This window comes from Ceratotherium simum, chromosome 8 (genome assembly GCF_057802395.1).
Source record: "Ceratotherium simum simum isolate JZ-2026a chromosome 8, ASM5780239v1, whole genome shotgun sequence".
NCBI lineage: Eukaryota > Metazoa > Chordata > Mammalia > Perissodactyla > Rhinocerotidae > Ceratotherium > Ceratotherium simum.
Genome location: NC_141907.1, coordinates 5607310 through 5895667, shown reverse-complemented (window position 1 = coordinate 5895667; position 288358 = coordinate 5607310). Strand labels below are relative to the sequence as shown.

General features: G+C 50.7%; 2 protein-coding genes across 3 annotated transcripts; both read right to left on the bottom strand.

Moving 5' to 3' along the window:
• Window positions 1-48684: 48684 nt before the first annotated feature.
• C8H4orf50 (chromosome 8 C4orf50 homolog) lies at window positions 48685-107102 on the bottom strand. Of its 2 annotated transcripts, XM_087434682.1 has the most exons (14): window positions 106322-107102; window positions 102100-102495; window positions 97163-97301; window positions 92539-93123; window positions 91855-91875; window positions 81888-81996; window positions 80669-80796; window positions 76503-79016; window positions 68641-68814; window positions 64995-65051; window positions 62018-62200; window positions 54817-54865; window positions 53124-53245; window positions 48685-48921 (listed from the first exon to the last, which is right to left on the bottom strand). In XM_087434682.1, the coding sequence occupies exons 2-14, from the start codon at window positions 102390-102392 to the stop codon at window positions 48685-48687; spliced, it is 4611 nt and encodes a 1536-aa protein (XP_087290808.1). In that variant the 5' UTR covers window positions 102393-102495; window positions 106322-107102. The 2 variants fall into 2 exon arrangements, with proteins under 2 accessions (XP_087290808.1, XP_087290809.1); XM_087434683.1 differs by lacking the exon at window positions 106322-107102 and having other exon boundaries at window positions 102100-102593.
• Window positions 107103-108251: 1149 nt separating this feature from the next.
• On the bottom strand, window positions 108252-274450 carry JAKMIP1 (janus kinase and microtubule interacting protein 1). The gene is made up of 22 exons (XM_014788875.2): window positions 274370-274450; window positions 185673-185937; window positions 178040-178534; window positions 163836-164045; window positions 162828-162947; window positions 159582-159728; window positions 158489-158629; window positions 156660-156719; window positions 144190-144318; window positions 142853-142981; window positions 141321-141404; window positions 138180-138242; window positions 136136-136234; window positions 133375-133476; window positions 132603-132656; window positions 131983-132048; window positions 125896-125964; window positions 124348-124425; window positions 121224-121427; window positions 112967-113032; window positions 109794-109838; window positions 108252-108585 (listed from the first exon to the last, which is right to left on the bottom strand). The coding sequence occupies exons 2-22, from the start codon at window positions 185799-185801 to the stop codon at window positions 108556-108558; spliced, it is 2520 nt and encodes an 839-aa protein (XP_014644361.2). The 5' UTR covers window positions 185802-185937; window positions 274370-274450; the 3' UTR covers window positions 108252-108555.
• Window positions 274451-288358: the final 13908 nt, after the last annotated feature.

Below are 288358 nucleotides of genomic sequence, written 5' to 3'. Positions count from 1 at the left end.
GCGGATTCTTCTGGGGGCTCGAAGGGAAGCCAAAGGCTGCCTCCCAGTTGTGTGGTGGGTTGGGGAAAATAGATGTGACTCCCATGGACACAGGAGCCTGAGGCCCTGGGACAAATGACATCTGGGATGTATAGGTACATGCGTGTCTGTATATCATATGATGGCGCATGTCTTTATGTGCACACACAGGGGAAGGGATGAATGCCAGAAGACAGTGCAGACTAAGCGAGAGTTTGCTGCCAGCTGATGGAAACCGCTGAAGCCTTTAAGGAAGAAGTTGCTTTTGAGGCAGGATACAAGGGCAGATGGCTTTAGATTTGGGGGAAGCTGTGAGAAAGGCAGGGGTGGGGAAATGTAGAATATGTGTCAGGAGGAGCCACAGAGTTGGGGACGCTGGCATGCAGGGCTGGAGAGAGAGCAGGAGGAGAGGAAACTGGAGAGAGGCTCTGAATGCTGAGTGAGGAGTCTGGACTTTTCCCTGCAGACGACAGTGAGACGGAGACAAGAAGTATTTTTGCACACGGGAGTGATGTAAAAAGTGCTGCTCCTTAAAGAAAGACCAGTCTGATGGCCGGTGTGGGGAGGTGAGAAAATGGGGACAGGGAGAGCTGGTCTGAGGGTGCGGGCAGAGGGCTGGCAGTGGAAGGCAGAGATGGGCTCCGCTCCTCCATCAGACGCAAGAGGAACTGAACAGCTCTGTGATCCCACTTGGAGAGTCCCCGCGGGAACCAATAACTGGAGGCAGCAACAGCCCGACGCTCTGCCCCAGCATGCTGGTTTCTGGCCAAAGAGGGGAAGTGACGGGAACCCAGAGAAAATGCAAATGAACAGATCTCAGGGTGCTGCCCAGCTCAGAGCCCAGTGTGGCTGGAAGATAAATGAGTGACCCTGTGGGTCCGGGTAACACACACCTGGTCCCCAACTGCTCAGCTTTCATTAACTCGGCTCAACTCAACCCTCATCCGTCCACACCTTCCAGGGGCCAGGCCCTATGCTAGGTGTCAGGGACATGCAGGGAACAAGACAGAGGCCTTGGCCTCAAGGAGGCTGTGGTCTGGGAGCTGAGAGTCCAGGGGTGATCCCACAACAAGGGCCGGCACTGCACATGATGCCTGACTCTACGGAGGAGGTCTTGGGGGAGGGTTCTTACTTAGAAATCGCTTTTCTAAGTGTCTCACCCCTGGACTGCCGGCGCTCTGAGGGCAGAAGCAGGGCTGTCCTCCAGCCCAGCACCCATGGCCATGCTGGGCACAGAGCGGACGCTTGTCACGTGTTTGCTGAATGGATGCACAACGCTTCAAAGGAGTGAAGGACCCAGGGAGTTTGCCGGACTGCGGCCTCCACGCTCCGAGTAACACCACTCACGGTCTCTTAACTGGTTATGTTCTCTCACTCTGTCTAAAGGACCCTCTGAAGGCAGAAGATAGAGCTTCCGCTCACACCATGCTCCTCTCCCGGCTCCCCTAAATTTTGATTAGCCATAATTGTTATAAACATGTTTATAGCACTTTAGCATTCACAAACCACTTCCCACACATTCTCTCCCCAGGACTCACACAACCCCGTAAGGAAGACGGTGATCAAGTTTCCTGAGGGCATTCGTGATTTCCCTGGCACAGGAGGGAAGGGAACTGACGTCTACGTGTGCCCTCGAGTGCTGGTTGTCTTATACATGCTCTTATTATTTTTACTTTTACACATGTAATTTATTTAATTATCTCAGCAAGAGTGCCAGGTAATTATGATAATTCCTGTTTCACAGATGAGAAACAGATATTCAGAGAGGTCAAGCATCTTGCCCAAGGATACACAGCTGGTAAGGTGGGATGGGAGCCTGGTTCTGTTGAAGGAAGTAAATTATATTAAAAATTTAAAAGTTACTACCTTAGAGACAGGCACCTCCACGCCCTAAGGATTCCTGGTATAGGAGGGAACGTTTATCAATCCTGACTGACTCTATTCATGAAAGACCCACCCTAAACTGTTCGGGGAAGAATTGAGAACAAGAGAGTGCTCCAGAGGGATAAGTTTGGGAGGGTCGGGGTGGAGGGGGTCCAGATGGGGGGCAGCGTGTGTGTAACCTGATAATCGCTTCGGCGCCATAGCAGCGCCATAAAAATGTAACTGCTTTAAATGTTTTAAATTAGCCAATCATGTAAGACCACGCCAACCTTTTCCGCTTTGTGCTTCCAAACCCTATATAAGAATTTGCCCTTTAAGGTCCGAGTCGACTCTCTGTCTCCCTGCGAGACACGTGTCGACCCGGAGCTCCGGCAATAAAACTCTTACCTCTGCGTTTGCATCAAGCTCGGTCTTCTGTGTCTGTGGGTCCGCTTTCCCGAGTGGTGGAGTTGGGGTTCCCTTTTGGGATCCTACATTTGGGGCTCGTCAGGGATCGTAGCGGTCACCCCAGACTCAGCGACCCCTTGGAGGTAAGCCTGAGTGACTGGGTGTGTGAGTGTGTGCGGCCTTGTGAAGCATTATTTTGTCTCGGTATCTGGGCAGGCCGCCGCTTCGGGCCGTGAGGCCAGCGGCTGCAGTGGCAGACGATGCTGGGAACTGCAGGCTGCAACCCTGGGGGACGCCCCAAGGGACAAGGGGAGTCAGGAAAGCCTGACCACCACCCTTCAGGTGGAAAAAGAACGGCACTCTTTTCCCAGGAGGATGCGGAAACCCCTCCCATCTGAAGCCGCCCGGTTGGTTTGTAGAAGCGCCAACCGGGCGAGATTGTTTGTTTTGGTGTGTCTTTGATGTTCATTGTTCTGTTTTGTTCGTCACGTGGACCTCATTTGACGGATGAGATCCTACAGCTGGAGGACCTGCCTTCTCCCTGGACTACTGCAGATGATGAGATACGGGAACGCCTGACAAAGCCGGCAAAGGTAAGATTTCTTACCACGTCAGCCTCCCGGAATCTCTATCTGCGGAGTCCGGCGGAAGGGAATGGTGAAAATTCTTTTCTCTTTCTAAATTTAGATTGGCAGGAGAAAATATTTGGGAAACTAGTTTCTTGGGCTTTTAGTGACTCTTGGTTTAAATTTGGTAGAGTACTCTTGGTTTTTGATCTTGATCCCTTTTCCTCCCAAAGGTAGTCTCTGTTTTTCTCTTTTGTCTGTGTCTTTTGTCATAAGAAAGAAATACCATAGGGTAGGACGCAGGCATAGGCCCTATTAGCCTGCTGTCCGGGCCGGCCCCTGACCGGTGAGTTTGCGGGTCTCACCAGACCGTCTACAAACTTTGCTGTGGGTTATTATGCACATGAAGTGAAGGTCATTGCCGAGGGCATCTTGGAAGCCAAAAGGCCGCAGAATTTAAGTGGGCGCTGGTCGAGCAGTTAAGAGCCATTAGAGGCGCTTCGCCACTTTCAGAAGACTCCGTGACAGGATAAGTTGGGTCACGGAACGGGGTAGATGACACAGATCCCCCGCCAACTGCAAGAAAAATGTCCGTGCAGCGATGAGGTACTCTGTAAAAGCACACAGGTCCCCAACCCTCGGCACCTCCCCAGGTATTATTTTGGCTCCAAGAGACCTAAGGCGTGGCTAAAGCTGTCATTGTGCACATAAGAAAAAAAAAAAAAAAAACCGGATGAAATTTTTCCTTCTGTCTTGTTCTGTGTCCTGAAAAACTTGGCTTTGTGACCAGTGAAAATATTCTCCTTGGTCTCCACCATACGGAAGGTGCATTTACCGGGGTGCACCTTGGTGACCAGTCGAGTACACTGGGGTTCGAACTGTCTCTGTCCGGCTGTGCCAAGCTCTCAGGGAGTCTGAATATCTTTGGGAGTGAATTCTGTGGATCATGGGGCTACATCATCTGCGCCCTCACCAGGGACGCCTCTTGCGTCCATGGGAAAGATTTATTCTAAGCGTGGAAAGTTACCTCCGGGTCTTTCCTTAAAAAGGCTTATTGGTTCGAGTCACTATTGGAATAAATATACAAGTGAAGATCCTACTCGTCAATGGCCAGACGACGGATCCTTTGAATTGGAAAAACTTCTAAATTAGGGAAAAAAATGTTTTGAGAGCTCTCACATAATTGCTTAATTGGTACCTAAAAATTAAGGCTAGAAAAGGAAGGGAAAAATTTGACTAGTCTTGAGACCTTGACTCAGGTTGCAGTTGAGTTGAGAACATGTAAAAGTGTAAGTGTTGATGAGATTATAAAGGTTGGAATGTTTGAGCTGATTTTGTATAGAGAGGTTGCATCAACCTTGCCTGAATATGTTTTAAAATGTCTGACTGGGAATGCTCCCTGGTCCAAGGTTATAAGACCAAGACCTATTGATAAAAATCTTAGTGATGACTGTGTTTAAAGGTATAAGAAGTGATGAAAACTGCATGAAATTTTGTAGGAAAAAAACTGATGTTATTTCTATTACAGAACTGGTTAACAAAAATAGTAATTTAAATGATGGCTAATTTTATCTGAAGTCTTATGAAGTCTTGTAGGCAATCTAAATAATTATTGGGAATAAGTAACTAAATAGTTGTGAAAAAGATGAACGTTAGATGAACTTTATACAATAATTATGTGTTATGGTGGTTACAGCTTCCAAACTCTTTCTGGTAACTTAAAACTTTAGAGTTTTGCTAAATTTTATGATGGAAATTCTCTGAGTATCATCATTTCCAAATAAAATAAGATATTAGACATTGATTGCTAAATGTACATTTGTCTACTTTGGCTTTCATTACAGGAAAACTAAAAGGTGTTTTAGGTCTATTGGTAAACATGTGTTTTATTAAAAGATTGTACTATAAAGTAACATATTTCTAGAAGTTATGAAGTGTTCATAAATTTTCCAATCCACAAAATGCTAATGTAAAAAAGTGTATAACTGCTTACTTAGTTTTTACTTAGAAGTCAAAGTCTATAAGGGTTAAAATTTCTAATTAATATATGTGATTGAAGCTACTAAAAAATTAAGAAAAATATGTCTATGTACAAGAAAAATAAGATGTATAAAGAAGGAACAAAGAATGAAAATGTTTTGTTTGGTCGATTAAAAAAGATAAATTTGTCCTCAAGTACTAGAAGGGAAAAGAAAGACATGGGACAATTTCTGAATGTAAAAAGGAAGTTATAAGTTTGTGAAAGAGGAATTCTGGAAAAAGAGTTTTTACATGGTCAAGTTGGCTAAGATTAAAATAAATTTAATTAAGTAAATGAGTTTTAATATCAAAAATAAGCTGGTACAAAATTATAATTTGGTCTTATTTCTCTTAAAAGGATAATTTTCTTAAACTTGATAAAGAGGTTACAAAAGATTTTTCTTTACCTTTGAGTAAGTCTACCTAAAAGACAAAAAAATCTATGTTTTGTTAAAATAATTTCCTGTGTTCAAAAGACTGAGGTCTCTATTAAGGCTTTTAGACTGTTAATGCTATGTTTGCTTTGACTGTTTATATTTTTGACAAGCTCCCCAAAATTCATATCGTAAAGTCTTTTTTACTTTTTCTTTGAAAATTTTCAAAGGGCCCTGGAACTTCTCAAAAGAGTTTGCTCTCTTCCTATAAGGGAAAGATACTAAACTTATTAGGCTTGATTCAGTATGTTAAATTACATGGAAAAGATTGTCAGACAAGTGATGATAAGTCTGCTTAGGTGCTATTATGTGGGTAAATGTTATTGATATAGGTGTTTTAAAATTGTACAACATTACTGAAATGCTGATCTGTCCTGATTATCAGTCATAATTCTGGTTATTATTATTTTAAAATGTTATATGTCACAAAATTAACCAAATTTCTCTGTCAATTGCCATTTTGAGGTCTTGTTCTTTACAGACTTATTTCTTTGCTCTAATGCTTTTGCAAAATGTTTCAACTTCAGAAAAATTCATAGAAAGGACTCTGACATTTACACTGAAGTACAGGCTTCTGATAAACTTTCTGATCATAAAACTGAACTTGATAAGAAATTACAGAAATCTGTTGGAGAGACTGATAACTTCGTGAAGCTGCTAACAAAAAAGATTGGGATCAAGAATGGATTATACAGGACTGAATGAACTGATTATAATTTTATGATTTTTCATTTTAAAGTATTGCTGAATTTTTAATGTTTTGTTATTTCGGATTTAAGGAAAACTTTTTCTCTTTTCTCCTGAGCTAGCTATGACTTATAGCAATTTGGTAAATAATACTTTTGTAAGTAAAATTAAAATGTTTATCTTTTTCTCTCTATCTGATCCCTCGAATTTGGAAACTCTTAGTGAGTATTGTTGTTTTTCATGGCAATATAGTTATTTGCATAAGTTCAATAAGCATCTGTCCTCCTTGTAACAGAACACAATTCGAAACACTCGTTATATTACCAAGGTTATGACTGGAACATCATATTTGCGATATAACCATACAGCTTTGAGAATAAAGATTGGACTTTATGGAATAAAGCCACATGGAAATATTGGCCTGGTACCTTGTGTTCCAAGCAGCACTTACCAGGATAAGTAAAGAATGTCACTTATCTGGCAGGTACAAAGAACCTTGAAATATTTTGGGGAAACCTCAGAATAGAGGAATTCACCCAAATTTATAGGTATTGCAGGCAAAGTCTGATGACAAAATCCTTGGCTTGGCTTTCCTGGCCTCGAGAGGCCTTTGAAGTTCAATGTGAGATTCCTTATAAAAGTTCCAGCAAAGCAGATTTAAAAGAGCCTATGTGATAAATTGCTATTCTTGCTGTACTTATGTTAATAATTGGGCCAACTCTATCTTAATAAAAATGAGGGTAATTTTAGAGAGAAGAAAAATTATATTTCAGTAAAAACTATAAAACTATAGTATACATTTGCAGATATTAGATAATTGTCTTTTGAAGTTTTTATTTTTATATCTGTTGACTAGACTGGATCCTGATTTCTTCCAGTCTCCTGAAATATCTGGCTACAGATCTCAAACTAACGTTTTGATTTTTTCCATCATTTTCATTTGGAATCACTGAGAACTGAACCTGCCCTTTTTCCTGAAGCCTTACAAACTGAAGCTGATGGACTTGATACCATAATATAGGCGTAACCTTGAGAGCCCACCTGCATCACCACCTTCCAAAGGAACTCAATTGAACTGATCTATCATCAGGACTATGAAATGTGTTCAGTGAGATGAAACAATCTACCAACTCAGCTTCTGGACTATGAAACTTCTTTAAGTTTCAAAAGGACTGTGAAACTTTAGTTTCAAAGGCGGGACTGTGGGAGATCAAGATTTGGCCACCCTGAAATATATCTCTTTACCTTGATTGTTTTCTCTGAACGACATGTGACCTCCTGCAGCAGCTACTGGCCAAAGGTGGCACTGACTGTTTAACTTAGTCACGGGAGCTTACTACGCCTTAAATGGCTCCAATCCTGAAATGACTAAAGCATGCTGGCTATGCCTAGCGGTCAGCCCCCCCTTCTTATGAAGGAATTGCCACCATGGGGGTCTATAATAACACCACGGACCACACAACTTGTCTTTGGGGCAAAGAAGGGCGGATAACCCTAATGGATGTATCGGGGACCGGTTCAGGACTATGCTTAAGAAAAATTCCCCCGGGCTACCAGGCTCTATGTAATAAGACTGAAGTCAGCCTTCCGACCACTCCTGGTTATTTTTTGATACCAGGGCCCAATAGGTGATGGGCTTGCTCCACAGGCCTGACCCCCTGCATCTCAACTAGCGTATTCAATTCGTCACAAGATTTTTGTGTGCTTGTGCAGTTGGTGCCTAGAATTTAATATCTTACTGCCAATAGTTTCGAGGATGAATTTGTGACCAGAGATCCAGATTATGGAAAAGAGAACCAGTATCCTCACCCTGTCTGTACTCCTGGGACTGGGAGTTGCAGCTGGCGTAGGGACTGGCACTACGGCCTTAGTCACAGGAGAAAAGAGATTAACTGCCTTGAGCAATGCTATAGATGAAGACCTCAGGACTTTAGAACAGTCCATCTCTAAATTAGAGGAGTCCCTCACCTCCCTGTCTGAAGTAATGCTCCAGAATAGAAAAAGATTAGACATGAGGCAGCAAAGCAGGGAGGCACAACAAAGCTGGTTTAAATCCTGGTTCACTAAGTCCCCCTGGATGACGACCTTACTATCCTCCCTAGCAGGACCCTTGCTGATTCTTTGTCTACTTTTAGTTTTCGGACCGTGTGTTTTCAATAAATTACTGCTTTCATAAGAAAAAGGGTCAATGCAGTGCATGCTATGATGCTCCAACGCCATTACCAAACTCTCCCACGCAATGAGCCACTAATAGTAGACACAAACTAAGTTCTAAGATTAGAACTAGGGACAAAAGAAAGAAGTGGGGAATGAAGGAAGTAAATTATATTAAAAATTTAAAAGTTACTACCTTAGAGACAGGCACCTCCACGCCTCTAAGGATTCCTGGTATAGAGGAGGGCGTTTATCAATCCTGACTGACTCTATTCATGAAAGACCCACCCTAAACTGTTGGGGAAGAATTGAGAACAAGAGAGTGCTCAGAGGGATAAGTTTGGGAGGGTCGGTGGAGGGAGTCCAGATGGGACGCGTGTGTGTAACCTGATAATCGCTTGGCGCCATAGCAATTCGCGCCATAAAATGTAACTGTTTAAATGTTTTAAATTAGCCAATCATGTAAGACCACGCCGACCTTTTCCCGCTTTGTGCTTCCAAACCCTATATAAGAATTTGCCCTGTATAGTCCGGGGTCGGCTCCTCTGTCTCCCAAGTAGAGACACGTGTCGGCCCGGAGCTCCGCTTAATAAAACTCTTACCTCTTGCGTTTGCATCAAGCTCGGTCTTCTGTGTCTGTGGGTCCGCGCCTTCCCGAGGGTGGAGTTGGGGTTCCCTTTTTGGGATCCTACACTGTCTGACTCCGAGTCTAGTAATAATGACAACAAAGATGATGATGACGATGATGATGATGGTGGTGGGCACTTATTGAGTGCTAACTCCTGGCCAAGCACTGAACCTGGCACTTTACATGTTTTATTAATTTAATACTCATTTAGTACTAATTTAATACTCACCTATTACTAATTTAATCCTCCCGACAATCCCAAGCACAGCTACTGTTACTGTCCACTGCGCTCCGTCCGCTGGGCCACATGCCATCTGGGGACTGTGCATTTGGGGAGGGAATGAGGGGCTGTCACCTGATGCTTCACAAGCAGTAGGCAGCTCCAGGTTTACGCTTTGTGCTACTGCTTTAGGGCTCAGCACCCAGCATGGCGGCAACAACGTGTAGAAAATAGAAATGAAGGAGACACACGGACACACCTTCCCAAGAAGCACAGAGGAGGTGCATCTCCAGACTTGATGCTATTTGAATTGTGTTTTCAAGATGCTTATTCTCATAGACTCTGAGGATGACCTCAGCTCTGAAGAATGAAGATTTTTCTAAGAGTTAAAGCTCTTTTGAAACCGTCTAGGCTGCTTGGGGCAATACTGAGTTTCCTGTCACCTGAGATGTCCAGGTTGTAAATGTAAATGTAAAACAAATGTAAGAAAAATGTAAAACAAATCTAAATGCCCAGGGTGTAACAGCTCTGTGCTTGGGGGTTGGTCCCTCTGCAGGAACAAGGCTACCAAGGCAAGAAAACAGGCAGATAAATATTTACAAGGCAGTGAGCAGCAGCCCTGACGGCTGGAGCTGGCCTGGTGCTGTCAGCGGCCGGTGCCAGAAGCCGGCCGGCACTCCCAGCCCAGGCGCTTTCCCAGGGAACATGAATAATCTCGCAGAACAGTATCAGACCAGGCTCCTCTGGGCCTGAGATGAAGTGAGACCAAAAACAAGAACGTCTGTCATCTTCTTTAAGCTTGGGCTAAACAGGGTGGGTGCAAACCCCAGAAATGACCAAACATCCCCCATCTGCAGTGTTCATTCATTTCCTGTAGCTACTCTAACAAATCACGACAGACATAGTGCCTTAACACAATGCAGTTTATTCTCTTACAGTGCTGGAGGTCAGAAGCCTGAAATGGGCCTCACTGGCTAAAGCCAGGGTGTGGGCAGGGCTGTGCTCCATAACAGAGGTTCCAGGGGAGAATCCATTCCTGGCCTTTTCCAGTTTCTAGAGGCGCCATGTTCCTTGGCTTGTGGCCCCTTCCTCCATCTTCAAAGCCAGCAATGGCGGGGGCAGTCTTCTCATTCTGCCTCACTCTGACTCGTATTGTCTCGCCTCCCTCTTCTATGTGTAAGGATCTTGTGATGACACTGGGCCCACCTGGATAATCCAGGATGACCTCTCTATCTGAAGGTCAGCCGATTAGCAGCCTTAGTTCCCCCTTGCCGTGGAACATTCACAGGTCCCAAGACATCTTTGGGGGAACGTTATTCCACTGCCACGCTGGCGAATGCGAGTGAGGGCTGCCTCTTGCACCAGTTGCATTTTTAGCCTTGCTCAAAATGACCTCCCATGGCCAAATCCTACCATCAGGCCTTCCTCGCACTCTCTAACTGAGACGCCCCACGTTCCCTGTGGTGTGCGTTCTCTCGTCTCATCAAGCAATGAACCCAACTTGTTCAATGGCCGGCGTGTTCCTGTGGTCTTTGGTGGGGGCGCCAACGGCAGCTGGGGCGAGAGGCGGGGTGTGCGCCATGGCCGTGGAAGAGAGGCTGGACAGGCTCCTCGGCAAGCAGCAGGAGGTCAAAGAAAGTTCTGCAGAAGCCGTGACTTTTGAGCTGGGTCTAAAGGAAAAGTAGGAGCTTCTGGATGAGAAGCCAGAGGCAGAGAAACAGCAGTGCAGGGGCCGGGAGGCGTGAGCAGGCAGGCGCCCTCAGGGCTTGGGGGGCTGGGGTTTCAGGTGCCCTGCGAGGAGCCAGGGGCTGTGCAGCATCGCAACAGCCTGTGGGGCGAAGATTAACTGTCGCTTCCTTTCAACAGATAAGGAAACAGCCTCCGAGGGTTACAGGACCCATGGCCAGTAAGCTGGGACGGGTGAGCAGAGCCCACCAAGAAGCCGAAAGGGGCATCCATCAGCATGAAGGAGCAGGGGCCTGACCCCGAACAACGGCCGGTGCCTCTTCCATCAGAGTGGCCAGGCATCCTCCCTGGGGGAGGAAGGGGCCCGAGGCTGCCCCAGCCAGGGCCCTGGAACCAGAGGTTCTGTGTAAACGTGGGGCAGGGGGTATCCACTTGCCCAGTTCAAGCCACGTCAGAGGGGCAGTGTCAGAGACCAAGACGAGTCCCGTTTAGATCTGGCTGAGTTCCTGTTGCCCACGGGGCATCTGAGCAAGATTGGGAAGGAGGCTGATGGAGGAACGGGAAGGTTGTATGGTCTAGAGGGAGGTCTGGGCTAAAGCCAGATGTCAGGACAAGGATGAAACTCTCTGGGAAAGAGCAGGTAGGAGGCAAGAAGAGAGGGTGGGTGAAGAAGCTTGGGAATCCCACAGGCAGAAAGGAAAGGGGGTGGCGTCCCGGGGGCCAGGGGAGAAAGCGTTCTCTGTGAAAGAGAGCGGTGGTGCCAGAACAGCTGGGTGAGAGACCACGTACGGAAGGACCAGGACGCGGTCTTTGGGTTTGCCCAAAGGGAGACTTGGGTGGGAGGGTGTCTGAGGAGTGGGTGGGTGGTGGGAGAAGCCAGGCAGAGGGAGTGGAAGGGAAGCAGCTGGCGCCGTGAACAGACTCTCCAAGCAGAGAGAGAGGAGAAGGGGGGACGCAGGGACTGTTCTGGGCTGTGTTTAGGCTGAATCAAAGGAACCAGTGGTTTGGGAATGCTGGAAGGAGCGATGGGGACAGCTGACGGAAGGAGTTCTAAGAGAAGGCGGGGTAGAAGGGGTGGAGAGGGAGCCCCTTTCCTCTGTAACTGCAAGGAAATAAGGTAAATTGGGGTGTTGATGGACCCCCAAGACCCAGGGTCCCCGTTTTCTTTGAAGAACTAACTATTCCAGGCAGGGGGCATGGGGAGTGCAAGAGCTTCTGTGGGAAATGGTGACTGTTCCTTCTGCGGCCTGAGAATTAGAATACGAACTTGACCCAAGGCCACGGGGCCAGCGGACCAATGGTCCCCGTGGGGGGAGCTGCACCCAGAGGAGGTCCTGGCAGGGGCGAGCCCACAGGCAACCAGTCCATCACTGGAAACGTTGAGAGAAGGGTGGCTGCATCAAACAGACGCGTTTCTAATTGGGTTTCTAAGGCAACCTGCCTCTGACCTGCCATCCCACAAACGTCTAGCTTCAGCCAAGCAGTTTCTGAGCACGGGGCCCTGAAGCCACAGAGACGACGAGGTGTGGCCCTGGCCTGGGGGAGCTTTCAGTCTTGCGGGGGAGACTGAAGAAAGACAGACACACCAGGGTTTAGGAGTAAGGCCAGGGGCTGCCAGCTCAGGACTCCTCCTTGGGAACCAGGGACGGCTTCCGGAGGTGCGACACCTCAGCTGAGAGCTGAAGGGGAGCTGGAGTCAGCCAGGTGCAGGAGGGTGGGAAGGAGGTCTTGGGGACTGGGGAGCTGGGCAGAGCTGCGGCCTCAGGGAAGGTTCTCAGCAATAGAGAGAAGCCAGGGAAGAAGAGCAGGTGGGGAGATGGTAGGGCAGAGCCATCTGCGGGTTGACGGTGAGGCTGCTGCGAGCTGGGGCTCCAGGGAATTTTCCCTTTACTGTATATGTGTATTTCTGTAAAGTTTACATTTTTTTAATGAGCACATATTAATTTGGTAACTTAAATAGTCATAATAGCCAAAAGAGCGGAAACAACCCAAATGTCCACCAAGTGATGAATGGATAAACAGAATGCGGCATATCCATACAATGGACTGTTATTCAGCCGTAAAAAGAATGAAGTCGTGATGCATGCTACAGTGTGGCTAAACCTTGCAATCTCATGCTAAGGGAAAGAGGCCAGACACAGAAGGCCAAATACGGTATGATTCCATTATATGAACTGTCCACAAGAGACAGATCCGTAGAGACAGAAAGAAGTTTAGCGGTTTCCAGGACCTGCGGGGAGGAGGGAATGGGGACTGGCCGCTTAGTGGGTATGCAGTTTCTTTTTAGGACGATGAAAATGTTCTGAAATCGGAAAGTGGTGATGGCTGTACAACATTGTGAAGGTACTAAAAGCCACTGAATTGTAAACTTTAAAATGGTTAGAATGATGAATTTTATGCTATGTGAATTTTACGTCAATCTTTTTTAAAAGAAATGGATGACCCAGCAGAGCACCTGTACCCTCTGGCTTGTAGACCACATTTCTTTCCAAACCAGAGGAAGAGCTAAATAAGCTGACTGAAATAAACCGGCTTATAAGTAGGAAGAGTACCCCTCCCCCACCGCCCCTCTGGCCATGACCACTCATTCTTCAGCGTTCTGCTTCCCACACAACCAGGACATCTGCTCTCTGTCCTCAGGGAGAACTACAGTGCCTCTATCGCCCATTCATCTTCATTTGTTCATTCACTCACTTATTCATTCAATAAATATTCTATGGGTGCTTTCTATGTGCCAACATTTCTGGTGAAATGCATGGAGGTACTGCTCTCAGGGAGCCCCACTGTGGAAAGGGAAGGCAGACATGGAGGCCAGGAGCACTATGGAAAACCAGCTAGGATAAGGGGCTGGTAGAGAAGGATTGGCTGTGCATTCCCCCCAGTAGCCAGCTGTGCCTGGGAGCCAAAGGACTGGTCATCCAGAGGTGACTCAGCAATCAGGGGCTCGAAAACAGGTCTCATGGGAATAGATGTGATGGCCGCATGTGTCTAGGGCCCCCATTGGGACCCTCGTGCCTCAAGGGAGGGAGTCTTCCAGACCCTGCCCCCTTCTCCAGCCCATCACTGACCACTGACCACTCCGCCTCTGACCACACTCAACTCCTCCCAGTTTTTCTAGCCTCTGGCCCCTGTCCATTTTGTTCCCTCTGCTTGGAACTTTCTCATTTTGTCTGATAACTCCTACCCAGTGTTCAGGTGTCAACTTAGAGATGGCTTCCTCCAGGAACCTTCCTCAACTACACTGCCGATCGCTGCCCAGCCCCTGCCGGGGCCAGCTGCCTCCTCTGGGCTCCCAGCACAGATTACACAACATCACCATGGTCTGATTTCAGCCACGCGACCCTGAGTGGACCCTGAGCTCTGCCAGGACAAGAGACTGCCTCATGCATCTCTCAGTCCCAGTTACAGCTCGTTGGAGGCTCCTGCAAATATGGCGCTGAAATTAACACGCGGAACTTGCACTATTAAGGAACATAAAGTTTATAGTCTTCTATAAACCTTAAATGTTCATAGTACATCTGATCATTTAATTGAGGTAGAACTCATTAAGTCAAAAATAGAAATAAAAATCTTTCACAAAATTTCCCTGAACAATGTGTCTTGATTCATTTGATATTCAGCGAGCGTCTACCATATGCAGGGTCTTGGAATACAAACTGCAAGGTATTTAATCTTACAAGGTCAAAGGCGAAATCAGTAAACAAAGCCCTTTGGCGGGCTGGCTCTTTCCCCCCTTCAGAAACACGCACACGCACGCGCACATGCACGCACACGAACAGCTACCTCAGACAGCAGAGCGGAGCTCTCCGTCAGCGGGGAGGGCAGCGGGGAGGGCGTGGAGAGGATGATGGAGTACCTTTGTTTGCTCTGACTGCGTGCAGCAGGGAAGCCAGCCTACAGGTCCACGTGCTGACACGCACAGGAACGAGAAGGCGAGACTCTCCGTGAGCTTCTGGAGGAAGAGGGATGTGCAGAAGCATGAGCTGGAGGCACACGCGCCCCGCACACTTCCCAGTGGTAAAACATCTCCCCGGCACCAGGCGCCATTTTTATCTGGAGGACACCTTCTCGTGTCACTTCCAAAGGGGCAGTGACTTCCAACATACAGACACCACTCCAAATAGTGGCACCTCAAAATTAATATGTCAAAATACTTTTTAAAAACTTTGTTTTCCCCAACCATAGAAGTTTTATGTGCACCTTAAAGATATTTGGGGAATTAGATAAAAACAAAAAATAAGTCCGCTGCCCAGAAACCACGTCTGTGTGCGTGTTTTCAACAGAATCGAGATCATAAAATTTCACGGAGAATTTGACACTGCATTATAAGATTTCATCAAAGCATCATGTTCGTGGCAGCCATTGTTAACAGCTGCATAATTTGCGGGTTCATCATTGTATACCCACCTCCTGACACTGTCCGTGGTACACAGTCGGTGCTCAATAAACGTGCGTTGCATGAATATTAAGTGGCCAATATTTCACTGACGGGATACATCATCATTTACTTAACCATTTCCTGCACTTGGACATGTAGGTTGTTCCTAATAACTTGCTATTATAAATTATAGGGTGATAAATTGTGCAGTTAGTTATATCTGCACCTCAAGGATCAAGCAAGTAAAGAATCCCCAATGGGAGTTATTACCCAGTCAAAGGGTGGGAATCTTTTTCAGGCTGCTGGCTCATCTGCCAGCAGACATTTTTTTTCAAGCCAATATCTGCAACATTTTAAAGGCTGGAAGTTATGTCAATATTGCTTTATCCCAAACCCAACAGTCAAGGTAGCTAGAATTTACATTTTTTTTTGCAAAAGCAAGCACATTCTCCTGTAGGAATAACATTAAATTTTCTTGACTTTTATGCCCAATATGAAATATATACTTTGGAGAAGCTCAAGAGAACTGACTCTGAAGTGAATTGTATTTTAATAGCAGTGACTTGTCTTGGAAGCAAAAGGACAGAAGGAAAGGGGGGAGGAAACTTACAATTCATGTCTTCTAAACAGAACGATAAAAGTGAGAGACTCAGGGAAATGCAGCTTCCATAAATTAAGCACATCTTGAGTAATTACAGTGGCAGCAAGCGACCAGCTGCCCAGAGCTCGGCTTGAGCCAAACCCAAAAGGTATTTATAAAATTCTCCGTCTGTATACACCTCCCATATAAATGGGAGAGAGCTAGAAGTTCAAGTGCCTGATCCCATTACCTAATTCCGCTCCAATCTAATGAAGGTAATTAAGTGTTGCCGATGCCAGATCATTAAGGGCTGTTGTGACAATAAGCAGCTTTAAATATCAGCTCCCCCGCAGTGAGCAAACTTTATTGGGCGCTGGCAGAGAAGTGAACTTTCAGACGGTGATGACATGATAGGTTTACAGCCTCATGAATGTTTATTGCCTTTAAATTTTGCTCCTGTGTTGATAGGACTCAGATGACACCTCCAGGCCTGATGACAACCAGGTGTTGAGATGGAAATCCCTGGGTCCCTTGCAGAGGCTGCCCCATATTGGGGGGGGCGGTGCAGGACCGAGAGTCAGGGACCTGGGCTCTGTACCCTGTCCCAGCTCCACCACTGACAGGCTTCCGGCCCTCGTTCACGGTGCCTCCTCGCCCTGGACCTCAGATTCGTCCCCCCTTCAGTGAGGACGTAGATGGGAGGGTCTCTGTGCACCTTCCATTTCCTTGGAAAATAGCGACCAGCACTACGAGCCAACACTCCAGGTGTTTATTACGTGCTAGGTGCTGTTTCAAAAGCTCTGCAGGGACAACCCTTGACACCCGGTCCTCCTGCCCCGGCTCTTCTTCCTATCACTTCCGACCGACTCTGGCTTCGAGTATTGGCTCAAGGCATTACCAAACTTTTCTGAGCTTTTCTTTTTTTTTCCTCAGGTGCCCACCTCATAACATTGCCAGGAGAGTCAAAACGTTGAGGTTTTGTAAACTTTGAAATACTAGACAATTTTAGCAATTTTAATCAAGGTGTATCCGAGCAGCCCCTCTCTAGTGCCACACTGTGGGTACACAGGCAGCAGTTTTGTATATGGGGTGCACCGAGCAAGAGACCCCCAACCCCACCCCACCTGGGGAGGGCTGATTGCTCCCTCCAAAACCGGGGTCACCGCTCCATTAGGGTCCTCAAACGGGTCCACAGTTCTGGATGCTGCTGGTGTCTGTCTCCCCCAGGGAGCACGTGACCCCTGGAGGGCAGCGACCACGTTTAGATTCAACTCTGCCATCTGTGATGCCTGGCCCGGGCCTGGCAGGTGCTCAGAAAAGTGTTGCAAGGTATAAACGGGAGGAGAGAGGTGCGGAGGAGACAAAGGAAGGAAAGAAAGAGGCACAGCCCTGGACGGGGACGCGTCAATGCCCTGGGCACCGTGAGCAGACAGTTCAGGCCCCACTGGCGCACCGCAATGAAGCGGAAGAGCCTGGATCTCTGCCAGCGAGACGAGAGTTGAAGCGCCATCCCAGATGATTCCACAGGTCACCGGGATCCGTCTCTGTGGGCCCAGCTGAAAAGACCCTCCCGGAGCCCAGGCCTGAGCAAGAAACAGCCCCTGCGGTGAGCCCCAGGGCCTCGCGTCAGGCCGCTTGGCTGGTGTGTTCCCACGACCCGGTGGCTGTATGCAGGGCGGAGGAAAGAGGAAACAGAGGCAGCCTCCCACACCCAGGCACCACGGCTCTCCTCGGGGTCTGAGCGGTGCTGGAGGGACGGGGTTTGGTTTCCTGTGCGGAGCAACACAGCCTCACACTGGAGAAGACTTTTCACATCAGTCTCCCTCGGGGAAGATGGAATGATTTATCATTATTCTCACTTCGCAGACGAGAAAAAAGGCTTAGAAACAAAGCACCATTTCCCTGAGGTTGTGCAGCTCTTAAGAGACCCAGCAGAACTAAAAACCCACCCCTCGTGACTCTGAGTCTGCTGTGGTTACACCACGCTCTGCCTTCGCCCTGAGGGTCTCCATCCTTCTGACAGAAAAGCCTTCACCTGCTTCTGTGATGGCCCTGCTCCACTCTCTCTGCAGGAGGCTGCCTCGTGTCCATCTCCTCCAGGAAGTCTTTCAGATTACTCACGCCTGCCCCCTCCATCCACCTACTCCTCCCCTGGCTGGATCCAGGCCTCTGCCTATGGCTTTAATGCAGGATTCACCACCCCGTGTCGTCGTTGTCTTCTTAGATGTCATTTCCTCCCTCAGTTCATTTATTCAAGAAAATTGACAGAGCACCTCGAGAAGGGGAGACTGAGGCTAGGAAGTGAGTCTGACTGTGCAAGGCCACACAGGAAGCTGGATTAGAAGCCGTGTGACTATATATTCACTCAGCAGATATTTAGAGAGAGTTGCCATGTGACTCCCGAATGCTAAGCTCTTTCTAACACCTTCCTCTTCATGGGGGCTCATTTCTGCACACTGTTTGGACTTCTGCCCCTCCTCTTGGGTCAGGATGGCAGGTATAACTTAGTAACCTGCCAGGTATTAGCCCAGCAGCCACCTGTCTTTGCAGGCAGATGAGCTGTGCCCACAGTCCTTGGCTGAATGCCCCAAAGAGCAGAAGAGTGTATCATTTCCACACTAGCACCTTCCTTAGTCCATTTACAGAGCACCCACATGAGCAGCTAGGCTGGGCTCCTTTAAAAAATCCAAGCATCAAAGAGGGGCATTTAACTCTCAGATCTGCCACCAAATAGAAAGTAGCTTAAATCTTCTGAAGCTCAGTTTCCTTCGCTGCAAGATGAAAATTCTACTCATTCACAGATTGTTATAGATGCTGCATCTACAACACGCAGCGCAGCTCCTGGCATACAGCAGGCACTCAATAAATGGCGGAAATATCCTTATCATTATTGTTGAATGTTATCATTTCAACCTCGGCTCTATAGCTTTTGTAAATAAGTTTCCCTTTAGAAGAACTACCCACCCCGAGGCAAGAAGCCTGCATGGAGCCTGGTGCTGCTGCATGGGTTCTGAGCGACCCGGCAAGTCCTCTGGTTCTTCTGAGGCTCAGTTTTCTCGTCTGTAAAATGGGGATTGTCTTGCCTGCCCTCCTCTCTCGCAGAGGGTGGAGGAAGGATCAGATGCAGTGATGCATTTGAAAACACTTTTTAAAAGTGTTTTTTTAAATTCGCTTCAGAGAACACAAATATATGCTGTTACTGCTGGGCTGAAAAACTCCGGATGGCTCCCTACTGATTCCGGGAGAAGATCCAAATTCCCAAGGCCACCCTTCACAGAACTTTGTGATGGGGGCTTTTTCGACTTCTCCAGCCTCTTTGAATGGCAGTTCCTGCCTGCCACCTCCCATCCCCACCCCCATATTCTCCATCTGCCTCCAGGAAAACTTTCCCTGACCCCTGCTCTTGCACCGGCATCCATCACATCAGGCTACACCCCAGTTACTCGCTCATGTGACTGGAGGCCCTGAGGGCTGTGCTGTCCTGCACATCCCTGTGCCCCCAGCACCAGCACTGGGCCAGCCCAGACTCGCCCTGTCTGGTGCAGGAATGAGCCACAGGGGGCAGGGGGGTGCTGGCTCCTAAAGTGGTTCCTCCCCGCAGGGCTCAGGCGCTCGTGGGAAACGGCTGGGGCAGCAGGGATGTCCTCTCTGGCCTGGACCCACACTGAGGACACCATTCTCAAGGCGGGCGCTCAGGCAGCCCTGGGAGGCATGGAAGTGAGCCAGAGGTGGGTGAAAGCCCCCTTTAGAACAGAAAAAGCCAAAACGCTGGGATCCTGGCAACAAGCCTGCAGTGGGGAGGGGTGGGAAGGGAGGAGGAGAGGAGAGAGGAGGGGGCAGAAGGAGAGGAGAGAAAGGGGGAGCAGAGGAGGGAAGAGGGCGAGGGCCACCTCTCCGTCTTTCCCCCTAAAAGTGGAGAGGCAACGTGGTGTAGGGGTTGAGAGTGGACTACCAGAACTGACCCCCTCTCCACCTGAGCCCCTGGACAACTGACTTAACCTCTTCGTGCCTCAGTTTCCTCATCTGTAAGCAGGGATAATCAAAGTGAAGTGCCCCGCTGGATAGCTATGAAGATCAAATGACTAAATAGCACTGAGCACTGGAAGAGGGCCTGGCACCCAGTGAGCACGTGGAAGTGTCAGCTGCAATTTTTAAAATTCACGAACCATTCAAACATAGTGATCCTTTCCATGTTGCCACTGTCTTTATTATCTTTCTGCCCAAATATCACCAATACAAAATTTTTCTACAGGTTTCCTTTTATGAGAAAACTCAAAACTGAAGTGAGCTTTTTCTTTTTGGGGGGTGAGGAAGATCAGCCCTGAGCTAAAATCCATGCCAATCCTCCTCTTCTTGCTGAGGAAGACGGGCCCTGGGCTAACATCAGTGCCCATCTTTCTCCACTTTATATGGGACGCTGCCACAGCATGGCTCGACAAGCAGTGCAGAGGTCCGTGCAGGGGATCTGAACCTGCGAACCCTGGGCCTCTGAAGCAGAGGGCACGAACTTAACTGCTATGCCACCGGGCCAGCCCCAGAAGTCAGCTTTCTTAACAGACCAGTTGCACTCCCCTACACAAAAACTTTCACAGCCCCTCATTTCCTGCAGGAGAAATTCCTTGCTCCTCGTCTGCCTCCCAATGTCCTCCATGATTTGGCCCAATCAGCCTTTTCCCTGCCCTCTGTGAGCCCTCCTCCAGCCACACTGACCCCCCATCACATTCTCGGTCCATGCCTTAGCTTAAAATCACTGTCCTCATCTCAGCCAGCCCACCTCCCAAATCCTCCTCATCCTCTAAGGCAGATCTCCTCCGTCACCTCCACGGTCAGGCTGGGAGAGGAGAGCCTTCCTTCCGTATGTGTGTCTGGGGGTCCTGGGCCATGAGATCCCAAGCCTGGGAAGAGGATTAACTTGTAAAGAACCATAATAATAATAATGGTAATGAGAGTAATAATGACATTTAAAATAATAGCACTAATGGCCAATACTGCATATGCACTTTTATGGGCCAGAGACCATGCACAGTGTCTTCCCGGAGCCCAGGAGGCAGCGCAGAGCTGACTTAACAGCATGCTTTTGGACCTAAACTGCCTTGGTTCAAATCTAGCCCCCACCTTCCGACTGGGGGCTGCCAAGCCCGTTATGTATCAGCTCTGTGCCTTCCTTTTCCTAGCTGTCCCCAGGGTTCCTAACTGTGTGCACATGTGGTAGTTGTGAGGGCTGATGAGTGAATATATGGAAAGGCTGAAGACAGCGCGCAGCACGCGGGAAGCTCCGGATACATGGTTGCTGTCTGTAAAGATTGTCTTATTTTTTACCCTACAATAGCTATATTAGGAGAGAGTTTTACAGATGGGGGAACTGAGGCTCGGAGAGGTGAAAGACTTGATGGAGGCCCCACAGGGAGAAAAGGCACCACATGGGATTAGAAGCCTGTGTTCACCTCCTCTCTGCATTGCCAGCATTGACTGGATTCTTGCTCTGGTGTTTCCACAGAATCACTCTGTGATCACTGGAACTCTCTGGAAACGCAGAATCACAGACCCAGACCTACTGCCCCATCTGCCTGTTGACAAGATCTCCAGATGACCATATGCACTTTGACCTTTGAGAAGCACTGCCCCATGGGACAGCATTCACTGCCCTGGGAGTTCCAGGAGGACACGGCCCACGGCTGCTTTAGTTACAGCTGTGCTCGGGGCCTGGAGAGCGTCAGGCTGGACAAGGAACATTTGTTAATGGACCTCGGGAGGAATAGTATATCCTTAAGTAGATTCCTGTTGTCCTCCTTCCCGGCATAGCCTCTCTGTGCTTAGGACCAGACTCCTGAGCAGAGGGAGATGTGGCCCATAGTGACGGTCAAGGCTCTGAACTGGAGGCCTGGGCTCTCAGTTGTCCAGTCATCTAGTCTGTCCATTGGGCTCCTTGCAAGGTGCGGGGTTATGAAGAAGACCAAGGAAGACTTCAGTCTCCTGCAATATGGTGGATGGGATAACTTCCACGTTGCTGGGTAAAGCACTTAAAGCACCTTCTCCCTGAGGGGTTGAACTCACAAACCAGGAAGGGAAATATGCAAGAGAGATGATGCCCCGGCTGCCCCAGGAAGGCCATACTGGTCTCTGTGAATTAGGGAAATGGGATTTAACACACAGGCAGAAAGAGTCAGGGACCTGGAACTGAGACCACTACAAAAAGCCAGGACCCTTTAAGGGCTATTCCCTCAGCAAAAGAGTAGACTGGGTGGGAAAATCCCACCTTAGCACTAGAGAGTACAAGGAAGCTCATCTTTCTTAGCCTGAGCTCTAGGTGGGAAAAAATCTCCCTTGAGAATATGTGACCACAGGCCTGTGTCCCATGGGAATTTGGGGTTTAACTCATGCCATCCAAGTGGCTTATAAACCTTCAGTTAGCAAATGAACATAAAAAGGTACACTAAGTCAGTGAAACCCCTGGCCAGTGATACTCCCGATACTCCAGGGCCAGTGATACTCCTGGACCAGTGAGACTCCTGGGCCAGTGATACTCCCAATACTCCAGGGCCAGTGATACTCCTGAACCAGTGATACTTCTGTTACTCCTAGGCTAGTGATACTCCTGGACCAGTGATACTCCTGGGCTGGTGATACTTCTGATACTCTTGGGCTAGTGATACTCCTGGGCCAGTGATACCTCTGATATCCTTGAGACTATGATACCCTTGGGGCTGAAGCTGAGACCCACAGGATCCTCACAGATAAAGCTCCACAGGCCAAGATTACAGAACACCCAAGAAAATAATATTTCATGAGTGGAGACATAAGACATATAATCAGCAGGGTTAAGTTCCCCAAGAACATCAAATAATAGAACTATTGGACAGGGACCATAAAGTAGATTCTTAAATTGATGTCTAAATTTTTACTCAGCACTTACTATGTGGCAGGTACTGCTCTAAGAGTTTTATATATACCGACTCATTTGATCTCAAAATAATATCAGGTGGGTAGGTATTATTGTAACTCCCACTTTAGAGATGATAAAACTGATGCACAGGAAGATCACATGGCCTAAATCTGAACCACAACAATCTTGCTATAGAGTTTTCATGCTGTAGAAAAATATAGCAAGCTTGAAGTTTCACCAAGGAAATTACCTAGAATGTTACTTGGAGAGATAGAGTTAGAAAACATGAAAGAGAGGGTATGAGCCACGGAGGAAAAAATAAGGCTGTCCAACAATGTTAACATGAGTTCCAGAAGGAAAGAAAGGAGGCTAATATTCAAATATATAGTGACAAAACTTTCCAGAAATGCTGAAAAATATAAATCCTCAGATTCAGGGGTCACAAGTTCCAAGTAGGATAAATAAAAATAAATATGTCTTTTAGCAGAACTCTAGAATCTCAAAGAGAAAGAGAAGATCCTAAAAGCAACCAGATAGAGAGAAAGAAATAGACCACCTAACAATGGATGATAATTACACTGATAGCAGGAGTCTTGATAGAAGCCAGAAGACAACAGAGTTAACATTGTTACATTGCCAAGAAGAAATAACTGAGGATCTAGAATTCTATATCCAGCTAAATGATCACTCAGTAGTGAAAACAAAATAAAGACATTTTTAGGCAAAGACTGAGAAGGTTAACTGCTAAAATGCCTTCCTGATAAAATACTACTAAAGAATGTGCTCCTGGGAGAGCTAAACTGAACCCAACAGAAAAAAATAAAATGTAAAAGGAATGGGAAGCAAAGAAATTGGTAAATCTAAATAAGTATTGGCTATATAAAGTAATAATGACTAATTTGAGAAGTATAAAAATACAGAGTAGAAATACATTACTGGACAATATGAAAGATACAAAAGGAGGTATCAGAATTAAAGCCTTCTAGGATCCTGTATACAGGAGGAAGGTAGAGATGTTAAGTGAAGAATGTGCATTATAACTTTAAAGAGTAGTTACTAAGAGAACAGAAATGTAATATATACTTGGAGTGAAAGGTAAAATAAAGAAAACAATCAGTCTTAAGGAAAACAAGAAAAGAGAAAAACAAGCAGGAGATAGCAAAGTCAAGGTAAATAATAGGCACAAAATAAGATGATGGAAATAAATATATATATCAGTTATCATAATAATTATAAATGGACTAAATTCTCCATTAAAAAGACAGAGATCATCCTGTTGCATTTCTAAAATACAGCTACATGATGTTAGCAGAGACATACCTGAAATATAAGAACACAAAAAGGTCGACTGTAAAAGAATGGGAAGAGTTCTACCAAGCAAATACTAACCAAAATAAACTCGATATAGCTATAGTAACATTAAACAAAATAGACTGGAAAACATAAAGCAGTATTAAGGATAAAGAGGGCCACTATCTTATTATAAAACAAATATTCATAGTGTGATAGAAAAATACTAGGCTTGTATGCACTGAATAGCACAGCCTAAAAATACACAAAGCAAAAATTAAGAAAATTAGAGAAATTGCTAAATCTACCACCATAGTTGGATGTTTAAACACATCTTCCTCAGAACTTGAGAGATCAAGCATACAAAAACACCAGTAAGGACAAATAAAATTTGAAGAATACACTTAAAAAGCTTGATATAATGATATAAATATGGAAGTCTAAAATCAATAATAACCAAATATTATTTTCAAACACACAAGGAACATTTGCAAAAAGTGATCATAATCTTGAAAATAGAGCAAGTCCCCACAAGTAAAAAGACTGAAATCATATAGATCATATTCTCTGATTACAATGCAACTAAATATAAATAATAATAACAAAATAAGGAGAAACCTATAAATTAAGAATTTGAAAATCAGCTTCTAATTTGTGGGTCACAGAGGTATCATAGAGAAATTAGAAGACTAATACAATCTTTGCCACTGAGGAGCTCTCTGTCTGGTGACCCACTCCAACAAGTAAACAATTACAATGTGCTAGGTGTCCATGGGTGACCAAAGGAAGGGGCCATCTGAGCTGGGGAGGGGTCCCCCCACTAGGCAGCCCAGGGATGCATAATGACACGGCTTCCCAGTGCTGAATACAGAAAGATACTAGAGGGTTTTGTAATCAGTTCACTGGGTCGCCTGAACAAGTCATTTTTCTCCCTGGGCCTCAGTTTCCTCAAATGAGATAGTTGAGCTGATTCATCCCCAAATCTCAGATAACTGCTTTATTTTTTTTTAACTTAATTTGCATCCATCCTCAGTTTCAACTCTGCTTAATATCACATGAATCAAGACAAATTCTTCTCTCTCATTGTAAAAACCTGTCAAACTCCATTCATAATATAATGTCACTTTTCTTTTCTTTTTCATCATTTAAGACAAATGAGGCCTCTTTTCCGCCTTGGCTTCACCCTAGTCTTCCTAAGTTTGCTGCTGAGACAGATGGCCCATTCATCAAGTAGGGCGCCTTCCTCTGTCTGTTCGTGTTTATCTGTTTTTTGATTTATGAAAGAAATGGACCAAATCAATCACCATGTGGCCCCTCAGTCACTGTCCACAACCAGGCAGCATCCTCTCACACCATCCCCTCTCCATCTCCTTTTGTCCCCTCCAGTCCTTTCCCCACACTGGGTCCCAAACGATCTTCCTCAAACACACAGTCATTCCCCTGGTGGAAGCTCCCCCTTGGCTGCGAACTCTAACACCCACAGGATCCCAGTGAGGGCCCCGTGTACTCACCCTGGCCTTTCCCTGGCAGAGCCTGAACACTGATCCTTTGCTTCTCAGCATCCAGACTATAGAAAACTCTGCCCTGCTGTTCAGAGGCTTTCTTACTGGTTTATCTACTCCCCACCCTGCACAGCTTGAGCATCTGGCAAATGTCTGGAGGAGAAAGCCAACCAGGTGTTTGAAGCTCCCCAGTCTCTAGTCTCTTTCGCCCCATCAGAGGGCATCTCTCTGTCCCCCGCAGCATCGTCAACAGGACCAGGCCTGGACTCACACACAGCCTTGCCCCCAGGTCGCAAAAGACCCCAGAGGAAAGCAGCAGCTGGCTCTCCCTGGTTCTCCCCTCTCCAGAACCTGGTTCTGCCAGGCCTCACCGCCTCAGCTGCTCCCTGGGGATGTAAATGGATAATTTTCATATTTTATATAACACAGCCTTTCTCATTACTCTTGGCAGGACTGGTTTCTGCTGCTAACAATTCCATCCTACCCAGAACTGCATCTCACTTTTTAAGCAAAAACTCACTGGCTTCAAAAGTCCAGAGGCAGAAGCAAGGAGCGTGTGGAGGGAGAAGCGTTGTGTCCACACCCACCCTGCAATATGTGGACGGGACATTAAAAAACCTCACAAAGAGCTCCTACAAGACAGACTGTGTCTACATCATTCTAGTCCCTCATCGAATAAAGCCCCTCAAAACTCATGCAACTCTTCTTCCTTGTGCCTGGGGAGAACCACACATCTCCGATAATATTCACTTGGTTCTCACCAGAAAAATCAACACGACTTTGCAATCCTACCTCTCAATACAAATCCTACATCTCATCGATAACTCAGTCTGCTATTACACATTTTCTTAGATTCCTGCACTTCTCACTGACAGAAAGAACCCCAGTGCCCCTCTCTCAGCCCCTAGTCTGCAGCGTGGATTCCACCATCTCAGTCATTTTAACGGCTCTGCAGACTTGGTTGAATATTCCTAGTGACAGTGAAGTCCTCGCCTCACCAGGAAGCTCATTTTGCAGTACAGACAATGGCTATGGAAGTCAACGTGCTAGAGCTCCCTCCTGGGTGGGGCTGTTTGCAAAGCTGGTCTCTAGAATCCCCCCACCTCTGTGTGCACTGCATTTGCAACGTGACTCCCCCGTTTCTCCCAGCAAGAGTGGAGTTTGGCTCCCCACTCCTTGAACTGGCTTTGTCATAAGCTTGGACCAACAGGGACGGACAGAAGTAACGTTGTGGGTATTCTGAGCATGGGCCTCAGGAGGCCTTAAAGTGCCTGCTCTCTCTTTTGGAACACTGCCTTTAAATTGCCAGGTGCAGAAGCCTGCACTAATGTCCCGGAGATGAGAAGCCACATGGAGCAGAGATGAGCATCCTAGCCGAACAGACCAGCCAGCTACCATCTTAGACTACCCAGCCCCAGTTGAACTGTCTGATGAGCATGGCTGCACGAATGACCGAAGTGAGACCAGCAAAAAAATCACCCTGTGGAGCCAATCCAAACTGTTGACCCATACAAGTGAATAAATAAAATGGTGGTGGTTTTAAGCCAGTAACCTTTGGGGTGGTTTATTACACAACGATATCTAATGAAAACACCTTCCTTCTGCCAATTATAAAATGTTCTGATGATGATGCTGATGACGATGAACTGGGTGCTTCCTTTGTGCCAGGCTCTATGCTAAGTGTTTTATAAGTTTAAAGCTCCTATAGTTCTTACAACAACTCTATGAGTTAAGGACCATTATTGTCCCTATTTGCTAATGAGCAGATAGCAGAGCTGGGAGTGGGATTCTGGTGTGCTGGCCCCAGTTCCCGCACCCTTTGCCACTGCACACACCGCTTCTCTCTCATTCTGATATCCTCTCCCCCACTCTCCACTCCCTCCCCGCCACCTCCCGGAAATTCCCTCTGGGACCTGTATAGAATGGCGTGGAGGGAAGAACTCACATTTATTTGCTGAGTAGTCATTAATGCAGTAACATTTCCTCACTCCTGCTGTGAGCCCCCCCCCAGTACTCTTCTAGAAATTAAGAATACCACTTTATAGAACACAGCAGAGAAGACCTCTGCTCATAAGGTTCTAAATGCGTGCCCAGCACATACAACCGCTCAGCACGTTCTCCTGTGGTCCTCACTGCAACCTTGTGGGGTGGGGAGCATCATCCCCATCTTACAGGGGAGGCTGAGGGAAATAAGGACACTCGCTCGAGGTCGCGCAGGAATTGGAACCCAGCCCAGCCTGATGCAGACCTAGGCTTCCCCCTTTCCCATGGGACCGCCTTCCACCCATGGCTCCATGGTGATGGACGTCCCAAGTCTTCTCCAAACCAGACTCCATTTCCCTTCTTCGTCCCTCTTGGGTCTTGGTTTCCATCCCAAGAACCTCCTGTTTGTCCATGTTTATTTTTAAGAGTGGCTTTCGGCTCAAGTGTGTGCGTATTTATGGGGTGTTGGGTGTCTGCCAGGCACTGGGGGAGGGCTGGCTCTCAGAGGAATCCCAGGCCCAGCCGCCTAAGGAAACTGCAGGGAGAGGTGGCAGCTGGTTGGAAATAACAGGGGGCAGGGGGTGGGTGACAAATGGACCAAAAAGGCCTCCTTTTCTGCACACACTGCCCCGGGAAGCAGCAATGATCAACACAGGACAAATCCATAGTAGCATCTATGGCGCCAATCTGGTTTGCTCAGAGGAAGATCAGGAGCAGGGTGGTCCAAGAACAGGTCAGGGGCTTGGGGGTCTGACTGGACCTGAAGGGGTTGGAATTTTGCCTATGCCAATCTCCGTGTGACTTGGTGAGTGACTTGACTGCTCCAAGTCTCAGTTTCAACATCTGTGAAATGGGAGACAGGACCAATTTCCTGGTGTCATTATAGAAATTAAATGTGATAATATGTGTGAAAAGACCTTGGAAAATGCCAGGCATAAAATGCATAGCCGGTAGGGTTTAAATAATTTTACCAAAACTAATAATACTGAGCCAGCCCTGATGGCCTAGTGGTTAAAGTTAGGTGTTCTCACCCCTTCAGTGGCCCGGGTTCATTTCCCAGGCACGGAACCACACCACCTATCTGTCAGTAGCCATGCTGTGGTGGTGGCTCACATAGAAGAACTAGAAGGACTTATAACTAGAATATACAACTGTGCACTAGGGTTTTGGGGAGAAAAATAATAATAATAATACTATCAAATATTTAGGGAGAACTTGCTACATGCTAGGCCCCATTCTGAGCACTTTCCATGTTTACTTCATTTACTCCTACAAGTATATAAGGTAGGGACTGCGCTGATTGCCATGTTATTTGAGGAAATGGAGGCACAGAGGAGTTACGTAAACTTGCCCGCAGCTAGTAAGTGGCCTGAGCGACCAGCTCCAGAATCCCTGATCTCACTCAACACGCTATCCTGCCCTATAAAATAATCTGATGATCATGCAATGGTGAATGGGAAATACTGTTAAATATCATCATACACAGTATGATCTCCAGTTGTAAAAAGTCTGGCTGCAGAAGGATAAACGTCAAAATGTTGAAAGTGAACATCTCTTAATGGTGGGATTCCACGTGTTTTTGTTTCTTCATTTTTTGTATTTTCCAAATTTACTGAAATAAACATATATTGATTTTTATAAGCAGGAAAAATTGTTATTTAAGATGTGTTTCTTAGTACCTGCTGTGCCAGGCTTGGCGAGGCGCTGGGCACATTTTAAAGGATGTTACATTATCTTACTTGTTCAGGCACTATCTGGAGAGCTTCCAGCCTCACACAGAATAGATGCTCAATAAAGGTTTAGACTTTTTCCACCAGCTATTTCTACGACATCCTTGTCCCACAAGGCCCCCATCGTAGGCTTCTTCTTAAAGTTGCATCTTCTCTAAAACTCTTCTGACCCAACAGAACCAGACAATATCTTCATGATTTTGTTTCTTTACATTCTGAAGATAAGCCCCAAGCTTTCCCAAGGTTCACATGTGGACCCTTACATTTAATTTTTGGATTTTATTGGGGGTGCACCTGTGGGTTGATGTCCAAGCACCAGCAGGTGAAAGCTGGGACAGACTGAAGGTCTGTGGTGCCCTTTCCAGATCATTCCTGGGGGGGTTGAGGTGTCTGAGTAAAGCCAACCTCTTCCCTTCACCTCCGCTGTGTGATCTTGGGCAGACTCATAAACCCCATCAAGCCTCAGTTTCCTGATCTGTAAAATGGGTATCCTCTTCCTTATCCCTCACGTGGTTGTCGGGAAACTCAAACACTAGCACACCCAAGAAGCACTTTACAAACTGTAAAGTCCCTTTCAGAAACGAGAGGTGGGAAATACTTCCGAACATCTCAGCCATGCAGCCTCTAAGACACCAGCCATGGTCTGAATGTTTGTGGACCCACCCCAAAATCCATATGTTGAAATTCTAACCCTCAATGTGATGGTGTGAGGAGGCAGGCCTTTGAGAGGTGCTGAGATCATGAGGGTGGAGCTCCCATGAATGGGATCAGGGGTCTTATAAAAGGACCCCACCGAGCCGCCTGACCCCTTCTGCCGCCTGAGGACATAGAGAGAAGTTGGGTCCCCACCAGAACCTGACTATGCTGGCACCCTGATCTCAGACTCCAGAACTATGAGAAATACATTTCTGCTGTTTACAAGCCCCCCAGTCTGCGGGATTTTGTTGTAGCAGCCCAGATGGACTGAGACAGCACCCAAGGCACAGCGGTTAGAAACAGACAGGACATTGGGAATCTGAAAATAATCCTTTTTCAACTCTGAAAATCACATTCCATTAGGAATCATTTCCCTATCTAATGTTATACTTGTCTGAAGTTCATTTTATCTCTCAAACTGCAAGTTCCTTTTGAAAGTGAAGATCTCCACCCTATAGCTGGGTTCCAAAGAGGGCATGGTCACATAAGGGTTAACTCCTCCCTGCCCACACCCTCCCCCCCCCTCCGCCCCCTGCAGCACTGAGAAGGAAACATAACAGCTCTCTCTTCCGGAAGCCTCTACAAGCAACCCTTGAAGTCCCATATCTCTCCTGCCAATCATCTCTGACACACTTTGCCTAGCCGATGGGACCCAGCCCCCGGACCCCAGCCCATCACAAGACCCACACTCCGGTCATCACGTGTCACTGGTTCCCAGGTCCCTCTTCTGCTTCTGGGTGGTCACAGTGGACAGTCTCAAAGTTCCCTTCATCTCTCCAAGGCTGGGTTCTCCTGGGATTTCCCTGGGGGGTTCCTCCCTGAGCCCCAGTGGGGTCAGAGGCCCCTCCTGCCCCCACAGCCCACTGCGGGGGGATGGCCTCTTTATGCGGCCATCTCTTCTCTCTGTGTGCCCACCAGGAGTCCTCTCTTCCTCTTCTCTGCTCCCCGGCACCTCAGAGCATTTGTGGGATGAACGGGTGACTGAACAAATGGAAGGAGTGAAGGATGGAGCAAACACCAGACAGAGACCATGACCTGGAACAGCTGGGCACATCCTCTGCTCTGACGGCCGAGTGGAAGCCACAGCCTGGTCAATACCTTGGAGAACCTCCTGGAAGCTCCCAGTGCAGGAAGTACTCTGCCCCCATAGGCTGCGCTGAGGTGGAGGATAAAGAGATGAGCAAGATGGGTCCACGCCCTTGAGGAGCACAGAGCCGGCAGGGAGGCAGGTGGGTGACAAGGCAGCGGAGAACGAGGCGTCAGGGACAGGGTTCAGGGGTGTGGTGGGGAGCAGAAGCTGGGACCCCAGTGGCCTGGGGTGGAGGGGTCTGGGGAGGCTGCTGGGGACCGGGAAATAAGAAGGGAGAGGACTAACGCTTTCCAAGCACCAAACATAGGCCAGGCACCCTGCCCTAATCCACTTACTCCTTATGAAAACCCATCTTACAGGGAGGGAAACTAAGGCACAGGCCCCTGAGACCCCTGCCCAGGCCCCATAGCTGGTAGGTGGTGTGGCTTGAATTCACATAGACAAGGGCTCCATCATTTGAGTTTGCACAGGGAGGTGCTCCGGGCTGAGAATTTTTTTTTCTTTTTTGTGAGGAGATCAGCCCTGTGCTAACATCTGCCAATCCTCCTCTTTTTTTTCTTTGCTGAGGAAGACTGGCTGTGGGCTAACGTCCGTGCCCATCTTCCTCCACTTTATATGGGACGCCGCCACAGCATGGCTTGCCAAGCAGTGCATCGGTGCGCGCCCGGGATCCGAACTGGCGAGCCCCGGGCCGCCGCAGCGGAGCGTGCGCACTTAACCACCTGCACCACCAGGCCAGCCCCTGGGCTGAGAATTTTAAAGCCCTTCTGGTGAAGCAGAAGGATCCTCCTGGGTCCTCAGAGCCCCAGCCACCACGGCATTATGGGAGCTGGAGCAGAGAGCGGAGGTTTCCCTTAGCAAGCAGCATTATGATTAGACAACCTGGCAACAGCGGGACATCTTAATCAATCTTCCCTCAGGGGCTATTCGAGATTCCGCTTGGCACACAGAGTCCCCAGGGGCCCAGTGGGCTGCTGGTCCCAGGTCCCGGCAAAGGCCGAAGCTTGGGAATCACTTCATTTTCCTCCCTGTCATCTTCCCCAGCATTTGATTAGCCTGGCTGGAGCTCCAGGGGAGGGAAAACCCGACACTGTAGTCACAGATGTGCTTCATGACCGGGAGCGCTGAGCATCTGTACATTCCGGGACTCGCAGAGCGTGTCTCCACGAGCAAAACCAGTCTCAGAGCGACTCAGAGTTGCCCAGGCAGGAGGCACAGCTCAGACTTGCCCAGGCCTCCTGACTCCTTACAAAGCCTCTCTCTCCATCTCAGCGGCTTCTATTAATCAATTGCAGGAGACTTGAATTTTTCTTGAGTATCTGCTATGTGCTGGGCCCCGTGCTGGGCTCTGATTGACCCTGACCAGCCGAATCTCCTGTCTGCGTTTGTTTACTCCGCTGGTCATTCTGCCCTCCTGGCCCGCAGCCCCGCCCACTTTCTGGGCCCTGTGAGGTTGACCCCTAAGGTAACCCCAGGAGGCTCCCTAAGGATGATCTCTCCCTTGGTCTCTGGCTTCCAGTTTGGTTCAGCCAACGAGAGGCATAAGGAGGAGTCTGGAGGGAGGGAGGAGAGGAGGTTCCAGAATTTATTCTCTGCCCCAGCAGAAGGTCCAGCAGGGACTGGGCTCCTCCACCACAGCCCAGCTCTCACCGGCCTCAGAGGTAGCAGTACCCTCTTCTGGCTCTGCAGCCCTAGAGTGGTAACGGCTCTCACCATTCTCTGTTCCCTCTCCCTGCCCCCCCCAACAGCAAGGACACCCTCTTTAATCCTCCCTTTGGGGATGTGGCCTCTTTCCTGCCAGGACTGGTTTGTAAGGGGAAGAAGTCAAACTATGTAAACTCCAAGACTTGACCTTCCTTTTCCTATTGACCCAGTTCTACCAGCTGGAGGGTTTTGTGGTCCAGCCCCTTTAGGGGTGCAGATATGTGGAGAGGCACTCGATGACCGTCACCTCTCACCTCCAGGAGTAGGTGAATGCAGCCAGGTGAGATGCACGGATGGAACAAGAAGTTCCCTGGAGGATAAGAGCCAAGTAATTGTGATGCGTGGGGCGCCTTGGAGCAAAAGAATGAGGCATCTAGAAGTAACCAAGTGAACCAAGCCACCCGTCAAAGCAGCCCTCGGCAGAACTCAAGCTCCCAGCAGTGACAGCTAGGCATTTTGTGCCCAAGTGACAGATGGCAAAACAGAGTCTCTGAGAGGCTCAGGAGCTTCCCCCAATCACGTGACTGCTGACACACAGGGGCAGCTGGGTCTGTCTGAGGCCAGGCCTTCTCCGCACCCAGTCCTGGGACCTCCCATGTCTGACAACCGCTGGTCCTTCCCTCGTGCGTCCTCTGAGGTCCTGGGTGTTCCCACTGAAGCCCCACACAGCCGCAGCCAGGCTCTAACTTAGTACTCCTGTGAGTCGGGGGAGGGACCACCCCAGGAGTACTAGCTGCATCTGTCTTTCTGGGAGCCTGATGAAATCAGCACTGCTTTATCCGCTTCCAGCTTTAAGATATTTGACTTAGAAAGTCTAAAAGTGTGAGCTGTCAGCCTGGCCAGCAGGACCCACATCAGCCAGCTGACCTTCACCACCCGCTAACGGCTGCATGAGATGAGCTGAAGCCCGATGTCCCCATCGGAGCACCTCCGCCAGGTACCCTACCTCTGTGTGCCCACGGGACCCTGTTAACACCTCTAATATCCCAGTCACTTTGTCTCTCTCTCCCTCCACTCAGGAGTAATGCTTCATCTTTCTAACACCAGCAAACACCCAGATAGGGAGTCAGTAAGTCTTAGGCAATGAGTGAAGAAATGAGTGAGTGAATGAATGAGTGAGTAAATGAGTGAGTGAGTGCATGAATGAGTGAGTGAAATATGTGAGTGAATGAGTGAAGAAGTGAATGAGTGAAGGAGTGAATGAGTGAAGGAATGAATGAATGAAGGAATGAATGGGTATGTGAATGAGTGAGTGCATAAATGAATGCATGAGGGAATGAGTTAGTGAGTAAATGAATGAGTACACGAATGAATGAGTGAATGAATGAAGAGTGAGTGAGTGAGTGAATGAACAAGTTAGTCGGTGAATGAATTAGTGAGTGTATGAGAGGTGAGTGAGTGAAGGAGTGAGTGAATGAGTGTGTGAATGAGAGACTGAGTGAGTGAGCACTCACACAGCATGTAAGCTTTGGAGGTCGATGAAAATTAAATAAATGGAATAACTAGATAGTAGGCGAGGGGAAGCTCCTCTTGGAAGAAGTACTCCAGCTAATGAAGGAAGAAGGATTGATACGGTATCTCCAGTTTGTAACCATGGATGAATTCATGAATCTAGGTATTGTGCATCAGCAAATGCCAATGCCACAAAAGGAAACACAGCCAGACACGTGCCTCCTGATGGAAGAACATAACACCACTTTAAGAGAGTCTAGAAAAAAACCCAACTGAGCCTGGATCTTATCAAACCTCTAGGTGCAAGGGCCAATTCAAGGCTGTGCAGAGGACAGAGCAACATGGAAAACACCACCATGGGACACACCAGCAAGTGTCTGCATGGGCAACTATGGGACAAGCAACCTGCTTTCTTCAACAGAAAATTCCAAGATATAAAAAGAGTAGGAGGGGAACCCATAGATGAAAAGAGTTAAAAGACATACCACAAGTGTCCATCAATGGATGAGCGGATGAACAAAAGGTGGTCTCTACAGTCACACGCCACACCATGATATTTAGGTCAACGAGGGGCTGCATAGATGACAGTGGTCCCATGAGATTAGTACCATAGAGCCTAGGTGTGCAGTAGGCTATACCATCTAGGTTTGTGTAAGTACACTCTGTGATGTTCACACAACAATGAAATCACCTAACAACACATTTCTCAGAACGTATCCCCATCGTTAAGTGATGCACGACTATACATACAGTGGGATATGATTCAGCCAAAAAGGAAGGACATTCTGACACAGGCTACAACATGGATGAACCTTGAGGACACCATGCTAAGTGAAATAAGCCAGTCACAAAAGCACATGCATTGTACAATTCCACTTACATAAGGTCCCTAGAGTGGTCAAATTCATAGACAGACAGCAGAATGCGGGGTGGCAAGGGCTGGGGGAGGAGAAAATGGGGGGGTTAGCGTTTAATGGGGACAGAGCTTCAGTTCTAGAGATGGATGGTGATCGTGGTTGCATAACAATGTGAATGTACTTAATGGTTAAAGCGGTAAATTTTACGTTATGTATATTTTACCACAAAAAAGACATACCAGTCAACCACAGTGTGAAAATCTTATTTAGATCCTGATTCAAACAAACTGCAAAAAAATATTTAACTACAAATTTATAAGATAATTAGAAACCTGAACACTGGATAGTTGATGAAATTAAGGAATCATTTATTTGAGGTGTAATGATGGTACGACGGCTTTTTAAAATATTTATGAATTAAGTGATACGTTGTCTCTTTTTATTTCAAAATAATATGTGTGGCGGGCAGTGGGTGGTGTACAGATGACACAAGATTGTTCTTGAATTGACAACTGTTGGAGCTGAGTGACATCTACATGGGGGTTCCTATTGTTATTCTGTCTACTTTTGTAAATGTTGAGTTTTTTCATAATAAAATGTTTTCCAAAATGAGGTTAAATCTCAGTTCTGCCTTTTACTAGTGGGGTTCTCTTGGGCAAGCTACATCACCTCTCTCCTGCACCCCTTCAAGTAATTTTCCACTCAGATGTCACCTGCTCCGAGAAGCCTTGGATGGTGGCCATCTGTATATGACCCTTCTCTTCCTTCACAGCATTAACCATGACTTGAAATTACACCATGTATGAATCTGGTCGTAGCCTTCTTCTCCCCTCTGACTTGTTCATAGCTGCATGTCCTACACCAGGAAGCATGCCCGGCACATAGCAGATGATCAAGAAGTACTGCTCAAATGAATGAATGCGTGAATCACCTATAAAATCCAGGAACAACCGCCCCTCCAGGTCAGCATGAGCATGAGTGAGATGAAGCACAGCCCAAGGCCCAGCACAGGACAGAGGCTAAGGTAGCACGATTCCCCTTTCCTTTTCTCCAACTTAAAAGCAGCCCATGCTTTTCTTGCACTTTATCTTCCTGAACCCACAACTCCTGGCTGAATGACCGTCTTTGTGTGTGTGTGTGTGTGTGTGTGGTAAAAAACACTTAACATAAAATTTACCATTTTAACCATTTTTAAGGGTACAGTTCAGTAGTGTTAGCTATACACATTGTTGTGCAACAGATCTCTAGAACTTTTTCATCTCGCAAAACCGAAACTCTATATCCAATGAACAACAATTCTCCCCAACCCTGCCCCTGCAATCCACCATTGTACTTTCTGTCTCTATGAATTTGGTTACTCTAGGGGCCTCATATAAGTAGAACCATACAGTATTTGTCCTGTTGTGACTGGCTTATTTCACTTAGCACAGTGTCCTCAAGATTCAACCATGTTGTAGCATGTGTCAGAATGTCCTTCTTTTTGAAGGCTGAATAATATTCCACTGTATGGATAGATCCCATTTTCTTCATCCATTCACCCATAGATGGACACCTGGGTTGCTCCCATGTCTTGGCTACTGTGAACAGTGCTGCAGTGAACATCAGGGTGCAGGTATCTCTGTGAGGTCCTGATTTTAATTCTTTTGGAGAAATACCCAGAAGTGGGATTGCTGGATCATATTGTAGTTCTATTTTTAACTTTTTGAGGAAACTGGCGGTCTTTTGACTAGAACGAGAGGGTCCCTCCAGAGTTCTGGGTCTCTGAGGCTGTGACGTGGACAAAACACCTGACCCTAAAGTACAGCCGTGCACGTGGGGATGTGATGCCGGAGGAGGCCGACGATTGAAGCGAGAAAAAACGGAGGGGGCTTGAATCGGCAAGAAATGGAATTAACCCAACTGAACGACTTGGCAAAAGCCCTCAGGATTTAAACAAGAGCAGGCGACACCTCGGATGGGAGCAGACGCAGAAGGCCCTCTTCACCCAAAACAGCCAGGCTCCTAAAAATGACCCAGGTGAGAAGACTGGTGGTGGAAGATTTTGAGGCATTTTTAAGGGAAGAAAGGTTGGAAGAAAAGAGGTTGTGAGTAAACCTCTGAACATCCATACACAGATTTCTGCAAGAGATAAAGAGAACGGCAGGAAAATATACGATTTACAGAAAACATTGACAGAACGTCGGGTGGATGGATGGAGCCGTCCAGGCCCTTGGTCAACAGAAACGCTCAGGTTCTTTCTGCCTTACATTTTCACCAAGACCCCCAGGAATTTGCTGGTTTTTGCTAACAACGTGAATGGGGAGGCCATGCTTGGTGTGTCTGAGTCTGAATCCAAACATTCAATGCCTTCCTGACTTTATAACTGCAGAGTTGATGCTACCCGAGGCAGGGGCCATAGGTGGCAATCCCATGATCACTCCCCACTTGCTTTTTAGTAAAAGCAATTTTACTAATTTTGTTTGGGGTTGCCATATGTCCAACTAATAGACTATGTTCCCAGTTCCCCTTGCAGCTAAGTATGACTGTATAACTAAGTTCTGGACTTAGGAAAGTATTAGTGGAGGGTGCCTTAAAGGATTCCTTAAAGACAGTCACTAATCCACCACACACCACCAACAATAACCTATTTTCTGCTTCTTGGACTTAATGGCTGACACTCCAGCAGCCATATTGTATCGTGTGGTGACTTTGAGAATGGGAGTCTTGAGTTGAGATGTTCGAGAATACAGAAGAAGCCTGATGTCCATGGAACCCCCATGATACCCCTGATGCCCACCCCTGAGGTAGAGAAAGAAGCTTCTATTTGACTTAAGCCATCATTATTTTGGACTTCATTATACGCAGTCAAATCCATTTCTAATTGAAATACCCTTCCCTGTGTGTTAGGTCCATCCTAGTCCCAGGGTCATAGGGAGACTTCGAAGCTTGAGATTAAAAAAGCTTGAGTCACTTTTATATCAACTACCCTGATTTTTTTCTAATCCTCCTCCCAGTAGTCGGGGCTTACAGCCCAGGCTCTGCTCCTGATAACTTCCTGCCAAACCAAGCCATTGGCCTTTCTTATGCTCATCCAGACCCTCTCGCCTCTCAGGGGCAAGAAGAAGGCCTGTTCTCCGGCCTCCGGAAACTTCCATGCAATGAATGATATCATTCATTCCATCCCCCATTCCTGCTGCCATGCCCTGGGGCTCCCTCTTCCTGAAACCCCCAGCTCACCCATTTTCTCATTATTCCCAACAAGAGTGACTCACAGTTTGTGTCAACTAAGGCTCAAATTGTCATGGCTGACAAAAAGAAATAAGACCACACATGCTAAGGGATCATGACTGGGGGAGGGATTGTGATATGTTCTTCCCATGTTGTGTTCAATGCACACATACAAATTACATTTATACAACACCGGCCCATACCCCATGGAAAACTTTCCCCTGCATTTCAACCCATGGAAAGAGGACCATACAGTGTGGGAACCAGGAGTCCCAGGCCCTAGGCCAGCTCTACCCCTGACTTCGTGTGTGACGAAGGGAGTCACTCTCCCCCTTTCTGAGCCTTAGTTCCCTCAACTATAAAGCGAGGGCATTCCAAACCATCACCTCATTTTATCTCACTGCCCCCAAAAATGCCTACTGAAATTTTTTCCTTACTAGTGAGCATCTTCTTCACAAAATACAAATGTCCCTAGAAACTATCAGTCATTCACCACATAGTGTGAAATAGTTAAGACAGATGACTTCCCTAATAACTATACAGTGACGCCACCTGCACTGAGAGAATGATCATTCCAGTGCGGGGATGGGGGCGTGGGGGGCGGTTATGGTAATGAAGTAAGGGAAACTGTGGTGTAAGAAACTGAGGATCTGATAGGTTACGTCACCTTAGATCCTATAGCTAGTCAGTGACTGTACAGTTGTGCACCAAATAATAATGTTTCAGTCAATGATGGACTGCGTATATGACAGTGGTCCCATAAGACTAGTACCATATAGCCTAGGTGTGTAGTAGGCTATACCATCTAGGTTTGTGTAAGCACATTCTATAACGTTCACACAACAACAAAATCGCCTAACGACACATTTCGCAGAACGTCTCCCAGTTGTTAAGCAACGCCCGACTGTTCAGGTATTCCAGTCTGTCTCGTTACAAGTCGCTGTCCAATACCCTGCAAACCAGCACTTGGAGAATGACATTCATGATACAAGAAACACAAATATGAAGCTGAGAAAAGATGTCACTTTATCTGTAAGGTGAAATTTATGGTCCTAATAATAATGGCACAGGTAAGGCATCTGTGTTAAATGAACTGAGATGGATGGTATGTAATAAATACAGTTCTTCCAATGGAGAAACTTCAAAGATGAAGAGTGAGTTTGAAGTTTCCCTGCCCTACCGCCCTCCCCACCTCTGCCTCCTTCCCCAGCCCTTCCTATCATATCTTCCCTCTCTGACCCACCTTCCTTCTGCTCCAGGACCCCTGCGATCCGTGGGCCCTTTACTCCATCAGCAGCTAATGGCAATGTGTCCATGGTAGGAGGAGGGGGGCGCTGGGTTAGAATCCAGCTCCTCCTTCCTCCTTCTCTGCATCATCTCCTTCCTATCCCCCCCACCCAAAGCAAAAATGAGAAGGATGGTAATATTTTCTCATCTAACAGAATTTGCACTAGAGACAACCAGATACAATAAAATATGTGCTTGGAAGCATCATTAAAAGAAAATTGAGTAACTAATTCATGCATTCATCCAACAAATACTCATTGAGCCCCTAGTAGGTACCAGACACTGTTCTAGGTACTGGGGATGCAGCAGAGAAAAAACCAGTGCTGGGGGTGGTAGGAAGTGGTCAGATCCTGGATATATTCTGAAGGTAGAGCTGACAGGGTTTGCTGATGTGGGGATTCACACACACACACACACACACACACACACACACACACACACAGGAGAGGGGAGAAGGAGGAGGAGGAGGAAAGAGAAAGAACAGAAGGTAAGCTCACTTTTCAGCTTTCTTTGCTCTACTGAATTCCTGCAGAAAGCCACAGGAAGCCAGCGACATCACACCTCAGAATCCTGGAAAGGCTGGCAGTGCGCCCAGGCACCTCTGATAGTGGGAGGCAGAGCAGGACCAAATCCAGGAGGATTGACTGAAATCTGTACAGGAAGCAGCTGGGCCCTGGGGTCCCTGCCCCCGGCTGCTGAGCCAGGCGACCTCCTCCCTGGCTCTGGCTGCTGGTGGGAGGTCCCAGAGCTGGACATCAGGACACCCATCCCTTCCCATTCCACACCCCTTCCTTAAGAGAACTCTGGGGAAAATATGCCAAACTTCTAAAAGATCAAGCGCTGAAGAAAAAACGCCTAGCTCCTTTGAGTATCGACTTGATTCAATGATTCTTTTTTGGATGTCTCTGTTAGATCTGTTTGGAAAAGCCAGAAGGAAAACCAAATGTCTCCAGGAGGCAGAGTGGGGAGCAAGGAGACGGTTCAGAGGAGAAAAAGAATTAGCAGGCGCTACAGCAGGGCGCTCCCACCTCGAAGGATGACCATCCTCTGCATACCGTGCCCTCAACCCCCTCACTCCACTGAGGGTGTGTGAGTTTTCCACCGTGAATTTTGGTTTAGGTTGAAAGTATTTTATACCACCACAAAGATACTCAAGGAACGGCAAAGGAGGAAGGTAGAGGGAGCAGAAAGCCGCCGTGCCTCCTCTGTGACGGGCACTCTGCACGTGGTCACTTCCCATCTTGGCCGCTGCCCCACGTGGGACGGGCTCAGGGCCTGCTGCGAGAGTGCAGTGGGTTGGACTGTTCTGATGGGTTCTTCCTCCTCTCGCCGTGACCTTGTAACACGGGGGAGCGGGCGGAGTCTGTTTCCCCACCCCGTCGATGTTCCACCTGTTCACACGATTTATTGTGGCCATGGAACATTGACCATCTGAGCCAAGGCGTTAGGAGGCATTGTAAGCTCTCTCCACCCTCCTGTGAGCCACAGAGGACCAGGCCCAGGAGGCCGGAGAATGCATTCCAGGAATTCCAAGGAGAACGTGGTGGGGGGTGGAGCCTGCGGGAACCGAGCAGAGCCTCCCGCTGAGCCCTGCCCGGTCAGCGGACAGCAGTCCACCTGCAGACCTGAGAGTGGGGGCGTAGATGTCTGAGGTCGCTGACTTTGGGCTGGTTTGTTACGCAGTAACATTGAAGCTACAGCCGATTAACACAGAGAAGTTACGTGACTAACCTGGGGACACACAGCCATTAAGCTGCAGCCCTGTGACTGCCTTGTCCAGAGCTCCTTCTCTCCCTCAGGTGGGGGCTGGGGTGGAGCAGCGTGGGTTCCCAGGAGAGGACCCAGGATGCAGGGCTCAGACTCTCTGGGGGTAAAAGGAAGGAATTGGTGGCCTTGGTGGGCAGCCTTATCCTAATCACACCCATGAGCAGAGACCACCATCGCGTTGCAGGACTGCTCCTGGGCCAGGTCCTGGGAGAGCTCGGGGCTCCTGAGTCAGACCCATGGGGGCAGGACACGGCCCTCCGGCACTTCACGAGCTGGAGGGCTGCACGGGGAGGTCTTGGGGGCACCCTGCCTCCTCCAAGACCCGCAGGCCTCAGCCTGCTGACGTGACACCTCTGGGTCTGAGTCAGCAAGAACATGGCGCTGGGGCTACGCAGAGCCTTTGTGCAGAATCACAAAAAGACGTGCACTCCAGCTGGTCGCAGCCTGCTGGCCTCCGCGTGAACTTGTAAAAGGCACCACTTCCTCCAGACAGGCACAGCCTTTTGGCAAAGAGAGCAGGGCTGGATTTCACCCCGCTTTGCCCCTGGGCCAGATGTTCAGTACACAACCTGAACAACCAGACCCAGCAGCCCTGGAAGAGTGGGGAGGGTGCCTGTTTGGCTCCTGCTGCCTGACAGTGAGCTCTAACCCCCCCATCCCCCAGTAGGCACGCTCTGATCCTGCTCTGCCTACCCCGCACCCAGGACAGCACCAGCACACAGTATGCCCGCAGCAATTGGTGTGTGCCCAATGAATAAACCAGCAGTACAACAGGGAGTTGTCTACTCGAGGCCACTGGGACTTACCCCATCATCTTCTAGCTGCAGGCTTCCCCTCGTGTGTGTGCGGTGGAGGATGTTGATTCTGGGGTCTGGTCCAGCGTGAGGCAAGCCCGGGGGCACCCAGCGCTGGGGTTGGGGATGCAAGCAGCAGCAGCAGCAGCTGGAGGCAGCCAGCACCCAGCTCCCCTCACCCCCCACTCTCCCCACCTCCAGCCTTGCACCTGCGGCCCGTCGCTAAATTACTCTCAGCTGCCAGCCAGCAGACAGAGCCGCTAGTCTTGGAGCCCGGCCCTGGAGGGCCTGGGGGCCCCCGGGAGCGCTTGGCTGCGATTTACAGCAGCGGGAGAATTGATGTGTGCGCGTTGGGGAGGGACGGCAGGGGAGAGGAAGGAGGGGAGGAGGGGGACTAGCTCTAGGTAGTACGCCGAGTGATGGGCCTCCCTGAGCTGGGCAGTGCAGCGAGGTAAAAGGGCTTCGGAACCTGGCAGGCCGGCGCTGGTTCTGAGAGCTTTGCCCCCAACAAGCAGAGTAAACAGGGCGGAGTGGAGGCCTCTCCGCGTGTTCTCATCTGTAAAGGGCAAGTAATACTGCTCAGCCCAAGGAGCTGTGAGGACCCCATGAAGCCCAGTGTGGACCCCTGCACAGGGAGAGACAGAGGGCAGCTTCTGACAGACATTCCTCCCCTTCCCCAAGGTTGTGGAGGCATGCTATTAGGGACACAAGTCATCGTTTGTCCCCTGTTCACTGCATAGAGACCCTCAGGACAATTCCCCTCCGAGCTCGGAGCTGGAAGAAAAGTTCTTCAGATCTGTTTCTTTTTATTGGAAAGTCAGTACTGTGAAACCTATGTTATTCCCCTTTTTGCTTTCACTACCAGGAAGCTCAGACCTCATTTTTCCATTCAATAGTCACAGCTGCCCATAGCCTCAGTGTCCAGTCCAGTATAATTATACTCTCTTATCCCCTCTTCAACTACTATTTGACCTTAAGTTTTCACTCTTCTGTAATACAGATCTTTTTATTGTATCTGTGTCTTTTAAGTCTCTTTAATTCCTTCTTGGAAGTAGAAAAGGACACCCATAGCACGCATGGCGGAGGATGAATTAAATGGGTACAGGCATGAGGACCTGTGTGCCAGGCACTGGGATTTGAGCTCTTTGTAAGGAAAATGGATTTCAGGGTCAGAGCCAGAAACACCGGGACTCGAATCCCGGCTTCCCAGTCTGGGCATCTGTGAGCCTCAGTTTCCTTAGCTGAAAAATGGGGACAAACCCCCATCGCTCACAGGCTGCTCCCTGAGGACGTTCAAGGATAAATGCGTTCAAGCCACGCGTGCGCAATGCCGGGGTGACAACGACTGTGACTTGGCCGGTGGGGGGCACTGCGTCTGGAATGGGGAGACTGATGCCGCCCATATTACATTCGTTCTCTTTGAAAAGGATCAAATGAAGGAAAAACGGCTGGCCCTCGCAGCAGAAACGAGCATTCTTCCAGCTAAACACACAGGGACTTTTAGGAAACGGAAGACACCCCGCCAGCCCCCCTCCCCGGTGGAGGAAGAAACCCGCAAATGCTGGACAGCTTGTCAGGAAGAGTCGGGGCAATGAGAAAGACCGGCGACCTTCAGGTGACAAAGCAAGCGCTCGACAGGCTCGCCACAGCCCTGGGGACACTCAGCTGCCTCACGCCCACAGAGACCCCACGCGGCACCGTTGCTTTACTCCAGTCTTGCACCGCGCGCCCCCTCAATGCGCTTCCTCGCCCTGAGCATCGTCTCCATCCGCGGCCCGGCCGCCAGCGCCCCCGCTGCGACTCCTTCGCACCCGCGCCTTCGGGATGCCTTTTCAGTCTGGGTTTTAAAAATTACGTGCATGAGACGAAAGGACGCAGCGTTTCCGCAGCTCTCACCAGGCTCCGGGGCCTCTTTGAGTGCTGCACGAATACTCGCTCACTTACTCCTCACAACCCCCAGGAGGTCAGCATCCCCACTTCACAGATTAGAAAACCAAGGCACAGATTAGAACGGAGGTGAGGGAAGAGCCGGAACCCAACCGAGGCGGGGTGTGTGCTCACCTCCTGGGCTGCAGCCTCCTGCGTTAGAGAGGAAAGAGAGAGGGACACGGTGTGGGGGGCTGGGAGTGCCATGGGGGGCCCTTGTCACGGGACACCTCGAAAGGCTCGGGTGAGGTAAGATATTTCCATTTCCACAGAGGGAAACAAAGTCTACAGGCCTTGGCTCCAGGCCGGCGCTGGAGAGTGGTGGCTCTGGGATGTGAATGCAGGTCTGTTCAGAGCCCACACTCCACTCACGCTGCTCGGAAGGGCCCGCCTGGGTCTCAGCCGCTGTGTGGGGCCCTCTGCCCACGCCTCCTCTGCCCTGGCGCCTGCCAGCCCACTCTGGCTTCCTCTGCCCCAGCCGGGCTTCTGCCCCCAGAGGACAGGAGAGCTGGGGCATCTACCACAGAGCACAGCGCCGGGCACAGAGCAGATGCTCAGAAGCCCTAGGTCCCCACCCGGGCCTCCACCTCTCGTCCCGGGACCATATCGTCCTTCCTGGCTCAGCCCAAATGCCACCTTCTCTGCCTGCCCCGGCCCTTGGCCTCCAAACTCCCCAGGGCCTTATCGGCTCTTGGTCCCTGGTGGCCAGATCCCAGCTTCCCTGCACTGAGGTCACTTGGGTCCACACATCACCCACCCGCCCAGGCTGTGACAGTCCCTCGTTGGGTGAGGAAGCAGATGCCTGTTACTAACTCCCGTCCCCCCACTCTAATGTCTCCCGGTGAGGGCAGAGCCCCATCTATTTCACTGCCTAAAACCACACCAGCCTGTTGTAGGGGCTCAAAAGTAAATGCTGAACTGAATCAACACATCATGGGGTGGGTGTTGGGGGGCTGTGGGCAACAGGGACCCCCAAACATTGCATGTGGGAGTGAAAACTACAACCTCGAAATGGGGCAGGGAGTGGGGGTGGCCAGGGCTCTCTGCTTTGACCCAGCAATTCCCCTTCGAGGAATTTACCCTCAGATGTATTCACACGTGAGTGAAGAGATGTGTGCACAAGCATTTTCACAACAGTACCGGTTTTAACAGCAAAAGATCAGAACCAACACAAAGGTCCGTTGAAAACGGACTGGTAAAATCCACACAGTGGAAAACAAGGGAACTGTTTAAAAAATGAAGGAGAAATCGATGTTCTCCTGCGGAATGATCAGCAAGATAAATTGAATGAAGAAGCGGAGTGAGGATGGAGTGTGCAGCATGCTCCCGTGGGGTGGAAAGAGGGGTACACGCGTGTGCCTGTGTGATGGCTGGGAATACGTGGGGTGTCTCAGAAGGATCCGGAAGAAGCTGGGACGTGTGCCTCTGGGAAGGGAACCGGGAACAGGGGTGGGAAGGACTCCTGCGCCATGTAGACTTCTGTGGCTCCTGAATTCTGCAGAACGAAATGTTTTACCTACGCTAAAACCACAGGAAACAGTCACAGTGGGACTGCAGAGAGGCAGCACCTTCCTTCTGGCACCTTCTGCTCAGGGATTACAGAAAGACACGTATTTCCACCCCCATTTCCCACCCCAACCCCACCCCAGGACTTTGTCCGTGTGGCTGCCCCTGCCTGCAAGGCCTCTCTCCCTGGCTGACCCCGGCTCATCTCCAGCACCACCTCAGTCGGCACTTCCTCCAGGAAGCCCTCCCTGACCCCTCGCTAGTCAGCTGCCACTTTGTGCCCCTGGCTTCTGTGTTCTCCCTGCCACACCCTGCTCACACCATGTGGTCTTGGTCTGTCTGCCTCTCCAGGAGCCTGGAGGACAGGGACCCGGCAGTAGACCCCTGTGACACAGCCTGCAGCCCCTCCCCTGCCCTGGCAGGTGCTTGGAGAAGTGTCTGCTGAGCAGACGCTCAGCCACACCAGCAAAATGCCTCCCAGAAGGGCAGCACAATGGATCAGGCAGCCGGGAGAGAAGCTGCACTGAGCACGTCTACTGCCTGGCCCTGGGCCAAGCCAACCCTCGGTTCTGATTTGCCTAAAAGCCCAGGTGAGGTAGTGGGGGGTGGGGGGAGCATTTACCTTGCTGGATTCAGGGCTCCTGCTCTGCAGATCCTGGCCAGGCACCCCCAGAGAAGGCCGCCGTCGTGCCTGCTGACAGCCCTCTGACAAACTGTTTTCTGCCGCGGCGGCTGGGCTGGCCCATCTGGCCCGTCTCCCGAGGCCTGCGGTCACTCACAGTGGCGTTCCTGGTGCGGGGCGGCCAGAGCCAGCTCCCAGTGCCGAGTTCTTGCCTGTCCCTTCTCAGTCACTGGAGCACGTCCTGCTCCCCACCCGGGAGCATGTGACCAGGTGGGCCCCGGCCACACCAGGCCCACCGAGGGGGCAGCAGGGGAACACGGTGGCCCCTTCCAAGGGTTAGGGTCTACAGTCCAGGCCAGGAAAATGCCAGAGTCTGCCATCCACCATCGCAAAAGTGCCATTGGGGAATCATAGTACAAAGCGACGACCCAGCTCGAGGCGACCCGCCGTGCCAGCCCCAGGCGGGGCTCGCGGCCTGGGTGAGGAAGTGGTTCTGGCTTCGGAACGTGATTTATTGTGGAGTCGTCGGTTACGCTGTGGAGACTGCCTCGGCTTCCTTTAATGGGGCTCCCCGGCCACCTCTGCGCCAAGAACCCGAACGTGAGCAGAGGCCGGAGGGAGCACTTCAGTGACAAGATGCCCGGCGCCTGAACCGGCGAGAGTGTCCTGGAGGCCAGAAATGGCCCCGCGCCGCATCTGGCTGCCTCAGCAGTGCTGCTCGGCTGGCTGTTCACCCCACCTTCACCCGGTTCATATCCCCAAATAAAGGAGGGGAGAGGGCCGAAAGAAGACATCACAAACCAACGGTCCTGACCAGCTCTGCGGGAGGCCACACAAGGGGCAATTACGGGGGCGGCTGTGGTGGTCAAAATGGCAAAAGTGGTGACAACAGTGGCTTCCCATCTGGGGACTCCTTGAGTGGTGGTGATGGGGCCGCAGGGTTTCCAGGAGGCTCTGGGCGACGGAGACGGACAGCATCTTCTTTATGCCTGTTCCCACACCTACCCGAGGAGCTGGCACTCACCAGGCCCTTACCACTAAATGCTCATTGAACAAATGAATGGATGGGTCCATTGGTAAGTCATTCCAAGGATGCGTGGGTGGACACGATGACCCATCACACCGCCCCTCGGGCTCAGTAAGACACTCGCTCCATCACGCTGCCTTTCTTATGAATCAACGGCCCCGCGGTTTTCCTCAAAAACAATCCATCCATTTCGATCACTGGACTATGGTGAGTGATATAAGATGTTAGCAGTAGGGGCAGCCGGGTGAAGGGTCTATGGGAGCTCTCGGCACTTTTCATTTCAACACACAAAGTTAAAATACATTAAAATGAAATCTACGTGATTTGCCGACTGCCCCGGGAGCCCTTGGTTTCTTGTCCTGGTGCCTCCTTGTCCTGACATGACAACCGCCTCCAGGAGGGAGCAGAATGGGAAGGTAACTCAGACCTTCCCCTCGAGCCCCTCTCCAGCCCCTCCCAAGGGGAGAGATGGTGTCTCTGATTGGTGAGGCTGGGGACAGGTTTGGGCACGTGTGGCCCAAGCCCCCTTGATTCTCCTTCTGGGTGGCCCACCCTCAGCATGGACATATTCTTCCACCCCCGGGTCCCACACCCTGGTCAGGGCACAGGCCCTGTTCTCAGGGGAAGGAGGGGTGCTGAATGGGGATGAGGCAGTGACCCCTTGCAGCTGGCTTGGAAGGGGCTGCTTTGCACACTCCTCCTCCAGTGGCACACCCTCAGTTCATTTTCATGCCTCAGAGCCTTTGCACATGCTGTTCCCTCTGACTGTAACACACTTCCCCACCTCACCCATGTGTTGAATATCTCTTTGGGCCCGGTAGCTCTGCTCAGCCATTGTTTCCTGAATGACCTCCCATTCCCTGAAGCCAGGCAGAACTGGCCCTTCCCTTCATCTCACGTTCACAGCCCACCTGACAATTGACTGCAGGGTGATTGTTTACCCGTGTCTTTCCCGTTACCCTACGAGCTCCCGGTGCAGGACCAATGCTGACTCATCTCTTTCACCTTCACATCTTAGGGCCTGGCATATCCTGGATGTCAATAAATGTTTGTCAAATGAATGCACTTATTAGAAAGTTCTGATTGGTTTTAATGTTTTAAAGTGTAAAATATATAATTACTTAAATCAAGCATTTCATTTGGTAGACAAAAATCTTTTAAAACATGAGGAGGAGCTCCTGGGGCAGGAAAATAACAAAACAGTTCTCCATGGCTGACGACATTAGGAGCTGTTAGACCAGCCCAGGGCCTCCCGACCCCGGCACTGCTGCCATGTGGGCTTTGTAGGATCTTTGCTGTCTTGTGCATTGTAGGATCTTTAACAGCATCTCTGGCCTCCACCCACTAGATGCCAGTAGCAGTTTCCCAGTTGTGACAACAAAAATTGTCTCCAGACATTGCCAAATTTTGCCCTGGGAGGGCAAAACCATGCCCCGTTGAGAACCACTGGGCCAGTCATTCAGTAGTTTTGGTACAGTAAACATTCCTTTTGCCGCCTCGACATTTGCCAAAGGCAAACCCTCAGAACTTGCAAGTGACAGTCCAGTACGTCTCCCAACCCCTGATAATGAGCACAGACCCCTAAGCCAAAGGCAGAACCACTCGCCACTGAATGAGGGCTTTGATTGCTACCAATTTCTTAAAGCACTCTCCGCAGTTCTGCTTCAAATATTTATGGAGTCTGTGAAATGGCCCCAGAGAGTGAGCGATCCTATTGAATTTATAACTCCAGCGGTGATTTATTGACCTGGGAATTGCTGCAAATGCTTTGTCTAAGCTCTTTGTGGAAAGCCAGGATCCTCGCGGGGCTCAGGAGCTCGGAGGGCAGGGGGAGGTCGTCGGCCTGGAGGACAGGACCGGACATTCTGTCTTCTTGCAGACACTGTGCAGGGAGTCCTGGTTCCGCAGAGACGGGGCGCGGTCCCGGATCAGGCGTTGGCCCCGAGGGCAGGGGGAGCTGGAGGCAAGAGCATAATGAATGGTCTCTACTTCTGCATGTTCGCAAAGCCCTCTGATCCCACACTCTGTCCAAGGGAGAGACGACAACGATAACCAACACTCATTGAGCACTGTCTGTGCGGGGAACCACACGCTCCTCAGGCCCTGGCTCACTCGCTCCCCTTACAGTTCAGTGAGGCACACCAGCACTCCCGTGTTAGGGATGAGGAACTGGAGATGGGGCTGGGGGAGGCTCTCGCCCATGTCATCCAGCAGGTGCCTGACAAGACAGTCGCTGATGGGTATCCCCACAGCGCGGATGTCCTCTATAAATGTTCCTGTTCCCAGTGACAAGAGACAATGATCTTCCCAGTCAAAGGAAATCAGCATCTATTGGACGCCAACCTCAGGCCCAGCACTGCTCAGGGCTCTCAAATGTGCTGTTTCACTTCATCCTCCCAACAGGCTGTTATCAGGCCCATGTTACAGACCAGGAGACAGTCACCTGTTTCAAAGACGCTAAAGAGCTTACCTAAATCTATGTAGCTCTGAAATGGCGGGCTCAGTCTTCAAACCCAAGCCCCTCTGATGTCAAAACCCTGCTCGGTCTAGATCTCCACAGCAGCTCTGACACGTGTGTTAGACCTTCACCGACAGCATCTCACGCTCATCAAGCACCCTCCCTGCAGATGACAGGTACTCAGTAACATGAGTCCTGCTGATGCCTGTGTTCGGTCCCCTGGAAGGGCGTGACCAGTGTGTGTGCCTCACCAGCCAGAAAAGCAGAGTGGAGCAAAGTTCTCCAGTGTCCCAGGAGGCAGTGACCAGAAGGCAGTCCTCACGCGCAGCGCCCTCTGCCTGGTCAGTGGAAGATGGCTGAGAATGAGGCTGGGTGGTGAAGGAGAGGAACGGATGAGCAGAGAGCACCTCCCTGTGAGCCACACCTGGACGGGCCCCTGCCCCCACGGTGCTCCCAATCCAGTGGGAGAGGCGGGCAGAGAAACGTGCGTTTGCACCCCAGAGAGCAAGCTGGAGGAGAGGCCCACGCAGGTGCCAGTGGAGCCCCGGAGGAAGTGCCACCTGCACAGCCCACTCCACGCAGAGTAACTCGCACACAGCATGCCAACACCAGCCCACGGAGCCTGGACTTTATCATTCAGCTGTATGCAACCACTGATTTTGCAGGGAAGGGAGTACAGTATTGGCAGTGTCACATGGTTCAGCCTGTGACGAACACTGAGCTCTGATGACGGGCCAGGCATCCTTCTAAGCAATTGACACACATTGATTCACTCACTCTTTAACCCAAAGAGGTAAGTCATGTTATTATCCCATTATACAGATGAAGAAACAGAGGCCCAGAGAGGTTAAGTGACTTGCCCAAGACACACAGCTAATTGGAGGCAGAACCAGGATTCAAACCCAGGCCGTGTGGCTCCCAAGCCCGCACTGGTCACCGCTACAGTCTGCCAGCGAACACGGGGACAAGCGAAGCGTCTCCAGGAGAAGAGCGGCATGATCAGGCTTGTGTTATAGAGGCTGAACGCTGCTTCAATTGCTAAAGGTGTACCAGCTTTTTCAGGATATTTTCGTCTATTTTTAGGCTCTCCTCCCCTGTTTTTTCTTCTCTCAGCTCAACCATAAAATAATATAATTGTGATATGTGACAAATTTAGTCCTTCAAAAATGACCTCATTTTGCTTCTAGGTCACTAATCCCCTGGTGCCATTATTTAACGAGTTGATTCTCACCAGAGGAAGCTCTTCCCCACAGCCAGCCCAGGTCTCCGGCTGGCAATCTGTTCTTCCGCCGGGCAGAGAGCTCCGCTCCCTGACGCCCGTTACAACCAGAGAGAACCAAGGCTGCCGGCGAAAGGCACTGGTGGGGATGAGGACGCGGTGCCCGCGTGGCCCCTAGAGAAATAGCCCAACAGCCCCCCTCTCTAGTTTTTCATCCAACAGGGCCCTTCTGAAGGCCGTGTAAAACATGGAAACAAAAATGTCTAAATTGACATCCTGTCATCTCGCTACTAAGAAACAAAAGTATCCTGTAGACCTGAAATCATGTCCAATAAAGGGAGAGTTTTATCCAGTGGCATTTGACGTTTGTGGTGATAACTGAAGAAAAGTGAAGAACAATGGAGAAACGCGAAACCATGAGAGTATTAGGATGCACTTGTGGCTCTCCATGCATTCAAGTTACGCTCCAACTGCCTCCTCAAAGGTTTGCTATCGGTTTCTGGCCAGTATCACCTAGAGCAGACGTTCCAGGGTTTTTCTCACTCCAGACTGGAACATCAAGGGAGGCGGAAGGCACGGCTCTCATCCCCCCAGTGAAGGCCCAGCACGGTCCAGCCACATAATAACCAGGGCGCCAGCTCTAGCGCCAGGCTGCCCGGTGGAGACCCAGCTCCATCACTTACAAGCTGTGTGACGTGGAGTTAGCTGTCCTTTATCCACAGGTGTCCTCTGGGCCCCACCTCTTCTCATAGGTAAAGTGGGGCTAATGCTGAGATCTATTTGGGGGCTAATCGTGAGCACTAGATAAGCTCATCGTTGCACGCAGTAAGCATTCACAAATGGGAGTGGGGGTTTTCCTTCTCATTGTTGCTCTCACCCACATCATTGTTATGACCTCCTACATCCTCTCTGCATCCTCACACTTCAAGATGCAGCCATGTTTAATCACCTGCAATTCCCCCACTACTTCCTGAGCACTCGCCTCTCTGTCTTTGCAGGTCTCGTTCCCTTGGTCTAGACGGCCTTCCACCTGCTGGCGATCAGGGAGGTCAAAGATCCAAAGTCAGAGGTGATTTTCCCAGAAAAAGATCACAGCCGGAAAGAAGTTCTTATTACTAGGCAATAAACCTGCAGACAAGTCATTTAAAATGAAAGTCATCAATCAGAAAAGAAAACCTTTAAGAAGGTCAGTAACAATAGCTGTCATTTACCGAATGCCTGCCTGTGCCAGGCAGTGCAGTAAGTCCTTCACGTGCATAATTTCACTGAATTCTCCCAACAACCCTGAGAGGTAAATATTGTCTCCATTTTTTAAGTAAAAAAGTCAATGGAAGCATGGAGACAGGAGAAAAGCCAAAGGAGTAAAAGGTGCAAGAAAAATAATAACAGGTTGAGATGAGGTGCTAAGAATAAGCTCATTCTCCTCCTGAGTCATGGCTGGACTCTTTCTTGGGCGCCTCTTATGTTCCAGGCACACACTCAGCCCTGCTTGCCTGATTTTAGCCCCATAACTCTGGGAGGCAGTGTGATCCCCACTGTGTAGACGAGGAGAGTTGGGCACAGACACACTAAGTGACTTGACCAACATCACACTGAATTAGAGCCGTGATTTGAATTCAGGTTGGTCAGACTCCAAATTTCATAAGCAAAATAACTTTTCTCTGGGAAAACAGAGTGCTGCTCTCACTCCAACCAACTAGGACATTTTAGACAAAACTTCCAATGGGAACAACTAGAAAAGCTGGACAAAATATAACAAAACATCTATTTAAGCCACCTGAGAGCTACCAAGACTGTGAGGATTTGTGGGACTAGGATTGAAAACGGGAGAGAAGCCAAGAGGAGCGAGCACAGCATTTGTGGCCACGCTTCCCCTCACGGTGAAGGCACAGCCTGGATGTGACGGCGGCAGCTGAGATGTGGAAAGCTGAACAGAGCCTTGACAGCCTCATGGGCCACAGAGACCAAGGAGGAGGGACTCTGTGGACACTGGGGCTTTTGGTTGGGATCACAGAAGGCTGTGCCCTACGAGTAAGAGTGACCGAGAAATAAAGCAGACTTCATAAGCTGAAACACATCTCCGGGTCAGTCCTGACGTGAGGAACGGTCTGCCCTGGCCTAGCCGCCTGTCAGAGGCTAAAGGAAGTCTGCCCTAGATGAAGACTCTGTCAAGCAGAACCTCCAGTTCTGTCTTCAGGTTTTCACACACAATGTCTAGCACTCAACGAAAAATAACCAGACACAGAACACATGATTTAACCAAAACTGCAAATTTAAACTTAGAGAATAGAAAGAGATCGGGAGGGGAAGCCAGGGGGCTTTGCGGTGTTGGTCATTTTCATCGACCTGGTGGTGGCCTCATGGGTATGTGTCACTGTGATGATGGTTAAGCTGTACACATACGAGTTGTACACTTTTTGTATGTGTTATACTTTCAGTAAAAAAGTTTACTTAAGAAATCAGGTGACTGATGTCCCCTCACCTTTGGAGAATCCAGTCGAGCTGCCTGTGTCGGCCACTCAGCCTCGGGAATACGCCAGGAGTCTGAACACAAAGGTCTTTGGAGGACATTGTCCGTTTTGGGATTCAGGAGGTATTTCTGAGCTAGAAGAGAATATTCTCAGTCAAGCCTCAACTCAGAAGTCTATTCTGAAAATCAGCAAGTCTCTGAGCCTTGCAATAACGTTTTTTATTCTCTTGCTGTTCCCCAGGTCATTCCCAGACCCCACGCCGCACGACAGAGGTCCTCTCAGATGCCTTTGGAGTCTCTGAGCGCCTCGTCCACAGCCCTCGGATGGTATGTCATGGTCTTCAGGTATCCTAGAAAGCTGCCTGCCTGCCTCACCTTTCCCTACCAGGCTGCAAGCTCCTTCAGCATGGGGACCACCACCTGTGCAAGACAACTCATCTCTGGAAGGCCTGAAACCCCCACCTGGAGTCTGGCACATGGCAGCTGTTCAGAAAGGTTGAATCAATAAGTAGCTCAATCAGTCTAGCACCTTTCCTTCTTTTAAAGGTAAGCAAGCTGAGCCCAGAGAAGGGAGGAGACTTGCACAAATCAGTGGCAGCAGTGGAACCAGCTAGGATTTATGCCCCTCCAACAATGAAAACAGATGCCAACACAGGCTGCAGGGAGAGAAGACAAAGGTACAGAAGGGCAGGCCCATCCTGACCAGGGGAGCACAGGCCTCTCTTGTCTATTGACGCCCTGCCACGTGCCAGGCACCAGACACTCCTGAGAAAGGTCATGTTACTCTCCTTTTAAAGATAAGAGTTTTGGGTTCAGAGAGGTTAATTAACTCATCCAAGATCACACAGCTGGTAAGAAGAGAGAATCTAGTAATAAGAATCGCTAGATGAGCAGATCTCAAAAGCAGCTCAGTCACCTGAAGGTAACACCACTCATTCTTTCTCCACGTTTTTATTGAGCACCGGAGATGAACACAACCTTAAACAAATCCTTAGGACCCCCACCCCACCCCCATGCTGATAGTATACTGCACTTAAACAGGGGAATTCTGTCTGGCCAGGTGGCATCTTAATTTTCTTCTTAATATTAAAAATAACAGAACAAAAAAAAATCACCCATGTTACCATCTTTGTAAGTAACCACTGTTAGTATTTTAGTTTATCTCCTAGCCTAAGTTACCAATCACACACAGATGTGCACGTGTAGTTATATCCTTGTGGTCATCCAATACATTCCATTTCCTATTTTTTTTAATTTAGTAGACTATCGTAATTTCCATGCTAGCATATGGTGCTTATCAGCATCATTTTAAGTGATTGTATAATATTTCATTGAGTATATGGGTTAATTATTAACACTGGAGATTTTTTCCCCCAATTATTCACTATTATAAAGGCCCTGGCATGAATACACCTGTCCACAAAGCTTTTCCACACATAGAATTATTTACTTAGGATAAATTTACAGGAGCGAAACCACAGGGCTGAGGACTTTGGTCATTTCTGTCGCGGCAGTATTTTTCCAATGTGTTCTCCGTAAGCTGTGAAATAAGGCAGCTCTAAGTGGGAGAAAGTGGGGTCTGGGTTCCTGATGGTCTGCAGTTGACAGTGGGCGTGTTCCCACCTGGTCCCACCTGTCAGCAGGTCCTGCCGGCCTGGACTGAGTCTGAGCACACAGACTCTTCCTGATTGGAAATCGCACTTACCTCTAACAACCGCTGTCTCCTCAGACTCAGCGTCCAGGTGGTGGCTCGTCTGAAGGAAAAGACACCTCAGCAGTTATTTTGCATGACACGGGAGAAGAAGCCTTACACAGACAATTACACCTGGAAGGAAGCGGGCACCCCCCCCGCCCGGCAGAAAGTGCATTCTAGGGTCTGACCCACTCCTCCCTGTGCGCGTGACAATGCAGACAGGACCCCTTCTTCTCTGCCCACGACCCTCACACGAGTCAGGATTTGCTCTTAGGGAATACAGGGGCAAGGAAACAATTCCACTTCCTTTACTCAAATGAAATCTGCAAACGGAGACTGTGATCAATGTGTTTTAGGAACTGCTGTTGAAAGGGGGAAAAATGAGGGCAGCTGGACGGCAGAGTCCCCAAGAGAAATACTCTCTCTCTGCGAGGTCCTGCCCACACCTTGCCGGAGCTGATCACTGAGTTGCCCCTGGGCCATGACTCAGTCACCCAGGAACTCGGGTTGGGCTGGAACCTGAGTCCTCGGCACCACCGCGCAGACTAGCTGGCCTCCTGAGTCCCGCCGTCGCGCAGGGCCTGTAAGAGGTGGTGCGGCTGCTCGGCCCCGCGGCCCCCGATTGGTTGAGCAAGAGGAACTGCTGGATCTTCAGGGCAGGTTAGAGTTGATCCCAGCCCAGCAGTCCAGATCTTGCTTCCTCTTGGTCATTCCTGGTGGGGAAGGGGCCCTGAGTGCACTGTCGCTGTGATAGCTCCCTGCCCCCATCTCCACTGTTGTCCTTCAAGGATTTGCACTGGCCACTCTCCTGCCTGGAAGATCCCTGCTCTCTTGTTCTTTCTCTGGTGAACTTATATGTATATGTCAAGACCTAACTCAAATGTGTCCTCCTCTGTGAAGTCTTCCCGGACTCCACCTCGCAGAGTTCAGCTGCCTGCCTCTCACATAGCCACTACGTGCTGCACTGTGACACTGGGCTCTGTGACTGTCCCTCTGAAATGGATTGACTAAGCCAGTGACTAATACACAAGGGCATGGATTATGGCTCAACCCTCTTCTGATACTCATCCAATCACACCACCACAATTGGAAGCCTTCTGGACCAGGCACAGGGTCCAGAAATCTCTTAGAGATTTCACTTAGATTCCCCGGGACATTGTGTCTTCAAGTACCATGACTGCTCACACCCCCATGCCTTTGCACATGCAGGTCTCCTGGCCTAGAGGGTCTTCACTCGATCCTTCCAGCTATTAAAACCCTTGTTTTTTTTTTTATCCTTCAAGGGCTAGTTTGCCTGCTTCCTCCTCCAGGAAGTATATTCCCCAGTCTCCCCCTCTTCTCTGCTCAGTGCTGGTGCTTCAAAGGATGCTTTTCCTTGCACATGGGTTTAGAGTTAGCCTCATAGCTGCAGACTCCTTCAACCCGAGGACGAGGTGTCATTGACCTCAGGTAGCCTCGTATTCATTAAACAGACTCCCGGGTGCCCCTGCATTCAGTATGTGATGGGGGATCTCATTTATGCCTGGGGAGGCTCAGAGTCGGGATTCTTGGGGTAAATCCTGGCTCTGCCTCTTGCTGGTTCCGTGGTCTCTGCCAAGTCTGTTGAGCTCTGAGCCTTGCCTCCATCTGTGGAGGAGATACTGAAACGCTCCCTGCATGGTTATGTCAGAAAGAGAGGAGGACGAATGTGTTCTGGATGCTCCCCACGGAGGAGCGGACAGGTGAAGCCTTGCCCTACATGCTCCTCTCCCCCGCCTCTCTTCCCATGTAAACTTTTGGGGGAATATTCCAAACTTCATAAAAGACAGGAGCTAAGAGAAAATAATTACCTGGGTCCTTGGAGGCCTGGACATGGGGTTGTTGATGTAATGAATTAGGGGAGTTCAGGGCTCTGAGTCTTGCTGCTAAAATGAGATTCCAGTTCTGAAGGCCCATACACAGACCTGGTTGACTGATCCCGGAGGAAGCAGGATGGTTCCAGGAGGTGGAGGGAAGAGGACAGAGCAGGGCGACAGGAGGTGAAATTAGAGCTTCCTTACTAGGTCCCCTGCATCTTCCTGAGGCTGCAGTCCAGATGACCCCCGCCGCTGGTCCACCAAGCCCCTGACCTCCTAGGGGAGCAAAACTTTGGTTTTGCTTGAAAGGCCCCCAAATCCTCTTTGAGAAATTGCATGTGACAGTGCTGGGCATTTGACATAGGGTCTTGTTCGAACCTTGCAGACCCCTCCAGGAGGGAGAGCACCACCCCCCCGGCCTAAGAGGACACGTGACCTAGGGAGGTGAAAGGCAACACCAGGGCCACAGAGTGGCGATTCTTCAGGATCTGGGGTGTCTTCGTCTGCCAGGTGGAACTCCGAGCCTGCAGAGAGGACAGTGACCCTGACGGCCCAGGGAGTCAGGTGGGACCACTCATCAAGTTCTCTGATGGGACCTTCCATTTGTTGAGCTGACCCCAGGCCAGACCCTGGGGGAGGTGGTTCAGGCACGGGCAGGAGGGCGTGCTGCCACGTTAACCAGTGCCATCTCCCAGGTGAGTCCTGGCACCACTTCTCCGCCTCCCCATTGGAACCCGGGCATCTGCCTCCAAGGAGGGGATGATGTAGCCAAATGTGAGCAACGAAGAAATCTCCTTCTTGTCTCATGAACGTCAACAGCCTCGGTCCCAGAAAAACTAGGTCTCCTGGGGCTGGGGGTCAGGGAGGAAGTGGAGGGGGCCCTGAGAAGGGGCCTTGAGCCCTGCCCACTCAAACCGAGTCTGGGGGTGGAGTGGATGGGGAGCCCCCAGAGAGGTTTAGGAGCCCAAGAACAGAAGGAGCCTGCCCTCTCCTTGCTCCTATCTCCAGCTAAAGCCCGGGAGGTGGCAAGACCCAGTCTTCCCAGCTGAAGCACAGCGGAGATCTGGCCAGGCTGACCTCATGGAACTCCTCCACCCCTGGAACAGACGCCTGCACTGCAGAGAACCGGCAGGGCTGGAGGAAGGACACCAGGGCGGATGCAAGGACACTGTGGACGCTGGTGGCCAGAGATGCCGAGGGAAGGATGACAGGTCAGCGGACGCCAGCATAGGAGATGGCAGCCCTGAGGACTGGGAAGCCCCCGCCCCATCCATGCATCTGTCCAGGTCCCTCAGGGCCATGCACTGTGTGTCTGTGTCCCCCCAAAATTCATATGCTGAGATCCTAACCCCCATGCGATGGTGTTCAGAGGTGAGGCCTTGGGGAGGTGGTTAGGTTACGAGGCTGGAGCCCCCATGATGGGACTAGTGCCCTTGTAAGAAGAGACACAAGAGCTTGCTTCTCTCTCCCCCATATGAGGACGCAGCGAGGTCTGCACACCAGGAAGAGAAACCTCGCCAGAACCTGACCATGCGGGCACCCTGATCTCAGACTTCCAGCCTCCAGGACTGTGCAAAACGAACGTGTGTTGTTTAAGCCCCCAGTCTGTGGCATCTTTGTTAAGGCAGCCTCAATGGACTGAGACATTTAGACACAACCCTGAGGAAGGGGCACGGGTGCTGAGCCGACAGCGGCTCAATTTCCATCAGCCACCCACCTATCCCCGGCAAGAAGAGGAAATCGAGGGGAGGTGGCTACTGACCCTGAGTGACCGGCCGTGGGTGCAAACACCCTCCTCCTGAAAGGACGGCAGCTCGGACAGCCCCGGCTCCGAACCCCCACCCGCCACCCGCATGCGTGACCTTGACCAGCTCTGACCCCTCTGAGCCTCAGTCTCCTCCTTGATAAAGTGGGCTGCAGGGAGGACAAAGTGAGTCAACCTGCAGAGAGTGCCGGCATGGGGAAGGGCTCTGTGACTCTGGGCCATCATGACCCCTTCCAGTGAATAAACGAACGGCAGCCTGTCCCGTGGGGTCCCACCCAGCCCACACCCTGTGCCCCTCCCTTGGATGTCTGTGGTGAGTGTGAGCCCCCTCCCAGGAGCAGGGACCAGAGAACATGAGCCACCCGGGGCCCGGGGCCTCCCAAGGATGTTTCTGGAAGGCCTCACTTTGCAGGTATGCCAGCCTCAGTGCTCCCAGGACCCGTCCCTCTCTGTTCTGGCACATCCCACTCCAAGCCCATTAGCATCTCCCCAGCCAGCGGAGCAGCCCTCCCGGGCTCCATGCCAGAACCTAAAGCCTCCATCTGTGTTCTCTGAAAAGAGTCAGCACCCGCAAAACCCACTTCCTGCCCAGCTGCCAGTGGGAGGAGCTGCCACCACCTCCATGAGGGTCTCGGTGCCCCCCAGGGCTTTGCTCCTCTGCCTGGGCCTCAGGTTCATGGCCAGGTTACCGGGCTATTGAAACAAAGGGGCTGCGATGTGCACGGCCTGCCTGGGCTCTGCCGCTCAGTCTGGTCCACACACCTGCTGGATCCGTCTTCCCAAAGCACATGGGTCCTGCTTCAACACCTTCATGCTCCCCACTAACTACAGAACCCAGCGCAAATGACCTCCCATCTAGGATCCCGCCCCTCCTCCACTCGGGACCCCTCACTCCAGCCAGCCTGAAGCCCTCCTGCTTTCTTAAACACATCACAGGTTCTTTCACTGCCCTATATCTGCACACTGAGGATTGGCCCTCCAGGGACAAGAAGGACCGACTCGTCGAGGGCCTGGCACATGCCAGACCCTGGGCTGCTGCCCACATTCCCGCCAGTGCTGCACGGGACCCATCCCACCCTCCTTCTGACAGCGGTCGTGACCACGGGGGCTGTGTACAGAATCCCACAGCCAGGTCCAAATCCCAGCTTTGCTTGGGCAAGTGACTTACACAGAAGTCTGAGCTAGAAAGCCACTTATAGACATGTGTCCTCAGGCAACACTTGTCACCTCTTTGAGGCTCAGTTGTCTCATCTGGAAAAGGGGATGATGACAGTCCCCTCCCCACGGGAGGACCACCTGAGTTAGTTAGATAAAGCATGAAGAAGAGGGACTGCCCTCGGTGAGTGGTACCTGTCAGGGTCCCCTCCTAAGGCCGCAGAGCTGGCCGGTAGCAGAGCTAATGAACCCAGGGCTCCCTGACCCCAGGGCCTGCCCTTGACAACTGCCCACACGAGGACCAGGTTCCCACCATGTGGGACTCCCTGGACGAGGTCCTGTCGCTCCCTGTCTGCTTGCATGTCTCGGCCGGCCTGGTTCTCCATTTCTCCCCAGTGCACCTCGCCTGGGTCATGGTGGGAAATGCTCAATAAACATTTGCGGAAGGAAATGGCAGAGCCGGGGTTTGTGGTTTGTGCAGGGAACAGTGAGGTGGCCCCCAGATCATGAAAATGGGGGTGTTCGTGGAGAACTGAATTGTAAAATAATGTAAAATGAGTCAGAGCAGAGTCAAAGGCACCTTAAAAGGAGGGAATGGAAGCTCAGAACTGGCGATGACTTTTCAAAAGGTCTTGGGGGAGACATCCTGGTCCAAGGGGAGGCGTGTCCAGGCCTAGGAGCACAGCCTTACAGGACATGAATGAATCAGGCTGACGACATCATTAATTCTCCCTGGTCTCATTCCAGGCTCCCAAATGACCTTCGGATTATAAATATTTACTGACTAACAAATGAAGGAATGCATGACCTTGACTTTCCAGATAACTCCACTATAGGGGAGGATGTGCTGACACTTTTTTCACCCTTCCATCCCATACTTCAGCCTGCACATAGTTCTATTTCTCGTGGGAAATTAATAAATTAGTGTTCAGGTTTATACATCAGTCTCTGTGACTTTGGTCACTGTAAGTCAGCCTGTCCAATCCCAGTGAACATTCCAGTTCCAGTTTCAGAGCCTGCAAGCGTGAGGAGCAGCCCTTGGAGGGTGGGGCTCTCTCCACTGTGATACCCTCTCAGCAGACAGCTGGCCGGCCCGCCCAGCTGGCACCTACTGCCTCCAACACCCTGGAGCTCGGCTTTCAGTCCTGCCTCAGTCAACACCCAGGGACTGTGCTGGCACCTCAACAAAATGCTGCCCTCTTTCCTCATCCCTACTCCGGCTCTGAAGAGGCGAACCCCTCGGCCAGAGCAGAGACGAGCACTAGACTGGGAGTCTGGAGCCTCCAGGGCTCCATCTCCTCGGCCGTGTGGTGATGTGGACCAGGGGACACCTACGACTCTCAGCAGGCTGTGGGGGAAAGGACGGGGCAGAGAAGGTCCCCTTGCAGAGGCTGGGCTCGGAGGGCCGAGGAGGGAGAGGCAGACCTGGTGCTGAGCTGTCGAGAGCAGGCGCGTGGAGAACGGGACCTGCTGAGTCTACAGAGGAGCTGCGTCCGCCCTCGCACCAGCAGGAGCCGAGCTAGTTGTGGGGGGCGTTGCTGGCTGGTCCCCAGGAACGGGGTTGTGAGCTCGTGCGGATGAGTGTGTGTATGTGTGTGTGCCTGTGCATGTGTGTGTGTGGGCAGGCTTGGCTGAGCACCCTTGGGTGCTGTGCACACACACCCAGGCGCTGCTGTTCAGAGCCAGGCGGAGACCCAGGAGTGCCTTTACCAGACCCGGGTCAGAACTGGCATCCATCACCATCAACACCACCTGGGGGCTGTGTGACCTTGAGTGAGCCTCCCAACCTCTCTGAGCCCATTTCCTCTTTCGTTGACCATTGGGAGAGGAGATCCTCATTCATTCAGTTCATTATTTCATTTAATCAACAAACATTCCCTGAGAAGCTTCTCTGTGCAGGTACTAGGGAGACAGAGATGGTTATGGAGTGGTTCTGGCCCCAACAGAGAGGCTGAGAAAACTCCCACAACAGTAGGGGAAGATCCCTCCTACTGCCACATCACGCATGCCCACGTGCTGTGGCGGACAGACGGCTGTGGCTAACTCTGATGTCCGTGGGACTCAGGGCAGGCTCCCTGGGCAAGGTCACACTTGTACTGTGCCCTAAGGATGGACGGAGGCTGCGGGGCAGACATGAACCCTGCCAGAGACAGCAGCAGGTGCCATGGTCTGAGGCACACGTGAAGGAGCCGTCTGGTGAGACAAACGCCCCAGGGCTTTATGATCCTGATGTTGGTGTGTCTGTCTCCTGCATAGTGTTCTGAGCACTTTAAGAGTAAGGATGGCCAGGTCGCCTCCCTACGCCAGCCCCAAGCACAGGGCCGGCACACAGAAGGAGTCTAGGGCACGTCTGGGTGGGGTCAGTGGACAGAGGGAGGGAGGGCTGGTTCAGGTCAGGCAGGTGGACGGGCGGGTCAGGTGCCCACGACCCTGCAGGAAGAGGGACATGGGAATCTACCTGTGGGAGCCCCGGAGCCAGGAAGGTGGCCGCGTACTCGACCAGGGCCACGTCATTCACCATGCTCTGCGCCGCCTCGGAGAGCAGGCGATCCACTGCCCCGTGTTTGCACAGCTCCTGCAGCAGGTACGCGATCAGGCTGTTCCTCTCCCGGCACTTCCGGACCAGGGAAGCCAGTTTGGCCTGAAAGGGTGGGAGCGAAGACAGCCAGGTGGGTCCGTGGGTGCAGGGCTCCCCCTGGGGCCAGAGGGCTGAGCTGGGGGCTGTGGCAACTGCTCCCTGCTCTGCATCTCCCAGCACCGCCTTAGCTCAGCCACCCCCCTGCAATCCCTCCCTCCGCCCAGAAGCTGGAGCCAACTCTGAAAACAAGCAGCCACACTGCTGCTCACCCCTATGGTCTCCCCACTGCCCTCGATGGGGTCCAGGCTCAGGGTGGCACAGGGTCAAGAGTGTGGACTTGGCCTCCACCACTGACCAGCTCTGTGACCAAGCTCCCCTCTGCACCCCGACTTGCTCATCTGCACAGTGGGCAGTGTCAAGGGCCCCAGGACAAAAGGAGATGGTGCAGGCAAAGCAGTCACACAGGCTGGCCCACACAGGCCCTCGGCAATGCTGGCCGTTACTGCTAGTGGGGCTTATAGACTCTCAGACCCGTCCCAAGGACCCTCCTTCTCACTCCTCCCATTCTGGCCACACTGGCCATTCCCCACCCCCAACACCCCCAGAACTCCCTCATCACTCCTTCGAGTCTCCTACATGCCCAAGACCAGAAAAGCCTTGGTCAGATCTATGCAGAGGCCAGCCTGGGCGTCGCCTCCCAGGGCAGTCCTCTCTGATACTCAGGGCTTGGTGTCCCTCTGTGCCAGGCTCCTGGCTTCCTTCTATCCCAGCAGTTAATTTTTGTATTTGTGGGTCTGTCTCCCACACAGTAGGGAGCGCTTCAAGGTCAAGGCTGACCCTCCCCTGGATCCCTGGCACCGTCCCTGTGCCATCGCTGGGCACAGCATGGCCCTTGAGAGGTTTCGTCACATAAATGATGTGAGTGAGTGACACTCTTGCCTTGAAATGACCTCCCATGTCTGCACGTCTGGAGGGGGTGACAGACTCTCATCATCTTGCAGGTGGCCCTGGGCGGGTTGCTTCCCTCCCAGTGCGCCCTCCTGCTCCGTCAGAGGAGGAGGTGATGATCCCTTCCTGCCAGGCCTCCCTCCAAGTCTGTCCCAGAGGTTCAGGGATGTTTGCACATCAGTTTCCAGGTGTGCCTGGGTGCTTCGTAATGGCAGGCAGGTGCGACAGGAGGGTGGTCTGACTTGGAGGCCAGGGCACCCGGCACATCTAGGTGGGGCTCCCCAGGTCTGGATCACACCACCCCAAAACATCAGGGCCTCATTCCTTCAGCCAGCATTAGTTGAACATCTACTACGTGTGGCTCCCCGCTAAGAAGGAGGCTATTGTTATGGTGACAACGACTCTACTGGGCTCCACATGAGAGACAGTGTGGCTGAGGGGAAGGTTGCAGCCTTTGGCATCAGACAGAGCTGGGTTCAAATCTTGGCCCTGCTACTGAGTAGCTCGGTGTGACTATGGTCATTGAATCTCTCTGAGCCTCAGTTTCCCCATCTGTAAAGTGGAGCTCATGTTCTCCTCCCTCACATGTTGCTGTGGAACTTAAAGCACATGTGGAGTGCCTGGCACATGGCATTCAGAAGATGGTGGCCATCATCGTTATGCGTCCTCACAAAATCTCCCCTGCCAGGTTAGGAATCACAAGTCCCATTTGTGACGGGGAAACTGAGGCCCAAGAGGCGAAGTGTCGCCCTGAGGAGGGGCTGGATTTTGAAGCCAGGGCGCTGTGGCTCCTCCCGTCCAGTCTGACCTCCTCTGGGTCAGGCCTTGCCTCGCATGAACGATGTGGTGCTGGTGCCGTGTTTTCATTTTTATCTCACATCTGTAAAGCACTTTACAGTTTATAAGGGATTATGGTCCTCATTTAAGTGAACGGTGAGGAGCACATGGTGAGACAGCGGGAGGAGCGTGACAAGCTCACGTGCTCGAGAGCGCCACAGGTCCCTCTCTCTCTTTCATCCATGACGGCCGGGGAGCGTCAGAACAGACTCTGCGAGCAGCCCAGCGCCAATTACTGCGATTTCATTTCACAGACGCAAACCCGAGGCTCAGACGACACGGGATTCTGGGATGGAAAAGGCTTAGGGATCGTGTGGCTCACATTTCTGATTTAACAACTGAGGAAACTGAGGCCCCAGAGGGGGAGCAAGACTCGGGAGGTCTGGGGTCCCGGGGCTCAAACACGTCCTTACGACTCTCGGCCCAGGGCCTCCGTCTCCACCCTGCCAGAGGAGAGAAAGAAAGGGCAGGCCCTCCGGGCCCGCTTCCCAAAGCCAGCTGCCGTATTTGAGAGTGAATGTGTCATCTCGGCCAAACTACACGTCCGACTAGCAAAGAACACATTCCACCCTGCGGGCCAGTAACGCCACGTCTGGGAACTGGTCCTAAAGGAAAGTCTAGATATGTAGGGAGAAGTTTTCTAATAAAAAGTTTGCATCACGGTGATTTTATACAATAATGTAGAAGAGGGAAGGAGGGAAGGAGGAGGATGGACAGACGGACTGGAGCACCGGGCAAGCGGGTGGCGGCTTTATGCGGAATCTCTTGCTTTATACTCCAGCATGAACTGCAGCTTCAAAGGTTGGTAGAGATGGGAACAGCCCTTCCGGGTGACATTCTCAAGAGGAAAAGCAGGACACAGACATGTCCGTAGAGCAGGCTCTCAGACACAGGTGAAAACATACTGGAAGGAAATACACAGATTCGAACGGGGACTTGGGGTGATTTTTGTCTCTTTCCTTCTTCTTTCCAGTATTTTTTACAATAGAGATGCACTACAACTATAGCGGGAAAATTGACAAGCTCTTTTTTTCAAAAGAGACATTTCGTATTGATTTCATGAACATATTACCTTCAAAGGAGTCACAGCCAAATTTGCTTCATGTTGCTTTTTCTGCAGTTCTTCGAGCTGAAAGAGAACCACGTTCTGATGACCCTGAGCCATCGTTTACACAGCTCATGCCCCGCCTAGGCGAGCCGGGCTCAGAGAGGTTGGCCCTTGCCTCCCCTCTCCTCCCACAGGGAGTTCTCAGTGCCGGGGAACCGAGGCCTCACCCATCACCTGCTCGGCAGGATCAGGGGAGGACGTATGCTCTGAGCACCGGAGAATGAGATCTGCCAGATTGCAGTTGCCGGGCTAGCTCCGTTGCCTCTGCGTTCAGGAAGGAAGCCTTCCCCGATTCCCCATGCAGAGGTGGCAGTGTTAAACCTAGGGGTTCCTGGGCCAGACACTCTGGGTCCTAATCCAGCCCAGCCACTCACTAGAACCGTGACCGTGTGCAAGTCACTTTTCTCTGCCTCAGTTTTCTCACCTGGAAAGTGAGGTAATGTTAGTGCCCCCTAGTGGTGAGGATTGTGATGAGGATTCAGTGAATCAATTCCTGTAAAGTGCTTAGAACAAGGCCTGGCATTTGGTCAACACTCAGTGGATGTAAACCATTATGACCATCTTCCGCAGAGGCGCCAGGCACGTGAGTGAAGCCACCTTGGGCCTTCCGGCCTAGCCCAGCGCCCAGCTGAATACCACCGAGCGATCCCACTGACGCTTTGCGGAAAAGAATTGTCCAGCTGAGTCCTGCCTGAATTCCTGACCCATAAAATCATAAGATATAATTGGATGGTGTTCTATGAGCTCTTCTCAGTGACTCTCTTGTTCCGTCTGTAGTCAGGACAAGAAAGCTACATAAATAAAAGTCCTTCTTCCTCTCCCTGTAACCTCTTCTGACCTCCAACACTTTTTTTAACCCTACGTACCCATAATCATAAGGCATATGCGTATACATATGCATATGAAACTATACATACAAAATGTTTTACATCTTGTTTTGTCGTTTGATTTAAAATCGTGGTGTTATTTCCATATCAACAGATACAAACTTATCGTATTCTTTTTAAAATCTCGCATATTATTTCATCACGAGGCTGAAACATAATTTATTTAAACCAATCTTTGTTTATGAAAATTTAGTTTCTGTTTCTTTGCTTTAGAAACACAGCTTGAATGAACATTTCTGTATATCTACTTGGCATACCTTTCTGAATATATTCAGAGTAACATGCCAGCTCCAAGCAGACTGTCCTATATTTGAAAGGCACTCCATAATATCTGCAGGCTTGGATTAAATCCTCTCTCTGCTTCAGTTCACAAAATAGCATGAATATGTTGCTGTTCACTATGTACTGGGGCATTTGCAATTAAAAAACAATAAGAAGAAAGTGAAAAGAACAGAATGGGAGAAAATATTTGCAAATCATATACCTAATAAGGGACTTGTGTCTAGAATATATAACAAACTCTTACAGCACAACAACAAAAAATTAAACAACCCAATTATGAAATGGGTAGAGGACCTGAATACACATTTCTCCAAAGAAGATACATGAATTGCCAATAAGCACATGAAAAGATTAGGGCTATGCAAATCAAAACCTCAATGAGATGCCACTTCATTCTCACTGAGATGGTTATCGTCAAAAAGACAGACAATAACAAGTGTCGGTGAGGATATGGAGAAGTTGAGACCTTCACCCACTGCTGGTGAGCATGTAAAATGGAGCAACAGAGGCGGGCCCGGTGGTGCAAGTGGTTACGTGCGCGTGCTCCGCTGCGGTGGCCCGGGGTTCTGGTTCGGATCCCCGGCGCGCACCAACACACCGCTTGTTGGGCCATGCTGTGGCGGCGTCCCATATAAAGTGGAGGAAGATGGGCACAGATGTTAGCCCAGGGCCAGTCTTCCTCGGCAAGAAAAGAGGAGGATTGGCAGATATTAGCACAGGACTGATCTTCCTCACACACACACACAAATATATATATATATATATTGGATATGGTAAAAAGGCCTAATATGTAATTGGAGCTATATTTTTCACAGATCAGTGACAGACAGGAGAAAAAAGTCGTAATACCTCCATGCTGGTTGAGGGCTCAGTGAAAAATACACCCTCATTCAGTGCCTTGGCTTTGGAAGTGGGTGCCAACACTCTGGAAAGCAAATTCGTGATATGTATTAAAAACCCACAATATCTCCATTCTTTGAACCAGTAATCCCAGGTCTCTGAACTATTATGTATAAAGAGTAATACATAAATTCATGGAAACAACTACAGATCCAACAATAGGGGAATGGAAATCACGTGCACCCAACAGATGACCGCACAGCCAAAAAAAGAATGGACACGAAGGCCCTCAGGCAACAGAGACAAAGGACATAAACCTCTGCGCATCATGTACTCCATCCCACAGAGAACGCATGGGGAAGGAGTCAGAAATCACACCAAAATGTGGACGGTGTGTTTTTCATCCATCGGCTTGTAAAAAAAGGTAAAGCGTGGTGTCATCCAGGGTAACAAGTGGTGGCCAGACAAGCATGCACACTCATTCCCTGTGGACGTACACATGACGCCACCATTATCTATCAGAGTTCATTACGGACATATCCTTTGATCCTTTGACCCAGTAATTCTTTTGCTAGGATTTTACCCTTCACGTATGTGGCAGAAACATACCCCAAGACAGAGGTATAGAAAGGTTCACTGAAGCCTTGTTTGTTAAGCAAAGAAACAGAAACAATTTAGATTCCCATAAACAAAGAATCGGCTAAGTAAGTTATGATTTGGCCTCAAGAAGAAATAATATGCAAGATTTTAAAAGAATGAGGTCAGCTTGTATGTGTTGATATGGAAATATCACCAAGATTTTTTATTAAATGATGAAATCAAGATGCAGAATATTTTTGTACGGTATAATTTCATAGACATACACACACACATACACTGAACATGGGTAGATAGAGTTGAAAAAAATACTGGAGATCAGAAGGGTTGGGGTTGAGGGGGAGGAAAGACTATTTTTTGTATTTTTAAGAAACTGAGATAATTCTAGATTTTCATACACTTGTAAGAAATAATACAGAGAGATCTCTTGTATACTTGCCCAGTTTCCCCCAATGGGAACATTTTGCAAAACTACAGTATATTACAACCATAGAACATCAATTATATTGACATTGATACAATCCACCAATTTTTTTCAGATTTCTCCAGTTTTACTTGTACTTATTTCTGTGTGTGCATACACTAAGTTCCACGCAAATTTATCACCTATGTAGGTTCGCGTCTCCACCACCGCAGACAAGATACTGAACAGTTTCGACTCCACAAGGACCTCTCCTGTTGCCCATTTATCATCACACCCACATCGCTGCTACAGAGGAAGGACTTTCATTTATGTAGCATTTGAAAGACTGTTTGACTTTCTAAACCACCATATACCTGTATTATTACTATGTTTTGATTTAACCGAGGTTAGCTGGATGGAGGGATTACAGGTCTTGTTTTTCTTTCCTGTACTGTTCTGTGCTTTATAAATCTAATAAATACTAGCAGACTGCTGGAAATGGTCAGTGAGGTCTTACCTGATTTTTTCTGCTCTCAGAACCTCCTGGAGCTAATGTGGGAACATTAGTTTATAGGCGGGAAAGGAAGCATGCCCAGCCTACCTTGCCCGTGAGCTCGTCCCGGAGGCGGAGGGCCTCATCGCGAGACGCCTGCAGCTCCCGGCGTGTGGACCCCTGGTCTCTGAGCTGGCACTGCAGGGTTAGCACCTGGTGGTGGAGCCGCCCGACACGCAGCCTGAGCTCCTCCTCGGAGGTCTCGGCCTCCGGGCCCTGGAGCTGTGGACACCACAGATTTGAATGAGATTCCGAGTTATCTTCCAAGAGGTTTGCCTTAGCAAACAAACGGTACCCATTTCCTTCTTAATTTTATTTTCTGCTTAAATTTTTCCCACAGTAAAAAAATCTTAGAAAATAGAGGAACAGAAATCACCCCAAATCTTATTAGCCAGCATAATCATTGTCATTATCTATAGATTTTCTCCCAGTCTTTCTGCTGTGCCCTTACACATGTGCACATATGAGCTGGCGGCCCATGCCGGGTGTCTTGGGGGAAGGGGGATGTCGGGGAGTCTAGGGAATCCCAGAATAACATTTTAGAACATTATTTTTAAAAATATGCGAAATGGCATGGCATTCCAAAGTCTATTTTAATAGATGTTGGTCACCATTATACTGAAATGCAGTATGAGGAATGAAATTTAAGGTTCAAATCCAGTTATTAGATGCTTACTACATTAAAGCTTCATACAAAACAGAAGATGCTGCATTTTCCCCAAACAGTTTTCTTAAGTTAGTACAGAATAGCCTTTTACTCTTCTTGGGTCGAACATGAGTGGGTTTTATATTGACGCCAACAGGGAATTTCTGGGAGGGTGGAAGGTGTGGGGGAAGAGGCTGACATAGCTGATTTAGTGGGAAGTGTGGTTGAATGGTGGCAATGCTGCTGGCCCCAAATGGTTCCGGATTCCAAATTTTTATTTTTTAGTAACTTATATACATACACATAGGCATGCACACACACACATATATATATAAATACACACATATATATTTTCTCTACAACATTTAATAAACCATCCATATCTTTTGTATCCTGCTTGTCTCCCTTTACACCATGTCAGGAGCATTTTTCCATATCATTAAATTATGTTGAAAACACTGTTGTTGATATATGCATAGTATTCCATGACATGCTGAACGCTCAGATTATCCTAACATTTTGCTGCTATAATTGGGGCTGGGATAAAGACCCTAACGCGTAGACACTTGACACAGCTGATTCCTTCCCTGAGATCATCAGAGGGGGAATTTCTGGGTCAAGGGCCTGAGCTCCTTTCAGCTCTGGATTCGCGCTGTTCACGGGGCTGCGAAGGACCAGCATTGCTAATAGGAAGGGTTCCACTGGGACGAGTCAAAGCCCAGAAACTCAGAGACTTCTCCAACACCCTTCCTCCCCGTTGGAGCAGTCTACCTGTCATTCACAGCTGCCACCCTGGGAATTTAAGGACCACAAAGATCATCTCTTCCACGCATTCCTGACCCGGATGTGAGCGGGTGGGAGGAGGAGGCTGAGCTATTCTGCTGGAGAGGAGAGAGAAGATGGAGGGGTGGAGAGAGGAGATGGAGGAGAAGAGAGAGAAGATGGAGGAGAGGGGAGAGAAGATGGAGGGGAGGACAGAGGAGATGGAGGTGAGGGTGAGAGGACAGAACCAATGTGACTCTGTGGCTGATTAGGATTCCCCCTTGTTAGCAAGGAACATGATAGCAGAATGGGATTTTTTTTTTAATTAGTAGAAATTCACAGAGCGTGGGCCTGAGATTCACAGGCTGGGCCCTGTCAAGAACAGATGGGTGCTCCGAATGGTTCCATAAAATCCAGCTCCGACTATTGCAAAACAACTTGGCCTTTCAGGGAAGTGTGGTGCCTGTGCTGCCTCCCTCCTCTGCAAGGATTTGGACAAGGGCTTTGTCCCAAGGGTCCTAAGAGAGCATCTAGTGTGGGTGGGGACCGGCCCTGCCTGTCATGTGGGACTGCACCACACAGCAGCCCTTGTGAACGGCACACAACTCACTTGCTCCCTAACAGACATTACGAGCAGGTGCTCCAGCCTCACACTGTACCGGGCGAGAGCCATGGTGCACACAGCCCTCGGGGAGCTCTGCCCAGTGGGGGAGAATGACACAGAAACAGGCCACTCAACACAGCATGGTAAGGGGAAGCCAGGAGGCTGCAGGGCCTCAAGGAGGCACTAAACCAGAGGCACCATTGCCACCCAGAGGTGGTGGAGGATGTATAACAATCACTCTCCAGGTTGGGGGGGGGCGCACATGAATTTGTAGCATTTGCCGATTTCTGTGGTGTAAATACTCCCACCATGGCCAACTGCAAGCTACCAAAACGGCGTCACTGAACCAGAGTTGGGGAGAGATGCGCATGAGCCATCTCTGCACTGAACCCCTCTGGGGGATTGGGAGGAGATGCCCCCCAAAATGAGAACTAGAGGATGAGCGGCAGTTTCCAGGAGGAAGCTGGGGTGGAAGGAGGGGCGGATCAAGGATGTAGGAGTATTAGGGGGGATGTAACACCAATAGCTGAAGCTCCCGAGGGCCGGATTATAACTCACCAAAAGGAATTCAGATGTCACACCAAGTGCGATAGGAAGACGCGGAAGGGTTGTAAGCCAAATAAAAATAGGATCAGGTTTGCGGCTTAGGATGACATAAAGGGGAAGCTTTCTTCACCCTCTGCCTCCTCTTCATCAAAAAATTCCATTGATTCCAACTCTAGTTTTTGTCTAGAATCTTCTCTTCTTTTAATTCCAAATTCCTCCATTCTAGTATCATCTCTTGGTGACATGACTGTAAAATCCTCTTGACTCCTTTTCCCGTATCCACCTGCCCCTTTTCCTCACAGCTGATGGTGATCTTTTTACAATAGAAATTTAATCATGTTGTTCTCCCACTTAAAACCCTCCAGCACCTTCCCACTGCTTCCAGAAAGGATCATAACCAGGGCCTACAGGCTTTCTGAGATCTGCCTCATGACAACTTCTCCAAGCCCATCTCGTACCACACCCCGTTTGTCCAGCAGGACCCAACCGTGCTGGCTCCTTTCTGGTTTCTCAACACATCAGCCTCATTCCTTCCTCAGGGCCTGGCCACTTGCTTCTCCCGCTGCCTGGAATTCTCTTCATCCATTGCTCCTTTTGAAACTTAAAAATCTCAGCTCAATATTCACCTCCTCAGAGTTCCAGTTCCCACAAGGAATCAGACAGCTATAACATCTGGGGGAAACATACAAAAACAATTCTTTGCAGGCATTGAATGGCAGCCAACGCAGGGCTACAACCCTTGAGAAAAAGGACGCACGACAAGATGAGCTCCACATCCTTCCTGGATTTCTCTCTGGAACATTTTCCAAACCACGGTTCAGGAGTAGAGCCCAAGCGGAATGTGGTGGTCCCGCCGGTGGAGGAATCAGAGACCGGAGCTCAGAGACGAGATGACACGGTGCTTTGTGGGACAAAGTAACAGAGAGGAGAGAGCTTCAAGAGAAGAAATCCAGATACCTTCCTAATAATACCCCCTTGGGTCCTCAGCTGAGTCATAAGCTGCGTAGCATAGTGCAAGGCTCAGGCCTATCAGAGGACGGCAGCTGGGAGGCCAATTGCTGAAGAGATGTCAGAGGTCACACCCTGCTGTGGGGATGGCAGAGTTCTGGCTGAGCCAAAGTGGACAGTCCTCGGTGAACGTTCTGGGAACTCAGCTGATACCCCTGAAAGGCTATGCCTCAGGAGCAAGGACCACACTTTAGGAGTAAGATCTAGCTCCAGGACTGAGGGCAAAACTGAAATCACTTGCACAGGAATAACATGACCTGCTGATCATTTCACAACCTGCCGGAACAAAACTCACTCACCGTTCTATAGAGGAGGATAACAATGAGGAATCCCTACAACATATCCCAAATAATACGCAACATAAAGAATTTTTTAAAATTGCTAGACATGTGAAGAAGCAGCAAAATGAGACTTAACCAAGAAATAAAATAGTCGATAGAAACAGACCCAGAGATGGCCCAGATATTGGAGTAAGCAGACAAGACCTTAAAATAACTCTGATTCTATGTTTTTTAAGACATAAGAAAGACAGGAAAAAATGGATGAAAAGATGGAGTATTTCAACAGAGAATCAGAATCTCTTTAAAAGGATAAAATGAACATTCTAGAACTGCAAAATACAATAAATGAAATTAAGAACCCATTTGATGGATTTAACAGAGCATAGGACACAGCAGAAAACAGCATTGGTGAACTAAAGACAGGTCAGTACAAAATTCAAACTATGCACAAAGAGAAAAAAAGGTAAAAAATAGAACAGTTTCAAAAGATGTGGGTTACAGTCAAAAAGTCTGGATTTCTAGGAAAGAAGAAAAAAATAGGAAAGAACAAAATACTTGAAGAAATTGCCAAGAATTTTCCAAATCTGATAAAAGACATGACTCTACAATTTCAAGAAGCTCAGAAAAAACAAAAGAATAAACACAAATAAAACCACACATTGGGGCCGGCCTAGTGGCTTAGTGGTTAAGTGCGCGTGCTCCGCTACTGGCAGCCCGGGTTAGGATCCCGGGCGTGCACTGATGCACCGCTTCTCCGGCCAAGCTGAGGCCTCATCCCACATACAGCAACTAGAAGGATGTGCAGTTATGACATACCACTATCTACTGGGGCTTTGGGGGAAAAAATAAATAAATAAATAAATAAATAAATAAATAAAATTAAAAAAAAATAAAAAATCACACAAGGCATATCGCAGTCAAACTGCCAGCACCTAAAGATAAAAAAGAAATCTTAAAAGTAATCAGAGATAAAATGACACATTTCTTTCAAAAAAACAAAAACAAAAACAAATACACCCAATTTCTAAACAGCAACTATGGCAGAAAGAAGAAAATGGAAGAAAATGGAATGAGATCTTTAAAGTGCCAAAAGAGGTGGAAATATCTGCTTACCTAAAATTCTGAATCCAGAAGAAAAAAAATCTTTTAAAAAGTAGAGGTAAAAAATTGTTTTCATAAAAGAAATATGAGAGAATTCATCACCAGCAGACCCTCACTACAAGAAATAACAAAGTTCTTCAGGCAGAAGTAAAACAGATTCCCAGAAGTGGAAGAAAAAATGAACAGCACAAGAACATGTAGAGATATGGGTCAATATAAAAGATTATTGATTGTTTAAAACAACAATAATATCAATGCCTTGTAAGGTATCTTATACGTAGAAGCAAAATATATGACAAAAATAAACAATAGAGAGAAGAAAAGGAATAAACAGAGTTAAACTATTAAAATATTTTTGCAGTAGCTGGCCCGGTGGCGCAGCGGTTAAGTGCGCGCACTCCGCTTCAGCAGCCCAGGGTCCACAGGTTCGGATCCCGGGCGCGCACCGATGTGCCGCTTATCAAGCCATGCTGTGGCGGCGTCCCATATAAAGTAGAGGAAGATGGGCACAGATATTAGCCCAGGACCAATCTTCCTCAGAAAAAAAAGGAGGAACAGCATTGGATGTTAGCTCAGAGCTAGTCTTCCTCACACAAAAAATAAATAAATAAAATAATAAATAAATAAATAAAAATAAAATATTTTTGCATTATTTGGGACATGCTAAAGTGCTAAGTAAGGTAAATTTAAATAATTAACAGACACGTTTTGAAATTTCTAGGGTAACCACTAAAAGAATGATACTAAAATGTATAACAAAATAAGCTAATAGAAAAGAAAATGAATAATAAAAATAGTTTATTAATACCCCAAAGAGGGCAAGAAAGGAGAAACAAAAGAAAACAGAACAGACAGAAGAAATAGCAAGAAGGTAGACATAAAGCCAATTATATCCTTACATATATGAAATGTAAATGGACCAAACACTCCAACTAAAAAGCAGAGGTTGTCAAACTGAACTAAGAAAAACAAACAAACAAACAAAAAAACCCAACCACATACTGTTTCTAAGAAACACACTTTAAATCATAAAGATGCAGGTATGTGGAAAGCACAAAGAAGGAGGGTATAAAAAGTTGTATGAAACTTTGTTGCATGAAAATACTAATGAAAAGAAACTGATGTGGCTGCTTTAATACAGGCATTCCTTGTTTTATTGCACTTTGTAGATACCGAGTTTTTTACAAGACCCTCCACCAGCAAAAAGATTATGACTCACTGAAGGCTCAGATGATGGTTAGCATTTTTTAGCTATAAAGTATTTTTTTAATTAAGGTATGTACATTGTCTTTTTATACATATGCTATTGCACACTTAGACTACAGTATAGTGTAAACATAACTTTTATATGTACTGGGAAACCAAAAAATTCGTGTGACTCGCTTTATTGTGATATTTGCTTTATTGTGGTGGTCTGAAACTGAACCTGCAATATCTCCAAGGTGTGCCTGTATCAGACAAAGCAGACTTTAGGGCAAGACGTGTGAGAGATAATAAGAGACATTTCATCATGATAAAAGAGTCAACTCAGCAGGAATACGTAATAATCCTAAATCTGTATGTAGCTCACGTATAATTTCAAAATATATGAATCAAAACTAACATAACAGAAAGAAGAAATAAACACATTCAGAGTTGGAGATCTCAAAAGACGTCTCAGTAAACGACAAAACAAATAGACAACACATCAGTAAAGATATAAAAGATTTGATTAGCACGATTAACCAGCTTGGCCTAATGAACACTCAACAATCACAGAGTATTCATTCTTTACAATGGCACATAGGATATTTACCAAAATAGACCATAACATGGTCAGTAAAACAAATTTCAAAAGATTAAAATAGTATAGTGTATGTTTTCTGACAACGATGAAATAAAACTAGAAATCAATAACAAAAATATAACTAAAAAATTCCACAGATGCTTGGAAATTCAGCAACACACTTCTAAATAATCCATGGGTCAAGGAGGAAATCACAATAGAAATTAGAAACCACTTTGAACTGAAGAGACATAAAAAGAACAACATATCAAATGTGAGGGAAGCAGCCGAAACAGCGCTGAGAGAAATGCACGGATTTAAATGCATAGATCACAAAGAAGAACAGTTGAAAATCAATGATCCAAGCTTCCCACGCAAGAAGCAAGAAAAAGAACAGCCACTTAAACCAAAAGAAAGTGGAAGACAGGAAACAATGAGATATGAGCAGAAACCAAGGGAATAAAATACAGACATACAATAAAGAAAATCAACAAAACCAAAAGAGGATGCTGCGAAATGACTGAAAAAATCGCTGAGAGAGAGGGAGGGAGAGAAGGAGAGACAGAGACAGAATGGATGTGAATGAATACAGAGGCCTCAGCACTAAATGTCCTGCAGACGTTCAGATCACCGTGAGAATATCGTCAGCATTTCGTCCTAGGAGCCCTGAATGTCCACAGATGAGGAAATGACTCAGAGAAGTCCGTATCTTGGCTCCAAGTCACTTGTGTAGTGAGTGCAGCGCTGGGTTTGAACCCCATTTGATCTACAGCCCATCGCTCTTTCCATTGCACCTTTCAGGCCCCAACGTGCAGAATTACAACTTGGGCTGCTTGAAAAATGCCTCGATCTGAAAATACAAGCTCTGATCTTAAAGTGTAAACCCTCTCCATGTTCCACCGGATACCAATTTGAACGGCCTCCGTAGAGGGCTGGCTTTTGTCACATGTCGTAGGTTAGAATGGAGACTCTGGAGCCAGCCCGCCCGGGTAGGAGTCCCAGCCCGACCCCTCCCAGCTACGTGACTTTGGACAAGTCACTTAACTTCTCTGTGCCTATGTTTTCTTGTCTGGTAAATGGAGATGGTGACTGTACCTCCCTCCTGAGGCTGCTGGGGGATCACGTGAGTAAAGAGGGTGGTCGGTGCTATAGAAAGTTAGCAAGAGGATGATTAAGCAGCCATGCGAGTCAACCTACCTGGGAGTCATTGCTCGGGGACCTCAGAGCTCGCCCTTGGGCTGCAGAACACCATGGTCTTCTCTCCTTTTGTTCCGAAAGCGCTTCTTTCACTCCCCCTCCATCGATGTTTCCTTGCAGGGCACTGGATGCTTCAGCATTTCCCCAGACCAACGATGGAGGAGTAGAATGAGCACCGCATCTGGAATTCTCCATACCTGAGGAAGGTCCCACCCTCCCTCCAGCCAGATCCATTTCCTCCTCCAGGGGTGGCCTGGGCACTCTTGTGGTCAGTGGCCCGGGAAACTGAGTCACCTGCACCCCCCTTTCTACAGCATTCGCCTTGTCCACCACCATCTCGCATTTTCCCAGGAGGAGCTCCTTGGCCCTCACCAAGCACCCCGCGTCCGTGCTCACCCCTTTTGTGACTTCCCTCTCCAGGACTCGGATCCTGTGTAGAAGGTGTTCCTTCTCCCTTCTTAAGGCCCGGATCATGTCTTCTATTCCCAACACTATGTCCCTTATCAGCTCTTTGTAACTGACCACAAGCTCCGAAATCAGCCCCTTGAGCTCCCAGTTTTCCAGCGTGACGTGCTCCATCACGCCTTTGGACTTGCTAACGCTCTCAGACAGGGCTGTCTGGAGCTGGCTCAGCTGCACTTTCAGTTTCTCGTTTTCCTCCTCGAGCTCAGAAATTTTCCTGTAACTTTTCCCGTTGCAGTCTTCAAGGTCGGAAATGACCTGCAAATATTGTTCTAGCTCCCTCTTTAAGTGAGAGACGTCTCCTAACAGCATGCCGTTATCCTGTTCAAGCACATGTATTTTTTTCACATTTCTCTCCCTCTCTTTTTCAAGGGCACGTAGTTTTTTGTGGCCCCTCTCTTGGTCTCCCTGAAGTTTGGCGTTGTCATGTAAAACTTTGCTTCTCTCTTTCTTCAATCTGGAAATGAGCTGATGAAACCTTCTCCTCGCTCTCTCTAGGGCTCTCGGGTGCTGGGAGTGCCAGGTCTGACCCAGCTCAGAGGGCCCCTCTGGCCCCGGACTCACGTCGTCCAAATCAGGCACCGTCCATGGAAGAACCTGGCTGGTTCCCAGGGCCTCAGTCTCTCCAGGCTTAACATCTACACTGCTCTCCGTGGGGTTTGCTTCCTTGGCAGAACAAACATCCAAATCCTGGTTTGCCAAAGGCTGCTGAGCGTACGCGTTCTCCTGACAGCTGTGCCACCTCCAAGCAAAGCTCCAGTTCCCTCCTGCCAATGTGGAAGCTTTCCGTGGACGACTCTCACTCCCAAGCTTCAGGATGGAGAGCTGCTGGAAACAAGCCTCCATCTCCTTTTCAAATTCCTCTATTGTAAGTGCAGACCTGTCCTGTCCTTGGCTCAGAGCCTGTGAGTGACAGGTAGGTTCGACCCCCTCGGGTGATAAGGCTAATCTGGGAGACAGTGGCAAACCTCCCTCTTCCACAAAGAAAAGCGTTTCCTTGGCATCAGATTCCTCGGAGCCAGGCTCCTCCAGGACATCCCTGTAGCCTGGGCTGGCCCCTTCCACATGCAATGCCTTCTCCTCCTTCTCTTCTGGCCCTTGGTCCCCAGGGCTTTCCTCTTGCAGAGGCAGAGCCCTTCCAGACCCCACATGGTTTTCCTCCTTGCCCTGAACTCTCCTGATGGTTCTGCCCTGCTCTGCTAGGAGCTGGGCGCCTGTTGGAGACGGTCCTTTGGCACCGTGAGCTCTGGAGAAGGTGGCTGGGGGGCCCTCTTCCTCCTCCTCTGATGAAAGCCCTCCTGGGAGGCCCCAGACCTGCCCTCTCCCTCTCCCCTTCCTGCTCAGGGATTCGGGACCCTCTGCTGACACCGAGGCCTCCTCCTGCAGACGAGGCAGTGGAAGCTCCTGCCCGGGGCAAGGGCAGGGGGCATCGGCCTGTGTTTCTGAAGCCCTGTGCTTGTTCTGCATGCCCTTTGGGGCTCCAACTCCATCCTCAAAGCTCAGGTTCTCAGGGCTTTCCTGACTCAGCTGGCACTTGTCATCGAGGTCTTCCTCCTTCCTGCCCCAAGTCCTCCTTGCCCCCCACTCCTTGGTTCTCCACTCTGGGGCTCCTTCTCCCTCCTTCCATGGGTCTTTCAGATCCCAGGGCCCTCTCCTGGGAGACGGGTGATTTGAAGCGCGTGGAGACTCCTGGCAGAGGGAGGCATCATGGCTCCTGGCCTGGCGATGGTCCTGGCAGGGCTGTCCTACGGCTCTGGGGGCAGGTGGGGGCCTGGCATCCAGCACCTGCTGGCTTTGGAGTTCTTCTGGGGAAGCCTCCTGGGGCAGGAGCAGTGGTGGCAGGGGAGCTGGGTCCTTGGCCGGCCCCCAGGGAGGGAGTGTGGACGTCGGCACCAGGAGAAAGGACTCCTGGGCCGGGGCGGCTGCTAGCCTCTGCTCTGAAATCCAGGCCAGCTCCACGGGGAAGAGTGAGCCATCCATGCTCTGCCCCAGGGGGCAGCCACAGATGAGGAGAAGAGCCTGTTCATCCAAGCTGGGCTCAGCCGGAGTGAGCTAGGGATGGGAAAAAAAGATAAGGTGTGAAGCAGCCCCTTCCTCCACCTAGCCCCTCCCCACCTCTCTGACCTCACCTCCTGGTGTTCTCAGTGCTTCCTCACCCAGCCATCTAGGCCTTCTTAACACACCAAGCCTGTTACCACCCCAGGACCTTTGCACCTGCTTTTCCCTTGGCCCAGAATATCCTCCCCCCAGGTGCCCTCACGGCTCACTCTCTTGCTTAATTCACATCTCAACTCAAATGTCGCTTCCTCAAGAAGGCCCTCCCTGACACCTACCACTGTCCCCTGTCTATTTGCCCCATTTCCCTTCCCTCCACAGCACCCTCCACTCTCTCACATCACAGATTTATGTGTGTATTGTCTAAGTCCCCCTATGGCCCCACACTGTCCTATACAGTACCATGGTCCACATGCGGCTTTCCATATTTAAAGCTATTAAGTAAAAGTTAACGTTCAGTTCTGCAGTCACACCAGCCAATTTCAAGTGCTCAGAAGCCCCACGTGGTTCATGGCTGTTACACTGGACAGCACAGTAGAACATGTCCAGCATCATCGAAGGTTCTAGTGGACAGCGCTGGGGTAGACTGCTCCCTGAGGGCAGGGTCCCTGGGTCTAGAATGATGCCAGGCACGTAGGAGGTGTTTCATAGCTAGTTTCTCCAGAGAGGAGGATGGGCCCAGCTCACGGAACAGACCCAGGCTGGGCTGGGGCCCCAGCCTGCTGGGAGGGAGGGAGGTCTGGGAGGTGAAACTCAGCTTGGTCCAGGCTCACCGTCGGCCCTCAGGCTCACATGTGACCCTGCCGCACCCCCCACCCCTGGCCCCATGCCCAGCCTCACCGCCTGGCCTTTGCCCGGCGGGTCTTCCCACCTGCCCGCCCTTCATTGCCCATCCTGTCTTCCTGTCTGTCTAACTCCATCCCTCCGCGGGGGCGCAGCTTCTCCATGAAGCCCTCCCCTCCACGGACAGCTCCCAGATCTCTGCCCACTTTGGGCGTGAGCAGCATGCGGCGCAGGGGCTGGGAGCAGAGCGTGAATGGATGATGAAGCGCCTAAGGCCCCTCTGTTTAGAACACAGACCCACGTCAGGGCTGGCGGGCCTCAGCTCCGGCCCACACTGGTCTCTGCTCTTTAGCATCAGGAGAACAGAAGCTGAGACAGGCTGTGACTTGCCTCGTCCTCAGAGCCAGCCACGGCAGGGCCGGTTAGAACCAGGCTCCTGACCCTCAGGGGACAGTGCGGTGTAGTATGGACTACGGAGACGGAAGCTCTGGGTCCTGCTCCGGGCCGTGTGGCCTTGGAAATCACAGCAGCTCTCGGAGTCCCGTCTTCCTCCCTCCAGAACGGGGCTCGTGGCTCCTGCCTCACAGGCAGCGGGGAGGCTTCAATGGGACAAAGCACGCTACACAGCAGGGGGACCGGGCACACAGCTGGGGCTCCCTTCCTGCCCACTCCCACCAGGTCTCAGGCCGTTTCATTCCATCTCCTCTAATCTCTCTCTAAACCATTTCCAGAACGTTCTTCCAAACCCAGAGCTTCTTTACCCCCTTCTCCCATCTCCCGAGTGGCGGGCACCCTGTGCAGCACACACAGTAGGGCTGATCAGACCCAGCTGGTGCCCTGGACATGCAGAAAGCCTCTGGCCTCACCTGTCGACCGTCACATCCTGCAAGGTCTCCCAGGAGCTCGGCCGTGGTCTCTGGGCCTGGCACCAAAACAGAGGGGCCTCGTCCAGCCCCGATGCAGCCCCAGGCGCAGGGCCCCTCGGAGGGCTGGCCTGGGAAGGGACAGGACCCCGAGGGTCAAAAAGACCTTCCTAGGAACTTGCCCATGACCGCCACCCGCAGCCGTGCTACCTGCTGTTGGATAAGACAGCACTTCCTGCTGACTCGAGGCCTGTGAGCCCAAAGTGGCCTGCTCCTCACCATTGCCTGTAAGGGGGGGGACACTGAGGCTTGGAGATGGGAAATGACCATCCACTGAGGGGCGGTGGCACTGGGTCTGGAAGCCACCTCAGGTGACCACAGAGGTCATGGCACCTCCCTCCACCTGGGCACCTTCATGGTCACACAGGGTCATAATCTCTGCCCCCAGCCCCACATAGTCCACATGCGGCCAAGGGAGCTGACACCACGGCTTCACCCCCAGATGAGCACCGTCCCCCGTCTCCAGGATGATTCTGACCTCGTTTGACTTGTCAGCTCTGCTCCCCAGAAATGGGACAGAGGGAGAAGTCAGCTTTGCCGGTCAGCAGCACCGCTGGGTATAAATGACCCCTCATCTGTAAACCGCATCTGGCCTTGGAGGACTAAGTAGACCACAGACACTCAGGTGGACACTGCGGCTTTGGGGCCCCTGAGTGCAGTGACCTTTGCAGCAAGGACCCTGGGATCTGTGCTGAGGCTGTTGTCAGAGACACTGGTTCCCATTAGGGACAAGCAAGGGACAAGGGGCTTCTAGGCCCCAGCAGCTCCGGGGCCCCCCACCTGTCTCGCACCTGGGCTGTCACTGGGGTGGGGGTGGGGAATAGCTCCTGGGCATCACCCTGCCTCTGTGAAGACACCGCCCCCTGAGAGGATGCCTGCTGGCACGTGTGCCACCTGGCTGACAGCCTTCTGAGGGCTGAGGGACGGAGCCTAAATGTCCTGTTGAGGCTACGTCAAGGACCTTGTCATGGGCATTGCGGACTCAGATCCCTCTTTGCCCAGCTGTGTGACACTGAGCAAGTGACACTACCTCTCTGAGCCTCAGCTTCCTGTCTGCAGAGCCAGGTGACACGCCTGCCTCATCAGGACATCGTCAGCGAGCTAGCCCGTCGCTGGGTGTCCACGCAGGCACCTCACGCCCCATGCCCCATGGCCCCCACACCTGCTGAGGCCCCTGGTCCAGGGGCACCGTCGGAGCAGAGGGAGGTGTGCTGGCCGTGGCTTCTGCAGGCGTCCAGTGCCTCCTCCCCGGGCAGGGGCTGCGGCTCATCCTGAACGTGGTCCAGGGCATCCGTGAGGAAACACAAAACGTCAAGAGAGCCGTGAGTGTCCCTGGCTGAAATCACTCCAAGACCGTCCCCCCGGGTCCCTCCTGTCCACCCCAGGAGGGAATCAGATGCCCTCCCCCGGTGAGGAGAGCAGAGGGCACACAGCCTGGCAGTGTGGCCCTGGTCTTGTGCTCTTGGTCCTGCAGGACAAACTGCCTCCTATGAGCACCCAGGGTTCCCGTCAGTGGACAGCGAGGAGCTTGTCTGTCCATCCAGGATGCCTCTGGGCTCCCCAAGGCGGCACGAAGGGCTGCCAGTCTCCTCTCCTTCCTTCCCAGAAGTTCCTTCTGTGTGCCACCAAGGGAGGCGGGCACCTGCCCAGGGAGTCCAGCAGTCCTGTCCCTCAACTGTCAACAAGCCCCAAATGCTACAGCCAGGTGTCCCTGGGCGCCGCCCCTCTCCCCTTGGCCTCTCCCCGATAGGCAGACCGATTGTGCGGCAAGGAGCTCCCCCAGGCCCGCCCTTCCCTGCAGAGCATCATCCAGAGACAGCACCTTCACGGCTGCTACTGCAATGGAGGCGCGGGGCTGGCTGGAACAGCTCAGCTCTCACCCGCTGTCCACACGGGGCTGGGGGACGGGTCCCTCCAGGTTCCCACTGCCCGGGCTACTTCTAACCGGGTGCATTTGCTTCCCACCTGCCCCCCCACTAGACTGTGAGGTCCTTCAGGAGGGGACTGGGCTTCATTCGGTCTGCACTCTCATCTTAGCCTGGCACACAGTAGGTGCTTAATAAATGTCTGACAGCTGGATGGACAGACAGGACCTGCAGAAGGGCAGATGTTTCAGACTGACTACTGCATTTACGCAGCAAACATTTATTAGACTCCTACTATGTGCCAGGCGCTGTTCAAGGTGGGGGAAGGGAAATGGACAGGTGATGCCCGTCCCCCCCTCACCTGTCCCCAGGTCCTCACCTGCTCTCAGCAGACCCCTGCATTGACTCCTAGCTGGGCCTCCTGCTTCCTCTCCCATCCTGCTCGCAGCTACCAGGGAGATTCTCCTAAAATGCACACTCAGAACTGCAAGGTGGCCCTTGGCCCCGCTCAGGCCATGGATTGGTTCTAATGCTGGAATCAGGCAGTGGCGGCCGTCCATGGGCTGTCCCGGCCGCCTGACACTCCTGGCCCCGGCTTCTGCCTCGGTGGCCTCTTTCCCTCCTCCAGCCCCCACCCACCCCGGCTCTTGCCTGCCTCTGCACCTCCGCATATACTGTTCCTTCTGCCTGGCCGGCACATCCTCCTGGGAAGGGTATTCGTCCCCGACTGCCTGCTGGGCAAAGCCCTCCCTGCATCTTACCCTCAGCCCCTCCCTTCCACACCCACTCAGCACCTGAGCACTTGCACGGCAGTGGAAACTGGATCACGGTGCTCTCCGGTTCCCAACCCTCCCATGCTTCCCACTGCACTGAAAGACAAAGCCCCCCCCACCCGGCCTCACTACCCGACCCCATCTCCACTCCTGCGCCAGAGCCTTGCACCCCTAGTGCCTCTGCCTGCACCTCTCTTCCCGCCCCCTCTGCCCCACTAACCTGCTCCCCTCTGGGCTCAGCTTAAGGGCCAAATCATGAGGCCTTCCCTGAGCCCTCCCCAAATTAAGTCCTGCTCCCTCCCTCCCTGCATCTCCTCCTCACACCCCAAGTCTGTGACCGTCTAGTTATCTGTATGATGTTGGTGTCATGCCAGTTCTCCCCGTAGACCAGGGATCTCAACCCTAGCCACACCTTAGAATCACCTAGAAGCTTTCAACACATACCAAGGCGAGGCCTCAGCCCAGACCAATGAGCACCAGAGGGGCCTGGGCACTGGCATCCTGCTCTGCGTCCAGGGTCCCGCCCCCCCCCACCTCCCGCGGGTGCCGTCTGCCCACAGCCCCCTTGAGCTGCCTCTTGTTTTTATCCACGTGCTTCCACTGGATCAGAATTAAATACTTCTGTCAGCAGCTGAAACATCACCATTGGAACAAGGTGGAGAAGAGAAACCGAAGGAAAGAGAGAAGACAGAAGAGAAAGGAAGAGACAGAAAGAAAAAAGAGAGGGGATAGGATGCAGAGAGAGACAGAAACTAAAGTGAGAGGAGACGAGAGAGAGTGGAAGGGAAGAGAAAGGGGCAGACAGACGGAGGAGGCGGGAGGGTGTCGAAGGCCGCCATTGTTGGCAGTTTATTTCTCTTTGGATGTTCTTCCAGCATCCAAGTTGACTTTGATTTAGCTCAACAAATACCTACTGAGCGTCTTCTACGTGGTAGCCCCTGGAGTAGTCCCATCTGGAGCTGGGGACACAGATGTGGATAAAACACACACAGACCCCTGCCTCCAGGAGGTGCCACCCAGCAGGGGACTTCCCAGAAGACGATGCTATACCTTCCTCATTTCATGAGCGATGAAATCAACACTCAGAGAGGGAGAGTGACTTGTCCAAGGTCACACAGCACACACTATGGGAGAACAGGACCAGAGCTGAGGTCTCCAAACTTGATCCAGGCTTTCCCTCCCCCTTCAGCACCTGTCTGGTCAGCCCTATCCATCCTTCCTGCTTTCCAACACTCAAGGGAGCATCTGCCTGAGACTGCATGTGGCTTTAGCTTTAACATGTGATTATTTTGAAAGATAAGCCAAAAGAAGAAAATAAGGGATTCAGTGATGTCCAGACACAAACATTATTAATGTGTTAGCATATATCTTTCTGGGCTTTTTTTTCTATGTGTAGGCATTTAAATTCTTCCAAAAGTCTGTTGCTACAAAATTTCCATTTTTACTTTGAGTTTTTCTCATTTGCTGTTATCAGAGGATCGTTTCTCCCCAAGTTCTTCTGCAGGGTGGTGCTTTACGGCTGCCTAGCAGTCTCTGACACACAGAATGCCTTAACTGACAAAATCGGTTCCCTCTTACCAGATATTTACATTGTTTCCAATTCTTACCAACCAGAAACAGTGCTGAGGTACTTTTAATATTTGACAAATATTCAGAATAAGATGGAATCTTGAGGTTTTGCTTATTTGTATTTATTTTATAACTAATGGAACTGACCTTTTTGTGTAAGATTACTGGCCATTTGTATCTCCTTTCATATTATTTGTATGTTCATGGCTTTTGCCTACCTTTGTTACATTATCGACACTGTGTTTTAAAGCGTTGCTTGCTGCCGGAGTGAGTAACAAATGTTTAATATGCTCTTCTGCACAAATGCAAGCCGGAGTAGGGAGGGGCTGCCTGGAACTTGCAGAACAATTAGAAGATTCCTGTAATGGCCACCAGGAGTCGCTCTACTCACACTGCTGGGGCAGAGGGGCTGGCTGGAGCACCCAGCCTTCCTGATGCCACTGTCACCCGGCACGTGATCTCAGCTCTGGGACGATAGCCTGACACTGACGTTTTTAAGAGCATGACTTTTAATCTCTCCGTATGAAAGGCCAGGCCACAGCCCCTGGGCTGTCCCCTGCTGTAGCAATCAACAGCCCACATCACCACTGTCTGCTCCTCTATGAGCTTTGAACAGCAGGGTGACCTCTCCAGCCCCAGTGCCCGGCACGGTGCCTGGGACACGGCAGGTGCCCAGCGCACACTCACTAAAAAGCATTCAGACATACCTGCAGATAGGCCTCGCTTCTCTTGCAAACCACAGTCCTTTTAAATTTCTTTTCACCCAGCACCCTGAGCAGAAGCCCCCTCCCCAAACTCCTCCCCAGGTCAGGGTTTGTTCTTGCAGTGGCCCATTCCTTCAGGGACCTGGGCTCCAAGCAACCGGTTCTAGAAACCGTAAACTGTGTGATCCCCGGCAAGGCGTGTGCCTCCTCTGGACTGTGGGGCTGGGGACAGCGACCCCCATCCCTGTGCCAGTGAGGTCTGTTTGGGAAAGTGCCTCGTCAATATGAAGTAAGTACAGTAAGGATGGCCCTCGCCGTAACTCACACTGTGACGCCCAGAGCACGTCAGATACGACCAAGGCGCCATTTAGGGCAGTGGTGCCCCATGACTTGTCATGCTTTTCTATCTGATGCTCACTTCCCTGGGGCCAGACCCTCCTGCTGTTCCCCAATCTCTACACCTCACCTCCGAGCATTCCCATCTTGAGGCGGTCCCCACCGAGGGGAGTTTCCATTTCCCACCAGCAGTACAAAAAAATATCCTCTTAAGGTCATTCATTCACTGAGTCACTCGCTCACCAAGCGTTTCACAGTCCGTGGCCGGGGGCGGGGATTCAGGGCTGAATCTGACCAGGGGGTGATGATGAGGAAGGCGCAGCTGCGGGGCACGGGCAGGCAGGCCTGGCACAGTGAGAATTAGGCCCCCAGAGGTGGGTCCTGTCACCACAGGGGCACAGAGGATGGAACGAGCTGACGTAAGGTCAGGGAAGTCCCGTTGGAGGAGGCGACATTCCTACCGGATAGAGAGAAAGGAGCAGGGGTCTACTGAGCAGCTGAGGGGAGCAGGCAGGAGAAGCCTCTAGATACAGGGAAGCCGCGTGGGCTGGAAGAGCCTGGCATAGTCAGGGACCAGCAGGAGCTCAGGGTGGCTGGGGCGGGTGGGGGGAAGGAGTAGGAGAGGCGGGAGCAGCAGGCGGGAGCAGCAGGGGCCTCGAATGCCGGGGTTAGGAGGTGGAGCTTGACCCCGAGACGATGGGAGCCAGGGGGTTTGCAAGGGGAGATTCTCTGGGGGTTACCAGTCCTCCAGGGACAGGCGCTGAAGACCTGCCCGAGGCTCCTAACCCCTCTGGGTCCTGGCCCCTTGGGAAACACACCATCGACTTTGAGAAATCATGCATGCATGCAGTGCTCTCCGAACTCTGAGCACGATTTCACATGTGCGCAGCCATGGCCATGGCCACTGAGGTGGACGCAGTTCCAGACCAAGACCCAGAGGGGCAACGTCTGGCTTCGCGGTTTCGTTATCAACAGGCTCCAGTATTTTAACTTTAAGATCTCAGGCCACACTCCCCTCAGAGCGTGACCGGCTGGCACCTGTTCTCCCCAGGCCCTCTCCCAGGACCTCTTCCCCTCAAGGTGGCCCTTTTCGACTCCAAGATGCCCCAAGCCTGGGCAGTCAGTCCCTCTGAGAGTAAGACAGAGCTGGTGGACTCTGTCACGCCCTGTGGACTTGGTCCTGCCCCCATTCTAAATAGCAGGGTCCCCAGCAGTGACCTGCAGACTGTCAGGCCCCTCCCTGCCCCCCCCTCACCCAGGTGGTCTTGTCATCCTGTGCATACAGGGGGCTTGTCTTAGGCCCTTCCCAGCCCCTGCACCAAGCACAGGCCCCCGCTGAGCATAGGCACCAAGTGGACACCCGTTAAATACTGACTGTTGACCCACTGACCAGTATTTACTGGAGGAGCAGAGTGTGCCGTTCACAAGCACAGCCTGGGATCAGCCCACCAGGGTGCAAACCCCGCCCCATCACTAACATCTGCGTGACCCTGGGCAGGTTATGGGCCTCTCGATGCCTCCACTTCCTCATCTGTAGAATGGGGATAAAATAGCGCCCCCTCTGCAGGTCGTTGAGGGACTAAATGAGTTGACAACAGATAAAGAGCCTTGGTCACAGCACCTGCTGCAAAGACGCCCTAATAGATGTCAGGGGTTGTTAATATCCACCCAGGCAAAGCGGAGAAGGAGCACAGCAAGGAACCAGGACCAGCGCTTTACCAGCTCGGTAAACAGTTCATCCAGAGAGGTGCTTGTTATGGCTGAACTGTGTCCCCCAAACGTCACATGTCGAAGCAGTAACCCCCGAGTTCCTCACAATGTGACCACTTTTGGAAATAAGGTCACTGCATGTGTAATTAGTTAAGGTGAGGTCATTAGAGTGAGCCCTAATCCAATATGACTGATGTCCTTACAAAAAGGGGACATTTGGACACAGAGCCTGATGTGCAGAGAGGGAAGACCATGTGCAGAGACACAGGGAGAAGACGGCCATCCACGAGCCAACGAGAGAGGCCTGGGACAGATCCTTCCCTCACAGGCCCGGGAAGGAACCAACCCTGCCCACACTGGATATTGGGCTCCTGGCCTCCAGAACTGTTGTTTAAACCCCCCGGTTTGCCGTCCTTTGTTACGGCAGCCCCAGGAAACTACCACGGTACTTAAGTCCCTATTTGATGGATAAGGAATTGAGGCTAAGACATGAAATGACTTGCAAAGCTCACAGGGTTCCCAAGGGCAGGCCAGACTCCAGGCCCCCGTCTCCATCGGGGGAACTGTTAGCGTCTGGCTGCAACAAGAAGCAGATCCCCCTCGCGCCAAGTCCACCTTGAAGGGATCATCAGCAAGTGGGATGAGAGCCCACCTCCCCCGGAAGTTAGGGCAAGCGATGCAAGAAATGCACAAACCATGATAAAATGGATATAGACAGAAGGCCAAGCAAGCCCCTTGCTAATAAAGCTCTCCCAACACGGCTTTTCACAGGCCACCGTCTTAGAAGCCAGAATCAGTGACTGCCTAATGATATTTTATGCTGAAAATGGTCCCGACATTTGCTCCATCTTTAAAGGGCTCTTGCATCCACACTGTCATGGGCGGTTCACTCTGACACCACTCCGTAGATAGCAGGTGCTACCCCCCCATCACCCAGCAGAAATCCACAGGGGCTGCCGGACGTCCCATGTTCACAGGTCATAAATGGGCTGGGAAGCCAAATCCTCTGATTCTCAGCCTCACAGGGCTGAAGGGGCCTGGATCCACCCAAGGGGCTCCAATAATCGAGAATCAGTTGTACCCTCCTGCCTCCCTCCTTGCATTTGGTAAATATTTACCAAGCTCCTTCACTGCCAAGTGCTGTGCTAGCGCTGGGGATGCAACAGAAAATAAAGAGGACGGGGCCTCTCCTGAAAGATTCTGCATTTTGTTGGAAGGAAGCAGAGAATAAATGAATAAATAAGTTTGCAGCATGTCAGGTGAAAAACAAGGCAGGAGAGGGACGGACAGTAACTCACACGGGGCTGCTTTATACAGGGCGGGGTTGTTGCATTTGCACAACCACAAGAGGGTGACACAGGTCCAGAAATGTTTTCCTGGGCTCATTGCCATGACGACCTCCTCCTGCACTTGGGTCTTTCAGGGATGACTACTGAAGCAGCCTAAAGTATCCTTCACCAGCGCTCACTGGATTGTTCACCCAGCACTTGCCCCAGGGAGGCTCTTTCTGGCGCTGAGGACAGTGTACCATCAGGGACTAAGAAGGGAAGCCCAGGGTCCCTGGGAGGCCAGAAGAGGAATACTACCTGAAGGAGGCGAGGAGGAGGAGGCGAGACCTAGCCATCATCTGCCACATAACTGAGTGCCGTGGGCTGAACTGTGTCTCCCTAAAAGATCTGTTCAGTCCTCACTGCCTCCTCCAGTACCTGTGAACGTGACCTTATTTGGAAATAGGGTCTTTGCAGATGTAAATTAAGAGGAGGTCATTCTGGAGGAGGCTGGGCCTCGTCCACCTCACCCGCCCCTGCAGACCAACCACCTGGACCTCGACCTCCACAACCAGGCCAAGGGTCTCAGCCCCCGGGCCAGGAGAACCACACCGGGGGACAGCCCTTCCCGGAGAGCCACTACAGTCCTCTCTGTCCCCCTTGGCCCATCACAGGCCACTGTGATGGGGAGCTGGTGACCACAGGCCCCGTCCACTCCGGGGCCCAGTCAGCCTGTGCTGCCACCAGCAGTTCCCGCAGATCAACGGAGACAAGTGAGTCACGTTTGATCTACTCCAGTCAAGGACGAGCCCTCTGGACAAACAAATGAAAAGAGCAGAGAGAGAGGAAACTGTCACATAAGGCGTGGATGATTCTACCAACAGCCCCCTGGACAACACGAGCTCAGGAAGAGATGACAGCGAAGGTGATGATGGTGACGGTGACAGAAGCCAAATATGATTGCCACTCACACTGTACCAGGCACTGGGTCGAGAGCCTCCCCTGTGCTTTCCCACTTCATCCTCACAGACTAGGCAGCTGGTCTCAGTGTCAGTCCCAGTTCACACTTGGGGACACTGAGGCACAGAAAGGGTTAGTGACCTGCCCAAAGGTATCACAGCTGGCAAGAGGCGGAGCTGCGCGGGAATCGCCGCCGCCTCTGTCCACTTGGGGTCCCCGCCCCCTGAGTGTGAGCACCTCTCCCCACTGCGCGTGGCTCCAGTGTTTAAGGATCAGCAGTTTCTCTTCACGGGCCCCTGCCCCGCAGCCCCTGTCTCCTCCGCTACCCAGCTGACGAGCGGCAGCCCTCTCCCCGTGCTAGACGCAGAACTGGCTGGGCACCACACCTCATGGGCCATTGAGGAAATTTTCAAGAGAATTGTGACTGTGCACAGCAGCCTCCAGCAAAGCCTTGAGAGCAGGAGCCCTGTGGGAGATGCATCTCCCTTGGGGCACTGGAACTTTTAAATGACAAGGCATAAAATGTCCAGAAGGTCACAGATGCATGTCGACAAGGGGCGTGTGAACTGATGGCACACGAGTCACTGAATCCAGCCACTGAGGCTGCCCCAAACTCAAGGACAAACTCTGGCCCCCACATCTCGAGTAAGGGCAGCAGCTTGGAGTCTGATCTGGCCCGTGTCCCTTTGCTGGCCTTGACACTTCGTAGCTGGTGCCCATGGTCAAGTCACTTAACCTCCGGGCCTCAGTTTCTCCATCTATTCAGTGGGATAACAGCACCTGGCTTGCAAGGCTGTTCTAAGAATTCTAAGAGACAAGAACACCACATGTACAAATGTTAGTGGGAGTCTCTTAAATATTTGGTCTTCACTCTTTTTCTGAGCTACAGAGAGTGGCAGTGTACGGGAAGACAGAGAGACTGGAAGATTAGGACTTAAGCCAGCAGCCTAAATGAAAGTCTTACATTTAGGAAAATTACAGGAAGGATTCTAAATGACAACTTCCACCTATACACGATTTATTTTACAAAATTACAGAGAGGTGACAACATTAAATGTACACTGTTTTCCTTTTATCTGATGATCATAACGGAGGAAGAAGGAACAGGACGTGCAGAAGAGCGACAACAGGAGGATAAAGTAGTAAAAAGATAAAATACGGCCACAGATAAACTCATTATTAAAAGGATCCTGGCAGGGTACACGTCATTATCCGGAGAAAACACAGAGCGTTTAAAGTTCTAGTTAATTTGAAATAGATTGTCCGGGTCTAAAGACAAATTTGAATTTTTTTTAAAAATTTTTTGTTTATTGCAGTAACATTGGTTTAAAACATTGTATAAATTTCAGGTGAAATTTGAATTTTTTAAATGAGCAGTCTTCTTTGGGCTGAGGTTGTTCACTGATTTTTCCGTAAATGCAGACTGACCCAGTGGGGGGAAGTGGGATCCGGATCTCTTGAGGGAGCTGAGTTAACTCTGTCTTTTCAGAGAGGCAGCCGGTGCAGGAGAAACCAAGCGCTTTAGACTCACAACAAATTCAGATCCAATTCCAGTTCTGCTTTTTACCAGCTGTGTGACCACAGGCCAATGCACCACCTCTCTGAGCCTCAGCCTCCCCCTACGTGGAGGGGTAGTACTTGTAGCACCTGCCTCACAGTCTTCAGGTGCATTAAGTGAAACAACGCCTGTGAAGACGTCCGGCAGGATGCCCAGCACAGGGCAGGAGTGCATTAGATGTGAGCGTTGACTCTTCCCGTCAGTCAAATGAATCAACAAGTGTGCAGTCTGCCCTCGCCTCCAGAGCTTAAGAAACTGGCCCAAAGTCACAGAGCTAGTCAACAGGAGAACCAGAAAGCGACCTAACCTGTGCGCTTTCTCCTGCGCAGTCCTGGGGACCTCCCGTGCGATGCTGCTCAGGTGAGGGCTACAAGGACACATCCAACCTGGACCCTGCCCGCAAGGAGCTCACAGTCTAAGGAGGAGAAAGGAAGATGCACACACAGCACTGCACGCAGGCAGCTGTCGTCACCTTTGGAGCTGGGAGGGAGGGGGGAAGCAGTGACTGCTCTCGCAAGGAGGGGATGGATCAGGGGAGACTTCCTGAGCACGTGAGGAGGCGCTCACCTAGGATAGGGCCCGGCACACGGCAGGGACTCATTCAATGTTGGATAGATGGACGGACAGGAGGGGGCAGACGATGAGGGGTAGAGAGTGGCTGGTTGGCTCCCTGGAGAGTGGCTGGGTGGAGGGATGGACAAACAGGCGGTGGTGTGAATAAGATGGTGGAGAGACCAGTGGGGAGACCAGTGGACAGAGGAGCCAACAAGCAGTGGGTGAGTGGGAAACAGGTGGATGAGTGGATGAACGGGTGGACGGATGGGTAGTGAGGTGGCTGCCATGCTCAATGGGTGGGTGAGGTTGTACAGGTGGATGGGTAGGACTGGCTGGGTAGGTGGGTGGGCAGGTGGCTGGACGGAATGAAGGACAGATGGTCGGTTGGGGCTGGTGGGATTGGATGGGTGGATGAAAAGGAAGACTGAGGAGTGAAGGAGTCGGTGACTTAACCAAGTGGCTGTATAAGAAAGAAAATCGAAAAATTACTCCTGCCCTGGGGTGCGGCCACTTACCAGGCTACAGTGACCATCAGGGGCGGTGCTGCGCGCTCTGTCCCCCGGGGCCTGGGCTCCCAGCTCCTCTCGCAGGCTCCTGTTTTGCTCGGCGAGGTCCTCCAGCTGGCCCTGCAGGCCGATCTCCGAGAGCCTCAGCCCGTAGATGCGGCAGCGCGGCTCCTCCAGCTGCCCGCGGAGCCGGCGCGCAGTGGCGCGCTGTTCCCGCAGCCGGCGCGCAGCGTCGTCCCGCTCCCGCTGGGCCCTCGCCTGCAGGGCGCGCAGCTCCGCGGCCTCCTCGGGGGCGCGCCGGGGGTCGGCCGGGCCGGGAGATCGGAGGCTGCCCGGGGACGGGACGTCCAGCTCGGCCAGCAGGAGGCCCGCGGCGCGGCAGAGGCGCCGCACGTCCCCCTCCAGCCGCTGCACCTGCGCCCGCAGGACGCGCTCCTGCTCGCGCACCAGGCCCAGCTGGCGCCGCTGGGTCCGCCGGCAGCGCTCCAGGGCCGCCGCCTGCCGCCCCAGCGCCTCGTCCTTGCGCCGCAGCCGCTCCCGCAGCCGCCGCAGCCGCCACCGCTGCCGCCGGGCCGCGCGCTCCTTCTCCAGAACCTACAGGTTGGCGGTGGAGGAGGGCATCAGGAAGCAAGTCCAGGGACACACAGTCGTCACACTGACCCTGCCTTTATTTTCACTTTCGATATTTTGTTCATCATGGATTTTTTGCGTTAATGTTCGCATTAAAATATTGCATCAAAATATTATTTATCTCGACTAGTGAGTTTTTGGGTATCCCCTAAAATTTTACATGGAAAGTGAGTGCCTCACTCACCTCACCCTAGTAGGGGTCCTGCACCCCCGTGAGCTCTCTGAGTCCTTGGAAGGACACTGTGCAGGGGGCAGGATGGGCATCAGCCTCTGTGCCCCAGGGGGCTGCGCTGGGGGTCCCATACTGAAGGCCTCCACATTAGCTTGTGAAGAGCCGCCATCCAGAGCCGGCTGCTGTCCCCACTGCCCCCCGGGGCCCTCCCAGACCTCTCCATTTCCCAGTGCCTAAAGGGTTAATGCCTGGCTGATGACACAGGACTCCCAGTGTCACAGCAGGTGTTCATCCTTGTGAATACACGCCCCCTTCCCCCTCCCCGTGAGTACTGTTACTAGCCCCTTGGGACGCTCAGAAGTGACTTGCATAATAGCACATGGAACCTCTGTGTATCTGACCTTTTCTTCCTCCACTTGGCCACCTACCTGTCCTGAGTACACTCTCCCTGTTCTGAAACCTTGCCCTCCCTGCCCCCCAAGAGCTCTGAGCTGGACTGGGGGGACCCACCCACTGCGAAAACGGGAATCCTTGTCTAACTTTCAGAAATATTTAAGCCGATGGGTGGAACTGCCTGCAAGTTCAGCTCCCTTTCACGGCTGGTGCCTGCGCCGCCGCTTGGCCAGGAGAGCTCGCAGGAGACGAAGCAGACAGCAAGAGCAAAGGTGAGAGGGGGACCTGGGAGCAGCTCCCGGGCTTTGGGGGATGGCTTGTTTGGGGGGATGTGAGGCGGGTAAAAACCGGAGTCCCTGGGAGGAAACTGCTCCTGGTGTGCCCAACAGTGTGAAGCCTGTAGTCAGTGTGCTCGATGCTCCGTGCACAGTGCTCCATCGCCTGGAGGGATCTGCCTTTATCGGCTCCCAGAATGACACAGGTCACTACAGAAATGAGGCGTCTCTGCACGCAAATGCTTGCTGGGAATATGGACAACAGGGCAACACTGACCTGGCAAATGCCAGGAACAAAGGGCAGAGAGCATGCGTTCATGCACTTCTACAAAACTCGCTCCGGAATGCAGACACCTCTATGCAGAGAGATGTAGGGTTAGAGGTTCCAGGCTGGGTTGTGTCTTGACACGAGTACAGCCATGTTTGGCTGTTCCATTGACCTATAGCCACCAGCACACAAAGAAATATAAAGCTGCTTTCTCTGTGGTAGGAACTGGCCCTTCTCCCACTGAGAGAGTTGCAAGTTGTAACATTTCAAGGCTCTTTGGGCATCATAGCACAGGACGGACTGGCCATCTGTGCTGAGCTGGGACGATAACTGGAGAGAACAATGCACGTACACAACTGCTGGGCTCGGATGATAGCCAGGAGGCTCAGTGCACGTACGCCACTGATAACCATTTGTGCATGGGAACACCGAGGCCTGGTGAGAGTCTCACCTGTGGAAGGGAAGTCTTGCCCAGGACGTGTGATTCCCGCCCAGCCGTGTCAATTGAAGGGACTCTCCCGGCAGTGGGGCGTGGATGTTGTGAGTAACCGATCTGATTCTCTTTTCGGTCAACCTGGTGTTTCTCTTTCCGGTTGATTTGTGTCATTTCCCTTCAGTCGATGTGGATGTTTTCCCTTTCCAGTCGAGCTGATGTTTTTCCCTCTCATTATATGACCTATTCGGATCTTCCGCTATCTCAGTTGATGTGGATGTTTTCCCTTTCCAGTTGAGCTGATGTTTTTCCTGCTTATTATTTGACCTATTCGGATCTGTTTGCGGACTATCGCCTTTACTATCCTCTATATAATAAAATATACCTTCCGTCCATTTATTTGGAGTGTAAAGTTTCTTTCACATCTCCAATTGAATCTCTGAACATCTCGTAACAGTTGCCCCTCACCACCTCATGCTCCTCATCTGGAAATGGGGTTTCGTGACAAGGCTTCTCCAGGAGCACACAGATTACACGAGAACGTAATAAAGAGATGCTGTGGAAACGGGCTCAGTCTCCTACAGAGCCGCCGGTCTGTGGGGCCTCTGAGCCCCAACAGCACATCCCTTGCTTGTCACCCTCAGCACTGTGACATCTCGTGATTGCAGGGCTGTGTCCGATTCACCTTGGAAATCCCACAGGGCATGGTTCAAAAATATTTATTGAAGTATCTTCCATGGAGAAATTACATTCTTGACGGTGGAATCCCACCCCCCACCACTATACCTCACATTAAATTCTCCTCTGGACGCTGGTGATGGTGCTGTGAACCATGGAGGAGAATTAGCCCTACTTTCTGCACGTGAAGTTCAATGTCAAGGGAAAAATGCCACTTGCGTGTCTCCCTGGTGTCTCCAAGACTAATTCAATTTAATCGAACTCCTTATCTTTCCCTGCTCCACTTCTATTTCAGTTCATGGCTGAACCAGTGTTTTTCAAACTTTTTGGACTGCTTCCCAAAGAGCGTGCCCCGTTATACACATGCACGCATGGGCAGCTGACACAGAAGTTTCCAGAAACGGCATCCCCTTCGTACATGTGATGGCCCTTTCATATCTCCCAGTCGATTCTATTTTTAAATTGCTGGTTGTGACTCATGGAATAGATTTCATGGCCCACTGACACATGTCACCCTGCAATTTGACAATCACTGGGCTGCACTGCAAGTAGCAACCAGCGGAATCAGGATGCCTCCAGGGATGGGTGGAACCACGTGCAGCTGCCCTCCCAGGCTTGTCATTTCTGCCTCTGCAGAATCTCATAAACTTGTCCTACCCTCCAGCTTTCGCCATCTCTCCCCTGGAAGTTTTTAATAAAAGCTAATAATTACAAAAGCAGCCAGTGTTATTTAAATGCCTACTGTTGTGAGTGTTTTACACATATTAACTCGCACAACAATCCGATAGGGTTGGCACTATGTCATTCCTGTCTCACAGATGAGGAAATGGAGGCCCAGAGAGGTTAAGTCACTTGCCCTAGGTCACACAGCTAGAGAGTGGCAGAGCCGGGGTTTCCCCCGAGGTTTCTGCCTCCAGAGCCCCCCTTCCAGTCACTGCTTCTCCAGTAGCACTGTAACTTGTCCCCCTGCCTCCATCTCTCTCTCCCGTGCAATTAGAATGATATCCCCAGAGCCTGCCTCTGGCCTCCCCTGCTTGAGTCTTCTAAAGTCTGCTCCCCATTGCCTTCAGAATTCAGTCCACACCACGGCCCTGGCAATCTCTGGAACCCTCCTGTCTCACATTCCCTCTCCCTGCCCGCCCACACCCTCTGCTTTGGTCCCAGAATGTTCTTCCACATCGCCGTGCCTTTGCCCACACTGTTCCCCACGTCTGGCATGCCCTTCCCGTGAGGCCCGACCGACACGGCCCAGTATCTTTCCCCTCCCCCTATGCCCACACACACGGTGCCCACACCTCCCTCATGGCACCCAGCATCCAGCTTCGGAGCTCCTTATTTCCTGTCTGTGTCCCCACCTGCAAGCAGCTCCTGAGGGCAGAGACCCTGCACCAGTCGTCTTGTCCTCAGGCCAGAGCTGGCTCCCCTGAGGTCAGGCGCAAAGGCTGCAGAAATGCACCTCTGACCAGAGCCCCCAGGGAGTGCACAGCCCCAAAGGTCACCCAGCGCCCTTACACCCCCGGTGGATCCCAGCAGGAGGAGCCTTAGGAGGCGGACAGGGCAGGATGGGGATCCCGTTGTACAGACGGGGCAGTGAGGCCCACAGAGGCCGCGTGACCTCACCCAGGCCCGGAGGCCCCGCCCCCCCGCTGGAATTCGGATCCTCCACCCCTGCGGGCTGGGCTCTCCCAGGCCGCCTCCTGTCCCCTCAACTGCAGCCGCCGCCACGTCAGGACACGCGGGGGCCCCCCTGGGAGGAGGAACAGTACCGGAAAGAGGGGTCGTACCTGGCTGGCGAGCTCCCCCTGCAGCGCCTCCAGCTCCTCCTGGGCGCGGAGGGAGGCGCTGCGCTCCCGGAACACGCGGGCGCTCAGCTGGTCCACCTTGCGCAGGAGTCTCTGCTCAGACTGCTCCAGCTCCCGGATTCTGCGGCAGTGAAGCGGGAAGGCGCTCACTCAGGATGCCAACGCGGCCCGCGCTTCTCCCAGACGCCGGGTCCACCTTGTTTTCTGTCATTTGGCCAATTTACTATTCTGACAAAATTACATTTTGTAAAACATTCATACATATCTTTTTAAAGATGATCTAAAATACTTCAAAGACCTCTTTTGGATAATAAGTCACCATGCATCAGGAATCAGAACAGCGTTCTCATGCCTGAGCCAGTAATCCTGAAACTAAGAGAGACTGAGCCTGAACCAGACATTAATCCTCACATTACAGCCCTCAGGTGGGCTCTGTTATGCCTACTTCACGCACAAGGAAAGTGAGGATCAGAGAGGCCAGACAACTTGCCCGAGGTCACACAGTATTATAGAGTCCAAACTGTCTGACTTCCAAACTCATGCTTTTAACCTTGTGCTCTGTCTCCTCTGTCACCATGGGTGTTTGAGCTACGTCCATGCAAATCTCTTCTAAGGAAACGATTGAAATGCAGAAAATGGTTTCTTCAATTTAAAAAATTAATCTCTGTATTACCCACAAAAGTGAGAAATTGGAAATGGTTTGGCTGTGATGGTTAGGGGTGGTTAAGCCACATGAAGGCTTTTTTATTATCCCGGGAGATGTTGAAGCTGTGTCACATGTGACGTAATCCCCAGACTGCAGGTGAACCCTGACCGCAGCTCTGTAGGAAGAAGCACGTGGATGGAGGGAAGTCCACTGGGAGAGGAGGAGACGCAGAGACTCGCCTGTCTCCCGCTGCGCCCAGTACCCAAGGCCCTTTAATGTGCCAATCTCGTAAGAGGAACCAGGAAGCGCACGAGAAGCGCATTCACAGCCCACGTGGACGAGCTCTGCACATCCTCACTCCTTTACCCAAGTCCACGCCGGGTGACCTGTTCCTCCAGGACAGACTGCTTCCCTGGGTGAGGACCTAGCTTTGCATCCCTGCTCTGCTGCTTACCAGTCACGGGGCCTAAACTGGGGTCCTTCACCACTATGACCCTCAGTATCTTTATCTGTAAAATAGAGGCGATTGCACCTTGCTTAGAGGGTTGTTATGAAGGTTCAATCAAACGGTGCACTATTATTAATAGTAAGGCCAAGAGGCCCCTGTCCCACTCTAGTTCTGAGGCCCTGGAGGAGGGTCGGGAAGGTGACAGAAAGGAGTGCACCCTCTTGTGTGAAATTATAATCAAGCTCCTTCCAAACTGAACCGGAGGAGTGGCCCCAGGTTAATCAGTCAGAGAGTCATGCTGAGTACCTCCGATGGGTTGTAAAATGCAGTGGTATCTGAATGGGACAAGAAAAGCCACTCTTTTTAGCTTTTGAGACCAACCTGAAACAAGAAAGCTGAGACAATATTTAATTCTGATATTATCCCTATACTTAAACTAAGCAGAAAATGACGAATCTCACTGTGGCAGGCTGAATAATAGCCCCCAAATATAGCCAGTTGCTAATCCCTGGACCCTATGAATGTTACCCTAAAATGCAGAGGAGACTGTAGATGGGATTAAGTTAAGATCTTGCGACTGGGCGGTTATCCTGGGTTATCTGGGTGGGCCCTAACTGTAATGAACAATAGTCCCTCGGGCCGGCCCCGTGGCTTAGCGGTTAAGTGCGCGCTCTCCGCTACCGGCGGCCCGGGTTTGGATCCCGGGCGCGCACCAACGCACCGCTTCTCCGGCCATGCTGAGGCCACGTCCCACATACAGCAACTAGAAGGATGTGCAGCTATGACATACAACTGTCTACTGGGGCTTTGGGGGAAAAATAAATAAATAAAATTATAAAAAAAATAAAAACAATAGTCCTTATAGGAGGGAGGCAGAGGGACACTGACACAGAAGGTGAAGGCCACGTGACCACTGCAGCAATGCGACCACAGAAGCAAGATGCTCTGCTGCTGGCTCTGCAGATGGAGGAAGAGGGAAGGGGCCTGGAGCCAAGGGCTGCAGCTCTAGAAGCTGGAAAAGGCTGGAAGGAGAGTCCCCCCTACAGCCTCTGGGGGGAGCACGGCCCTGCCCACAGCTTGAAGTTAGCCCAGGGAGACAGATTTTGGACTCTTGCCTCCAGAACTGTAGGCACTGAACGTGTGTTGTTTTGAGCCACCACATTTGTGGTAATTTGTAACAGCAGCCATAGGAAACCAATACACCCACAAATATGAAATAGACAATGAAGTGCCATTATTCACTGACTAATGGCAAGATAAAAATATTAATATGCAGTGCTGCAAAGAGTGCTCTGAAACTAGGAGACTCCGTCAGGGAGCAGGATAGATTCTGGGAGGCTGCCTGGGTTCAAGGCCCAGCTCCCCCGGTTCAAGGCCCAGCTCCCCCACGTGGCCGGTGTGTGACCTTGGAGAAGTTACTTAACTCGCCAGCCTCCTGATTTCCCCATCTATAGATCGTGGATAACGCCATTGCCTCGTTGTCAGGATTAAATGTGTTAACACATGTCAAACACGTAACCAGTGCCTCGCACAGAGGAAGCACTTCCTAAGCGGTTGGCTATTATTAATTTTGTTGCATTTACGGTGGAAATGATTATGCAACAATGTTAGCATTATGAAGATGGGAGTGGGGTTTTCTTTCTCAAATTTCTAACAATGTTGTTGCTCTATTTTTATAGTAAATACATTTCAATTTTAACTCTTCAATTGAAGTGACATCCAATGTACACTACCAACCTTTACTATACCCCAGCTAGACCAAACCCATTCTGAAATTAGCCTGAAATCTGTATTCAGAATTGTGCGTTCAAACCCTGGCTTCAGCTCTGAGTAACCCTGGATGATGTATCTCATCCTCTCAGCCTCAGTTTCCTCATCTGGAAAAGGGGATCACATCACTCTACGTGTCACAGGGTTCAAGGGAGCAACGATGGAGGCAGGTGGGGGAGGCCAGCACCGTGGTGCACATGGCAAGCTCTCTGCAAACAGTAACTCCCCTTCTCCTCCACCGCTGCCGTGGATCCAGCCTCCTCTCCTTGCCCCGCTGCTGCAAGACAGTGCATCCGCCCTTCAGAGGACAGAGGATGCAGCCCACATCTCCCCACTGGTGGGGCCAGGGTGCCCTCTCCAGGATGGCCTGACCCCAGGCCTCAGACACAGAGGCCCCTCCTCTCCCCCGCTCGCAGTGCCCCTGGGATCTCTGTCTCTCTCAAATTCCTCCTTTGGCAGGAATTTCCTGCCCCATCTTCCCCAGGCCCACTGACATTCTGATTTTCACCACCAACCTTTCTGGAGAAAGATCTGAATGCACAACCATGTGTGGGCTGCATTACTCATCTCTCCAGGGCAGGGGCCCTGCCTTCTCCAGCTTTTGACCCCCAGGACTTACGTTGTGGGCTGAATGCGTCTCCCCAAATTTGTATGGTGAAGTCCTAACCCCAGTACCTCAGAATGTGACCGTATATGGAGACAAGGTCTTTACAGGGTGATTAAGGTAAAATGAGGCCACTAGGGTGGGTCCTAATCCAATCCGACTGGTGTCCTCATAGGAAAAGGAGATCAGGACACAGGCACGCAGAGGGACGACCACGGGAGGACACAGGGAAAAGACGGCCATCTAAAAGCCGAGGAGAGAGGCCTCAGAAGGAACCAACTTTACCCACACTTTGATCTCAGACTTTCAGCCTCTAGGACTGGCAGAGAGTACATCTTTGCTGTTTAAGGCCCCTGGTCCGCGGAACTTTGTTATGGTGGCCCAAGCAGACCGATATAACTTAGTATGTGACTTGTGGTAGGTAAGAGCAGGTTGTGGAATGAGTAAACGAATGGAGGAAGGAAGGGACAGTCACATAGAATGATATACAGAGTAACAAAATAATTTTTCTGATGTGTGAATTTCTTCATGTGAAAAGTTTTACAAAGAGAAAAAAAGTAAAACACATGTAAATACACATTTAATGACTTGCGTTTATTAAAATGAAGGAAAATACAAGAAAATGGTGACGTCTCAGACAAATCCGAAACACTTGGCTGCTGGGATATTAAGGAAATCTGTCAGAATCGACCCCAGCCATAACTGTATTTATGCATTTATGCAGCCACACTGCGTTTCTCCTCTGCTACATATGCAAGGCCCCACCTCATTCTGCTGACCTAGGTATCAAAGAATGATCTGGATAGAGCATGGGCTTTGGAGAAAGACCTGATTCAAATGCCCAACCTCTGGACCATGTCAGTTCAGTCAGGAAAACAGAGCCCATGCCAGGAATTTCAGCAGCAAGAAACAAACACAGGGAATCTTTATAAAGAAGATGGATGAGCTGAAAGCCCGGACAGAGATGACAGGCATCCCGGACATTACCACCTGCCAGGGCCACTTCTGCCCCTGGGGCTGGAGGGACTCACGGGGAGGGAGTGGTGACACTGGGACCCAGGAGCCAGGCCACCTGGCACAAGCAGGAGCACAGAGGAAGCCAAAAGCACGACTGAGTTGCAGCCATAGTCGGAGATTCACCCAGAGCAGAAGAGAAAAGTCCCCTGGCTCTCCCTTCCTCTGCCTGCAGTGCCTCCCCTTGGCTGGGCCCAGATGGAGGCCAGTGAGCAAGGGGGCAGCGGAAGCCTCTTTGCAGGCCCAGCCCCAGGGATGGGGAGTAGAGGACGGAAAGAGAGAAGGACTGAGAGCCAGGGACGGCCGGGGGCAGGTTATGTAACATCGGTGGGCCTGCTTCCTCCGCCATAGAAACGATTCAACACACCATTCTAACATGATTATGATGGCCCAGGATTCTTTAACTCACAAAGAAAAGGTCCAAATGGCATATTTACCTGCTCCTCAGCCCGGACTCCGACATCATGTGCTTGTCCACAGCTGCCGACAGCTTTTGCTCTGAGGGTTCCAGCTGCTTCCTGAGCGTCCCTGTGTCCACGTCTGGGCTTCTGGCTGCTTCTGGAAGACATCCCTGCTCCTCACCACCATCCTCCATGTCCTGGAATATCCAGGACGTGTCGATCTTCACGTCAACGTTCATCATATCAAACCCATCACCGCTGGGGGCTCTGACAACGTAGCTGAAACTTTTCTCAGTCCGTCCTTTAGCCATCGGCTCCATCCTGTACATAGTTCATGGGTCAAGACTTAATGAAATCAAGTGAATTTGCAACACTGACTCTCTGGAGATGTGGAGGTGGCTGCAACGCCTTCAGACTACGCAGGACACTATCCTTTAAGGAGGGCAAGAACACGTGGATTATTTATGAGCGAGGACTCAGGTTTCACAGCACAAACATCACACAATATGAACGAACACCTCTCGTTTTACAGGCCGGCAAGCCAGAACTCCCCCAAAGCAAGAAAGGCACAGAAAAAGTCACTTGGGATTAAAAGCTTAATAATGCATACAAAGATTTCCAGGCAGGACCTGGAATGTTATAAATTCAGAGTGTTGTAAATTCTCAGTAGTGAAGCTTAAGTTTTCAGCCCATAATGAAGGAAGTTCTATGCCTCCTCTTTGAGTAGAGCAAACTTTTATTAAGGACCTAGAATTTGCTAGTGAAGGGGATGGAGAACTGGTGCTGCACTGGGGCATCTCGCCTCCTCTGGTCCAATCCTCCCAGTAACCCTGTGAGGTGGGCATTATCACGACCACTTTATAGATGATGGAACAGAGGCTCTGGAAGGTGGAGAAGCCTGTCCAGGCCCGCAGATCGGAAGTGGCAGAGTCTGGGGTCAAATCTGAGTCTGACTCCAAAACCTGAGAGATGAGGAATGCACCATGACCCCGGATGGGAGAAAATGTGCCCTGCGGGAGGGAGCCAGAGGGTGGAGGGATGGCAGAGGAATGGCGGATTGCAGATGGTAGAGCCGGGCAGAAGATTCCTCCAGGCAGAGGGAGCCTCAGGCCAAAGGCCCACTGCAGAGCCAGGCAGGTGAAGGGAATGGGAGCCACCTGGGTTTGGCTGGCCTGGTGGATACACAGAAGGGGGAATGAGGACCCAGGACAGAGGTGAGGGCAGGACGAGGACTGTGGTATCTCTCTGTGGGCAGTGGGGTCCCTGGAGTATTTAGAGCCAGGGAGGGGCCTGGTCAGATGTTACTTTGAGGGTGGAGCACCCGGGGGCTTGTGGGGGGCGAGAACAGAGGAGGAGCTAGTGCTCCAGGCCTGAGGCAGAGTGGTGCCAGGACACACAGAAATTAAAACTAAGAGGCTTAACTCTCCCTGTTAAAAATAACGGAAGAGATTACCCCCTCTCTTTCCTTAGAGCATTTACTTTAGAAAACTTGTAAGTTTTTTCTTCATCTCTTTAAAATACACATGTAAATCCTTTGAAAAGCTAAATGAGCCTTTTCCCAGCTTTCTGACCAAGAATGTCTCTCTCAAGGACCTGGGAACCATCTCTTTGGAATGTAAACATCCAAGGAAAATAGCACCCCTATCTCCCTGTTCCCATGGGAGGGTAGGAGTACAGCTTCGGTGGGTGCCCAGCTCCAAGTTGCAAACCCTGCTCCTGTCATAGAGATGGGCGAAGTTCAGTTTTCCTTTGTGTGAAACAAATTAACGAACACAGAGGGTCACCTCAAAGGCCAGGTGGATTTAGGGTGACCCTTGTGTAATAAACGGTGCTGTCGAGTCCTCTCAATTGAGGATGAATTTTTGTTTATCCCGAGAGCATGTATGGAATGGGCTGTACCTGCTGGGCTAATAAGGGGGTGAGATTTCTGTCTTTGCAAACCTCTTAGTGGATGGCCTGTGATGCGCATCCTGTTCTGGTGTGATGCTCATTCCATAATAAAATTGTTCTCTTTCTCTTCTACCTTTGTGGAGAGGTTTCCACAAGTTTCCACTACCTTGTGGAGAGGTTGGGAGGAGATTTTGTTTTTAACTATATTTCTCCAATGGTGGCGAGTGTGCTGGGTGGCCAGAGGGCTTGCAATAGACACGGAGAAGTCAGAGGCAGCAGGGCCAGGTGTCGGCCGGGAGGAGGCATAGTGGAGCAACTCAGACCTCAGGCGCCAGGGCCAGACCACCTGGGTTGTATCCCATCTCTATCGCTTGTCAGATGGATCCTGGACAAATCCCTTAACTGCTCATGAAGGGGGGTCTGTTGAGGGATAAACGAGTTGATCTATGCAGAGCACTCTGCACACTGCCCAGCACGTGGCCACAAGGAGCACCCCGGAGCAGGAGTGGCTGACAGCTGAACAGGGCAGAGGGACCAACTGCGAACATCCCTGTGCGCCCTGCAAGGAGGAAGCAGGTGTTCTAGCCCTTTCTTAGGGGAGCAGCCCTGAGGGGGACACATCCTCTCTTCTCCCCCAGGACAGGTAAACTACAGTTTGAGTCCCAGGACCCCTGCCTGGGGAAGTGTCTTCAGGCTCCTTTTGGATAAGTAACAAGACTTTGAAGTTCATTGGGAACAACCCCTCTGGGTCTGAGGGAGATGGAAAGGAACATGGCCTGCTCTTGGATTATCAACCAACCCCTGTGGGCTTCTCAGGGGTGGAGACCTGGAGGTGGGGACAGATTGCCGTGGAGCAGCTGTAAGGATGGGGCCCTGCACCCTTCGGTGACTCGGTGAGGTTCTCCAAGGCTGAGGGTGGTCACAGGAAGGACACAGGCCCTGGCTGAGAGCAGGGCCCTGGCGTCCCCACGTCAGATGGAACAGCAGCCCCAGAGAGATGGTGGAGGGAGGGCGTCCAGCCGTCTGAAGACCACAGCTCCCATCAGGAACGAAGAGCTGGGATCTGACGGGCATAGTTTGGGGTCTGCAGAAGCCTGCAAGGATTCTTAGACAACCTTGGGGAGAGGAGCACCCCAAATTGGCTGGTGGGGATCTCCTTCCTAATTTGGCAGGCTTCTAGCAGCTTCTGGTTAGATGTGAGAAAATAAACAAAAGCAAACATGCCATCGGGATGTGTCAGGTGGGATTCCTGCTGGTCACAAACTGGTTGTGGAAGGTGAGGGACAAGCAGGAGCCACAGACCCTGAGACTCTCAGCCTGGGGGATGGGAGGCTGGAGAAGAAAGGAGGCAGGAGTAGCCGATGGAAGGAAAGTGAATGAATTTGCTTAGAAGGTGTTGAGCTCATGCTAAAGCACAGAGTCCAGCTCTCCAAGGTGACCCGGTCCCCTGATGAGGGGCAGGGTGTGGGCGCCCAGGGTACCTGTAGTGCCCCCGCCAGGGCCTTGCACAGTGCTGGGTGCAGTCAGTAAATCTCGGACCTTCAGGGTGAGCTGACTCAGGAAGCATCAGCTCAGCGCAGATGCCCCACCCTTTGCATGTCACTGAAGTCCAACTCAGCATGTGCGTCAGAGGGAAACACATCCAAATCAGCTGGGAATCAAAACTGAAGTGGGACCAACGAGAAAGGCCTCGTGGCTGTAGGGGGACCCACCCGTCCCGGTTTGCTGGGGACCTTCCCCATTTTAAAACTGGAAGTCCCGCACCCCGGGAAAACTGGGATGGCTTGTCACCCCGCATGGCTGGTCTCCTGGCCCACAAAGCTGCCAGAACAGCAGGGACGGGACAGTCTGACCCTTGGACTTCCCTGCCAGCTCCCCGCTGGTTGCCGCTGGCCCACAGAGGAGTGAGGTGCCGGGGTGAGGAGAGGGAAACACACAATTAAGCCGCACCACGGGGTCAACCCTGCGCCAGGAGGCTGACGCGGGCCCGCCCTGCACCCTCCCAGTAGACCTGTGAGGAGGGCGGTGGTAACGGGGAGACCCACCCCTCTCCTTTTTGCAGGAGAAACTGACCGTGGGTTCAGCTGACCTTGTAGCTCCCCTCCCCTGAAACCACACATGCGTGGAACGTCGGCTGTGTTACTAGGCAAAAACCATGACAACGCTGAGGGGTGCACCTCATCTGGGGACGGAGGGCTGTGGGTGAAGTCCAGGTATGCACCTGGTGGGCCGCCAGAGCTCAGGCCCCCTGAGGACAATGGCTCTTGGAACCAGGCCTGTCCTGGGCAGGGACCTTGGGAGCGATGTCACAAGAAATAATGGCTCCTACTGGGGATTTTGGGCTTCTAAGCCAGGGCAGCTCTCGTACCTGCCTGTGTGAGCCTCATTCCCTCACACCTGGGCTGTCTCAGAGAATGGCTCCTGGACCCCCGTGGGCTTATGGTCTCCTTTGAGGACGACTCCCACAGAGGGGGCAGCCGATGCTGCCTGTTGCATCTCCTGCCAGGATCCAGGAGTCCTGTGTCCAGTTTTGCTCAAAGAAGATCTCCCGTGAGGCACTGCATGGGAGCTATCACCTCATCCCACAGATGGAGAACTTAAGACTCAGAGCGGCAAGTACTTTGCCAGTGTCCACTGCAGGGAAGCGGCTGGGCTGGAGCAGTCAGGGATGGGTCTGACTTCAAAGCCAATGCCATTCCTGCCCTGTTGTCTGATTGGGAGAGCTGAGCAGACAGAGGACGAGGACAGGAGGACATGAGAACCACACTCCCGCACAGTCCTGCAGCAGAAAGAGGATGGACACACAGTGCTGTCGGAAGAGCTCCCCAGAGACCCATGCGTGCCTCCCGGACTTCTGCCTACAGAGGTTAGCAAAGCAATGCCTCTCTGCTTCCTCAGCCCAGAGAAAGTAGACGTGCTTTCCATTTCTCCTCACTGCATGACTCCACACTCCCTTCACCACCTGGAGTGCTCAGATGCCTGGTTTTTCAAGCAAAGACATCAGTTTGTTCCCATTTGGTCACTATATGTTGGTAAGTCATGGAGGCTGGTGTGGCGAGTGCTTTGGGTTAAGATTTCAAAAGACAACAGTCACTTCTCAGTTGTCTTGGTGTGTGTTTGCTTAGAGCCCCACCCCCCAATCCTTTAATTTGCTTTGAACATCCCTCCCCATCTGGCTGGGGTGCCCCTTCTGTGCTGATCACCATATCCTTCTCTTGGATTTGCCTTCTGAGAACTTTCAGCTCCTCTGTTGGGTTCCCTCCCCAACTGACTCCCTCAGTGGCCTGAATTTCAGTCATTTTTGTTTTCTCCAAAGGTTCTTCTCACTAGAAATCGCAGGATTGCTTTTGCAGCCCAACAAACACAGACCAGTGAATCCTCCCATCCTTGGGATCAACCCATCCTTGCCTTCAGCTGGGTCTTCCAACATTGATGTGGTTGTCCTTTCCTTCACATTCATTACCTAATTCACTTGATCTATTATGACTCCAAATGTCTTCCTTCCAAAGGGAGGACACTCCTGTGAGCAGGTGCCTCCTTCTGGAGATGCTCCCCCACCCGCCCTAGAATAACAACAGCAACAACATCAGAAAGCAACTTCCCTTTTCTGGGATCCCCTCCTGGGCTTGACTGTCACCAACTGGTGTCCTGTCCTCCTCAGCTGCCCCATTCCATCCATCTCCTGGGAGGCGTGATTCAGGGGCTGGTCTCCTGAGATCAGGAAGGGCTGCCTCCTTCTCCACGGTTGTGAGAGAGTGGACCTGGTCTCAGACCCCCATGAAGGAGCCTAGTTCCCCAAGGACGCTGCACCTCCCAGCATTTCTTCCTCGGCAGCCCCTTGTGAATTACAACCAAGATGCAAGACAGCCCGAGCATCATCTGGTCAGGGGCCATGTCTGCCCTCTCCGTCCTCATTCCACGTGGTCTCAGGCACAGTCGTGTTCTGAGATTTCCACAGTGCCATGCCCAGGGAAACGATGGAGCCAGTGGCTTCCCCCTTGGAAATCTGAGGTCGCTTGAGGTCCACCCTCCACAGGGGATGAGGCTGCAGCCCTCTCTCTCTCTGGCTGCCAGCTGCTGAATCCAGCTGCACACGGATCCAGAGGGTTTTGCTGACTGGGCTTGACTTTGGGTTCAGATCACAGGGACATTTGCAAGTCACTTGGCTGACAGCGTGTGGATGCACAGTTCATGGAGACGTATGTACATGGGTCTGTGTCCAACCAGGCATGCACTCCGCAGCCGGGGGAGGCGTGCGGAGCAGGGACAGGACTTGGGCCCGTCTACAGACAATGCAGCGGCTCCCCAGTCACTCAGTTTCTGGTAATTGCACTTAGTTTCCTGGTTTTCAGGTCTCTGCCCCTTGGGCTCTTGAAGGTGCTACAGTGGGGACTCAGATATGGCCCCGAGCTTGACAAAGTTTCCATCGTCCCTATAGAACTCCTACAGTTAGGCCTGGCCAGAACCCAGCCACAGACCCAAAAGGCTTCCCTTTCGAGCTGTAGTCAAGCATATGTGAATTCTGGTTTCAGTCTCTGGGCTTGAATAGCTTGCTTTGCTGTTGAATTTTGGTTAGAGTAGGGTAGGGGTTGCCATAGGGACTCAGTTTACTCCATAAGCTCTTTTTCTATCCTGTAGAATCAAAAATAATTTGAAATGACACAAGAACCAAGGGTTAAAATAATCCTCTGGCTTATCTGCCCCCTCCTGCCCCCACTGCTGACCTGACTCCCCAGCTGAGCTCATGGAGGGACCCTCCCCGACAATCCAGGGGAAGAGGAAACAGGGCTCGGATGGCCTATCCTCCAGCCCCCACCCACCCCCCATGGCCACCCCACTCCCAATCCATGAGACCTGGGATCCTTCCCTTCCTCACTGCACAAACTCTGAATGAACCTCGACCACGTGCCAAGCACTAGCCTAGGCACCGGGACACAGGAGACACAGGCAAAGCCCTGTGTGCAGGGGTCAGGCTCAGGGCGTCCCCGAGGACATCAGGCAGGGACACAGCATCAGAGCTTGGCCCAGGGGTCCAGGCGGCTTGTGGGCTGCAGACATCCCCAGAGCTCACAGGCTCTTGGCCCAGGCTGGATTCAGGGGCAGATCTCTAGACTCGAGGGCAGACCTGCCCTCGAGACCTGCCTACCTGGCAGACCCCCAGACCCCCAAGGTAGGCACTTACAACAGGGAGAATGGGGAAGGACCTGGGTGCCAGAGCAGGAGCTCAGGGTGAGAGCTGGGGCCTGGGGACATTCAGGGCCCAATGATTGGAGCAGGACCAGCTGCCAGGATGGCTTCCATCTGGAGGGCCCTGAGCACAGCACAGGCATCAAAACCAGGCTTGGGGGTCAGGGGCAGGGGGAGCGGGGCCGGGAGCTGGAGGCTCTTTCCGCAGGCTTCCCAGGCAGTTTGTATGCAAGGCATGGACTGCCCGTCAGCCTCCTGCCCATGCAGAGCCCTGATGCCGGGCACCCACTATGGTCTGGACCCTATGGAGAATTTACTGGTCCACGGGAAGTAGAAAGCACCAGATACTGAAGCCAAAATGGAGACAACTGTTGGAAATAAACCACAAAGCCCCTTTTCAAGGTGAAATGCACCAGGGGGGCAACCAGGTCCCTGTAGCCCGTTCTTATTCACAGTGAGCTCTCCCCATCTTCCCCCCAGGGTGGAACTCGCCATGATCCCAGGCTGCCCCGTGAGCATGAGCGCTGAGGAATCTACCACAAGGGCACCTTCCACGGCACCTCGTCTCTCAACGAATGTCACTGTCAGAGTTAGGAGGAATTCTCCTCTTTAGAAAATCATCACTTTTTCAGTGAAAATCAAAGGATACCAACCCGAGTTCTTGGCTCACGGAAGTCATCAAGGCCACAGAATGAATGCTAGTGAGAAAAACAAAAAAAGGAACAAAAACTATAAAATAAGACCAAAAGAAAATGAGGAAAAAAAAAGAAAAGAAAAAAAGATGTAAGATATGTAGTATGGAATTCAATGGCAGCATTTCACAAGAACTACTGTGGGACTGGGCTTGGAAAGAGGAAGTACGCAGGCTTCAGGGGGCGATTCCACCAGGGAAACCGGCCCTCGGCAATTCCACAACCTCGAGTTATCCCTAATCCCACTCCACAGACATGCGGCTAATTCAGACGGGGAAGGTGACACCAGGCTGGGACTTTTTGGTGCTGAGATGTGGCCTTCTTGTAGGACTTGGGCAGGACACTTTATAATTGGAGGAAGGACCCTCTGATGGCCATGATTGGTGGCTCCCACCAAAGGGCCAGGCAGAAGGATCAAGGGAGATTCCACCCCAGGTCATAGGTCACCCAGTCCATCCTGCAGAGACAGAACCCCTCCCCTACACCATCCCTGCCAGGGCCACTCTCCCAAGAGATTTACTATTTAAAATCTTTTGCGCCATTTGATTAGTCTACTTTAAAAAGAAAAACTAGCAGGGAAAAAAAAATGCCCTTAAAGGAAGGAAAAACTATACAGGTCAGTTTGAAAGTAGGTTTTTTTCCTTAACTTATTCATGAGTTGCTTTGGTCAAAAAGAATTGCTAGTCATTAGATGAAACATGTCTGAACATCATCTGGGGCTTTTGAAAATAATTCTTTTTTTTTTCCCAAAACAAAGTAATAGCTCCCCTAAATTATTTATTGAAAAAATTAAAATCCGAACAGACAGCCACCAACTTTTAAGCAAGGTCTAGAATCATGAGAAGTTAGAGCTAGAAGGGCCCTTTGGAATCTCCTAGCTCTTCATTTTTTACACGGGGAAACTGAGGCCTGGGGAGGGGGAAGGACTTGCCAAGACCACCCAGCGGGGTGTGGCTGGGAAGAGTTCCTGACTACTGACAATGAGCCACTGACGGTGGCTGGAGTCATTTTTCCACCAGCACAGGCCAGGAGTTCCCCTCGGGAAAGGACGTTGACATGCATGCATCTTGGAGCATTTCTAGTCCTATAGTCCTAACCAGGAGTCCATATCTCTGTATGCCAGCCTTGGCAAGCCCTTTCTGTGATAAAAGGAGACAGACCAACCCACAAACATGTGCTGTGAGAAAAGAGTAAAAAAGAGCCAGAAAGAGGATTCAAACATTTCCCAGTTATTCCCCCTACTCCGCGTTACTCTATGTATGTGCCCATCCCACTTGATCTTTAATTCTAATCAGCAAGAACAAGTGTGGCATGGTTAAGTCCTTTTTTCCGTCATTTCTTGCTCTGTGACACATGTTGCTGACAAAACTCGTAAAGCCCGCTGGGAGACAGAGACGTAGGTAGCACCCACCGCCTCTGGGCCTTGGGCTCAGAACGTGACATCCTCATTCTCACTTAACCCTCACAGCCCCCCAGGAGATGGGGGGTGCCATTCCAGCGGCAGAGAAGACCCAGGCAGGGAGCGGGGATGAACCCCTAGGCTCTCAGGACCCACCAGGGGCACAGCCAGGAGCGGAGCCCAGACACATCTGCCTGCAGAGCCAGCTTATCCCCGAGACATTCTTGAATTGAATTATACTTGAGATCCCCTCGGGTCCTCAAAATAGCCCCAGAAGGTTGAGGGGTGTGGACATCTGGCAGATGGGGAATCCTAGGAATCCACTTAAACTCGAATTCCCACAGGGGCTTCCAGGTTGCTGGCAGAACCCGCCCAGTCTCTGTGCACGGACCCTCCAGCCGCGACCCTCTACTGCCCCCTGAGGACACCGCCGGCTGTGCAGGCCGGGAGGCCCAGACGCTGCAGGTGGAGATGGGACGATGCCAGCAAGGTGATTTCACCTGCGTGCAAGCCAACTCGCAGGAGAGAAAGGAGAGGAAGCTTCTAAAACTCGTCTACCATCTGGAGAGCTGTCTATCTCTTTGGGCACACTGTGTTTGATTCCCTCTGGGACAGAGGTGGCTGCCACCATTTTTAGATAGCCCTCAAGTCTGCCCTCTGGTGGCTTCCCTGACTTTGGCTTCCTCTCTCATAAGGCCTGCCTCAGACAGCTGAAGCCCAGAAATGCCCTTTCTCCCTCTTCTTCCCCAGGGTGACTGCGCATCGCCCTTCAAGATTGAGCCTGGGATCTCCTCCTCGGGCATGTTGTCCCTGACTGACCCCCCAGACGGGGTTAGAGTCCTTCACCGTGTTCCCACACGTGAGCTCACCTCTGTGACATAGAAAGTGCAATTATGGGTTTTCTCTCTACTTGTCTATTACTCGCTCTGCAAGCATTTGATGATGCCCTGTCCTGTGGCTAGAACCGTCTTGGATGAGGATGTGAAGTAAAGCTGGTCCCTGAGCTCAAGGAATTCGTGCCACCAGGCGGATGCACGGGAGGTGGCCAGTGCCGTGACAAAGACGCCGCGCACACACGTGGTCCTGAGCAGCACTCACTTGTCTGCCCGGACCATCAGCAAGCGTGTGGCGGAGGGGCTGGTGGGGTGGCTACGACATCCCTGGGGACCCCAGCCATCCCTTCCCAGCAGTGGCAGCAGGGACAAGTGTCTGCCTTTCTCAGGCTCACCTCACCATAATATGGTAACAATTGTAGGGAGACAAATGGGGCTGGATGTGAACATGGGACAGGCCAGCCCCACCTCCTCCTGGGAGGGAAGGGACTCTAAAATCACACAGCTGGTTTCTGGCATATAGAAGTCATGTAAGGTGAATGAGTCCGTCGGCCATAACCTCTGTCTGTGGCTGGTCTTTCACTCAAAAAAGAGGGTCGTTTCATCTTTCCTGGTGAGGTGGTGTCAGAGGGGTGCAGCAGAAGGTCTTTGTGAAAAAGACATCCCCCCCTTCCGTCACCCACAAAGTTGATCCCAGAATGCACTTTTTTTCCCTAGAACAGTGCTTGAAGGAGCTACTTATTTCTTGACGTGCCAATTTGGGGGGAATGGGGAAAAGAGGGGAGGGCGGGAGCACAGCCTGTTCTCTGGGCATCGTGAAACTGATGGGAAAACAGAAAAGATTCCACGCCGACACCCCGTGGAAGGGAACCCAGTGGGTGGTCAGAGCTCAGACCACCTACCTTTTCCTCCAGTTCTTTCAGATGTCGCCTCTGGACCTCCAGCTTATCCTCCAGTTCTCGGATTCTCTGAAACACATGATGTTACATATCAGAAGAAGTAAAACTTCCGGGTCAAAAGCTTGTTCATTGTTTGTCGTGGAGCAGCATACGAGCATCACAGCATCCAGATGCCAAGTGGGCGGCTCGACTGACGTCGCGCACAGGCCTGCGTCTCCACCACCGAGTCCAGCACCCTGGAGGCTCCCGCGGGCCCCAGAGTAACTGTTCTGATCTCCATCACTAAGAATTGATTTTGCCCGTTCTTGAAGGGTGTAGAAATAGAATTACACAGTGTGGACTCTTAAGACAGGATCCCTAAAACATAAACATCAAGACTGAGTAAGACACGGAGGCGCCCTGGCGGGATTGTGAATTTGAAGCGGCATCAAATTACAGTCATCGCTTAACAACGGGGGCGTGTTCTGAGAAATGCATCATTAGGCGATTTCATCGTTGTACAAACATCATAGAGTGTACTTACACAAGCCTAGATGGTATATATAGTCTACTACACACCTAGGCTATGTGGCACTCATCTTATGGGGTCACCATCATATAGTCTGTCTGTCATTGACCAAAATGTCATTATGTGGCACGTGACTGTACCTACTTTTATTTAGCTGGAGCCCGGGAGCTGGGGCAGCAGGAGCGAATGTGGCAGGCCTTGCTGCGGAATCCACCCCAGCCTCTCCCCCTTAGCGCTGGATGCCAGGATGACCACCTGTCCTGGTTTGCCTGGGGACATTCCTGGTTTTAGTACTGAAAGGCTGGAGTCCAGGGAAGCCCCTCCGTCCTGGGCAGACTGGGGGACAGCTGGTCGCCCTACCGGGCACTGCGCCTGCCAAATGCCCCTGGGGGTGCTCACCCACCCTCGGCAGTCTGTCAATCCGTTCCTCCCAGCTCCACACAGCATCCCACCCAGGGGGTCTGGCAAGTACAACCTCCTCCAGTCTGTCAACAGCGCTTCGTCACCCCTCAAGTGCGGGAACCCCCAGATGACGGCCCAGCAGGCTGCAGCCTTGCCAGGCCTGAACGTAGGTGACAGACTGCTGTCAGGCTCAGGGGCGGGCGATTCAGATCAGCCCAAGTAAGCACGTGGCTTCCACGGACCCTTCACCAGGTCCGGGGGAGACTTCTGCGCATTCTGCAGGGCAGTGATTCTAGGTCTCTGATCAGCGTCACCTGGAGGGCTTGCTACAATGCAGATCGCTGGGCCCCCGCCAGAGTTTCTGACTCAGCAGTTCTGGGGTGGAGCCTGAGAAGCTGCATTTCCCACCAGGTCCCGGGTGATGCAGATGCTGCTGGTCTGGGGACCCCACTTTGAGAACCACCGCTGGGCACGTTCACCCACTCAGCAAACGTGGCTCCATATGCCCGGGGCCTGTTTCAGGCCTGGGTGAGAGACAGGGTCCCCACCCTCAGGGAGTTTGTGGTCCAATCGGCTCAAACAGCACACACGCATATACATGGTGCCCCGGGGGAATGAACGTCTCAGGGAAAATCAAGCCGGGGTGGGGAGGGGTGGGTGCTGTTTTATCAGGCCCTCAGGAAGGTGGCTTTTCAGCAGACAGGTGAGGAGGGCAGGGTATTGAGCCCCGGGGAGGGGGGTGCCTCCCCCAGAGGAGGCAAGGAACCCAGTGGGGCCTATGTGGAGGTGGTGAGCAGAGGCCAGAGCTCAGGTGTTCTAGAAGGCCCTGACGGGGAGCTCACAGATTTAGGGGTATCATGGGGAGCAGGGAAGGGTTTCAGCAGGGAAAGATCACATTGGTGGCAAAACAGAGAATGATTGGCCTAGAAGAGACGAAAAACTTATGCTCTCAGACGTGGGGCATTGGGCAAGTTACTCAGCTCTCCAGCCTCGGTTCCTCGTCCGTAAATCGGGGGTAATCGTGTTGCCCAGGTCTGAGGATTTAACGAGAGAACCTGCGTACCGTGCTCAGAGCAGAGTTGGCCGTGAGTACGTACCCTAGAAAGGCTTAGGAAACGGGCACATTTCTGAGGGAAACTGTGTTACCTGACTCCAATCGTGACGGTCCCCCAAGGATCCCGTGCAGGGCGGGGAGGCAGAGCATCCAAGAACCAGTGCAGAACTCAGCTGGCCCTGGCTTGATCCTGGGCAAGACTCACCAGCTGGTGGACTTTGGGGAGTTATGTAGTCTCTCCCTGCCTGAACCCCTCTTCTGTAATATCTGCACAGCGACCCCATGACCCTGAGGATGAAACGGAGACCTGGGGAAAGTGCCTTGTAAGCCACAGTGCCACACAGAGGGAGGGCAACGCTTTACAGCTTTCAAAGGATTTGCAAAAATCCCCCAGGAACAAGTTCTGGGCTTTAAAAGTCAGCCTGAGAAGCTGGCACTCCTTCTAGACTTTCCTGACATTCACTCTCAGATAACAACCAGGGTCAGTCTCAGAAATTATCAGGGTATGGGAGGCTGGAAGGAGCAGTGGTTAAGAGTTTCGTGATCTGATGATCTGATTCACAGCCCAGCTCTGCCACTTCCTGGCTGTGTGAACTTGGGCAGGTTGCCTACCCTCTCTGAGCCTCACTCTCTTCACCTGGGAAACTGCATCAATGGTTCCCACTCACAGGGTTGGTGTGAGCTTCACTGAGCCAACATTTACAGAGCCCCTTCTATGTGCCAGCACTGGTCTATCTCCCCACACTGGAATATAAGCTTTATGAGGGCAAGTGCGGTGTCCCCAGCACCAGGAACAGTGCTCAGTACATAGACATTAGAAAAATTACAGACAAATATGACATGACATCAAGCAGAAGAAGCTCAAAAGAGAGAGACAGAGACAGAGAGAGACAGAGACAGAGACAGAGACAGAGACAGAGAGAGATAGAGGGAGACAGAGAGAGACAGAGACAGAGAGAGACAGAGGGGGGTGGCCAATGCATTTGTAGGGGTCACCTGGGGACCCGGAGTGCTGAGGATGTCAGACTAAGCAACGCTTTATCCTCTGGGCATGGGGAGCCAGAGAGGGTCTTTGGGGAGGGGTGGTGCTGTGTTCCGTGTTAGGAAGGCTTCTGCAGTGCGGTGGACGGATCAGCAGGGAGAGGGACAGAGGGGAGGGTACCGCGATTGCTTGTGGTCCCAGCAGAGGTCTATGCAGGCCAGCAGGTGCTGGGAAATGAGAGCAACTTGACAGAAAACATCCAGGAGGGACAGGACACAGCGCTGCCTTTCTGACACCCGTGATGTTTATTTGTGCGTGTTGTCTCCCCTCGCTGGAACACACGCACAGACTCTCCGTGACAGCAGGACCTTGTCCACTACTCCAGCCCCACTGGCCTGGCACACGAGAGCTGTTGTCACTGCGCTGCTGTAAGGAAAGTCTCCCCTCTGCCCAGGCCTCACACCTGGGTGACCCAATTCCAGGAAATTCTGTTAGAGGAAGCATCCAGCAAAACAGATGCACTCTGAGTTCCGAGCCTCTTTTACGAGGGCACCAAGACGCCGGCTGGGGCCCTGCTTCCTGCTGCTATTACACGTGTGACACTCGGCAGGGAGGGGGACAAGAGTCTGTGAGCGTCACGGTATCGTCAGTTACATCTGTGCCACCCTGGGAGAGCTGGCCTAGCATTTCCAGCTGCTGGTGACACAGGCCCCTCGAGGCAAAGCCTGCAGGTGGAGCTGCTCCGAACTCCCCGGAGAACAGATGGAGCGTGTGAGGCCAGGAGGGTGAGCCTCGCCCACAGTCCCGGAGCTGAGCCGGAGCAGGGAGAGGAGGAGCCCCGTCCCCGAAGCCTACGGCAGGATGTGATGGAGGAGGGGTTCCCCAGGGCTGCCTCAGGGAGACAGGATGCAGTGAGAAGGGGAAGAAGGAATGAGAACCCATTTCCCTACAAAACCAAAAAAGTAATGAGACCCTGCTATGGACTGAACTGTGTCCCCCCCCTAGATTCGTATGTTGAAGCCCTAACCCCCAGAGTGACTGTATTTGGAAATAGAGTCTTAGGAGGTAATTAAGGTTCAACGAGGTCATAGGGTGAGACCCTAATCCAATATGATCAGTGGTTTTAGAAGAAGATAATCTCTCTCTTTCTCTCCCTATCCCTCCCTCTCTTTCTCTCCCTCTCCCCGTCTCTCTTTCTCTCCTTCCTTCGTGTCCCTGTGCCCCCCTCCACCTCTCTTGCCATGTGAGGACACAGAGAGAAGGTGGCCGTCTACAAGCCAGGAAGAGAGCCCTCACCAGTAACCGAATCAGCCAGCACGTTGATTTTGGATGTCCAGCCTCCAGAACCGTGAGAAATAAATGTCTGTTGTTTAAGCCACCCAGTCTGGTATTTTTTTATGGCAGCCTGAGTTGACTAAGACAGAAGCTTACACTCCTCTGTAACTCATAGCCATGTATCTCTAGGACTAACTAAAATTTAACGACTTTAAGTGGCACAGAAATCGCCTGGGAATCTTGTTAAATGCAGAATCCCATTCAGGAGATCTGGGGCGGGGCCTGAGAGTCTGCATTTCTACCAGCTCCTAGCTGATGCTGATGCTGCTGGTCCATGGACCACACTTTGAGTAGCCAGGGTAGACAGAACGCTGCCTGGGTGTTGACGTCCACATGTGTTATTATCCAGAGAGAGTCTTCCTGTTACTGAACACGACCATGTGCCAGGCACCAGCTAATAGGTTTGCATGTCTTATCTCATTAAAGCCTCAGAGGAATACACTCACCAGTGTTATATATGTACACTCACCAGTGTTACATATGTATGCTAACCAGTGTTGTATATGTACACTAATCTGTGTTGTATATGTACACTAACCAGTGTTATACATGTACACTAACCAATGTTGTACATGCTGACAGACACAGGTCAGTGTATTTTTTTTTTTTTTTGGTGAGGAAGACCAGCCCTGAGCTAACATTCATGCCAATCCTCCTCTTTTTGCTGAGGGAGACTGGCCCTGAGCTAACATCTATTGCCAATCCTCCTACTTTTTTTTCTCCCCCCCCCCTTTTTCTCCCCAAAGCCCCAGTAGATAGTTGTATATCATAGTTGCACATGCTTCTAGTTGCTGTATGTGGGACACGGCCTCAACATGGCCGGACAAGCAGTGCGTTGGTGCGCGCCCAGGATCCGAACCCGGGCCGCCGGTAGTGGAGTGCGCGCACTTAACCGCTAAGCCACGGGGCCGGCCCAGATCAGTGTATTTCAAGGAATGTGAAGGCAGTTTTCATTTTCAGTGAGAGGAAGGGTGGCTCCTATTTACCTTCAGCTGAATTCCCAACTAATCTGAAAATGATCCGGAGATAAAGGAGAAGCGTTCCCAGCCCTGGTTCAATCTATTAATCAGCTGTCTCCTCGCTTAGGGATGTGCCATGTACCAGACCGGCCAACAGCCACAGAAGAGGAAGGATTTGTCCCCTATGATCTTACACCAACACCCCAACACTTACATTTTAAGTGATTTTCTCCAAGGCACCCCAGTCCTCAATGTGCCCACACGGCAGCACAGCTGGCTTTCTGCTTTTTTTCCTTCTCTTTGTCACTCAGGTCCCTTTTTTTCTTAGTACGCGGGACACAGTGCTTTCCGGGAGTCCCGACCAAACGCCGTGTGCCTTAGGCTGGCGCCTCACACACTTCAGACGTAAACCACAAGCAGCACCCTCGGGGGATTTGAACCCTCGTGGGATTTGAACCCTCGGGTGGGGTAATGACTTTTTGGTTCAAACGCACAAATGTTCTGCTTTGAGCTGGATTTCCTGAACACGAAATCAACCCCTTCCTTCACTGCGCACTCAGTCGGCAAGTCCGGCAAATGAGGCTCAAGGCTGGGCCTTAGCTACACGCCAGCGCCCTGCTTCCAGTCCCTGGCGGGCCCTGCCGCTGCCACATCTACTCCCAGTCTACACTCGGCAATAATGACGGCCGCCTACACTTACTGAGAGCACTTGACATGTACTAGTTCATTTAAACCTTACAGCGTCCCAATGAGTAGGCGTTATTACCATCCCCATGAAGACACTGAGGCCCAGAGAGGTTAAGTCACTTGTCCAAGGCCACACAGCTAATGAGTGGGAGAACAGGGTTCAGAGCCAGGCCGCCTGATGCCAGTGTCTGTGTTTTCAACCACTCTGCTCCCCACCCTGCTCCCGTCTAACACCATGCTGTGCTGCTGTCTGAAATGCTATCCTCCTTGATAGCCACCTGGCCTCTTCCTAATTATCTTCATGACCTGGCTCAGCTGGCCCTTCCATCAGGAGCCTGCCCAGCCTCCCCAGGAAAGAGACCCTCCCTCGCACCCACTCTGGACTTGGTGCACGCGGATGGAACAGCCCTGCCACATGAGATGGTCAGGATCTGTCCCGTATTTGGGCTCCCCACCGGCCTGGGTGCGCCTCAGGCAACTTTTCACTAGCTATGTGGCCATAACAGATACGGCCGGTGAATGCAAATGCCCCCCACCTGTAGTCCCGTGCCAAGATGGCTTTGATGGTAACTGGCCCTTTTGCCTCCCCTTCCCTCCCCCACCCACTCCTGTCCTGCACTGCCCCATCCCGGATCTTGCTGACCATCACTCTGGTCATCATCACTGCAAATTCTTGGTCTCTAGCCTCAGGGGCCCGTCCTGCACCAGCAACTTTCCCCCTGACCTGGGCTGCAGGGATCCAAGCCCTCCCTTCCTCCCTCCACGCCCTCCCCGCTGGGTGTCCTCCTGACGTGGGGACGTGGCCTCTGCTTCTTCCCTGAGGATGCGGGTGGGGTGAGCACCATCAGCCCCCTGGCCCTGTGTGTGGGGTACGTACCCGCGGCTTCACACTGTCGCCTCCTTCTCCCTCCCCACCTCTGCTCAGGGAAGAGATGCCCACAGCCTCCCCACCACCTGCCATCTGCACTCTGGGTCTCACCCCTCCCTCCGCCCATCAGACCCTCTCCCCTCAGCCTCCCATCTCTCCCTCCCTGTTGTCCCGCAGCATGCCAATGTGATCAGGAGTCTCCCATAGCCACAAAACCTTTCCCTCCATCCGACACAAGGTGTGGGTGTCCCTGCAGCTTGAGGGTCTCAGCAAACACCCGACACGTGGCAGACATCACTCGAGGCTCTGAGATGTGCTGCATCAGAGGCTGGTGCTCCAGCAGACGAGCAGACAGTGGGCAGGATGGGAGGGAGGGGCGAGCCCAGGCGGAGGGTCGCTGAGGCCCCTGGGAGTCCTTCCACCCAAATCCAGTCTTGCATGAAGACCTGTCCTTCATATGCTGACAGTTATCCCCTTCCCTTCATCGTCTCCTTTCGCTCCTCAACCGAATACAGTCTGGCTGTTCCCCCCACACCCTTCCTCAGATCCACCAGGGACCATGCTTCTCATTCTCGATGGGACTTCTGCTGCTTCAGACACAGCTCCCATCTGCTCCTTCTTGACATGTGCCTGCTCTCTCTCTCTCTGCCTTCTGTCACATCGCTTTCCACTGGTTACCTAGACCCTTCCTCACTGGCAGGATGCCTTACTAGCTGTGTCATCTTTAGGCACATGAGCTCACCTTCCTGAGCCTCAGTTTTCCCATCAGGTAAATGGACATAGTAATCCCCACCCTGCAGGTGTGCCGTGAGAGAAAGGATCTAAAATGGTGAGCACTCCACAGAAGCCAGTGCGAGCTGCTGTCTCTTTGTCCTCATACCATCAGGAGTCCTTGGAACCCAGTTCCCGGTGTGCTCAGCAGCACACAAAACTCACACAGGACTCCACACCCTGGAATACATGTAGGTTTTCAGAGTTAACTAAGGCAGCTCCGGGTCCAGTCCTCAAATTAGCCATCATCACAAAATGCAGCCAAAAAGCAAACCATTCAGCCAGCACTTCCTGGTTATAAGAACCTGACTTTGAAACAGAACGTGGATCCTGGAGGAAGAGGGCCGAGGGGCACCTTGCTTTGGTTTCTATTACCATTTAGCAGGGGTGGGCACCTTATTGTTTAAATGTATATTAGAAAAAGTTTGCTGTATATTATGCCCAAGGGTCCCACGTCTTCCCTGTCACTGGGGAATACACCTGTCCTGTTATGAGGGCACCCATGAGAAGACACGCCTTGCTTCACCTAAACTTTCAGTACCACCAGCTCTCCATCGAACACGCCTGGGACACCCATGCGCCCATCAGAGGTGTCAGCGCACCAACAGGGGGCAAGTGGGGGTGGAGCAGCCGGGAGGTGGCAAGTGGTGCCCGCACCAGGCCCCTGCCCCCGCGCCAGGCCCCTGCCCCTCACCTGCTGGGCCTGCTGCAGCAGCTCCATGCGCTCCCGCAGGATCTGGCTGTCGAACTCCCGGCTCTGCCTCAGGATCTGCCTGCGCACCTTCTCCACGGCGGCCTGCAGGTCCTCCCGCTGGCCCTCGCTCAGCGCCTCGCTGGCCCTCCGCCCCGGCTCCTGCTGCAGCGCGTTGTACAGCGTGGCCTCCAGCTCCTGGATCCTCTGAGTGGCCCAAATCACACAGACAGTGGAAGGTTGCAAATGGGTGGACAGTAGTCACCAGGACACTGCAGCGGAGGGAGGCAGAGCTCGGGGATCTGGGGCAGGGAGGGGAGGCAGGCGTGCAGGGGCCGAGCAGAGGAGCCAGCAGTCTGGGGGTGGGGAAGCCCCTTCCAGCCCTGTACACATATTTTTGGGAACACGTCTTTGTCTAGTCAATCAAGATGCCCTACTCTGCACACGAGGGGACAGGACAATAAGAAGAAATAAGCATAACCATCCCTTAAAATGCGTGACTTGAAGAGAGGCTGGATTCAAACGGTTTTTGTTTTATCCCTGGCTTCCGATTTACTTCCCCACCTTGGAACAGATCTCCCCTTGTACAGCGGGTGCCAATGGAAAAATACGGCTCACTTTGCACACCTCCGGTTTCCAGCTGGCTAGTTAGGAAGGCAATTTTCACCTAAAGCAAATAGTGACAATGTTCTAATGGCTCCCTCCCCCCTGAAAAAGCAAGACACCCCTCGTTAGCAAAGCAAATGAGAGATTAGTGGCGAACTGGAGGATCCTTGCGCAAGTCAGAGCTTTAACCATTGGAGGAAGTTATCTCTTTTCGACTTCAGAGCAAGACAGTTACTTATAGTTACCTTACGGGAATATCTAGGGACAAAAGAGAGAATTGTCTCCCTTTCTGTCTCCCTAAATCCCCACCCACAGGCTTGGCGAGGAGCAGGGCCTTCTCTTCCTAAGACGGTGTAGACCAACCATCACCTGGAAACTGCCAAGAAGAGGTGAGAGGTGGTTTGAGGCAGGGGGCCAAGGGGTAACCGTCTGCAACTGTATGGCCACCTGCTCCTCCAGTCCCCTCTAGCTTCGGTACGGCTGTGCCAACTCTCTAGAGGAATGCCAGGCCCAGCAAGCCAGGACCAATTTTAACCAACAGACATCATCACCTTCCCCTCTCCCCACCCCAGCCGTCACCCCTGGGAAATTAGAAGGTGGGAGTGCGTCCACCAGCACAGCCAGGGGTCCCGTGTGGGTTCCACATGGAGCAGGAGCTTGCCTGTGCCTCTGGCTCACCCCCTCTCCGTTCAGCAGCTGAGCTCCTAGGAGACCCCCACGTCATGAGCTTCCAGCCAGGACCCCGCCACCCCACTTCTAATTCTGGAAGCTCCATTGTGGGCCTGCCCCATCTCACTCAGCTCGACGACCCAGGAGCACAGGTGTGCATCTGACACCCACCGTCCTCACTCCTGCCTGGGCACAAGGCACTGCCACCCTCTAGGGACACTTTACTTCCCCGACTGTTCAAGTCGGTCTAGCACTGCCTCAGAACTCCCACTCGAGGCTGTGGGCCGTTCTTCAACTATGACCGTAGCTTCTGCACGGTAGCAGGATCAGCATGCCCAGGGGCCTCCTCTGCAGAACCAGGACTCTGAGGGTCTCCAGGCCTTTCTGCACATGGTGCTTTGACAACAGAGGGTGGACACCAAGGTTTTCCAAAGAGAGTTGGGAAACACCGGTCTTGGAAGATGTCCCTTGAAAAGAGGGTCACATGACCCAGTGAACTTGGTAAACTGCTGGCTTCTGTTCCTCTCAAAGCCTCTGCCCATCCTTCAGTACATGAAGGACCAAGAAGTCCTCAGAGTTTTCCAGACGTATTCTATTGTAGCCCGACCCCCCTTTTTATGGCCTTAAGTTCCTGCGATATCTCCTGAAATTGTATTCCTCAGAGCTTTCTGGGAAATGCCAGGGGAGGGTAGTGTGAGAGACAGACACGGCGGATAGAGCAGGGGAAAGGGGACCGAGACTGGCCAGAATCAAGGAAAAACCAAAAACAGGAAAGAGCGCGAGGAAGGATGAGTAAGCTCTCATTTCGAATTGCCTTTAACAACACCGAGCACCCAGAAATAGGAGCCGAGAAGGTCAACGCTACATCTTGATGAGGCCCAATCCCTTCAGACCTTCTACGTCTCCTGTGGCCGCCCGTGGCATTCAAGCCTCAGAGCCCGAATGCAGAGGGCCGAGGCTCACGGTGAGGTGGACTGGCCTTCACGCCCAGAATCCCCTGCTGGTGCTAAGCCCGGCTACCCGCTCTCTGTCTTCCTGGAGACACTCGTGGAAACGAGGGTTTGAAAGCTGTTCTCCAGTTACTGACTCTGCATTTCTTAGATACAAACCCAGTCTGTAAAACGATTTTAACTGCCAGTGATCTGGGCAAAGATTTTCTCCAGACTTCGTCCACTACACTGCTTCTTCCTGCAAGAGTGGTGCTGAACTCTGAATTCTGCGCAGTGGGGACATCCCGGAAAGGCCTGCTATCTCATTATCTCACTCCCCTGCCCAGGGGAGCGTTTCCCTCAGTGCCAGGAGCGCTCGGCCTCGAGTGTCCTCAAAGCCATGACGCATGATCCTGAACGGGATGCCGTTTTCCGTTAACCACTAGGACGCCCAGGACCAGTTTTGTGACACAAACACGATATTGCACAGGACCTTGCAACAAGTAACTCTTGTTCTGATGATCCTTTGGCCACCACTCTTCGCTTTACCTCTGTGTTCCTATGTGACTGTCTCTACTTATAGGAAAACTCGCTTTGGGGTTTTAAGCATAAATAAATATTTAAATATAAACAAACACATAAGAAAGAAAGTTTCTTTTCATCCGTCTCAAATGATTACTAGAATTGAATGAGCGTGTCCAAAGAAACCATCCAGGTAACTAAATATTTTTGAAAATCATGACTGATTTGGAAAAAGCGACAATTTCTCTGTACGGTCATTCCAGGCACACCGTGGGGATGGTGTTTTGATGGCGCCCAAGCATCACTGGCGAGGACCCTAAACACGGTGTCAGCCCCGAAGGAAAAGCAGCCTCTAACTTGAGTCTAAAGGGCCCAAGAGTCCCACCCCCTTCCGGTCCTACCAGGTAGGCCTGGTCGAGCGCTTGCTTCCTGTAGTCCAGCTCCTCCTCCAGGTAGCCCTTCTGCCTGCTGAACAGGTCCTGGAACAGAGGAGGCGCCCAGGGTCAAGATCCGAGCGAGAAGCCATTACAGCAAGGCTCTTCCTACCTACTCAGCCAATCTACGCCCCTTTGCTAGAGAGCCACAGTCTCAGCAAGTTGGGGACCCACCAACTGGAGGCTGGGGAGAAGGGATGTGATGGTCTGCCCTGCTCACTCCTGCGTGAACCCCCTGCTCGGGCCTCACAGGCCCGGGAACCTTGATCAAGCCTGCCCCAACTCCTCTGGGCTTCCCTTCTCTTGGGCGCCTGACTGCAATGAAGAGACTCCCTCTCCAACCTGGTTCCCAAGCCCGGGTCTCAGGAATCCTTCTTGATTCCTCTATCACGTCCTGGTGGTCCCTGAAGACCGTCTCAATAGTTCTCAGATGCGGCTCTTCCTCCCCACATGAACAGTGTCACCCATCTCCTGATTCGTCTCCCCGCTGTACACTTCCTCCCCCACCCTCCATGTCACTCGTTCAGTCCCCGCCAGCGTGATCTCTCCAGAAGGCGAATCTCTATTACTGCTTTGAGGGTTTCAGGGTTAGAGCTCATCTATTGCAGCCACTTGATTTTACAGACGAGGAAACAGAGGGCCAGAGAGGACCAGTGCCTTGCTCTGGATGCCACAGCTCACTGGTGACAGAGGTGGACTGGAAACCCAGGCCTATGATTCCAGTCCAGGGCTCTTTCCACACCACACTCTGCTTCCAGGCCTAATGCTGTTCCTTCTACTTTCCTCCTTCACCTCTCATTTCTACTTAGAAAACTTGAACTGGTCTTCAAAGTCCCCAGAACCATCTTTTCTGGGAAGCCTTCCCTGATATCCCCATGCTGGGTAAAAGGGATCCCCCTATACACCCATAGTCCCCTGGTGAATAACCGCCACCACCACCATTTATTGAGCCCGTATGTGCCAACACTGTGCAAAAACAAGCTGTGTATCTAGAGTCTCTTATCCTCATAGCCCAGCGAGGTGAGATTCGAACCCCCATCTATCAAGGAGGAAACTAAGGTCTAGTGGATCTTTCTCAAACTCTCGTGGCCAGCCAGAGGGACAGCGATGGAGCCACATCTGTGCGTCTCCAGGGCCACTGGGCTGAGCGCCTCCGTATCACCAGCATGCCCCCCTAATGTCCTCACGCTGCCCTGTGCCTGTCGGCTCGTGAGCATGCGTTCCCACAGGCTCTCAAGCCAGCTCCTCAAGGCAGGGACCCTGCTTATCCGTTACTGAACCTCTAATCCTGGCACAGCACCTAAGATAGCAAAGCCTCCAAAAATACGTCTTAAGAGAATAACTGAGTGAATAAAAGAGTGAATGAATGGATGATAATGACCCAGAACAGCCATTAGGACAAAAGCAAAACTTAGAAATGCGTGCAAATAAATTCATACGAAAACACGTGCAAAGCCTTCCTGGGCGGTGAATTATCTAAACACTTTCAACCCTCCCAGGGACTCAAGTCTGTACCTTTTCCATCTCCAGGTCCAGCATCTTCTGGGTCAGGGCTGCCTCGGTTCCTTCTATCTGCTTCAGCCACTGGAAGACAGCAGGGACAGGGGCACAGCAAGTAAGAGCTGTGCCCGTTGGGGCCTTCCACCAAAGCTGAGTGGGGGGGACCTGCTCCTAGACGAGGCTCCCAAGAGGGTCCCCGTCGCGTCCCAGGGAAGTCCTCGAAATGGAATTTCATCGTCTGTACAGACGTTTCGGCTTTGACAGAAGTTTGCTCAGGGATCACATGGGTCATGGACATACACGCGTGTGCGTGTGATTGGGTGTCGACATGTGTGCCCAGGCGAGCCTGTATGTACTGGAGGCGGTCGGTGTGCATGTATGGGAGCCTGATTCAGCGCCCAGTGGACGCGAGCATGTGCAGCTGTGAGCGTGTGCCTCTGGGAGCTCTGCGGGGTCAGGTGCGTGTCACTGAGGCCCATTCTGCTGGACACTGTGCCTGCAGCCGCATGCCCAGGACCTCACCTGACCCTCTCATGACTACCCCGTGGAGCAGGCAGCATCACCCCATTATGCAGGTGAAGACACGGAGGCCGAGTTAAGTCACTTGTCCAAGGTCACACAGGTGGGGAGTTGGGAACCCAGCCCGTAGCATCGCAGCCCTGCAGCAGCAGCCTTGCCGCCGCCCGGGCCTGCCCCAGCAGCCAGGTGCCCCGAGGGGTGCGGGCATGAAACTAGGTCCAGCCATGCGGCATGAGCCCAGGAGCCCCACATGTGCTGAGCGTCAGGGCGTGTGGGCACCGAGAGCATGCGGGCAGCTGTTGCAGGCACGCAGGTGTGACCTTATGAAGAGCCCACCTGAGGGACGGGAGGAAGCCCAGGTCACTGGTGACCAGCCTGCGGGGGTGTGGCGGGGTGTCCGGGTTTGACGACATGCATGAATGTGTACGACCTCCCTGCCGCGGGGCCTCCCTGCTCCGGCCCATGGACCGCGCCCCTTTCCTGACGCCCCAGCCCCCGTCACTGCCACCAGCTCCTCCTCTTCCTCCTCCTCTGGCTGCAGCTCCTTATCCTCACCCCCCACTCCACCCGGAACTCTCGGCGCCCTCAGAGCCCCGCCCTTGGCCTTGCCCCTCTCGCTCTGCGTGCCCCCTCATGTTCTCTCTGAAGCGTCTCCCTCCAGCCCAGATCCGCCCCACCACCCTCCGCGCACAGCTCCCCTCCAATGCATCAAGGCTCCCCCCAGAGGGCTCACAGCCTCCCGTCCCTCTGTTGGGGAAGAGCCCCCACTTCATCCAAACCAGAAAGCTGGGAGCAACCTTAGCTCCTCCTTTCTCTTCACTTCCCACATGTTGGTTCTGCCTCCTCCTCCTGTTTTTCAAACCCACCCACCGCACTCCATTCCACCACCCAGCACAGGCCCCCTCTCAACCTCCAGGCTCATGTCTGACCCCAAATCCCTTTCTGCCCTCCAGCCAACGTGTTCTCTCAAAAACACGAATTTACTCGAGGAACTTCCCTGCTCCTGCTTAAAGTCCTTGAGGATATCCCACAGCTCCTGACAAAGGCTGGCCTTCCTTCACCTCAGGGTATTTGCACATGCTGCTCTCTCTGCCTGGAACATCATCACCTCTCCCAACCCCAGCCTCAGCCCCAGGCCTTTACTGAGCTGACACCTACTCAGACTTCAGGCCTGAGTTAGCTGTTGCCTCCTCCAGGAAGCCTGCCCTGCTTCCTGAGTCCATGGGGTCAGGTGCCCTCCATGGATCCCCATGTTGTCTTGTGAATGTCTGTCACAGCATTCACCTGACAGATTGCTCTTGTCTGCTTCCCTCCCCCAGCTAGTCCCCAAAGGTGGTGACCACATCGGACTTGTTCTATTAAATTTCCTTACCCAGCACAGGCCTGGCACTAACAAACATTTGTGGAAGGCAGGAGGATGTGGGGGTGCGGAGGTCTGGTGGGGTGTGTGCTGGCTCTGCAGAGGGAACAAGACTGGATAAAGCCACGATCACAGAGCCTCCACCTTATTGTCAAAGTCAGCTTGGCCCTCAAGACTGGGCCCCCAGAGCCAGCAGCAGAAGCAGGTGCCCCAGGGAGCATTTCTTTAGACGTTGCTAAGAGAAAATGTGTGGTTTCTTAGAAATAGGTAAGCATATTTTTGACAGTGAGTGAAAAATATTTCATTTTTAATATCCTAACGCAACCAGTTATAAAATGAATACAATTAAAATGGGAAAAAATCCAGTTTTGAATCATTATGACAAGCTGCTCTTAGAACAGGTTTTGTAGAATAGGTGTCCATTTGTTTCTTGTTGTTAAAAAAAAGATTTGATATGCGTATTGTGCAAATAAAGAAAAGGCTTGACGGGTCCTTTTCAGCAGTTGGGAGAGTGAACTGAGGAGAGAAAATGCCGGCCCTGAGCATCCTGGGGCACGAACTTCACACCAATAGTTGGGCCAGATATCTACTGGGCCTCACTTCCAGAGTGAGAACCTGAACACTCACGGCTCTGCACCACCCTCCAGGAGGGAGGGGATGGGGACAGGGATGCCTGCCTTGCCCCCAACCCTCAGGGGAGAGGTGGGTGAGCCCATGGCAGGGGGAGACGGGCGGAGGCATTTCTGTGGGGAGTGTGGCCAGGGCACCCCCGCGGGGCCAGCCCTCTGCACCCGCAGGTGCAGGGCCCTGAGCCCCAGAGCTGGGGTCTCTCTCCTCCAAACCCAACTCTCCCTTCAGAGGAAGGTCCCAGGCCCTGATTCCATGACAACTTTTGGAAAGCTTGACTGTGGCCGCAGACCTAAGCCGCATTATCCAATCTGTTGTTACCAGTGAGAACACTGGTTTTTAAAAATTTCCATATTTCTCACTGGTTTTGAACTTGAGGGAGAAGAGGGGTGACTCACAATCACCCATAAACCCTCCAATGTTCTGTGGTCAAGCTTCTCTGCTCGGAATGTGGGGTGTGTGGGGGGAGCAAAATGTGGTCCCTGAACTCGGACTGGGGTAACCAAGGGGGTCTGGGGGTTCTGACACGGGTCGGCTGTTTGCTGGAAACTTACAGATGCACAGGGCTTCCCCAGGCGGTGAAGGGGGGAAGGCAGGCACCCAGGGCAAGACGCCATTTGCCACAAGACCATCGGGGACCATCACGTGACATTCACTTACACGCTATGAAAGCGGCTTTGTGCCTCTAGATAGAAAGTGCAGTTGACCTCGGTGTGGTCAGACACCAGTACTGAATACAAATTTTAAAAATGAGGTGTATTTGGTTGAGGGGGGCTGACTGCGGATGTCGTGGGTGGGGCCTCTGACCCCTGCTGCGAGCTTGAGAGCTCGTCAGCTCCAGGGTGACCAACTCGTAGCTGTTTGCCCAGGACTGCCCCCATTTCAGCACTGAAATCCCCACGTCCCAGGAAACCCGTGAGACCCAGCAAACCAGACAGTCACCCTCGCCTCCCCGTCAGCGCTCTCAGGGGGTCCCGCTGACCCCCTTGTCTTCTCGGGGTGCACTCTCAGCACCACCTTGCCTCCAAGGGGAAGACGTGCAGCAACGCTCACACATCTGACCCTTATTCCCAGACAGGCAGCGCGAGTCCCTCCTGAGACGATGGCAAACCACTGAGTCAGTCCCCACGCGCTGTCCCAAGCGGGGAGCTGGGCCCTCTCACCTGTCAGGGTCGGGACCCCGACAGTCGCCCTGGGCACCGCCCCGGCTCCCAGCCAGCCCTGTGGGATTTCAGAGGAGCTGGCAGGCGAGGGCGGCTGGCATAGCTCTCGGCTCATAGGGCACAAAGCCTGGCGCCAGGCCGACCAGCTTGGCGGGTTCTGGTGGCTGGCGGCCGGCAGCAGCAGCTGGCAGGGGCTGGCGAAGGTGGGCGGGGGTGACAGGGGCAAGGTGGACTGTAGCCACGTGCCGGGCAGGCCCCACTTCCTCAGCTGTGTGAGCGAGAAGCGACTCTCGCAGGTTGCTGAGAGGAGGAGCCCCGAGGATGTCAGGTGGCGGCCCCAGGCTGAGGGTCTGGAACGCCCACTGTTTGCTGGGGCATGGGCAGGAGGGTCTCAGGAAGGGCTCGGGGTGGGGGAGAACTCGGGCCTCACAGAGGCTGGGACCTTCCTGCAGTCTGCCACCCTCCAGGAGACTCGGGGGTTGGAGAGGGCCCCCCCACCAATGCCTGCTGCCCCAGCCCACCCCAAACCAGCCACCCCAGGTCACTGGTGGTTCCTGCTCTCTGCTCACCATCTGCAAGCACCGACCAAACACCTCGAGGAACCAAGCTCTGGCCCAGGGGCCTAGTAGCAATGTTCAATTCCGCTAAACACGCCCTGTCCCGGAGTCCCCACACTGACCCTGCGGGGCACACCACTCTCAGTCTCCTGGCTCAGGGAGATCCACAGACCGGCCTGCAGAAGCCCCCCAGCTGGCGAGTGGAGGGCCGAGTGGAGGGCCGAGCGTCAGCCCAGGAGAGGCCTCTCTGAGGATGAGCAGGGAACGGTGGGTCTGACATCTCCGCATCCTCTGGGGCGTGCTGGGTGCTCAGCACCTGAAGGCTCATTCTTAGAGAATATTTGAGTGAATGCTGAATAAACGGAGTCATGCGTCTGTACCCGGCACCTTATGTAACACTCCCCAGGGCACCACTACAGGAGGCCAGGCAACCACAGCTGGCTTTGTCGGTGAGAGGGACGTTTACCGAATGCATGCCCTGCACCTAACAGCATACAGTTGCCTGCGTCTGATGGGCCCACCAGCCCACCAGGTGTGGGTCATCATCATCCCCGTTCACCTGAGGATGCAGCTCAGTCAGGTGAGGTGACTGGGGAGTCACCACTTAGCACCTGTGTGACCTGGGGCAAGGCTTCGTCTTAAGTCTGTCACCAACATTTAGCACCCCTTACATGACTGGGGTGGAAGGGTGGACAGGTCCCCAGGAAAGAAACTATTTATATTTTAAATGTTCTTCCAAAGATTCCAGAAGGAATACTGATTAAGATCATTAAGACCTCATCATTATAAAAATAGCATTTTAAAGTTTAACTTGTACGCTTTGAAAGGAAAAGATCTATAGATAGGACTACATAAAAAGTTGTGTATACATAAAGTATCCTAAACTAATGTAAAAGGTAAACTAGGAATGTGTTTTTAACAAGTATGACAAAAAGTTATTATCTTTAATATGTAAAGCATGCAAAGAAGTCAGTAAGAAAAACCATAATTATGACAAACACATATTGAATGAATGAATGTATGATTGAATGAATGTATGAATGAATGAATAACAAACCCAATGGAAAATTGTCAAAAGAAAGATTATTACAACGCACAAGGAAGAAAATAAATAATACACAATAAAAACTCAATATCACTAGCACTCACATAAACGAAAGTTTTAACAATGACATCCTATAATTTTCGCCTACCAAATGGGCCGAGTTCTTCGGCAGCAACATGCCATGTTGAGCAAGAAACCAGCCCTATGGTAACACTCAGCTAGAGGAGAATTGGTAGCACTTTTCTGGAAACCATTTTGACCATATCAAGGTTCTTAAAAACTTCCTTACCACTCGGCACAGTGATTCCACTTCTAGAACCTATCCTGTGGAAGGGTTTGAAAACGTAGATAGAAACTTATTGGTAAAGATGTTCACCGCTGCATGATGGTAAATAGAAATAAAAAGCGGAGACACCCTCAGTCTCTAACAGCGGAGGAACACTTAAGTAACTCGGGGGACAGCTGTGCGCTGGGATACTGCAGGGCCACTAAGTCGCGTGGGGGAAGCTTACGAAGCATGATGAAAACTGGAAGTCAAGTATGATGTCAACTAAGTTTAAAAAATGGGCATGGAAAAAACCTGGAAGGAAATATCCCAAATGTCACAGACGGTTTCCTGGATGGGGGTTTATTTCCTTCTGTGGTCTCTGCGTTTTCTACAGTAAGCGTGAGTGACTTGCAAGCAGAGAACAAATAGGCATGCGCATGCACGTGCAGACAGACGGACTGAAAGGCGTGCTTCCAACACAAAGCGGGATGCCAATGTACAGTTTCTTGTATGGTGCTGGGAAGCTCGGACAGGTGTGTGGACAGAAATGCCGCGGGCTCTACCTTTTCACACAGGGCAAGCACAGTTCCAGCTTGGATTATTGCAACCTGTTCTTCATTTCTCAAATTCTAAAACACAAAAATGGGCAAGGGCGTTTTTCACTGGATCCCACACCCACGTGCAGACAGTCACGCTAAACGACTCTGACAGCTCCTCTCTGCGCGGCCTCCCCGGGACCAGCCCCGCTCTCTAACGGGGCCAGCATCTAAAGGCAGCTGTGACGTATTTGAGGGCCGGCCCTCCGGTTGGGAAGGTTTCACGCCAGGGCACCAAACCTTTTAGAAATAAGGCCTCGTTCAAGCCAACCTTTTAGGAAGGCAAAAATAATCACTTTCTGATTTCAGAAATCTTGAGGGATTCCACTTTCTTTTTGGGTATTCATTTTTATGCTTTTTCCCCTCTTCACTCAGAGGCTGTCAGGATGACCTAACTTCAGAACCCCACCTCTGACAAAGGCCGACCCGCCCACCCACACAGGAGCACGGCCATACAAAAGCCTTACATTGTACTTATCAGGTCTCTCAAATTAGGAGAAAGTAAAACAAAACGAAACAAAAGCCACACAGAGTACACCCGAACCAAAACAAGAACACGAAACCAGAAACCAATGGCTCATAGTTACCCCGTTATCGCCAAGGATATCTAATTTCTTCATAAGTTCAGAAATATTCACATCCTGGAAAAGATTTCCAACGTTCATTTTTGTGTGAGCTGCAAAGACATGCACACCATCTCTGGTGCCACAGCCTCCACTCCTTGCCAAGGCCGCACACCCCTTCTTGTCTCTCGGCACACACAGCGGGCTGGGGTCTCTCTCAGCAGCTGCTTTGGGGCATGAGGGGCAGGCCAGAACTGCTGCTCAGTGGCGGAGTTTTACGCCAGCACAGCACTGCTTTCTAGAAAGGCCCATGGAATCGTGTGGGTCAGAAGGACCATCTTTGTGCCCACAGGGCTAGGAGGACTCCGGCACACGGCTAACACTCGGTGGTTAGAACGACCACAGTTACTGTCTGCCCCTCACTCACTGTGTGTCGGGCCCTGGGCTAAGCACTTATCTAGGTTAATCGTCACACCCACTTCCCACTTCCCAGGGCGGGTACTGCCATTCAGACTGAGGCTCAGAGAGGGACGGGCCAGAGCCAGGAAGTGGTCAAGCCGGGGTCTGCACTCAAGGCTGCATCTCAAGTCTGCCCTTTAACAGGGGTACAGATAGAGTGACATGTGGTGACCCTCAAAAAATGAACTAGGACTTTCAAAATCTGTTGGGGGCAGGGGACATCACATTAAAATCAGTTCTATCCAGGCTCAAGGAAACAGTCCCCCGTCACAGCTGGGCCCGGCGTTTGAGCGGGCCCTGGCCGCCAGCTCAGCAGAGGCCCCCCCAAGCACGCTACCTTCACTCCTTCCTGGTGACAGAACAGCTGGAGAGCGCTGCTGTTGTTCTCGGGGAAGCTGGTGATTTGGAGGTTAAATGCTGGCGACCTCCGCTCTCTCTCCTGGGGAAAAGATTCGGTTTAAAAGCAGAACTTTATTGGATCATTTACCACTTGCCATCTTCCCACGTTACTCAGCACAAACCAAAGGATTCCAGTGGCAAAGGAGTTACTAGAAAGCGCACATTCAGACTACGGCCTCCTTGTGGTGAAGGAGCCCCGGGGACCCCTCTGCACCACAGCACAGCTCCTGCGGACACTCGTTTACTTCTTAACCTACCCGGCTAGGAAGAAAGGGTTAAAGAGTACCAGGGGTGCACCTGCTGCGAGGTCAGGCCCAGAAGGTCACACGTCACCATTAAATGCTCCATGAGAACCAGGGCTATTTCAAAAGATAGCAAAGCCACTGACTATGGGCACTACCCCGTGCCCTGCGGCACATCATCTCATGTCATCCTCACACAACCCCACAGGCAGGCATTACTGCTTTCGTTCTACAGACAGAGATGGAGGCTCAGGGAGGCCGAGGCCGAGGCCCCACACCACCGAGCAGCAGGGCCAGGACCCAAACTCTGGCTTCACATTTTTTCAATATAATCTGCTGACTTCATTCATAATATTAGTTTTTGAACCGCACTAACACACCAATGCCTTAGGTTGATAAGTCAAATCTCAACTACTAGGAAGGCAAAGCAAGCATTTTCCCAGAAGACGTACTCATTAATCATACATAAAGTGACATGTTTTTAAAAAGGACGGGAGAAGCCCAATTACTTACAAGGATAAAGTACAGCAGCAGAACAGTATTCTGGTCTCAAATGTGTTTCCTACATAGATTTGCCTTTAAACCTTGAGCAACAGACAGGTTAGCACAATGGGAAGGCCAGCAGAGAAGATCTTTTCAAATTATACCTTTCAATGAAACTGCTTTTATTTTCTCAAAATTACAGTAAGGGAAGTCAGCGTGCTTTGGACCGCTCCTGCAGAAAATAGCCACAGAATCGATGGGCTTCTTTAGTCATTCAGCTAAGAAATGTAACCAAGAGGAGTGGTAGTTTGGATGGCAGGTCCTAAGCAGATGCTCTTGGATAAGGCTAAAGGAGAGAGGAAGGGCGGGGCCATTAATTCAATCAATTTCCACGAAGTCCCAACCTGGCTAATCTGGGTTTGAAACAATTTAGAGAGAAAACTTTTTTCCTCATTAGCCCAGAAGAACAGAGTTCATAATGGTTTGGTTCTATGGATGTCTTTCTACCTGCAATACTTATTTAAGTGGAATCTCCATAGAAAAGGTAACAAGAGAAAGTTCATATTTCATACGAACAAAAGTCAGAAAATTGGTTTCTAACGGCTCTGAAGGATGGTGGAGACACTTAAAGAAAATTCTAGTAAACTGAGTAACGCTTGTGGGAAATCTCATGAAGAATTCTCATGAAGCCTACCAAGGAGCTGTGAAAGATTTTCCAACGGTGGCAGAAGGACTAACAACCACCTTGCGTAACTTCCAATTTCTGCTGCCTGAATGAAACACTCAGTTTACGCTCAAGCCAGAGTTGAGGAGCACAGTGATGCTTGTTCTGAGACATTCAGGCCACGGTCCATGCCAACACGACAAGGTACAAGACGGTAAGTTCTAGTGCAAACAACTTTAACTGAAGCCAGGAGGAGAAAACGAGATCAGAGAACACCAACATCGCGAAGGAGGGTTTTCCGCTTCAATGGGGGGTTCCATTCATGCAAAGGGTTCAGCTGAGGGAGCAGAGCGGTCACCACAGGTGCTTAGAGAAACGAGTCACACACTCAGGTGAGGTTTAAAATGTCGATGATTTTCAAACAGAAACAAACAAAAAGGATTATGAATAACATGGTAGCCAGGCAGTACAGTAACACAACCGAGGCAAGATTTCATTTGGAAGCAGTAAAACCATCAATATTCTTACACCGGATCCAACTCTGTGTATTGGGGAAGTTACCGAATGTTCGGTACACGATTTCTATCCTTAAACAACAGTCAATCTCCATCCATGCTAAATAGTAGTTTGCATTGTAGTTTGAGTTACAAATAGTCATTTTTTTAGTCCAAAACTGCTGTGATGCCCAGGTCTGTATTCACTGGATAAGAGAGTTGGAGCAACGTAACTAGTTTTCTGAACCGCCCGTGCAAATACCTGCCTTCACCCTGGTTACTTACCTTGTGTTTACCTTGGCAAAGAGCAAATGGGCCAAACTAGCAGTAAACACATTACAGAGTCAGTTGCGGGCCAGGGCAGACCCTGCTCTTTCAAAAGGTGAGATTCACTACATGCAAGGTCACGTAAAAAGGTGTGTTATCAATTGCAACAGTGCTTCTGTCTGGGTTTGCATAATGCATACCGGGTGACTATGCATGCAGGAAAGAAGTAGTTATGGAAATGAAACACAAATAAAAAAGGCAAAATATTGCAAAAACAAATTATTTTATTAAGTGCAAAACAAGCCGTAGGCAATAAATATATTAGCTCTGGTACATGTCCAAAGACGACTGTGAGCATTCTCTCCAGAACATATTAAGGCAGTGAAATTACTCTGAACATACAGATTAAAAAAAAAAAAAAAGAAAACTACGATCACACGTCCCTTTACACATGCTTGGAAACATCTGGGAGCGTCACATGAATTTCAGTTTGGGCTCAAAGAGAATGTCTGCTCCGTTTGAGAGTTTACAACAGATAGAGTCTCTTACTTCGAGTTCTAGCACTCGGAATTCTAACAGCTCGTTCTGATCCTTGGCGTCTTGCATGTCGTTCTTCAGCTGGTTCTCTTCCATTTCCAGTCTGTAAATCTAGGGCAGAGACACCCGTGGGTTAATGGGCGGGGGAACACTGGCTCTTACGAGGAACCGAGAGACGTGTGCGTGGACTCTGGACCACCTCAGTGTCGCCCAAGGAAGTGGGCCCAGTGACTGGAGGAAGGGCAAGAAAGGGAAGGGCACTCCTTCTGCTGAGGAGCAGGGAGGGCGCAGACAGAGGGGGTGCAGAGGGGGTGCCTGCTTCCTCCCTGCAGCCCCGAGCCCGGCCCAGATGAGGGGCTCCTCATACATTTGCTGAATAAATGAATGATGGGGAAACTGAGGCAGGGGGCTACTAAGTCCCTTCCCTGAGGTCAAATGTGGGGAAGCAAGAGTGCTTCTGATCCCACAGTCTGTCTGAATTCTGTCCACGTTCTGTCCGTGTTCCGTCCAGCCCTCCCAGGGGAAGCCCACCAGACAGCGCCCAGTGAACCGCCACAGGAAGGTACGTGTGTCTTTACTCTCCCAGAGGGCTCTCGTAAGAAGGCTTGGTGGAACAGGTCTCCTGAAGGCACAGGTCAGTCTGGGAGGAGGACAGCCCGGGTCTAAAACCTGCTGGGAGCCCTGGGCCTCAGTTTCTGTCCAGGGGGGAAAGAACAGCCCCTCCTTCCCTGGCTGTAGTGAGGACTAACTTAGACAACCATGTGAACGAGGGCCTCTGAGTCCTGGTCACCACTGTCTCCTCCCCTGTCAAGAGGAGAACCAGAGAGGGCTTCTCCACTGAGGTGGCCGTCCCAGGGGGACATTTGGAGACAGTGTGCTTTCCCCTTGTCCCCCTAAATGTAGCGAGCAGGACCAAGGATACAAATCTCTCCCAATGCACAGGGCCGACTCTCAGGGCAGTGATCGGTCCTGTCCCAGCTCCCAAATGCTGTGGAGAAACACAAGACGGTGACCGGCCACACAGCAGGTCTGTGACAGAGCTGGGACTAGACCAAGGCCCCTCCCAGGGGGCAAAGTCAGGCTCGTCCAGTTCTGGCATACTAGGATGCTTAAAAGCCAAGGCCTAACCTAGGTCAGATTCCACTAGGATAGAAGGTCCATAAAAGCAAATCTACAGGGACAGAAAGTAGATGGTGGTCATCAGGGGCTGAGGGGGGAGAGGCAGGGAGTGCCCACTAATGGGCATGAGGGGTCCTTATGGGAGGCTGAAAATGTCCTAAAATTGCATTGTGGTGATGGCTGCACAACTCAGTAAATTAACTACAAAAAAAAAAAAATCATGGAATTGTAAGAAAATAAGAAAAAATAAATAAGAAAAAATAAAGGAATAAGAAATAAGAAAAAAATAAAGCTAGTATCTTGTCCCAAAGCATTAGATCTACTCCCCAAGACAACTCCTTGAGAGAGCTCTAGAAAGTTCCATGACCAGAGAGGGAAAGAACAGCTCAATTCAGCCAGCGCCATGGCCTCCAGTCCATGAAGTGGACTACAGTGGCCAGAGGGCCTGCCCATCGACCAGCACCTTAGGTCCCTCCACTTGGGGTGGGGATGGGGCTCTGGAAACCCAAAGCAAGGGCAGAGGCGGCCTGGAAGCCTGTGTCAGGAGGACAGGCAGCCCTCTGCAGGTGCCCCGGAGGGACAGCCCAGCCCTCATCATGTCTGCAGGTGCCCCGGGGGGATGGGCGGCCCTCACCATGTCTGCAGGTGCCCTGGGAGGACGGGCGGCACTCACCCCGTCTGCAGGGTGGCCTAAACCAGCTCTGTGGGCCCCACCCCAGAGGACAGAATCAGGGCCAGCAGCTGGGGGCCCCCAGGAATTGGGCTCAAACTCAACATGAGGAAAACGTCCCTCCTCTGAGAGCCGGCCAGGACCCAGGGGGGCTGCCAGGAGGGGCCGGGCGAGACTCAGGCAGTCAGAGTGGGCCTCTGAGGTCTCTGCTGACCCTGGGCTCCGGGATTCCCCCGAGGCGGGGTCAGGGTGTTGATGACCACGTACCTTTTCCAGCAAGTCTTGGTTTGTTCTGATGAGCAGCTGCTTCTCCTCGACCCACTTGGAATCCTAGGGAGAAGTACTAAATATGTTCACTCTTATTGAAGCAAACAGACGGTTAAATAACAAAGTGTCAGCGAAAAGGTCACTTAATCTAAAGTTTTCTATGAAAAGGTCAGAGAAAAGGACAGCAGCCAAATGACCTCATCGTCCCGACAGGCCTTTAAACCCGAAAAAGAGAAACGGCAGGTTTGTGCGCGTGCCTCCTCCACGGCTCCCGCTCCCTGAGAGCACAGGGAGTTCCTCTGTGTCACCGACAGGACAGCCGCGGTGCGACCGAGTCGGCACCGGCAGGCCCTCTCCTGGCCTGTTCCCTGCAGCCCGGGGGCCGGCATCTGAGCCACACCTGAGGGTCTGCCCCAGCCCCACGGACCTGCATGGTTACGGCCACACTCTCTGGTTCATTCTAGGCCCTCTGCCATGACGCCCTGCCCACCTTTGTCTGTCTATCCAGGTAGTTCCATGAGCATTCGGCACTAAGTCTGTCTGTTCCCCATGGCATCCCCAGTGCCTAGCTGGTGCCTGGCACACAGCCAGTGCTCAATAAATACCAGAGGATGGATGAATAAACAAATGAATGAACTTTCTTGTTCCTGTCCCTCAGCTCTGGTGGCCCCCTGGGCTTCCCTCCACCTAACAGTGATCACCCTGTGCCGTCATGGGGTGACACACGTGCAGGCCGCAGAGGCTGCAAGGCCTCCTCAGGACAGAGCCGTGTTCAATCCATCTTTTCGTCTGTGGTAGATTGTCCGCCACCTTCTCTCCCACCTCCATGCGCACATCCCTTCACAACGTGTCTTGGCAGCTCCTCCCAAGAGAGACAGGGTCTGTTTCTCCAACCCTGAAGCGAGGCCCGGCTATGGTGTGCTTTGGCTCCCGGGATACTAGCAAATGTGATGCGAGCAGAGTGTGGAATGTACTTGTGCACTGGGGCTGCCCTTTCTTCCTGCCCTGGACCACCAGGGAAAGAGGCCAGGTTAGCCTCCTCGAGGATGAGACACCATGAGAAGGGATCCAGCCAACAGCTGGCACAGTGCCCAGATAGGACAGGGAGGCCATCTTGGGCCATCCAGCCCCGTCACTCTACGGACAATGTGGCCTCGAGAACGACTGTGAGTGAGACCAGCAGAAGGACCGCCCAGCTGAGCACAGCCCAAAGTGCTGACCCAGAGGACTGTAAGCAAATAAGAATGTTGTTGTTTTAACTAAGTTTTGGGGTGGTTTGTTATGCAGCAAGAGCAACCTGATACGTCACCCCACACACCCAGCACAGAGCCTGGGGTGTGGCGAGGGCTCTGGTAAGCACTCGCTGAATGAACTGCTGTTTGTTTTGCCCCAAACCGGCCCCTTCACTTAGCAGGCACTGAGGGCAGAGCAGGCTAGAACACAGGGCCTAGCAGCCTCGGGGGGAGGTTACTTGGTCGTCGACTGTGGTCAGTCAGGGTGAGCTCAGCCTGGAAGAGGAAGCTGGGGTCAATGGCAAGTTAGGGCAGGAGTTTGAAAAAAGCCCAATCTCTCACCTGGACTCTGCCCTTGCTACAGCTGAGTCTCCCTACTGCCCTCTCCCCAGTGTGTTAAGTACTATTATTAGCTCCATTTTAAAGATGAGGAAACTGAGGCACAAAGAGATTATGTAACTTTCCCAAGGTGGTGCAACAATTCAGTGGCAGGGCCGGCATTTGACCCCAGGTGGGCTGGTTCCAGAGTGTGTGCTCTTCACCGCTCTCCTGCCTCTGTGGAGAATTCTGGACCACGGTTACATAAGCAGCTCCTGAGGGCTGGCCACTCCCCTGTCCCCCTGTCGGTCCCTGTATAAATGTCGCTGCAGTGACCTGCTGTGTGTGCCTGCTTGAGCCCTAGTTACTGGCCGTCTGCCTTAATTTGAATCTCAGTCACAACCTGAGCCCCCATCCACTAACTGGGCACTAGCCAGAGTTAGTTCTACGCCAACCCCTCTGTAGCTCTTCCCGAGTCCCCCTGTTAACCCGCCTGGAACCTCTTACAACTCCTTCCCTTAACACTCACCTCTGTGTCCCACCCTACGACCTCTGGTAGCCCTTGCCAGACCTCCTCAGCCCCCACTGCCAGCCTGTGTGCTGGGGCGGGGTTCCACAGACTCTCCACCTGCCACACACACTCCTCAGCACCCTCACAGTGAGAAGGGGCCACCTGACCCTTTTGGCCGAGGAAATGTGCAGAGGCAGCAAACAGCCTCTTGTGTCCCCTGCTGAGGAGGACGTGTTGTGGACAGGGCAGTTACAAGATGGCAGGGCCTCCAGCACTGGATCCCTGAGTCACCACATGGAGCAGACGACCTCTGCCCATAGGAGGGACAGGTAGTGCATGGAGCAGGAAGTAAACCTGCACCTTCACTGCGTAAGCCACGAGAAGTCCTGGTCGTCATCCACCAGAGAGCCCTCTGACACGGACAGCACGGCCGGCCTGTACTGACCCCCGGGTTGGTGCTGCCTTTGGATGTTACCCTCCGAGAGGCTGGACCTCCACCCAGAGCCCCCTCCAAGGTCTCCCCTTCCCCAGGGGACAGGCCTGGGCCCAGGCTTTGCATCTCTACTGGGCCCTGCTATCGACCAGGCCTAATCAAATTCAGAAGATGTGCACATGGAGGTGACTCTAATCTGAGAAGCTCAAGGGCCGGGATCCTCGTGTGACACGGTCATGGCAGGATCCTGCGGCACGGCCTCTGCAGTAATTCAGAGCCAGCTGCAGGTGCTGGTGCATCTTCACATGCAAATCATGACGAGCAACGGCAGCTTTTCTTCAGATTCAAGTCAAGAAATATTTTGGTCACCAGTTTTCTTTTGGAATCATTTCCTATTTTTGTGCATTTGGCAAACAAAGAAAAAGCCAAGTTAGACTTTCATAACATGTTTTTTTTAAAAACTCTGCAAATAGACACATTAGCTAGGATATTCTCCTCTGGGTTCTGCTAGTGTTTTTTTGTCCAATGTCTCTGGAGGCAACAATCCAGATTCCACAGAACATCCTCCTCAGCACCAAGGCCCCAGGGACACCACCGGGGGGACAGAAAGGCAAAGAATCACAGAGCACATGACCATTCCTGCTCACCTGTCCCTTCTCAACCAGTAGCTTCTCCAAATCTTCGATTTTGGCCTGGCACCTCAGCAGATCAGCTTGTAGCTGTTCCCGAGTCTGGAACAAAAAAGACCAGAAAGTGAGCAGGTCACCTCAAACGGGTGACAGAGAAGTGGAAAGGATACTGCAATCCAGATCTCAGAAACAGGTTCATTTTTAGGAGCACATATTCAAACCTGGCCCGCCTGGTTGCATGCAGGTTCTAGCACGTACAGATATAAAATTTTCAAGAACTGAAGGCCTTGATAGGTTTTCAGTTCTAACCCTCCTGATTGTATAGATAAGGACACAGAGGCCCAGAGAAGGGGCCAGTTGCTTCAAGGGGGTGAGTGAGCCAGAAGCCAGACCTATCAGGGTCCCAATCTCTGCTTTCTGACCAAGTGGTTGCAATCGTCAACACTACCAAGCATTTTCATGCTTGCCTAGCCCATTTCATGGGCCCTTTATCACCTACAGCAAGGGCTAAAAGCCAAAATACCTCAAGGACCAGGCAGGTAATGTAAATAAGGAAAATCGACTGAGTGTGGGGTAATAGAGAGTGGTGGGGACTGTGGCAAACTGGAGGCACATGTCCCATCTCAGGGGAAACTGCCACTCAGCTGCAGCCAAACACTATCATGTAGAACAGGAAGGTGGTGTTGCTAGATGTTCTGGGCATTTGAGAGAAGCCAGGAATCTGAATTTCTAGGTGAAATCTCTGGACTTTTAAATGTTGGCAACTAGATGAAATTTTTAAGAAAAACCTTGTGATTCAGCCCAAACCAAGCCCAGCAGTTTACCTCCTCTAACTCTAGGTCACAGGCTGAACTCTTTATTGTAGCACAGAAGCTTCCCTCCCCGCCAGCCTCATTCGCCGCCTCCTACCCCACAGGGCTGTTGTGGGAATGAAACAAGGATGCACAGGGTAAAGCTGGCACGGGTGGGTGTGCTCTCTGGGGTCCCCCTCACTTTCAGAAGGAAGAGCAAGCAGGGCCCGGTCCATGTGACTCCTGAAGGCTGGGTAAGGGTCAGTGAGTGGAAGTTACTAGAAGGTAGAGCTCAGCCCAGCGTGAGGGCTGCCATGGCCCAGACCTGGGTGGCCAGCAGGAACCAGAGAGCCTCTGGGCTGGGAGCACTCTGACAGTCTCTGCAAGGGTTCCACGGGGATGTTCCTGGGGAACTCTCAGCCCAGAGGGAGGGGAGGGTAAAGTCTGCAAGGTCTCCAAGGCCATGACGTCATCACCGAACCTTAGATTCTGAAGCCTCCCTTGCAAACAGACGGCACACGTGACGTGTGTCAGACACTAGCATTGTTTCATCCGGCAACTTCTGCCATCACGCTGACGATGGAAAGATAGTTCCCGTCAGGTTCCCAAACGCTGCAACATCACCACAACAGAGATGCGTCCCCCACCACCTCTCAGAGTCCTCTCCAAGTGGCAAAGGCGGGTGACACGACAGAATCACACTCCCAGGGAGGCCTCCTGCCCAGCCCCTTGCCAGCCCGGGGGGCCTGCTGCACTTACCCGGGCCTCCCTCTCGGCATCCAGCGTCCCGCCGACCTGCTCCTGCAGCAGGGCGTAGGCTCGCTGCAGTGCCTGGTACTCCCTGGTCAGCTGGCAGAACCGCAGGTCGGCCTCTTCTCTGGTTGTGGTCTTAACACCGCGGAGAAGCAAACATAATGAAGCACGTGACTTGATGTGGCTTGAGCACCAGGGTCCCCTTAGACAAAAGCAACATCCAGACCACACAACCGCTGCCGACAACTACTCAATGTACTGGGCGCTGCCAGGATGTAATTGGGACACTGGAGTGAAGGGCCACCAGGACAAGACGCTGTCTCTGTTGTCAGTGCCCTTCCCAGGAGCTCGCGGAACCCCCTGGGAGTCGCCTGAGTCACGTGCAAGGGGGAAAGGGCGAGGGCACCCCGAGCCAGTGCCACTTCCACAGGTGGATGGTCACCTCATAGAGGGTACCCCCTCCCACCTGCACCTCGCATTCTGGGAACTCCTCCTAAGGAGATAACTGCCTAAGTGTGCGGAGATGCGAACACTGGGAGAGCATTCGTGCCTTGTTTACAGTCGTGAGAAACTGGAAACATCAACCCCCATCATCAGGGACCCGCTACGTTACATGCACCATGTGCGTCCACGTGAAAAAGGCCTGCGTGCTCAGGAGAGAGGACGATGTGGACACGGTGCTCTGGGGCTGAAAGATGCCTGTTCCATACTGTTGGTGAATAAAGCAAATCGAAAAGCATGTGTCTGTATGATCGCGTTTTACTCGGTTTCCTAGGAGAGTTCGGGGGGGAGGCGCGAGGGGGAGAGGACGAAGCCGCTCCCGCACCTCTGTGAGTCCAGCTCACTCAGTGCCGTGGCCGTGAACCTGGACGTGCGCAGACGGTCAGGGAAGCGTGAGGGTGGCAGCCCTGGATGACAGGCCTTCTCCTCGCTACCCTTTTCAGTGCTGTGTGGATTCTCTCCTAAGTGACGGGTCATCTTTATAATGAAAAAGGAACCATGCTCTTTCCACAAGATGGTGTGTGTGTGTGTGTGTGCGCACGTAGGGGGACAAGGGACAGACCACCACGCAGAAATTTTAATTGCAAAGGGTAAGTAACACCAAGGCGACCCCAGATTTCCTCTGTGAAATCAGCTGGGGCAAGGAAAGGACCCCTACATGCTGCCAGCACCCCCATTGCCATTCCCTGCGCCCGTGAAAGTGGGGCCCACCTTCCCTTGAGGCTATGGGCTGTGATGACACAGCTCGTCTGGGGTTAAATCTTTAAGTGAGGGAGCAACACATGCCACTGTCAGAGGCCAGAAGAGCCACCGCAGGCATCTCTGGGGTCAGGTTTGCTTACGTCGTCCAAGTCTTCTTCGGGCGTGGCGGGGGCTCTGTCCGTCCTGTCTGTGTTGCAGGACGTTTCTGACAATGTTTCCGAGTCCACGGACTCCTCGTCAAATCCAAAAAATGTCTCCACAACATGCTTCTGTAAAAGGTAATGTGCAGGACATTAGGAACGGACTCAGAATTGCCAAGTCCCACAGCCCCCTCGTTCCAGGGCAGGGGGATGCGCATCTGGGCGACAAGGGCATCCCAAGAGGCGGCTGTGGGGTTGGTAACCCGCTGGGTAGAAAGGGAAGTGGCCGAAGGCGGTAGAGGGTGGAGGGTTGGCAGCAGAGTGTGCTGGCCCGGCCCTGGCTCCAGGCTCGGGGGCTGCCGACCCTGTGCAAGTCTCTCAGCCCCTCTGAGCACCTTCCTTCTCCATCAAATGGACATGGAACTCCCACCTCATCGTGAGCACAAAGCAAGGTCACGTGTGCGCTGTGCCTGGCAAGGTGCCCGGTTGGGTGACACTCAGTGAGCAGCATTTTGTTGTCCTAAGGAGGAGGGAGCAGGGCCCCTCGAGACGTCTAGTTCTGGACACCAACCAGACACAGGGAAAGGAGACAGGGCAGTGTCCACAGATGGACCCAGGCCTCTGACTGGCTGCGTGAGCATGTGGGCCAGGTCCTCACCAGATCTGAGCTCAGAGGCAATTTTTGTTTAACTTTTTATTACAGAACACTTGGAACATTTACAAAATTAGAAGGAATAGTGTAATGGACCCTCACGCACCCACCACTCAGAGTCAGAGGCAATTTTAATGCTCGTGTGCCGGCCTCCCGGTTACCCGGCTGGGCACTTCTCCCGCCCCAAACATCACAGGACATGAGGCTTCATTCACTCATTCAGCAAACACCTGACTGAGCACCTTCTGTGGGTCAGACTCTGGATGGGGCCGGGGGGCGTCCTCCCTGCCACAGGAGCTGCAGACATCAACTGGCAGTCACCAGATCAACTTCCCCTGTTTTAGGAACACTGGCTGTTTTTCCTTCAAAATTGCCTCTGAGAAGGATTTTTATTTGGTTTTACAATCAACGAACGCTCTTTAGGACCATGAAGAAAGAGCCACAACTAAACCCAGAGCCGAGCCCCAGGCACCCACTGGTTCATGGAAACCTGGCTCTCCCAGGGACCTTCCCACTCCTCAACCCACAGAGGGGTCAGGGTGCACCCCGCGTGCTGAGGGCGCCTCCCCCTGTGCTCGTGTAAGCCAAGACATCTCTGTAATCTCATGCACCCAAACGCAAGAAAAACGTGGCTGGTACCACAATTAACAACGTGATTAAGAAATAACCCAGACATCAGGAAGGGAGTGAGGGAGGGAGGGACTGTGTCATCTTGCACAGTTAGAGTTTCTGAAGACGGTCTGCTGGAGGCACCTGACCAGCGTACGTAGTCCAGAATGTTCTGGCATCGGCATTTGTCTTTCTGCACACTGCTTCCACCTTGCCCTCCATTTTTGTTTCTTTAATACGTGGGGCATGTCCTCCTCCCCTGAACTCCTGACTCACACGTCAGCCATCTCCCCAACAGCTCCAGGGGGTCTAGTAGACGGCGACTTACCCCAAATCTGCCGCTCCCACCATCTAGCACGTGCTCGTCACCAGCAGCTCTGTCCTTTCTGTTGCTCAGGCCAGAAACCTCGAAGCCCCCCGGGGAGCCCCCACTGATGCCCCTTGCTCTCTCACGCCTCTCTGGGAGAAAGCCTGTTGGCTCCATCTTCCACCCAGAATCCCACCGTCTCAGTGCCTCTATCAACCAGGGCCTCCATCCCGGTCCAAGCCACCAGCATGTCTCACTGAAATTATTAAAACCGCCTCCTAGTGGCCTCCCTGCTCCTGCCCTGTTCCTCAACCTGGTGGTGAGAGTGGCAATTTTGAAATGAAAGTCATGTCGTGTTGGTCCTTTGCTCAAAACCCAATGGCTCTCCACCACAGCTGAGTAAAAGCCCACACCCACCCCGTGGCCCACAGGCCCGCATGACCTGCCTCCTCCCTGCACCACCACTGCGCTCCAGCCACGCTGCCGAGCGCACTCCTGCCATTTCCCGTGCTGCCGCGGGGCCTCTGCACTGCCAGACACTCGTCCCCAGAGCCCACATGGCCCTCTCCCTCACTTCCCTGAGTCTTTGCACAAATGCAACCTTATCAAAAAAGGCTTCCCTGACCTCCACGCCCAAGTCCTGTAACCATCCCCAGTGAGCCTCTCTGTCCTCCTCCCTTCATTTCTCTCCGGAGCACTCAGCACCACCTGACAGAGCTGTTCTGCTTGTATGTTGATTGACCCTCTCCCTCCCAGAATGTAACCCCATGAGGGCAGGGATTTGGGCACTTCTGCTCCTCGCTGTGGTGCAGGGCCTGGCACACTCAAGAAATAAATACTGGTCGTTGAATGAGTATTCACAAACGTGTCTCTATTAATGAACTCGAAGCCACACTAACTTGTTTACCCACAAACAGTCCAGGTTTGCACACGGCATCCCTCCCTTCCTTCATGCAGCCAGCATCAGCTGGGTGACCCCCTGGGTGCCCCCCAGCTGAGTCTAACAGGTAGGAATGTGAGGCCCTGGTAGGCTCCGTTGATTTCAAATGATTGCGTCTCTCCAAGTAGAGGTTGGAGACAATCAAATACTCAGATCTCCCCCCAAGATGAGAACCCCACCTGAGTTCAGTATCAAAAACTCTCCAGACAGTCTCTAGGGAGCAGTGGCCACGACACCCCGATGGTAACAATGGCACCTGCAGGAGGGACGCGTCTGTAGCACTGGAAGCTCCTCTGCACACACCTGGTTCACCGCCCCTGAGCTCCAGGCTCCTCATTTTTCTGGGCAGCCACTCCATCCACCTGATTTCTTGTAAACATCGCTAGTTGCGGGGCCTCTGGGGACAGGTCTGTATCTGCTGTTGTGCCGACAGGCAGCAAGTGGCAATGCAGGGAGGGCCCTGCCTGGCACACTCATGGAGCCACAGGAACCACCAAACCACACTCTCCAAACGATCAGGACCAACACAGAGCTGTGATCATGGACTGTTCTGGGGGCTAATGCCTCAGTGTCCCATCACCCAGGATGACTGCTTTTGAGGCCTTGCGGGACTGCTAGTTACATACTCGATTACCAAGCCCTAATACAGGGCATTAACGACAGACAGTGCGGACTGTGTTTAAAGTAGAGCTGCCTTTGTAAACAGCTTCTCTCCAGACAGACCCAACTGGAGCCCCCTGAACTATAATGCGGCTCCAGAGACCAAGACTCCAGGAAGCACGCTGCAGGGAGGGAAGTAGCAAGCAGCTCCGAGGGCAGAGATCAAACACAAAAGGGCATTCACATTATAATCCTATAACAGCAGAGGAGAAAATACACAAACACAGAGCACACACATTTCCACAGCAGCAGCGAGATGACTATGGCCCCACCCCCCACCTTGTGTAACATATGGGTTGGGTTAGTTTGTTTCCTCTAAGGGTTAGTATTTTTTAAGTAATTGTTATTATATGGCAAGCTAAAATGTAATACATATATTTATGCCTTTATTAATAAAAAACAAAATAGACAAAGACATTTTAATGCTTAAAGTGAAAATCTGGAGGCTGCATTCTTCGAAGACAATGCAATTACTGCCTTATACTGCATTTTCAAAATATATACAAAATAACACCTGCCTCCAAGGAATAAGAGGAGAATTACCTAAAAAACATGGTTTCCTCTAATGCCCAGCCCATCGTGGGCTTTTAAAAAAAGTCAAGCACGAAAGAAACTGTTGAGTTCTCCGAGTGTCCATCATTCTCAAATTCCCTGGGCATTTCCTAAGGAAAGATACTTCAGGGGCATAAATTTCTGTGTTCGCTCATTCCAAGCACATCTCTTGTAGAGAAGGGGTTCACTCCTCCAGACTTCCATTTACTTTCCCACCAAAGTCTTGCCTTGATGACACCTTTTTACAAACTAATCCAAATTTTTAAAATGCAGTTTGGGTAAAAATGACTGAAAGATAAGCATTTCTTCTCTGTTTACACTCTGAATATACACAGGTGCTCATGCTTAGCAGATCAATGGGACCGAGAGGAAAAGACCAGCGCCTCCCATATAGCCAACCCCTCAGCCGACCCCAGCCTCTCCCAGCCACCCCTCTCCTCGTCTCTGTGTCATTCCCACCAACCGCTGCCACAGGAAGGGGCCTCCCAGTCACTTACATTCACAGAACAATCCCCCAAAGCCAGCCGCTTACCTTCATGCTTGTAGGTCATCTCCTGGCAGCCAGAAAAGTACAGACAGACCAGGGCACAGAGACAGAGGAAGAAGGAGAAATAGAGCACGAAGAGGATATACTCCATCGCCGGGAGGGGCCGCAGAACCCACTAGCCGTGTGTGCCAGGGGAGCCAAAAGCCACGTCACTGGCGTCAATTTCCAGGCCCCTCTGGCATCCTAGGAGGAAGCACCAATTCCTTCCCAAAGCATCCTCCTCTCCTCCCCACACTGGGCCCTCTGTCTCGGAGGCTGCCTGTGAGTTCTGAGAGCAGGGGCACTCGGAAGGCACGCCTTTATGAACCGGGACGCCGGCTCTAGGGCAGATCCACAGCTGAGAGGAGCCGTTTCCAGGGGCTGGGCCAGGTGCATCAGTCACCCAGGACGGTTTCCGTGCTGGTTGATTCTCTGGGGGCTTTCCTCCCTGGACCCCAGGCTCCCTGATGAGCCCTGTTGCCAATGCCATTCCACAGGCCCCGGGTCCCTGGATGATTGCAAGGGCCCCCGGGAACAGCACTAGCAACGGTGATGAGGCAAGAGCCTCCTCCAGGACCAGAGCCAAAACGAGGAGGCGCCTCCCACCTTGGGTGCCTGGGAAATTTCTCTGCTGATCCCCGACCACCTCACATGCACCGGGACTACTAAACTCCGCAACCCTGCCTGCAGCATTTACCGTTTATGCAGACGGAACCAAACCATCAACCAACTGAAAATCCCAACTAGAGCCGACTTCAGTCCCCCCGCCCAGGTGGGGCACCTATGAGAGTCTTGTATTCCTTGGAGAAGCTTCTCTAGGCTTAACATCAAAAGTAAAAGCCCTCATAGTGGAAAAAAATGGACAGATTTTACCACAAAAAATTAAAATATAGTAAAGCAACATTAAAAGACAATTCACAAAAGAAAAAACATACACAGCCAAGATCATATATATCTCTCAACTTCAACAATGCTTGATACTCTGTTCCTTTTAAAGCACCCATGACACGAGCTGTGTAACCATATCATGCTATGAGATTTAGTGCTGACTAAACCTTCAAGTCATGCTTCCAAATGAGCTGCCACCCAGCCAGAGTGGGCACTGGTGCAGGGATGGGCCTGTGACCAAGCTGAACCAAGGAGCACCAGCCCTGGGACTTTGGCTGGTACCACTGAAGAGAGATGCCCTCCCACCACAGAGCTTGCTAGGCAAGTATAATGCCAGCCTGAAGCTGCTCAAGCCGTCTGGGCCACCACATGGGGAGAGCCAGCTTGAGAAAGAGGCCGCCCAGAGGAAAGCAGAGATGAAAGACAGAGAGAGACAGGTTCCTGGCAATATCACGTGAGCAACCAGATCCAGCCATGCCTACAGCCAGCCTCCTCTAGATTTCTCAGTTATATCAATTCTTTTCTTTGCTTAAATGACTTCGAGTATTTGACACTAACAATACAAAGAATCTTGCCTAATGGGGGGAGGGTAAGGTAATCCTAGAAATCGAGCTATCTGCAAACTGTTGAGTTCTGGGACAAGTCTAAAGGCTGATTTCTCTCTGAGCTGCTCTGCACCTGCGCGCTCAAGAAAAACCAAGGACAGCCTTTCCACGGCCAGTGTTACCAGCTGCAACAGCTGCCTGAACTTCAAGGATTCGTGGCTCTGCAGAAACCATGAGACATGTCCAGTCGGGTTGGCTCCTGGATCTACTCAGACTCCCACCTCTGCTGGAAGCTCCTTAAGGGTGGTGACACCTCCCTGTGCTCTGTCACCTAAATTCCGCCATGCCCGAGGTCAGTGCTCCACAGACGATGGCTAGAAGCATGGGGGGATGGAAGAGACTGAGAGCTGCACTGCCTTGGCCTTCACGGCTGAGCCCACTGTGAGCACGAACGGCTACAGCCACTTCAGATGGGGACGGATGTCTGACTGCAATGACCTTTGCTTTTTCTCAGCATCTGACCCAGGGAGCCAGACTGGAGACTCCGGGCATAAGCCAGAAGTGCTGGGCTCCCACCCCATTCCCTAGGGTGCTGGGCAGACCATGTGGCCCCCAATCCCAGCTCCCCAAGGCCCCCATCACCCCTCATTCAACCACTGTCATCATCTGAGCTCTTCCCCTCTCTGAGCCCCAGAGGGAGCCGACGTGGAGACTGACAGTAAGACGCTGCACCACACACTAGGACAGAAGGAGCAGAGGGCTGAGGAAGCCCAGGGAAACGCTGTCTAACCCCGTGGGAGGGGCGAAGGCTGGAAGGAAACAGGGACAGCTAAGCTGAATCTTGAAGGAGCAGGAGGCGGCGAGCAGAGGAGGTCAAGGGCGTTGGCTCCAGCAGGGTCTGGGGTTGAGGCAGCACGGCAAGCCGAGGGACTGGAGCCAGGGTGTGCAGGGAAGAATAAAGCAGGAGCTGAGCGGGCTGGATCCCGGAAGGCCTTGAGGGCCTCGCCAAGGAGCCCCAACGTCATCCCCCAGGGAAATGGGGAGCCAGTAGAGGGTTTTTAGGAAGAAGGTGGCAGGGTCAGACTTGTGCCTCAGAAAGATCCTTCTGGCAGCTTTCGAGGGGAGGGAAGATGCTGGAAGCGGGGGGAGCAGCCAGGGAGCTGTTGCAAGGATCAGATGAGGGCCTGAAGGAAGGCGGTAGAGACAGAGGAGAAAGCATGGCCTGGAGGGAATGGGCTGGAATCAGGGGGCCTGTGCCCCCTCAGCTCTCCACTGGGTCTGGAGTCCCCTCCTAATGCCAGGCAGGAGGCCCAGGAGCCTGCAGACCAGCCCCCCAGTTCCTCTCCTGAGCCCGAGGCTCTTGCCCCATGTCCATTCCCGGCATGGTGGTTTCCTGCCCTGCTTGAATTCATCGCCGAGAACCACCATGACTTCCTCTCTATCCCAAAGTCTTCAAGCATGGCCTGGATGTCCCTGTGGTCACTGCCATGCAGGATGAGAGGTGCCCTGGGCAGGCTCTGTGGCCAGGTCAGGCCCCTAGCTCTGCTGCCTCCTCCCCATTGCCCAGCAACCTGCAATGCTGTCCCAGGTTGGGACAGTGCAGACTGTGCCTGGCTATGCGGCTTACCCGCCCGGGCATGGCCCAGGACACAGGCCCTGCATGTTTATAATTGTCCCCGTGTCCTATCTCCAGCATCCAAATCTTCCCAAGTCCTTTACCAAAAGGCCCCACAAACCCAGCAGGCAGGACACAGAGCCTCCCCCAGAGGGGCCTCCTGTGCTTCTGATGTGGGGCTCGGCCACACCCCTGGCCAGGTGGGCCCAAGGTCCTGCCACCAGCTTCCTCTCTCTCTTTGATTAAATTGTAAGACATGAATCATGGCAGCTGTTGTGGAGGAGGGAACAGGTGACAAGGTCACTGCCCAGCCCGGAGGGAACAAGCCCTTGTCCCCTTCAGGGAAAGAAACCCCTGGCAAAAGCCCCCAGCTGCACGCCAACCACAGGGAGCCCTGCAGACAGGTGAGACGTGAAGCGACGGATAGTTCACTCAGTCGATGTGCTTGAGCCCCATGGGGCGGGAGCGCTGCACTGGGAGCTGCGCATAGCCGGACAAATGAGGCATGATCCAGCCCTCACCACGCTCATGGGCTGAGGACAGAGCCGTGGGCAAGGACTGTCCAGGAACAAAGTCAAGTGGAAACATCTACAAAGGGAAAAAAAGATTCTTTTGGCTACTTAAAAATAGAAAATGTGTGCACGTGATGAACAACGCTCGGGCGTCCCAGCCAGGCAAAGGTACTGCACGCTGGCGCCCTGGTCCTGCCCTCTGCCAGGCAGCAGGCTTGGCCTTGGGGGTGCAGGGTCAAGTTTGGAGAGGCCCTAATGTCCTATCAGAATGCCTCTGGAGCCACTGACCAGCAGTGACCTTCCAGAAGCCCCTCAGGCATTGGCCGCCTCCTGGTGGCAGCAGACCCAGGGTGCCCTGGGGAAGAGGGGCCATGGCACCCACACCGGCCTGAGGAAGGGCCTGCTCTTCCAATGGTGCTTTAACGTTTCCTAGGATGACTCCCAGGATTCTTCCCAAAGGACAGTCCTCCCTAAAGGGCATCGAGATGGCACCTCACTGTTATCTGAGACTCTCTCTCTAAAAGCACGGGACATGAATTAGAATGGAGGGAGGGCAGGGCCTGGGAATCTGCATTTAACAGGCCCTCCAACCGAAACGTATTGCTTTAAATGAAGGGAGAAAGAGAAACCATCATTTATTGATTCCCCAACTACATGTCAGGCATAAAGCTAGAAGCTTAATTTACCCTCCTGGACGTGATGCTGTTGTAAGAACCAGGAAAGTAAGGGTCCCAGAGTCCAGTGCCACACCTCTAGCGGCTGGATCTGACCCCCACTCTGCCTCATCCAAGAGTCCCAGCCCCACTTTCAACCAAGGCGCGTGAGAAAACTGTACTAATTTTAGCCATTGTTCCTTTGCCCAGCTCTCTACTAAGGCAACACCCTATGCTTGTAGAGAGTACTTTTCAACGGCCGCAACTCAATTTACCACCAGCGCCATGGTGGAGGCTCTGTTTAGAGTTAGGCCCTGATGCTAGACCTTCTGCAGAACAAGCCCCCTTCCCCAGACATGGCCCAAGAACCAACTGCTCAGGGCCCTTCTCCTGCAGCCCCTCAGTGGGGGCTCAACTAGCAGCTGCCTCAGGCAGAGACAGCCAACACCAGTCTTGTCCCCAGGAGCCCAGTGAGACAGAATCAGCATCCCTCAAGGATGTGAAGCCCCCCTGGAAGACAAGAGTCGACATTACTGCCCTGCCCTAACCACATCTTCACAAACTGGGGGGAGGGTGTGGAATTGGAGGAGCCCCTCCGGGGCACAGTCCAGGGAGGCTTGTAACAGCCCTTCCAAAAGAGAGTCAGGGCTGGAGAGCAGGGATGGGCTGTCAGACTTCTGGAAAATTCTGGAACGTACAATGCATCCACCACTATATTCTGTTGAGCAAAGACCTGGGCAAAGTGGTAAAGCACATGGATGCATAAGGGACAGGGAGCAACGGAGGGATTTAAGGGGAAAAAGAAACTACTGAACCCCTGTGGCCTGTGGGGGAGAAGAAAGGGAAGACACCCAGGCCTGACAGGCAGCCCTGGGGGACCGAAAACCCTGCTCAGGCCACTGATGGATCCAAATACTCATTCCATCCTGCGACGGACAACACTGGGATTATAGGAACATGGGGGGAAACTGATCTATGCTGAATCTTGAGAAAAATAAAAGATATTGGTGGGTCACAGAAACAGTAAGTGGGAAAGACCCTGAACCAGCTCAGAAAAACTCCCATGGAGATTCCCATACTTGGCCTTAGAGTGGCACTGAACTATTTTAATTAAAGTGACAGAACAGGACAATGAAGTGTCATGCAAATTCATTTTTCCAGTAGGTAATTCACTTATTCAGTCAACAGCTATTTAGAGCCACCTGCTTTGTGCAGGCAGCTACAGGACACGGTGAGCAGGACACAGCCCTGCCCGCTCGCCTGCTGGACGCACAAGCCTAGCAAGTCGTAAGTCAATTCTAGGCCTTCGTAAAGTTCTCTTCCCATAAACAGTCAGAAATAGGAAAAGGGAAAACATCATCTTTTCTTATTGCAAGCATTCTGATACAGTTTTGAAAAATATAGTCATGACTCCACATTGGGTTTCCCAAAAACCCTACTTGGAAGCTTTATGGGGTGTATAATGCCACCGCACATCCAGTTAATGGGACACATTGAATAGCTGGAGATTGTTGCTTTTTAAACGTCTGTCCCACAGTGAAAATGGCGTTCACATACACTACTGGCAGCTGTGAGAAATGATGCAACTCTTCTGTAAGGTGGGGAGGGAAGGGGGGCGCGTGTTCTTGATCAAAGCCCTCACACCGTCTGAGCCACATTTCGACTGCTGGGAATCTATCCGTGGGAACTATCCAGACAGCGGACACAGCTTTCTGAACAAAAGGAGTTTGTTGTGGGGACATTTACAGAAGCAGAAAGTCCACCGATAGGGAAAGGGTAGTCACTTAAGGAAATGCTCGACACTCAGGGAGCAAAACAGAATTCGCCGGGAAAGGGCTGTCTGTGTAAGCATAAACACACTTATTGCGGCATTACGCATAACCACGAGGGGCTGGAAGCAAACACGCCCGACAGACGCAGAATGGTGAACAACCTGATGGCCCATCTACTCAATGGATTATGTAGCCATAAATATTTATACTTATGATGACCTGGATAAATGCTTTACAGTATAATGTTAAGTAAAAAAACAGGGTGCAACACGGACAGAGAAAACTGTATTGTGGTTACCAGGGGCAATGCGGGTAGGGAGTGGGCACAAGGGGTGAAGGGAGACATGTATATTTGGTCATGGACAAACAAAAATGTACAACCAAAAATTTCACAATGTTATAAACTATTAAAACATCAATTAAAAAAATGGTGCAAAAGTGCCTTCTATAGTTACAGTTACATTCCAAAAGAAAGAGCAGAGTGAGGACTGGAGGGTCACATTAAAATGCCAACGCCAAAAGCGTCGGGGAGGTCCTGTGGGTGTCGTGTCTCTTTTTATTTCCCAGGTAGTCCTCAGTGCGGTTGTATGACTTCCACAATAAAAATATGTCTTTACAAATAAACCAGTTCCCATCTCTGAGTTTCTAATGTTAGTGCGTAGAGATCTGCACCTCATCCAACTTGACTTGATGCCACAGCTTGGGCCTCAGAGCCCCAGACTTGAGTTTGATTTTCAGTCTTGTCAATTTACTTTGTCTCTTTATTTCTGTATTTAATATCTATACGCTTCCTGAAACTGTAAAATGGAAAACTTAACCCCAACCTCGCAGGGCTGCTGTGAGGATTAAATGAGATGGTGTGAAGAACCACTCATCCAAGTGTCCGGGACACAGCAAACCATCGACGAGCACAGACTGGATGACGTTACCCTGACTGTGGCACTAGATACACTTTATCTGGCCCACAGTGTGTATTATAAACATTTGCATCAACATTTAAAATCCTCAGATTTTACATAAAGTAAGGTCTTATGAGTTGATTTGGGTCTCCCAAGAAAGATATGTTGAGGTCCCAGTCCCTCAGAACGTGACCTTACTTGCAAGTACGGTCATTGCTGAAGTAATTAGTTAACATGAGGTCACACTGGAGTCGGGTGGACCCCTGATCCAATAGGCTTGGTGTCCTCATAAGACGGCGGCCATGTGAAGACACAGGCACACAGGGAGAATGGCATGAGACGATGAAAGGGGAGGTTGGAGTGATGCAGCTGCAAGCCAAGGAAAGCCAAAGACTGCCAGCAAATCACCCAAAGCTAGGAAGAGGCAAGGACTCCCCTACAGAGGGAGCACAGCCCTGCCACAGCTTGATTTTAGGTTTATAGACTCCGAAATAGAGACAATAAATTTCTGCTGTTCTAAGCCAGCCAGTTTGTGGTACTTTGTTATGGAAGCCCTAGGAAATAATGCATAAGGATCCCCATTTCTTTTGAAAGACTGGAATATCTGACACCACCTGGCTCACTTCATTATAGCAATGGAGGCCCAGTTTGCCACAGTCCCCATCACTCCCTACAGCCACTCTGACACTAAAGCCATATATGTGAGGCCATTCAGCATCACAGCTGCACTGCTGTTTTCTTTAGAGAAGAGAAATATTTCTCTATAACTGTATCTCTATCAAAAGATAAACCATCTATGGATTTAAATGCAAACTATGTCTTTTTTTTATATCTGTCCCAATTTACTCTTTTACATTCCAGCTCAGTCCCTGTGGGCGTCTGTGTTTTCTGCACACAGCTCTGCTCTCTCTGCCAGGACATTTGGACACTGTCACTGTAAAACCACATCTTCCAAAAAGAACACAGTTCTGCATCATTCCAAAAAAGCGCAAAGCTCCTGATTCTTCAGAATAGGATATAAGATGATGTAAACCAAGCCTGAGTGTCTTTTAAATCCTTCAGAAGGTCTAAGTATTTATGTCTTTAATTTTGGGTGAGCAGCCCCTGAGACCTAATATAGCATTCATCCGTAAGCTTTCCATGAATCAATTACAGTACCCAGGTCCATGGCTATAACTCATGTTGCTTTGAGAGACAGCAATAACTGTTTCACCATCAAACAGGCAGAGATGTGAGTGTCTCTGCCTTTACGGCCCCTCTATGGATTGCTCGCCCCTCTCTCCCTGGCCCATCTGCCCTGCAGGTCTCGGCTCAGCGACAAAGCACCACCACAGGCTCACCTTGGGTGGCTTCAGGCTTTTCCCGCGTTGTCTTTTGGAGCGCAAGAGCCGTTCTCTCTCCTAGAAGGAAACACAGCTGTTGGCATTTTCAACCAGCCTCACATCACACCAACCAAACCGGATCCCAAAGGATGCGACCTACAGTGCTGCCTGTCTGCCTGCACCGGGCGTGGGTCAGACCAGGTTCTCAGCAGCCAAGCGATGGCTGCTTCTCAGAATGGAGAGCTACAGAGTGACACCATTTACCAAGTCCTTAACTGGACTTAGATTGTCCCAGAAAGAAATGCCAAAATTTGCCAGAGCCAGAAAACTCCAGCCTGTCTGCTCGGGGGCTGGAAGCTGTAAAGCATGAGGCAGTGTGGACTAGACGGCTGCTCCACCAGAGACCGCAGCAGAGAGGGAGGAAGCTGCAGCTTTGCGCTCACACAGAGCTGGGGCCGAATCCCCGTGGGGTCTCCTCCGGGCCAGGGGACAGGCTTTATTTCTCTGATTCTCAGCTTCTTCCTTTGCTATATGGGGCTAGAACCTGCCCTGCAGTGTTGTCTTAAGAAGGAAACAAGAGACTGTGGGTACCTTTTGTCGGTAAAATTGGCACCTGCAGAACAGTAGCAGGAGTAGCAGCATTCCGCCCCACACAAAATCCATCAATTCTCTCCTTCCTAATCAAGGCTGCCTTTCCCCTTCGGCTGCCAGAGACAAATCAGGTGCTTAGCCCTTATGGCCTACCCATCTGCCCCTCCTGATCTTGACTGATGCTGCTATCTTTATTTTCTCTAGTCTTATCTGTTTATTATTCCTCTTTCAATTTTATCATCATTTTATTGAATGTATTTTTTCATCTTATGTTGTGTTAAGTCTTGTGTAATGAAGCAAAGATGAATGGATGGATGCATGGGGGAAGGAAGGAGGGGTGGAAGGAAGGAGGGGAGGAGGGAAGGAGGGATGGAGGGATGGAGGAATGGATGGAAGGAGGGATAAAAGGAAGGAGGAGGATGGGAAGGAGGAATGGAGGGAGGGAGGGATGCAGAAATGGAGGCATGGAAGGATGGAGGACTGGACGGAAAGAAGGATGGAGGGAAGGAAGGGAGGATGGGAAGACGGGAGGATGGATGGATGGATGGGAAGATGCATGGAGGGACGAAAGGGAGAATGGAGGGATGTGTGGGTGGGTTGAAGGAACTAAAGAAGGAAGGAAGGAGAGAGTTAAAGAGATACACAAGCGAAGTGAACTTGACAATTATGCTCAAAGACTTTTCTAGAACTTTGATCACTGGCTTTTCTACTCTGTGAAGACCCACGAACGAAACCATCACATTCCCTCTTGGGTAAGCAGAACAGCAGAACACATTTTACTTCTCGGATCCGTCTAAAGCCCACTGCAGACGCTCCCTATGGGCACTTAAGCTCCTGCCACAGAGAGCTGCAGAATTCTCTGGATATAACACTTCACCTACTTAAGACACACTCACCCCCCCCCTTCATCTTATACAGATACACACAGTCCTTCAAACTCTGGTCTGATTAGGAGGTTCAGGCTTCCAAGCTCCCGGTCTGTAACAACTAAGCTAAAATAGAAATCAGCCTTCTCAGGGACAGATCGCGCCCACTCTGTAGAGGCCAGGACACTCACTCTTAAACTGATGCTGCTTCTCAAGGGCAGCAAACCGGGGAGAAGATCTGAGGAAAAGAGCAGCCAGGAAACTGCTCCCGGGATGAGCTCGGCGAGCCCCACCGGCTTCAGCAGCGTCGCCCTGAAGCCCCAACGCCATTCCTGACCCCTGTCACTTGGCGTCACACCAAGCGAGGGCTGGCACCGAGCACAGACGTACCAGCGAGAGATCGTCGATGACATGCTGCTGCTCCAGCACCTGCAGCCGCAGGAACTCGATCTCCTGCTCGTCCCGCGTCAGGCTGAGGTCGTTCAAGGAAGTGTGCCGCTTCAGAGACGCCTGGGCCGACAGCTTTTCCTTCTGCAGCCAGAGGGGGAGAGAGCACTGCAGGGCCGCTCGCCCACGGCGTTTGTGAAGGACCCACCGTGTGCGTCAGGGCACGCAGTGTGGGCTCAGGGATACGGGGAGGAAGGATGGATAGAAGGACGACAGCCCTCTAGTCTCCAAGCTGGAGGAGTGGACAGATGAAGACCAGAACCAAGCCTGAGGCTCGGCTGACAGGCCCTACTGCAGAGGGAAAGGGCTGGGCAGGCATTGCGGGGGGAGGCGGACGTCCGAACCGAGCCCTGAAAGCTGGACGAGAAGCTGGGGGAGGAGAGCGCACCAGGCACAGCGATTACACACACTCACCCCTGGACCTGTTAGGGTACCGGGAGAAGGGGTTCCACCACTCAGAGCCTCAGTCTTCTCAGCTGTCAAATGGGGGTGACTTACACTCCTTTGGACAATGAATCTAAGAGTATTCTATAAACCATCAGCTACAAGACACCACCCTGACCACAAAGACCAATCATTCTTGTTGGAGCAAATAAAAATCCCTTATGCAAAGCACTTAGAGCAAAAGTCCTAATTGCTTTCGTATACTAAGCTTCCATAATGAGCCAGGTGTTCTGTGAGGCCTTTCTATGCCATCATTCCATCCTCTTAATAACCCTGCAACATTGATATTTTCATTCCCATTTTGTGGATGAAGAAACTGAGGCACAGAGAGAACGAGAGATGTCTAAGGACACAGGGTAGCAGAGAGCAGAGTTGGGGTGTCTCCCTCCAGGCACAGGCACCCGCAGCACTGTAAATTCTGGAGAAGTGGAGAGCAGGAGAGGTGAGTGTAGCCTGATACTGCTCGTGAGGCTTCCAGGTGGAGGTGGTGGGAGGGGGCCCCTGAGGAGTGCGCACCGTGAGGGTCAGGGGCTGGAGAATCCCAGACACTGATGAGAATTCGGGGGCTGGTCCCAAGTGGCCGATGACTTACCATTTCCACGTTCTCCCTCGTGAGGTTCTTGATTTTCTCCTCCATCCTCTGGATGCTCTGCAGCAAATCCTCATTCTTCTTGTTCATTCGCTTGTTCTTCTCCACAAGGGGCTTTAGCTGGACCTCCGTCTCACGGGAGCGTTTGAGCTACGGTTGGAAAGACAGAAGGTCAGGCGGCTATAAGACCCAGTGGATGGCTGACGTCACACCCCGGAGGCCAGCAGAGATCCAACCTGGGCCCTCCTTGGGACCGGAGCTCCTAATGGACCACGTTTCCTGGGCAGTGCGCGCACCAAGAAGAGCCCACAGACACCTGGCTTCCAAATGCGGATCCCACCTGAGCCTCAGAGGGCCCTGGCTAAGGCGACAGGAGGGGGCTGCAGCCCAATGCGGGAGGCCCACAGATTTGCCTTAGGTCACCCCACTGGCAAGTAGCCTGTGCTGTGTCCACTAGTCCACGTTTCCTTTACCTCTGGCATAACCCCTAGAGGTCATGAGTCACATGCATTAAGGTCAATCCAACTACCTAGCCCCTCCTGGCCAGCATTCCTCCCCAAGTACAGGTGAGCAGAGAGCTCAACACTCTTCAGACAACAGATAACCCCTGGGCCCCACACATGCCAGGCTCAGTGCTGGGGGTATGCAGACAAATATGGCAGCATCCAGCCCTGGAGGTGCTCCCCAAGTCCTCTGAGCACAGTTCCTACTGTGCGGGGTGTCCTTCCAGTCTCTCCGTGTGATCAGCATCTGGGGAGTCTATCTGGCACCTGTGTCCTGTGCTGGGGGTTGGGTCTAAGGGATGACAGGACGGGGTGCCCAGCCAACAGACGGGGAGGAGGGAAAAGACAGTGACGGAGGTGAGAACACGGTGAGACGAGTGCAGTGGACACTCCAGGCAGGGGAACTACACGTCCCGAGGCTCAGAACAGGCAAGAACATGGTGTGTTCATGCAGCCTCCCTCAGGCCAGTGAGAACACAGGGTGTGGGGTGATGGGCAGAGAAGGGGCAGGCATCGGGAGGCCTGACTGAGGGAGCCGGAGAGCTCTGTCATTTCACTTCCACCCTCAGCCCCTGAGGGCTTTGAAGCAGGAGCACTCTGCAGTCAGGTCAGCCTTCTAGAACAATCTATCACTCTGACTGCTGTGTGGGGGACAGTGAGAAATGACAGCAGTAGGGGGACAGGGAGCAGGGACCGCAGAGGCTGCACAATTAGAGGCACCCACTCTTTTTCCTTCTGAGTACAGTGTCCTCAGTGACACATTCACTTTCTAGCTGTTTGACCACGGCCGAGTTCTTAGCCTCAGTTTCCTCATCTATGAGATGGGAATATGGTAGCATCTGCCTCTAGACTTGTTGTGAGAATTAAATGCGCAGTGATAATCTTCACAGGGTTATTTTAATGGACGAGAATTATAAACAATTTAAATATCCATCACTGTCACGAAAACGACAGGAATAGCCACTGCAGGTATCAAGTACTCACCATGTGTCCAAAATGGTGTTAAGCCCTTCCAGATATTCTCTCTCATCCAACCCTCACCACAACCCTAGAAGGGGGCCCCAACCCCATCCCCATCCCCATCCCCAACCCCATGTCATAGACAAAGAACCTGACCACAGAGAGGTGGGGTGATATGCTCATGGCCACACAGAAAGTGCTAGAACCAAGAGTCAAACACAGGGGACTGACCCAGACCCTTGCTTTTAGTCACCAGGCTGAGAAAGTAAAGACAAAACACTCTGACAGTAGTCATTAAAATATAAAATGTACCTTTGACCCATACATCCTACTTCTGGAAATCTACCCCACAGAAATAAAGTGAGTAAAGACAGAAATGTATCTTTTATGTGGCATCGTTTGTGACAGCAAAGAAACGTGAAACAGCCTAAGTATCCCCCAGTAGAGGAGTGACAGAATAGACCATGGTATGTCCACACAGCAGAGTATGATGCAGCCATGAAAAAGACACAGGGACATCTCCGTGCACTGATGGGCAGTGCTGTCCTCGATTAATCAAGCAGCAGAACAAGACGTGGGGGGGGGGCCCATTCTGTAACCACAAAACAAAACGACAAAGCCTCTCGGTGGGGGTCAGTATGTTTAAAGAAGCCTTAAAAACATGGAAGCAGCACCTCAAGCTGTTGACAGAAGTTACACCTCATGATTTTGAGAGGGAAGTGCAGCATCTTAATTTTTACTTTACACACTGCAGTGTAGCATGAATTGTTTCAGGCAGCCTGTATTTTTTTCTAATCCACCAAGTAAACTATTATGCAGCTCAGGAGGGATTTTTTAGCTCGTGAATACTTAAGTGAAAAGTGGAGACATAATATCAGATGTACAGGCTGACGAAAGCTATATAAAAAGATGCCTTTAAAAATACTGGAAGGAAATGAATTTATTTTGATCCTGTTAAAATTGTGACGAGATGGCACTTATTAATACTTTTCATGTCCCATGTTTTTCAATATTATATAGATATGCTTACTTTCATAATAAAATTTAGAATAAATAGAAATATTATGATGCATTTGTCAAGAAGTTTCTGTATTGACTACCACTACATAAAAATTAGTTTAACTGTTTACCCAGCAAATTTAAACATAGTCAAAGAATTGCTATTTTTACTAGATTTATTTTTTAACCAGAAGTCCATGTTCATTATTTTTTAAATTAGAAATAGGTAAACTTTTATGCAAAAGAAAGTAAAGAGATAAGCAAAAAATACAAATTATCCATAGTCACACCACCTAAAACAACTTCTCATATCCGGGATGACAATGTATTTTTCTTCTGTAAACTGCTTTTACCATTTAATTTACTGTGAACAAATTTCCACGGCAATTGAATATGATCTATATCAACATTCTTAATGACAGCCTGCAGTTCATTGCATATACGTTCCATAATTATTTTGCCTAGTACTTGAGTGTTGAACAACTGGGTTTTTGTTTTGTTTTGTTTTTGGTTGCTATTATACACAACACTGCAATGAACATCCTCTCCATACTTCTCACTGAACTTCAACCGTTTGCTCAGGATAAATTCCTGCAGAAACAAAGGGCAGTAACAGGTTTCTTCAATTAGTATGTTAGATTTTTAATCAGAAAGAAATTAGAAAGAAAGCAGAGAAAACCAGAAGGTCTCTGCATTAACTTTATGTTTAAGGCATGTTTTGCGGCCCCAGGGCCACTTCCTTGCATCCTACTAGGCACCATCTGTCTCTAGGGGGCTGATTACCAACCAGTTCATTCCTCTCATCTGCCAAGAGGGTATTTCTGTCTTCCAGCTTCCGTATCACCGAATTCAGTTCAGCAATTTTTAGTTGAAATCGCCGCACATCTCGCTCGTCCATATGCTGATCCTAAAAAAGAGTCAAGACACAAATGTACTTTGAAGCAGCTTAAATGACTCAAAGCACTCCACAGACCCTTCTTAGGAAATTCACAGGCCATAACAGGTGAGCTCCTCATCAGGAAGACCATACGCCATGCTGGGGCTCCCTGAAGTCAAGCAACACAGACAGCACCCCACGCCTGGCCAGTCATCTCAAAGGTGACGTGACTTCAAACCCTCCAATGGCTCCCAAACATCTGAAAGTGGTCTCTGGGGACCTTCACATTCAAGCCCCTGCCCACTGTGCATCTCTTACGAAGGCCCATCACAGATGTACCAGGACGCTCCTCAAGGGCAAGCACTGTGTCCACCTCACTCACCACTGAAAGGGCAGCACCTCATCTGGTGTGTGCACACAGCACACATGATAGACACTCAAACATTTAGTGAATGAATGAATGAATGAATGAATGCTGCTTGGTACCTGCTAAGTACCAAACCATTGCCCCAAATGCCCCGTCTGCTGGCTAAGCTCCTACTCATCTTGCAGGACTCTGACTGTAAGTCAGGGCCTGTCTCCACTGGGTCCTTTTCTGTGCTCTTACTGTATCCTCTGCAGCGATGTCTTCATTTCTTCCTTTTCAACTGAGCTCCAAGACCACTGGAGGCAAAAGCAGCCAGCTGTTCACCTCTATATTCCCAGTGCCTAGCACACAGTGAACGTCAGCAAATTTGGGGAGGAAGGGATAAGGGCAGGAAGGACGGACGGCCAGATGAATGGAAGGAAGGTGGGAGGGCGGGGCAGGGAAGGCGGGAAGGCAGGCAAGCTGTCTGGAAGAAGGACCAGTAGAAGGAAGGACGGGCGGGTGGTCAGCTCTGAGGCCCCAGTGCTTGCTTGAGCCACTGTCCCCCTCACCTGGATACCCATGAGCTCCGCCATGTCCCCTATCCCAGGTGGGAGCTCCCTCTTTGGACTGCTGTGGTACCGCTCAGCCTCTTTGACCTGGACCAGCTGCTCATCCAGAGCCTCTTTCTGAAGCAGCAGCTTCTGGGTCTGACCAGTCTGCACGCCAAGTTCCTTCTCCAAGGCTAGAATCACACGATCTTTCCCTTTGATCTCATCCATCTGAAAATGAGAAAGAATAAGCAATTAATCGCAGGGGCTCATGACCAGGAAAATCTCTCCCTTGCTGGCCTGAGGCCCAGGGAAAGGTTAAGCACTTCCACAGCCCCGGGTCAGCTGAACTCGGCGGGTGAACTCGGGACACAGAGAGAGCAGCCCCAGCCCAGGCCCTGCTCCCCTGTCAGTGCCCCTGAGCACAGAGGAGCGGAGAGCTATGGGTTCAAGGACCTATAGAGTCAACCAGACATTTACCATTGAAATTTATTTATGCTGATGTTTCTCTCCCTTTAATGAAATAAAATAAAATCCTGACCCTACAGCCCCTCCAGCCACCCCCAACCCTGCAGCTAAGCTTCTTCCCGAGTTGGCTGATCTCCTTGCCCCCCACTCACTCCTCAGGCCTCTCCTATCTGGTCTCAGCCCCCACCCCTCCACCAAAACAGCTCTTGCTAAGGTCCCCAATGCTCTCCCGGCCCCCAGACCCACCATCCCTCTCACCAGCATCTGATACTGCCGCCCCTCCCGCCCTCCTCAATGACGTCTCAGTTTCTATCTTCCTTACAGACTTGCTTTGCCCTGGCTGCCATGAAAGTCTGGAGTTCCCAAGGCCTGGCCTCTTCCCGTCTGTATCCCCCCCCTCCAGCTGCGTCCTCACCTACGACATTAACACCCCCATATGCAGCTAACACTTCAACGTATTCCTCCAGCCCTGACTTCTTTCGGAGCCCCACAATCACAGAACTAACTGGCTGCTTGACATCTTTGCTGAGATCTCCAAGGGACCTCAGCCTCTCCATGTGCGAACCTCAGCGTAAGCCCCAGCTCACTCCAGCCCAGGCTCGCCCAGCATTCCCTAGCGCAAACCAAGCAGAAAGAAGCTTGCGGAAGAGGAGGCTTTGGCCCCAGGCCATACACCTCAACTGTTTCTGGATACAAAGCCAACAGTTGGGAAACTGCCCCATCAGGGCACTGGACTGGTTGAATAGCGTCGCCCACCCCCCCCTTCCAAATCCATGTCCTTCCTAGAACCTGAGAATGTGACCTCATTGGAAATAGGGTTGTTGTCACAGGTATAATTAATTAAGATGAGGTCAAACTGGCGTAGGGTGGGCCCTTATGACTGGTGACCTTCTAAGAGGAGAAGAGAGACAGACACACAGGGAGAAGGCCATGTGAAGATGGGGGCAGAGATGGGAGTTATGCAGCCACAGGCCAAGGAACATCAAGGACTGCCAGTAGCCACCAGAAGCGGGAAGAAGCAAGGAAGGATCCTCCCCTAGAGCCTTCAGAGAGAGCAAGGTCCTGCGACACCTTGATTTCAGATTTCTGGCCTCCAAAACTGTGAGTGAATAAATTTCTGTCGTGTTAAGTCCCCCAGTTTATGGTACTTTGTTACAGCAGCCCTAGCAAACTAATACAGGCCTTTGAAGAGAAAACTTCTCAAGCACTAGAGTTTCATTAATTGACAAAAATCACAATCGTTTCAGCTACAGTGATTACTTTATCATCATGGGATTTAGGAATAAATTCTATTTGAGATAAGGTACTCACAAAAAGTTCTGAAAAGAACACTACTGCTTTAGCAAGGATGGTTTCAACAAAATCCCCTATGGGTAGTCTATTGATGTAATATCTGTGGCATTATTTGGTCAACATACGTGTGTGTGCCCACTGTCAGCAGGCCAGTATGTAAGGCAATGCAACACAGACACAACCTTGACTACCCAATGGAAGAGCTAGAGCCATCTGATATAAAGCAACTTGGCACAGAGGAAAAAGCACCGTGTGAGGAGTAAGAAGTTATGGACTGGAGACTAAACTCCCACCAGCGAGCCGTGTGACCTCTGGCAAGTCACGAAACCTCTCTACGCCTCAGGTTCCTCACGCATAAAATGAGGATGTAGGAATGTCCACCCAAAAGGGGAGCTGTGAGGACTGAATGGGACAGCAGAGCAGGCAGGCTGAGGAGCAAGGCTTCTGGGCCCAGACCGCTGGTTCCATCCCTGACCCCACCACTTACTGGCTCCATCACCTTGCTCAAGTTTCCCGATTTCTGCCCATGCCTCGGTGTTCTCATCCGTGAAATGGGGAAATTAATAGTAGTACATAACTACCAGGGATATTGTGAGGATTAAATGCATTAACACATGGAAAGTGCCTGGCACACAGCAGGCATTTAATAAACGTTAGCTCTAATTATAATTCTTGCATGGCACACAGTAGGTGTCAATAAACAGTAGTTCCTGTCCTTCCTAGACTTTTGCCTCCTTTAGGTATTCAAATATTGAGGAAACGAATGAATACTGTAGTGGTTTGAACTGTGGTCCCTAAAAAGATATGTCCCCATCAGAACTCCAGAGACCTGTGAATGTGACCTTATTTGGGAAAACGGTCTTCACAGATGTAATTAAGTTAAAGATTGTAAAATGAGGAGATAATCCTGGATTAACGGGGTGGGTCCTAAATCCAATGACAAGTATCCTTATAAGAAGAGAAGACATAGACAGAAGAGGAGAAACAGAGGAAGAGGCCACGTGAAGAGGGGGAAAGAGATTGGAGCGATGCAGCCACAAGCCACGGGACGCCTGGGGCCACCAGAAGCTGGCAGAGCAAGGAAGGATCCTCCCAAGAGCCTTCAGAGGGGGACGGCCCTGCCCACACCTTGATTTTGGACTTCCAGCTTCCAGAACTGTAAGAGAATAATTTCTGCTGTTTTAAGCCACCAAGTTTGTGGTCATCTGTTAAGGCAGCCCCAGGAAACTAATACAAATGTCCTTCTCACTCAGCACACTCCCAGAGTGTCATAAACTAAAGTTGATTGTAATCTGAAACTCTCACTTCTGAATCACACACCTTGAATTCAGCAGACCACCACAGCAGAGCACTGGTTAGAGCCTGGCTCCAGCTGCAGAGAGAAGCAAGCTCACGTCCCAGCCCCCACTGGCTGTGTGACCGTGGGCAGTCACCTCTGTGACTTAGCCTCAGCCTCTGTAAAGTGGGGACACTGAGAGCACTCTAGAACCTACCCTGTCTGTCCAATTGTGGAGAGATTTAGATCAACCACAGAAAGAACTTAGCACAGAGCCTGGCATATTATAAGCATGTGATCAATGTTAATTGCCACCATTAATATATTTTAGCTCCTGGTTAACAGAAGGCTATCTTATTTAAACAGCAGAGCATTCAAAACTGATAAAATATAATTGAGATTATAGAAGGAGGGAGATAGTACCCTCCAAATCCAGACTGCAAGCTTTTCAAACCAAGTCCTACAGTTCTGACAAGTTCTTTGAGCAGCCTTTCTTTGGAAGAAAAAAGGATGCTCTCGTTCCCTCCACATCCCCAGCCTGTCCCTGGACAGTCTCCTGGATCTCCAGCCATGGGCGCGCCTGGTGCTTTCTCTCCCGAAGCAGCTGCAGAACACGCCCGCTGCTCCCCCTAGTGATGATCCATCAGCAGCTCCCAGCCTTGGCCAAATCCTCAGAGCCCCACCTCGCTGCAGGGAAGAATCCTTGACGATGCAGAAAACATTGTTGCCACTGCAGATGTCAATCCAGAAGCAATAAGAATTACATGAAAAGAGTTCATTAATTTAAACCACTCAAACGTGCTTTCATTAATTCAACAAATTCTGAGCCGAGCACCATCAATGGGTGCGGGGAAACTCGGTGCATAAAACACATCAGAGTCCCTGCCCTCAGAGCTTCCCTTCTAGAGAGGGAGGTAGCCAAACACATAATAAGTAAGTCAACACTTTAACAGATCAGAAAGTGATTACTGCTAGGAGAAAAAAATAAAGCAAAGGGAATCAGTGGTGCCAGTTAGGGAGAGTTGCAAGTTCACAGGTAGGGTTCCAGTTTGTCCCCCTCAGCATCCCAGCCGCACACTTCTTGCTTTGCTCTGGAGCCCAGAAGTGAAGCCCCCCCCCACCACATGACACTAGCTCCCCAGCAAAAAGCAGCAGCGTCTCAAGCAAGACATCTCTGGAACCCCAAATTCTCAACCTAGAAAAGCACCAATGCCCCACTTATCCCAGTCAGTGAGCAGGGGGCTTACACCCCATCACATGGAGAATGTTCCTAGAAAACAGTCTCCACTAGCAGAGACAACATTCCAGAACAGATGGACAATGTGGAATATATTCTGGGGCCAACACTTTCTAGACTGTTATATTTCCCCAGCCAGAGTCCTGAGGTCCAAGGTCAGGAGACTTGCCAAGTTCACAGAGCCAATGGCAGGAATTCTATTTGTTGACTTGCTGTCTGGCTCCCAGGCTGGGCTCTTAGTGATCTTGTGCCCCCATCCTCAGGACCCCAACGAAGCAGCCAGTCTCTGACACTGAGCATCCCCAAACCACGTCACCTGAGTCTGTGGGACGCTCCTCAGCGTCCTCCCTGCACCCATTTCCCCTTCGCCCACACTCCCAGTCTCAGCGTGTGGTTAGGAGAGGGGTGGGACTTAGACACTGCAAGTTCCCAGGGCAGGCCCTGATTGGCTCACCACCTGCATGCCCCACCTCCGACAGTAACTGGTTTGGGCGTGGATACATGACCCAATCAAAGCCAATGGCCTGAAGAGGGCTCACCAGGACCCTCTTGTTTTCCTTAAAAGCTAAGAAAGAGAGTCTCCCACTGTCTCTGGACTGTGTCATGTGAGGATGTGGGGTCTGGCACAGTGGCAACATCTCACCAGCACAACTCGAGAGCCCGGAGCCTGAGGATGAGGCAGCATGAAGCAGGGCGAGCCTGAGAAACCTGGATCCTGGGTGACATCGTTAGTGCCACTGGACCCGTAATCCTATGACTTCTGTTATGAGAGCTGACAGCCTGTCACTTTCTGTCACCTGCAACCAAAAGACCCTAACTGACACAGAGTTTGAGGAAAAGGACATGAACTGGACGATGGCTGTCACGTCTTTGTTACATGCTCGTGTGAGCTCAGTGCCACATTTGTACTGAAGAGACCCTCAAAGTAGACATTATTACCCATTTTACAGATAAGCTTGAGGCCAAGAGAGGTGAACGTGCCCATTCTCTCGTTTGCAGCAGAACGGTGATTCACACTTGGGTCAGCCTCTCCAAAGCCCTGGCTATCCCCTCTCTCTGCCCTGTAGCAACAGAATCGAATCACTTCTCAGCAGTCACATCCACCAGGACGTCATCTCCATGAAAACCTTAGTTTAGCCAGCTCCAAACGAGCCCACAGATCTGTGAATAATTTTGTTAGCTCCACTTCACTGCAAAGTTTGGGGAATCAAAGAATGCAGCAGAGGCTGCTATCCCAACAGCCATTCTCACTCTCCTCCTCGGTACCCGTAGTCAGTGCACACTGTACCCCAAAGTTTCATGTCTATCCAGCAAGTCAGAGTGTGATCTTATTTGGAAATAGTCTTTGCAGATGTAATTAAGATGACATCACACCAGATTAGGGTGGGCCCGAGAGCCACTGACTGGCGTCCTTATGAGAAGAGGACCAGACACAGACACACAGGGGAGGAGAAGGCCACGTGGAGGCAGAGACTGGAGCGATGCAGCTACAAGCCGAGGAGTACCAGGGATTGCCGGCAACCACCAGGAGCTGGGAGAGGCAAGAACCAGCTCCCCACTGGAGCCCTCAGGGGGGGCCTGGTCCTGCCGACACCTCGCTTTCAGACTTCCAGCCTCCCGAACCGTGAGAGAATCAAGTCCTGTTGTTTTAAGCCACTGAGTTTGCGGGTGTCTGTTACGGCGGCCCTAGGAAACCAACAGTAGCGCCCCGGGGTTTAGCGGGAGCTGCCGTGCTCTCAGAAGGACTACGTTTCCCAGCCCCTCTCGCAGCTGGGCGAGGCTGAGCGTGTTCTGACCAAAGAGGTGGAAGCCGAAGAGTATGGAACTTCCAAAAAGAAAAGTGCTCTTAAACGAGGACCCCGCACCCTGCTGCCTCTGCCCTGCTACCGCCAGGCTGAGATGAAGATGTGATGGCTGGTGCTCCACGGGACTGAGGGACCATGAGGGTCAGGGCCACAGCCCAGAGTCCCTTCGGAGTAGATAAAGCTGGGAGGCCTGTGTCCCTCCCTCCTCTGTGGAGCCCCGCAGCGGCCCTTTCTAGACTTTGTACCTGAGAGAGAAATAACTTCCAGAATTTAAGCCCCTGTGTACTGGGGGAGTCTTCCGTTACACGCAACCAGATCTAACCCTAACAGGTCTAAGGAGTGATCCAGAAACTGGCGGGTTCCTACCCCATGCTGACCATCACTGCCCTTTCCTATTGCTTTTTTCTTAGGCGGCATGTTAAAGGTGTAAGCGGAAGTCTGAGAGCCTTCCTGCATTTCTAATCCAATCCAGCTGACAAAGAAACGGAATGCAGCCCACCTTCCAAGCACGTTGCCATGAGCAACAGGCTTGCCTGGGAGTGACATTTATCACAGGGGGATAAAGGGAGAAACAGGGATTTGTTCTTTCACTCTATTCTCCTACACAGGTCATTTTAAGTAAAAACCACACACACACTGAGAATACCTGAATTGGGGATATTTCTATTTGCTGCTGAAATGGAAACAGACACCAAATCCTTTGTACATTTTAAATTAAGCTTAGTCTCTTGTGCAAATACTTGGGCTTTTTTCCCCCATTTTATCTACCTTAAATATAAGTTTTTCCTGTACCAGGGGAACATATTCTGCAGGTCTCCTATTGCAGAAACCACGAGCTGCCACTAGATGCTTTAGTTCACTTAATTCTCACAACCCTGGGGCAGATATGGAATTATCCCCATTTTATAGATGAGGCCCCAGAGGCTGAGAGATGGTAAGCAACTTTATTGGGGTCACACAGCAAACAAGTGGGAGAGTCTGGACTCACCCAGAGCAGACTTCCTCTAAAGGCTTCTCTTCCCACTATGGGATAACATCTCCCCTAAACACACATACACACAGGAAGAGAAAAGAGACTGGAGAATACTTCTGAGTACTCAGTACTGGTATGTGCTTAGGTTTTCTATAAATTAGAAATTTACCATCAGCACATCTCTTCTGCCATTCCTGGTACTGGATGGTTAGGATGTGAACTGATGTTCTGCCACTGAAGGGGTGGCCAGTCTAGAGCTGGACAGCTGGATGGGGACTTCAAAAGGACACCTGGTCACTCCGCTTCCAGTACTTAAATCTCTTACAGCAGCATCTCCCACAGAGGGCCCCCAGCCTCTACTTACACACTCCCCACACTGGGGCACTCACTACCTCCCCAGGAAGCTTACAGCTCTACCCTCTGGAGCCTTTGGAATCTCAAAGTCTTTCAGATATTGAGGGTAGGGAATGAATGAATGTGACCGCTAACGAAAAGGAAAAGAAAAAGAAGAAAGAAGCTCCTGCCCCCAGGAAACACTCTCAGTGCTGCCATCCTAGCATCCCACCCCTTGCCCTCTAGCGCGCTCACCTGAAAAGCCTGTTCCAGGCGTGGTGGGATCTCAGCCAGCCCAGGGCCTGGCACCCAGAGGAGCCTGGTACTGTCCATGAGTGAGTGCCCAGACTGGGGCACAGGGACTCTCTGCTCTTTGAAGTCACTCACCTTCCCTAGACCTGCTTCCTGTTCCACAAAACGAGACCGTGGGCAAAGAACCACTTTCTGCAAATGGAAATGTGTACAGAAACCAATAGAACCGGAAAAGTCCCTCTGCAGTGGCAGGGCTAAGGGACCTGAGCCCCTGCTCTGCCACGCGTCCTCCCCTCCCCCCAGCCACATGCCCTGCCCTATTCCTTCGGGGCTCCAAGGAGCTCTGCAGAGGGCAGTTTAATGACCACTGTGAGGACATTTTGTGTTGTGCCAGCTCTGAGAGTCCATAGGAAGAAAAGACAAAATATAAGCAAAATGCCTTCTTCATTATTCTGTCACCCAAGCCCTTTGTGCACACCGTGATGTGGTCCACAGGGGGACAAGCCCCCTTTGAAATGTGTCTTCGACCACAAGTCATCGGAAGGCAGGATACTGCTTGTAGCTACATGCATAAGAAGTGGAAATAGTCACTCCAAATTCAGTGGGCAGGAGGCTGGGAGCGGACAGGAGGCCTCACTTATACCTGGGAAGTTTCCATGCATCGACTGTGCGGTGGGTACACAGCTGTTCATTATCTCAGCTACTCTTGCCAGAAATACTTCATAATTTTAAAACTTTTGTTAAATGGAAGAAAATAAAATCTCCAGTACTTGACAATGGCAGGTCCAACTGTATCTTCATTTCATATTTTACTGGGAATCCAAGTATCAAACATCACCACGGCTATTTTAGAGTTATGGTAAAAATGATCACACCATGCTCCTTACCTCCAGTGCTTTCCCCTCTGCACGGAACGCCCTACTGTCACCTGACAAACTCCTACCCATCCTTCAAACCCAGCTCAGACCTCACGTTCTCTGTGAAATGACTCCTGGATCCACACACTGGAGTCTCCACATCTTCTTTGCTGCCTTTTGGGCTTGCATGGTCCTATCACTGAACCCATCCCCCACACCATAATAATTTGTTCACACTCCTGTTGCCTGCTTGACTATCAGCTCTTTGCTGTCCAGGACTTCATCTCATTTTCCCCCATAGCCCTGGTGCCTTGGCCAGTGCTGGAACTCAGGTAAACAAATCTTCAATGAGGGGGATCTGTCCCGCCCACAACTCCTCTCGCTAGGGCCATTTTGACTGAGAGCAATTTCATCACTGCAGGTGTTGTTTATAGTATCACGGTTTCATTTTTTTTTCCAGTCCTTTTTATTGCTGAATAGCATTCCATTATATGGATATACCACACCTTATCCATTCACCAACTGATGGACATTTGGGTTGTTTCCACTTAATTTTCACTATTATGAATTCTGCTGCTGTGATCACACACAAGTCTTTACGTAGACATGTGTTTTCATTTCTCTTGGGTATATACCTAGGAGTGGAACTGCTGGGTCAGTAGGTAAATTTATCTTTTAAGAAACTGCCAAATCATTTTCCCAACTGGCCGCTCCATTTTCAAGTCCCGCCAGCACAGTCTGGAGGTTCCAGTGCTCCACATCCTTGCCAACGTTTGTCATTGTCTGTGTTTTTTATTATAGCCATTCTAGTGGGTGTGAAATGGAATCTAGTTGTAATTTTGTGTTTCCCTGATGATCAATAGGTTGAGCATCTTTTCATATGTTTATTATTCATTTAAGTTTTCTCTTTTTGAAGTACTCTTTCAAGACTTTGCCCATTTTTTGTTATTTTTCTTATTGTTTTATAGTAGTTTTTATAATCTGGATACAAGTTCTTTAGGCTATGTATTGAAAATATATTCTCCCAATCTGTACTTTGCCTTTTCTCTCTTTTATTAGTGCCTTTGATAAACAAAATTTTTTTTAAATGTTTGATGTACAACCTTTTCTGAAGAGTGCATTTATATGAACAGTATATTTGCGTCTTGAGAAATATTTACCTGCCCTAAGACCGTGAAAATATTGCTGTTTTCTTCTAATAGCTTCACTGTTTTACTTTTTAACCTTTAGTTCTACGCCCCAGTTTGAATTCATCTTTGTGGATGGTACGACACAGGGGTGAATATTCCTGTTTTGTTTTGTTTTCTTACAGATATCCAACTACTTCAACACTGCTTACTGAAAGACCATCCTTTCCCTCCTGAACTGCAGTGGGATCTTTTCCCTAAACCAAGTGACCACATATGTACTGTTTCTGGACTCTTCTGTTCTGCTGACCTAGCCACCCGTCCTGCAGCATGTCTTGATCGTTGCAGCTTTGCAGTAAGCTCTGTTATACAGCAGTGTGAGACCTCCAATTTTTTTCTTCTTCAGAGTTGTGATTCCAGGTCTTTTAAATTTATATATCAAATTTAGAATCTGCTTGCCAATGTCTATAAAAAAAGTCTGTTGGGATTTTGATAGGGACTGCATCGAATCTATAGATCAATTATGGAAGAACTAAGATCCATACCAGGTCTTCTGCTTCATGAAAATGGTATCTCTCTCCATTTAAGCCTCTTTTATTTTTTCTCAGCAGTGTTTTGTAGTTTTCAGAGTAGAAATTTTACATAACTTTCATTAGATTTATTCCTAGGTATTTGAAATTTTTGGTGGTCTATATGTAAATGGTGTTTTTTAAAGTTTCATTTTCCAATTGTTCATTGCTAGTGTATAGAAACAGTTTATTGTTGTGTATTTACCTTCTATCTAGAGACTGACAAATTCACTAATTCTAATAGTTTGTAGAGTCTCTTGGACTTTCCACATCACAATTAAAGCATCTACAAATAAAGACAGTCTTCCTTCCCTTTTTTCCCAATCTTTAAAACTTTTATTTCTTTTTATTGTCTTTTGTATTTGAGGTATTAGCCAGCGCTTTGCTGAACAGAAGTGGTGCTAGTAGACATCGTTTTGTCCTTGAATTCAGTGGGAAATGTTCAATATCTCATCATTACATAGATTGTTAGTAGATTTCTGATGGAACCCTTTATCAGATTAGGGGAAATTCCATTCTATTGAGAGTTTATATCATGAAGTTGAATTTTTTTGTTTTGTTTTTGTGAGATCTGCTAAAATCTGCCAATCCTTTTTTTTTTTTTTTTTTGCTGAGGAAGATTGGCCCTGGGCTAACATTCGTGCCCATCTTCCTCTACTTTATATGGGACGCTGCCACAGCATGGCTTGGCAAGCAGTGCATCGGTGCACACCCGGGATCTGAACCAGCGAACCCTAGTCTGCCACAGCAGAGCGTGTGCACTTAACTGCTTGTGCCACCAGGCCAGCCCCATGAAGTTGAATTTTATCAAGTGCTTTTTCTGCATCTATTAAGATGATTACATGGGCTTTTCTCCTTTATTACATGACTAGTTGAATTACATTCACTGATTTTAGAACAGTAAACCAATCTTTGTATTCCCAGAATAAACCCAACTTGGTCATGGTTTATTAGTCTTTCTATATATTGCTGGACTTGATTTGATAATACCTTATTTAGTACATACTCTCGTCTCTATGTCCACAACAGATAATCTAAAAATGTTCTTTTCTTATAATATCATTGCTTTGGGATCAAAGTTATGCTGGCTTCATAAAATGAGTTAGAATATGTTCCCTATTTCTCAATTTTCTGGAAGAGTTTGTGTAGAATTAGTTTTATTTCTTTCTTAAATATTTGGAAGAATTTACCTGTGAAGCCATCTGGGTCTGGGCTTTTCTTCATGGGAAAATTATTAATTAAAGACTTAATTTCTTTTTTTTTTGTTGTTTATTGCAGTAACATTGGTTTATAACATTGTATAAATTTCAGGTTGTACATCATTATACTTCTATTTCTGCATAGATTACATCATGTTCACCACCCTAATACTAATTACAACCCATCACCACACACATGTGCCGAATTATCCCTTTCACCCTCCTCCCTCCCCCCTTGCCCTCTGGTAACCACCAATCCAATCTCTGTCTCTATGTGTTTGTTTATTGTTGTTATTATCTACTACTTAATGAAGGAAATCATATAGTATTTGACCTTCTCCCTCTGACTTATTTCACTTTGCATAATACCCTCACAATTGGGAGAAGATATTTGCAAACCATACATCTGATAAGGGGTTAATCTCCAAAATATATAAAGAACTCATGCATCTCAACAACAAAAAAACTAACAACTCAATTAAAAAATGGGCAAAAGACGTGAACAGACATTTCTCCAAAGAAGATATACAGATGGCCAACAGACACATGAAAAGATGTACAAAATCATTAACTATCAGGGAAATGCAAATCAAAACTACAATGAGATATCACCTCACGCCCGTCAGAATGGCTATAATTAACAAGACAGGAAACAACATGTGTTGGAGAGGATGTGGAGAGAAGGGAACTCTCACACACTGCTGGTGGGAGTGCAAACTGGTGCAGCCACTATGGAAAACAGTATGGAGATTCCTTAAAAAATCAAGGATAGAACTACCATATGATCCAGCTATTCCACTGCTGGGTATTTATCCAAAGAACTTGAAAACACCAATGCATAAAGATACATGCACCCCTGTGTTCATTGCAGCGTTATTCACAATAGCCAAGACACAATTTCTTTAGTAGCTATAGGACTACTCAGATTTTCTATTTCTTGTAGTGTCAATTTTGGTAAGTTGTACTTGTTCAAGGAATATGCCCATTTCATCTAAGTTTCAAGTTTATTGGCATATGCCGTTCATAATGTACTTTTATTGTCATTTGAATATCTGTAAGAGCTGTAGTATTTCTCCTTTTACATTTTTTATATTGGGGACTTAAAGTCTCTTTTTCCCTTCATCAGTACTGCTAGCAGTTTATCAATTTATCAACTTTGACTTTTGAATGTGTTGATATTCTTTATTGATTTTACTTCAGAGATTCTTGCTCTATGATTTCCTTCATTCTATTTTCTTGGAGTTGAATTTGCTGTTCTTTTCTTTCTTCTTGAGATGGAAGCTAAGATGTCTGATTTTCAGCGTTTCTTCTTTCTGTCTAAAATTTGTTTTGCTTTAAGGACTGATCTAATTGCCACCCACAAATTTTGAAACGTGGTCTATTGTGATAAAGGTGTGTTGTGTCCCCTTGAAAAGTACAGTGTTCTGCCACTGCTAAAAGACTGTATTCTGTCAGTTCAGTTCCAGTGGGCTAACTGCGTGGTCCCGGCCTTGTGTCTCCTGACCCATTTCGTGTCCACACGCTCCACCACTTGCTGAGACGGGTGTGCTATCCTGACTACAACTGTGGACTTATCTGTGTCTCCTTTTACTTTTGATAACGTTTTCCTTTTACACATTTTAAAGTTTCATTATTAAGTGCATTCCTATTGACTTGACCCCTTTATTATTAAGAACTGTCCCCACTTGTCTTTAGTATTACTTCTTGCCTTCACGTCTTTGACATTAATACCTCCAGACCAGCTTTCCTTTGGTTAGTGTCTGGATGATGCATCTTTTTCCATCCTTTCACGTTCAATCTAACTGTGTCCTCACAATTGAGATGTATCTCTAGGAAACACCCCTGTTGCTGTTGCTGTTGCTGACTCCAGCCTGATATCTTAGCTTACTTGGTCTTTGGCCTCCTCACCACACAGGTTCACAGTCTGGCAAACGTCTTGAGGGGCAGACTGGTTGTGTGTTGCACCCCCTCCCTGCAGCGAGTTTTATCTCTAAGTACAGTGGCTCTGGAGATTTCGCTCTGCCTTTCCATCCCCACTCCCTGGCCTCCCACATTACCCCAGAGCTCAAGGAAGAGTGTACGGGGCAAACTGGCCTACGTTTGGGGCTCCTCTAGCTTCCCAGCTGTCATGCCACTGAGAGACGCCAGAACGCCCACTCACTCTCCAACCCCCAGTGGAGTCTCTTTGCTCAGGGAAGCCCAACCCCCAGCCCACACCCAGGGTCAGTAAATGGCCCCCAGGGAAGAAAGTGGCTGGCAATCGTCAGCTTGCCTGGAAAGGGCTCTTTCCCCTTCCCTCTGAAATTGTAGTTCTTCTAGACCTCACAGCTTCCACAGCCCTCCAATCTTTAAGATTATGACTGCTTACAATTTATGTTTTTCCCTAGTTGTAGCAACAGGATGGCTGGCCTGTCCAGACTTACCACATCTTACTGGAGGGGTAAGTCTTCTCCTGGTCTATTAATTAAATAAATAAATAAATGCCCAGCGCTTTGATATGCTATCCCAGTCCTTTCTTACAACAACCCTGCCTCTTATCTCGTCACCTCATTTTACAGATGAGAAACTTGTGCTTCTGAGGGTTTGGTGATCTACCAAGGCTCACACACCTGGTGAGGAGAGACCTGCGCCCAAAGCCTACTTCCACACCTCGAACGGCAGGGACTCTGCTGGGAGCCCACAGCCTAGAACGATGCCTGGAGCACAGCCGGACCTTAATACCCCGCCTTTACTGCTCCGGAGCAGGAAGGAAGGATGCGTGCGTGCAGGCAAGAGTGTGTGCGAGCAGAAAACGGTGCGCACACGGGAGCAGGGCAGGGGCGCGGGAGGCACGTACCAGCCTGCGGATGTCGCGCTCGCACTCGCGCTTGATGCGGTGCACCTCGTCCTGGTGCGCCTGGTAGGCGGCGCGCAGGTCGGCCGCCTTGGTCTTGTCGGCCTGCATGCAGTTGCTGAGCGCCTCCTCGGCCTGCTTGCGCGCCGCCTTGAGCTCCAGGATCTCCTGCTGCAGCCGCAGGCGCTCGCCGTCGAAGGCCCTGCGCGCCTCCTCGCGCGCCTCGGCCAGCAGCGCCGTCTTGACCTTGTCGGCCGCGCCATCGCGCAGCACGGTCAGCGTGGCCTGCAGGCGCTGCAGCTCGCCCTCCTTGATCTTGGCCGTGCGCGCCGCCTCCTGCTCGTGCTGCCGGATGAGCACCTCGCGCAGCGCCTGCAGCTCCTTGGTCTTCTCCTCGTGCAGCTTGGCCCTGAGCTCCGAGATGTAGGCCGTGTGCCGCCGCTGCTCCTGCTCGCGCTCCAGCTTGGCCTCCTGCAGCCGCTCGCGCAGTTTGCCCACCTGCGGCGGAGAGAGTCGGTCAGGGCCAGGGCCAGGGCTGGGGGAAAGGGCCATGCTGACACCACCTCCCCACGCCCCTTCGTGTGTGACAGGCCCGAGACCCTCCCCAGATCCCACACTCCAGTTTCCCTCCCACCACCCCCACAGTCCTGATGCTCATCAGCCCCACCCAGAATCCTTCCTACTGTTGTCTTGAGCTTTTCCCCAGAGGTAGAAAAACATCTGAAGACGTTGGAGAGGAGAGTCAAGGCTTTGACGTCCCCTCCAATTCAGAGATTCACGAGGAAAGACAATTTATCAGTCACAAGACACACGGGCAGAAATCATCTCTCACCAAAGCTGAACAACTTTTAAACTAGAAATACATCTCCAGTGCCCATGCATTGGACTCTGGAGTTAGAGGAGACGGAGCAGGTGGAGGGAGAGAGCGGCAGGGGGAGGGGGTGCCATCATGGTGGAGCTGCGGCCCGCCTGGCCCCGGGGGGGCCAGTGCATCCCCCACATCAACCTCTCACAGCCCCAGCAAGGTAAGTCTCTGTTTCACCACAAGGCAGGCGAGGCTCAGAGGTGCTCCAGTGACCTGCCCGGGCTGAGGGGCTGCCAAAGGGCAGAGCTAGGCTTCACCCCAGGCGCCTGGCCCCAGAGCCGGGGGCCCACAGATGCCAGGCTGCCAACCCGCCTGAGAGTATTCCTCTAATCGGCAAACAATTTAAAACATGATTTGTAAAATGTGCCAAGGGAGTATTTTCTTAAAACACTCCAAAATGCTTTATTCAGCCTTTTCATTTCAAATATCGCATAATACACACATCCACAGGAACCCTTTACAGTCCATTTGTTTTCTGAATAATCTCAGTCTCCGAAGAACCGGAACAAATCGTCTCTCATGGACAAGCTGCTTCGTGGAAGACGGGAACATACTCCCCAGACCACACTGTCTAAAGCACACCAACATGCTGAAATTAATTTTAGGTGAGTTTTACAGTGTCGCCTGGGTGTTGATAAATCCTTACTTACAAGAGCAGGGAAAGAAGCAAATAAAACCAACCAGGCAAAGACACAAGATCAACATCTCCTTATATCAAACACTCGCATCACAGAACTGAAACAAGGACCGGTCAGTCTCAGGCCACCTCGCCCAAGGGCTGGAATCTTCTCCTAAAAGAAGCTGGAGTCTCTTCGTAAAGGACTGAGTACTAGGAAGCCAGATGTTAAATATGTAACCTGATTTCCCCAGCGAGGGACTAAACGCTCCAGGCATCGTCCTGTCTAGGAGGCAACACTGTCCTGACTTTCCGGGTCAGTGTTGACAGTGATTGGGAGGCAGAAGGATGGGAACCAGTCACACCCTGAATCTGCACCGAAGAGTGCATTTCCCTTGGCAAATTATGGAACCTCAAGATGGTTAGTGCTACGTGTCAACTTGGCAGAGTCACAGTACCAGGTCATTTGACCAAACACCAATCTAGGTGTTGCTGTGAAGGTGCTTTTTCAGATGGGATTAACATTTAAATCAGTAGACCTTGAGTAAAGCAGTAAATCAGTAGACCCTCCATAATGTGGGTGGGCCTCATCCAATCAGTTGAAGGCCTTAAGAGAAAAGACTGAGGCTCCCCGATGAGGAAGGAATTCAGCCTCCAGACTGCCTTCAGACTCAAGACTGCAAGATCAGCTCTTGCTAGGATTTCCAGCCTGCCTGCCCCACAAATTTCAGATTTGTCAGCCTCCGTAATCATGTGAGCCAACTCCTTAACTATATATATCAATCTCTCCTCTCTCTCTCTCTATACATGTTGGTCCTGTTCCTCTCTGCATAACCCTGACTGTACCACCTCCTGGAGCTTCCTGTTCCTCTCCTGGGAAGCAGGGATGTCAGCAGCCGCCCCTGGAGGACTGTTGGGAGGAGGAGAGCTGAAAGTCGACGATGGATACAGGGAGTCTGTGGCTGCAGTCCTGAGTTTGCACATCTGTGTGAGCAAGGCCCCGTGTGACTGAGCACAGGTAGAAAAGAAGGGAGGAATGAGGACAGGGTGAGCAGAGGTGTGTGCAAGGCAGCCTGGGAGAGGTCGGGCCTGCTCCCTAGGAGGGGCAGAGGGGCCAGCTGGACAGGCCAGGTGACACCCGTGTGTAGGGTGGGGATGCTAACAGAGGATGGGGCTGGGGCAGAAGGCCCTGCTGGGTCCCCCCGGCTCTGCCCAGAGGAGCCAAGGGTCGAGCCCGGGCGTCATGACCCAAGTGTAGCAGAGCAATGCTGGGGCAGGCCCCAGGGTGCACAGGGCACCCCTCCTTACTCCATCGAGCTGAGCAGGTCCACAAAAGCGACCCGGCACTTTACTCGCCAGACGCCTCCAAGCTACTCCCTAAGTCCAGCGGTACAGCCGGAGAGCGGGGCCCATACCAGCCGCTCCCCAGTTTTTGGGCTCTAAATGCAGCAGGAGCAAAATGACTGAGACCGGGAACACACCCTCGGCAGAAGGGGGCTGGTGTGGAGAACTCTCGGGAGCCAGGACCACCCGCTGCTCCAACTAGAAGAGTGAAGTCAGCCTCCACCTGTCTCCTCCCGTCACACTCCTCATCGATCCATGAGCGCTGTGTCTATTTCCAGCCTGGACCACTTCTCCCCACTCCCTGAGACCAGCCTGGTCCAGGCGCCCAGCAGCAGCCCTCCAGCAGACTAGCAATCACCTCCAACCAATCATCGCGCTGCTTCTGCCCCTGTGTACTCGTCCCTTCCATCCTCAGCAGCCAGCACAGCCTCTGAAAGCACACTTTAGATCTTTTCCTCCCATTGCTCAAGCCCTCCAAACCAGGGGGCACAGGCTAACTCTTCTGAGACCACTGTACGTGTAGAGTGTTGAACAAGTAAGCAAGCGGATGGGGGACGGTGGGAGCCAGGTGCTCACTGCCGGCGTGGAGGACATGATCAGTGGGGGCGGGAGGCCAGAAGGCTCCAGGCGGTACTGGCTCAGTGCTGGGGACACTGGTAAGAACTCACGTTCCACTTAACAGAGATGTTCCATTCAGAATTATTTACAGATCCGTGTACATACACGGGTTAGTACACACACACATTCCCTTGCTCTGTCAGCTGAGGCCTAGAAACAAGGAAACCCCAGCAACCGCGAGCACGCCCAGTGCCCAGATCTTGGTTTCCAACGCCATTCTCCAAGGAAAGGAACCAGGGCTCCTTGGAGAAATGGCTAGTTCTAGGAGCGGGGCAGTGAATATACAAGACGAGCCTGGAGCATCTTAGAGTGCCAGAAAGTAAGGGCCTGCTGGAGAATAAACTTGTAAATAAATCCCACAATGATGGGACATGTCAAGGGGACACAGGAGCCAACTGAAAGAGGACTGACCCTTGCTGGTGGCTGTCCTGCCTCATCCCTGACCACTCAGCTCAGGCCACAACGCTGTCTGCTGCACCTTGGACACGCTGACACCTTGCCACCTCCCCGCCTTCACTTGAGTTGATCCCTCTGCCTGGAAAGCTCTGGCCAGCTCTCTGCAGAGTCTGCCCTCCACCCACACTCAGCGCCTCTCTGCTGCTGACCCCCTCCCAAAAGAGCTACCCCGACTCCAACCACAGCTTTTCTCCATCCCCTTCTCCTGCTTTGCTTCTTATCAGCACTTTTCACTCCCGAATAAACATCATATGTTAATATCCTGGCGTTCATTCCCGACGGCCCCAATTACATACAAGCTCCAGGAGAGGGACTGGATCTCCACGCCATCGCAGCTTCTGCGATACAGCATGGCACACAACAGGTGCTCAATAACTATCTGTGGACTGAGCGAAGGAAAAAATAGAAGGATGATCGGCCTGGCCGGTTTGTAAATAATATATGACAGCATCCACACATCGGCAGCAACGGCAGCCATGGGGCTGGGGAGCACTGGCCCTTCCCCAGGCAGGTCCCCTCTGCCTGGGACCCTGTGCCTTCACCTTCCCTGCACTCTCCTGTATGGCTAGGAAGCCTTCCCTGACTGGGTCCGGGGTCCCCTGGGCTCCCAGAGCCCTGCACGATTCTCTCCATCGCCACACAGATCACACTCAAATTTCAACCCTCCAGCCCCACCCCCTGAGGCCAGCAGGCCCTGGAGGCAGGTCTGTAGGCAGTTTAGTCCCCGGCCCAGCGTGGAGGCTGCAAGAATGGATTAATCACCAGCTGGTGAGTGGTGGGCAGTGGCTGGAACCCTCACAGCCCCACTCTGGCCCGTGTGCTAACCACTGCCCTCTCTGCCCCCCTGTACCCCAGACCATGGGCCTCAGCAAGTCGGGAACTTTGGCCCAGTGGCCTTGGCACCCCTGACTGCTGCTCAGGATGCTCACGGGTGTGGCTGCACCCTTGGGACTGTGTCAACACTGTTCCCTTTCTCACCACTAGCAAAATCCTCAGGAGCCAGCTCCAAACAGCCATGAAGCCTTCTTAGGCCCCTCTCACCACTGTATGGTTTCCTAAAGTCTCCGATGCAACATGCCAGGTATACTGCCACACTGCTAGCTCCCTGAGAGCCTGTGCACCCCCCTGCCTGAGGCGGGCTGTTTCTGAGTCACTTCCAACAGCCCATCACTTAGCCCGGGCCCGGAGCACAGCTGCAGGGGGCTGGCTGAGTGAGCGAATGAACCAACAGATACATTGACCACATTCCCTCATCCCATGGTGTTCAAAAGGGATCCTTTGCTAAAATAATGACACTTTAAATGTGACATCAACAGTTATCATGAGAGCATATAAAAATAACATTTAAATGCAACTGTAAAGTTTACATTTATGTTTTTCATACCAGCCAATAAGCACATTGCTGAATTCTCTGAGAACAGAAATTCTCCCTGTGGTGACATGGGTAAAGCCCTCCAGAAGGGCCACGAGGGTGGCTGGACTGAGAAAATGGGCAGCCAGGGAGCGTGCATGTGGAGGCAGGGAGGCGGCCTGGTGACGGGGGAAGCACAGGTGGGGTTCCCACAGGCCTGGCTTCCCACCCAGTGCCACCACCTGCCACTGTGCTGACCTGCTGTTATGGGCTGAATCTTGTCCCCCCCAAATTCCTACGTGGAAGTCCTAACCCCCAGGACATCAGAATGTGACTGTAGTTGGAGACATGGTCTTTAAAGAGGTCATTGAGTTAAAATGAGGTCACTACAATGGGCCCTGATCCAATCTCACTGGTGCCCGTATAAGAAGAGGAGATTAGGACACAGACACGCTCAGAGGGACGATCATGTGAGGACACAGGGAGAGGATGGCCGTCTACAAGCCAAGGAGAGAGACCTCAGGAGAAACCAACCTGCCCACACCTTGATCCCAGACTTCCAGCCTCCAGGGCTGTGAGAGAACACATTTCTGCTGTCTAAGGCCCCAGTCTGTGTGATGGCAGCCCCAGCAAGCTCCTACATCTGGGCAAGTCACCTCTCCTCCTCAACCCTCGGTTTGCTCACGCATAAAGTAGGGAAAGCCACATTGACCTCACAGGTCACAGCCATGGTCAGGAGGCCCTCTCGGGCACCTGGTGTGGCCTGCGTAGTAGACACACAATAAATGTCAGCCAACTACTGAGTGACTGCGTGCAACAGGAGGCATCTAAGCCCTGTATGCTACTGTCTCCCTCATTCCTCAAACAACCCAGAGAGGCACACACATCAGAGGTCCCCGTTTAACAGATGGGGAAACTGAGGCACGGGGCCATTACATGGCTTGCCTCAAGGTGAGTTAGGCGGTGGAGGTGGGATGGAGCCCTGGCAGAATGACCTTGGCTGTGTGGCTTCCCCCACAACCACAGCTGCTGTCGCTACTTGCTGGCCAGCCCAGCGGTGCCGCTGCCAGCCTGAGGGATCCCGGCTGGCGAATCCCACCTGAGCTGGGCAGGGTGCGGACAGGCCAGCATCAGCAACAACCGTATTAGAAGAGGTCAGCTGCACCAGCCCTAGAATCCTGAGTGTCTGGGGAGGGGAGGGAGAGGGCACGTCTGTCTGCAAGCTCCAGGAGCCCGGCCTTCATCGCCCCACGTCAGGGACTCTGTGTCCTGAGCTGGTGTCACTGAGGGCCCAAGCCCCAGCCCCGTCCCCACCCGGGAGCTGGACCCCACCCAGAAGCACTCCAGCTGCTGCTGAGTCCCAGCTCTCAACAAGACACCTGCTGCAATTCCCCCCGCAGGCCCTCCCATCCCTCCATGTGCTGCGGGCGGGCGGGCGGGCGAGGCCGGAGGATGCCTTCAGGGCTTGGGGCATAACCTCCCCCCAAACCAGGCCAGACCCTCAGCTCAGGCCAGCGGGAGCAAGCCCAAATCTCCATCCCCTTGCTCTTCTCACAAGGATGGCGCCTCCTCTCTGGGCTCGCAGAACCCACCCCACCCCACCACCGTCCCCCTGCAGCCTGCTTTGCCTTCAAACCATACAGGTCAGAACCAACAACCAACAAAAAGGACTGTGGCAGTGCCCGGGCACCACACACCGACAGGCTTTTTATTGTTACATTACACTGGATCTTTACGACAACCTTCAACGGGGCAGTTATTATGACGCCACGTTTCAAATGAGAAAAGAGAGGTTCCGAGACTTCATGTCACTTGTCCAAGGTCTTGAAGCCAGATCTGCATGATTAGGAAGCCTGGGCTCCTCCCACTGTGATGCGCTGCCCATCACGGCTGCACTTTAATTGGACGCCTACAGTATGCCCAGCACGCAACCAGGCATGGTACTGATCGGCTCATACCTGCCCTGCGAGAGCAAAGCTGCTGCCATCACAGAGCCAGCCTCGTTCCAAACTCTTTACGTACATTTCTGTCCTAACTCCTGACCACAGGCCCATTGCGTGGTACTATTATGCCCCCATCTTGCAGGTGAGGGGAACCATGGCTCAGAGAGTTAAGTAGCTGGTCCAAGGTCACAGTGAGACACGGCGGGGCCAGGATTCGCACACAGGCAGTCTCTGTACCACTGATGTTATACCCATTGTTATACCCATTTTAATGAGGGGAAAGCTGAGGCTCAGAGAAGTGGAGTGCCCACCCCCACCCCAGCCTGGGAACACGCCCTCCACACCTACCTCAGGGGTAATACTGTCCACCCGAGAACTCCCAGCCCACCCAGGAACTCCCAGCCCACCCCTCTGTTGAGCAGAGAGCCCCACGCCCCTCGCACCTTGCTCTTTTCCTGCTGGAACTCAATCTGAATGCTGGTCAACTTGGCCCGCAGCTCCTCATTGGCCATTTGCACCGCGTCCGTCTCCATCTCGGGCTTCTCGCCCTTGCTCCGGCCTTTCTTAGACATGCTTCCTCTCGGGTTGAGACGCCGAGAACCCGCGTTCACGCCTTCCAGCCAGCAGGGGCCGCTACCAGCTCCGCCGTGCTAACCAGTCGCGCTGGGCTCAGCTGGTCCTCCGCGTAAACCACCATCACTTGGGATCCTGGGGCAGGAGGGAAGCCGGGTTAGCAGAGAGAGAGAGAGAGGGAGAGGGGCTGGAGTCCCCCTTGCCTGGGGCACTCAAACACAACGGCAGCCAGGCCTCCCTCCCCAGGCCAGGCACCTGCCTCACCCCGAGGATGCCCCGCCTTTCACAACACTGACCTAGCGCTTCTCAGACTGGAGCCATGTCAGAATCACTCTGGCTTGTTAAGGCCAGAGTCCTGGGCCCACCCCCAGAGAATCTGATTTGCATTTCTCACGAACTCCCAGGTGATGTTTCCAGGTGACCACACCCTGAGTAGCTCCATCCGGTCCAGTCCTGCTCTCATCAAGATGAGACTATACCACCTAAGCAACCCATAGACTATGGCCTGCAAACGTCAGGGAGCCTCAGTCATTCAGGGTCTTTGTTCCAAAAGGCAGGTCTCTGGGGGAGCACAGAGCCCGAAGCTTGAAGCAGTATGGGGGGCCAGGGGATCTGGATGTTCCATCCGCCCACCCAGGTGATTCTGGAGCAGGGTCTGAGGACTGCACTCTGAAAAATGGGTTTTCAGACTGCATCAAGGTTAGTGGTTCCTTCCCCTACCCCCAGACTAGCACAGCACTGGCCACTGCAAGCTGCTAGCTTCACGCCCAGTGGCGGCACCTAAGCCAGCCCGGGGAGCAGTGAAGGCGCCTGGAGGAGGGGACAGCCAAGCACAGCGCCCTGCCTGGCCGGGCCCGAGCTGGTCGCCTGGTCGACGGGGGTGCCCGGATAAGCTAATAGCCCCTCCAGCACTCACATTCCCCTGGGGGACCCCCGGACCTTCAATTTGGTGAGGCTGCTCTCACAGCCCACAGGGTGGCGAAGCCCTAAAAGAACACCTGGAGTAACAGCTGCACCACTGCTAGCTGGATGCTTCACCTGTGTCCCCTCTCATTAATCAGCACAACCGCCCTACAGGGTAGGTGATGGGGCCCAGTGTCACAGAGGAGCACACCGAGGCACACAGAGGATGAGTGCTGGCGACGGGCTCACAGCCAAAGAGAGGAAACAGTATTAACCGGGACAAGGTGCACAGCTGGACGCAGAGAGCCAGGCCCAAACCCAGACTCCCAGCTCCGAGCACTACGCTAACCAAACCCAGGCTGCACTGCCTCTGTGAGCCCATCTCTGGGCCCCCTGCCCCCTCGCTCTGCCTTATCATTGTTTTCCATTTGACAAACCACACATTTACTGACTTCTTGTCTGCTTCGCCTACACTAGGATGTGAGTCCCAAGCAAGCAGAGCCTGTGTCTGTTTTGTTCCTCGCTGTGTCCCCTGTGCCTGGAACAGAGCCCAGCATGCAGGAGGCGCTCCATAAACATTTGCTGAATGAGTGAATGAGTGGGTGGCAAGAGAAAACAGTTACGAAGCACCTATTATGGGCCAAGTCCTGTGATGAGACCTGGGGAGCATATAATCCTTGCAGCACCTGGAGAGGTAGTTATAATTATCAGGCTCATCTTTGAGATGAGGACATCGAGGCACAGAGAGGTTAAGTAAGCTGCCAAAGGCCACACAGCTAGTAAACGGTGGCGCTGCAGTTAGATCACCTTGGGCCTTGGCAGAGAATGCAGAGAAAAAGAGAACATTCCATTGTGGAGGAATGCCAGCCTTTGGAGGTCGAGCAGAAAAGATTAAACCAGCAAGGAAGACCATAACAAGAAGCATGTGGATAGAAGAAGAAAGGAGAGAACCAGGGAAGCCCAGAGAAGAAAGTGCTTCTAGAAGAAGGAAGGAGTCAAGAGGGGGCAGCTCCTGAGAGGTCAAGATGAGGGCAGGAAACTGGCCAGCGGATTCAGAGGCATGGGGTCAGTGGCCTCAGCAGGAGCCGCTTTGTGGGCTGGGAGCTGGGGGCCAGGCGGAGCCGACTGGGGAAATGGGCGCAGGGAGCTGGGCTGTCTCTTCAGTGCCAGCCTGTCTGGCGAGCTGCAGACACTCAATGGCCTTCAGCGAACAGAAGCCCAGAGTGACCTGCGAGCCCTGGGGGCACTGGGACGTCCGTCCGAACTAGCAATCTGGGGGAGCAGCGATGGAGGCCAGTTACACCTTCTTGAACAGCAGAGAACAGCGTTTTGATCCACACTCCCGCTGACCGAGTCCAGAAAGGGCCATTCCGTCTTCGGATACGGATGAGTTCCATCTGCTCTGATCTGACTTATTAGCGTGTAACCCAGAATTCACACCTCGCTTCCTGGACCTACCTGCTTTCACAACTGCGGCAGTTTTGGGAAATCGGCCCTGGGTCCTGCAGGGCACCTCCCTGCACCCCAGTGAGCAGGAAGCACCCCTCAGACATAGCACCCCAAAAGGGGTGGTGTTCTCCTTTTCCATCCTGCGGCGCCACGACACCACTTCCCGGAATGCACTGTAAGGAGCTCACCAGAGATCAGGTCTCTGCGTAAACACTCGGATGCTCTTCCCCAAAACACGACGCTCAGCCACAGGGACGGTTAAGTAAAGGCCATCACAGCCGTGACAGCAAACTCCTCACGGAGAAGGGTGAATGTCACAGAGCGAAAGGGCAGAGTCAAGGAACAATACAATCTGTGATCTCAGTTTTCTGAAATATAATATATACTCGTTCATTTTTTTCACTGGGTCACACGATTTTTTGAGCACCTACTAGGCGCCAGGCCCTGCGCCCTGGGGACACAGCGGTGATGACCAGAGAGCCACGCCTCCCGAATGTTAGCAGTGACTGCCTGAGTGGTGCCATGATAGGCGATAGCTCTTTTCTCCTTTGTACTCTTCCAGAGAAATCGAAATTTTTATTTCTACTACTGCTTTACAGAAAAAATGACACCATTTTTCTTAAAGGAAGAGGAGCAAGTTTCAGAAAAACGTCTGGATCTGGCTGGGAAGGATTCAAGAGAGAAGCTGACGAGAGAGCAATGGCCCATGCCGGGAGCGGCCCGGCAGGCTGCCCTCGCGGCTGACCACCTCTCCGGGCACAAGCGGACGCGGCGCCAGCTCCACCCGACGCTCTGGGGCTGCCTGCAGGGAGCTGCTCCCGAGAGCAAAGGACACGGCCACGCCCCCAGGACACAGCTGACCGTTCTGCAGGACAGCCTTGTCACCCCAGCCAAGGGCTGTCCTTCAGAGCAAGGCGGACCTGGGGTTGAGTCCCAGCTCATGGCCCTGGCTGGGTGGCTCCAGGCAAGTCACTGATGTTCTCTACAACACGGTTTTCTCATGTGCTCAGTGGGACCCGCGGCTCTACTTCACAGGGATCCATTAACCGAAGTGCTTGGCAGGGTGCCTGGCCCAGTGAAGATGTTCACCAAACCAAATGAAGCTGAAGTTATCAGGAGTAATGCCAGCCTCCCAACAGGCTCCATGAAGGTCAAGGTGACACGTGCTAGGACCGGGCAGCGTTGGAGGCCATGGTGTCACAGCTTCTCAGTGCCCAAGTACAACCTGAAGGCTCATTTCCTTCCCCAGAAGCCCCTCCCACGGCCACTGAAGATGCTAGGGAGGAGGGAGGCAGCAGGTGAGGAAGCCTGGGCTTCAGGGAGGCAAAGCGTCTGCCCAAGGCAGCACAGCAGGCTGGACGCAGGCGGTGGGACCAGACTGCTCCTCAGCAAGGCCCTGCAATGGCAGCCCAGCTGCAGCTGGGGGCAGGGGTGGGAGAGGAAGCCCAGCCCATGGGGAGGCCGCATCCCAGGAGCATCTACAGGGTCATGAGAAGAGTGGCTGGGAAAGCCTTAGGCACCAGTCCCAGGCTCTGCATTTTTACCAGACCCCCTGGCCCAGCTGGACTCCAAGGCCCCCTGGCCAGGCCTTCAAGAGCAGGAGGGCCAAGGGGCAGAGACAGACGGGAGTAGGACAGCCCAGACACCCAGAAGGCAGGCCACGCCTGGGGATTGCCCAGTTTCTTTTCCTGGCCACAGCACCCCCTGGAAAAGGACATTCATGCCATCCTCTCATTAGAACCTCAGCACACACGTTCTCCACTTTACAGATGAGGAAACCAAGGCCCCAAGGGGCAATGTCACAGAGCTGTGACTCTCCTGCTTAGAAACCATTAGAGGCTCAGGCTCTGAAGAAAGCCCCGACCCCTGAAGGGGTGGAGGCCCTACGGCATCTGACTCACATCGATGGCCGGCACCACCACCTCTCACCCACCTCACACTCCATTCTGGCACACTCCCCAGCAGGCCACGGTGACTGTGGTTGCCCAATGGAGAAAGCCAATCTCCCACCCTCTTTCATGGCCAACTCCCATTTCGCCTCCTCCAGGAAGCCTCCCCTGATGCCCTCCATATTGGTCGGGCACCTCCTCTGAGCTCCCACAACCGCAGGCTGAGAGTTGCCCTCTATGTTTGTTCATCTGTCAGCCCCCACCTGACTGTCAGCCCCTCAAGAGCAGGACCTTGACCTCTGTCTTTGTCTGCCTCACTCTGTGCTCAGCCCAAAGTCCCAGCTCGGTCTTTCTGGGATGAATAAATTCCAAGGAGCTAACGCCAAGCCTACTGCTCTCCACCCCCACCCTCAACATCTGCCAGACAGGGCCTCAATAAATGATGAACAGGATGCAGGAGGGGAAGGTACCCAAAGTGCTGGGCCAGGTCAAACTCGGGGCTCACAGTGGGCCCCAGGCAGCTGGCCTCCTGCCAGGGACACACCCATGGCAGGTCCAGCCAGAGGCTCAGAGTACCACACGGCCCCACAATCAGGCCCCACAGCCACTGACCCCCACAAAGGCCTGGCTCCTGGGAGCAACAGCCTGCTACTGTCTTTACAGAGCATTCGGGCTGCTGAAGCAGAGATGCAGAGGAGGAGATGGTGGCCGGGAGATGGCCAGAGACAGGTGGATGGGAGAGATGTGCCGGCAGTTGAGCCAACAGGACTTGCTCACAGGGGGCGGGCATTCGCTGGGCTTGAACTATATGCCAGACTCTGCCTGGGCCCGGTTCACTCTCAACCTGACACCACCCACCACTATCAGCCGACGCGCTGGGCCCCAAGGCCTCATCTGGTCACTGCAAAATTGCCTCCCTCATTAAAGCGAAGCTTCTTGGTGACAAGGTTCTAGAAGCAAGCAGAAAGCTTAGGACACTAGACCAGGCTAAGAGAGGCAAGGGCCAGAGCTGTGGTTGGGCACCAGGTCCCAGAAACACGTGTTGGCTTTTGGCTGATGATGACTGTAGTGGGCTGAATGGTGGCCCCCAAAAGATACGTTCACATCCTATTCCCTGGAACCTGTGAATGTGCCCTTATTTGGAAAAAGGGTCTTTGCAGATGTAATCAAGTTAAAGATCTCAAGATGAGATCATCCTGGATTAGGGTGGGCCTTAAATCCAATGACAAGTGTCCTTATAAGAGACACAGAGGAGAAGACACACAGAAGGGAAGGCCATGTGAAGAGAGAGAAGGGATTGGAGTGATGCAGCCACAGCCAAAGGAGCCAAGAATACCAACAACCCCCAGGAGCTGGAAGAGGCACGAAGGATCCTCCCCTAGAGCCTCCAGAGCGAGCACAGCCTGCCCACACCGTGATTTTGGACTTCTGGTCTCCAGAACTGTGAGAGAATAAATTTCTGTGGTTTTAAGCCACTCAGTTTGTGGGAATTCTTTATGGCAGTCCCAGGAAACAAATGCACTGGGCATGCAGGGGAAAGCTCATGGGACAAACTCAGCACTTTGTTTAATGACTTAAGATAATCGGCGTCTCGGCGCTGGAGTCTGAACGGGCCCGGCCTCTTTCCATGCTGCATTTAACATCAGTAACAAGCAAGTGCATGCCACATGGCAGGCAACTCTCCAGCCCCTCACTCAGAGCCCACTGTCTCATGATTTACACGCAACGCTAGCGAACGGAGCTGTCTGCTCTCCCAGCCCAGAGCAGAAGGGAAACAGCAAACTGGAAGACAGGGTTTTTCAAAAAGCAAACGCACAGGAAAATTAAAAGAGAGCAAAGATTTTTCAGAAAGCAAAGATTTTCTACCACACCATCAAAAAAAAATGAGTAAAATAATAATTCCTTTAATACTTAAAAGAAAAAGCCCGCGGGGTCTAGAATATTATCTTTCTTAGAAGACTTCATTCTCCGATTACAGCAAATTAACCACGTATTTGCTGTCCAGACTCACGTCGGTGCAAAATAGTTAGTGGAAGTTAAAAAAAGAAACAAAAAAACTTCCATAAGACAAATAAATAAAGTCAGCCGAGTTAGGTTTTCCTGACACACATTCTGGGCTCGGGAGTGAAGTGCTGTGGAGAGCACCCAGGACGAGGAGCAGGAGGCTCAGTCACTTGTCCCAGCCCCGCCACCAACCTCTGCGTGGCCGGGCCCCCCTGTGCTCTCGTCACCCAGGATGTTCCACCCATAGAGTGGAGTAGGCCGTGCACACGGCCCTCTGTGGGGGCAGAGCTGGTGCCACTGCTGATCCCGGAGAATCCTGCCTGACAGGCTCCCTGCCTCAGGCCATCCTAACCATCCCGAGGACTCGCCTGGGGCCACACCTCCTCTTGCAGCCCTCTTTGGCCCCACAGGCAAGGTTAGGGTGTCCCTGCAGCCCGAGCCTCACCAGGATGACTCTCGGCCACCCTCTCCTGTCCATCTCCAGAACTATGAGGCCAGGACTGGGATGGCCACAGGGGACAGACTCATTTTACAGACGGGGAAACTCAGGCCCAGACAGGTCAGAGGCCTGCCTGGGATCATAGAGGGCGTGGCAGCCCGGCAAGGAGACAGCTCACCGCTCCCCCTACCCTACCAGGCAGTCAGCAGAGGCTGTGGGGCAGACACCAGCCTGCACAGACACCAGGGGCCCCGCTCCAGCTCACTGAGGCGCCCTCGGCTCCCACAGGCTCCCATGTCCGGGCTGATGAAGTCATTCATCATCATGACAGCAGCTGGGGTGCCCCCACCTGGGCTGGCTTACCCCTCACCTAGGACCCTCCCATCCCAGGGGCTGGGGCCCCTCCCTGCAGACAGGGCTACATGTTCCCACCAAGCTGGGACTCAGGCCCCTTGTTGCCAACTCTCCCAGCGGTGACTCTACCTCCACGGGGACTGGCATGGTGCTGACTTCCTTCTCCAGCTCAGGTTGTTCATTTTGCACCCAACAAACATCTGAGAGTCTCTCTTGTGACGGGGGCGGGTTCTATTTACATTCTACATACACCACACACACACATGCACAAACACCACACATACACACATCACACAGAAGCATGCACGCAACGCACACACCATACACATACACCACACAGAGGCGCACACACAGACCATACACACACCGCTCACACACCAAACACCACGCACGCATACTGCTATGGACTGAATGTTTGTGTCCCCCCAAAATTCATATGTTGAAATCCTAATGTCCAGTGTTTGGGAGGTGATTAGGTCACGAGGATGGAGCCGTCACGATGGGATTAGTGCCTTTATAGGAAGAGACCCGAGAAAGATGATGGTTCTCTCTATGCCTCGCGAGGACTCAGCAAGAAGGCAGGTGTCCACAAGCTAGGAAGAGGGCTCTCACCAGGATCTGACCACGGCGGCACCCTGATATTGGACTTCTGACATCCCAAACTGCGAAAAATAAATGTGTTGTTTAAGCTACGCAGTCTATGGAATTCTGTTATAGCAACCCAAGGTGACTAAGACATGTACACACCACACCACACACACACACTACAGACAAACATCACATACACACATGTATACCAAACACCACACACGCCACATACACACACACCACACGCACCACACACTACATACACGCACGCACACACACACACGACCAGCAGTTCCAATAACGATGGGAAAACCCCAAGTGTCCAGGGAAAGCATTTCTGAGATGTGCAGACCGGCCTCTCCTGCCTGCACACCAGAATCTCCAGAGGGGTCCTGGCCTCTTGTGAAGGCTCCTTGGAGTCTCCAGCGGTTCTGGAAGGCCCGCTGCTTCAGGATTACTGTGTGCAACAGCAGAGGGAAGCAGGGTGTCGCCAGGCTCTGAGTGGATGGATTCACAACAGGCCCCAGGCTGACGGGATCATCCTTGTTCTCCCGAGGAAACCGGGCTCAGAGGGGGTCAGAGCTTGCCCAAGCCACCCGCAGGTCAGCCCCATCGACCATCATCCACTAGGGCCCGCCTTGGCCTACCTCACCCCTGCTGAGCCACCCCAGGTAGGCAGGGCCAAGCTTGTTCTCCCAATTTAGAGATGAGGAAATGGAGGCTGAGACACACACACTGCACACACTAAAAAGCCACACAACGGGGTTTGCTGAAAAGCTGATTGTTCTGGAAGGAAAGGGGGTAAGTGGAGGAGAAAAGGGGGCACAGGCTGTGCCCTAAGGGTGGCCCCGGAGGGTGGCAGCGCAGAGACCTCAGGCCCTGGCAGGGGAAGCTCGGTGGCCAGTCTCAGGCTCCACTGGCCAAGTGAGTACAGTGACCTGGCCGGCACACTGGTCAGGACCAAATGGGACAACAGGTGTAACAGTATTTGGAAGGCCGTGAAGTGACTCAGAAACGGGCTCTTCACCGCGTGATGAACAAATAACGTGAACCAAGACAAGGTGAGCCCCAGGGCGCAGGTCCCACAGCACCTGGGAACCTGGACTCAGAGGCCCCACAGGTCACCTCCTCCCTGTCACCTCCGCAGGAATCCCCTCCTCAGTCCCCACACGTGGCCTTCCAGCCTCTCCTGAAAGTCTTTCCAGCGACAGGAAGCCCCCACGGGGACACCTGCTCCCCCAGGGCAGCCCCTGCTTTAGAAAGCACTTCTTTATTTCAAGCCAAAAAGAAACAAAACAAAAAGGGCCTCCTTACAACCCCTGCTGTCAGCTCCTTCCAGCACTCGGAAGCCACCCAACACGTCCCCTCCCCTGCCACAGAGAGGGGCCCTTCAGGGAGTGAAGATTCCCGCCATGCTCCCCGCCTTCTCTTCTCCGGGTAACGTGACAGGATAAGAGCGAGCAGTTACTGAGCATGCCCCAATTATCACAGGACAATCTCATTCAAGCCTCCCAATGACGCCGTGATGCAGGAACTGTTACTACCCCATCTTGCGGATGGAGAAACTGAGGGCCAAACACAGTAAGTAACTTGCCCACAGTCACATGGTTAAAAAAGCCAGGCAGACATGGATTCCAATCCCAGTCGGTCAGTCTGTGATCTGGGGTGGGTCATCTGAGTTCTCTGGGCCTCAGTCTCCCCATCTGTGAAATGGAGATCTTTCACCGTTGCGAAACTCCTAGACAGCAGATGCTCAACAAGTGGCAGCTTTCCGTGGAGATGCAGCAAGTGACGGTGTCCTGTGGATGTGCTTTTCCAGACGTGTGGACACAAAGCACTCTGTTTCCTGGAGCCGGGCGCAGAGGCCGTGTGCAGCGCAATGAGCTCAGGAGGGACCGGGGGGAGGAGGGGAGAGAGGGGGATCCTTACTGACACCAGGTCCGAGCCCGTCGCCTGGGAACTTGTCCCCACAATGGGAGACCCAGCTGCTTCTCCAAGAGGAGAGAAGAGAATGGACGCAGCGTCTGCCGGACAAAACCCCAGCTCGGGTGAGCACACGCCGGCCACGGGCCTCCCCTCCCGCCACTCACTTTGCCACCCACCCCCACAGACTCCCTCTGGAGTCCTTTCCCATCGCCCTCACTCCCCACCCCTACCACCTGCAGCCTGGCGGACTTAAAACTGTCTCCCTGCCCCTCCTGCCCCCAGCCCCCCACCCACGCATGACCACAAGAGGGCGCCTCCTGAAGCCAAAGTCAGCCCCATCCTAGTCCTGCGCAGAAAATAATCAAAACAACGACAACAGTAATAATAACAACAATAACAAATCAGCCTTCTCTGGCCCCACTGCCTCAGAGGAAAATCCGAACAGCGCAGTGAGATGCCTCACAAGGCCCCTTGCCACCTCACCCCACTGCCTGGTCTACTTGTTCGCTTGCCCTGCCGGCTTCTCAGCTCCTTCTGAACCATCTCACTACTGGAGTCTCCAGCACCACGCAAGGTGCCTGCCCAGAGCAGCACTCAAAATATCAGGACCCCTCCTTGGACATCTGCTATCTATGAAAGCATCATACACTCCATGGGGTGTCTTTACATTTACAAAGTTCAGGCAGAAGGACACAAAAGATCCTTAAAGGGACGCAGGTTTCCTGAGTTCTTGGTAAAAATAATCCCCATTCCACAAAGCCCAGTACAACTACACAAGAGCTGACACGTGTGAACAGAGATGCACACGCCTGATGGTGGGCTTGGCTCCCTTACTAGCTGGCTCCTCCCCATGCCAGCCAGCATCCTCGGTATTTAAATATGGCCCCTGGCAAAATGACAAGATACCCAGCATCACGGATCTTGGGGCCTTGTTCTTGAGTAAGCAAAGCTGTGCACAGACAGGAGCTCGGCCGGTTGAACACGTCATTCTGTCATCTGTTCAGCACAAGTTCACTGCACGCCTCTTACATGCAGGCACTGTGCAAGGCCCCGGATCACGATATTGAGCAAGCCACACACCCCTGTCCTCATGATGTGGATGGCCTCTCCTCCCCAAAGCTCACTGCTCTCAGTCTCCTGCTTATGTGCTCTTTTCAGAATCTCCATACACAGATCAGGAGGAAACCTGTCCTTTGCATCGTAAACACAGCCACAGATGGGTATGATGAGATTTCTCCAGGGGCCACCACTCTTCCACCTCTAGAAAAGCATTACGAGGTCAGAACACCCCCTTCCTTTTGCTGGCAGCATCACCTGCCCTTGTCACTTAATCATCATCACCCCAGTCACAGAATCAGCATGGTCATCCCTAAAGCTCAGGACCATGTGGAGGGCTGCAGCTGACACAGCAACAGCTGGACACTGAGAGGACACTGCCTTCGACAGGGGCAGGAGGGCCCAGGAATCTCTGGACAGTCTCCATCACCTAGTCCCAACATGTCCATCTTGGTATGTTCCAAAGAAGCAAAGTGCAGCCAAGTTCAGGGAGGGGAGGCCTCTCTAAATTCCGGGGACTCTGGAACACCAGGCCTCATGGCCAGGGACCCACAGAGCCCGGGTCTGAACTCATGGTGCCACGCCTAAAAAACCAGAGAAACCTCCAATTAGGGCAATATGGTGCTGTTACCTGCCCCACAGCCACTTTGGCAAAGTCCTGCCCAATGAAAAGGGGGGGCCTACATAGGAGGAAGGAAGAGAGGAAAGAAGGAAGAAACGAACGGGAGGAGGAGGGGAGGGGAGGAGAAGGGAGGGAGGAAGAGAACACAGGAAGAATGGATTCAAGCTCCCAGTCTCAAGTCTGGCATGTCAGGAGCTTGGAAGTCATCACTCCCATCCACACAGCAGGAAAAAAGCCAAACAAACCGAAAATCAGTAACTATTCTTAGATCCATCAGAGAACTGAGGTCACAAGGCAAACCACTACCCCAAAATTTGGAGAGGCAGACAGGCAGATACAGAGAATAACAACTTACCAGAACAGAAACACATGAACAGAAACCTCCACGGGAACCAGTTCAGGGTCCTATTACCAAATACTTCACGTCCAGCTTTCTACAAAAACCAAAATTACAAGGCATACTAAATGGCAAAAACACCAGCTTGAAGAGACAGAACAAGCATCAAAACCAGACTAAGATATGGCAGTGATGCTGGAATTATCAGACCAGGCTCTAATATAACTGTGATTAATACGTTTAAGGACACTAATGGAAAAAGTAGACAACGTGCAAGAACAGAGGTAACGCAAGCAGAGATGGAAATTCTAAGAAAAGACCTGAAAGAAATGCTACAGATAAAAAACACTGTAACAGAAATGAAGAGTGCCTTTGATGGGCTCATGAGTAGACTGGACACAGCTGATGAATCAGTAAGTTTGAAGATATGTCAATAGAAACTTTCCAAACTGAACAGTAAAGAAAAAAAATGACTGAAATAAACAGAACAGAATATCCCACAACTGTGGGATAACTACAAAAGGTTAACATATGCATATTGGGAAGAGAAGAGAGAAGACAGAGAAAAAGAAGAAAGAGAGGAAGGAACAGAAGAAATATTTGAAGCAGTGTCTGAGAATTTCCCAAAATTAATGTCAGACACCAAACCACAGATCCAGGAAGCTCAGAGGATACCAAACATGATAAATACCAAAAAATCTATGCCTAGGTATGTCATATTCAAACTGCAGAAAATCAAAGATAAAAAAATCTTGAGAGAAGCCAGGGGAATAAAACACCTTACCTACAGATAATCAAAGAAAAGAATTATATTAGACTTTTCTTCAGAAGCCATGCAAGCAAGAAGAGAGGAGAGTGAAATATTTAGAGTATTGAGAGGAAAAAAAATCACCAACTGAAAATTCTACACCCCGTGAAATTATTCTTCAAAAGGAGAAATAAAGATTTTCTCAGACAAACAAAAGTTGAAGAAATATGTCACCAGTAGACCTGACTTGCAAAAAATGTTAAAAGAAGTTTTCCGAGAGAAGGAAAATGACATGGTCAGAAATGCAGATCTCTATAAAGAAAGGAAGAGTATTGGATAGGGAAAATATGAAGGTAAAAGAAAACCTTTATTTTTCTTATTCGTAATTGATCTAACAGATAACAGTGTTCAAAATACTAACAGCTTTGGAGAAGTGAAATGAATGACAGCAGTGTTATAAGGGATGGAGGGAGGAAGCAGGAATCCTTTGCAGTCAGGTACTTGTACCACACATGAAGCCACACAGTGTTATCTGAAAGTGGACTTGGATTAGTTATAAATGTGTATTGCAAACTCTAGGATGACCACTAAAAAAGATTTTTAAAAAGTACAATTGATATGGTAAGAAAGGAGAGAAAAATGGAAACATAAAATGCTCAGTTAAAACCACGGAAGGCAGAAAAAGAGTGGAAGACAAAAATAGAAACAAAGACCAAGGGCAACAAATAGAAAACAGTAACAAATATAGTCGATATTAACCCAGCTATACCAATGATCAACTTAAATGTCAATGGTCTAAATGCACCAATTAAAAGACAGAGACCGTCAGAGTGGATCCAAAAACAAGACTCAATTACATGGTGTCTCCAAGAAAGCACTGAACTTCAAGACTCACATACACAAAGCCAGCCAATTTCTGCCCATTCCCAGTCAACTACAGGCAATGAAAGCGCAAATTAACTCCCAGCCACTGTTAATCTCTCAGTGGTGACACAACCTCTCACCTCAACCAAAAGAGGAAACCCCATCCCTTCTGAAGTAAAGAAAGATCTTTGTAATAAATTCAATGAGATAAAAATTGCTTTATAAAAATGATACTCAAGGAGCACATTAGGAAATAATGTGGCCAAAAGAACAGAAAAAATCATAACGATGAATCTAAATTAAAACCACAAGCAGAGACAGAGCCCAGGCCAACAAGGACCGGGAAGTTAGCTAAACAGGAATCTTCTCAGCACACGCTCCTGAATATCTCATAAGCAGGCCTCAGCCCCTCTTCACCAACACTGCCAGCAGCTCCTGAGATAACGGGGACGGTAACTCTGCTCACAGCTTCTCTGCAAGGCTTAGAAGACTCACAAACGTAATGTTTCGTTTCCATATGAAAAAGCCTGCAATATGTGCTCTGTAATATTTATACCTTGAGAAGGAGGGAGGGAGAGCAAGAGAGAGATAAGGCCAATGTTACAGCCAATTCCTTAAAAAAATAAATTAAAAGTCCTTAAAGAAACCAATCCTTCTCTATATGTTGTAATCAGATTCCCTTCACCCTCTGAACTCTGTTCCTTCCACTGGTCTCTTTTCTGGCCACGATGTAACGCCCAACAGTTAGGAGGAGGGGGTCAGTGTTTTACCAAGTTTTTTGCAGAGCTAAAAGTTCTGGGACTGTACTGTCCATCCATGCCACGCTCTCCTGGACCCCTGCACCTCTGGGAATGCGTTCCCTGTGTGCTCAGCAAATCCCCCTCGTGCTTCCCTCCATTTCCCAGATTCCCTTGCAGTAGGTGGGGGTCATGTGACTAGCCCTGGCCAACAATGTGTAAGCAGCAGTGACCTGTGTCACTTCTGGCTGAGGCACGGAAGAGCCCATGTGACTCCTCTCCTCTCTTCCCCACTGCAGAGATCTTAGAAGCCAGGGTTGAAATGGTGGCATGACCAGATGGGGACAGCTGGATCCCTGAATCATTTGCTGGAAGAGAGCCCCCCTGGATGTGCACCAGAGCACGTGTGACCTAGAAGTGACCATTTGCGGTTCCTTTGTTACTGCAGCACAGGCTCGCCAAACCTAGCTGCTCTTTTCTTCCTGGAATGCCCTTCTCCCTCTTTCCCACCAGTCCATCTTCTTCAAAATTCAGCTTGGGCATCACTTCCTCCAGGAAGCCTTCAGCAATATGACTTCCCACCTCCAGGCCAGGTGGGGGGCCTCCTCTGCACGCCCATAGTCCCCTGAACTTCCCTTCCTCACAGCTCTGATCGCCCCATGTTGGCACCACCCGTCTCTCCCACCAGACTGGGCACTTCATGGCGGCGAGGCCACGGTGTTTGCCTCAACCTCCCGAGAGCCTGGCTCGGTGCCCGCCCCTGAGTAAAGGCAGCTAGCAAGTGCCTGTAAAATGGATGTTCACACGTGGACACAAGTGACACTGCAATTTCACACACCAAACAAGGCCAGACACTGCACAAGGCCTGGGGATAGAGAAATGACCCGTATCCAGATCACGCCCCCTCTCTCTCCTGCCAGACCATCAAGTCCAGCAGGGGACGGTGACGTGGCCATAAATGATCACAGCCCAAAACAGAAAATGGGGATAACTCACTGCGGACGCCCAGAGGCAGAGGTGGCTTCCAGCTGCGGGCTCCATGAAGGAGGCAATATCTGCGGGTGCCCCAGCAGGAGTGGCAGGACGCCGGCAGGGAGAGAGGGAAGATGTGGGGCCCTCTGTTTGGAGTTTGCAGGGGCTGGGGCAGGGCTGCTTCATTGCCTCAGGGACCTCTCCTCCCCCCTTCTCAAGCTATGGGTTATGGGACGCCATTAGAGCCGACCCACCCACTCCAGGGATGGGCAGCCTGGCCCACCCTCAATAAACACACCACCACGTACACAGCACTTCACAGATTAAAATAATCTAGCCCCCTGCATATCACTGCATCAACCATCACAAGCCCCCTGAGAAGTCATTTCTGGCCCCAATTTACTTGGGAGAAAACAGGCTCTGAGAGCCACAGCCCACCTGGACTTCAACCCAAACCTTTGAAAGCCCACTCCACTGGTTCCTCCCCAAACCACTGCCCAATAGAACTGCCAGGTCTCACGGAAGTTCTTATGAACATTGTCCAATTGTCACCTAACACCCTGGCAGCGATGGTGTCATGGGAATTAAGAAGCGGTGGGAGTGCGAATTACATGGTGAATGAACCATTCCTTCAACATTACAGGAGAGCTCTGACTTCCAGCAGGCATCTGTGAATCCATATTTTGGTCCATTTAAACCCAAATAACCATGAAAATATTTAAGCACTTTTGAAAATCCTATTCAGCACCTCAGTGATAATATCTCCCTCTGGGAGCAGGAAGGAGGGAAGCACCAATTAGGGACCTATTAGGATGTGCTAAGTGTCCACAAAGGGCCACCTATGTAACCCTCTCAAGGTCCTGAGAGGGAGGCCTCATTTTCCATACTTTGTACATGAGACAACCGAGGCACAGAGAGGCTGAGCCACTGCCCACACTCACACAGCCAGAAACGGCCCTCACATCACGCCCCCCTCAGTTATCCCTTCCTGCTTTCCTTACTCGTGATGGTGATTAGTACGAGTCAAGAGATGAACTAAGGTAAAGAATCCAGATTTCCGAGAAACGGCCTGCCCAGGAGAAAAGCAACAAATAAGGTCCTCCGCCCCCTGCACTCTGGCCAGCTGAGCGAAACCCACGTGGCAGCAGGTCCCAGGCACTCAGACGGCTCTTCCAACCCCTTACGGAAATCAAACAAGAGCGACTGGCGACGGAGCTCCTCATCATACACCAGGCATCTGAACAGAGTATCGAATCTCGACGACAAGCTCATGCAATTCAATCGACTACTCCGTTCTACAGGTGAGGAAACTGAGGCTCTGGGGGGTAAAGTGGGGAGCCAGGATCCCACCCTGGCCTGTCTGATTCTACAGCCTGCCCCCTCCAGCCCTCCTCTGCTCCTTGATCAAACTCCCACCCCGTGGCCCCCTCCAACTTCCCCCCCACATTTTCAGAGTAAGGAGTCACCTGTTGCTTCGCCTGGTGGCACTTCCCACCTAGTGTCCCGGAACACAGCCGCGGAGCTCTGCCTCCGCCACCCGACCGGACGTGAGCTCTGCGAGGCCCTGTGTTTCCAGTGCCCTCCGGCTAGAGCTCACCCAGGTCTGCCAAACTGAAGAGGCTCTGGGATGGCATGCTGTCGCTGTTCTCTCCACAGGGGCCAGATCAGGGCTAGGCTGCACTTGCTGCATCTTCCCTGGGATTCAGGAAATTCACCAGGCTATGCCCTGTGGAACCTTAACTGCATCACATCTGATCCATTTCCTGAAAAGTCTCACACCCCGGGAGACAGCACACGCTAAGTGTCAGGTAGGAACTCCTTCAAGTCCTTCACTCCTGGGATATCAGGGAACTGTCCTTGGCTCAAAGACTCGAGATGGCAGCATTCAGAGAACTGCTCTTTTTCAGTCTGTCCGCACTCTCATCACCCTGAGGAACTGACCCCAAAGGGGGACCAAATGTGTGTCCTGAACTGCAGAGGCTTGAAAACTAAAAACTACATTTCCCAGACTCCCTCGGAGCTAGGGTTTTGCACGTGACTTAAGTTCCAGCATTCATTCAATTCACTCAATCATTCATTCACACAAGATTTGACCCCAGGATAAATGGGGAGCCAGGTGATGATGCAAGGCACCCATTTGCTGGTGTGGGCCTGGCAGATGTGGGGTGTTCTGGTGCTCACGGGGTCTGGCCATCATCCCTACTTGCAGCTATGGCTGGAGCCGGGCCTGGGACAGTGGCTTCTGACCCACCAGCTCTCCAGGGGGCAGCTCCGGGGTAGCACTCAACCCTGAGGCCCAGTCGAGACCCCGCCCCTCCACCCTCCAACCACACTGTCAGCACCCACTTCCCTGTGTTACACTCCTGTTTAGAGTAGCCCAACAGAGTGGCTTCCGTTATCTGCAGCTGAACACCGATGGAAACTGGGGTGCCCCAGAAACCTGCGTTAAAACGAAAGAGGGACACACAAAACACTTTTACTGACATAGCAGAAAACCTAACACTTGTTCATGCTTACTACGAATAGACCCTACCCACACCTACTGACGGAACTTCACATTCTAGAACCTTAGACTGGCAAGGAAAGCAGTGTTCTCAAGAGTGGGCCTGGCATCAGACTGAGTTAGGATCTTGACCCTACCCTGTGTTAGCTGTGTGTCCCTGGGCAGGTTACTTGTCCTCTCTGGGCTTCAGTGTCCCCACCTGGATAAATGAGGAAGATAATAATACCTACCTCATGGGTTTGGGTTGTTCTAAGTACATCGTGAGTTTCATTAACTCATTAACAAATTAATAATTTAATTATTAATTGGGGTTATTATTATTGAGTATTAATGATTAATTAGTAAGTATTACATGTTCATTATGGAAAATTTGGGGAAGACAGACAAAGATGAAATTAAAAATTATTTCTTTCCCCATCCCTCCGGGAACAGTGGGGACCACTGCACTAACCATTTCATTAGTTAATATTAATAATTAGTACTCATTAACACACACTTGCACGTACACGCACATGCATGCACACACACAACAGCAAAGGCCGGGCCTGCTTTCCTTAAACCCCTCCGAAGCCTGGGCACCACTCCCTCTCCCCAACCTGAACTGCTTTTAGGGCTTCACGCGGGCTGTAAGATAAGATTTCATTTGTTAAAAGGGTTCCACTCCGGATAAAAGACATTTGAAAACCACAGCGTCAGAAGAACACATCAATGACAATGAAAAATGTTCTTGATATATGTTGTGGGTTAAATTCCCCCTTCTCCTGAAAAAATTGATATGTTGAAGTCTTAACCCCTGGCACCTCAGAATGTGAACTGATTTGGAGATAGGGTCTTTACCCAGGTCATCAGGTTAAAGTGAGGTCATTAGGGTGGGCCCTAATCCAATATGACTGTGTCCTCATAAAAGGGGAAATTTGGGAGACAGAGACACAGGCAGACGCCATGTGAAGATGAAGACAGAGATCGGGTGATGCTTCCACAAGCCAAGGAATGCCAAGGATTGCCAGCAAACCTCCAGAAGCTGGGAAGAGGCAGGGGACAGATCCTCCCTCAGAGCCTCAGAAGGAACCAGCCCTGCAGACTCCTTGATCTCGGACTTCCAGCCTCCAGAACTGTGAGAGGACAAATGTCTGTTGTTTAAGCCCCCAGTCTGTGGTACCTTCATACAGCAGCCCTAAGAAACTAACACATTTATTAAGTAATGGGAACAGCATATAAAATATGGTCCCAATGTTTTTAAGGGAACCATTCCATACACACAAAGTGAGAAAAAAGACTGGCTGGGAGCAGAACAAACGTCAACAACTGTTCTCCAGCTGGCATCTGGGTTGCTCCGTATTGTTCTGTCCTTTCTCTTTTGGGGGAGGGGCTGTTATCAACAATGAGGGGACAGATAGCCTTCCAATGAACTGTAGGGTGCATCTGACGACTTCCGTACCACAGGTCCCCAAGTAGAGCGGCCGGCCCAGCCGTTGGGATGCACATACCAACTGCCCCTGAAACGCTGCACCAAGGGACCCCACGAGAGTGTGTGCTGAGTGCCTGCTTTGTCTACACCGGGTGTTACAGATTCTCCGTCTCCCTGGGTCAATTTAAGGCTATTTGCCATGGGTGCAGATTGGTCTTTCTGCTGAATCAGAAACAAGTCCACCTGCTGGGGCCACAGCAGAATCACTGTGAGGACGCCTTGGAGGGCTTCTGCCCCCTGTTCCTGCAGAGGTGGGGAAATAAGTGATTCTAAATCTCTTCTTTATGTGTCTTGTCCAAATTTTCCACAATGAACATGTAATACTTTTACAGAAAAAGGGGATAAAAAAGTGCCCCAGACAGCTTGATAGAACAGCATTTTTCTCCTTCGGGCATCAAGGAAGATGTAATTAAGGAGGCAATGGTAATAAAGATCATAACATCCCGAAGTCAACCACAGGCACCTGGAGGAGCGCCTAGAGGGGGCGTGGAGGACCTCAGAGCAGGCCCGGCACAGAGCAGGCACTCAAAAACAGTGTCCTTCTTCTCCACCGTCTGCAGAATCAGAAACTGAGGTTTCGAGAGGGAAAAGCACTTTCCCAAGACCCCAGAGCTGAGCGATGGTTGAGCCAGGTCTACGGGACCAGGGGTGTGGGACCCACAACCCTAGCATAGAGCACGGCCCCAGTGCCCGACACTCCCAGCCAGCGGGGCATACGGAACAGAGGGCACCTCCACCCTGCTCTGTCACAACCACCCTAATCACATCAAGTAGAATGAGAAATAGCTACCAGCATCAAAAGTGGTATCCTTAACCCTTCCCGAGTCACTCATTACAAAACCAATATTGACGACGTTCCTCACGACCCCTCCAGAAAATCTGGGCAACAGCACCTGCTCCCCAGTGCCGGCCTAGCGAATCCCTTTTTCTCCCCACTCCCGTATCCATGAGATTCTCCTTCCTCTTCACTTGCTGGGAGTTTCCACACCCTCACCCACAGAAGCCAGTAGAGAAACAAGAGAGCTATTCCTGCACCAAATGGAAATTCCCCCCAGGACACTGATGCTGAGGACGGTTCCATCGACTGTGGCCACCTCAGTGACCTTGCTGACACTGAGCATCCCTGTGGGGCCACGTGTTAATGTAGAAACTGCTCCAGGCTCTGGAAAGGGAACATTCAGTAGCCAAGGCCGTCTAGAGGAGCAGATGTTTTATAATAGTGCTAACTGGTATTTCTCTTCATTTTAACTGGTTTTTCTCTTCATTTTAATAGTCAGGTATACTCCACTTAAGACACTTGGGAAAACACAGAAAAGGCAAAAAGAGAGAAAAAGAAATTTCTCTCACGTCCTCTGTCCCACCCTGAGCACTGTTAATGTTTTGATGACATCCTTCCAGTCATTTTTCTAGGTGTAGCATTTACTTATTTTTCAAACTCATGTCTATTCATCATTTCCACCTTGTCTCCTCCACTTCACATCATCAAATAAGCATCTTGCAAGATACTCTGAAGAGTGGCTATACTAACGCATTCACTCCCTGATTTTTGGACATTTGGGTTATTTCCAATGATTGTTTGCTGAAAGGAACTCTGCGGTGACAGGTGCTTTTGTGCATAGTTAGAATTATTTCCTTCCCAGGAGTGGATTCTCTGGCCAAACACTGCAAGCTTTCCAAGGGGCTTGTACTCATTCAGACCTGCTCGGGCAAGGTTAGGGGTCCAACCCGGGAGTTCTGTGTTTTAATACAGTAGTTTCTCATTTTCTGCTTTTTCCTAAGTCCAGTCTTTCCTTTTCAAGTGACTTTTTTCGCATCTTCAACCAGAGCACTGCATGGATTTGTCACACAATGAAGGTCCTAAGTAGACTCAGGGATACTAAAAAGCTGTCTATTTTGCGTTTGTTTCATGTTATTGGTATTTTTTAAGCTAACATATCAAACTAGTACTATTCGCATTCCAATTCTGAATCCTTAAAATATATCCAGAGTCACTGCTCTTGGACTTAGGAGGCAGCTGGCACTGGGGTCAAGTTCACGGCCTCCGGAGTCTGGAGGCCTGGGTGCCACTCCTCCTAGTTGCAGCTTACACCAGGATTCCACCAACAAAGACGCCAAGCTCCTAGCACAGGGCCCGACTGCAATCAGCACTCATCCATGGGGGCGGAGGCTGTTATGACTGATCCACCACGAGATACACTCATCCAATAGCCCAGTGCGGTCTCCAGGGTTTCTAAGAAACGACAAATGATAGCAGGGGATTCTCAGTGACTGCAGAGATCATGACTCAACCTCATCGTTCACAGAGGAGGAGGCTGAGGATGGAAAAGTTAAGTGATGCAGCTGGAAGTGACAGAGCCTGGCCTGTAGTCCTGGTCTCCCTCAGTCCAGCACTGTGTGTGTGTGTGTGTGTGTGTAGCCTCTAGTCTCCAACTACACCGTCAACATAAAGAGAAAAACTACCCTGATGCCTTCTGGAGGCAGCCTGATGGACTCCGGAAGACTCAGGTTCAGCACACACTCTGGTTCTGCCTAGCTGTGTGACTTTGGGCAAGTTACTTAACCTCTCTGAGCCTCAGTTTCCTGTCTGTAAAGTGGAGACAATCACAGCTCTCGCCTGTGAGGATTAGGTGAATTAACCCACGTAAAGCACTTTGCACAGCACCTAACGTCTGGTAGAATCTGCAGAAAGTGTTAGGCCTTTACTGTTCTGTTTTTATTTTCCTTTGGACGTGTTCTGAACAGACTTAGGGACTGTTCGGACTTCCTGTCCGACTCTTGCTCAGAGCTGGAAGCAGGAGACCTCCTTTTGCCGTCACCAAGGCCCCGAGGCTCAGCTGCCACAGACTCCTTCTGGGGTCACCTCTGAACTCGGACTAAAAGAGTGACCAGGTCCCCCCCTCTGTGGCCAGCCTATGCCACCTCACACCCCAAAACAAAGAGAAGAGGCCGGCCCGCTATGTCCAGCCCAGGTCCCAGGCAGCCTCTTATGGTTTTGCCTATGGCCCCTGGATAATTTTTTTTCAATTTTAAGTAATTTGCGCACCTCCCCTAGAACAGCGGTGTGGCCTCTGTTCTTCTCAAAGTGTGGTCCCTGGGTCAGCAGCATCAGCATCGACTGGGAGCTTGTTGGGAATTAAAATTCTTTGGCCCCAACCTGGACCTACTGAATCAGAATCTGGGGATAGGCCCAGCAATGTGAGTTTTAACAAGCCCTCTAGATGATTCTGGAACAGTTTTACATATAAATGGAGAAGAAAAAAACAGTCTCTCTCTCTGGTCAGCAGGGGATAACAGTAGGCCTGTGGGGCCTGGGGCCAGGCTGGCCCACTCCCACCACTTACCAGCTGATGGCTCTGGGTGAGCACCTTCCCTTCTCAGTCTCCCCATCCGGAACATGGAACCACGGCATCCACCTCAAAGCACGCTGTGAGAATAAAGGGAGATGCTGACCCAGGCTCAGCATAGAGCCTGGAATGAGGAGAAGGGTTCGGGAAGAAGGAGCTGTGTCACGATGCTGACAAAGGTCTGACTTGAACAAAACACTCACCTTTCCTGCCTATGCAGCATCCTCTTATTAAAGAGTTGCAGATTCAATGTAAATTAGTCCTTTAAAAGTCATGACCTTGTCAGCCATTCCTTCTCAATTCAGGTGAAAATGTAAAGTAACAACAAAGAGTTGAAAGCTGTAATATATTAAATACACTTCACACCTAGATACAAAGAAAGCCCGGGCCTGGATGGCTTCATGGGTGAACTCCACCAAACGTTTAAAGAAGAATCAACACCAAACTCTTCCAAAAAGCAAAAGAGGAAGGAACACATCCCAACTCATTCTGTGAGGACAGTATTACCCCAATACCAAAACCAGGCAAAGACATCACAAGAAAACTACAGACTAATACCTCTCATGCATATAGATGCAAAAATCCTCAACAAAATACTAGAAAACCAAATCCAGCAACACAAAAAAGAAGTATAGACCATGACCAAGTGGGATTCATCCCAGGATGCAAAGTTGGTTTAACACCCAAAACTAATCCATGTAATATACCATGTAATATACATGTAATACCATGTGATATACCATGTAATATTAATAGAATAAAGGACAAAAATCTCATGATCATCTCAGCAGATCCAGAAAAGGCATGTGAGAAAATCTAACACCCTGTCATGATAAAAACACTCAACAAACTGAAGGAAGTAAATTATATTAAAAATTTAAAAGTTAATACCTTAGAGGCAGGCACCTCCACACCCTAAGGATTCCTGGTATAAGGGGGAACGTTTATCGATCCTGACTGACTCTATTCATAGAAGACTCGCCCTAAACTGTTCGGGGAAAATTGAGAACAAGAGAGTGCTCCAGAGGGATAAGTTTGGGAGGGTCGGGGTGGAGGGGGTCCAGATGGGGACGCGTGTGTGTAACCTGATAATTGCTTCGCGCCATAGCAATTCGTGCCATAAAATGTAACTGTTCAAATGTTTTAAATTAGCCAATCATGTAAGACCGCGCCAACCTTTTCCCGCTTTATGCTTCCGAATCCTATAAAAGAGCTTGCCCCTCAAGGTTCAGGGTCGACCCCTCTGTCTCCTGCGAGAGATACGTGTCGACCCGGAGCTCCGCTTAATAAACCTCGTGCGTTTGCATCAAGCTCGGTCTCCTGTGTCTGTGGGTTCGCGCCTTCCCGAGACTGGAGTTGGATTTCCTTTTTGGGATCTTACATTTGGGGGCTCATCCGGGATCTGCGCGGTCACCCCAGACTCCGAAGACCCCTTGGAGGTAAGCCTGAGTGACTGGGTGTGTGAGTGTGTGCGGCGCCGCGAAGCATTGTTTTGGTCTCGGTATCTGGGCAGCCGCCGTGGGGGCCGAGCGGCTGCAGTGGCAGACGTGCTGGGAACTGCAGGCTGCAACCCTGGGGGACGCCCCAAGGGACAAGGGGAGTCAGGAAAGCCTGACCACCCCCTTTCAGGTGGAAAAAGAAACGGCACTCTTTTTCCCAGGGAGGACACGAAAACCCCTCCCGTCTGAAACCGCCTTCGGTTGGCTTGTAGAGACACCAACCGGGCAAAGTTGTTTATGTCTTGCTGTGTTTTTGATGTTCATTGTTCTGTTTTTGTTCGTTACGTGGACCTCATTTGACGGGATGGGACAGACTATGACGACCCCCCTCTCTTTGACCTTAGACCACTGGACTGAAGTGAGAGCGAGAGCGCACGATTTGTCGGTAGAAATAAAAAAAGGGCGTTGGCAGACTTTTTCCACCTCTGAGTGGCCCTCCCTCAATGTGGGTTGGCCCCCTGAGGGGACGTTTAATCTAACTGTTATTCTCGTGGTGAGGGCTATTGTTTTCCAGGAGAAACCGGGGTCCCATCCTGACCAACGACCATATATTACAGTGTGGCAGGATCTGGTGCAGAACCCACTCCCGTGGGTTAAGCCATGGGTAAAAGCAGAAAAACTAAGCCCCCAAGTCCTGGCGCTGCAGGATGCGGAGACACGGCAAAAATCGAAATCAACTCGAACAGCGGAGTCGGAGACCCCTTCGGCCCCCCCCGGGGTCTACCCTGAGATTGAGCCTCCTCCCGAATGGCCCCCTTTCTCGCCTCCCCCTTACCCCTCCCCCGCTCCAGGATCGCAATCAGGATGGAGGGCGACTGGCTCGGGTCCCTCCGCTGGAACCCGAAGCCGCCGCGGAGCCACTCCGGACGGGCCTGATACCACGGTGGCGCTCCCGCTAAGAGAGTATGGAGCTCCTGCGGGACCCAACCAGCTGTCACCCCTCCAGTACTGGCCTTTCTCTTCCTCAGACCTGTATAACTGGAAAAATAACCATCCCCCCTTTTCAGAAAACCCCGCCGGATTAACCGCCCTGATAGAGTCCCTAATGTTTTCCCATCAGCCCACTTGGGATGACTGTCAACAGCTCTTACAGGCGCTCTTCACCACGGAGGAGAGAGAAAGAATCACACAGGAAGCAAGAAAGAACATCCGAGGCACCAACGGGCAGCTGGCAACGATAGCTGAGGCGGAAGAAGGGTTTCCGCACAACCGACCCAACTGGGACTATAACACGGCTGAAGGTAGGGGGTCGCTGTCCGCTTACCGCCGGGCTCTAGTGGCGGGTCTCCGGGGAGCCGCAAGACGGCCCACCAATTTGGCTAAGGTAAGAGAGATTCAGCAAGGACCCACTGAACCCCCCTCCGTTTTTCTAGAACGATTGATGGAGGCTTACCGCAGGTACACGCCCTTTGATCCGTCCTCGGAAGGGCAGAAGGCCTCTGTCATTATGGCCTTTATTGGACAGTCAGCCCCAGATATAAAGAGGAGATTGCAAAGGCTAGAGGGGCTGCAAGACTACGACCTGCGGGACGTAATAAAGGAGGCTGAAAAGGTGTATCATAAAAGGGAGAGTGAAGAGGAAAAGCGAGAGAGAGAGAGAAGGGAGGCTGAGGAGAGGGAAGACAGGAGAGACAGGAGACGAGAAAAAAAACTAACTAAAATACTGGCCGCAGTGATAAAAGCGACAGGGCCAGATCACAGACAGTCAGGGAACCTGGGCAACGCCCCACGACCAGGCTCACGCAGACGGCAACCCTTGGACAAGGACCAATGTGCCTATTGTAAGGAGAGAGGACACTGAGCAAGGGAATGCCCCAAGAAAAGGGCCACACCCAAGGTGTTGTCTTTAGGAGAGGACGAAGAATAGCGGGGACGGGGCTCGGCCCCTCCCCGAGCCTAGGGTAACCCTAACTGTTGAGGGGACCCCTATGAGTTTTCTGATTGATACTGGGGCTGAATATTCAGTACTGAAGCAACCTTTGGGGAAATTAAAAACTAAAAAGACTCTGGTTGTTGGAGCCACTGGGCAGAAACAATACTCATGGACTACTTCCCGGACAGTGGACTTGGGGAAAGGAAGGGTGTCCCATTCCTTCCTAGTGATTCCTGAATGCCCGACCCCGTTGCTAGGTCGAGACCTTTTAACCAAACTGAAAGCTCAAATAGATTTTGCTCAACCTCGGCCTACAGTGTCCTGGTCCGCACCTACCACCATGATATTGGCCCTGGAGCTAGAGGAAGAATATCGGCTCCATCAGCAGCCTAAGCCTAGAGCTCGGCTCAATACCGATAAGTGGCTGATCGAATTTCCAACGGCATGGGCTGAAACCGGGGGACTAGGGACGGCTACGAGAATTCCCCCAGTCGTGGTAGATCTTAAGGCCGGAGCCCTCCCGATAAGGGTGCGTCAATACCCAATAAGCAAAGAGGCCAGAGAAGGAATCCGCCCCCATATCCAGAGGCTGCTCCAACAAGGAATCCTGGTTCCTTGCCAGTCTCCTTGGAACACCCCCCTCCTGCCTGTAAAAAAGCCTGGAACTAATGATTATAGGCCGGTCCAGGATTTGAGAGAGGTAAATAAGAGAGTGCAGGATTTACACCCTCCCGTGCCAAACCCATATAACCTACTCAGCTCCCTCCCCCCATCACGAAAATGGTACACTGTCTTGGACCTGAAAGATGCATTCTTCTGTCTACGGCTTCACCCAAAAAGCCAATTACTTTTTTTTTTTCGAAAGTGGCGCGACCCTGATATGGGGATCGTTGGACAACTGACTTGGACGAGACTACCTCAAGGTTTTAAAAACTCCCCTACCCTGTTTGATGAAGCCCTCCACAGGGACTTGACTGATTATAGGGTTAAAAACCCTCAAGTGACTCTTTTACAGTATGTAGATGATCTATTGTTGGCGGCGGAAACCCCGGGAGACTGTGAAGAAGGGACCAAGCGCCTCCTGGCCGAGTTGGGTGAGTTGGGATACCGGGCGTCGAAAAAAAAGGCACAGTTGTGCCAGGAAAAAGTAGTCTACTTAGGCTACACACTAAAGGACGGCCAAAGGTGGTTAACCGACGCACGGAAAAAGACTGTGACCCAGATTCCGGCCCCAACCTCCGCTCGCCAGGTAAGGGAATTCCTGGGGACAGCCAGCTTCTGCCGATTGTGGATCCCTGGGTTTGCTACCCTGGCTGCTCCACTGTACCCATTGACTAAGGAAAGTGGGAACTTTGTCTGGACTCTAGAGCACCAGAAGGCTTTTGAGACTCTAAAACGGGCATTATTAGAGGCACCCGCGTTGGCCCTACCAGATTTGACCAAGCCCTTCACCTTGTATGTAGATGAAAGAAAGGGAATCGCCCGGGGAGTCCTAACTCAAGCCCTTGGGCCCTGGAAGCGCCCAGTCGCATATCTATCAAAAAAACTGGATCCGGTAGCCAGTGGATGGCCCTCCTGCTTAAGGGCAATCGCCGCCACTGCCCAGCTGGTAAAAGATGCAGATAAGTTAACTCTGGGCCAACAGATAACCGTAGTAGCCCCCCATGCCTTAGAAAGCATTATCAGACAGCCTCCAGATCGATGGATGACTAACGCCCGGATGACTCACTACCAAAGTCTGCTCCTAACTGAGAGAATTACCTTTGCCCCACCGGCCATCTTAAACCCGGCCACACTACTGCCCGAAGCGGATGACGAAATACCTGTTCACCAATGCGGCGACATCTTGGCATCAGAAACGGGGACCCGACCCGATCTGCCGGATAAGCCATGGGCTGGGGCCCCTAATTGGTACACCGACGGCAGCAGCTTTATGGCAGAAGGTAAGAGGATGGCTGGGGCTGCTGTGGTAGACGGGAAAAAGACTCTGTGGGCAAGCAGCTTGCCGGAAGGGACTTCTGCACAAAAGGCTGAGCTTATCGCCCTGACACAGGCGTTAAGGTTAGCTGAGAATAAGACTGAATATATACACGGACAGCCGGTATGCCTTTGCTACTGCCCATGTTCATGGGGCTATTTATAAACAAAGAGGGCTGCTTACCTCGGCCGGAAAAGATATCAAAAATAAAAAAGAGATTCTGGGCCTCCTAGAGGCTATACATTTGCCTAAAAAGGTGGCAATCATCCATTGCCCAGGTCATCAGAAAGGCACCGACCCCATAGCTCAAGGGAACCGCTTAGCAGATTTGGAAGCCAAGCGGGCGGCACTAGGACCTATGGTCCTGACTCTCCAGGGAGCTAAGGTCAACAAAACTGTCTCCGGTGGGGAACTAACTAAAGAAGAGAAAGTCCTTTCCGTTGCAGAAGGGCGAGAATATCTATCACATCTACACCGGCTAACCCACTTGAGCCCTCAGAAACTAATTAAAATTATTGAGGCCTCCCCGTACCAGGTACCAGATTTGAGAAAGGTGGCTGAGGAAATTTATAAGGATTGTAGAGCTTGCGCTCTCACAAATGCTGCAGTTACCAAATACCGCACTGGACATAGACTCCGGGGAGATAGGCCCGGAACCTTTTGGGAGATAGACTTTACTGAAATCAAACCGGCCCGGTATGGAAATAAATATCTTCTAGTATTTGTAGATACCTTCTCGGGATGGGTAGAGGCTTTCCCCACCCGAAAAGAGACTGCCTCTGTAGTAGCCAAGAAGATATTGGAAGAAATCCTCCCGAGATTCGGGATCCCAAAGGTAATTGGATCTGACAATGGTCCTGCATTCGTTGCCCAGGTAAGTCAGGGACTGGCCAGTCAACTGGGGATCAATTGGAAATTACATTGTGCTTATAGACCCCAGAGTTCAGGCCAGGTAGAAAGGATGAATAGAACAATTAAAGAGACCCTAACTAAATTGTCCATAGAGACCGGCGATAGTGACCGGACAGCCCTCCTGCCCTTTGCCCTGTTCCGCGCCCGGAACACCCCCCAGGGACCCTTAAAACTTACACCCTTTGAGATCCTCTATGGAACCCCTCCCCCTTTGGCACAAATAGGGATACATGACCCTGACATTATACCTTCTATACCTTTGTCAGCCCACTTGAAAGCACTTGAGGCCGTCAGGCGCGACATCTGGAACCAGCTAAAAGAGGCCTACCAGCCTGGTGATCTGCTCATCCCGCACCAATTCCAGGTTGGGGACTCTGTCCTTGTGAGACGACATCGGACGGGGTCATTAGAGCCACGTTGGAAGGGGCCCTACGTGGTGCTCCTCACTACGCCCACAGCAGTCAAGGTGGACGGTATAACCTCTTGGGTTCACGCCACACACGTAAAGAAGGCACCCCAGAATGCAGCAGATCTCTGGAAGGTGGAAAAGACTGATAACCCTCTTAAACTGCGTTTGCGTCATGGGAACGGCGAGCAGGTCGTCCAATCCTAATCCCCACGCTCCTCAACTGCTCACGTGGCAAGTCGTCTCCCAGGTAGGAGATATAACCTGGTCAATCCAAAAAACTGCTTCCCCTTGGACATGGTGGCCAGACTTACACCCTGACCTTTGTAAACTGGCTATAGGGACCCCGACTGGGATTTCATGGGTCGACGAAGGGGCAAAACAAGCCGGAGGATGCCACTCCCCCATCGCAAGGGTAAACTAAAGGCATACTCCTTTTACGTGTGCCCCGGTCACCACAGACCTCGTTCAATTGACTCCTGGTGCGGGGGCAAGGAAGACTTCTACTGTAAAAACTGGGGATGTGAAACCAGTGGGACTACTTATTGGGAACCCTCCTCTTCTTGGGATTTAATCAGGGTTAGAGCAAATTATAGCCACCAGATGAGTCGGGGCTCAGAATGCAATACCTGGTGCCACCCCTTAACCATTCAGTTCACAGGGAAGGGAAAAACAATTAAAACCTGGATCGGGAATGGTCATTCATGGGGAATAAGATTGTACAAAGAACGGTACGATGATGGCCTGACCTTCTCTATTAGATTAAAAATAGAACCCCCCGCCAGCAGACCAGTAGGGCCAAACGGGATCCTAGCCGATCAGAGGCCCCCTCTGTCCCAAAAATCCCCCGCCAGCAGACCGATAGGGTTAAATAGCCCCAAACCCCCCCAGGCAAAATCCATAACCCTAAATGGGACCGTAGATATGGTCACCAGATCTGCTCTGCGACCACCATCTACGCCACCTCCCGCAGTACCTACTGAGCAAAGATGGCACAGACTGTTTAACTTAGTATGGGGAGCTTACTACGCCTTGAATGATTCCAACCCTGAAATGACTGAATCATGCTGGCTATGCCTAGCGGTCAGCCCCCCTTATTATGAAGGAATTGCCACCATGGGGGTCTATAATAACACCTCAGACCACACGACTTGTCTTTGGGGCAAAGAAGGGCGGCTAACCCTAACGGATGTGTCGGGGACCGGTTCAGGACTATGCTTAGGAAAAATTCCCCCGGGCTACCAGGCTCTATGTAATAAGATTGAAGTCAGCCTTCCGACTACTCCTGGTCATTTTTTGGTACCAGGACCCAATAGGTGGTGGGCCTGCACCACGGGCCTAACCCCCTGCATCTCAACTAGCGTATTCAATTCGTCACAAGATTTTTGCGTGCTTGTGCAGTTGGTGCCTAGAATTTATTATCATACTGCCAATAGTTTCGAGGATGAATTTGACCAGAGATCCAGATTATGGAAAAGAGAACCAGTATCCCTCACCCTGGCTGTACTCCTGGGACTGGGAGTTGCCGCGGGCGTAGGGACTGGCACTACGGCCTTAGTCACAGGAGAAAGGGGATTAACTGCCTTGAGCAATGCTATAGATGAAACCCTCAGGACTTTAGAACAGTCCATCTCTAAATTAGAAGAGTCCCTCACCTCCCTGTCTGAAGTAGTGCTCCAGAATAGAAGAGGATTAGACCTGCTGTTTTTAAGAGAGGGAGGACTTTGTGCGGCCCTTAAAGAAGACTGCTGTTTCTATGCAGATCACACAGGGGTAGTCCGAGATTCAATGCAAAGATTAAAGAAAAGATTAGACATGAGGCAGCGAAGCAGGGAGGCGCAACAGAGCTGGTTTGAATCCTGGTTCACTAAGTCCCCCTGGATGACGACCTTACTATCCTCCCTAGCAGGACCCTTGCTGATTCTTTGTCTACTTTTAGTTTTCGGACCGTGTGTTTTCAATAGAATTACTGCTTTCATAAGAAAAAGAGTCAATGCAGTGCATGCTATGATGCTCCAACGCCATTACCAAGCTCTCCCACGCAATGAGCCACTGATAGTAGACACCGAAAACTAAGTTCTAAGATTAGAACTAGGGACAAAAGAAGAAGTGGGGAATGAAGGAAGTAAATTATATTAAAAATTTAAAAGTTAATACCTTAGAGGCAGGCACCTCCACACCCTAAGGATTCCTGGTATAAGGGGGAACGTTTATCGATCCTGACTGACTCTATTCATAGAAGACTCGCCCTAAACTGTTCGGGGAAAATTGAGAACAAGAGAGTGCTCCAGAGGGATAAGTTTGGGAGGGTCGGGGTGGAGGGGGTCCAGATGGGGACGCGTGTGTGTAACCTGATAATTGCTTCGCGCCATAGCAATTCGCGCCATAAAATGTAACTGTTCAAATGTTTTAAATTAGCCAATCATGTAAGACCGCGCCAACCTTTTCCCGCTTTATGCTTCCGAATCCTATAAAAGAGCTTGCCCCTCAAGGTTCGGGGTCGACCCCTCTGTCTCCTGCGAGAGATACGTGTCGACCCGGAGCTCCGCTTAATAAACCTCGTGCGTTTGCATCAAGCTCGGTCTCCTGTGTCTGTGGGTCCGCGCCTTCCCGAGACTGGAGTTGGATTTCCTTTTGGGGATCTTACAAAACTAGGACTAGAAGGGAACTTCCTGAACTCAATAAGGCCATCTACAGAAAACCCACAGCTAACGTCATACTCAGGGGTGAAGACTGAAGGCTTTCCCTCTAAGATCAGGAACAAGGCAAGGATGTCTATTCTCACCACTACAATTCAGCATTGTACTATAGCCTATCCAGGGAAATTAAGCAAGAAAAAGAAATAAAGAGCATCCATATTGGAAAGGAAGAAGTAAAACTACCTCCATTTGCAGATGAACATGATCCTGTGTACAGAAAACCCTAAGAAATCTACCAAAAAAAACCAAAAAACCCAGAAACTATTAGAATAAATGAGTTCAGCAAGGTGGCAGAATACAAGATTAGTATACAAAAATTACTTGTATTTCTATACACCAGCAACGAGCAATGAGAAAACAAAATTAAGAAAACACCCAGATAGAGTCCAGAGGACACTGGTCTGGGGTGGGGCGCAGGCACTGGTATTTTTCCAAAGCAGCCGAGGCGATTCCAGCCTGCAGCCTGAGGGCCAGAGTCAAGAACATCTGCTCTCAACAGTCAGCACGAGTGGAAGCTCCTCCAGTGTCTTCCCCCCTTCCCCACCTGAAAGACACAGGCTGTCCTGGCAGAGCTGGCCGTGCTTCCTTCCAGACACAAAGCCTGCAACTCACTTAGGGGACTCAGCCAAGCTGAACTCATCCTCAAATACGGCACATCTTAACTTTTAAAAACTTAGCGAACAGGGGCCGGCCCTGCGGCTTAGCGGTTAAGTGCGCGCACTCCGCTACTGGCGGCCCGGGTTCGGATCCCGGGCGCACACCGATGCACCACTTGTCCGGTCATGCTGAGGTGGCGTCCCACATACAGCAAGTAGAAGGATGTACAACTATGACATACAACTATCTACTGGGCTTTGGGGAGAAAAAGAGGGAAAAAAAAGGAGGAGGATTGGCAATAGATGTTAGCTCAGGGCTGATCTTCCTCACAAAAAAAAAAAAAAACTCTTACGGAACAAATAACGTGTATCAACTGTTGTTCAAGCAGTCATTATCTATTTTTAAGCATCACCCTAAATGGAATGCCTACAAGGACACTCAGAGTGTTATCTCAACAACACAGCTCCAGATAACTTAGGTTGAACTTACAAGACCAAGACTTAGAAGACCAGTTCAATTCTTAGCTTTGGACTTCTCGTATTTGTACCAACACCCAGTGAGATAGGAATTATTACTATCCCCAGTTCATAGGCTAAGAAACTAGAAACTGAGGCTCAGAGAGGTTAAGTGACTTGCCCAAGGTCACACAGCTCATAGGCGGCAGAACTGGGATTCAAACACAGGAGCGATTAATGCCAAAGCCCTGATCCTGTCCACCAGACCAGCTGCCCCCGTGCACGTGCAAGTCCAATAAGCACAGAGGGAATGAACTTTGATTACTAGTAACCTTTCCCCTGGAGCCAACTTTAATTAGGAAAGTTTAATCGATACAGACAGCTCTGGGCACCGATGCCATTGGGTCAGCTGTCAGCCTTTGCTGGGTGGGGCATTATGCCATGCTGTACGTGCTCCGTGCATTCTCTCCTTAACCAGTCACCTCTCCGCAAAGCAGGCTTCACCACCTCCCCTGTCTAGCAGCTGAGGACACGGAACCTCAGAGAAGGTAAGAATATGGCCCAGGTCACACAGCCAGTACGTAATGGAGCAGGATTTGAGCCCGGGCCTGGGTTCTTCCCACCATACACTTGAGATGATGTGAGAAAATGACAGGAGCAACTTCTCTCTCTCATTCCAGCAACGGCACGAGAATTTTGAAAGGACCAGCTCCTAAAGTTCCGTCACGTCAGTGGCCTAACTCACAGGTTGTTTTTTAAAAAGTCCACATCAGTAAATAACAAGCAACCTCGACTGCCTGTCCACAGAGAATATATTTGGGCCAATCACAAAAACACAGAAAATGCTTGGGCAACGTGCTAGTGAATTAACACTGAGGCAAGATTGAGCTCTGAACAACGGCCTCCTCTGTTTCCCACGTGGCCTCTGAGGGCCCCCCATCACGTCACTCCTCTGACCAGATGGCTTTAGACGGTCCCCCAGGTTCGGGGTCCAGCTCAAGCCCACAGGCCAGGCAAACACAGCTTTAACCACCAGCCTCCGCTCCCTTGGAGGCCTCACTGTCAGCCCCCGAATGCTCACCCCCCCCACTCGGCCCCCACCAACTCCCCGGTCCCACGGTGGGGTTCTGCCTCCGTGGCTCCCTCTGCCCAGAGGGCCTAAGTCTGCATACTATTTTTTCCTCAGCTCCCAAGTCTCCTCCCCTAGAAGCTTCCAGAATCTGCTTCAGGGCGTCCACAGCTCCTGTGCTTCCTTCTGACCTGGGCGCCCTGGCCACACTGGGCTGGCATCACCTACTGATTTGTTCCCACTCAATCATTCATTCATTCAACAAAGATTTATTGAGCCTCTGGTCTGCTGGATGCGGTTCTCAACAGTGAGAAGACAAAACAGACAGAAGCCCCTGCCCGCCCAGAGCTTACCTTCCGTGGACACTCATTCCTTAGGAGCAAGGACCTGGTCTAGCCAACTCTGTGCTCCTGCACCTGCTCCATGGCTGGCACTGAGCCGGAGCTCAGAGAATAGCGAGTGACAGAGTGGAACTTAGGCAGGGTTTCCACCGCAGGACAGCTTTCTGCACCTGCTGGGGGTGGGGTCACGCGTACACTGCTAACCGAACTCTTGCTAATTCCAAGTTGAATGCCAGCTGGGGTGCAACGATTTGATGGCTATGCTGCGTCTATTTCAGACCAAGAGCAGGGCAACTGCATTTCCTGGTGAGATGTTCCACGCAGCCGATTTACTTATAGACCAGAATCCTGGCTCACGCCCAGCAGGTTTTCCCAGAGCAGAGGAGTGGTGCCATTTTGCATTTGTTTCTTCCTAAGCAAATGAGGATTTCAAGCCTGAGCTTCTGGACTCCAGAAACGCACGTGAACATGACTTTTCTCCACAGCCCCTCGCAGTAAGCAGAACCCCGCTGGAATCCCAACGCTGTCTGTGGGCATGGACGCCATGAAGGGTGAGTCCACCTTTTCAAGACGGCAGGAGCTAATGTCTGTCATTCTTTCCCCCAGTTCAATTCAGCAGCATTTCCTGGGTGCCAACCATGTGCTGGGAAACAGGAGCTGAGAGTGAGATTGCAATCTGTCCTCCAGGAGCGGCAGCAAACGGCAGACTCACATTTCTTGTTTATTTTTTCACTTGTTTATTGCTGTTCTCCACTCATACCCACACACCCCCATCACACACAGGAGAATGTAAAGTCGGGGAGGCCAGGACTCCATCTGTAGATTTTCCATAGCATCCTCAGGCCTGGCTTACAGTAAGCACTTTTGTTCACTGAATGGATTTCCATACACAGATGTTAAAAGGAGATGGGGGTGTTTACGGACAGGGCCTCGGGACTGGGGGAGTTGAGAGGGGGTGAAGTCAGGAAGACGCCCAGGTTTCTGGTGTGGGCAACTGGGTGACGACACAGGGTGCTTTTAGATTTGCAGTGGGGGGGGGCGGGGAGTTCCAAGAGTCCACGTAGCTGGCCCAAAAACACACACCTGGAAAGCAGCGGGCCCGGTGTTTGCACCTGCGCCTGACTTCACCCTGGGTGCCGAGGGTGGAGGGCTGATCAGGACTGACAGCCCGAGGCTCATGTTTATGAGCAAAAGGCTTTCCAAAGGTACCGGGATCCAAGCGTCTCCCCTCTTCTTGCCTGCTGGGGAAGTTTCCAAGCCTCGGAGCAGCTCGTGGCACCCATCCACCAGGGGCACGGGGCTCATGAGGCCCACACTTGCCACCAGTGGGCACGGGGCCAGTCTGCAGAGGCAAAGACCCAACAGAACAGATTGCTTTGTCGGGTCTTTCTTTATAAATCATATTCTTAATGATAAAAGTAAAATCATGCTAATCAAAAAAAAAATTTGAGGGCTTCAGAAAAGAAGACAAAATTAATTCGCAGTCCCACCCCCCACACACTGCATCTTCACAGCCTTTCTTCCCAGAAGGAAATGACCAGCACCGAGTGGGCACTTTGTCAAGGCCCAGCCCTCTGCAGACCATTGCACTTGACCCTCCAGTCTTAATTTGAAGACTTAATTTGACTCCCACACCTTACAGACGGGAAAACAGAGTTTTGGTGAAATCCAGTGATGTGGCCCAAAGCTGCCCAGGTGAGCAATACTGAATCCAGGATCTGGAACCAGATCTGGCCGTGAATCACAGTCTGTTCCACGTGTGCTCAAGATGGAAGGAATATCCATTCCATCTCTCTTCCAAGGATTAAAAAAAATAGGGCAAAAAAATTACCTAACTTAAAATTCAATATTTGTATCTGCTCACAAAGTCTAAATTATATCCAGTTCTCATTCTACCTTTGGGGTCTTTTTCTCCCAACCAGGCTGTAAGCTCAGTGAGATCAGGGCCGGTGCCACACCTCTCGCCTCCCCATCAGCACAAAGCAGACCCTCATTTGCCACCAGGCTGGAGAAGAAGAAACCAAACACTTCTTATCCAGGCTCAAAAGCCCGTCTCAGAACCTCAGCAATGGTGCCCAGCTGGTGGTCGAGATCTGTAGTGCAGCCCCGGCTGACCTCTCCTACTGGAGTCCTGACTCTCCCCACAGACACCCCGGCCCCCAGCCAGGCCGCTCTCCTCATTCCCCGCCCAGGCCTCTGGCCTCCCCTCGAACCTCTGCTCCTTCCTTCCATTGCCCCTGCTTGCCTGGAACACCAGCCCCTCTTCCCAAATCTCCACTCGCCTAAACCCCAAATCCTTCAAGGCCAATGTCACATCATTCTTTCAACAAACGTACCACAAAGTTTGTGGAGTACCTGATGTATGCAAGCTCTGGGGGTGAAAAGTGAGTGAGACAGGCAGTGTCCCCCACCCACTTCCCTACAGCACAGAACATCCCACCTCATCAGAGAGAAAGCACAGGCCCACACCTCGTGCTTTCTGTGGATGAGCCCAGCGGTTGTCATAACTCAGTAAAGTGATGCTGTTATTCTCCCCACCCCATCCCTGTTTTAGAGAAGGGGAAACTGTGACCCAGAGAAATGAAATGACCTGCCCAAGACCGTGGACTGGGCAGTGGCACCACCCACCAGAGTTCTAGCTGTTCTGAACCTTTACTACTGTGCCGTGAACCTCGAGGGCAGTGTCTGCGGCTCACCCACCTCACGTCCCCGGGGCGGGCCCGACACAGCAGGGACAAGCCCTGCCTGCTGAACTGAGTGGTTTCCGCATCCAGGAATAGACACACGCTTCTACTCCCGGCGTCTGAGGTAGTGTTCCCTGAAATGGCCTCCCGGTCTTGATGAATAGCCCATGGAGCCGGCAGCGCCTGCATCAGCGTCTGCCTGGCTTCCTCCCTGAAACCCGACAGACTCCATCTGGGCCCCAGAAAATTGCCCTGGTGCTGCTGGTGGGAAGCCCTTAAAACGCACCTTTGAAAACACAGGTCTCTAAAATCAGCTTCCTAGACCACGACAGGAAGATGAAGACATGCATGATAGATCACACCCAGGCTTAGTTCCTCCGTTTTAGCAAGACAGTCAATGTCTCCAAACAGAAGACACTCAGTTCTACGCCTGAGGCAGGTCGTCCTTCAGCGAGCTCAGGGGACACACATCTGCAAAATGGGATTCCTAACTAACCACACCTAACTCAGTATTGTGAGAAGTAAATGCGACAGTATAAGTAAAAGCAGTGAACATGTGCTAGGCACATGATCTACTTCCACTAGCATCAGCTGAAGTTACTACAATTACTGTACTTGGTAACCACTGCAGTCCCCACCGCTATGCCAGATACACTGTAATCCACTTAAGGGAGGAAGTGAGGGGGAGTGAAGGGAGGGGAGAGAGGGAGGGAGGGGGAGAGAGAGAGAGGGAGGACGGAGCCAATGAATCAAACTGGAATAAACTGCCCAACCAACAGACAGTGCCCTAAATGGCAGCAAAAGAGTCAAATTTCTTCGAATTCTTGCCCTGACACCCCACTGCAGCTTTGATGAACTGTCCTAATGTACCCAAGCCTTACTCTCGTCCTCTCTGGAGGAAGCTGCATTATCTGAGCCTGTAGCCCCTGCTCCCGATGCCCCCCAACCTGCTGAGGAATCGTGCGGCTGCTCTGTGTGCTATGAACGTGAAGATACCACGTGGCATGGGAAGTGTTTGTGTCAGCCCTCACAACCCGGCAGTCTCTAAAAGAAAAAAGGTCACACCTGACATGATACCTACAGATGTCTACATGACTCTTGAACCCCTACATTTAAACTCTGGGTCTTTGATCTGAAACCTTATAACACTTCACTCTTGTAGTGGGAGGTCTGCAGAATCTTCTCACAGAAGTGGGCGCTCCTTAGCAATTCTAACAAACCCACACCGCCTACCTGCAATCCGAGGACGGTCTGTTCTGTGACAAGCCACACCACTCCCACCTCCCCTGACAACCAAGCAGGAGAATCCAGCTATGGCCTCAAAATCAAGCCCCACCCAGACCTTCCTGCACTTGGCCCCGACACCTGCTCAACTCGCCTCTCTTGGGGCCTCAATTTCGTCCTTTGAAAAATGACCATTTGGACTGGACGCTGTATCCGAACCTCAGTCATCCAGTTGCAGCCGCTGTGATTTCAGCATAAAATACATACAACATGTACTTACTTTTTAAAATCAACTTTACTGAGGTAGTTTACACTTTAAGTGTACAGCTCAAAGCATTTTGGCAATCGAGATAGAGAACATTTTTGGGAACCCCAAAAAGTTCCCTCATGCCCCTTTGCCTTAATTTGCTTAATATTTTTCTTTAAAATTAGTGATGTTTTAAAAACTTACATACTACTTCAGCCTTAGTCCGAGCAATAATATCCACAAAATCACAGGCTTAATGTACCAGTTATATTTTCTCCTATACATACTAAAATAATACTATTAAAATAAAAATACGTTGGTCCACGTGGCACCGAAAATCTTCTCATGTCCCAACAGGGCCGTGAATTCCCACAGAGAAACACTGAATGAAACACTCACTCTCTGAGTCCCCTTCCAGCTTGGAAAGTCTGGATTCCAGCTCTTACTTGTCACAGAGTCTAGCTTGGTGCCCTGTATGCAGCAGGCGCTTACTAAATACTGGCTGCTGAACCAGAGTGACAATTCAAGGCCCATCTTTCCATCTCTGACTGCTGAGTCCCACTGGCCCTGGAGGGAGGCAGCCAGTTTCTGTTCTGCAGAGTTGATGAATACTGCATGTAGACAGATGCCCACCCTGGAGGGAGAGAAGAGAAGACGCAGAGCGAAACAGGAAACCGGTGCACGCGGGAGAGAAGCAGGCAGTCGATGAAGGTGCAGAGGCCACAACTGCGAGAGCCGCTCCTCATTCTGCCTGCATTTTAGCCCGCTCAGTTATTTTAATAACTCCGTCGCTTTCACATCAACACCTTTTGCAAGAAAAGCCCTCTACGATGTTGCATCTGCATTCCCAGAGGGATTTACTACAAAGAGTGTAAAGAAAGACTGGCCGTGTTCCAAGTCTCAGTTTCTCGGCGAGCTAAATAATTGAAGGGAAACCTTCCATGCCCTTAGCAATTAGGCAAGGAATTTGTGAGATGTCTACAGTCCTTTTAAAAAAAGAGAGAAACAGAAAACAAATGGGGGGGTTCATTTCAGCCTAGAAAGCGACACTACTGAAAAAGCAGACATGAGGAAACTTAGCAGACTTGCAAGAGCCTCCAGTGCTGGGTCCACCGCGTGCAGGAACCACGGCCCAACTCTGCAGCCCCGGCAAATGGAGCCCCTTTCAACCCAGCCCGCAGCCACCCTCTTTGCAATTTACTTATTATGCAGCCCACCCAACACCCCACACCCAGCCCTAATGATCTACTGACATCACCCCAAACATACCGCTACCCCTTTGCCTGTCCTGGTTCATCAGCCAGGATAGCCCTTCCTCCCTTCTCCATCTGGAAAACTCCTATTCATTCCTCAAAGGCTGAGGAATGATGGCCAAGTTCAACCATCACCTCCCACAGGAAGTCTCCCCTCAGAGAATCTCTCCCTCCACAGAGCAGCACAGAGCACTGGGGCAGGGTGGGGGTGTTAGATGGGGCTGGAGCCAAGTTCTAAAGGGCCTTCCTTCTTTGTTCAGTGTGCAAAGGAATCTGCAGTTCATCCTCAGGCAGTGGGAAGTCAGGGAGGCGATGTGAGCAGAGAAACACATCCAGACAACGTGGTAGGAGGATATTTCTGGTGACAATGTGGGAGACAGGCTGAAACTGGATCTGCAACAACAAAGTCAATTCTCCAGCATCAAACTGTGTATGCTTGGCTGCTCGTATCCAGAGCTTCCTTCCAGAGTCACTGCTGTGCCCAGGCACCGTGCAGAAAAACGTCACTACCTCCTCCACCAGCAATGCAACACCAGCAACCACTACCACTCCAGCTAATGCGCACACAGCCTCACCGTTTATCAGCCCTGCTCTAAGCACTTACATTTAATCCTTACAACAGTCCTACAAAGTAGGTACTAGGGATGAGAAAATCATAGCAAGGATCAGGAACTTGCTCAAAAGTGCCCAGCTAATAAGTGGGAAAGGAACCCAGGCGGTCAGGCTCGAGGGCCGGATATGGTGGTTGGGAGAACTATGGCAGACTCCTACCTCACCCTTAAACAGTCAGCCCAAGCACCGCTGCCCAAATTACCCTAAAGAAACCACGGCGGAGTAACACAACTATTTAGCTGCAAGGACATTCATGCATGTATTGTTTACAACATGGAAAACAAGAAACCCACTAAATATTTGCTAAACATCCAACAACTGAATATACTATGGGGCATTAACACTGAAGTTCTATTTCTCACAATTCCATTTGAAGTCTTCCTGGCCCCAGATCTCCTGGAGTGCTTGTGAAAATGCAGATTCCTGGGTCCCACCTAGACCTAATGAAAGGCAATGCCTGGAAGTGGGCCCTGGCAATCAGAATTTCTGCACATAAGTTTTTCTGCACAGGAAAGTTTGAGAACTGCTGCGGGGATGAATATTTACTGCCATGGAAGTAGTTTTGTTCACTGCAGGGTCCCCAGTGCCTAGAACAGGGCCTGGCACATAGTGGGTGCTCAAGAAATATCTGGTGATTGAATGAACCCATCAATCAAGAAACTATTCTGAAATGATCTGTGAGCACGTCTAACCATCTGACCAGTCTGTGCGCTTTCGGGCAGCAGGAACTGTGAACGTCTTTCCACCCCACTGTCCCCAGCACAAAGCCAGCCCTCAGACATGGTCCACCAACAAACGAACAAGTGAACTCTACCGTATTACATCAATTCTAAGGTGCACATTTTTTCACCTTTTAACATGTCTGAAGTTAGAATGTGTCTTACGAACTAACTCTGTCATCGTTTAGCTGGCAGCATTATTTTTCCCTTTCTTCAGTGGTTTAAAAATAATAACACATCTCTCACTTGATGGCATCGTAGATTTAATAAAATACGGTAACTAACAGAGTACATAATTCTGATTAGAAAATTAAAGTCAGATGTCGACACAGCCAACAGAGTGTTGTGCGTTCCCTCTCATGATTTGCAGAAATGAATCCAGCACCATCTGTTCTAAGCTTTGGGCCTCAGGCCCCAGTAGTCCTGGTCATCCAGTGCTTTGCTGCTGAGATGCAAATCCAAGATCTGATGTAAAGGACAGGCTCTCACCTGTCTTCACCTGGGAAACTTCTCACAGCATCAGCAGGAGGGTTTCTCCACAACATCTTCCTTGGGGGCCACAGAATGTGCTAGAGGTCGGTTACATCCCAGCTCCATGCCCCTGGATGTTCGGCCTGGCACGCGGTCTGTCCACGACAGCTGCTGGTCCTGTTGTGACTTCTCTCCTCTGGGAAGACCAGCATCCCCTTGGCCACCACTCCACAGCCCTGCATTTTCTATAACCAGGCCCACAGCTAGTAAGAGAGTCGAATGTCCTGGGCACGTTATTCCTATCTGCCAAAGGGGGTTGGGGATGGGAATCTGGCCCACTACACAGGGTTATTTTGAAAATCAAATGAGATTCTTTTGAAAATTCTCTGAAAAGCAGCAATTTCTATACAAGGTAACTAGGACATTTTGGAAGCTACAAATGTATAGATACAGAAATCCTCACACTTGCAGATAAAACTTCAGCACATACTTTCCATCATAACACTTGCATTTTTGACTAAAATCCATCATTGTCCTAACCTCTTCACGAGCCAGTGGTGTGGACCATCACAGCAGTTTACAGCGGGATCTCAGGCCAGAATCCCAGCTCAGCTCCATCCCCGTGCTACCTTAGACACACCACTGAAGCTCCAGGAGCCTCCACTGCCTCATGTGTAAACTGAGGCTAACTGTCTGTGTTCTCACTTGCCCTGTGCAGTCAGACCCACCTCTCTATAAAGCCCCAGGCGTGGAGCCTCGCACAGTGGCTGTGCTGAGGGAGCTCTCCCCAGTGACGTCTCCATTTACATCAACAGCACTAGGCTGGCTCAGCCTTCCTGCTACAGATCATTTTATTCCCCAAAAGAACAAAAGCCAACTAAGTTTCTACAACTTTAGAGGAGTTATTTGGGCCACATTTCCAGGGCTACTGCAATAGAAAACAGTGCTTCGAGGGCGGGCCCAGCTGGAGGCCGGCTCTGTCTGATTCCCCTTGCGGGACGTGGCCAGGTCTCTCCACACTCTCTGGCTCCATCCCCTGACCTGGAAAGCAAGGATGTAAGAATGGGCCTCCTCTCAGGGATGCTGTCAGGACTGCGGGCAGATAACGCCCAGCACACAGTGCCTGCTCCACACATCCCAGCTTTTCCTCATGTGTGCTCCAGCCTCCCACCCGTGATCACAACCTCAAACACAGAGCACTTGAAGGTGAAGAACCTTCCAGCATAGGGATGGCAGTGGGGTGGTGGCGTCAGCCTGCCCACCTGCTTCCAGGGAGGAGTCTTGGAGATGCCACAGAGGAACACAGGTCCATGAAGTCTTCATGGTGGGTGAAGAAAGGCATCTGGGATTGTGGCTTCTGAAGCCTCTGCTGAATTCCTCTGGCTACCCTCAGCAGAGGGCCTGGCTGGAGGAGGTGGCGAGCAAATGTCCATAGGGTAATAAAGGTTTGGGTTTGGAGCCACGGGTGGGAGATGATTAGGTGGAAAGAAGGGTGAGGACGTTCCAGCGGGCAGGAGTGGAGGGGGCGGTCCCCCACAGGGTCTGTTGGGCTCCTCCAGATACTAGTTGTCATCCTCAGACAGGAAGTCCATCTTTTTAGTCTAGGACAGACAATCTGCTTTGAAAACTTCAAGCTGCAAGTCTGTGTCTCTCTCCTCAGGGATAAAACTTGGGCTGCTCAACAGATTGATGAGACAGAAGAGAAAGTCTAAAAACAGACCCAGGGACGGACACAGGGCCTGGACACACAGACACGGGAAGAGGTAACAGCCGACCCACCGCCAGTGTATTGGGCTAAATGAAACTGGGTAGCCACCTAGATCCTGACAGCAAAGCAACTTCCAGTGGATTACAGATCGAAATACAAACAAAGAAATCCCCTAGAAACAAATAAAAGGAGGCCAAAAGTCTCAGCATCCACAGAGGGCGCAGAAGTCAGGCCTCTGTAGAAGAGCACCACACAGCAAACCATCAACCACAGTCGGGAAAAAGTGTTTGTAACAAATCACAGACCACAAGTTAACATCCTTAATGGGTTAAGAGGTTTCACAAACCAATATTGTTTTAAGCAACACACCAAGAGAAAAGTTAGTATAAATAATGAAGAAGCAATTTCCCAAAGAAGAAAAGCACACGGCCGGACACAGGTGGCAAGGTGTTCGGCCTGCCTGGTACCTGAAGGAACGAGAACTCTCGCTTGTCATAGGGACAAAGATTTTCAGTATTCACTGTCGTCGGCAAGGTTCTAGGGAATTGCTATTCATATTCACTCTCACTGGGTACAAACTGGCACAACTTTTCCAGATGCTATTTGGCAATTTCTGTGAAAATTTTAAATATGGATTGCTTCTACTCAGTGGCTTCACTTCCAGAATCTATCCTAAGGGAACACTCAGACAGGGGAATAATCCATAAAGACGGGAGTGGTAAGAGACTGGTTAAATACATCACGGTACATCCAAACCGCCGAGGCCACGGGACGGTTTCTGTCACACCTACTGTGGTGAAAAGCGGCTCACAAACAGCGTGATCCCATCCCTCGGGGAAAAACCCCACATCAAGACACTCGCTGACATCACAGCCCTAACGAACAAGAAAAACCAAGAAAGTATTTCCATTTAGGGGCAGGGGAAGGAGGCTGTGTGAACAAAGGGAATTCTTAGAAAGAAAACGCTGCTACCAAGGGCAGGGGAAGGAGAGAAGAACTGAGGAAACAGGGAGGGAGAAGAAATTAGGTCAGAGAGAAGCATCAAGGGCACTGAGAAGGTGGAAGTCAAAACGTCCGGTCTGAAATATACTAATGGGATGTTTAAGGTCTCTCAAAGTGGTTGGATAGGGCTAAACGCCAAAAAACAATCGCTTTCTTTCCTATATACCCGCAATAACCAATTCCTGGATGAAACTGGCAAGTGATTCCATTTACAACCGAATCAAGAGGAGCTGGGAATGACGAGCACAGACTGTTCAGGAGAGAGAAGAAAATGGTATTTCTTTATTAAGGACACAAAGAAAACCGAACTGAGAACCAGACTGGATCACCCTCAAGCCCGCACCCCCAATCAACACCCTCTTCTCCCTAGCCCTGGACCCCTTCTCGTCCCCAGCTTTTCCCAAACCTCCCTCCTTTGCACTGGCTGCTGAAGTGTCACCTCCCTCTGGGGCGCCTCACCATCAGCTTTTCATACTCGGGTCATTCCTACTAAAATGAAACAGACCTCCCTCCGTCCCAAACACCTCCCAACCTCTGCCTCTCTCCGCTTCTCCACAGTCATTCGAGGCTGTCTCCACCTGTTGTCTGGACTGCCTCCTCACTGCCCTGCGAAGTGGCTTCAGCCCCTGTGCCTCCACTGGCCTCCACTAGCCTCCACTCACCTCCCTTGACCTTAACCTGGCCTCCCTTCACCTCCTCTGGCATCCCCTGACCTCACCCAGCCTCCCCTGGCCTCCACTTGTCTTCCCAGAACTCCTCTGACCCCCCTTCACCTCCCCTGGCCTCCCCTGACCTCCCCCAGCCTCCCCTGATCTCCCTTCACCTTCCCTGACTTCTACTCACCTCCCCAGCCTGCATGCTGCCAGACGGAGCCCCCGTTTTGTAGTGTGACTTATTTGACCATTAAGCAGACTTTGACACCACTGACCCCAGCCTTCCTGCCCAGACACTCTCTTCCCCGCTGATTATTGCCATATTCAGTCCATGACACAACAATCCTAGTTGTTCAAGGTCACTGAGTCCTTGCTATCTGCAGGCACCACGCTAGAGCATTACGGACCCATCGTCTTGTTCAATCCACCTCCAAGGGGGACACTGATACGACTGTCACTTTACCAACAGGGACCCCAAGGTACTAAGAGGTCAAGGGACATAAATTCCCCAGGCTGGTCCAACCCCAACCCATGCTCTTCCCACGACACGATGCCACTGCGTGGGGGATGGGAGGGCTCTAAGGAAACAGAAGTCATCACAGATAAGCGAAGCCCCCACTGGAGGTGGACACGGCCTCACCGAGGTTGGGAATTGTCTGCAGGTGCTCTGTACCCTCCACAGTGACTGCACACAGCTCCATTACGACTGAAGGCACAAACAAGGTCCACTTTCCTTTACAAAGCTCCCTCTGGCTACCAGGGAGGGGATTTGAGGGGGTGAGGCAGGAAGCAGGGAGACTCATGAGGGGACTGTCACGCTGTCCAGGTGAGAGGATGCACCCCCGGACAGGCTGGCTGACAGTGCTTGGTCCTAGGAAGGAGACGGTGCAGGCTCTGGTAAGCCAGCATCGTTGCCATCCAACTCTGGTGAGGTCCTCTGTGATGTACACCCCCGTCACCCCTCAGGCCTCACGTCCTCCCACCCTCAGTCACTGCTCCAGCCACTCCTGCAGTCCCTCAGCCCACCAAGTGTGCTCCCACCACAGGGCCTTTGCACTTGCTACTTCCTCTCCCTGGACCATTCTTCCCCGACATGCCTGCGAAGCTTTCTCCCTCGCTTCTTCTGGCCTTCCCTGACCTCCCTTTACACAGTCCTTCTAGAACTCAGCTTTTCCTCACATGTCACATGTTTGTGCGTGTGTGTGTGTGTGTGTGTGTGTGTGCTCTCTGTCTCCCCCGCTGGTATACGAGCTCCACAAGGGCAGAGAAGCAGTCTATCATGTTCACTGTTGTATCCCCCAGGCCTAGCACAGTGCCTGGCACATAGTAGGTGCTCAGTATCATGATTACCACCTACTGGGTCTAACCTGTGCACGTCCCACACTCCCAGCCAGCATCTGCTCTGAGCCAGGCCCTACATGAGCACTACAGGTGTGGGTGGGTCCCTCCCTGTCTCTGTGAAGGTGTCAGTCCAGTGGGGAAGACCACCAGGGAGAGAGAGGACATTGGAACCCTGAGAGGGGATCCCACAGTCCTGTGGGGGCCCAGGCTTCAGGGAAGGTCCTGGAAAAAGTGGCCCTGAGCTGCCCGAGAATCAGCACCAACAGGAGGCAGCCAGGTCTGGGAGCAGGGGCGTGGAGAGGAGGGCCTTTAATCAGAGTGCAGGTTTAAAGCCCAGAAGAGCAAGAAAAGCTCTTCAGAAGAACCGCGTGTGTTTCTCCAGATTTCTCCAGCCGTTCAGTGGGAGGATACTCACTGACCACGTCCTACGTGCCAGGCCCCGCGGGTGCTGGGAATCCATCCTCCAGAAAGCTCACGCACACGCCACCCTCGAGGAGCTCACACTGGAGCGGGAGGAGCAGACGCTGGTCCAACGCCTACAACCGAGCAAACGACTGAGCCCCACACGGGGGCTCCGAGAGAAAGAAGCCTGGCCAACGGGAGGGTCAAACTGTCCTGGACGCAGAGGTCCCCAGAGACTTCAACCAAGAAGTGATGTTGACCTGAGTTCTGAAGGAGAAAAGGCCAACCCAGCGAAAAGGAATGTAACCTTCCAGACAGGGGCAGATGGTGCATGGAGGGAAAGCAAGAAGCCCCGGGGGTGTGGGGAGGCGGTCAGGAGGCTCTGGGTCATTGGGAGGACTTGGGGACGTACTGGACACAGGGGGCCAGGGAAGAGGCCATGTTAAGGCAGCCCCTGGCGTCTAGTTCTCACAACGGGATACGTGCTGCCTCATTGATGGAGCAGCGCAGAAGAGGAGCATTTTCATGGGCAGACCACGCCTTCAGGCTTGGCTGTGTCTGGAATGGGGCAGACTGAGGACAAGACCAGAGGCTGAAAGGTCGGCGGGACCTGGGGGAAGGCCACCAGAGGGTTTGTGAGGGACACTAATGAACTTGGACCTTGTCTTACTGGAGGGCAGTGGGAACTAATGCAGGCTGCTGGTCTGACAAGCGACAGGACTTCTCAGGTGCTGGGAGGTCCACCAAGGTGGTGGCCAGGCCAGCAGAGGATGCAGGACTCGCCAGGGAGCTGGGACACAGCACCGGGAGCCAAGCTTGTTTCTCTACAGTCAAATTGGCCGGGGCCTCAGCACCCATGTTAGCCCAACACTGGTCTTTCCTGTGAGGTCCCTGGGGAAGTCACCTCAAAAGGCCACATGAGCCGAGTGGCAGCGGTGGGTGTAACCAGAGCATTTGGCTCTTCTACATAATCCAGATGAGGTTTTATGTTTTTTAATTCCCAAAACGAGAATGTGATCATTTGTATTTTAGTTAGTGGGTTGACTTGGATGAGGTTGTCATGTCAACAGGGCAAAGCTACCATCTCAACCAATCTTAGATCTTTAACCATCACAACAACCTGCTAAGGAAGTAGCAGTACCATTATCATCACCATCCCCATTCTACAGGTGAGGAAACTTTGGCTCAGAGAGGTTGAGCAACTTGCCCAAGGTCACCCAGCTAGGAGGTGGGTCTGGGACCCAAGTGTGTCTGATTCCAAAACCTGGGTCCCTAACCATCAGCAACCATCGGCATAGATGGCAACCCAACAGGCCAGCAGCAGGCCAGCAGACCCAGCCCAGGAAGAGTTTAGTGAGGGCATCCGGGACTGCAGACGAGCTGTGGGGGACAGCCAGAAAGAAGGCCCGATGGACAGCCAAGCAGAAGCAATCCCATGCCTTTCACGCCTGCAAAGCCACTCACCACCATTCCCTCCCACCAGCAGCAAAGCAGGCTCATCCGTGTCTTCCTGGGGCAGGAAGACCTCCAGGCAAAGCCCCACCACGACCACATGAGGCCACAGCCTCGGACACGGGAGATGCTGGGAACGTTCCACTCTGTTGCCTCCTCATCAAATCCAGCTTCAGGTCCAGACATTACTTTCAACAGAAGGAAACGCCCACGTTCCTGAGAGCCGAAGCCTGGGTTCTGCGTGGTTCAGACCCTGGGGTTCCCAGGAAGGAGACTGCATTAGTTTCCTGTGGCTGCTGTAACAAATTACACAGACTTGGTGGCTTAAAACAACAGAATGTAATCTCTCACAGTTCTGGAGGCCAGAGTCCAAACTCGGATCGCTAGCTGAAATCAAGGAGTCACTCCATCCAGGGGCTCTGGAGAAGAGTCCTTCCCTGCCTTCTGGGGGCTGCTGTGTTCCTCGGTTTGTGGACTCTACGCCACCGTCACATTGCCTTCTCCTCTGTGTGTCTAATTCCTGCCTCACTCTTATGAGGACAATTGTCATTGGATTTAGGACCCACCCAGATAATCCAGGATAAGCTCCTCCCCTTGAAATTCTTAATTTACTCCTCTCTTTTGCCATATAAGGTAATGTAACATTCACAGGTTGCAAGAATTAGGACACGGACATATCTTTTGGGGGGGCCACCATTCAGCCCACAACAGACACCACACGTGGAAACCAACCAGCAGGTAAGGTCTGTCTCTGGCAGGTGCCAGGGGTGCTGCAAGCTTACACCAGAAAGGCAGTGGAGCCCATAGGCTAAAAGCACAGGCTCCAGGCTCACCACACTAGCTGTGTGGCCTCGGGCAAGTCTCCTAACCTCTCTGTGTCTCAGTCTCCTCGTCTGTAACGATGGCCCCTGTCTCTTAGGGTCTGGCAAGCATTCCACGCAGTACCCCTCGTGCAGCCCGCAGAGCAGTGCTGGGCACAACCATGAGAACTCTCGGAATCCATCATCTTCCCCCAAAGCTGCTCCTCCTCCCTCGGGCCCTGTCCCTACAAAGACGTGATCTTCTCGTCAGTCATCCAGGCCCAAACCTGTGAGTCCACCGAGACGGGCCCTCCCCCTCCCTCTTGCATCCAAAGTCCCCCAGTCCCGCCAGGGCTAGTTCCTTAATCTCTCTCTCATGCGACACCCCCTCTCCCTGGCGGCCGCCACAGTGTTGCTCTGGCGGGGACCACGCCAGCCACCTGCTCACTCACCTCCCCGCCCCACCTTCTCCTCCTCCACCCTGGCACAGTCACCTTTCCTCACAGCAAAGAGGACTCTGATGTTGGTAAGAACAACAGCCAGGGCCAGCCTCACGGGCGTGGGACCTGTGCAATTGCAAAGGGCCCTGAGCTTTGAAGGGCCCATGCTGGGTTTAACGCTCTTCTGTTGCCATCTTGAAATTCTTAATCATTTTTTAAAATGGGACCCCACAAACTATGCAGCCAGTCCTGACAACCTCTGGCCTTCATTGCGGGCTTCCATGGGCCAGGCACACAGCTGAGCATATCACAGGCATCAGCTCACTCAACCCTCACAACCTCCAGTGAGACAGGTATCACCACCCTCATTTTACAGATGTGACGCATCCAAGGGCACAAGGCTCCTAAGTGGCTCTACAGACGTCTTAAATTTTATCTGTCAGTGTCTCAACTTGAGAATTAGAAGATAACTGGATGCACTGAATGTTTTGGCCCAGAACATGCTGGAAATGAGAGGTGGCTTGGACTGGTGAGCCTGGCCTAGCCAGAGCCCTAAGCCCATTTAAAGCTAGTCTCCAGAGATCACATATTGAGCCAATCCGAAATGAGCCCAGCCTCCACCCACCCCTACTCCCGCCCTCTTTTGTGGAGCTGATCTTAGGAGTAAATGCACAAATCAGATCACTTTGCATGCACTCTGAGCCAAGAGCAGAGTCCTCCGGAAGCCCCACAGCTCTGTGGGCCTGGCCCTGCTGGCCCTGGCCCTGCGGCTGCCCTCCAGCACTGCCCTCCAGCCGTGCCCCTCTGCTCTCCTCCCAGCTCTGCATCACCTACACCCTGCTCACTCCTCAGATCTCTGTCTGACGGCTCCTAGTGGCAGGGAGCTCACTGTCCTACCAGGAAGCTGATTCATTTCCAGAAACCCTGCCAGCCCAAGGAGCTCACCTGGGCACAGACAGGCTGACAAGGAGGGACCTGGAGGTACACCGGGTCTGGCTCTGCGATCTGCCGTACTTTCCCTCCAAGGCTATCGCGGATGTCCCTGAGCCAGCCTGCCCTAGGCCCTGAGGATATGCAGCCTCGGGGAGGGAGTTCCCAGCTGGCCTCTCTGACCCCATCACTGCTTCACCCACAGCAAACGTCTCGCCACCCGCGCAATGGGCGAGACTCTTTTCTCTCCTGTCCTGCAAATGCCCTATGCCCAAGCTGTTCTGTGGCCTGGAATGCTCTGCCCAACTTGTTCTGCTAACACCTGTCATTCAAGAATCCAGGTGAAACAAGACCTCTTATGGGCTGACTTCCCCAACTCCCAGGCCAGGTCAGGAGCCCTATGTGGGCTCCCACAGCCCCAAGGCTTCCTTCCATCCTAGCACGTGTTGTCTTGGCTAACTCTAACTTTTGTACACCAGACTCTGAGCTCCATGAAAGCAGGGACGGGTTCTAAGCCATCTTAGTCTCCCTACCCCTCAGCACAGGGCACCACGTGGGGTACCTGGCAAGGGGGTGAGAAGGGTCGGAGAGTAGATAGATAGATGGATGGGTGGATGGACAGAGGGATAGGGAAAAGCTACTCATTCCAACTCAGGACTTTGTCGGGGATTTATATCGCAAGGAGGTTTTGACCCAGGAGGTCCCTAAGATTCCTTCCAGCCTGAGCTTCTAGGATTTTGTGGAACAGTCCCCTGCTGCCTCCAGGTGGATCTCAATTCACAGGCTTGGCTTAGAAGGAAAATCCCCAGAAGAAACACCACTCAAAGGAGGGAAACAGAACCATTTCTCAAACTGGAAAGGTCTCTTGCATGGGGAAGTTACTTTTAGGACAACTTTAAAAAAATACACAAGATTTAAATGCATAAAACATTGAGGAATAAATTTAACAAAAGAAGTACAAGACTGAAAACTACAAAACACTGTTGAAAGAAATTAAAGATGACCTAAATAAACGGAAAGGCATCCTATGTTCATGAATCAGAAGACTTAATACTGTTAAGACCAAACTGAGCTACAGATTCAACACATTCCTATCAAAATCCCAGCTGACTTCTTTGCAGAAATTAAGAAGCTCATCCTAAAATTCATATTGAAATTCTCATTTCAATATGAACAACCTTGAAAACAAAAAGAACAAAGTTGGAGGACACAGACTTCCTGATTTCAAAACTTACCACACAAAGCTAGAGTAATCAAGATAACGTGATACTGGCATAAGGATAGACATATAGATAACAGAATAGAATTGAGAATTCAGAAATAAACCTTTACATTTATGGTGATTTGATTTTTGACAAGGATGTCAAGACAATACAAGAGGGAAAGAATAGTCTTTTCAACTAACGGTGCTGGGACAACTAGATATCCACATGCAAAAGAATGAAGCTGGACACCTACTTCACACCACATATTAAAATTAACTCAAAATGGATCAAAAACCTAAATGTAAGAGCTAAAACTATAAAACTCTTAGAAGAAAAAATCTTCATGACCTTAGATTAGGCAATGGTTTCTTAGATAAGACACTAAAAGCACAAATGACAAAATAAAAAATAAATTGTACTTGATCAAAAATTTAAAAATTTGAAGGACACTGTAGTGGTTGGAATAGTGTTCCTCAGAAATTCATGCCCTCCCGGAACCTCAGAATGTGACCTTATTTGGAAATAAGGTATCTGCAGACATAATTAAGGATCTCAAGATGAAATCATTCTGGATTTAGGGTGGGTCCTAAATTCAATGACTGGTGTCCTTATAAGAAGAGAAGAGGACACAGAAAGTCACACAGAGAAGAAGGCCATGTGAAGACAGTGGTAGAGACTGGAGTGATGCAGCCACAAGCCAAGGAGCATGTGGGGCCACCAGAAGCTGGAAGATGCAGGAAGCCTCCTCCCCTAGACCCTTCAGAGGGAGCATGACCCTGCTGACCCCTTGATTTCAGACTTCTGGCCTCCAGAAATGTGAGAGAATAAATTTCTGTTGTTTTAAGCCATCCAGTTTGTAGTTATTTGTTATGGCAGCCCTAGAAAACTAATACAGACAGCATAAAGAAAAGAAAATACATCCCACAGAATGTAATAAAATATTTGCAAATCATATATCCAACATGGGGCCTGTAACCAGAATATAAAAAGCACTCTTACAATTCAACAATAAAAAGACAAACAACCTCATTTTAAAATAGGCAAAGGATTTGAATAGACATTTCTCCAAAGAAGACATATACAATGGCCAATAGGCACATGAAAAGATGCTCAACATCACTAATCATTAAGGAAACATAAATCAAAACCACAATGAGACAGTACTTCACACACACTAGAGAATAAATTTCTGTTTTAAGCCACCCAGCTTGTGGTACTTTGTTACAGCAGCCCTGGGAAACTCCTGTGTGTGTGTGTGTGTGTGTGTGTGTGTGTGTGTGTGTGTGTATTTATTTTTAAATTGACTTTTAACCATTAGCTTAGTGAACCAAACAAAACCCTCAAGGCTGAGAAGAGCCGTGTCCATGCCCAGAGCCTAGCAAGAACAGCTGTGACCAGGCCCCACTGGAGACATTAAACCATTAAACCCTCAGAAAGGCAGCCTCCGAGGGAGTATCAAGGAAGAAAAGGGCAAAGAAAGTGAGGCCAGGGGTTGACCACACACAGGGTGGGCAGCGGTCAGAGACTGCTGAGAGCCACAAACTCAGGGACCTCAGAGCAGACCGTCAGTGAGACCCAGAGCCAGTTCACAGCACACAACGTCCACTCAGATCTTCCAAACGGATCCCTCTTGCATGACCGACTGTTAATGACACAGTGCATCACAAGAAGCTGCTAAGGCCTGAAGCACCAGAGCCTTTCCCTAGAGACAGGAGGAACACAGCCCAGCCCTGTCTCCTGAGTTTCAGACCCACGTCCCCAACTGCCTGCCATCCGAACCTCCCCTGGCTGACCCACAGATACTTCATATTAACCAGCCCAGAATTGGGCTCCCCATCTCCCTCCTTCACATCTGTGCTTCTACCATGTTTCTCACCCCTGGGGAAGACCCCACCAGCCCCCAAGCTAGAAATTGGGGTGTCCTTAACTACCAGTGAATAATAGCCACCAGATCATTATGATAACACCAGCGGTTCTCAAACTGCTGTGCATCAGAACCCCTGAAGGGCTAAGGAAGCTCACAGGAGCCAGCTCTTAAAGTCCCCCAGGTGATTCTCCTGCCACCAACATGTGACAGCCACCACATCTGACAATCCATATTACCCAGACATATGCAGCTGCTGATCTTGAGGGGGCTCCTGGGTGTTGGGCACTGTGCAAGGTGCTTATAGATGTTATTTCTCAAGAAATCCTCTGGAGCAAATAGTTTATTTCCCCCATTTTACAGATGAAGAAAAGCTCAACTAAGTTGCCAGAGGTCGCACAGCCCAGCAGGGGAGCAGCAGAAGCAGGGTCTCCATGTAGGTCTCTTTGCCCACAAGGTGCTTCCCCTCCCCACCGGCAGGAAGCGGGGCTCAGAACAAGAGGCCGGCCCCCAGGGCCCACGGCCAGCAGCACAGGGAGCCTCGGGGGGGCCAGGCAGGAGCACCCAGTTCAGGGCAGCCCTTCTTGGCCCCGCTGCCACCCTGGAAAACCTAGAGAATTGATCCTTCACGCCACGGCCCGGCTCCACCCGGCCACGGAATCAGAACTCTCTGGGGTGGGCCCGAGGATGGGATTATATTTTCATCTCCCCAGGCAACTAGGGTAAAAAGAATGGCTCTGGAGCAGTGGTTCTCAACCTTGGCTGCACGTAAGAATCATCCGGAAACGAAGAACTCCCGAGGCCCAGGCTCCGCTCAGTCTCACTGACTCAGGATCTGGGAGTGGAGTCCAGGCCTCAGTGTTTTCTAAGGTCCTCGGGTGATTCCAATGCGCAGCCAAAGCTGAAACCGCTGGCTTCAGGCCCTGTCTGCTCCAGGTGTGGCCTCCAGGTCAGAAGCACAGGCACCACCAGGAAGGTTGTGAGAAATGCAGGATTTCAGGCCCACCCCAGACCTGCTGAATCTGAAATTCGGGTGGAGCCCAGCAGTCTGCTTCGCCAGCCCTCCAGGGGACCCTGATGCTCCTTCAAGTTCGAGAGCCTCTCGTCTATAGTCTTGCTACTCAAAGTGGGTCCACAGGCCAGCAGCATCAGCATCACCAGGATCTTGTAAGAGAGAGAGAGTCTCAGGCCCCACTGCCGCCCCACTGCCCACCCACTGAATCAGAACCTGCACCTTAACAAGAGGCCCAGGAGATTCGGGCACACGATAAAGAGAGGAGACCCGACCTTCCTCCCCTCTCCCGGCCCCCCCGGGATGAGAACCCCTCACCTCGCCAAGGCTGAGGCCCAGGTCCTGTTTAAGTGTGATGCTGTGCTGCTATCACAAGACAAGAGTAACAAGAGAAGAGTCACGTGAGCCTGGGTCCAAGCTGACTCGGCCACTGAGAGCAGGACCGGGTGGGGGTTTAGGGCAATTCTTCTCAAATTTAACGTGCAGGGAAACGACCTGCCAAGCACCCTGAATTTCTCTTAGCTGGCCCCTCCCCTGGGAGGCTGATCCCAGGGTTGGGGCCCATGAATTTGCATTTCCACCGAGCTCCCAGGTGATGTGGCGCTGCCAGGCCCAAGATCACACCTGGGTAACCCTTGTTTAGTGCGGGCTCTGAAACCAGTCTATCAGGGTTTGATGACAACTCTAGCATGCACTGTGTGGCCCTGTGCCTCAGGTGTCTCACCTGGAAAATGGGCCTAGTTGTGGTTACAACCTCATAGGCTGTTATGAGGAGGCAACAGATTCAGACAGTAAAGTGCTTACAAGAGTGCCTACTACGCACCACCACCACTACCATACCCACCACCATCCTACTGTCATCAACTCACCACCCTCACCACCACCACATTACCTTCACCACCACCACCTCCACCATCACCACCATTCACCTTCACCACCACCTCCACCATCACCACCATCACCACCCCCACCATCACCACACCTCCACCATCACCACCATTCACCTTCACCACCACTGCCTCCACCATCACCACCACACCACCTCCACCATCACCACACCTCCACCATCACCACACCTCCACCATCACCACCATTCACCTTCACCACCACTGCCTCCACCAACACCACCATCACCACCTCCACCATCACCACACCTCCACCATCACCACCATTCACCTTCACCACCACTGCCTCCACCAACACCACCATTCACCTTCACCACCACCTCCACCACCACCACCATCACCACCTCCACCATCACCACACCTCCACCATCACCACCATTCACCTTCACCACCACTGCCTCCACCAACACCACCATTCACCTTCACCACCACCTCCACCACCACCACCATCACCACCTCCACCATCACCACCATTCACCTTCACCACCACCTCCACCACCACCACCATCACCACCTCCACCATCACCACACCTCCACCATCACCACCATTCACCTTCACCACCACTGCCTCCACCAACACCACCATTCACCTTCACCACCACCTCCACCACCACCACCATCACCACCTCCACCATCACCACCATTCACCTTCACCACCACCTCCACCACCACCACCACCACCATCACCACCTCCACCATCACCACACCTCCACCATCACCACCATTCACCTTCACCACCACTGCCTCCACCAACACCACCATTCACCTTCACCACCACCTCCACCACCACCACCATCACCACCTCCACCATCACCACCATTCACCTTCACCACCACCTCCACCACCACCACCATCACCACCTCCACCATCACCACACCTCCACCATCACCACCATTCACCTTCACCACCACTGCCTCCACCAACACCACCATTCACCTTCACCACCACCTCCACCACCACCACCATCACCACCTCCACCATCACCACCATTCACCTTCACCACCACCTCCACCACCACCACCATCACCACCTCCACCATCACCACACCTCCACCATCACCACCATTCACCTTCACCACCACTGCCTCCACCAACACCACCATTCACCTTCACCACCACCTCCACCACCACCACCATCACCACCTCCACCATCACCACCATTCACCTTCACCACCACCTCCACCACCACCACCATCACCACCTCCACCATCACCACACCTCCACCATCACCACCATTCACCTTCACCACCACTGCCTCCACCAACACCACCATTCACCTTCACCACCACCTCCACCACCACCACCATCACCACCTCCACCATCACCACCATTCACCTTCACCACCACCTCCACCACCACCACCATCACCACCTCCACCATCACCACACCTCCACCATCACCACCATTCACCTTCACCACCACTGCCTCCACCAACACCACCATTCACCTTCACCACCACCTCCACCACCACCACCATCACCACCTCCACCATCACCACCATTCACCTTCACCACCACCTCCACCACCACCACCATCACCACCTCCACCATCACCACACCTCCACCATCACCACCATTCACCTTCACCACCACTGCCTCCACCAACACCACCATTCACCTTCACCACCACCTCCACCACCACCACCACCACCACCTCCACCATCACCACCATTCACCTTCACCACCACCTCCACCACCACCACCATCACCACCTCCACCATCACCACACCTCCACCATCACCACCATTCACCTTCACCACCACTGCCTCCACCAACACCACCATTCACCTTCACCACCACCTCCACCACCACCACCATCACCACCTCCACCATCACCACCATTCACCTTCACCACCACCTCCACCACCACCACCATCACCACCTCCACCATCACCACACCTCCACCATCACCACCATTCACCTTCACCACCACTGCCTCCACCATCACCACCATCACCACCTCCACCATCACCACCATTCACCTTCACCATCACCACCATTCACCTTCACCACCACTGCCTCTACCAACACCACCATTCACCTTCACCACCACCTCCACCACCACCACCATTACCACCTCCACCATCACCACTGCCTCCACCATCACCACCATCACCACCTCCACCATCACCACCATTCACCTTCACCATCACTGCCTCCACCAACACCACCATCACTATGCTCACCACCACCCTCACCAGACCATCACCTTCACCACACCTCCACCACCACCACTACCCTCACCTTCATCATCATCACCACCATTACCATCACTACCTTTACCACCACCATCAATCATCACCATCACCACCATCACCGAGTATTCACAATACAGTTCCAGCCATCAAAGATGTCAGCTTAGGTGGACAAGCAGACAAGAAACAAAAAAAGGATATAGAGCCTGCTGTCATATAAACCATCTCAATTTGCTTCAACATTTGTTCAGAACTGAATGCCAAGGGTATGAACGCAAAACAGTGATTGGTGTGGGAAGACACAAGAGGAATCTTTATGTGTCCTGGATGTTGGTGATTCAACCTCAAAAACTACATGGACCAGGTGTGCCTTGAGGGCAGGACTGTGTTTCTCTCATTTCCAAACTCCAACTCCCCGCACAGGGTCCGGCACAGAATCAGGAACGAGTCAGCAAGCCCTGACTTTCCAAAGTCACCTTCCCACTCAGTTTATGCCTCCATTAAATGGGGAAAATGCTTGTTTCGAAGCTGGTGAAGGGAATATTCTTGCAAAGCTGTGTAGACATTTAATAGCCAAGCATTATTGATATTTATCATTAACAATCAACAACCAACAGAAAAGCAGAATTTCTCAGGTCTTCTCCAGAAGTTCCCCAAATGACACTGAGCACTCTCCCAGGACACATCCACACCATGCCATGCAAGAATTCCCAGTCCACTCCCTCCCCATAATGTAAATCCTTCTGAAATGTTAGTCCAAAGCTCTACTGTCTACAATTCCACCATCAGACCAGCCAGGAGCCCTCCAGCCTGAAGTGGCGGGTGAGCTCAGGAAAGCTACTCAGAGCAAGGGATGCTTTTCTCTCTGCTGCCTGAGCACACTGGCTGAGAATCCAGCCCCTCAGCTTTACATCCTGCTGAACTTTCAACTTCCTCAAGCTGGCAGCAACCTGGTCCCTTGGCACCAATCAGGTGATCTGCAGATAATATTAATAAATCCCAGCTGCAAAAAACAGTGCCTCTAATGAGGAAAGAGTCAGGATCATGGAAAGATAGAGACTCAGGCCAGGCCCGCATCTAAATCCTGTGCTGCTCCAGCCCTGGCCTGTGCTTCTTCCTGTCACCCCCAAGATCCCCTGGCAAGCCAGGCCTTACTGGGCCTTGGAGAGAAGAGAGGATCTGGCCCTGGCCCAGCCCTTGGGTAGGTCATGGCCACCCATCAGCCCAGCCCACACAGGGCATTAGTGCCAGGACAGAATCAGCCAGGGCATGCAAGCCCGGGGGGGACAGTGGTCATGTTCCCCAAAGTGACCTTCTGTCCCCAGATGCCCAGGGCCCTGGGATTCTCTTCCCAAGGGCTAGAAGGAATGTTTGAACAAGAAAGCTTCTCTTACCTGCAAGGCTCTGCTCGTGTGGCTTCCTTGCCCAAGATGCCTCCCTGCCATCCATTCACTCCACAAACACTGACTGCGCATCTCCGGGGCTCCCAGCTCGAGTGCAGATGCTGAAACAGAAACAGCTGCTGCCCTCGCGTTACCCAAGATGTGGCAGGGGAGGCGGCTCGTAATCAGATGACTGCAATGGAGTGAGGTCAGCGCTCAGAGCCTGGGGGGGCTTCCTGGAGAAGGTGACCCCCAAGCTGCGTCTTCAAGGAGATGTAGGAGGCTAACCAGACTGACAAAGGATAAAAAATGATAAGACCCAAGCTCTACTAGATGTCTGTGCACATCTGTATGTGTTTCCACCAGCACAGGAAAAAGTTCAGGAGGTTCCACCTACGACTGGTTACTCCACGGGGGATGGAGAAAAAAAAGGTCTATTACTTTCTTTATTCTCTTCTCTGTTTGAATAATTACAATAACAAATACTACTTCAGCAATTTTAAAAAATAAAACTTTAAGAAAAATGTAAGGGAAAGAGAGAAAAGAAAATTTGAAGGAAAGTTGGTCCAAAAGCAAAGATTCTAAAAAGGTAATGGTCTCTCTGTTGAGGGAGCAATGAATTTGTCAAAAGCCTCTGCCTCTATTTCCAAACTCGCCCCCAAGAGGCTGCTCAGAATCAAACTGTGGGGCGAGCAGTTCTCTCTGCCTCAAGGCAACTGAGACACGGAGGGGACACAGCTGACACTCAAGATGCCTCTCCCACTAGGAGCACTTTTTACAAACTTTGTATTTTGCAAAGTTTCAAAACTACAAAAAAGTTCCAAGAATAGTACAATGAACTCCTTATACCTTCATCTAAACTCATCAATTGCTCGTTTTTCCACATCTGCTTCATCTATTTATAAAAAGATGTTTCCATACATATACATCTATAATTAGGAGCCGTTTGAAAGTAAACTGCAGACATCAGGACGTCTCGCCCTAAATGCAGTAGCTTTTGTCTCTTAAGACCAAGGACGTTAGGAAATCAACACAATTATCAAAACCTGGGAATTTGATCATTGATACATTTCTTATCAAATGTCACCAATTGTTGCACTAATGTCCTATGTAGCAAAATGATCATTTTTCTTGACTCAGGCCTCAGAGCACTTATTAACGAGCAGTTGTATGGAGCTGCAGCCACATCTCTATCAGAGGTACTCTGAACCACAAACTTCCCCCAAAATAATCAAGTGGAAAAGTAAAACACAACGATAATCAAGAATAATAAGCGTCATCAGATAATGCATAATCTTTGACAAGTAGTGGGGCAGGGCAGCTGGAAGGGATTCTGGGCACAGTGATAGAGGATTACAAACACTTGGCTGATACCAGCGCTGGGCTTTGACTCTGAGCCTAAGAAAACACAAGCCATGCACCCTCAAGCCTGAGAGTGGGGTCCCCTCTGTCCTTGGGAGCTGGCAGCATGGACCAGGTGGGCCATGGTGCAGAAAAGCAGAAGACCTGGGCTTGCATCTCTCAACCCGCTGAGTCACTCTGAAGAAGTCACACAGCCACTCTGGGCCTCAGTTTCCCCATCTGTAGAGGCCCAGCTCTTCCCAGAGGCCCCTTGGAGCAGTTACAATGTGCTCCCAGCCCAGCCTCAGGCTCTCCTGAAAGGGCACCCTGCCCATCTGGCCCATCCCCTTGTCTCCTGTCCTGGTCCCTGGGAAATCCCCAAGTAGACCATGACACCCAGCTCCTGGGGGCCCCCACTCCCGCCTCCCCCTGCCACTTGTCCCCACTGGCCACTTCCTCACCCCATGCTGTCCCACCTGGCCCCTCATCCACGGCTACCCTGAGCCCTGCAGAGTTCTGATCCAGAGTCCCTTGATCCTGGTGACTACCACTACTTTTCAGAGAATCAGAAAGCAGTAAAATATATTCACAGACCATGCTTGGCTCCCCACTGCCCTCGGGGTGAAAACCAACTCCTCAGCCTGGATAAGGCCCTTCCTCATCTGTTTCCCACATCCCTCTTACACAGATCCTCTCAAACTCTCCTCACTCGCTAAAGCAACCAAGGTCAGAGAGCAGCAAGCAATCCTGACAGGTGGGTGGCATTCTCCAGGGACTGCTGAGGCCATGGAGACTTAGAGAGGCTGAGGAACTTGCCCAAGGTCACACAGCTCAAGAGTTATAGAACCAGGGCACCAAATAAGCGAGCTCCAAAACAGGTCCCCTTCATTCCCCATAAAAAGCAAAATGTTTTCGAGAGTGACATCAGCAACAGAGCAGAGTGTGCTATTCCCTTTATCTCTCCCCCTTTGAACTACAACTAAAAGGACACTCTTAGATCAATGGAGGATACCCACACAGAACAACAGGACGCCCAAGAGACCCACGCAGCTATACATCTGAAGATGGATGGACTACCCCCGGGGAGGTGGTAGAGATAGGTGAGCACTCTCTGGGCCCCCCTCCCCCGGCAGCCCTGTGCACACGTGTGACTGCTCTCCCAGCTGGAGCACCCATCGTACCGCTACACCTTGAGGGTGAGAACATGCCTTGGTGCAACTGTGGGAACAGGTGATGGCAGCCCTGAGCTCCTATGTGATCACTTTCCCATCTGGTGGGAGAGCCCACAGTACCATCACAGTCCCAGGGAGTGGCCCAGGCTCGGACCCAGTGGGGAGGCCCTGCCCACCAAGCACAATGGCCGGTAGGACTTAGGAAGAGGCAGCAGCAGATCTGCACAACTGGCCGAATGAGCTCTCAGCTGCTGTGAACACCCACAGTACCACTGTGGCCCTGAAGGTGGAAGCGTGTCTTGGTGGGACTGTGAGAGCAGGTGGCAGCAGCTCTGAGCCCCAACGTGATCACCTTCACATCTGGTGGGAGATCCCACAGTGTCAATGTGGTCCCAGGGAGTGGACCAGGCTCGGACCCCATGGGGAGGCCCCACCCACCAAGCACAACAGCCAGTGTGACCTAGGAAGAGGCGGTGGCAGATCTGCATGCCCGGGCTAATGAGTTCCCAGTCGCTGTGAATGCCCAATAGTACCACTGCAGCCTCAAAGGTGGAAGCATGCCTTGGCAGGACTATGGGAGCAGGTGGCGGCAGCCCTGAGCCCCTGCATGATCATTTTCCCATGCAGTGGGAGACCCCACAGGGCCACTGTGATCCCAAGGAGTGGCCCAGGCTCAAACAGGCATAGCTGCCAGGGATTGCAGTGGGCTCAGAATACACAGCTCCTGCCCACCCCCCCAGTGGTGGCAGGTGGACTCTGCAAACAGATACTATCACTATATGAAGGCACAAATCCACCCCATCAACTAGTATGAAGAGGTATATTAATACACCAGACCAGAAGGAAAAAAACAAACACCCATAAATCAATCCTGAAGGCATAGAAATTTACAATCTAAATGACAGAGAATCAAAATAGCTATCATAAAAAAACTCAGGGAGTTACAAGAAAACTCAGCAAGACAGTTCAATGAAATCAGGAATAAAATTAACGAACAGAGGGAATTCGTCACAAAAGAGATTGAAACTATACAGAAAAACCAATCATAAATATTGGAGATGAAAAACACAATGGATGAGATAAAGAAAAATATGGAGTCCTTAGCTAACAGAGCTGATATTATGGAGGAGAGAATTAGCAATTTAGAGGACAAAAATATAGAAATGCTGCAGATGGAGGAGGAGAGAGAACTAAGACCAAAAAGAAATGAAGAAATTCTCCAATAAATATCAAACTTAATTGGGAAATGCAACATAAGGATTACAGGTATTCCAGAGGGAGAAAGGAGCAGAGAACTTGTTAAAAGAAATAATAGCTGAGAACTTCCCAAACCTGGGGAAGAAGCTAGAATTAAAAGTAAAGGAAGCTAATAAAACACCAAATTACATCAATGTAAAAAGACCTTCTTCCAAGGCATATATTAGTAAAACTGGCAAAAGTCAATAACAAATAAAAATATTAAGGGCAGCAAGACAGAATAAAATAACCTACAAAGGAACCCCTATCAGGCTTTCAGCAGACTTCTCAGCAGAAACCTTACAGGCTAGGAGAGTGTGGAATGATATATTCAAAATTCTGAAAGACAAAAACTTTCAGCCAAGAATACTCTATCCAGTGAAAATATTCCTCAGATATGGTGGAGAAATAAAAACTTTCCCAGATAAACAAAAGCTGAGGGAGTTCATTGCCACAAGACTCCCTCCACCACACACACACACACAAGATATGCTCAAGAAGACCCTCATACCTGAAAAAAGGCAGGGGGGGCGGGGGGTATACAAAGCCTTGAGCAAGAAGATAAATAGACAAAATCAGAAAATTGCAGCTCTCTATCAGAACAGATTAGTAAAAACACAATTATAAAATAAAAGATAAAGGGAAAGAAAGCATCAAAAATAATTATAAACACTTCAATTTAATCACAAACACACAACACACAAAAAAGAATAATTTGTGACAACAATAACTCAGAAGAGGAAGAGGAAAGGGATGGAACCTGCTTAGGCTAACAGAGATAAGAGGCTATCAGAAAATGGACTATCTCACCTATGAGATCTTTTATACAAACCCCATGGTAACCACTAAACAAAAAATCAGAGCAGAGCCACAAATCATTAATAAAGAGAAAACCATCAGTTTTGATGCCATTCATCAAAATGAATTGGCAATCTGAAATACACAGGATGAGAAAGAAGGGAAATATTGAACTGGAAAACAAGTGATAAAATGGCAGCATGAAGCCCTCGTATATCAATAATCACTCTAAATGTAAATGGATTGAATTCTCCAATCAAAAGACACAGAGTGGCTGGATGGATTAAAAAACAAGACCCAACAATATGCTGCCTCCAGGAAACACATCTAAGCTCTAAAGACAAACACAGGCTTAGAGTGAAGGGATGGAAGATAATACTCCAAGCTAATGGCAAACAAAAGAAATCAGATGTTGCCATACTTAGACAAAGCAGACTTCACGTTAAAAAAGGCAATGAGAGACAAAGAGGGGCAGTATATAATCATAAAAGGGACACTCCACCAAGAGGACATAACACTTATAAATATATATGCACCTAACACAGGAGCACCAAACTACACAAAGCAACTATTAACGGACCTAAAAGGAGATATTAACAGCAACACAGTAATAGTAGGGGACCTTAACACCCAACTTACATCAATGGATAGATAGATCATCCAGACAGAAAGTCAACAAGGAAAGAGTGGAATTAAACAAAAAACTAGACCAGATGGACTTAATAGATATATATAGAACACTCCATCCAAAAACAGCAGAATACACATCCTTCTCATGTGCATATGAAACATTCTCAAAGACAGACCATATGTTGGGAAACAAGGCAAGCCTCAATAAATTTAAGAAGATTGAAATCATATCAAGCATCTTTTCTGACCATAATGCTATGAAACTAGAAACCAATTACAAGAAAAAAGCTGAGAAAGTGACAAACATGTGGAGACTAAACAACATGCTACTGAACAACCAATGGATCATTGAAAACATTAAAGGAGAAATCAAAAAATATCTGGAGACAAATGAAAATGAAAATACATCATACCAACTCATATGGGATGCAGCAAGAGTGGTCCTAAGAGGTAAATTCATGGCAATACACACCCACCTTAACAAAAAAGAAAAATCTCAAATGAGCAATCTTAAACTACCCCTAACAGAACTAGAAAAAGAAGAACAAACAAAGCCCAAAGTCATCAGAAGGAGGGAAATAATAAATAACAGAGCAGAAATAAATGAAATTGAAACCAAAAAAACAGTAAAAAGGATCAATGAAACTAAGAGCTGGTTCTTTGAGAAGATAAACAAAATTGAGAAACCCTTAGCCAGACTCACTGAGAAAAAAAGAGAGAAGGCGCCAATAAATAAGAAATGAAAGAGGAGAAATTACAACAGATATCACAGATATACAAAAGATTATAAGAGAATACTATGAAAAACTATATGCCAACAAATTGGACAATCTAGAAGAAATGGATAAATTCTTAGACTCATACAACCTCCCAAAACTGAATCAAGAAGAAATAGAGAATCTGAATAGACCAATCACAAGTAAAGAGATTGAAACAGCAATCAAAAACTTCCCAAAAAATAAAAGTCCAGGACCAGATGGCTTCTCTTGAGAATTCTACAAAACATTCACAGAAGATTTAATACCTATCCTTCTCAAACTATTCCAAAAAATAGAGGAAGATGGAACACTTCCCAACACATTCTATGAGGCCAACATCACCCTGATACCAAAGCCAGATAAAGACAACAAAAAGAAGGAAAATTACAGGCCAATATCACTGATGAACATAGATGCAAAAATCCTCAACAAAATATTGGCAAACCAAATACAGCAATACATTAAAAGGATCATACACCATGATCAAGTGGGATTTATACCAGGGACACAGGAATGGTTCAACATCTGCATATTAATCAATGTGATACACCACATTAACAAAATGAGGAATAAAAACCACATGATCATCTCAATAGATGCTGAGAAAGCATCTGACAAGATCCAACATCCATTTATGATAAAAACTCTCAACAAAATGGGTATAGAAGGAAAGTACCTCAACATAATAAAGGCCATATATGACAAACCAATATCATACTTAACGAGGAAAAACCGAAAGCCATCCCTTTGAGAACAGGAACAAGACAAGGGTGCCCACTCTCGCCATTCTTATTCAACATAGTACTGGAGGTTTTGGTCAGAGCAATTAGGCAAGAAAAAGAAATAAAAAGTATCCAAATTGGCAAGGAAGAAGTGAAATTCTCGCTGTTTGCAGATGACATGACTTTATAAACAGAAAACCCTGAAGAATCCATCGGAATACTATGAGAAATAATCAACAACTACAGCAGAGTTGCAGGCTACAAAATCAACTTATAAAAATCAGTTGCATTTCTATACTCTAATAATGAACTAACAGAAAGAGAACTCAAGAAGACAATCCCATTTACAATCACAACAAAAAGAATAAAATATCTAGGACAAATTTAACCAAGGAGGTGAAAGACCTATAAAATGAAAACCGTAAGACATTATTGAAAGAAGTCAATGATGACATAAAGAAATGGAAAGATATTCCATGCACATAGATTGGAAGAATAAATATAGTTAAAATGTCCATGCTACCTAAAGCAATCTACAGATTCAATGCAATCCCAATCAGAATCCCAACCACCTTTTTCACAGAAATAGAAGAGAGAATCCTGAAATTCATATGGGGCAACAAAAGACCCCAAATAGCTAAAGCAATCCTGAGAAAAAAGAACAAAGCTGGGGGCATCACAGTCCCTGACTTCAAAATATACTACAAAGCTATAGTAATCAATACAGCATGGTACTGGTACAAAAACAGACACACAGACCAATGGAACAGAACTGAAAGCCCACAAATAAAACCCCCTATCTATAGACAGCTAATCTTCAACAAAGGAGCTAAGAACATACAATGGAGAAAGTCTCTTCAATAAATGGTTTTGGGAAAACCAGATAGCCACATGCAAAAGAATGAAAGTAGACCATTATCTTTCGCCATATACAAAAAATTAACTCAAAATGGATTAAAGACTTGAAAGTAAGATGTGCAACCATAAAACTAGAAGAAAATATACACAGTACTCTCTTTGACATCGGTCTTAGAAGGATCTTTTCAAATACCATGTCTACTCAGGCAAGGGAAACAAAAGAAAAAAAAAATGAGACTACATCAGACTAAAGAGCCTCTGCAAGTCAAAGGTAACCAGGAGCAAAACGAAAAGGCAACCCACCCAATTGGGAGAAAATACTTGCAAATCATATATCCCACAAGCGGTTAATCTCTAAAATATATAAAGAACTCATACAACTCAACAATAAAAAAACAAACCACCCGATCAAAAAATGGGCAGAGGGCCAGCCCGTTGGCTTAGCGGTTAAGTGCGCGTGCTCCACTACTGGCGGCCCGGGGTTCGGATCCTGGGCATGCACCAAGGCACCGCTTCTCCGGCCATGCTGAGGCCACGTCCCACATACAGCAACTAGAAGGATGTGCAACTATGACATACAACTATCTACTGGGGCTTTGGGGAAAAAAAGGAGGAGGATTGGCAATAGATGTTAGCTCAGAGTCAGTCTTCCTCAGCAAAAAGAGGAGGATTAGCATAGATATGAGCTCAGAGCTGATCTTCCTCACAAAAAAAAAAAAATGGGCAGAGGATATGAACAGACATTTTTCCAAAGAAGATATACAGAAGGCCAACAGGCATATGAAAAGATGTTCAACATCACTAATCAGGGAACTGCAAACCAAAACTACAATGAGATATCACCTTATACCTGTTAGAATGGCTATAATTACCAAGACAAAAACAACAAATGTTGGAGAGGATGTGGGGAAAAGGGAACCCTCATACACTGCTGGTGGGAATGCAAACTGCTACATCCACTATGGAAAACAGTACGGAGATTTCTCAGAAAATTAAAAATAGAAATACCATATGACCCAGCTATTCCACTACTGGGTATTTATGCAAAGAACTTGAAATCAACAATTCAAAGAGACTTATGCACCCCTGCATTCATTGCAGCATTATTCACAATAGCCAAGACTTGAAAGCAACCCAAGTGCCCATCAACTGATGCTTGGATAAAAAAGATGTGGTATATATATACATACAATGGAATACTACTCAGCCATAAAAAAGACAAAATCATCCCATTTGCAACAACATGGATGGATCTTGAGGGTATTAAGTTAACCAAAATAAGCCAGATGGAGAAAGACAAACACCACATGATTTCACTCATATGTGGAAGATAAACAAACACATGGACAAAGAGAACAGATTAGTGGTTACCAGAGGGGAAGGGGGTTGGGGTGGGCATAAGGGGTAAAGGGGCACATATATATGGTGACTGACAAATAATAACGTACGACTGAAATTTCACAATGTCAGAAACCATTATGACCTCAATAAAATAATATAAAAAGTAAAATGTTTTGTTGACACACATCTCTGCATGCACACTGCCTCTGGACAAAGCAGGAAAGAACACTAAAACAGTGGTTCGAAGGGTGGGGGGAATATAAATGAATGCCGGTTTTTTTTTTTTTTTCTCTTTGCAATACTTTCATCAATGTTGTATAGTTTTATGTTTACAGTGGAAAAATAATAATGACTAGAAATCAGCAGATACTAAGTGATAAGGAGTCCCGAAGCCTCTCACTGTCACTTCTTTGCGGATACACTATGTACAGGTGTTAAAACTGGTGGCCTGATTTCAGCTGAGGACGCATCCCAGTGTGGCTGGCACCAGGCAGGATTTTCCACCCAGCCCCACTCAGGCAGATGGACGCTCCCCTAGACCACCACCCTAGGCCACCACCTTGCCCTCACCTGCCACATGCCTGCCAATCCTTGGCTCTCTCAGCACCTGAGAAAGACTTCAGATTCGGGGCTCAGCCTTTTTTTTTCCAATTAAAGTAATAGATGCCTCATGAGTTCTTTTAAAGAGTTACAAGAGTAAGTATATGTTTGTTCAACGATCATTTTGAATCCCGAGACGCCTGTCCTCTCTGAACGTCAGTTTCCTCATCCATATATGATAATAATCCTGACATTATCCACAGGAATTAGGCTCCTAATAGTGGCGGAGATACCCTGCTCAGTAGACCTACAATGGCATCATTACCATTTACTGATAACCTTTTAAGTGCCAGATACTTTCCCAGGTACTAAAGAGACAGAGATGAACAAAGCTCAGTGCTGCCCTGGAGTGACTGGAGGTCTAGGGGGAGGAAGGAAAGACAACAAAGCCCTAAAGGGCTTTAACTTGACCTTGAGCATCGCAGGGAGCCATGGAGAGGTTTACACCTGGGAGGAGAAAGTCAGACACCCAGGCTTTTCAGACCAGTTGCTCAGGGTCAAAACAGAGGACTGTCTAGAGGGGGCCCCCTGGAGGCAGAGACAGTGCAGGGCTGCATCCTCATCTGGTGTGATAAAGAGGCGTGAGGTGAACCATGGATACGAACATTTTAGGAGGCAAAACCAGACAGGACTTACAGCCCAAGTGGACGGGAACAGGGAAGAATTCCTAAAGCTCGAGTTAAGCTGTACTGTACATTTTAATCTATTTTCGAATCTCTCCAAGCATCTACCAAACTCCTCACTCTGACCACAGGGCTGCTCTTCTGCAGAAATGGGAAGCAGCGCTGTGCTGTCACCCTGACCCACTCAGAATGGGGCAGTGTGGTCAACGAGATTAGGGGCTGGGAGATAACACCTCCCTCTGCATTCACAAATGGGAAAACTGAGGTTCTCAGAGGCACACTGATGGGCCTAAGGTTCCCCTGACCATGCAGGATGCCCAGGGATTGGAACACAGATCTGCCAGTCCCCAGGGCGTGCTTCATGGCGTCCCCCAGTGGGTAAGCCGCCTAGCAGCACTGACAGCCTGGGTGGCCAGAAAGAGTCCAAGTATTTCAAATCGCAGGCAGGGCAGAGCATTTGTGTTCATGAACAGTTACCCCTGCTGGGACACCCACTGCCATCCTGAAACCACAAAGGGAGCTTGGGGAGGGAGAGGGGTTGGTAGTCAGACGTCAGACGTCCCAAAGGGAAAATATATAGCAAACATTGATGTAGAGAAGGAGTGAGCTCAAGACTTGGAAGGGATGTTAAGAAAGGCCATCTGGTCCCACCTCCCCATTGTACAGACGGGGCATGGAGCCCAGAGAGGGTGTGTCTAATCCAAATGCACACAGGGAGGCAGGACCCGAACCCAGCCTCTTCACTCCCCATCCTGCACTCTTTTTACCCTGGCCTCACACTTGGCCTAGCAAAGGTTTACATCACTACCTGCTCCAGGAAGCCCTCCATGACTGCCAAGGCTCCTGCCCCTAAAGGCCCCGGCCTTAGCAGAAAGCCTGGACTTCACTGTCGGTCAGGCCCAGAGTCGAATCCTGACTCCATCCCTCACTGCCTGTAGGGCCCACACCAAGTCATGTCACCCAAGCCGGAGAAGGTCCTGCCTCCTGAGGCCGTTGCATGGACTAAGGGAATTAAGACACGGCTATAGGGTCTGACAGGAAGCAGCCTCCTCCACAGACTGACCCAGAGGACAGCCGCAGAATAACGGCTGCCTTCCCCGAACATCAGCGCAACCCCTCCACTCCCCTCCAGTGCCACCACCCGCGTCAGAGCCACCATCTTCCGGGCGTCCTGGGAAGCACCTGGCTCCGTCCCACCTCTGAGCCTCACGCTGCAGGCCGTCCCTCCGCCCGCGACTCCTCTCCTCCCCTCCCGGCCAAGTCTCCTCAACTCCAAACGCAAGATTGTGCAGAAAAAGCCTAACCACCCAACTCTGACCCCGGCCTCTTCTGCTTCCGGGGCGTCCTACCTCACTTCCGGCCACCACTTCTGAATTCAAGCCTGACTCCACCCCTTCCGCTTCCTGCCCCACCCCAGTGCTGCCTCCTTAGCCACGCCCACTGCCTGCTTCCTGTCCCCGCCCCTCCTCCCTGGGGATGGAGAAACTCCTGCAAAGGAACCAAGTAGTGGGGATAACTTGAAACTGAGTGCAAGCGTTAAAAAGAAGGCCAGGTTACGAAGTCGGTACAGTGTGACCCCAGGAAAATGTGAAATTAGCACATATGTTCAGAGGGGAAAAAAAATAAAAGACTAGAAGGTGCTTCTCAAGCATGTTTTGCTTGTTTCATGAAATGAAATCTGGTTTGGCAGTACACGTGAAGCTGCTCTTGGCCCAAACCTCAGCCTCCTATGCTACCTTCACTGAACCCCCCTAGGAAGCCCCGATGTGGGTGGATGAAGGCAAAGTTCTCATCCTGAGGTCCCACGACTCACTAACTCTGACCTTAAATAACCACTGAACCTTCCAGGGCCTCTTTCCTCCTGCCTGCTCGTACAGTGGTTGAGAGGCTTAGAGAGGAACATAAAGCACCCGCCCGGGGAGCACTCGGTAAACACACAGCTGAGAGCTAGACTGGATGGAACAGAGAGGAAAGCCAAGCCCAAGGCAGGGGACCACTGGCTATGCTCACCTGGGAGACCCTGCCTCATCCACCTCTACCCCCATACTTGGCCTTCCAGAAACCCTCACAGGTGCCATCAATGGGACAACGCAGCAAAGCCACAAACCCACAGGAAACCAGGCTCCTCGCCCCACGACACAGCCACCTCATAACAATTCTGCCAGGCAGCAAACAAAGTAAAGGAAGTGATTGGCCAGGAAGTGGCCCAGGTCAGGGTGCATGGGTCTCTGAGGGCATCACTCCTGCCCCCAGGGCCAAAAGCAGCAGCTAAACCAAGAGCTGCCACTTATAAGAGCCTACTCTATCCCAGGCAGTGTGCTAGGCATGCCCATCTCAATCCATCTTCAAAACCTGCTTGCAAAACAGGTAACAGTATTATCCCCATTTGACAGACAAGGAAACTGAGGCTCAAAGTGGTGAAGTCACTTGCCCAACGTTCACAGCTTGTAAGTGCCAGAGTCAGGAATCGAACCCAGGTCTGTCTGACTCTAAGACTACTTCCCAGCTGTCCAAAACTGTGTCTGTTTTGTTTTTTACCCTTAGGACCCAGCACCATGTCAGGCATGCTCTTAGAAGGCACCCAAGAAGATTTTTAGGGAGGAACAGCCAGGGTCCTGCCTGTTAACCATGCCATCACCCTCCAAGAACAAAGCATATTGACAGAAAATTAAACACCACTGAGTTAGCCCAACACTTTCATAAAACAGTAGTTTCAAAATATTCCAGTTCATGAAAAGCTTCCAATATCATCAGAAAACCGCCCACTTCAATTCCCCACCAAACACCCACAAACACAAATATGCCCACCCACAAACACAAAAAAAAATTATAATAAAACTGCTACTCATATTCAGAACCCACATAACAAAATTCTAATCAAACAGTCAGAGGCATGCAAGTTGTTTATCAACATTCGTGAGAACGAAATGAAACTTCCTTTAGAACATTCTGTGCATGTGGAGTTTTCTTTTTTCTTTAGCTTTTCACTGCAAAATCTTAGCAGATGCTGAACAGGAGAGAAACTTTGAGGTGGGGATGAGCAATGGGGACTGATAGCTGTGCTGCAAGAGAAACAAAGCATCGTGGCAGCATCCACACTCCTCTCCCATCAGACAGAATTCAATACAATTCAACAAACAGGCACCAGGTGGTAACATCAGTCCCTGCTTATATAGCTCTCACTCTCTGCCAGGAACTCTTCCAAACTTTGCAAATTACCTATCCTTCCTCAGCTCTACGGCATGGGGACTATTAGTGCCCCATTTCAGCGTAGGGTGCAGGAAGGGGCAAAGTACCTTGGCCAAGGTGACCCAGCTAACAAGTAGGGGTGGGAGGTCGTACCCAGGTGGTCTAGTTCCAGCGTTCATGTCCCTTGTTCTGCTACATAGCTTCCAGTGTGACACACAGATATTACACTAGGACCTGAGGATGGAGCCACAAGGGTGGCCCTGACACTGTCTCATCTGAGGGAAAGCCAAAGTAACCACATTTATTGGGCAACTAGCTAAGCCCCAGCCATTCTGCATACCTTAGGGTAGAGGGCTCCTGCTCCTTAGGCAGCCACAAGGCATCAGGTGCTCTGAACACATAATCTTGGTGCTCATGAAGTCCTGGAGAAGCACATATTATTTTCCTCATTTTATAAGGAAGAAATTTCAGTTTAAAGCAGGTAAAGGATTTGTTCAAGTCCCCACCTAAGTACAAAGCCTTTGCTCTTTCAACTGCAACTTGCTGGCTCTTGGCAAATTCCCTGCATCATTTTGGAATCTCTCCTTTATTGAGGTACAAGGGCCCTTTAAGAAGTCCCATAAAAGGCCCCAGACATCAGGTCATTTCTGTGCCATCTCTGCTTGAAATGAGTCACGAGGATGGCAAGTAATTACACCACTAAAAACAAGCAGGGGTGGCTGACTTTCAAGCAAAGAGCAGCTTCTTTTGTGGTTCCCACATCCTTTCTACACCAGCCTTTCAGTGTGGCTTGATAAGCCTAGGGCACCCCTCAACAGACACCTACAGAGTGCCTGCTGTGTGCACAAAGCTGGGGGCAGGACGACGCAGAGCTCATACATGTCCTGGCTTCTCTCAAGAAAGTGACTCTAGAACTGGGGGGATGGGTGGCTAGGCTGAGACAAGTAGGGAGAGACCAGGGCCTCAAAGACGGACACTAATTTCAGGTCTGGGGCACTGGGAACAAGATGAACTTACTGCCAGGTTACTCACTACCAGGTTACTCCCACCTCGGCGGGGAAGGAAGATGGGCAAGGATGACTGTCAGGTGCAGACATCTGCCTAGTCCCTCAAGTGCACAGCCCAGGGCTGGGCGTCCTGGGGGCTCCCCCACACTCTTGAGGAGTTCTAGTGGAGTCCAGCAGACAGGCCAGGAAACAGGCTGTAGCAAGCCCAGGTGGTAAGTGGGAGACCAGGGGCTGTGGGTTCCAGTGGGCTGAAGGCAGGGACATCTGAAGTGGGCCCTGGCAGCGGTGAAACATGGACATGCAGAAGCAGCAGGGCTCGAAGGAGGCAGAACGGCATTTAGGCAGGGAAAGCAGCAGGAGCACAAGATCCATTCATTCGTTCATTCATTCATTCATTCACTCAACAACATCCAGGCCCTCAGCTGGGCACAGGGGCCTCAGACATGAATCCCACACAGGCCCTGAGCTCCGGCCAGCGGGGAAGAAAGATTATGAGAGACAACAGCCCCACAGTGTGGCCAGGGCTGTGACAGTGTGATGTGCACTGCCTGAGGGGTCACGGGAAGTGCCCGAGGAGATGAGCCTGAGCCGCCTCTAGAGGCAGCAGAAAGGGCATGCCAGGAAGAGGGCAGAGATATGCAAAGACGGGAGGAACGGAAGGTTCCTGGCAAGTTCAAGGAAAGTAGATGGTTCTATAAGGTAGGGGTCAGTGTTATGGACTGAATTTTATGTCCCTCTCCAATTCATATGTTGAAACCCTAATGCCTAATGTGATGGTATTTGAAGATAAGGCTTTTGGGAAGTGATAAGGGTAGAGCCCTCATGATGGGATTAGTGTCCTTATAAGAAGGAACATAAGAGAGCTTGCTCTCTCTCCCTCCCTCTCTCTCTCTCTCTCTCTCTCTCCCTCCCTGTCTCTCCACCTTGTGAGCACACAGCAAGAAGGCAGCTATCTGCAAGCCAGGAAGAGTGCTCTCACCAGGAACTGAACTGGCCGGCACCTTGATCTTGCACTTCCCAGCCTCTAGAACTGTGAGAAATAAATTTCTGTCGTTGAAGCCTCCCAGTCTATGGTATTTTTCTTATAGCAGCCCAGGCAGACTAAGATAGTCGGTAAAAACAAGAGCATCAAGAGACGAGATCACAGACGTGGCGACAAGGAGCGCGTGCTTCATCCTGGGTGGTGGGGAGCCCGTTGAGCAGAGGAGTGACAGAGCCATGTGTAGTTTCAGAAAGGCATCACCCTTTCTTGGCAGGACTGCTCCTGTTCCCAACACTCCCAGCAACTCAAGAGCCACTCTGAGGAAGGACTGGGTGGACAGGACCTTCAGACCATCCTAGGAGGGCACTGGACCTCAAGGTCTGTTCACGGAGACTGGGGTGAGGCCAGTGCCAGCTCTGATGCAGCTCTTCCTCCAGCTCAGTCACTGACAGTCCCAGAGGCTCCCCCTTCCCAGGTCCCAGTCTTAGGCACCTCAGGACACTTGGAGGTTGAGAGAGAAGAACCACAATTGATTCTGACGGGAAGATGACAACACACAGACACAGGTGCCCATGAAGGGATGGTGGCCAATGTCTAAAACGGAGCAGAGCCATCAGCAATTTGGGAAGCTGGGAGATGAGGACCAGGCCTGGATTTCAAACCATGTTCCACGGAGCCCTGGTGCTCCGTGCAGATGTTGGGGGGTCAGGGATCAGGGGTCTGGAGCAACAAATGTTTGATTCTATTGTTTTCAGGTGTAATAATTTTAAACTCCACCCTGGGCTGCCAGGTGAACACTCAGCTTTGTGCAGGTCTTGGGGTAGAGCCTCTCCTGTCATCTCCAGTAAAATGTATCCTGAGACTACAATTTAAGTTGTTGACAAAAACCTTACCAAAGGCAAACGTGGTATGTAAAGATTCCCAAAACAGAATATTTTCACAACCACAACAAAGCCCAAGTAACACTCAGAATGGCACAGCTGTTAAGACTACAACTGTCACCCCAAACTTTTCATTTTGAAAGTTATATTCATCAAAGCAATCTCACTGTTCTCATGGACTCATCTTGTTACTGGTAAGCACTATAAGTTTAAAGTCATAAAATAAACGTGATAATAAACCATTGCCTACCTGTTTTGTATATTGGGATGGAGTGGTTTAGCTGCTAAAAATTTTTTTAAAAACACTTCATTTTACAGATGGGAAAACAGATCTGGAGAGAGGAGGGGTACTGCTCAATGGGCTTCGAGAAACCAAGTGCCCGGTGCACAGCAGGCACTGCACAAACGCCCATGGGAAGGAAGGCACCTTGGGAGGGAGTACAGGCAGTAGGTGGGCAGCACTTGAACCCAGGCCTGTGACTCCTGGCTCAGGGCTGGTTTTCACACCCTGCCACCTTCCCTCTTTTCCTAGAAATGATACAGCCCACACCCACCATCACAAGGAGGGAGAGTGCAGTAGAACAGGGCCAGAATGTCTTCCTTCTTCCACAGGAAACCATTAGAAGCCAAGCATGCCCTTCACTCTAAGGACCAGTCTGGAATGTGTGCTTATTCAGAAGGAGAACTGCCCTTTACACTCTATGAAACAAGGTCCCCTGGTCTCACCTATAGACTTGGCAAGATGGTAGGAGTGATTCGGGCTTATTGGAGGGAACCACCCAGTTGTTAACTATTTGAAAACAAACAAACAGACTGTATAACTACAGGATAATTGGGGACCAGCCCTGCCTGCCCTGGTTGTCAAACCAGAGGGGGTATCAGAATTTCCCAGAAGGCTTGTTAAAAGTCAGAGTTGGGGGGCCGGCCCAGTGGCATAGTGGTTAAGTTTGCATGCTCTGCTTCACTGGCCCAGGGTTTGCAGGTTTGGATCCTGGGAGTGGATCTATGCACTGCTTATCAAGCCATGCTGTGGAGGCGTCCCACATGTAAAGTAGAGGAAGATGGGCACAGACGTTAGCCCAGGGCCAATCTTCCTCAAGAAAAAGAGGAGGATTGGCAATGGAAGTTAGCTCAGGGCTAAACTTCCTCACCAAAAAAAAAAAAAAAAAGACTGGGCCCCATCTCCACTGATTCCTGATCCAGTAGCTCAGGGTGGGGCCCAAAAATGTGCATTTCTAAAATGCTACCAGTTGATGCTGATGCTGCCAGTCCAGGACACAACTTGGAGAACCACTGTTCTGATGTGTTCATTACAAACTCTCCTTATTGTGGGTCACTAAGGCAGGTGTTCATGCAAGGCAGGATGGGCAGGATGCAGACTTAGGAGATGGGGTGGGGGTGGGGAAGGCAGAGGAATGGGAATTCCAGGAAGCAGGGAAGCAAGAGCAAAGGCATGGAAGCTGGAAACAGGGGGTAAGGAAGTCAGTAGTTCAGTTTGGCCAGGAAGAAAAGGGGTGCCTGGGAGGGATGAAGGATGAGGCGGGAAGGAAAAGCAGGGCCCTGGATGTCAGGCTGACCAGAGAGGAACTGAGCACCAGCTATGGCCCAGGCACTGTGTTTGCTGCCACTCATTTCTAATTTCATTGCGCTGTGGTCATAAGAACATACTTTGCATTATTTCTATCGTTTTAAATTTACTGAGATTGTTTTATGGCCAAGCATGTGGTCTATCCTGGAGAATTCCATGTGTGCTTGAGAAGAATGTATACTCTGATGTTGGTGGTGGAGTATTATACAGATGTCTGTTAGCTGGTTTATAGTGCTGTTCAAGTTTTCTAGCTCCTTGTTGATCTTCCATCTAGTTGTTCTATCCATTATTGAAAGCAGGATACTGAAGTCTCCAACTATTCATGGTGAATTATCTATTTCTCCCTTCATTTTGGTCAGTTTTTGCTTCATATATCTTGGCGCTATTGTTAGGTGCATATACGTTTAGTTGTTATGTCTTCCTGATGGATTGACCCTTTTATCATTATAGAATATTATAAAATATCCCTCTTTATCTCTGTTTTTTACTTTAAATCTATCTTATATGATATCAGTATAATCGCTCTAGCTTTCTTGTGGTTGCTCTTTGCATGATGTATCTTTTTCCATCCTTTTACTTTCAATCTCCTTGTATCTTTGAATCTAAAGGTGTGTCTCCTATAGACAGCATATAGTTAGAACATGATTTTATATATTCTGACAATCTCTGCCTTTTGATTTAGTTGTTTAATCTACTCACATTTAACGTTATTATTGATAGAGTTGAGTTTAGTCTGCCATTTCACTTTTTGTTTTCCATATGTCTCGTGTCTTTTCGGTTCCTCTATTCCTCCTTTACTGCATTCTTTTGCATCAAGTGAATCAGGCAGTGTTTGGCACATAAGTCAGGACAAGAACTTCAAAGGGCTATTTATTTTTAATTCAGATAGCAAAATTTCCTCTCCGACGATTTTCAGTTTCTTAAACAGCTCATCTTTGAATCAATCATGATTTTTTTCTCTCTGGTTCCAGCAAACAGGAGCAAATCAATTATTCATCCAATAGTCATGGAACACCATCGCCAATAATGTCCATTACCAGCCTCTGGGTTGGAAGAGTTGAGGCTACAACTTGACCTGCCCACAAGGAGGAGGGATGGGGCCATTCATAATGTTTTGGGGATCACCTTCATGGCTTGCGGCAACCGGAAGTGCGGTGACAGGTCAGTGCTTCAGACCAGGGTGAGAAGGGATGGTCGGAATTCCCAACAAAGTCCACAGCGTGGGTATTTTCAAATGCTATGGCATTGCTCTTGCAGACTCCTGGCACAGATGCTAACGAAGCTCTGGTGAGCAGAGGTCCTTTCTGCAGCTGCTACAGTGAATAGATAAGACGCCATCCCAAAGTGATCAGCCCACATCCCTGCCTGATAGTGACTTAACACCCCCCAAACCTCCCTGTCACTTGACCTCTTAGTCTACCTACAAAGCCCTCTGTTCATCAGCAAACATGAAGAGAAGCTACAACTCAGGAGCTTGTGAATTATGAAATCCCAAATTCACAATTTATGCTGTGAACACCTCAGGTCTGGGGCACCCAAGACCCCTCCCCCATCTTCAGGCTGGAGCACTCCCAATTCTGATATCCCATCCAGCAGGGGCACTTGTCTGTGTCTTTGGTCTGAAGTGGCTTGCATTGGTTTTTAACCATCCCTATAGAAAACTCAGGGGACCTATAACACCCAGGTCCTCACACACTCAGCTCATCCTGGGTGACTGTAATACTCCAAGGAGAGAGAGATCACATCAGTAAAGCACCCATTTGCCTGACATTTTAACAGATTAGGCACAATTTAGGCATATCCAGGCTCTTGTTCAAAATAAGGTGCCTGGTTGACAAAAAGAATCTCATCCAGCCCTGATCCTGGAAGGCTCCAAGACTTGCCGCAGAAACCCAATTACTGCCAGGCTTAATGAGGTCACTCACCAGCTGCCCTGGCCCAAGGAAGTGGCCCTGCCGACTTCCAACAAGCAGGTGTGTCTTCCAAAGTGCATTGTGAGGTGCAGCTTGGGAGAAAGGGAAAAACCATGCCAATAGGACCTTCTGTAAACACAAGAACATGGTTTAGATGCTGAAGAACAGCTTTCCAACATTTTCTTTTCCCCAAACTAAAAGCAGGCTGCACTGTAAGGTAGTGAAATCCCTGTGTGCAGGGGAAGGGAAACTTAATTTAAAGTTCTACAGAAGCTTCACACGTGTCATCTCTGGGCTGATACAACAGCCTGGGTTTTGTGATACCCTGAGTATCGTGGTATCTGAGGCTCACGGAGTTCACTGTCACTAGAGGTGGCTGCTGCAGAAAACAGGAGGCTTCTTAAGGGCAGAGTGGATCTGATGCAAGCCACAGAGAGAAGGACCTACTGCATCCCTGCTAAGGTCCCTCCCAACACTGACACTATAGGAATCTGTGAAACCAAAGGCCAAATTCTACTGACCACCTACTGTGTGCCCCACCCTGTGCGAGGCTCTGGGAATCCCACAGTGAATCAGATGGCATCTCAACCCTCCTGGAAGCTTCTGGAAACTTCTGTCTAGTGGAAGAGTCAGACAAGTCATTGGCAGCTGCAATATAGTATCCAGTGCAGTGACAGAGGGATGCTTGGAGCAGTGGGAGCCCTGGGGACATGCCTGACCAGCCTGGGGATGGGAAAGAGTGCAGTCAGGGAAGGTTTTCTGGAGTAAATAAGGCTGATGATGGATCCTAAGCATAAGTAGAGGATGTCCCCCGGGTGGATGAGGGTGGGGAAGTCTAACAGGCACATCTGTCAGAGGAAACAGTATGTGCAAAGGCCTGGCTCAGTCAAGCACAGCAGGTGGATGTGTGCTCTACTGAAGGCGTGGGAGGAGAGGGAGGCAGGAGTGGGCCACGCCATGCTGGCAGAATCAGGGGAGCAGAGGAAGCCCCTCTAATCCATTCCTCTGCCTCTAGGCTCTTTGTGTCCTAACCCAGCTCCAGTGATTTCATTCACTCAATCTGCACTTGCAGAGTAACAAACGGGTCTCTCCTGGGGGCCCAGGAAGGATGGAGGAAGTGACATCCAAGGTGGGCCATGGAGCCTGCAGGATTTCACAGGTGGGTGCTGGGGGGTGAGGCATTCCGGGCAGAGGGAGCTGGCAAGCAAGGGTCTGGAAGAAGGAGCAGTGCTTAGGAGGGAGGACAGTTCATTGGGGGAAATAGTGGGAAGTGAGTTGGGAGCAGGCCACGAGGGCCTTGAACGCCAGGCTAAGGTGGCTGAACTCTTTTCATAAGTAATCAGCAACTGTAGGAGTAGCCAGAGCAGGTTAGAACCCCACCACTGCCATTTCTACCTGTGCAACCTCAGGTAAGTCACTCATTCTCCAGCAGTGAGGTGGTGCAGGCCCAATGAGGGCTGGAGAAGAAGGCTCACTCTTGCCTTCAATAACGTGCCCCGGGGCTCACTTCCGCTCATTTGTGAGCACAGCCCACCCCTAACCCCCCACCCCAGCACAACGCCAGGCACCTGCAGACCCGTGTGTGTGCAGAAAACAAGGAAGACAACATTAGCTGACCTCGCAAAACTGGGACAAAGCCCTCCCCAGCATCTCTCCACGTGGAGCACACGTACCACGGAATGGGGACAGGGGCATGACCCCCAGGGCACCAGAGCTCCCAGGGGTGAAGCGACTTGTCTCCCTTGTGGTTCCTGGCTGGATTGGAGACTCAACCCAGATTCCCTCCAGGCCTGGCAGAAAGCAGTGGAGACGGGTCCGGAGCAGAGGAGATGATAAAACAAAAAGTGGCTATGCCACGCCCTGAGAAGCAGCTGCCCTTGTCCCATCAGAGCTGGCCAATCAGCTGCTCTGTCTAATCCGAACTGGCCATGGGACAGCCCCACCCACTGTGGGGAGAGGCTCCAACAGGTCTCCTAACACAGGGGCTGTGGAAAATCCACATGAGGTTGCAAACTCTTCAGAGAACAGCAAAATTCTAGTGCTGTTATTACATGCAGAGGATTAAAAAGGCTAGAGCCACTGAGTGGAGGCGACTCTTAGTAGAGCAGCCCAATGCTCTCGGGCCACACAGAAGTAATCGCCTTGACCACCAGGTAGGGAGAGCCTACTCTGCACGAGGCTGGATGTAGATCCATCCCTCTTCTCCTCACCAGGCCTGCCCTGACGGCTCCTGATAGAGACCCAGCTCTCGGTGCCCTATGACCGTTGACGTCTCCTTACTTACAGCCCTGAGGGAACAATCACAGTCTTGGTGAGTGGGCTTGTTTTATTTAGATTGTGTAGATTGTGGGTCTGCCCTCTCTCAGAAGGAAAGCTGCCGTGGGCAGGGACCTTGCCATGCCCCGTCTTCATGGGGCCCTAGTTCCTTCCGGGGGCACCAGGAGGCCCTCAAATGTGCAGTCATTGTGTGTCATCAGACAGAGCTTCTTGTCTACAGAGAAGGAAACTGACGCACACAACATGTTTAACTAACTCGCCCAGCGCCACACACTTCACAGAAGCCAGCGCACCCCTCCTCGGAGCTGGTCCCTGCCCCCAGTGAGCTGAGAGTCGGAAATGCATCGCCCCAAAGGAGCACAACAGGAGCCCCACGTACAATTTTAAATTCTTCTAGTAGCCACGTTAAAAAAAAATAAAAAGAAACAAGTAAACCGATTTTAATAACACATTTCATTTAGCCCAACATATCCAAAATCATATCATTTCAACATGTAATCAATGTTTAAGTTATTACTGAGATCTTTTACATTCTTTCTCATACAAAGTCTTTGAAATCCAGTGTGAATTGTCCACTCACCAGCCCATATCAATTCAGACGGGCCACACTGCAGGGCTCAGTAGCCCTGAGAGGCTACCTTATTGGACAGCTCACCTCCAGGAGGTCCCCTGGCAACCTCGGGGCAAGCCAACGAGTCACTCAGGGCAAGCAAGCATCTCAGTCAGGAGACTCATTCACGTGATGACCACTGCTTCTGCAACTAGCACCGGCAGCAGTGCCAAACACCTACTGTACACCGAGCCGGGTCTGGGCAGTCTGCACAGGTGATTTCTGACCTTCACACCGACCGCAAGAGGTAGGGACACTGGACTTTTTTTGTATCGAACAAAAGAAGGAAGTGAAGCTCAGAAAGATTAAGTAACAAGCTCTGGATCACAGAGCCAGCAAGAAGGAGTGAGGAAATTAAGTCACATCTGACTCCACCCAACAGCAACAATCACTTATTGAACACCTACTGCATGCCAATACCCTGTGCTGGGAGATGAGAGAAAACACGCCAGGCAAGGTTCCTGCCTTCATGGTGCTTTCATTCCAGCTTATGGGGATGGGGAGGAATGATAATAAATGAGGAAACAAAGCCATTTCAGACGGCGATGATTTCAGAAGAAAACAGGGTGTTGAAGGGGAGGATAACGGCAGAGGGGGCGGCAGCATCTACTTGGTCAGGCAGGGAAGACCTCTCCAAGGAGGGGAAATTTAAGCTGAGACGTGAAGGAGGAGAAGCCAGTTCTGGCGAGGGCAGGAGAAGAGCGTGCCAGACAGCAAGCAGCAGACACAAACGCTCCGAGCAGGAAGAGTCCAGCGTGTTCCAGGAACCACAGAAAGGCAGCCGGACTCCCTGCGCTGGGCCAGCTGCCTCTCTGGGCCACTCGGCTGGCCCCAGGCCGTCCCTCGTGCCTCGGGCAGACCCACCCTCCGGCTTGGAAAATGGGAAGCCAAGAAACCATTCCCCAGATGTCAAGAACAAGTCAAGGCTGGAAGCGCCCAGTGCAGCGCCCGGTACAAAGGGCACATCCACAACCATCTGACGAGCGGCTGAACTGGCGCACTAGTGAGCCACGGGAGGAGAGTAGAAGCCCCAGAAGAACAGAACCTGGGCAGCCGGGGCCCCGGGAAGGAAGTTTTAACACTGTGTAAGCCTTGCTTCAAACGCTATTCACACTAGACAAAAGGTGGACACAATCCAAGTGTCCACCAACAAAGGAAGAGAGAAACAAAATGTGGTCCATCCATACAATGGAATATCATTCTGCCATAAGAGGACTGAAGGGCTGACACATGCTACAACATGGAGGAACCTTGAGGTCATTACACTTACTGAAAGAAGCCAGACGCAAAAGGCCACACATTATCTGACTCCATTTATAGGAAACGTCCAGAACAGCGAAATCCATAGAGACAGAAGGCAGTTCGGTTGTTGCCAGGGGCTGGGAGAGGGGGAATGGGACTGACTGCTTAATGGGTGTGGGGTTTTCTTTGGGGTGATAAAATGTTTTGGAAGTAGATAGAGGTGATGTTGCCTAACACTGTGAATGTACTCAATGCCACTGACTGTATACTTTCAAATCTTATCTTAAGTTAATCTTATGTTAATAAAATAAGTTAATAAGTTAATCTTATTTTAATCTTAAATTAACAAGGTTAATCTTATGTTGTGTGAATTTCACCTCAATAAAAAATAGGGGAGGGGGAGGAAAAAAAGAATTGTTTCAACAGAAGCGTCAGGTGGTGATCCTGTTAGATAACGTCCCGGGTCTCGGCAAGCAGATCGGCGTGACCACCCTCCAGAAGCAAAGGATAGAACGGGAAAAGAGAGAAGACGGCGGTTCCAAGGGCAAACGAAGCGGAAAGCTGCCTTACCAGACCACTCCTCGCCTCCACTATCAACGCCTCGCAATCTTCACAGTCTGCCTGTCCTCCAAAGAAAGCCGGACTCCTCAGTGGTGTGTCGCACCCCCTCCAGCCCTGAGGAAGGGCCCAGGGGCCAGTCCGGGGCTCCTGAATCAAAATGCAGCCAAGGTGGAGGCACGGGGGCCAGAAGGCCAAGCCAGCGCGTCCCCTGACCTGGCACACACAAGGGCATTACTGCCACAATGGGCAGCCCTTGGCAGTCCTAGGAGGGCTCCACACAGAACCTCCTTTCATTCCCTAAAGTGGCCCTTCAGCCAAGTCTGGGACACGAGGGAGAGAGGACAGCAGGAGGCCTGTATCCACACAGCATCTGGGTCCTCCAAGGTCCGGCGGGGAGCTTTAGGACATGTGATGGCCCTGAGGCTGCTTCCCAGAGCTGGAAAGGATAAAGGGGACACCACGGGCCACCCAGAAAGGACAGACTGACCTAACACCTGATTAAGGCGTGCCTGCTCCAGGGAACAGCCTTGTAGCTACTGTCCACTGCACGAGGCTGGGCCCTCCCCTCTGTTCTTTATCCCATCCTCACACCCATGAGATCTGCAGGGACGGGCACTGGGGTTATCCCCATTTGAAAATGAGGACACTGATTGCGGAGGGTGCAGAGGGGGGCAGACGCCCGTCCTCCATCAGCTGGTAAATGGCAGAGCTGGCATTCAAACCCAAGGCTGCCCTCAAACCCTCCTCTGCTAAATTTTGACACTGCTACTGTTTGCTTTTTGCTACAAAGCTTCTGCAAGGCAGCATGGGTCGTGGTTAAGAATGTGGGCTGCCAGTTGGGGAGGATGGAAAAGTTCTGGAGATGGAGGATGGTGATGGTTGCACAACACTGTGAATGTACTTAACGCCACTGAACTGTACACTTAAAAATGCTTAATATGTTAACCATTATTAAATATTAAATATATATATTTAACACAAAGATATTTTAAGAATCGATCAGGTACTAGGCCATTAAGAAACTGGCAACAAATTTTTAAAAATAGATATCATCCAGGCCACATTCTCTGAACATGGTAAGATTCAATTAGAAGCTAATAAAAAAAAAACTCCCCCCTCCCCCAAAAAATAATAACGTGGGCTGCTTGCGTGTCCCTGCTCCCCCACTTACCAGCTTTGTGACCCTGGGCAGGCTTCAGAGCCTCTCTGTGCCCATCCATAAAATGGGACACACAAGGCACCTCCCTTTGGGTTTGTGTCCAGGACTGAGTGAACTCAAATCATGGATGGCCCAGACCAGGGGGCAGCAAACAGTAAAGGGCCAGACAGCAAATGTTCCTGGCTTTACAGGTATTTGTCACAGCTGGTGAACTCTGCCAGTACTGTGCAGAAGCAGCCACAGACACTAGTACACAAATGGGCATGGCCATGTGCCAATAAAACTTTATTTACAAAAACAGGCAGCAGACGGAAGGGCTGTAGCTTGCCAGCCCCTGGCACACACCCTGGCACTTGGTGAGTGCTCAGCCAATGGTAACTGTTATAATTAAGACAAACAGCGTTTCTCTCAATTCATTTCTGTAGACCAATGAGAGCTACAATGTTGCAGTTCCGGAAATAAATACTAACACCAAGACCAGAGCAGAGCCCCTGTCCCCAGGGGAGAGTGGCCCCGCCCTTACCCTGAGCACCCAGGTGCTCTCACCGCCGCCCTCTCTCTGCTGCTTTCAGTTTGACTCCGAACCTGCAGGCTAATGACCTCCCGGGCTACTCCCTGCAAGAACTCGGCCTTCCCCCCTCCTCCAGGAGGGGTTTCTAACCCCTGCCCTTCACAGCATGAGCCCCCAGGGCCCCCTCCTTGTCCCTGGCCCTCCCTGCTGGCCCATGGTCCCTGGGCTGTCCACCTGACCTTGGAAAGGCATGAGCACAGAAAGCATTTTCTGATGGCACCCAGGGCTAGAGTGACACAGCCAAGGTCCACCCCCCACCCCCCGCCAGGCCTGGGGGCCTTTGCTGAGCCTCGGATTACAGCAACTCCAACGGCTACTGCTGGCTTTAAGGAACGTGTTTCTTTTAGGAGTACTGAAAAGGCTCCTCTGATTGATTTCTCACACCCGCCCTGTAGGAAGGTTGTCTTTCCATTGCAGGGGTCCGTGTGCGTCACGCAGTAATACCTAGGCTCCAGATGGAGGGACCCCCACCAGTGAGTTCCGCCTCCGCCTCTACCTCCAGACGCAGCCCCTGCTTGTCAGGTGCTCACGTAATCCTAACCCTGACTGGTGATGTGCAGCTTAAATGAGATAATTCACGGCAGGAGTGGGAGTTTAAGCAACGATAGCTATTTTCCTTATGTGAACATCACAGGAAAGGAACTGGGCTTAGAGAGGTTAAGTGACTTGCCCACAGTCACACAGCCAGGAGGGTCTGAGCTGGTCCTCAGTGCAGCTCCTCTGACCCAGCCACGTTCCTTCACAGCTCAGCTCACCTAGCCGGTGGCTGCTGTTCATGCGCATTAGTTCCATTAAGAGTTTTCCTAGGACCTGGGTGGAAATGACTGTAACCGCCACACCCTAACCACCGAGCAGGAAAGAAGTCCAGATGATAGAGGCATCAAAGGAACTGCTCCAGGACCAGTGGGGTGGCCTTCACTACATGGACCGCGAGCTCAGGAGTCTCGCACGCAGCTCTCAGCACCTTCTCACACAAGTCTGCACATGTCACACCAGCCAACATGGCACCCACTCCCTTCATCTTTCATTCCCACTTATTGAATATTTAGCTTATTAGCCTGATGTTGTTAGCTAGGGAAGGGCACAGAAGACCTCTAACTAGGGCGTTTGCTCTGTGACAAAGCTAAAGGGCTCATTTTTTAAATCACTTATCACATACTCCCTCATCATCATGACTACTTATTAAGTGCCTCCTGTGCCCAGAGACCACACCCCTGACCCCCACACCAACCCAGCCAAAGGGAGAGCACTGCCCCCATTTGTACAGGAAATGGAGACTCAGAGAAGTTAATCCTCTTGCCCAAGATCACATGGCCTTAAGGAACTGAGCACAACTTCAGAAGCCCTGCAGGTTGACCCACCCACCTTGGAGGAGACTGACCAAGGAGAACCAGGATTCACTGCACCCATTCCCAATCTTTCCAAGGGAGGCACCCCATTTTAGTTAGAAAGCCCAGGTGGGAGGCACTTGCCCAATCACAGCTGAGTGAGGGGCAGACCCGAACGGGAACCCAGGCAGTCTGGCTCCAGAGCCAACAGACAGGCAGGGTCCCTCCCCCAGGGAATCCCACCCATCGCAGTAGCGCTGACTGCTGGCTTATGGCTTCCTCAGAAATTGCGCCTTCTGCCGCTCCTCTCCCAGCCGCATCCCACCCACCCTGTACACTGAGAGAGCGGGGCCTCCATCCTGACTCCTCCTCATGAAACCTTCTGGGCAGGCCAAGCTGGCGTGCGCTCTCCTCCCAGTGCATCTCTCTCTTACAGCGCTGGCCGTATCGGTGCCAGTGTGACTGTCCTCTGGGAAGATGGAGCCCCGGTTATATCAGAGCTGCCTCTCAGACCTCACTGTGTCCCCAGTCTCTAGTGGGCAAGGTCAGCTTAAGAAAAACCTACACAAATATCATACTATACATGGACATAAAGTTCTAGGAGAACACAGACAAGAGAACCATACCATCTGTTTGGCAGAGTCAGGGAACACCACAAACAAGTAACATGAGTGCTGGGCCTTATCGTATGAATAGGAGTTCTCCAGACAGACAAGGGAGGGAACATTTCTGGGAGAAAAAACAGCATGTGGGGGAAAACCTAAGTGTGAAGACATGTCTGGGGCACACGAGTGGCTGAGAGTGTGGCAGGGAGAGGGAGAGTGGGCCAGGGAAGCCAGGAACTTGTGAGGTCATGGGGGCAGTGGGAGCCACAGATGGTTTGTGGAGGAGGAGAATGGTAAAGATCTCATTTGTTGAGCCCACACTCTGACCCTCCAGGGGACTTCTTGCTGTGAAAGGACTCAAGGTGAGGGTTACCGGCAAGCTCTGGAAAGAGATGTCCAGCGTTACAGACCATGTCCCGGAGTCTCAACAACTCTGCAACCATCCATAAGCCAGGGGGAGTTTTCTCCCAGCAGCAGGTCTCCTGGGAGTCGACAGGGCCCTGCTGGGCAAGCATCCTGAGGCGGCGGCCCTGACCACCCCACCCCCTCCCCAAACCTGCCCCTCCTCCTCCACCATCCTGGCGCATGGAATCCACACCCACCTGCCCAAGGTCCCAGAGGAGAAGCCAGCTCCTCCCAGAGCCTCGCCCACACAGGTGGGTCACCCTGAGTTAGGCGAGGCCCCCTTAGGCCCGATATTTACTGTGGGTGGAGCCCTGCCCGAGGGGCTGAGGCTGCCCCTGCCCTCCCAGACCTCCTAGTCTGGTCTGGGAGACAGAAGCCACCAGACAGGACAGCAGTGTGTCCTGCTCTGCCACACAGGGAAGCTCAGGCGGGGCAAGGGGCTGTCCCTGCCCTTGGTCTAGAAGGAGCTGGCCAGTTGAAGGAAGGGCGTTCCTGGAGAGGGAACAGCACCAGCAAAAGCCAAGGACGGTGTGCCTGTGAGTGCGGGTGGAGGGGTGGGGGCGGCGGAGGAGGGCCAGCGGTCAGATACAGTATCTCCGGAGTTTAAAGCGCAGGGCAGAGGCTGGCGGAGAGCCCAGGCTGCCAAGCCATCAGGAGAAGGGCAGACTAGGATGTGTGGGGAGGGGCGGAGGTGGGGGGGTGCTTCCAAGGCGAAAGACTCCAGCCTGGCAAGCGGCCTCTAACAGAAATGACGAGGCTGGATCCTCAAAGCCCGCAGCAAGGAGGGTGGAGTGATGGAGCGAGGGGGCTGGGGGCGAGGGCGCGGCGCATTAACGCAGGCCCTAGAAGCCGCCGGCCCGAACGCAGGGCGCCCTGCAAGGTGCCCGGCCCCGCAGGAGCCAATCCTTGTGCGCCATCTCCGGTGGCCCAGTGCGCCCAGGGCGCGCCGGCCGGCCAGGACGGTGGGTACCAGCCTTTCTTCCCATCTCTGCAGCCTCCTCCCCGGCGCCCACGTGGGCGGAGCAGCGCGGGGGTGTGCGTGGCAGGGGCCGTGGCAGCGTGTACTGTGCGTGGGGTGGGGATGCCGGCAGGGCGGCCTCGCCCTCTCGGTCCCCCGCCGCCGCGGCGCGGCCCGGGACTCCATCCTCTGTGCCACCTCGGCCGGGATCGGGGACCCTGACCTACTCAGCGGGTAGGACACGGAGGGAACCGGCCGGCCACGCCCCCCGCGCCACTCCCCGGAGGCACCCAGTGGGTCCCCCTCCCCCTCCTTGGCTCGGGGGCAGAATGAGGAGTGGAAATGGGGGTGGCGTGAGGGAGAGAGGGGGGCTGTGGGCGGGACGGGAAGGGGGCGTACGGAGGGAGGCGACGCAGAGTCCTCCTGCTGGGAGACGCTGCAGGGGGATTTGGAGGGGGTGGGGGATGGGAACGGAAGGGTGGGGGACCACGGAGGTGAGATGAGAGAGTGGCAGGGGGATCAGGAGGGGGCGCCGAGGCTGGAAATGGGGAAGGTGGGCGATGGGGCGGGGCGGCACCGGTCACCGCGTCCCTTGCCGCCGGGTCCGCCCATCGGTCGCGGTGTCCGCGGGTCCTCTTCGGCCAGCGCGCGCCTCCCGCCCCCCGGCGCACCTGTACCCACCTGCTCGGCGCGCAGGCCCGAGCCGGGCAGCAGCAGCAGGCGTAGCGAGCGCAGCCCCGCGTCGCATCCTCCGGCCGCCCCCTCCCCGCCCCGAGCTGACGCTGCCGCCGCCCCCGCCTTAAAAAGGACAAAACGGAACAGAAAAAGGATGCGTGCAAAAAAAAAATCGTAAGAAGCAAATGAAGAGGGGCAGTCGCGCGCGCGGCTCGGCGGGGCGGAGGTCGAGAGGCAGCGGCGCCGCTGACCGTGCTCGGGGCAGCCGGCCGGCGCGTGCCGCACGCTCCCGGCTGCAGCTCCCGCGGCTGCCGGCACCGGCTCGCCGCGCGGCCCCGCCCCTCCCCCGGGGAGCCCCTCCGATTGGCCCGGCCTCCTGCCAGTCAGAGGGAGGGCGCGGCGCTCGCCCCGCCCCGCCCCCGCCCGAGGCCGGCGCCGGGAGCGGGTCTGCGCCCGAGAGAGGAGGCGCGGGGAGCCCGAGCGTGCGCACTGGGCCTCGGGCCCGAGCCGCTGCGCTCGGGAGGGGCTGGGGTCCAGCGGCTGAGCGTCCACCTGCGGTGCGGGGTCGGGACGCCAGGCGGGTCGGAGCTGCTGCCCTCGGGAGGGGCAGGAGTCCAGCGGCTGAGCGTCCACCCGCTGCGCGGGGTCGGGACACCAGCCAGGTTGGAGCTGCTGCCTCCGGGAGGGGCTTTCGGGCTCTAGTCAGGGCTAAGGAGGCGCGTTCCTGTCCTCAGGGGGCTCATATCCAGTTGGGGAGGGTGGTATATATAACCTGGGACTGTGGCCGTCCTAGGCCGTCGGTGGTCGGGGGAGACATAACCACCGCGGGTATTGTACCCTTTGTACAGGTGGGGAGCCTGAGGGTCAGAGGGTAAAGGAAGAGGTTGAAGGTGACACAGCAAGTGGCAGAGCTGGGAGTCTTACTCTGAGCCCATAGTCTTCACCACTGGGCAGAGCCACGTCACCAGACAATAGTGGAATGAATGATGTGATGTCCAGCTGAGGCTTGAAGGAAGGGTAGGACGTAACTAGGCAAAGATTCATTTGTTCAGTTTCGTTCAACAAATATTTATTGAATGCCTGCTATGTACCGGGTAGCCATTAAGATCTAGAGATGCCGCAGTGAACAACAGAGACAAAGCTGCTGCCCTCCTGGGGCTTACATTCTAGTGAAGAGAAGGGAGGGAAGAGCATCCACATAAAGAGAACAGCATGGGTAAACACCTGATTGGAGGAAAATGTGGCACATTTGAGAATCTAAAAAAGAGCAGTGTTTCTGGGCCCCAGAGAGGTGAGTGGGAGAGTGGGGGATGATGAGGATGGGGAGGTGGGCAGGGGCCAGCACATGTAAGATCTTGTAGGCAGTGGGAAAGAATTTGGAGTTTGTCCTGAGACAGTCTCACCAGGGAAGATGGTTGGGTTTACATGTGTAAAATGTACGGGTCAGGATAAACTATGTTAAGCCCCAGTGACAGACAGACCCACATGTTTTATTTCTTGCTCACACTGCACATCCCACGTGGGCCAGCAGGGGGCTCTGCCCGCGCTAGTGAGTCAGGAGCCGAAGTGACGGAGGCTCTCTCTTAGCCGTGTACCCACAATCGTTTGGATAGTATGAATGAAAGGTGACAGTCTGTACTGGCTTTTAAAGCTTCCACTTGGAAGAGACACATCACTTCTGCTCTCTGTTCACTGGCCAAAGCGTCACAGGGCCATGCCTGACCTGAAACAGGAGGGGGAGGTGCAGACTTCCCGTGTTCCAAGTAGGAGGGAAGACCCGGGGCATCTGTGAGCAGATCTGAGGCTCTCCTTAACAGATGCCCCGACTGCCTGTGGAGCGCGGACTGAAGGAGGCGGGTGTAGATCGAGGCGAGTGGGCGTGGCTTTGGTGACAAGGGAACGGAGCATTAGAAAGGGTCAGGCAGTGGAATTGGCAAGACTTGCTCAAGGCTTGGACATGGGCGGGAGAGAGGAGGCTTCAGGGATGGGGCCAGTGTTATGGGTTGAATCGTGTCCCCAAAAACATCATACGTTGAGGTCCTAACTCCCAGTACCTCAGAATATCAGTTTGTTTGGAAACAGGGTCCTTGCAGATGTAATAGTTAAAATGAGGTTGTGCTGGAGTGGGGTGGGGGGACCCTAATCCAATATGGCTGGGGTCCTTGTAGAAAGGGGAGATGGAGACACAGAGTCTCGCGCACAGGGAGAACGCCATGTGAACATGAAGGCAGAAATCCGGGTGATGCACCAACAGGCCAGGGGACACCGAGGATGCCAGCAAAGCCCCAGCAGCTGGGAGAGAGGCCAGAAAAGATCCTTCCCTGGCAACTTCAGAGGGCACACGACCCTGCTGACACCTTGATCTCAGACTTCTAGCTTCCAGAACTGTAAAACAATAAGTTTCTGTTGTTTAAGCCGCTCAATTTGGGGTTCTTTAATACATATATATGTATCATTAGGGATTATATTTGGCTGTGAGTAATCAAGATGCCAACTATACAGTGGGTTAAACAAATTAAGTTTTTTTTTTCTCACTCAGCAAGAAACCCAAATGTTGGTCATCCCTTACTTTATCCTCTTTTGCTCCTTCATCCTCAGCGTGTAATTTTCTTCCTCAGGGTATGCTCACGGTGGCAAGAGGGCTGCCCTTCTCCCAGCATCCCATCACTATTCCAGCTGAGAAGAAGGGGAAGGGCAAAAGGCACACCCCAACTGAGCTGGCTCCCTTTAACTGCTTTTCTGGAAATTCTTCCCAGAGACCTCTGTTTTATCTTTGACCAGAACAATGTCACATGGCTACCCCTCGCTTAAGGGAAATAAAAAAAATTTAAGAAGGGCACACGGCTGCCTGAAACAAAATCAGGGTTCTGTTAGTGAGGCAGAGGGGAGAATGGATTTTGAGCAGGCAACTAGCAGTGGTGGATCCAGGTTCAGTAGGACCCAGAGCTTCTACAATTTGGGGGGTCCTCTTTAAGAAAAAGAATAAAAAGTTAGAAATACAAAATTAGGTACAAAAGTGAATATTTAGAATAATAAAAAAACACAACAAAATTTGAAATGTTTCAAGTTGACAGATATCACAAATATTACAAAATCCAGAAAACTAATATAATAATTTTTTAAATTAACTACCTGACATCCACCTTTATGATATCTTTTTCTACATTTTTTTTGGCTTCTTCATCTTCATCCTTTTGGATTATCTCTTCATAGGACAATGACTTTGTAATAATTTTTCTATGGAGAAAATAGAAAGATTATTCAGAGTAATCCTCCAATGATGGAATTTTTTTCAATGTTAGAACACTTTCCTTCAGCCTCATAACTCATTATTGGTAGTCATGTACATTTTTAGGATTGTTGTCAAATTTGGGAAAACCCTTATCATTTTTTCATAAATCAACACTAAGATTTGAAAGAATGACTCTTTTTTGCAGTTTCCTTATTGTAATTATATTAATTTTTGTGATAAAAGGCAATTGTAGAAATTCAAACCAGAAGCCGACTCGACCAGCACTTCCTAGACCTCAGTGCCCTCACGGGCATGTGGGGAAGCATGTGAAAAATGCAGATGCCCAGACCCCTGTATCTTGCTGAAGCGGGGCCTCTGAGTAGCAGAGCCCAGGAATCGGTATTTGACTGAGTGCCCCAGCTGATTCCACTGTCTGCTAATGCCTGAGAGGTCCCGAATTAGGTGAGTCAGGCTTGCCTTTTGACTCTGAGTGTCCACTCCATCAGGACGACCCTACGAGGCAGGTACTATCACTTTCTCCATTAGGGATGAGGAGGCCCCGGGCCCAGGACACACAGCAAGCAGCAGTGTGGGAGCCTAGAGTAGGTCCCTCTCCGAAGCGGCCTTCCCTGGCACTGCGTGACTTGTGGTGTGTGAGCCCAGGCCTGGAAGTCACGAGCAGGCACATTTCAGCTCAGCGGGAGGACAAAGAGACGCCGCCCTCTGAGGAGTTGTGAGCTCCCGTCCCCGTGACGGGCGGTTCACTCCTGAGGGTGTCAGAGAAGGGATTCCGCCAGGGTGGAACTTGAGGTCCTGCCCACCTGTGTAGGAGTCGGGCAGCCTGGGTAGGATCCCAGTTCTGACACTTACTAGCTGGTGACCGTAGGCAAGTTAGTGCCCATTTACTTTCCTTGGTTTCCTCATCTGTAAAATGGGGCTTATGAGAGTAATAACCTCATGGTTTTGGATGGGGATTAAATGAATTAATATGTATATGAATCTGTGTTAGTTTTCTAGAGCTGCCATAATAAATTACCACAAACTGGGAGGCTTAAAACAACGGAAATTTGTTCTCTCACAGTATCGCAGGGCATAAGTCCCAAATCAAGGTGTTGGCAGGGGTGTGCTCCCTCTGGAGGCTGTAGGGGAAAGTTCTTTCCTGCCTCTTCCAGCGTCTAGTGGCTCCAGACACTCCTTGGCTTGTGACCGCATCACTCCAGTCTCTGCCTCCATCTTCACGTGGCTTCTCCTCCGTGTCTGTGTCTTCTCCTCTTTTCTAAGGACACTGGTCACCAGATTTAGGGCCCACCCCGATAACCCAGCATGATCTCATCTCAAGATCCTTCACTTGATGACATCTGCAAAGACCCTTTTTCCAAATAAGGTCACATTTACAGGCCCCGGGGTGTTATTACAAATTACACAGCTATTTAACTACAATTGTGATCATTCCTAAGGAGGAGGAAAAGGTGCTAGGAGATGACGGAACATGGAGCTTGGCTTGGTCTGAGGGTCAGGGAGTCTCCTCGAGAAAGTTATCTCTGAGTATTAGCTCGCTAGAAGAAGAGGAAGAGGAAGAATGTTCCAGGGAGAGTGAACAGCGGTATGAAGGCCCCAAGTTTGAACTTACCTTCCAATTGATAGGGAGCCATCGAGAGTTCTTGAGGAATGGTGTGAGTGACAGGATTAAAGAAGCCCTGGTGAGCACTTGCAGAAGGCCAGGCCGACCAGCTCCATGACGATTCCCCAGACACCTGCCTAGGCGCCAGGGATGTGGTGTGGAAACAGCTCGTCTCTGCCCTCAAGGGTTCATGGGCCAGTGGGAGAGACAGAAGGTAGATCACTAGGATAGGGTAGCCTGGGCAAGAAGAGTGCAGGGGAAGGGACTCCTAAGGCCACTTAGGGAGTCAGGAGGGGCTTCCTGGAGGAGGAAACACTTGTGCTGAGGTCAGACAAGGAGGAAGGAAGCAGGCCATAGAAACCGAGGAATGTAAAGTTCAGCAACTTGCCTAAGGTCACCAGCCGATAAGTGGCAGAGCGGGCATTCAAACCAGCCAGCCTGGCTCCCGCGGTGGCAGACACCACTATGGTGCTCTGGTACTCTGCATCTCATAAGTAGCCAGAAACTACTTCTGTGCTGCTGGGCAGATGCAAAGGGAAAGCTCCAGGCGTCCCCCTGGAGCAGAGGGACACAGGAAAACTAGGCGAGGAATGGGGAGTACCAGGCTCTGTCAATGGCTCAGCCACGAATTAGCTGTGTCCCTGGGACAAGTCCCAGCACCTCTCTGAGCCTCGGTCTCCGCTCTGTCAAATAGAAATGATGCCACACCCCACACCTGCCCCACAGTTTAGGATGTGAATCCTGGTTCCACCATTTGCCCCCCGTGTCACCTTGAACCTCAGTTCCCTCATCTGAGTAATGGGAAGAACAGAACGTACTTCACAGGCTGGTTAGGATATTTACATAGATTATGGTCGTGGCGCACCTGAAACAGAGTTGGGACCATTCAGTGTGCTCAGCTGATGAAGCTGCTGGCATTCGTAGCAGAAAAGCTCACCTTCCAGCCCTGCAGAGGAGGCTTTGATGTTCCCATTCTCTAGATGAGACGACGGAGACCCAGAGAGGCCAAAAAGGCTCTGGGCACTACAGCCAGGTCTCTGGGGCCCTCCATACTCTGAAAGCTCCGTGCTCTCCACCAATTCACTTTCAAATCCAAAAGCATGATGATGAGAACTATGCTGCGTGGAGACAGCTGTGTGATTCCATTTATATAGCTTTATCAAAGTGACAAAATTATAGAGACAGAGAACTGATTAGTGGTTGCCAGGAGCTGGGGAGAGGGAGGGAGGTGGCTGTGGCTATAAAAGGGTAGCAGGAGGGATCCTTGTAAGGAACTGTTCTCTACTTGACTGTGGTGGTGGGCACACGGATCTACATGTGTGATAAAATTGCAGAGAACTAAACACACACGCACACACACACACAAGTTCCCATGAAGCCAGGAAATCTGAATAAAGTGGATGGATTGTATCAATGTTATTGGTCTGGTTTGTGATATTGTACCATAGTTTTGTAAGATGTTACTTTTGGGGAAAACTTGGTAAAAGGTATACTGGGTCTTTCTATAATCTTTCTTACCACTGCATGTGAATCTATAATTATCTCAAAATAAGAAGTTTTCGAAAAAGATGACGGTGAACATTAACGTAGCTGACGGAGGCTCTAGCACTGGACAGGGCTCTTCCCTGGGGCAGGGAGATGGGCACAGGGGGCCTGTGGGATTTTCCTCCAGAAACAGGCTGGGGCAGCCAGGGGAGGTGCGAGGCCAGCACAATGCCCAAGTTCTCCACCATGATCAGCGCAGCGTGCGTCTGGCCTCCTCAGCCGCCGGGTCCCTATGCCAGGACGTGCGTCTTTCTTCTCTTTTCCTCCTTTCAATGAAAACAGCTTTCTGTGGGCTATTTTTGGCTCTATAGGTAGCACATGCTCATTGTAAAGAATTCAAACAGCTCAGGCAGATATAAAGAAGAAAACAAAGGTCACCTTGAATCTTGCCACACCAGGACAACCCCTACGGGCCTTAGAGTGACCAGGCCTTCCTGCCTCGCCGGGTGTGCAGATACATGAGTATAATTTGCATGAAAGGCTCCTTTTATACACGATGTTTTTATTTTGGATGCTTCCCCCTCCACTCCCATATCACATTCCCCACCAGGTAGCCCATGTTAACAACCTCGCTCATTTTGTTTCATTTTTTTTTCCATAAACATATGTAAGTATATACTGTATACACACACCCACACACACACATACATTCACACACACACACACATACGGGGGCCCAGGGCATTGTTGTACAAAATGAATCCATCATACTCACGTTTATCTGCTTTGTACTTTTTGTGCTCATGAACCGCTGGTGAAAATCCCTGCTAGCATCTGGAGGGAACTGGACTCGTTCTTTTGAAAGGCTGATGGCACCCCGTGCTGTAGGCATCCTCCTCGTCCTTGCCAACTAAACAATGGGCAGGAAATATCCTTGCACATGTGTCCTCAGGTGTCAGCATTTTTATTTGTATGGATGGATTCCCAGGAGTGGAATTGCTGGTTTGAAGGTTTAAACTTTTATTTTCACCAATGCTGACCGATTACCTTCCCGAGACTCTGTGACACATCACCCTTCCACCCCAATGTAGGTATTTCCTACGTTCCCATCAACCGATGCTGCAGCGTGCTATAATGCTGCCTCCCTGATGGTGTAAGGTGATATGTCTTTGTGATTTTAGTTTGCATTTCTCTGTTTATTGGGGACTTTCAGGGACCTTGACTATAGATGTATATTCATATGCCTGTATATTTGCTCATATATATTTGCATATATACATATACATATATATATATATAAATATATATGCCTTTGGATTTGCTCTTTTGAGAGTTGTCTACTCGTGCCCTTTGCCCATTTTCAGTTGAGGCCTCTTCTTTGGTCCATTTTTAAGAGCTGCCGGGAGAACGCTGACCCCTTTGGCTGTCGTCACTGTTCAAGCACTTTTCCAGATCTGGCGTTCATCTCTTGACTTTGCTTGTGGCGTCTTCTGTCACACAACAACCACCTTTTTATACAGTCAAATATGAAAATGTCTCTCACTTTCTTTTTCTTTTTTATGTAGCTTCTGAGTTTCATTCTTGGTTAGAAAGTCTCCGAGACACCGAGATGGGTCCATGCAGCCTCCTAGATTTTCTTACAGGTACAAGAAAACTTGGCTTCCCTGGACAGTTATTATGCAGTGTTTATTCACATGCAGAAAGTGAAAACGTGGCCTGACTGGCAAATGTGACCCTAGAAAATACCTTTAAGTAGAGAAGTTTCCTATTATTAAAAAAATGCTTTTAGCCTGAAATATTGCAAGATTGCCAAATAATGTATATAACATATATATTCCCCAAAGCTCAATTAAAGGCTTTCCAAAAATGTCACTTGCATTTCTGTACTGCCTCAAAAAAAAAAAAAAAGGCACACACACACACAAAAAGACAGTGAAATTATGCTGTGCACGCGTAGCCCTCCAGGGACCTGAGAGAGCTCCAGTGATCACAGCCCCTCCACACAATGAGAAATTTTGATCCCTTCTTGAGAACAGGGGAGGGACAGGATGCAATGAGTAACTGTTAAATAGGAACTTGGGTTATCATAAGATTCATTACTTCAGGATTTTCCTATATTCAAGGAATAAAAAATAATGAAATTAGCATCGTTGTACCCACCGTTCAACTTAAGAAGTATATCTTTAGCTGTGTGCCACATGGCTCTCCCCAACTGGGTACCGTTTTTCTCAAGTGTGTGTATATCTTTTTCCTAATTTCTTATACCTGGTATCATACCTGTATTATTCTTCCACATTTTACCTTTTACTTGACGTTGAGTTTTTAGAATTCATCCATTTTGATACACGTGGCTGAACTGTGAATAAATATTCTGGTGATTTTTTTTTTCTATTTAAACAATGTGACTATGAACATTTGCGTTCACATCTTCTGATGCACGTAGATCAGAGATTTCGAGAGCAGGGTTTCTCAAGAGCAGAACTCTTGATATTTTGAGTAGGGTCATTCTTTGTAGAGGGGAGCTGTCCCTGGCCTCTACCCACCCTCCCGCCTAGATGTGACAACCAGAATGTCTCCAGATAGTGCCAAACGTCCCCCAGAAGGCCAAGGCGCCCCTGGTTGAGAACCACTCTTCTAGAGTATATACCATAGGAATGGAATGCGAGGTCATGGGGCATGAACATATTCAACTTTATAAGATGTTACCAAATAGTTGTCCAAAATATTTATGCCAACTTATTATCCAACCAACAGTCTATAAGAAATCCAGTTCCTCTGCATCTTTGCCAACATGTGGTATTGGCTGAGTGTTAAGTTATTGCCAATCTGCTGAGAGTAAAGTGGTGTCTCAGAGCAATTTAGTTGTGAACTCTCTGACAGCAGCTCTTTGTATGTTTTTCGCTATTCATACTTTCTCTCAATGAACGTGCCTTTTCGTGTATCTTGCCTGTTTTTCTATTGGGTTGTCTTTTTCTCATTGCTTTTCAGGGATTCTTTTTATTTTTTGGACTAATAGTGTGTTGGGCATATGTTTTGCACATATTTTCTTTCAGTTAAGGGCTTTTATCATTTCATATTGTTATAGTTTCCTTTAGGTGAATAGAAATGTTAATTTTAATATAGTCAAACTTTCCAATATTTTTCTTTATGATTTGTGCTTTTTCTGTTTTAAGAAATTCTTCCCTATCTGGGGTCACTAAATATATTCTCCCATACTCCCTTCTAAATGTTTTAAAGTTTTACTCTTTAGATTTGAGAATCAATGCCCCTGGAATTGAGTTTTATGTACAGTGCAGCTATCGATCCTATTTCATTTTTTGCAACCTGTGGCATCCATCAAGTTTCCATGTATTCATGGTCTGCTTACTCGTTTGTTTATTTGTCTATCTCTGTCAATATCACAGTGTCATAATTACTTTAGCTTTCTAGTAACTCTTGATAATCTGTCAAAGCAAGCGCCCCCAGCTTGTTCATCTCCTTCAGGAGTGTTTCAGCTACTCTAAGCCCTTTGCTTTTCATATGCATTGTGGAATTGGCTTGGTAAATTTTGCAAAGAACCTTGTTGGAATTTTGATGGGAACTACATTAAATCTATCATACAATTTGGTGAGATATGATATCTTATATCAAGTCCTCCCATTGATGAATCCCTCTGTTTGTTTAGGTCTTCTTAAACATCTCTCAATATGGAATTCTAATTTTCTGTGTAAAGGTCGTGTCTATCTGTCAATAGATGTATTATTCATGTTTTGCTATCGTACATGGTCTCTTTCTTAAAATTATAAATGTTCTTTATGTGATAGATGGAGGATTCTGTATGTGTTCATTAAATAAAGCCGATTATAGTTGTGTTGTTCAAATCTTCTCTGTTCTTACCAGTTTTTTGTGACTCTTTGGCTTATAAATTATTAAGATGTATATTGACACTTCACACTCATTTGGATGGCTACTGTCAACAAAACAGAAAATAACATGGGTTGCCAAGGATATGGAGAAATTGGAAATTTTGTGCACTGTTGGTGGGAATGTAAAATGGGGCAGCCACTGTAGAAAATGTTATGGTTATTTCCTCAAAACACTAAATATAGAATTACCATATGATCCAGCAATTCGACTTCTGGGTATATACCCAAAAGAAGTGAAAGTGGGGACTTGAAGAGATATTTGTACACTTGTGTTCACAGCAGCATTATACACAATAGCCAAATGGCAGAAGCAACCCAGGTGTCCATTAATAGATGAGTGGATAAATAATATGTGATACACACACACACACACACACACAGGAATATTATTCACTCTTAAAAAGGAAGGAAATTTTGACACATGCTACAACATGGATGACGTTATGCTAAGTGAGATACACCAGTCATGAAAGAACAAACATTGTATGATTGCCTTTATATGAGGTCCCTAGAGGCCCCAAATTCATAGACAGAAAGTAGAATGGCGGTTGTCAGAGGCTAGGAGAGTGGAAAATGGGAAGTATTGTCCAGTGGGGACAGAGCTTCAGTTTGGGAGGAGGAAAAAATTCTGGAGAGGGATGGTGGTGATGGTTGCACAACAATGTGTATGTGCTTAATGCCACTGAACTGCACACTTAAAATGGTTAAAATAGTAAACTTTACATTATGTATATTTTACCACAATAAATACAATATAAGACAGAGGTATGTTGAAACGCCCCACTGAGATAGTGGGTTTGTCCATCTTTCCCTCTAGTTCTCTCAGTCTTTGTCTCAGATATTTTGGTTTCATACACTGTGCACACAATTCTAGAACTGTGATCTCTTGCTGGTGAATTTACTATCTGGTAGTAAGGCTCTTTATCCTGGTGATGATTCAATCCACAGTTCATCTTGTCCACTCGTGAAAGCTGTTGCACCTCTCTTTTACTCCACGTATCGTTCTCATCCTCTGACTTCAGCCTTCCTGTGTCCTGCTCACGCTCTACGTGTGTCTCACGTAAACAGCACATACTTGGTTTCATGTTTTTATCCACGGTACTGCTCTCTGACTTACCCAGCCAGCTTGTTTGTCTGCGCGAACTATGATCATGATGATCTTTGGAGCTATTTCTACCCATCTGATTTTGTACTTTTACTTGTCTAGCTTTTTCTTTGCTTCTCCTTTTTCTCCCTTTTTTTTTCTTCTTTTGGATTGCATGAGCTTTTCTAAATTCCATTTTCCTCTGTTTAAAGGTCATGTAGTTTATTTCCATCTTTTCAGTGATTAACCTAGAAGTTTTACCATATTTATTTTTCAAAGCCTAAACTAATCAAAATCTCAGTCATCATCTGAAACGATAAGCACTTTAATGTCAATCACTTCTCTTCCTGGTTACATGGGGTTTTTGTCCAGTAGTTTGGTCCTAGCCTCTTTTTTTTTTTTTTTTTATGAGGAAGATTTGCCCTGAGCTAACATCTGTCGCCAACCCTCCTCTTTTTTGCTGAGGAAGACTGGCCCTGTTAGTCCATCTTCCTCCACTTTATACGGGACGCCACCAGAGCATGGCTTGACAAGTGGTGCGTCAGTGTGCCCCCGGGATCCAAACTTGCAAACCCAGGGCTGCCGCAGCGGAGCATGCGCACTTAACCACTACGCCACTGGGCCGGCTGTATTTTTTTTTTTTTTTTTTACTCTACGAGGTAGACATCACTAATTATATATATATAATATGTATTATCATTCAGTTTTAAGTATTTTCTGTTTCCCCTGGTTTCCAGTCAACCCTTTGATTTCTTCTTTGACCCATGTATTAATTAGAAATGCATTGCTTAATTTCCTAATATTTGGGGGATTTTGTAGACTTTTTGTTGTTGCTAAATTCTAATTTAATACTGCTGTTGTCAAAGAACATACTGTGGTATTTCATCCTTTTAAATTTATCGAGACATATTTTATGGTCCAGCACATAGTCTATCTTAGTGAATTTTCCATTTGTACTTGAAAAGACACGATTTCTGCTATTATTGGGTGGGGGATTCTATAAACGTCAATTACATCAAGTTGGTTAATAGGCATGTACAGATCTTTTTATAAACCTACTGATTTTTGTCTTCTTTTTCTACCAATTACTGAGAGAGTTATGTCAAAAACTCTGCAACTATAATTGTGAATTTCTCTATTTCTCCTTTCAGTTCTCTCCAGTTTTGATTCATATATTTTGATGCTTTATTACAGATCTACATATTTAAGATTGTCATGTCTTCTTGATGACTTGATCTTTTTATCGTTATGAAACCTCTGTGGTATATTCCTTGTTGTAAAGTCTGTTTTGTCTTATATATGTCCAGCCTTACGAAATTCCTTATTCTTAGTTTTCATGTGGTCTATTTTCTTTTTCTTTTACTTTCAGCCCACCTTCCTTCATATTTTAAGAGGGTTTCTTGTACCGCACATCATTGGGTCTTCCTATTTATCCAGTCTGACAATCTCTGCCTCTTCTATAGAGTGGCTGATCCATTCATTTTTAATGTAACTGTTAGTATGGTTAGGCTGAAGTCCGCCATTTTGGTATTTGCTTTTTATTTTTTCCACCTGTTCTTTATTCCTCTTTCTTCTTTGCCTTCCTTATTTTGAATTGTTTTTAGTATCCCATTTTATATCTTCTATTAATTTAATAGCTATACCTCTATTTTATTTTTTACTGGTTGGTCTAGAATTTATAATATGCATCTTTAATTTATCACAGTCTAATTCAAATAACATATATATATTGCTTCCAGTGTACTGTATGAACTTTATAACCTTGTACTTCAATTTTCCCTCATCCTTTCCTTCATGCTATTGTCAGCTATTTTACTTTTATCTTTCTTATAAGTTTAAAAGTGCAGTATAATTATTTTTGCTTAAAACTGTCAATTATGAGGGAGGCCCGGTGGCGCAAGCGGTTAAGTGCATGCACTCCGCTTCGGCAGCCCAGGGTTCACAGGTTCGGATCCCGGGTGCGCACTGCTTGTCACTCCATGCTGTGGCGGCGTCCCATATAAAGTAGAGGAAGATGGGCACGGATGTTAGCCCAGGGCCGGTCTTCCTCAGCAAAAAAGAGGATCGGCATCGGATGTTAGCTCAGGGCTGATCTTCCTCACAAAAAAAAAACAAAAACCTGTCACTTATATGTTTTCTTTTTGTAACAACCTTATTGAAGAGGTAAAATTAGTATAGAATAAACTGCACATATATAAAATGCAGATCAGTTTTGACACATGTGTACACCTGTGTAACCATCACCACAATCAAGATAATGAATATATCCATCCCCCTGAAAGTCTCCTGGAGCCCCTTTGCGACCCCTCCTTCCAGCCTCTTCCCCTCCTCCATACCCACCTCCATCCCTGGCGTCTTTCTTGGTCTTGTTTCACTAGGCACAATTATTTTGAGACTCATGCAGGCTGTTGCATGTACCAGCAGTTCACTCCTTTCATTGCTCAAGAACACCCCTCTGTGTGGATGGACCACAATTCGTTTATCCTTTCACAGGTCAATGGCCATTTGGAGTGTTTCCAGTTTCTGGCTGTTACAAATAAAGCTGCTGTGGACACTTGTGTGTAAGTCTTTGTGTGGACGTGTGCCCTCATTTCTCTTGGATGTATACCTAGGAGTGTCATGTCCAGGTCATGTGGCAAATGTATGTTTAACTTTTGAAGGACTGACG

Excerpts from the sequence above, each read along its gene's own strand:
- C8H4orf50 (XM_087434682.1), bottom strand. The coding sequence starts at position 102,392 with ATGTACAGGATGGAGCCGATGGCTAAAGGACGGACTGAGAAAAGTTTC. Across the intron at positions 93,124-97,162 it reads AGGGGGAGCTCGCCAGCCAG|GTTCTGGAGAAGGAGCGCGC; the intron begins GTACGACCCCTC and ends GCCAACCTGTAG. Across the intron at positions 79,017-80,668 it reads CAGGATGTGACGGTCGACAG|CTCACTCCGGCTGAGCCCAG; the intron begins GTGAGGCCAGAG and ends TCCCATCCCTAG.
- JAKMIP1 (XM_014788875.2), bottom strand. The coding sequence starts at position 185,801 with ATGTCTAAGAAAGGCCGGAGCAAGGGCGAGAAGCCCGAGATGGAGACG. Across the intron at positions 164,046-178,039 it reads AGCGCGACATCCGCAGGCTG|ATGGATGAGATCAAAGGGAA; the intron begins GTACGTGCCTCC and ends TCTCATTTTCAG. Across the intron at positions 121,428-124,347 it reads CGCTCGACCAGGCCTACCTG|AGGATCCAGGAGCTGGAGGC; the intron begins GTAGGACCGGAA and ends TGGGCCACTCAG.